This window comes from Nomascus leucogenys, chromosome 11, assembly GCF_006542625.1.
Source record: "Nomascus leucogenys isolate Asia chromosome 11, Asia_NLE_v1, whole genome shotgun sequence".
In the NCBI taxonomy this organism is placed as follows: Eukaryota; Metazoa; Chordata; class Mammalia; order Primates; family Hylobatidae; genus Nomascus; species Nomascus leucogenys.
In genome coordinates this window covers 23,933,929-24,222,286 of record NC_044391.1, presented here as the reverse complement: position 1 = coordinate 24,222,286, position 288,358 = coordinate 23,933,929, and the positions used below count along the sequence as shown (strand labels likewise).

Below are 288,358 nucleotides of genomic sequence, written 5' to 3'. Positions count from 1 at the left end.
GTTCTCTAAAGAAAAAAGACAGATGTTCTAATTTGAATAATTTTGAGTGTCTAAGTGTTGATCTCTAAATTAACTGTCGATGAATAAATATGAGGATTTATTAAAAGTTAAACAACATACCACTTTCTTCCTCTGCTCGATTTACTGAGGTGTGCCCCAGATATATTAAAAACTCATGTTTACAATGAGTGTCAGTGTTTAGGATCCAGAGATCAGGAATAAAAGGTGTGTGGACAACACAGGAGGGAAATATAAGAGGCAATGACCATGAAATGGGAAAACAGGTCAATCCTTGAGACCTTTAGAAAAAAATAAATGGGGAGATTGAGTGGCCAGTGTTTTCTACAGTGTCACCCTAGTAGGAAACTCCAGTAAACAACTCCGTTGTCTCTACTTCTGGAATTTCCCCAGCCTCCTGCTTATTCCGTAGTAGCCATCTCCTCCCCTCATGTCCCGTAATCTTGTCCCCATCCCCTATCAAGTTCAATTTCCCTGTATCAGATCATTATCAGAGGCTCAGATCTCAAGGAGTCTCTGCTTTAACTACTCAGAAGGTGGTATGTTAATGGAAAGGAGTCTAATATTTCTCTAATAGAATAAAATGTTTCTTTGAAATACAACTATAAATGTATGTCTCCCAGACAAACACTATAGTATAGTTATATTAATACAATACTATACCTCAGGTATATTCAGATTTGATGGAATCACCAAGAGACACAAATATCCTATATAATATTTTCTCCCAAAGGAAAATGTCTTCCAACTTCTGAGCAACTGATTTATGATCAAACTTTTGGAACAAATACCAAAGGGCAGCAATTTCAGATAGATGTATTTGTATCTGCTTTGCCTTCTTCATTACTAAAACTTTCTGAACACTAGGAACAAGGTTAAATCATTTACTAGATTAATAAGGAAGATAGACAATCTACTTCGTTCTGTAAGCCAGGCTCTAGATAAGAGGAAATTAATCACCATCAATCTGTCTTTTATATAGAAATTTGGCTGTGCTCTACGCTTGGCCATTTCAAAAGAAACTAAACGGATCTACTTTCTTCCCTTTGGGATCTTAAAATCAAACATAGGCCATTTTAATGAAGCCACAGAGATCCAGGAAACACATAAACGAAATAAGAAGTATTTATCAGTCAAGAAATAAATTGACTAAATGAAAGATAATCTTCTTAAAAGGATAATCCTCAAAGCACTCTGAATGACTACAATGTATCCCTTTGCAACAGAGTGATGGGCTGCACTGGTGTTGGTCTCCCTGAAGCACCTTGCTTTCCCATCTCTCAAACTATGGAGGCATTTTCCCTGCAGCAAGAGCATCATTATCTCCAGGGATGCACTCTCAGACTTAACACTGCACCTGTAAGGAGATATTTTTTTTGAGACAGAGTCTTGCTCCGTCGCCAGGCTGGAGTGCAGTGGCCTGTAAGGAGACTTGAAAAACTAATCAGACTCTCTTGAGTTCCTCTAGTCATTCCAGACCTGAAGCTTTATCTTCCATTTTGAAAATAATGAATTCCTTTGTTGTGGTATGTTGATTTGGTTAAAGAACATTAAGAAAATCTGGCCCCATATAAATTGGAAAATGGAGGAGTGTTTTAACAACCTTTTTAAGATAATGTGATACTATGCTAGAACCTGATAAATGGCAGTTTCTTATAGGTTATTTGCAATATGAAATCTGAATCAATAAACTTTATATACTCTCACATTAAATTGATTTGCGTATTTTGAATTTTGAATAAAACTTTTATTTATGAAGATTTGGAAACATCGCACATTGGTCATTTAGAAAATATACTGGATCACTGAGTTATACAGAGCTTCTAAGTGTTGATATATTTTATTATACAATATAAAAAATTACACTTGTTAATGTATCTAGCAATCTTTTTAGAAAAGTCTTTATGTATTAGGAAGCTGAGAGGCTCATGCTCATGGATACAGATTTTCTTACATTCTAATTTTTACTTGTGCTTTCTAGCTGCATGCAGTGGCTCATGCCTATAATCCTAGCACTTTGGGAGGCTGAAGCAGGAGGATCAGTTGAGCCTAGGAGGTCAAGGCTGTGTTAGCCATGATCATACCACTGCACTCCAGCCTGGATGACAGAGTGAGACCCTACTTCAAGGAATAAAAAAAAAGATTTCTAATCGCAGTATTTTCAGAAGTGTGCTATGGTTAATTTGCAATGACTTATGCAACCTGATTATTTTTTCCCTGCTCTGTGTTTAATGACATCAAATGTATGCTAGCTTGAAATAGTCGTGCCCGGAATATTTACACCACAATTGGCTACAAATCTACAAATTACGCTTTTTTTCCCCCATAGAGCTAGTTGTTAAACATTTTTCAGCATAGAACGGTTTGTTTCCTTGAAATGACAGGCTTACATGTTATTGAAAAGGTATTTTCTACCAAATACCCTATATTTGAATAAATACGTTTGTCTGAAAGCTTTAAAGTCTTTAAAAAATGAAAATATTTTATGAAAAAGCAGTTAATTAATATTACAATTCAAACTATTAGACAAGTGCTTCTCCTCAGGAAAATCAATATACATTTTAGTATACAGCATGCTTTATGTATATTTCCCTTTCCTTGAAATAGAATAATAAGAAAGACATTTCAAATGTCAAAATGTAATAAAATTCATAGTTTTCTACTCTTTCATCAAAACATTCCTAAAGAGCTCGAAGTTTTACCCACCATTTCTTTTCAAAACTAGCATAAACGTCAATATGATGGAAAATGCAAATGACATTTTAGCATATATATGCAAATATTATTTTGAATCCTCTGAAAGTATCTGAGGATCTCCAAGTCTCTATAGTCTATGCTTTGAAAATCACTGTTTTAGACAACAAATACCTAAAAAAAATACTACCACAATACTCTCACTTAAAGAGTCTAAAAAAAATGCCTAAATAAGGAAAATGTTATCAGCAGGAGAATTTGAGATGCAATTCAAGAAAGAATAATGAAAAAGTAAAGAAAGCATGAAATAAATGAAAATTCATACGAAATAATTAGTATGAAATAACAATAATGGATATATTGAGGGGTTACATAAGCAAGAGGGAACTAAAATAGTAAGCAATAAAGGCTTTTAATTTAGGAGATAAGACAATTAAAAACAAGATATTTGAAATTCTTGATTTGTTTCAGAAGAGAGACAATATATTAACTTTTAACTATGGTAAATCTAATATGAATGCTAAAATTTTCCATGGAACCACTAAAATATTTTTTAAAATGTTATGTCCTACATTATCTTATGTGTAGACAGAAGAAAAATTAAAAGAAAAGCGTAAAGAGGGAAAAAGTACTGAAAAAGATCAAAACAATGTTCCTAAATATATATGTAATTAAAAGTAACAAAAGATCGATTAACTTACTTCGTTCAAAGGGAAAGATTGAGGATTTCCACCTTTGTGTGTGATACAGTAGTTTGTAAAAGACCAGCCTTCCATTGAGAATAATTGCTGGTTGTACAAAAATGAATCAACAACCACCTGAACACATCAAAGAGCAGCATATGCAAGCAGAGCTTGAGAAGCCTAGATTCCTGAGAGAATGAAAATTCAGTGAGGTGGCCATGACATTCTCTGCTCCTTTTCTCCTTGAAGCATTTGCTAATAACATTGTTAGCAACCTAGAGATGTAGCAGAAAGCAGCAGTCTTGATACTTTACATTCTCACAACACTGGGGAAACAAATATCAGAGTTAAAGGCTATCAAGAGAGCAAGATCTGTGACAGAGTGAGACTTCATCTCAAAAAAAAAAAAAAAAAGAGAGAGAGACAGAGCAAGAGCTGGAGGGACCAAGATCCACAGAGAATAAGCCCAATAGTCTGAATCGCTTTTTCTCTTGACACATTTTCTAAGTCCTATGTTGGGTGAGATAAGAGACTTAAAAGCTGAGAAACAGTTCTCTTGTGAAATTCTATACTTTGACATTGATTTTCTTGACCATATGAATAACAATTGTTTTAATGTCCACATATGATGCTTCCAAAATCTAGTTCATCTGTGGACCTTTTTCTATTATCTGCTTTCTGCTTTATTTGTTTTTGATCATTTTTGTATTTTTATTTGAATACTGAAAACAATGTGTGTGATGTAGTAGATTATCTGTTTGTTGCCATCTTTGCCCAGAGGGGATTTAATTTTCTTCTGCCAGTCAGTTAGAATAGGACAGTACCTTACTTGTGTGACAGGAACATTTGTATATCGACTTTTTTTTTTTTTTTTTTTTTTGAGACGGAGTCTCACTCTATCGCCAGGCTGAAGTGCAGTGGCGCAATCTCAGCTCCCTGCAACCTCCACCTCCTGAACCAAGCGATTGTCCTGCCTCAGCCTCTGAGTAGCTGGAACTACAGGTGTGTGCCACCATGCCCAGCTAATTTATATATTTTTAGTAGAGATGGGGTTCTGCAAGGTTGGCCAGGATGGTCTCCATCTCTTGACCTCGTGATCTGCCCGCCTCGGCCTCCCAAAGTGCTGGGATTACAGGTGTGAACCACCTCACCCAGGCAATAAAATTTTTAATCAAAAGAAATATATCATAATTCTAAACTTATTTATACTCAATGGCATAGTTTTAAAATATATCAAGCAGAAAATAAGCAGAACAACAAATAAAATAAACAATTCCACCATTTAACACATCTTTTTCAGTAATCTATAAATCCAAAATACAATCCCCAGTAAAGGCATATATTGAACAATAGGATGAATAAATTTGAACTAATGAAATGTGAACACTACACTAATAATTAAATTATATACATTTTTAAGTTAAGCAAGAATGTTTACTAAAATTGGCCAGGTATTAGGCCATTAGTCAAGCCCATATATTTTAATCTAACAGATTATTTTCTCTGACCAAAATGTGATTTAAATAGAAATCAATCACAAAATATATCTTTAAAAACAAAATATATTTGGCTATTTAAACACTCTCATAAATAATTCATAGACAAATATCCAAAACTAAATAATAAGGAAACTAGAGCATCTCAAAACATGTAGGATGTATCCAAAAAAATATAAGCAGGAAATTTTATACACTTAAATATCATGTTTAGAAAAAAAAAGACTAAAAGTGAATGAGCTAAGCTTTCAATTTAAGTTAGGAAAAGTCTAGCAGAATAAACCTAGGGAATGTAGAAGGAATAAATACAAATGATCTAAGCAACCATTATACACCTATTAATATGGTCAAAGCTGAGAACGCTGACACTAAGTGCTGGAAAAGATAAGAAGCAACAGGAACTCTCATTCATTGCAGTATATTGGAAGTGCTAGAAAGTTCAAGATTATAAGAAGGGGGCAGGCATGGAAAAGAAAGAACAGAAGCAGGACTAAATTATTTACAGTTTATATGAGTTGTCTACATATAAAATCCAAAAGAATGCATAAACAAATATCAGGATGAATAAACCAAGTCAGCAGGATCACTGGATATAAGATCAATATGTGAAAATCAACTGCATTCCTATACACCAAGGAGTTAGAAGATGTAATTACAACAAAAGATATCATGTTCAATAGCAACAAAGGCTACAAGGTGTCTCAAGTACCTAGTAGTAACCTAACAATGATATTATAAAACACTTCTGGAAGACATTCCAAAAGATCTACGTAAAATAACAGCCAGCATAAAGAAGGAGCTGACAAAAGATAAGGCTGGAAATGTAGTTAGGGTCAGATTATGATAGGTATTTGAGGTCCTATTAAGTGGTTAGAAATGCTTCTGAGAGCAATGAGTAGCTATTGACAGGGTTTAAGTAGAGTATCAACATGAACTACATTAAACCGTGATCATTCTGCCAATGGTATGGTAAATAAAGAGGGGCAACATTTGAGATAAGGTAACAAACTAGGAAGTTATTTGAGTTTTCCTGGTGTGATTGAAGGTGACCTGAACTACAGTGGATGCCCAAAATGTTATTTGTGGTCTGATCCCTGTCTACCTCTCCAGCCCCATCCTTTATCAATCCCACCTTGTACTCTATGTCCTGGATATTCTTGTAATTCAGTGAAATCTACATGGCTTCTCATACCTCCAGACCTGTTGTGTAACTGTCTGCTGGGACATCTCCAGGCTCGTCTTCCCTGATTTTGCTCTGGATAGTATATATATGGAAATAGTTCTTATGAATCCTCTGAAAGTACCTCAGGACCCCCAAGGTTCTATAGTCTATCTATACTTTGAGAACCACTGCTTTAGACAGCGAAAACCTAAAAAAAAATTACTGCCATTATACTCCCACTTAAAGAGTCTAAAACATATTGCTTGAAGAAGGAAGATGTTATCAGCAGAAGAATTTGAGATGTAATTCAAAAAGAATAATGAAAAAGTAAAGTAAACATGAATTAAGTGAAAATTCATATGAAATAATTAGTATAATTTGTATAATTTTTTTTTTTTTTTTTTTTTTTTTTTGAGACGGAGTCTTGCTCTGTCACCCAGGCTGGAGTGCAGTGGCGCAATCTCGGCTCACTGCAAGCTCTGCCTCCTGGGTTCACGCCATTCTCCTGCCTCAGCCTCTCCGAGTAGCTGGGACTACAGGCGCCCGCCACCACGCCCGGCTAATTTTTTGTATTTTTAGTAGAGACGGGGTTTCACCGTGGTCTCGATCTCCTGACCTCGTGATCCGCCCGCCTCGGCCTCCCAAAGTGCTGGGATTACAAGCGTGAGCCACCGCGCCCGGCCTGTATAATATTTTTAAATCCCAAGCATGGGATTTAAAAATATTGGTTGAGACAAGAAATAGAAGGGAGAGGGGAGGGGAGGGAAGAGAATTTTACTCATTGTTTAATATTTCAAAGCCTTTTCAGATCCCAAAGATAAGACCAATGATCACTTGTTTAGTGCCACTGTGAAGCTTAAGACTGTCTGGAAAATGTAGGTCATTAAGATTTCTACTTGCATAACCTTGACCTTGAGTGGAGGAAGTGTTGACTGTTGCCCTGAACAAGGGTATAAAGCAGGAGCTGGTCAACTGTAGCTTGTATGCCGGGCATGGTGGCGCATGCCTCCAATCCCAGCACTTTGGGAGGCTGAGGCAGGCGGATCACCTGAAGTTGGGAATTCAAGACCAGCTTGACCAACATGGAGAAACCCTGTCTCTAATAAAAATACAAAATTAGCCGGGCGTGGTGATGCATGCCTGTGATCCCAGCTACTCGGGAGGCTGAGATGGGAGAATCACTTGAACCCAGGAGGCAGAGGTTGCTGTGAGCAGAGATCTTGCATTGCACTCCAGCCTGGGCAACAAGGGCGAAACTCCATCTCAAAAACAAAACAAAATAAAAAAAAAGAAACTGTGGCCTGTAGACCATATCTGGCCTTTTATTCTGTTTTGTAAAGATATATTGGAACACAATGGTGTTTATTCATTACATAGTATCTATGACTGCTTTCATTCTACAACATGAGAGGCAATAGTTGTGATGTAGATGACATGGCCCATAATGTCCAAAATACTGACTACCTGGCCTTTCATCAAAAAACTTTGACAACTTCTGGTATAAGGAGCCAGAGCTCACATGATCAGCTGAGAGTACAATTAAGGCTGTCTCCTGGGGACAGAATAACACAATGGAACCTCCGTTTATTCCTTGGTGTAGTAGATTGTGTTAGGCAAGATAACAAGGCACCTTGGGGCAATAGAATCATTGTACACACACACACACACACACACACACACACACACACACAAAACAAAGTAAAAGTGACAAACTAAAAGAGAGAAGGAGAGAGAGAGAAAGAGAGCCACTGGCAAGAGTTAATGGTTGAATAGTGTCAGACATAATCATCATACCAAGCCTAGGCTTTTCCCCTGTTATTTTAAAAATAAATCTCATGCTTATGAAAGATACAAGGCTGATAGTCTCGGAGGCTGCTCTGTTTTTATTTTAGGAAAATAGCTTATCTGAGGCTATGAAGCTCTTATTATCAACATGTTTCCTTTTACAACCACTATGAAATATTACCTCATATCTGTTAGAATAGCTATTATCAAAAAGATAAAAGATAAAAAGTGTTGGTGAGGGTATGGAGAAAAGGGAACCCTTGGACACTGTTGGTTGGGAATGTTAATATAGTCATTGTAGAAAACAATATGGAGGTTCCTCGAAAAATTAAAATGAGAACTACCATATGATCTGGCAATCCCACTTCTGGAGATATATCCAAAGGAAATGGGATCAGTATGTTGAGGAGATATTTGCACTCACAGGTTTATTGCAGTATTATTCATAATAGGCAAGATACGAAATCAAAGAATTTTTACCTTTTGGGGCAATGACACATTTGTATCAACTACAGTTATTTCTTCAGGAGGGCTTTTTTTGTTGTTTTTTGTTTTGTTTAGAGACCAGATCTCACTCTGTCACCCAGGCTGAAATGCAGTGGCACAATCAAAGTTTACTGCAGCCTCAAACTCCGGGGAGCAAGTAATCTGCCTCCAGACTCAGCCTCCTGATTATCTAGGACTACAGGTGTGCACCACCATACCTGACTAATTTTTATTTTTTAATTTTTATAGAGAGGTATGGTCGCACTATGTTGCCCAGGCTGGTCTAGGAAAGCTTCATTATATAGATTATTTTTAGGGATTTTGATTTAATCTAAATAAAAGGGCACACCGATAATTTACATAATTTATTATGGCTATGTTATCATTTTCGAGAATTCATATAAAAGCCTAAGACCATTTTAATATTGGAAAAATCATACTTAGTACCCATTTATCAAAGAATGAAAAGTGATGACTCTGAAAATATCACACTGATTAGTTTTACTTGGATGCTTCAAAGAATAATTAAACAAACCATCAATTAATCATTTTGCAATTACATAAAAAATAACTCCCTGAGACAAATGTTAACACAGTTTTGTGACAAGCTATTTTTTATCTGTTTTTATAGGGCGGCAAAATTATGTCTTTCAGTATTTCAAGCAAATATTGGTACATTTGTTCTTTATCAAGCAGTGTTTACTTCATTACACATCTATCTTTTATATGTCTTAAGGTCTTCTTAAAAAGGTGTGTTAACGTAAGTCCTAGTAACATATGTCAAGAACATGTGTCTTTTTTAATAGTACAAATCCAGATAAAACCCTAGCCCTTTAATTGTATTTTCTTTTTAAATTACTTAATCTCTCTAAATTTTAGTTTTTGACCTAAAAAATGAAGATAATGACAGTACTTATCTCACAGGTTTACTGTGAGGATTAAATGAGTTAATAAATGTAAAGCTATATCACATTTTCTGGCATATGGTAAGTGCTCAAAAATATTAGTTATTATTTTAATGCTACCGACATTGGAGAAGCTAACTATGGGCTTTACCACACGTAACAGCTTTTTGGTGAAATCAGTTGTTATACTAATAAGCTTTCCTCTAATTGATTGAGTTTTGGTTTTTGTGTTTGTATTTGAGGGTTTTGTCTCTTTTGTTTTCTTGTTTTTAGTAAATTGGTTTTTCTTCAATGTATGTTCTTAAAGTAGTCTAGCTTTACCCAGTTTCCTTGGCAAATTGAAATTTGGACCACAATTACTTGGCAATATCATTTAATAGACATGGAAACCTATAGCACACAAGCCACCACTTCACTCTCCCACTCCAGGAAAAACATCATTAATCAAAGACAGCACTTCTTTTCCAACTGAGTTCTAACGCAGGCTCAGAATCCTTCTCAATATATCACTCCTGGAAGGCAAGATCAGCAGATCAAAGATCATATATGAGCTGAAATCTGGTTGGCATCCCCGATTTAGGAGTTCGTGCCTGTTAAATTCCCATTCTCTAATCTTTTCTCTTTCAGTACCTTCCATTCCTTTTAGTTCTTCTATTCAACACATACCTTTTTATCTGCCTGAGTTTATCAATGACTGTTATCTACCAGCAATTGCCACCCACCCATCATATCTAAGATCCACTGCTAACACAGACACTAAGATGTTCCTTAATAAATTTCTATACTACAAGGAGCTGTTTTTATGGAGTTGATAGTCTAGTAGATTATATGCACATTAACATAGAGTCACACTTAAACTTTTTAAATTATAGTTAAATTAAATGCTTTGAAAGGAAAGTATATAATGGGGGTCCTCATTAAATCTAGTGAACCAGAAAAGGCTTCCTTAAAGTAGTGGTGTTTTTGCTGAAATGTAAAAGATGAATAGGACTCAAATAGATACAGGAGTTGGTGAGAGGTAAGAGTACTCCAGACAGAGAGGTCAGTCTGACTGAAGGCTGAGAGATAAAGGGAGTTCAGTATGAGCAGGCCAGTGGTAGGAACTTAGATTGAGGGTAGTAAGACATGTGGCCAAATCAGCTAAGGGCATTGTGAGCACATTAAATATTTGTGACTTTATCATAAGAACAAGTTGAAACCATTAAAAGGATTAAGCAAGAGAGTGAAATAATCAGATTTGGGTTTTTAAAGATTATTCTGGGCACCATATGATAGACCAATTAAAGAGGAATAAGAATGTATATAAGAAATCTAAATGGGAAGTTATTAGAGTAGTGAAGTAAGAAATGATAGTAACATAATGGAGACAAGTAGAGAAATATAAGCTATTTAAGAGATAAAATCAACAAAACATTACAATGTATTGCATATGATAGGTAGGGAAAAGGGAGGTCATGGATGATTTCTGGGTTTTGGTTTCTAAAATCAGGGGCATGTGATGCCACTCACTGAGTTAAGAAATGTATAAGGATCGTGCTTGAGTGGAAGAACATGTGCTCAGTGTTAGGCAATCTTAGGTGGCTACATATTTGAAATATCCACACAGTGACAAGTATGCAGTTGAATACATAGCTCTGAAACTCAACTAAAATTATTTAGAAGGCCCCACTCCCCAAAAACACAAAAGCATTTCCTCTTTCTCCATAATAGATTATCTAGGGCAATTTTGGAAAGAGGTGATAGGAAAATTGGAGAATAAATTACAGGCAATATGCAGATGCCCATGACCACTTAGCCAGAATGTCAGCTGGAGTGACTACTAGAGCTCAAAGGGGAGCTCTGACACAGACACATAAATTTGGTATTCATTGATGTATAGTGATCATTTAAGTTATGTGTGTGGATAATAGTATACAAAGAGATAGATAGTTAAAATAGTGATGAGAAATGGCCCTAGAACTCAAGTTTGAGATCTCTGACATTTAGAGTTCAGGTAGATAAAAAGAACCCTACAGAAGAGGCAAAGCGCTTAAGGAATGAAAGATAAATAGGAAAGAAACCAGAAAAAAACAATATAGTGTCATGGAAACCAAGAAGAGAACGTATTTAAGAAAAGAGGGCAAAGTTAAGAGCATCAAGTGTTGCTGATGTTAGTCAAGGTGAGGTTTACATTTCAACATAGAGGTCACTGGGAGATCCTACATGGGAGCTAATGGTGGGGTTTGAAACTACATGAGAACTAACTGAAGACTGATATGAGAGGGGATGGCAACTGGAAGCACAAAGGAGAGGAGAATCACTGGGAGGAGGAAGATACCAGGGAAGCTTGGTTTGTTGTTCTAGATGGGAAAGATTTGAGCATATTCATACTCATTAAATAGACCCTGTGTAAAAGGAACATTGGAAAAGAAGCAGAAATAAGAGGTACTGGATAGCTAAAGGTTCCTGGGAAGGAAAAGGTGATGTGGAAGTCAGAGCACAAGTGATGGCGTTAGTCACAGGTACCTCCTTTCACGTGGGCAGGTGGAAGTACATGTGGGAGTCACATTGTGAGAGAGTTACTCAAAAGTCAGATAGTGTACACACGTGGGATTTTCCTCACATGAACAGCTTGAGGCTTATGTGAAATAAGTCTAAATTTCTGCTCTAGAGATGATTAATATCCAACACACCTCCCCTGACCTCTCTCTCTCTCTCTCTCTCTCTCTCTCTCTATATATATATATATATATATATATATTTTTTTTTTTTTTTTTTTTTTTTTTTTTTTTGAGACGGAGTCTCGCTCTGTCGCCCAGGCTGGAGTGCAGTGGCGCAATCTCGGCTCACTGCAAGCTCCGCCTCCTGGGTTCACGCCATTCTCCTGCCTCAGCCTCTCCAAGTAGCTGGGACTACAGGCGCCTGCCACCACGCCCGGCTAATTTTTTTTGTATTTTTTAGTAGAGACGGGGTTTCACCGTGGTCTTGATCTCCTGACCTCGTGATCCGCCTGCCTCGGCCTCCCAAAGTGCTGGGATTACAAGCGTGAGCCACCGCGCCCGGCCGTCTATATATTTTTAAATAATCAGCAGACTCTTTCTAATGTGCTCTTAGGAAATTAGAAGAAAGCAGGAGTCAGAAGGTTCTAAAATGTTCTGGTCACTTTAAAACATCCACAAAGTGCTCTTTTAAAATCATAAAGAAACTCAGTCCTCTTCAGATTGGCAGAAACAGGAAAAGCGTTGGCATAACTCTGCCTTCCCTTGTCAGCGGGCATGAAAAGTTTCGCTCCTTCAAGCAATATGGCTTGGCCTCAAAGGTTTTCTTGTTACAGTAGGTAGCTAGTCAGATATGAACAGGGCAGGAGAGGTCCCTGGACCTCACTACCACCAGGAATGTCAGGCAACCATCGGGTGATGGTCAGGCAGTTATTAAACTATCTCTCTAAAATAATAATGGTCACAATAAAATAATAATAATTAGTCACAGCTGGCTTCAGGGGAAGGCAGTCCCCCAGTAGACAGAAGCACCTGAAACTGGTGATCAGCATCTTCCTAACTCGATCTCAGGAGTTGGGTGAGTAGCATGTGTACTAAGAGACAAAATGGCAGAATCAGGCTGGTGGATCACTTGAGGCCAGGAGTTTGAGATCAGCCTGGCCAACGTAGCTACAAATACTAACATGTTTCTGCTAAAAATACAAAAATTTAGCCAGGAGCTTTGGTGCATGCCTGTAAGCCCAGCTACTTGGGAGGCTGCGATGCGAGAATCACTTGGCAGCGATTGCAATGAGCTGAGATCATGCCACTGCACTTTGGCCTGGGCCTCAGAGGGAGACTCCATCTCAAAAAGAGTAATATAGGGAAACTGAGTCATAACACCACTCCTTAGCTGTTGTGCCAATGCAGGACTGGCCTTGATGAGAAGCTTCTGCACTGACTGAGATTTCACCATCTCCTTCATGTCCTGTTTCGTATCTCATCTCAAAATAATGACCACAGTGAGTTTCAACTAGAACTAACTTTGGCGATCTCACTACCAACTCATTTTCTGTAATAAAAATAGCCATAAATTGTGTAAAAGAACAATAGGTACTAAATGTGGGCAAATAGTTCAATATATTGTCTGGGTCAAACAGATTGATGCATGAATTTGGGTCACGAGTTTCTGCTTTGTTGCCTCTGGTCATCATGTTTTTGAAGAGCCACTTCTGACACTGGGTGGCTGAGGCTTGGAGGCATTTAGGACAAAGCCATACTGGTGCAATTATATTTCTGAGAACTGCAACTGAGCACAGAGATAACCAGAAGTGTTGCAATTCATCCTGCACATGGTAGGACCAGCAAGGGCCTCACCAAACTGTGGAAAAGTGTCCATTGGGCTTTATAGGTTCAAGCTTCAACAGGGGCTCTGCATGGTTACAATATGAAGCCTGAGAGTAAATTGGTCAGTCTTTCTGTCTTTGATTTACTTGGTCCTGGGAAAAAGGTCTGATTACTCCTTCACTTCCTGCTTTTAGTGCGCTGAATAATCCCATCATGCATTTGGGAAATTGAGGAAGATTGTTATCTTCAAGAGAGTAATACTAGGCTACTACTCTAAGATGGGATTTTTAAATTTTTTTTAGAAACTAAGTATGACTGTATTTGTACCCAAATTAGTGAAAATAAATCAATAGTAAAAACCAAATTACTGTCACCAGATTACTGTCAAACTCAAAAATTCAGGGTCTTTTGTTAGCCATATGTTGTGCAAGTCAGGACCTTTCAGAACACCACTATGATATTAGAACCCATGTGAAGCTCCACTTTTATCATGTGTTAATGTTTAGAATGAATTCCTTAATATTTTGCCACTCAGGTAAGAGACAGACTTTAATAAGTAAAGGAGAATTTACAAAACTAAGGTCACATACATACTTCAATCACCCATCGCCATCTTACAGAGGGGCAAATGGGAGCCTGAGCAATCTGCTGGAACTCCAGATGAATCCAAGTTAGAACAGAGAAGAAATGTCTCCTAGCCATCTCTCTCATTTCTTGCAGGGCAAACATGAGAACAACCTTCCCAGCCAGTCGAGATTAGAGTGCCAAGTATTTACAGCAGCCAGCTGGGAATAGTATTTGCCCAGCATTTTTATAGGACTGCACAAATCTCCACTGCAGGGCAAAGAAATCCAATGTCCTAGCTAGCTCATTTTCAGGAAACTCAGACTGAGAGCCTGAGGTCATTTTTGGACATGGTGCTCCTTGCATCACACCAGAGAAGTGTCACCTTCCTTCACTATAATCGGCCCCCTGAAAAGCAAATACATATATCTTATAGAAATATGCAGACATTGGGCACTGTATGCATCCAAATTTCATAACAAGAGATGAGAAGTGCCAAGGTAATTAAAACACATATGCAGTCTCAAAACTCCACTTACCATTTACAAATGTCTTTTTACTACACCTGCTAAAAGATGTATAGTTCATTTTTATGATCTAAGTTTTAGGTATTTTACCTCCATGAGTCTGCCTTGGAAGTGGCAATGTGTCATGGGATAGTTCAAGTGCAGAGAGATCCTGGATAGTGCCTGGGTAACTAGCGAACTTACCACGCAGAGGGAGCACCCAGCATGCCTCTCCAAGAAAACACTCAAGACCTTAGAAGAGAAGTGGGGATATTCCTTTAGCAAAAGTGTATGGAACTAGCTTTCTTTTTTTTAACATAGAAATTATCATGGGTTAAACTTAGAAAATCCAAAGATGATTTCTGAATTCATGTCTCTGTCCTGTGATGATACTGGAGTAGGCTCTATACAAGGTTCTTATGTGACTTAAGCACGCTCCTGTCCTTAGCCTGCTTTGTGGAACTATTGAGGTCTGGACCAATTCATCAGAAGGTATATTCTTCAGCCCCACAAGCATCTGTCTCTCTGCAGCTTCCTGCCCCAGCCTTGAGACCTCAAGAGGGTGTGATATTCCTTTAGCCATCTGCCAGGACCAATAACTTTTCACATAAAATTGGAAGAACCCAATGTTGATTCTCTTTATATTCTAGTGCATCATAGTGGCGGTGATAAGCTAAGTAAATGTGTAGAATTCTATGCTGGCTGATTTTACTTAGACTCATGTTACCAGTCAGGGATGCAGGAGAAAACAAATGGCATAGTGGAATTATACTAATTTGGGATCACCTGATGAGTTTAATAAAAGGATTTTTTCGTAAATATAGCCAGTATACAGGGAAATGAGAAGGTATAGTCCAAGACCTTGGGGCTAGAAAGGGGGAGGAATGTGTACCACCCTAAATCTGAAAAGAGATGGAGAGAGAACACGGCTCAGATTTGGACGGATCTAAGAAATGACAGCCACCTGTCAGAAGCTGAGGCTTTAGATGGAAGGCTTCACCCAGCCCTCACAAACCTCACAGGAAAGAGCAAAGGGGACAAATATCCTGACCTCCCTTTATGCCCTCTTCTCCCTCCTTCTGACCTCCTGCTGGTGTTTCTGAATGGCCCAATCCAGTGGTTAATCTGAGTCTAGAAGACAATGGCATATTGGAGAGGCAAGAAAAGATATTCAGCACACTCACTTACTAAGAGAAAGGGATGGAAGGCACCTTACTCCTGAGGGTCAGAGAAAAGCAAGAAAGCAAGACCAAAATTATAATGCTTGAAGTGCCTCGGAGCATTGACAGTCAAATCAAAACTGTCAAGCTAGATGAAACCACATGTGACCTGCCTGTGCTTTCTCCATAGAAAAGCCTCCAGAAAACTGAGGTTTTCCTTTTGCTTTTGCCAAATGACTCTTTTAATTGATATTAGACACTGATATTATCTGAACCTCATTAATCAGCACACAATGGTGACATGTTGGATGGTAATTGGCAGTAAGAGGAATACTAAAAGGAAGCTATGGTACTTGACAATAAGAGGAATACTTAATTTCCTCACATGGATAATCAAAAAAAAAAAAGAAGAAGAAGAAAGAAAAGAAAGAAAGAAAGAAAGAAAGAAAGAAAGAAAGAAAGAAAGAAAGAAAGAAAGAAAGAAAGAAAGAAAAAATCAAGTTGACAGCCAGTGTGTGACTTCATGACTATGGGTAGTCACATATGCTCTAATTTACTTGTTTCTTTCACTCATCATTCCATTGCTTATGGTTACTAATAAGTTTCACAAGTTTATTCTTTTATAAATATCTAATTTTGAGGATGCTCGTTATTTTCAAAACGTTTTATCTTTCCTTTATTCTTTATCTCTTGTATTTCTGGGGTAAATAACAACAATAAAAAAGTTCCCTCAATTTCTCTCTTCAGATAAAATAGTGCAGGCCAGGGCTGCCTGACCTTAGAAATTCTGAGAGTGTTCCTTTTCCATCTCATGATACTCTCTTACCTAACCTCTCAGAGTTCTTAAAGAATACAATAACATATGAATCATTTTAAAAAATATTCTGTTTTACCCTCGTGCTTCTTTTTGAAGGTTTCTGTATCTTCTCACTATTTCTTCAGGGAATTGACTAATTCCTATTTGATTTGTATCTGTAGGTGAAGAACTAATTTCTTGTGTTATCTTGTCTATTTTCATTGCTATAAAAGACCCACACATATAAGTGTGTGCTAACACACATACAGACATAGCTGCATATATACATTCCCAGAGAAAAATGTGCAGCCTTTTCTATTCTTTCTGAATGTTCAGGTTTGAAATTTATTGGAAACAAAGCCAATGAATTCACACCTAGAAACCGTGTTGAGAAATATGGCCAATGCCACTTTTAAGAAAAAAAAATGTAGCTTGGTAGTAAGTTCTCCTTAGGAAAGTAGTGCTTTCCTTGCATTATTTCACTAATGTTATTCACGAAGAGTCTAAGAGTGCCTTTCTAAGTATTGCTTTTCCTCCCCACTATAAAAAGTATAGCTATTTTACAGAATTTGAAAATTAATTATCTACAATCCCATTTAAAAATATAAGTAGCTTTTAAATATAACATTTCACTGAGTGTGTTATCTGTCTAGTAACAGAAGGGGATAATATACACTGCATTTACATTAATGGGATTGTTAACTATACTATTATCATGTCATTAACCCAGACAAATTAACATTTATTAAGGGATGATACTTACACTTTATGCCTAATATGAGCACCTATGCCTAATTTTGACCTAGAGTGGCAGAATTTATCTGCCAAATTCGGAAATCTCCCTATATAGTAACATATGGAGAGGCTCTTTCCCTGGAATTCTTACAGTCTGCATCACTGAACCCACACTCTGAAAAAAGAATTATATTTACTTTTCTCTACATTTTCTCTCATCTGCCATGAGAATATCATGTATTTGCAAAGTATGTTTTGTATTTAAATACAACGATGTTTTGTATTTAAAATGATGTTTTGATATAAACTTTCTATTCTTTCTTACCAGGGAACGGTAAAACCCCTTATATTTTAAAAGTATAGTAACTTTTCTGAACAATGAAGAATTCTTGTTCATGTAGACACTACTGATATCCACCCCCCATTTTCTCTGCTAAGTTTATCTTAGAATATTGTCTTTTTATATCTCATACCAATACCACCTGAATTAAGTTTTTAATCATTGCTTAGGTACTTCCGCAAAGCCCTCTTTCAGTACAGAAACTTCACAACTTAACTATTAATGAGGTATTACTTTCTTCCATTACATCCAAAACTTATGCTTCTTATCACCTACTACCCTGGGAATGACTAGTGTCTTTGTGACACACTAGTGCTGTCTTTCTCTTTTTCCCTTTGAACACTTTGCATCCTAATCTATTTGAATTTTCAAATATGGCCAGGCATGGTGGCACACACCTGTAATCCCAGCACTTTGGGAGGCCAAGGCAGGCAGATCTTTTGAGGCCAGGAGTTTGAGACCAGCCTGGCCAACATGGTGAAACCCATCTCTACTAAAAATACAAAAAATTTGCTGGGCGTGGTGGCATACATATGTAGTCCCAGCTACTGGAGAGACTGAGCACAAGAATCGCTTGAATCTGGGAGGCAAAGGTTGCAGTGAGCCGAGATTGCACCATTGCACTCCCTCCTGGGAGACAGAGTGAGACTCTGTCTAAAGAAATAAAAATAAATAAATAAAATCAAATATTCTGTCATAGTATCTAATTAGAAAGGGATCTTCACCTCACCTTTATCCTTGTGTAATTGGTCAGAATTGTGGATATGTCCAGCACTTGACACACAAACTCTTGCTATAGTGTTTCTGAGAGGTGTTAAGAGTTTAAAATTTATACATCTAATATTAAATAAGTGAAATTTTAAAAATATGTGAAATAACTGTATTTTCTCTTCTGTATCCAAGGCACACATTTCCAATTGACCACAGCATTTTTTCTGTTGGACTCAAATGTCAACTGATCAGAGCTAATGTGAGATGAAACCTACCTGCCTCCCACCTGTAATGGATACATTATCTGCCATGAGAATATCATGTATTGGCAAAGTATAAAACAGAAAGATAATCCATGTTGCTGAAAATAGTGTCATAAAGAAAATAATTAATCTGAAATAAAAATATTGGGAAGGATAAAGGCAGGAAAAAGATTCACCTCTATCATCCCAATATATCTGATGCTGAAGGACACCACTTCCTTCAGGCTAAAAGTGTTATTGTAATTCAACTTGATGGGTCACTAATTTTCGTCTAAAAATTGTTTTACTATAAAGTACCTAAAGAAATCTTATAACTCACAACTCTTTATGTCCAGCACATAGCATTTTACCTTACGGAGTTTATTTGTCAACCATTATCATCACCTATGAAGTGATTGTCTTTCCATGTCCCTGATTATCTCCTGTTGTAAACTGTAATCCTTTCCTATCTCAAGCCTCTTCTGATTAAACCATGGCTTCTCCTGGAATTTAGAAACGCATTAAAGATATAGGAGTTAGAGGTTGGCCCAGAGACCTGCTATGTCACAGTTTTTTCTTCAGGAGGTTTTAGAGGACAAGGTAGAGGAAGCATATTTTTCATTTTAAAATATTTTATTGATAGCATCATTAAATTAAGAAATTATAAATTTTATCTTATTTATTTGATTTTTGGCACCATTTAAGCTACTTAAATGAAGTAGCTTGTGGTTGGCAGAGCAGTAATTATCAGAAACAGCTAGAAGAGAAAGATAAAATACAAAAACTATCCATGTGAAGCTATGAGTAACCTGCTAGAACTGAAGGAATATAGATCTAGGATAGAAAAAAAAATTAAGCATAAACTGATATCTTCAGATCTACTTTTCTACATGATCTTAAAAAGCAAGACCCACATGATCAAACAGTTAGCTTCACTCCAGAAAACAATTTTAAGAATATTTATAGGAATATAAAAATTATCTAGCATTCATGATCGTAATTCAAATTATCTGCATTCAACCAAATGAAAATGATAAACCCATGGATTCAAGTAGTTCAACAAACCCAAAGCCCAAGAAACACAGAGAAAATTAACCCTAATATATCATAAACAAATTTCTCAATACTGGTGGTAAAGAAAAAAAGCTGTAACAATGAGGGTAAATGGATACCACATTTACCCTGATGTGATTATTACACACTGTATGCCTATATCAAAATATCACATGTGCCCCATAAATAGATATACCTACTATGTACCCATAGAAATTAAAAATAAAATTTGAAAATGGAAAAAAAGACATGTTAGTAGGGAGGAGTAGAGGTAGGGAGAGTAGTAGATTTCTCAGTGGTAGAAATGCAAACAAGAAGTCAGTGGAAGAATGTCCATAACAATTGAAAGGAAAATAAAACACTGCCAATCTAGAATTTTATACCTGCTTAGCACATTTTTCAAATATATAAGGCAAAATTAAATACCTTTTCAGACAATGAAGGTTAAAAGAATGTACTCTTAGTAGAACTACACTGCAAGAAATATTAAAGGTAATCCTTTAGGGAGAAAATAAAAGATACCAGATGAGAAAAAGGGAAAAAGAGCACCGCACCAGAGATGTCATACTCATAAGTAAATACATAATGTTATTTCTAATTTTTGTTTATTTATTTATTTAGAGGGAGTCTCACTCTGTTGCCCAGGCTAGAGTGCAATGGTGTGATCTTGGCTCACTGCAACCTCTGCCTTCCGGGCTCAAACAATCCTCACTCCTTAGCCTCTCAAGTAGCTGAGACTACAGGAGTATGCCACCACGCCCTGCTAATTTTTTGTATTTTATAGTTGCAATGGGTATATTTTGTGGCATGTAAATTATATCTCATCAAAATTGTTTTTTTAAAAGAAAACAACAAGGGGTCAGGACTGAGAATTTGGATGAAACAAACTTGGTACTGTATTTATAATTGTTGATGCCGGGTGATTGGTAACGTGTGTCTATTGTACTATTCCTTTTACTTTTCTGTGTGTTTTAAAGTTCTCAGAATAAAAGGTAAAAACAAAAAGACAATACAAGATCCATATTTTGATCTAATGTGTAACTTATTTCACACAGGCTGCCTGGTGCACTATTAGCAAATGCTATTCATTCCCCCAAGCACCTACATTCATTTCTAACCAATAACTATGTTGACTTAAACTTCCTAATATTTTTTATCTCAGTCATTTATCATTCTTAATAAGTCTAGAGAACCACTTTCAATTCAAATTCTCTCTTCAATTATGAATGAACCAAATGCATGATTTTCACGTATCTCCACATTTCAGCAATCTCATTCAATACACTATGAGATTACTGAGAGTGCTCTGTGCCAGCGAGGGACTGGAAGGCAGGAAACTGCTTCTAATAATGCCTTGGTGTTCTCTTACTCTTATTTTAGCCATTGATTAACAGCTCCCTATGAAATAGTCATATGCCTTAAATTATTTTATAAGTTTTCCCAGAAGGAAAGTTTGAACATTTGAAGTTAATGCCATTTTCCCAGCTGCTACGTTGGGAGTTTCTGTGAAAAAAGTGGTTGGTTTCTTTCTCAATTCTGCCAACACCATGAGCATCTTGGACAAGCAACAATTTAACTTCTCTTTATCTGAGTTATCTCTAATATTAGGACCACAGTTCTTCCACTTTACTTTCCTTGCCTTAGGGATGGAATCCCAATCAATTTTTCTGGAGATCTGACATGCATATTCAGGCTAATTGTCACCTCCCTTTTGAAGCCCTGTTTCTTCCCCTGCTATTGGAATTCATTTTTTTTCTGAGTTTTAATATTACTTTGATTATTATGCACCCTCAACATTTATCACAGTGTTAACTTGTATTACTGGAAGATGATTTCATGCCTGTCTCTCCACAAAGGGTGTGAACTCTTTGAAATATGTGACTTTGGACAAACTATATTCAATTAATCTTTGTATCCCAGAGGCTAGTGCAGTTATCTCTCAACATGTTTGTTGATTTGAATTGAATTAGAGGTTGTCTTGTCCTATGTCTACATTTTATAGGTAAAGAAACTCAAGCCCAGATTGATCAATGTCTCCTCATCCTTTTAACTTCATGGCACACACAGAAAATACTAACATTTGTAGAGTACACTAAAGCAATTGGATGAGACTGTTCTGAGGGACATGCTACTTCCCTGGAAGCTCCAGCAGACCAAAGAATGTCCTCTCCTGGTCCTTCCCTGACCATCTCAAAGGCTAAGTGGATCATTATCCCAACCAGGCTATCAACAGGCATTCCATGAGAGACAGGTATACCTTGACATAAAAGCATACCATGAGAGACGAAAGTTCTGGCAGTGTGTCTGTCTCAGGGTCATCCAGCTTTCTGGCTTCAAATACTTTCCTTGTAGAATTGTGATTAAATTTATATAGCAAAAAAATCTTATTACTGATAAAACACTCTGTCCTTCAGTTACACAGATGGTAGCCAAATCCTCCTGGTTTATTTTTATACAAAAGTCTATAAACAAAATTATCTTAAACCTATGCTCTCACATGCAAGTGGGATATTTTGAATGAATATTGGTTTTGTTTTCTGCATTCTCAGATGTGACGGTTCTAACTATCCTAGTTTCCAGGGCCCCATAATGACTTCCATGAACTCTGAAGTTTTGCCTTCATGGGCCCTTTCTTTGCTTTAAAAAACAAATAAAAGTTATATTTTATGGCTTTGTTGCCATAAAGATGAATAGAATCCAAAGCTAGATTCATGATCATATATTATTATTATATGAGTTTTCTCATTTAAAAAATTAATAATAAAATATTCTCTTGGGCCCTGGGCACTGTGCCTACTGAAAAAATTGATTCTGCCTCATCCATTATTGATTTGTGGCTTTGAAGTTGACCCACACAGGACCCCTTAGTTAATCGTCCCATGGACTAAATTTCTGGATGCCTTCAGTGGCAGAACAATTGGTCTTATTAATGGTTGCATAGTAAGGTAGCAAGAGTCTAATGTATAAGCAAAGACTGAAAACAGTATATTCTAATCCCTACTCTAGAGCACATTAATAAGTGACTTGGGCAAGTCCATCAAACTTAGCTTAATTATCGTTCTTCACTAAAAAATAACTCATGGGGGGCTAAATTAGAACATTTGAATCATTATATAAGACTTAATATGGTGAATGAAAAGTTGCCTACCTGACCATTGTTGGGTAATTTATTCCTGCCACAAAAACTGAATACAAAATCTGAACTCACAGAATGCATAGAATCTGATCAATCTCTCATGCTTCCTAGGTCCCGATTACTTTCAACTGAAAAAGGCTCTTTGTTTTCCAGAGAGCAAGTGGTCCTGAATTAGTGTAAGACACAATAGATAAAGAAGAACAGAGTAAGTGGCTGAAGAGATTACATAATTCAAAAAGCATCATGAATGATCAATTGTTCTTAGTTCCTACTCTTTGTGTAACATGAAGGCGGAAGGCCCTTCCATGCATTTTCCTTTCCTATGGATTTTACTGAGAACTCTTTCTCACTAGTGTGGCCAAGTAAAAGCTGATGTTAGGTGAGGAGTTTTTTTTTTTTACCTTCACTTAAATTCCAGTCTGAAATGAATCATTTCCAGGTGAGCTCAGATCTGATCAAGAAAATAAATCTGGGCCCATGATAGCTCTCTTTTCTGCAGTCTTTGATATGTGTAATAAAATAAGTCCCAAACCACTGCTGCTAGTTTCATAAAGCACCAACTTCCACGAGCAATCTGGTAACTGCCAACCCTCATTCCGGGAAGACTTAAGCATTTTATACCAACTCTTATCCCATTCATTTCATTTATCCCAGACAACAAAACTGCTTTCCTCAGAGAACTTGGAACCACATCACTGTTGAGACCTCAGATTAGGGGCTGACTATCAGGAAGGGATCTTTCTCCCTTAAGGCTCCTCGGGAACTTTGTCTTTACTTTTTTTTACAATGGCTACATGAGGTTGTTCAGGTAGCATATCTGCATTCAGACCATCATTAGAACTGCAGTCTCCTCTCACTGACCTAGCACCTGAGAGTGGGAGCGGGAGTAGAATTGGTAAGAGAGAAGCATCTATTGTATTTGTGGATTTTAATTTGTTCACTCAAAACATATTTACCAAATGCCAAGTACCAGATTCTAATAGGCAAAGATGGAAGACAGCATCTGTTCTAAGAGACTTCACACAATCTGAGGGAAGAGATGGTAAGAAACAACCCTTACATTGGAGATAAGCACTATGATTGATATAATTAGAAAAATATCTCATATATATTCCCTACAATAGAGAAGTATTTAAGATGGTGACAGATTATGGTTAACACCAGATACATTCAGATTATTTCTTTATTTGAGTTTACTGTTTTCTCTACCTCATGGTTTCTACAGGGGTAGGTACTATTCTCTGTTTCCTGCTATTTTTTTTTTTTGAGACAGAGTCTCACTCTGTTGCCCAGGCTGGAGTGCAGTGGTGTGATCTCGGCTCACTGCAAGCTCCGCCTCCCGGATTCATGCCATTCTCCTGCCTCAGGCTCCCGAGTAGCTAGGACTACAGGCGCCCACCACCATGCCTGGCTAATTTTTTGTATTTTTAGTAGAGACGGGGTTTCACCATGTTAACCAGGATGGTCTCGATCTCTTACCTCGTGATCCGCTGGCCTCGGCCTCCCAAAGTACTGGGATTACAGGCATGAGCCACCATGCCTGGCCTATTTTATTCTTAATATTACCTGGGCTTCTGAATTCTTTTCAAGTTAAAATTCATCTTTCTCCAACACTATTTTCTTTTCTTTTTCTTTTTTTTTTTTAGAGGGAGTCTTGCTCGGTCACCCAGACTGGAGTGCAGTGGCGCCATCTCCACTCACTGCAACCGCCTCCCAGGTTCACGCCATTCTCCTGCCTCAGCCTCCCGAGTAGCTGGGACTATAAGCACCTGCCACCACACCCGGCTAATTTTTTGTATTTTCAGTAGAGACGGGATTTCACCATGTTAGCCAGGATGGTCTCGATCTCCTGACCTCGCTATCTGCCCGCCTAGGCTTCCCAAAGTGCTGGGATTACAGGCGTGAGCCACCGCGCCCGGCCCTCCAACACTATTTTCTTTTATTTCTGCCATATTTTCCTCCAAAGAGACAAAACATTCACTTTTAAAATTAAACAGAAAAAAATGAACTTTCAAAATGCAGATACAGGATACTGTATTAGTTTACTACGGCTGCTATAACAAATTACCACAAATTTGCTGGCTTGAAACAACACAGATATGTATTCTCTACAGTTCTGAAGCCTAGAAATCTAAAATCAGATTCACTGGGTTAAAGTAAAGGTGTCAATACGGCTGTGCTCCTCTATAGACTCTAGGGGAGAATTTCTTTTTTTGTCTTTCACAGCTGCTAGATGCCATCTCGATCCTTGCTTATGGCCTCTTCCTCTATAGTTAAAGTTCATCACTCCAACCTCTACTTCCAATGTCCCATTACCTTCTCTCTGATTCTGATTCATCCTTCACCCTTCTTTTTATGATATATGCTTCACTCTGGATAGTCTGATGATCCTTACTTACATCAGCAAATTTCCACTTACAAAATAAGATAATATTTACAGGTTTCAGAGATTAGGACATGGGTATATTTGGGGGCCATTATTCAGCCTATCACAGGTATTTTGAGCCCCCATGAATTCACAAATACACTCCAGGCTTGTATTTCTGGGTGGCACATTCTATGCCACCACCATATATTTCTTCACTCCTCAGTCCACTCTTGGACCTTGATTATATATGCAAAAATCAATCACCCACTTAAAAGTGGTTATTCTTGTTACTGTTTCCCAATGTGAACATATGGCAACATGCAGTTGGGTAATTCTGGCTTATTGACATTTAACTTATCTAAAAATTTTACTTGGGAAAGTGCTCAGGCTTACACAAAACTGAAGATGTTTCTCCCTCATTTCATGGTCTTAAAAAGAAACATACAGTTCCCAGTGTTTTGTTTCTAGTGAGATTGGCTTTTGTTCTAATTTTACATTTAGCTGGTCCTCAGTGAGGAATTTTTTTTCTGAATCAAAATTCTCTCAGAGTCAGTAAAAGAAGAGGGTTTGGTTTCGTCTTGTTCAAATGAATACAAAACACCTCTCAGGTTTTCACTGAGCAGTTGCCCATGAGGATATGACTTTCACCTGCATTTGATAGCGCCAACAGTGCTAGACTATTTCAGCTTTCTCCCTCCAGCTTCAAAGTAGCCTTGCAATGGAGAGATCAAGTTATGCAAAACAGTTCAGCTCTCGGACATTTGCTTTATTCTCATTTTGATATCATTTCTTATTTACTGATAAGAACAATCAAAAGTGCTGAGTACTTTTGGAAACCAAACTGTTTATTTCATACCACAGATTATAGAGAAATCCTAGTGATTTTTATAATCAGTATATTTGTAAAGACTGAGATAATCAAATGCAGACAAAAGCATCTAATAATTACAGTTAAAAATGACAAATACGTTGTGATTCCTTTGGAAAAATCTGTTCCTTGTACTGCATATACTTAGCGTTTCTGTTAGGAGGTCCATCAATATCCAAAGTTTATCAAATATTGATAGTTTTTGGAAACTTTTGGGCTTTAATCAAAGTTGTTGCTATGAAAATCTTAATTTTGGTCATTTTCCTTCTTATATTTCAAATCTAATTTTTAGGAAGGCAAGACTGGAAGGCTGAAAAAGCAAAAAATAGGAGACTAGATGCTGTCCTCAGCTTACCGGACAGCATTTGGCAAATTGTTCAGTACAAACACTACAAATCCTTTTTGCTCCGAACATCACAATGCCTCGTGAGATACTAGTCCCAGCAGGCTTTGAATACTTGGTGATAAAGGCCCTACATAAATACCAAGTGCCTGTATTTGTACTTAATTATCATACTTTCTTTATTTAATATTTATTCTATTTTACATTCATATAAATATATATGAGTGATTTGTATAGGCCTTGTATAATATTTTAAAAAGAAATACAGCCAGCAAAGGTTGTATGGGTCACATTTGGCTTCGTATTTGACTCATCAAATCCTCAATTGAATTGATACCAGGCTTTATTTTATGTAATCAATTGTAGATGAAAAACAATAAAATCACCTTGATTTCAGATATGAGGCCACAATTACCATTTCCATCCTCAGTATAATTTCACTATAGCTATCTGTATCCTAGAAAACTGTCAACACATTAAAATGCTGTAAAAGAGATTATGAGTCCTCTGTTTTCATACAAGTTTTATCAGTTCTATGGCCACCCCTACATCCCACAAATCCTGTTGATAGGGTGATTTCTCCATCATTAATTTCACTGGTCAGGTGAAAATAATTATCATATATATCTTTCATTTTTCTAGTTTCTTGGTTAATTCTAGTTTTAACATAGATTTTATAATTGATTAAGATGTTTATTCAAACATACAGCTAAGGCTTCTTTCTTGTTTGGAGAGAAAAATTTCATCCCATTCAATTCCCTCCTTAAGCAAATATCTTTATATTATTAATGTGAATATTAAAATATGCTAAGATATAAGACTAATTTAATCATGAGAGAAACTTATGTTCACAGAATCAAATATACATAATGCAGAAATTTACTTGATTTCTGAGATTTGGTTTTTCATATATAGCATGGGAATGATATCTAACTTATAGAATTGCTTTGAAGATGAGATAAAATGTATTTAATGTCTTATAGTGCCTGGCACAGAGCCAATCCCTAAAAAATGATAATCTGATTATTAATAGTAGTAGCTGTATTATCAAAATCATTGTTATGTCACAGTCCTTCTTACATAAATGAGTAAAATGAATCCTATAGAGATTGAAATGTGTTCTCTTCAAGTCTTTAGAGAATAATTCTGATTTGCAATAAAATGTCTTGAAGTCAGGAATCTACATAACTACATGTACCATTGCTCCTTGCTCCTGTAAAAATTCAGACAGTTTCCTCCAGATGCTGGGTACAATGGACTCAGAGCCCTAAATACACTAGTGTCTAAATAATTAAAGTGAACACTATGTTATAATACCTCTTGGTCCTCTACTAAGGGAACTGCAAGCTGGTGTGTCATTTTGTCTTTTGTGCCTGTTTTGTCTCTTTTGTTTTTTATAGAGTGCCTGGAGAAGGGTACTTTCAATTTCAATCACTTATAATTCTGCGGTAATTACTGACACATTTATAGAAACATGTTCCAGGAATTAAAATACAAGTGTGACTGAAGAAAGCAAATAAGGGCATGTTAGAACTCTTTTGGTTATAAGTGACAGAAACTCAAATCAAACAAGCTCGTTTTGTTTTTTGGTTTTTTTGTTTGTTTGTTTTTAGATAACTTATTGGCTTTCTTAACTGGAAAATTTAACAACTGAGTTTTGCAGTTGAGGTTGTTATGGAAGAGAGAAAATTCTTATGAGGATTAAAAATGTGTATGAGAACCTGCATTAATATCGAAAAATAATTATAAGCTAGTAAAAGTTTCTGCTAAAGCAAGTAGGGTGCTCAAATTTGTAGGATATTTTCCACTAGGGAAACAGTGCATTTATTCAACAAATTTTTATTATGCACATGGAGGGACATTATCTGGTTGCCTATCCAGACAGACCTTCTGCCTTCTCCACCCTGCTATGTACTTCAAGACTGACACATGAACTGGGCTCCCTTGTCCTGTCTTCCAGCTTCTGATTTCTTCAGACAAGTTTAGGCACTGTCTGAAAGCTTAAGGGCAGGATGAAAGAGCTCAGGGTACTTATTCTTTCTGTTCATGTTTGCTGTGCCTTGGGTTGGCTAAAGCTATTTTCCTCTACCAAAACTACAGCTTCTTTCAGATGGGTTTCTCTTGTAGCCAAAAGTTTTCCAGTAAATACTCTCCTTGTCCTTTCAAGCCTATAGATGATGGCAACTTTCTGGTTTTGCCAGCTCTTGGGTGTTTTGCCAGCTCTTGGGTGTTTTGCCATTTATTGAGTATCCTGAAACCTGGCCATAACTTTGTAATAACTGATTTAGTAAAATGTTTTCAAAAACCCTTTATGACTTTGCTATCTTTTTCTTGCTGATTTCCTGTCTGATACAGTAATTTATATTAGGTCTAGTCCCTGAAAAAGACCTTCAAAATGTAACTCTGTAATTGGGTTGCTCTCATATTGGATGAGTATGCTAACCTTTTTACAGGGGTGGGAAAATGTAGCACTGTTATCCTATGGCTTCCAGTGGCATCCTAATTACTCCAATGAACACCAAGGAGGCATGGGATGAAAACCTGATGAAGTGCAAAGCAGTGAGAGATCAAGTGGTTATTGCATTTAAACACTACAGTGATGATGGCGCTTACAAAGATTTTGGCACCGGATGGTTTGCTTCTGCTGGCCTCCGTGATCTTATACAAAGATCTCTGGTATATTGCAAGAATTCTTCTCATTTGAGTACCCATACAATTTCAATGTGACTTTGTAGCACTTCCACCACAGAGGTGATCTATTAATCCTCTGTTTAACTCTGGGCTTGTCTTGTGGCTTTCTCTGCCCAATGGAATGCCTTAGATGTAATGTTATGGCACTTCTAAGCCTGGTCTTCAGAGACTCTGCACACATCTATTGTGTTCTCATAACCCAGCCAGTCTTCAAGCAATTTGGCCTGGACCAGCCTAAATTTTGAAAAGAAAACCTCTTTCTCTCATCTTAGCTAACAGCCAATCAGTTGCCAAACATGTGAATAAATTCACTCCACTTGTCAACTGGCTGCAAAAAGCATCCACCATAAAGACTGATCAATAAATTTAACTCCATTAAAATTAAAAATGTCTAGCTCTAAATATTATAAAGGGAAAATAAGTCATTTTAGAAAAAATATAAGAATATATAAAAAGCAATGGCCTTTATTTGGAAGCACATTAAAACTCTTACATATTAAAAAAATGTTGGCCAGGAGTGGTGGCTCACACCTGTAATCCAGCACTTTGGGAGGCCAAGGCGGGCAGATCACGAGATTAGGAGTTCAAGACAAGCCTGGCCAACATGGTGAAACCACATCTCTACTAAAAATACAAAAAATTACTTGGGCATGGTGGAGCGTGCCTGTAATCCCAGCTACTTGGGAGGCTGAGGCAGGAGAATTGCTTGAAATGGGACCTGGGAGGCGGAGGTTGCAGTGAGCCGAGATCATGCCACTGCACTCCAGCCTGGGCTATAGAGCGAGACTCTGTCTCAAAAAAAAAAAAAAAATTTAAAATTTAGGTGACTCAATAGAAAAATAGGCTGATTACTTCAACAGGCACATTATAAAAAAAATGTACCTGAATCATACACTATAAAAATGTGCTTAATCTCTTTAGAATTGAAAAATATGCAAAATAATAATATAATAGGATATCATGACTCACTCAAAATATTGCCAAATATATAAAAGTTAGAAAATACCAAGTGTGTTAAATTGAGTGATTGGTTTCAATTCTTCATCTCCCTCTAAAAGGATTATGCAGCTATACCCCTGCTGTCATGGACTCAAGGCAGGCAGAGTGAAATCCTTCACCCCTTTATGAAAGTAGATTATGCTTCAAAGCACAGACTGATCACTGCTGAAAGTACAGACTGATCACTGCTGGAACCACAGTGGTTTTGCGATTACATGTTTATAATTTTAGATCAAAGTTAGTAGTATCACAGATCCTGCCTACCCCCCTCAACCTTCAGTAAGGCTTTAATCTCTATGAGATCCTAATAGAATAGCAATCAATTTCACAAACAAGAAATAAAGAATTAAATAACTGCCTTTTCTCTTTGAAGAGAGTATTAAGTACTCAAAGCAAGAAGAAATTTTTCAATAATCAATTTTATAGGAAAATTGAGTAAACTGTTTGAGTTAGCAAGTGTCTCATGAAATTTTTTTTATTATTATACTTTAAGTTCTAGGGTATATGTGCACAACGTGCAGGTTTGTTACATATATATATATACACGTGCCATGTTGGTGTGCTGCACCCGTTAACTCGACATTTACTTTAGGTATATCTCCTAATGCTATCCCTCCCCCTTCCCCCCACCCCATGACAGGCACTGGTGTGTAATGTTCCCCACCCTGTGTCCAAGTGTTCTTATTGTTCAGTTCCCACCTGTGAGTGAGAACATGCAGTGTTTGGTTTTCTGTCCTTGAGATAGTTTGCTGAGAATGATGGTTTCCAGCTACATCCATGTCCCTACAAAAGACATGAATTCATCCTTTTTTATGGCTGCATAGTATTCCATGGTGTATATATGCCATATTTTCTTAATCCAGTCTATCATTGTTGGACATTTGGATTGGTTCCACGTCTTTGCTATTCTGAATAGCGCCGCAATGAACATACGTGTGCATGTGTCTTTATAGCAGCATGATTTATAATCCTTTGGGTATATACCCAGCAAGGGGATTGCTGGGTCAAATGGTATTTCTAGTTCTAGATCCTTGAGGAATTGCCACAATGTCTTCCACAATGGTTGAACTAGTTTACACTCCCACTAATAGTGTAAAGTGTTCCTATTTCTCCACATTCTCTCCAGCACCTGTTGTTTCCTGACTTTTTAATGATCGCCATTCTAACTGGTGTGAGATGGTATCTCACTGTGGTTTTGATTTGCATTTCTCTGATGGCTAGTGATAATAAACATTTTTTCATGTGTCTGTTGGCTGCATAAATGTCTTCTTTTAAAAAGTGTCTGTTCATATCCTTTGCCCACTTTTTGATGGGGTTGTTTGATTTTTTTCTCATAAATTTGTTTAAGTTCTTTATAGATTCTGGATATTAGCCCTTTGTTAGATGGGTAGATTGTAAAAATTTTCTCCCATTCTGTAGGTTGCCTGTTCATTCTGATGGTAGTTTCTTTCACTATGCAGAAGATCTTTAGTTTAATTAGGTCTCATTTGTCAATTTTGGCTTTTGTTGCCATTGCTTTTGGTGTTTTAGTCATGACATGCTTGCCCATGCCTATGTCCTGAATGGTATTGCCTAGATTTTCTTCTAGGGTTTTTATGGTTTTAGGTCTAACATTTAAGTCTTTAATCCATCTTGAATTAATTTTTGTACAAGGTGTAAGGAAGTTTCAGCTTTGTACACATGGCTAGCCAGTTTTCCCAGCACCATTTATTTTTTTTATTTTTTTTATTTTTTTTTGAGACAGAGTCTTGCTCTGTCCCCCAGGTTGGAGTGCAGTGGCACGATCTCAGCTCACTGCAAGCTCCGCCTCCCGGGTTCACGCCATTCTCCTGCCTCAGCCTCCCGAGTAGCTGGGACTACAGGTGCCCGCCAACACGTCAGGCTAATTTTTTGTATTTTTAGTAGAGACGGGGTTTCACCATGGTCTCGATCTCCTGACCTCGTGATCCGCCCGCCTTGGCCTCCCAAAGTGCTGGGATTACAGGCTTGAGCCACCGTGCCCGGCCCCAGCACCATTTATTAAATAGGGAATCCTTTCCCCATTTCTTGTTTTTGTCAGGTTTGTCAAAGATCAGCTGGTTGTAGATGTGTGGTATTATTTCTGATGGCTCTGTTCTGTTCCATTGGTCTATATCTCTGTTTTGGTACCAGGACCATGCTGTTTTGATTACAGAAAAAAGAGAAGAATCAAATAGATGCAATAAAAAATGATAAAGGGGATATCACCACCAATCCCACAGAAATACAAACTACCATCAGAGAATACTATAAACACCTCTATGCAAATAAACTAGAAAATCTAGAAGAAATAGATAAATTCCTGGACACATACACTCTCCCAAGACTAAACCAGGAAGAAGTTGAATCACTGAATAGACCAATAACAGGCTCTGAAAATGATGCAATAATTAATAGCCTACCAATCAAAAAAAGTCCAGGACCAGACGGATTCACAGCCAAATTCTACAAGAGGTACAAAGAGGAGCTGGTACCATTCCTTCTGAAACTATTCCAACCAATAGAAAAAGAAGGAATCCTCCCTAATTCATTTTATGAGGCCAGCATCATCCTGATACCAAAGCCGGACAGAGACACAACAAAAAAGAATTTTAGACCAATATCCCTGATGAACATCGATGCAAAAGTCCTCAATAAAATACTGGCAAATGAAAACCAGCAGCACATCAAAAAGCTTAACCACCAAGATCAAGGTGGCTTCATCCCTGGGATGCAAGGCTGGTTCAACATAGGCAAATCAATAAACGTAATGCATCACATAAACAGAACCAAAGACAAAAACCACATGATCATCTCAATAGATGCAGAAAAGGCCTTTGACAAAATTCAACAGCCCTTCATGCTAAAAACTCTTAATAAACTAGATATTGATGGAATGTATCTCAAAATAATAAGAGCTATTTATGACAAACCCACAGCCAATATCATACTGAATGGGTAAAAACTGGAAGCACTCCCTTTGAAAACTGGCACAAGACAGGGATGCCCTCTCTCACCACTCCTATTCAACATAGTGTTAGAAGTTCTGGCCAGGGCAATCAGGCAGGAGAAATAAATAAAGGGTATTCAATTAGTAAAAGAGGAAGTCAAATTGTCCCTGTTTGCAGATGACATGATTGCATATTTAGAAAACCCCATCATCTCAGCCCAAAATCTCCTTAAGCTGATAAGTAACATCAGCAAAGTCTCAGAATACAAAATCAATGTACAAAAATCACAAGCATTTCTATACTCCAATAACGGACAAACAGAGTCAAATCATGAGTGAACTCCCGTTCACAATTGCTTCAAAGAGAATGAAATACCTAGGAATCCAACTTAAAAGGGATGTGAAGGACCTCTTCAAGGAGAACTACAAACCATTGCTCAACAAAATAAAAGAGGGCACAAACAAATGGAAGAACATTCCATGCTCATGGATAGGAAGAATCAATATCATGAAAATGGCCATAATGCCCAAGGTAATTTATAGATTCAATGCCATCCCCATCAAGCTACCAATGACTTTCTTCACAGAATTGGAAAAAAACTACTTTAAAGTTCATATGGAACCAAAAAAGAGCCCACATCACCAAGACAATCCTCAGCAAAAAGAACAAAGCTTGAGGCATCACACTGTCTGATGAAATATTTTTATACTTTTCTGATAATGAGAGAACAGTGATGTGAAGTGGGGGAATATCCCCAAATCAAGCATAATGTCAACTTTGTTAGAATCCTCACCTTAACATTTAATAACATTTCTATAGGCAAATCACTTCGTCTGCCTCATATCAATTTATCTTTTTAAACTGAGATTTTAAGGGACCTAGAGTTTCCTTCTACATTTCACATTTCAAATCTCTGAGACAATTTTTAATTTTTTTTTAAATTTCTGCCTCCTCAGTGATGAGGTCTTCCAGACCTCAGTAACTTAGTCAAGTCAATCAGAACTTTAAACACAATGTTCCAAGTAGGAAATGATATATAAACACCAGCTGAGTATTTCAGTGACCTTTGAAATAGTGGCACCATGCTGGTTACAAAGTAATATCATATCACAGCACTGTCAAAACCATAAACAAGACATTTAAACTAAATACCAACAAACACAAAAAGAGAAGAAGAGGAAGCATACCAATGAATAGTATCCTGAATTGCATTCCACTCAGAATCTAAATAGAAACTTTTGGTAATTCCAACCTTCTCACAGGCAATTTTAATCTCATGCACAGAGGAAGTATAAAAAATGTTTTGGCAGGATCAGAGAAAAGTCAAGCATTTCCTTCAGCATCCAAGTAGCTCCCAACATCATTGGAAAACTTATCTGGACTAACAGAGACAAGGCTGCAAAAACACAGGAAAGGCTAAGAGAACTATGGGCAGGCAGGAGTGCTGACCTTCATTTGCAACGGGATGTGCCAACCTCCCTTTATCAATGGGGTGGTTTGTTAGGGCAAGTGCATTGACCATCTGGGAAGGTGTTTTCTTCCCAAAAGTTAAAATGCATGGAGCTGAGCTACCAAATGGATTATAATGGCAAAGCAGGCTTGAGTTGAACATCAGGTGCCAAGATACAGGCAAAAATGGCGGCCAGAGAATCAGGAAAACAGGAATGAGAAATACTGGGCTAAAATGGAGGAAAGAGCAGGAAATGTGAACAGATTCTGGTGCTAGAAGGCCATTGTTTTTGCTGGAACTTTAAGACACTGCCAGCATGTGTGTGCAGAACTCAGGGGTGGAGGAAAGCAAAAAGCAATAACGATCACACCTCTTCACTTTTCAGTTCTGAAGTAGTTGATAAATAAAATAAACAGTAATTACTGAGGGTAAACAATCACTTCATTAACCAGTGGCTAGGTTGGAGGACCTAGCTTTAGGTGCCATAGCAAAATAGAATTGCCAGTATTGGACCTCTGGATCAGACAGACTCAGGCACCCAGTTGTAGGTTGTGCCACACCAAGGAAGGCCTCTGTGCATCATGGAAGTCTACGCAGGCAGGACTTACAGTGCAAAGAAGTAGAGGAGAGCTTGTCTTGTAAGCCAACTTGATCTCAGAGCCAAGTGGTGCTAAGCCAAGCCTGTCCAGTTATCCTACCCAAGTTAACCATTCAGATAAATTATTCTGCTTCCTCAGCACAGAACCAGTAAAGCAGAGAAGAAAGATTCAGGTTATATAGATTGAATTCCACTCAAAGAAAGGAAACATAAGGAAGAGGAAAGGCACCTGATCCACTACTAGGAAATGGCCTATCTTGGATAGGCAGGCTGAGGTCAGGGTGGAAGGTGTCAGATAGGTACAGAAGTATCAGCCATGGAAGGTAGAAGTTACAGTGCTATACTTTAGGAGCTGAAATTAAGCAGTGGCCATTCCAATCCAACTTCTACGTAACTGACTCTTTTTAAGAGCTTTGAATACTGAATGAAGGTGAAAGGGAAAAGGAATGCGTTAGCCAGCACTTTCATCATTATATTCCTATTATCTGTTCGTGTTCCAACATTTCCCTATAGCTGCTTGGCACTTTATGTTTTCCAAGATACTTCCACATATTATCATTTTATTTATTGTTATAATCATTATCTTTAAAAAGACAAAACTGTCATTATCATTTCTATTTTATAGAAAATTATAGAGAGCCAAAATATCATTTTCTTAGAAGCTGTTTAGTAGAAGAACTAAAACAAAAGCATAGGTTTCCTAAAACTTTTACTGCTAAAATATGAAAGTTAATTTATTTGGTGGTAGAAGCAGAAACTAGCAAAGAAAGCTAAGATATGTTTCTTAACATATTGGCCTTATTTTCAGAATACAAAATTCAAATATCTGGCAAAGTTATCATTAACCATCTTATGTTGAAATCTTTGGCCTATTTAGTCTATAAGCTAAAATTTTATGTATTACCATGTAGAGGAAAATCTGTTTTGTTTTCTTTAAACACATCTATTAAAGGTAGGCCTAAAGATATTTTGTTTGTTGTTGGGTTTTTTTTGTTTGTTTAGTTTTTGGTTTTTGCTAAACTCACAGTAATACAGGAAAACTACTCTAACTATTCTAACCATTGTGAACGAGCTCCTCACTCATTTACTTATGCTGAGTGAACAATAAGTGCTGACCTTTATGCTTTCTACTGTAAAGAAGTAAAAGATTTGGGCCTTGTTTATGTGAGTATATTCAAGCCAGGGAAATGGACACATAATGCATATAGTAAACTACTGCTCTGAAATGATGGTACATATAGCCTGCAATGGGAGCACAAAGGATAAAATAAAGTGAATTTGGTTTAAAGTTTAAACTTTTAGAACTTTTATTGGAGATTTTATAAAATATCATTTTACTTTATAACCTTATGGAGCTGGGTTAACTCAGCTCAGCTTGTAAATAAAAATGATTTATCTTTGCTATTCATAATATTCTATTAAAAAGAAAGTGTAAGTGATTGGTATTAATTATCATTACAGGAATGATCACTTTAGCATTTCTCTGGTTATCACAGTATCTTGAGGTGGGGATTAGGAAAGAACAACTGTTGGATCCCAGAGCAGTAGAATAATATAAGGACTGAATGCTGTGTTTCTAAAGATAACATGTTCCATTATCCTAGCTGAGAAGAGAATGACAAGTCTCCATAGAATCTCTGAACTGACCTGGCAATAAGCTAATAATTTAATGAGTCCACAGAAAGAATCTACTTTTATGATTTTCTTGGTGCCTACTGGGGTACTTTCAATGAAATACAATATGTCCCCAATCACATAGGATTCCATGAAAATGACCGATGCTATGACTGAAATATTGAGCTATAGTTTTAAAAAGTGAAAATGTTTCTGGAAGTATTTACAAGAAGCTTCATCTATAAAAAGTTATTTAGAAAAGCTTATTCTGGATGGGAAAATGGGCCTGTGTTAGTTTTTCTGATGCAGCATTCTAAATCTTCCCTGTCAATTGAACAATTCACTCCATTAAAGTGGAGAAGATCCCATGGGGTCTTGTTTGTTCCTATCATGGGAACATAAACCATAGTTAAGACACAAATGCCCAATTTTGAAGCACTCAGTTCTAAAAATATTCACCTTTTTAAATAGGGGACCCACCTGAGAGGGCACAACTGGTGCAAGGGTCCACAGTTCTCAAAGGGCTTTCTTACTATGATTGATTTTCCTTGTCCCAAATGGGTTTTTACTCCATCTTTTTCTTCTTGAAATGAGAAGACTACCTAATTATGTGTTTCTCAGAGACAATTGATATAGAAACAGCAATTAATTCATCTATTTGATTTCCTGAGTTGGGTAAAATTCTTGAGACAGCCTCTGGCCTTAGAGCTAACAAATATACTACAATATAGAGCATGAGATTGCAGCAAGCCCCAGTGAGGTCATGGGTGGCCTCACAAAGCCTGTTTGGGAAACATCTGTGCTACAAAGTCATAAGACAGCATTTCTAGAAATGACAGGCCATTTGTCATTTAGTGAAGAATAAACAGCCTCAGTCTATAGACATAAAACTGGTGGCTGAAATGCAGAAGTCCCAGAAAGGGAATACGAAGAGGTAAGAAGGAATTGAGCTCAAGGTTTGACTTTGGGCATTCACTAACAGTCAATCTGATAAGGGCAAGCTGCATAGTACCCAAATAAGGGAATTTAAAATAAGTAGATACTTAATCAATGTGAGTTGATGATGATAATAAGCTTTGAGGACAGAACCAGCCACAAGGCTGAGCTACAAGGCTCAAATTAAAGCATTATATACTATAGAGAGTAATGAGGTTAATTCTGAGGGTCCCAGAAATGGAATCTCTAAGTCGAGAAGAGAGTCAAGAGCAAGATCAGCAAGTGTTATAGACAAGATTTACCTGTCTCCCCCAAAATGTATACTTTGAAGTTCTAACCCCCAGTGTGGCTGTATTTGGAGTAAGGAGGTAATTAAGGTCATAAAGTTTGGTCCCTGATCTAATAGGATTTGTGTCCTTATAAGAAGAGACGCCAAAGAGCTCACTCTCTCTCTCCAAGTGCACACACCACACCAAGAAAAGGCCATTGATAACACAGTGAGAAAGTGGCCATCTGCAACCCAAGAGAGGAACCCTCACCAGACACCAAACCTGCTGGCATTTGATCTTGACTTCCAGCCTCCAGAACTATGAGAAAATGAGTGTATGTTATTTAAGCCACCCAGTCAGTAGTATTTTGTTATGGCAGCCCTAGCAGACTAATACAGCAAGCATTGGCAAACAGAGAACTTGGAAAGGGAGTTATATGATTTTAGGTTTTCATAAGACCCATGAATTGAGAAATTTGACGTTACAGCATTAGATTTTATATTTCACAATACAGTGTAAGCTGCAGGAGATCGGGTACTTAGTCATTCACTACTATATCCTCAATTCATAGAACTTAGCAGTTGCTCAATAAATATTGGTTGAATGAATTATACCTTAGAAAGACTGGCCAGAGACCTGCAGGGAGGGCAACTGGAAACAAAAGCAGAGAGGAAAGCAGCTCCCACCACAGCATTTTGCACACAAAAGACACTGGACTGACATTATATCCCAAAACAGAGACAATTGCAGAAGCAATCACAATAGGCTTTCCAACATTTCAGAGTAAAGTCATTTCTCTAGACTACTATACAAATTCTCAATGAGCCACCTTGGTTGTCTTTCAAAAGGCAAGAGGTAGAAAATGCTGTTAATAAAAAGGCAACGAATTCAGGTTGAACGTAATGGAATTCCTTACTTTTCCAAGAAAATAGCCATTGAGTGTCATGACCCAACATTGAAAATAAACTTGGAAACAAGATGCAAGGGCCAAAAGTGTGTGTGCGTGTGTGTGTATATATATATATATATATATATATTTATGAAACATCTCATAATTTTCAGATTACTCACCAATAAAGAAAATTCAATCAATACAAAGATCATTAATATTGCCAATATTATATGCTGTAAGTACATGTATAGGAATTTTATACGTCATGATATACGAGAGTTTAGGAGAAAGCCCCATGGTAAAAAAATAATTTAAGCCACTGTTTCTTTCATGTACACTTATATTCCATCAGCCAAAGCAAATCCTAAATAACAAGCCCAAAGTCAAGAGGAACGATGTTCATTGTATACACCAGGGGACCACAACAAGGATATGCATACATAATTTTGTTATAGAGAAATAAAGTATTGGAACTAATAATTTAATCTAACACATTGGTATTTTCCTACTTTTAAAACTTGAAATTCTTTAGGGTTTGTAGTGTTATGTCACTGTGTTATTATTTTGCATATCTTGATATTAAAGAGGTGAAACACATTTTCATGCATTTTTTTTTGCCAGATGAATTTTATTTAAAAAGTATGTGGGAGTGTTATGTATATATTCCAAATTTAAGTCAATTGTCTATTATCTTTTGCACATATCTTCTCTCGTGTCTTTTGAAGTCTCTTGTCTTCACTTTCTTCTAATACTCGGAGGACCTGAATATTTCACTTTAATGTAGTCAAATTATCTATCACTTTAATGGTAAATGCTTTTTAGCATTTTTTAAAGAAGTTTTTCCTACTTCAAAAATCACAAAATCATTTTTCTATATTAATTTCTTTAAACGAGTAGTTTTCCCTTAAACAATTAGGTCTTTAATACACCTGGGATTTAGGGAAGGGGCAGAGTATGAGGTAGTGGTGGTCTGATTTCATTTTTTTAAACATGAATTACAATTGTCTCCTCACCTTTTGTTGAAAACCCTGTATTTCTCCACTTATCTGTTACGCCATCTCTCTCATATGTCAAACATCCATTTAGACTTTATTTTTTGAGGGGCGCTATTCATCCTGCCCATTGTTCTATATTTCTCTTACTGAAGCATGGTGTTTTATTTACTAAAAAATAATAATAATCTTGATATCTAGTAGGAAAAGTCCACCCACCTCAAGAGTAGGGAAAGTTAAAATGCCACAAAATGTACTCTTCTTGCTTCAGTAAGATTCGTTTGTTTTTCTTTTCTTCCTAGATAAATGCACCCCAGATCATTGCAAGCGTTTAGTTAATTTTCAGACTTCCGGAAAACTTGATTATAAGACTATTTGCCAGCATTCTATTGTTTTAATAAATGAAATGATTTGTAGAGGTGCTTATTGTGCCATTCCTGCTGATATCGCCCTGATAAATAATTTTTTAATATTGAATTTTTTGTCTTTTTTTTTTTTTTTTTGAGACAGAGTCTCCCTGTCTCCCTCTGTCACCCAGGCTGGAGTGCAGTGGTGCAATCTCGGCTCCCTGCAAGCTCTGCCTCCCAGGTTCATGCCATTCCCCTGCCTCAGCCTCCCGAGTAGCTGGGACTACAGGCGCCCGCTGCCACCTCACCCAGCAAATTTTTTTTTGCATTTTTAGTAGAGACCAGGGTTTCACTGTGTTAGCCAGGATGGTCTCAATCTCCTGACCTCGTGATCCACCCACCTGGCCTCCCAAAGTGCTGGAATTACAGGCGTGAGCCACTGCGCCTGGCCTTATTTTTTGTGTTACTAGCATTGTATACAATGCTTAGTAGAAGTAGTAAAACTAAACTTAAACTTTCTTTTCTTATTGGTAACCTCAAAGCAAAGGTTTCTATGTTGTCGTTGTTAAGTATAGTGCTGCTATAGATACTTTATGTAACCTCTACCAGATTAAGAAACCATGTTTCTTTGTCAGTTTTCTAAGATTTCTGTCTAATTTGAATGTTACATTTTTCTGCACATATTGAATAATATAATTATTCTCCTCTAAACCCTTAATGTCATAAATTACATTAATTGCTTTTCTAATAGTAAACTGAACTTGGTTTTCTTAGATAAGTTAAACATGGTCATAATTTCTTATCCTTTTATGTTTTGTTGGAGCATATTTGTTAATATTTTGTTTACGATTTTTCACCACAATTCATGACTGAAATTGGCCTGTAATTTTCCTTCTTCATACTATACTTTTCAGATATTGGTGATGTCAATATCATACCAGACTCATAACATAACTTGAGAAGTTATTTCACATTAACTGTAAGATGTTGTGTAAGACTAGAATACATTCTACCCGGAGAGTTTGATAATACTCACTTGTGAACCATGGATTCCCCTAATACCTAGTGGTATTTTTTAATTTAAATATTTTTCCTCAATGCATTTAAAATGTGTTCATATTTTATTCAATATTTTAAGTATTTTTCAAGGAGAGATTTAATATAAATAACTTGGTCCAACATTTTGCCAGAAGTAGAACTCAATATTTCTCTTCTATTGCCAGAAATACCAACGTGTTCTTGCCTTATCCTACCTTATAATTGTTAAAATTATAGAGTTGTATATCTTTCTCTAACTTGTTTTTATTTTCCCAATGCCTCCTTGGTTTCAGTAACACTATTTTCTCTCTCCACTATGTAAACCTATTGTTCTTCTATCCTGTACAGTTGACTTTTCTTCTGATAAATTTTATTCAGCAGCATGACTCTTTAAGATTATTGCATAAAGGTCAGAAGATAGTTTCAAATTTCCTTGTACACTCAAATTACTTTAATATGTACAAATACTTTCTAATTCTTACATCTCATTTTATTAATTCACATCATCTTTACTGTGAGACTTATTTAATTTGATATATAGAGCTTCCTAGTTTCTTCTTCTTATTCAGACTTATCAAGTCACATGAGACCATAATGCTTACCATAACACACAACATCAACACAAAATGAACGGGACAAGTTTTAAAATCATACAAAGTTAAAGAAACACAAATGGGCTTCCGGTTCCAAAATGGCCAAATAGGAACAGCTCCGGTCTGCAGCTCCCAGCATGATTGACACAGAAGACGGGTGATTTCTTTATTTCCAGCTGAGGTACCTGGTTCACCTCATTGGGACTGGTCAGAAAGTGGGTGCAGACCACAGCCCACAGAGGGCAAGCTGAAGCAGGGTGGGGTGTCACCTCACTGGGGAAGTACAAGGGGTTGGGAGATTTCCCTTTCCTAGCCAAGGGAAGCCATGACAGATTGTACTGGGAAAATCAGGACACTGCCATCTAAACACTATGCTTTTCCAATGGTCTTAGCAAACAGCACACCAGGAGATTGTATCCCACACCTGGCTGAGTGGGTCTCACGCCCACGGAGCCTTGCTCACTGCTATCCGAGATCGAACTGCCAGACGGCACGCCTGGCTGGGGGAGGGTTGTCTGCCATTGCTGGGCTTGAGTAGGTAAACAAATTGACCTGGAAGCTTGAACTAGGTGGAGCCTACTGCAACTCAACAAGGCCTGCCTACCACTGTAGACTCCACCTCTGGGGGCAGGACATGGCTCAACAAAAGGCAGCAGAAACTTCTGCAGACTTAAACTTCCCTGTCTGACAGCTCTGAAGAGAGCAGTGGTTCTCCCAGCATGGTATTTGAGCTCTGAGAACAGACGGACTGCCTCCTCAAGTGAGTCCCTGACTCCCATGTAGCCTAACTTGGAGATACCTCCCAGTAGGGACTGAGGGACACCTCATATAGGCAGGTGCCCCTCTGAGACAAAGCTTCCAGAGGAAGGATGAGGCAGCAATATTTGCTGTTCTGCAATATTTGCTGTTCTGCAGCCTCTGCTGGTGATACCCAGGAAAACAGGGTCTGGAATGGACCTCCAGCAAACTCCAAGAGACCTGCAGCTGAGGGACCTGTTAGAAGAAAAACTAACAAACAGAAAGGAATAGCATCAACATCAATAAAAAGGACATCCATACCAAAACCCCATCTGTAGGTCACCATCATCAAAGACCAAAGGTAAATAAAACCACAAAGATGGGGAGAAACCCGAGCAGAAAAGCTGAAAATTCTAAAAACCAGAGCGCCCCTTCTCCTCCAAAGGATCGTAGCTCCTTGCCAGCAATGGAACAAAGCAGGACAGAGAATGATTTTGATGAGTTGACAGAAGTAAGCTTCAGAAAGTCGGTAATTACAAACATCTCGGAGCTAAAGGAGGATGTTTGAATGAACTCATCGTAAGGAAGCTGAAAACCTTAAAAACAAGATTAGACAAGTGCCTAACTAGAATAAACAGTGTAGAGAAGAACTTAAATGACCTGATGGAGCTGAAAACCGTGGCACAAGAACTATGTGATGAATGCACAAGCTTCTGTAGCTGATTCAATCAACTTGAAGAAAGGGTATCAGTGATTGAAGATCAAATTAATGAAATGAAGCAAGAAGAGAAGTTTAGAGAAAAAAGAGTAAAAAGAAATGAACAAAGCCTCCAAGAAATATGGGACTATGTGAAAAGACCAAATCTAGGTTTCATTGGTGGACCTGAAAGTGACGCGGAGAATGCAACCAAGTTGGAAAACACTCTTCAGGATATTATCCAAGAGAACCTCCCTAACATAGCAAGGCAGGTCAACATTCAAATTCAGTAAATACAGAGAACAACATAAAGATACGCCCTGAGAAGAGCAACTCCAAGACGCATAATTGTCAGATTCACCAAGGTTGAAATGAAGGAAAAAATGCTAAGGGCAGCCAGGGAGAAAGGTTGGGTTACCCACAAAGGAAAGCCCATCAGACTAACAGCAGATCTCTCAGCAGAAACCCTACAAGCCAGAAGAGAGTGGGGGCCAATATTCAGCATTCTTAAGGAAAGGAATTTTCAACCCAGAATTTCATATCCAGCCAAATTAAGCTTCATAAGTTAAGGAGAAATAAATTCCTTTACAGACAAAGAAACACTGAGAGATTTTGTCACCACCAGGCCTGCCTTACAAGAGCTCCTAAAGGAAGCACTAAACATGGAAAGGAACAATTGGTACCAGCCACTGCAAAAACAGGCCAAATTGTAAAGACCATCGATGCTAGGAAGAAACTGCATCAACTAATGAGCAAAATAACCAGCTAACATCATAATGACAGGATCAAATTCACATATAACAATATTAACCTTAAATGTAAATGGGCTAAATGCCCCAATTAATAGACACAGACTGGCAAATTGGATAAAGAGTCAAGACCCATCAGTGTGCTGTACCCATCTCACGTGGAGAGACACACATAGGCTCAAAATAAAGGGATGGAGGAAGATCTACCAAGCTAAAGGAAAGCAAAAAAAAAAGCAGGGGTTGCAATCCTAGTCTCTGATAAAACAGACTTTAAAACAACAATGCTCAAAAGAGACAAAAAAGGCCATTACATAATAGTAAAGGCATCAATTCAACAAGAAGAGCTAACTATCCTAAATATATATGCAGCCAATGCAGGAGCACCCAGATTCATAAAGCAAGTCCTGAGAGACCTAAAAAGAGACTTAGACCCCCACACAATAATAATGGGAGACTTTAACACTCCACTGTCAATATTAGACAGATCAACAAGACAGAAGAATATCCAGGACTTGAACTCAGCTCTGCACCAAGCAGACCTAATAGACATCTACAGAACTCTCCACCACAAATCAACAGAATATACATTCTTCTAAGCACCACATCACACTTATTCCAAAATTGACCACACAGCTGGAAGTAAAGCACTCCTCAGCAAATGTAAAAGAACAGAAATCACAACAAACTGTCTTTCAGACCATAGTGCAATCAAATTACAACTCAGGATTAAGAAACTCACTCAAAATCACACAACTGCATGGAAACTGAACAACCTGCTCCTGAATGACAACTGAGTACATAACGAAATGAAGGCGGAAATAAAGATGTTCTTTGAAACCAATGAGAATGAAGACACAACATACCAGAATCTCTGGGACACATTTAACGCAGTGTGTGGAGGGAAATTTATAGCACTAAATGCCCACAAGAGAAAGCAGTAAGAACTAAAATCAACACCCTAACATCACAATTAAAAGAACTAGAGAAGCAGGAGCAAACACATTCAAAAGGTAGCAGACGGCAAGAAATAACTAAGATCAGAGCAGAATCGAAGGAGATAGAGACACAAAAAACCCTTCAAAAAATCAATGAACCCAGGAGCTGGTTTTTTTTTAAACGATCAACAAAATTGATAGAGTGCTAGCAAGACTAATAAAGAAGAAAAGAGAGAAGAATCAAATAGACACAATAAAAAATGATAAAGGGGATGTTACTACTGATCCCACAGAAATACAAACTACCATCAGAGAATAGTATAAACATCTCTATACAAACAAACTAGAAAGTCTAGAAGAAATGGTTAAATTCCTGGACACATACACCCTTCCAAGACTAAACCAGGAACAAGTTGAATCGCTGAATAGAGCAATAACAGGCTCTGAAATTGAGGCAATAATTAATAGCCTACCAACCAAAAAAAGTCAAGAACCAGATGGATTCACAGCCGAATTCTATAACAGGTACAAAGAGAAGCTGGTACCATTCCTTCCGAAACTATTCCAATCAATAGAAAAAGAGGGAATCCTCCCTAACTCATTTTATGAGGCCAGCATCATCCTGATAGCAAAGCCTGGCAGAGACACAACAAAAAAAGAGAATTTTAGACCAATATCCCTGATGAACATTGATGCAAAAATCCTCAATAAAATACTGGCAAACCGAATCCAGCAGCACATGAAAAAGCTTATCCACCAATATCAAGTTGACTTCAACCCTGGGATGCAAGGCTGGTTCAACATAGGCAAATCAATAAACCTAATCCAGCATGTAAACAGAACCAAAGTCAAAAACCACATGATTATCTCAATAGATTCAGAAAATGCCTTCAACAAAATTCAACAGCCCTTCATGCTAAAAACTCTCAATAAACAAGGTATTGATGGAATGTATCTCAAAATAATAGGAGCTATTGATGACAAACCTACAGCCAGTATCCTACTGAATGGGCAAAACCTGGAAGCACTCCCTTTGAAAACTGGCACAAGACAGGGATGCCCTCTCTCACCACTCCTATTCAACATAGTGTTGGAAGTTCTGGCCAGGGCAATCAGGCAGGAGAAGGAAATAAAGGGTATTCAGTTAAGAAAAGAGGAAGTCAAATTGTCCCTGTTTGAAGATGACATGATTGTATATTTAGAAAACCCCATCATCTCAGCCCAAAATCTCCTTAAGCTGATAAGTAACTTCAGCAAAGTCTCAGGATACAAAATCAATGTGCAAAAATCACAAGCATTCTTATACACCAATAACAGACAAGCAAAGTCTCAGGATACAAAATCAATGTGCAAAAATCACAAGCATTCTTATACACCAATAACAGACAAACAGCCAAATCATGAGTGAACTCCCATTCACAATTGCTTCAAAGAGAAAAAAATACCTAGGAATCCAACTTACAAGGGATGTGAAGGACCTCTTCAAGGAGAACTACAAACCACTGCTCAATGAAATTAAAGAGGACACAAACAAATGGAAGAACATTCCATGCTCATGGATAGGAAGAATCAATATCATGAAAATGGCCATACTGCCCAAGGTAATTTATAGATTCAATGCAATCTCCATCAAGCTACCAATGACTTTCTTCACAGAATTGGAAAAAACTACTTTAAAGTTCATATGGAACCAAAAAATAGCCCACATTGCCAAGACAATCCTCAGCAAAAAGAACAAAGCTGGAGGCATCACGCTACGTGACTTCAAACTATACTACAAGGCTACAGTAACCAAAACAGCATGGTACTGGTACCAAAACAGAGATATAGACCAATGGAACAGAACAGAGGCCTCAGACATAACACCACACATGTACAACCATCTGATCTTTGACAAATCTGACAAAAACAAGAAATGGGGAAAGGATTCCCTATTTAATAAATGGTGCTGGGAAAACTGGCTAGCCATATGTAGAGGGCTGAAACTGGATCCCTTCCTTACACCTTCTACAAAAATTAATTCAAGATGGATTAAAGACTTAAATATTAGATGTAAAACCATAAAAACCCTAGAAGAAAACCTAGGCAATACCATTCAGGACATAGGCATGGGCAAGCATGTCATGACTAAAACACCAAAAGCAATGGCAACAAAAGCCAAAATAGAAACATGTGATCTAATTAAACTAAAGAACTTCTGCACAGCAAAAGAAACTACCATCAGAGTGAACAGGCAACCTACAGAATGGGAGAAAATTTTTGCAATCTACCCACCTGGCAAAGGTCTAATATCCAGAATCTACAAAGAACTTAAACAAATTTACAAGAAAAAAATCAAACGACCCCATCAAGAAGTGAGCAAAGGATATGAACAGACACTTTTCAAAAGAAGACATTTAGGCAGCCAACAGACACATGAAAAAGTGCTCATCATCACTGGTCATCAGAGAAATGCAAATCAAAACCACAATGAGTTACCATCTCACACCAGTTAGAATGGTGATCATTAAAAAATCAGGTAACAACAGGTGCTGAAGAGGATGTGGAGAAATAGGAACACTTTTACACTATTAGTGGGAGTGTAAACTAGTTCAACCATTGTGGAAGACATTGTGGCAATTCCTCAAGGATCTAGAACTAGAAATACCATTTGACCCAGCAATCCCCTTGCTGGGTATATACCCAAAGGATTATAAATCATGCTACTATAAGGTCACATGCACACATATGTTTATTGTGGCACTATTCAGAATAGCAAAGACTTGGAACCAACCCAAATGTCCATCAATGATAGACTGGACTAAGAAAATGTGGCACATATACACCATGGAATACTATGCAGCCATAAAAAAGGATGAGTTCATGTCCTTTGTAGCGACATGGATGTAGCTGGAAACCATCATTCTCAGCAAACTATCGCAAGGACAGAAAACCAAACACCGCATGTTCTCACTCATAGGTGGGAACTGAACGATGAGAACACTTGGACACAGGGCGGGGAACATCACACACTGGGGTCTATTGTAGGGTGGGGGGATTTGGGAGGGATAGCATTAGGAGAAATACCTAGTGTAAATGACAAGTTAATGGGTACAGCAAACCAACATGGCGCATGTATACATATGAAACAAACTTGCACGTTGTGCACATGTACCCTAGAACATAAAGTATAATAAAAAAAGAAAACAAAAGAAACACAAATAAATTAAACTATGACAAGTGACAAGACATTTATATTCTTAGAATACTAATGAGAGGATGAAGAATATGCCACAAAAGAGACAAGGAAAACAACTGAGATTGTCTTTTAAAAAGCTGGGCTATAGATGTTACCACCTGCCAGTTATTCCCCTCGGCTCTTCACCAAATATTCAGCAATATTATACTAATCTCCAGAGTCAGGGAAGGAAGCTCAGGGAAATTCTCCCTCAGGTGTGCAGGGTTTCCTGTATATTCAAGGCAGCAACCTTAGCAGGTGGGAGATGAAGAAAAGAAAGCTAAAAAAAAAATGTTATCAATAACTTTAGGCTTTCAAACATGAAAGACTGTGAACACATTAGTAGAATTGAAAGAAACACAACCGGGGCATTCTAGACCTTCATAGAGTGAAGAGCATTTGCTCTCTGAATGCCTTGAGGAGACCTCAGTGCTCAAAAAAGATATACTATGGCCCAGTAAGCAAGGGGTAGGACTGGAAAGCAAAAACAAAACAAAAAGCTCCACAGCTGCTCCAAATTCTAGCAGCTAAGATAGAAAGTAGAAAAATATTTCTCACATTTACAAAAATTGGTAGCGTGACTGTAAACTAGGTAAATTTCCAGAATGCTGTTAGTGCACATATCCTAGATCTCACTAAAAGGAATGTCCTGTTCCCAACCTAAAAGTGCTTAAAGTCAATGGTAAAATAAATTAAAGCCACGACAAACTTCAGATCCAATACATCTGCACATCAGAATGACTTCAACACCTCTCCAGCAGTCTGAAAAATGTGGTGTGCCCTTTCTGAAGGTAAACATTATTTACTTCTATCTCTACTGATATTCATACAAACTTATCAGTATACAATAAAACATTGTAGGACACATGTAAAAGTAATAAAATGAGACCCTTGCTCAGAAGAAACAGTTAATAAATGCAGACCCAGAGATTTTCAAGACAATGAAATTATTGATGTAGGCTTTAAAATGATTGTGACTAAAATACTAGAGGTTCCAGAAGAAAAGGTTAATGAAATGTGTAAAGAGGTGGGGAAATTTATCAGAGAGATAAAGGCTATAGCAAAAAAATAGGACAGACCCAGTGGCTTATGCCTATAATCCCAGCACTTTGGGAGACTGAGTGGGTGCATTGCTTAAGCCCAGGAGTTTGAGACCAGCCTGAGACACATAGTAAAACCCCATCTCTACAAAAGAAAAAAAAAATACAAAAATTAGCCAAGTGTGGTGGTGCACGCCTGTGTTCCCAGCTACTCAGGAGGCTGAGGTGGGAGGGTTGTTTGAGCCCAGGAGGCAGAGGTTGCAGTGAGCCATGATGGAACCATTGTACTCCAGCCTGGGTGACAGAGTGAGACCCTGTCTCAAACAAAAAGGAAATACAATGAAAAGTGCCAAGTCCAAAATAAAAAATTAATGGCTTAACAGTAGAGAAAACTATCAGAAAACTTGAACAGCAGTTAAATAGGAAGAATCCCAACTAAAACTCAGAATGAAAAAAGTGAACATAACAAAACAGTTATGTGTATTGTAGTCCCCTCAAAAAGAGAGAGGATGAGGCAGAATGATGAGACAATGAATGGCATGTTAAAAAACTAGGATCCACTGGTCCAAAATGCTCAGCAACGAACACAGGATAAATACCAAGAAAACTATGCCAATCTGCAGAATAATCAAGTTCCTGGAAATGAAAATAAATAGCAATTTGTAAAAATAGCCAGAGAACAAAAGACTCATTACATACAGGAAAAAAATAATATAAATGGTGGCTACCATTTTATCAGAATAATAAAAGCCAGATGCATATGGAATAACTTTAAAGTGCTAAACATAAATAAATAAATACTGTCAAATCTATGATGCTATCTCCAGTGAAAATATCTTTAAACTATGGAAGCAGTAGAGATATTATCAGATAGCCAAAAGTTAAGAGTTTGTCTCCAACAAATCTACACTTTAATAAATTAATACATAGCACATAAATAAATAGAAAAATAAGTTATTTAAGTTGAAAGAAAGGTGGACCAGAGGAAACCAAATTCTTTACAAATGCATGAAGCTATCAGAAAAAGTAAATAACTGAGTAAACATAAAAGACTTTAAATTACCTTGATTATATTTTTTATATTTTGTTACATTTATAAATTTTAAGGGACTTTTTTTATTTAAAAAATAGTAAAAAAATAGAGCATATCTGGGAGTAAATTATGATAACCCAAGAAACAAAGAATAGGGAAAATAAATGGAATTATACTGTTATAACTTTTATAAGGTTCTTATGCAGACTGTGACATCATATGTTATTTTTATTTAAAGGTAGACTGTAGTGACTTCATAATTTTTATTGTAATTTCTAAAGCAACCAATTAAAAAAGAGATATAACTAAAATGTCAATACAAGAGATAAAATAAAATACTCCCCACCCCCTGCAAAAAAATGTGATTTACCAAACAGAAGACATGAAAGGAAGACAGGAAAAAAAAAGTACAAAAAGGACAAACAATTAATACCAAAATGGAACACCAAAACAAACATATCAATAATTACATACTATGTAAATTGGATAACCATTCCAATTAAAAGAACTTACTATACTGAATAACAAAACAAGACCCAAATATATGCTGTTTACAAAAAGCATCCTTGATATAAAGACACAGATGGATTCAAATTAAAAGTGTAGAAAATATACTTGTGAAAACAGTAAGCATAAGAAAACTTGCATAGCTATACTAATGTCAGACAAAGATTTCAAGACAAGAGTACTACTAGAAAGAAAAGAGCGTGTGTTGTGGCAAAACAAACAAGTCATCAAGAAAACACAAAATCCCAAGCATGTATGCACTTAATTATTACAGAGTTTCAAAAGACATCAATCGAATTTGACAAAACTAATGGAAAAAATAGATAAATCCATAATTGTAGTTGGAGATTTTAGCAAACCTTTCTAAGTAACTATTAGAATAAGTAGACAAAAAGTCAGTGAAAATATAGATTTTAAATGCACTATCAGTCTGACCCAATTGACACACGTAGGATATTACTTCTAACTGCAGAATATATATTTTTTTGAAGTCACCTGAAATATTCATTAAGATAGACCACATTGTGGGTCTTAAACAAATTGCAATACATATCAAATAATTATAATCATACAGAATTATTCTCAGGCTGCAATGATATCATATTAGAAATTAATAAGTATATCTAGCAATATACTTAGCACATATAGAAATTATAGAAGTTTTAATATATATTTGAATAAATATAAAATAAATACATAAAATGAATATGGTAACTATATATGTACAAGTATAGAGAAATTATAAATATGTAGAAAATCTAGAAATTAAAGTATGCCCAAATAGCTCATAGTTCAAAGAAAATATACAGGAAAATTAGAGAATACATTGCGGTAAATAACAAAAACACAGTGCATAAAAATAAAGGATGCAGTTATGCCAAAAGAAAAATTTTTAGTTTGAAATGGAAGTTTTTAAAAAGAATAAATTCTAACATAATAATCTAAGAGCCCACTTGAACATGCTAGAAAAAGAATAGCAAATTATATGCAAATAAGAAGAAAAAATTTAAAAAAACAGTAGAAACCAGTGAAATAGAAGTTGAACAAAAAATTGAGAAAATGAAGAGGTGAATAATTGATTTTTTTGAGAAGATTAATCTAACTAAAATGATCAAAAAATATAGAGGAAACACAAATTAATATCATGAATAAAGCATTTAAATGATAAGGTACATTATAACAAATAAATTTTATTATAAATGTTATTTTTGAACAATATAGATCTCCTAAAATGTAGATCATTATATAAGACACAGCAAATGGATCAATTTCAAAAATAATATGTTAAATAAAAGAAGACAGACATGGAAAAATACTTATTCAATAATTCCATTTATAGGAAGTCCAAGAACAGATAAAATAAAGTTACAGATATTAAAAAGTCATGGAAGCTGTGATGGGGAGGAAAATAAATTTTTGAAAATGTGTATGAGGGAAATTTCTGGTGTGTTGGAAATGGTCTATATTTTGCTTTCTTTGGTGTTTAGACAGGGGCTATACAATTGTTAACTGAACGATTAAGATGTATATTTTATTTTATGTTACTAACTTCTCAATTATTAAAAAAAACTTGAAAAGTTTCATTCTATGCTTGGAAGAGAGGTTGAACCCTATCATTATCTTATTTTTGACATCTTCAATGGCCTGATAGCCCTCCTTTTACTTAGCTTTCCCTCAATCCACTGGCCCCATACATCTCTTGGGAGTGTTTTTCCCTCCTTGTAAGCCTTTCTCAAGACTATTGTACTTTCTAGAATAATACCCTCCTTAACCTATCCAAATTCTACTGATCCTTCAAAGCCCAGTTGTAGTCTCCCCTGTCTTGCCCATCTACTCTTGCCATTATTAGTAGTAGTAACATTAATATTATTATGAATAATAACTACCATTTGTTGACGATAGCACATTCTGTACCCTGTATTGCTTCATGTGTTTAATCACTTCTTATAACCACTCCATGAAATAGACAATATCTCTATCCCTATTACAATAAACAAAGACTCTAAAGCAATTTGCAAAACATTGCAAAACTAAAAATAAACAGTTAACATTGTCTGACTATGAAAACTGTGCTCTTAAGCCCATATTATTAAATTTAATCTTATTCTTTCTTTTGGCCAGTAAAACTAAATACTTTAATATATTCGTTTTTGTTGTTACTGTCTCTTAAAGATGAAAACCAGGGCTGTCATTTCTCCTACTCCTCCTAAAATTCTTAACATATTTGTAGTCACATAGACAGGAAAATTGTTGTTGACTGACTGAATATAAAGTTACTGTCTCCATGTCTCTGGGTCTAGATCTTTGCCTAAGTAAATAAAGGAAACAGCCACATAATTATGGCTAAAATAATGGGAGTTTTGTTGATTTATGACTAAATTGTTGTGAATACTATCACTTGTCTGACATGCCCTGCATAGATTATACTGTAATAATGTTTACAGCAAATCTCTTAAACATTGACATAAATACACACATATGTTTATTGCAGCACTATTTACAATAGGAAAGACTTGGAACCAGCCCAAATGCCCATCAATGATAGACTGGATAAAGATAATGTGGCACATATACACCCTGGAATACTATGCAGCCATAAAAACGGATGAGTTCATGTCCTTTTCAGGGACATGGATGAAGCTGGAAACCATCATTCTCAGCAAACTAACACAGGAACAGAAAACTGAACACCGCATGTTCTCACCCATATGTGGGAGTTGAACAATAAGAACACAGGGACACAGGGAGGGAAACATCATACACCGGGGCCTGTCAGGGGGTGGGGGGCTAGAGGAGGGATAGCATTAGGAGAAATACCTAATGTACATGATGGGTTCATGGGTGCAGTAAACCACCATGGCACGTGTATACCTATGTAACAAACCTGCATGTTCTGCACATGTATCCCAGAACTTAAAGTGTAATAAATAAATAAAATAAAATAAAAATAAAACATTGGCATGAATATAGAGACATAGTTATTATGTGTACAAATATTTAGTATTCAACAGATATATAATGAAAGCAAGGTTAAGTCATTTGTATAAAAGCTTTTAACACAAAATTAAAGCTAGAGATGTTTTATTTTACCCCCTTGTTTTTCTAAAAGAGCAAGTGACAAATGTTGCATGTTGTAATTTGAGTTGTCATTGTTAAATTTTGGAAATTTGCTGTCATCCTTTGTTTCTTTTATGAAGATATAAATATTATCCTTTTGAATATATCAAGGTATTCTTATTTTATATCAATGAATACTCATTGTGAAAGTGTTCTCCACCCTTACCACTTCTCTTGCTCTTCTGAATATCACAGGTAATGACATTTATTTGTCTCCCTTGTCTTCTGACTTTCAACTAGACATGACTATTAGTAGCCATGGTAAAATTTGGAGGGTGAGAGCAGGGTAAAAAATTCAATGTATTTCTATCCTTCTCTTTCTACTTCTGGTGACATCTCTTGCAGGGATCAAGTATCCTGCTGGTCCAAACTTCCATCATGCAGCTTCCCAACCGCCCCCACAATTGTAACTCCCATAGGAGGACCTACCTTCTGGTCTCTGATAACACCATCCCTTTATCTCATCTCTCTAGCCCTCATATACGGTGCTGTCCTGCTGCTGCTAAGCTGTAGGTTGCTTCACCTTCTGCTTTTTTTATGCCTTAGCTGTTCTCTCTTTTAAAATAAAATAGATAGCCATTTCCAGTAATTGCCCTCTGTAGTAAATCTCCCCTCTTTGAAAGACCTGAAAGGGTGTCTGTTTTCTTATTTGGACCTTGACTGATATACCCATTAACTATCCTCTTTTAAATTAGTCAGCTAGTACAATCCAATGTTCCTATGTTACAGTAATGTACTTTCAAAAGCTTCAAATCCAGTAGCAAAACCTTCCCAGAAAACAAGTAAGCAATTTATGAAAATCCTTTTATTATCCTTTATTATTATCTCATTGAAGTTGTGATGACAACAATTAGTAGCACAATGGAAGTTTCATTGTCCCTATTCTTGTTGATAATATAAAGCTGCAAGTCACACTGATGATCATGAACACTAATTTCTATTTTGGTCAGTGCTCCCTCCTTATTTAAATTTGTAAGTCATGTTTTGATTTCTGATTGGATTTGTCAGGAAATTAAATTGGAATGCATAGCATAAATTATCAATTAATTAGTAGCCAGTGGAAAACTTTCACTAAATAAAATGAAATAGACATATGTTCCCACCTAAAGATGACAAGCATCTCAAGTAGCATTTCAAAAGAGGAGTAGTCATACTTTTGAAAGATAAGAAGACTAAGGCAACATATTTTATTCCTATGAATTTATTAATTAGCAAATTCTGCAAATTTATCTCATTTTTTACATCATGAATATATAATATTAAAATTTAATGCCTTTCTAAAATACTGTGTAATTGCTCTGTCTTGAGATAAATCAGAACATACTCTGTTAAACCCATTGAAACTCAGGATTCAATAGATTTACTCTAGAGCCTCACACCAAGATGAGCCCCTAAGCCCCTGACACAGCCATCTGAAACTGCATTAAGTGATGTTGTTGACTGTGCCCTAGATCTACATCTGGGAAACTCAAAATTAGAGCTTCCTATATCAGGAATAGCAAACTAAAATGTGTTCTTTGTTTCTACTGTCCTGATATGCGTAAAGACAGGAATAACTTCATGCTCTACCAAGGCAGGCACATTCTTTGATAATCTGCCAATGTTTTGCAGTGTTGTTAATCCAATAACAAATTAAATGTCTACAATGTGGGTCAGTGGAAAAAAGGCCTGAATCCACTGCTGCTATCACTTACTGCCATCAATGTCCTCTACTAACACCACCACCAACAAAGAGTAGATAGTCTACTGTATATGTAAGTGATGATTTGCAAACAGGATTTAATGTCACTTAATGATGTGCAATCTTGGGAGGCATGCTTCATCCTTTGGATTTTAGCTTACTCATCTATAAAGCAAAGAGTCTATATGACTGATATCCAAGTCTCTTTTACCTCTAATATTCCTTGACTTGGAATCTCAATCTCCCTTTGTTTGGCAATATTGTCTCCTTCTTAACTTGGCTAGATGTGCAAGGGAACACAGAAAACAAGACTCCCAAGAACTGTGATATGGATAAATAAAATTATAGAAAAGCTAGCACTCATATTATTTTTTTAAAACCTATAGAAAAAAATGCTAAACTATGTAGAAAAGCTACTGACCATCAACAAGTAAGACTCAGTGATGTGAAAGTCAAAGTTGGATAGCTCAACTAGAGCAGAAATAAAAAGAAAGTACCAAAGAGAGAAAATTTCAGTAGAAGAAATCATAATTTTCTTGTGCATTCCCTAAAGTTCAAGGGACAGTAAAGCCACTCACTTCATATTCACTCTTCTGAGACAATTAGAAATACATGTACATAAAACAATGATCTTTTAAACCAAAACTTAGAGTAGCACAAACAATGTGGAAATGCTCCCTTTCCAACTTGATAGTTATATACCCTGAGTTAGGAAGCGTTTTCTTTTCAGCCTAGAAGAAAGGAATTACTTAAGCATCTGACAGAGAGAATCTCTAAAAAAAATTCTAACTTCTTTTTCTTTCATTTTTCATTTTACCTCATTCTCAGGTAACTAGAAGTTAAACAAAAGGAAAATCCATTCTGTGATGTAGTTTCATTTAAAAACAGAAAACAGTTGATCAATCAAGTAGGTATCTTTGTGCATTTTTACTCTATCAACAATTTATTCTTGAGTATTTGAGATGTAACGCGTGAAAGAATATCACATAATAGAGACATATTTCTGTGTTTGGAGAAGAATTTGCTTTGCAGTAGTGAAGGAAAATTGAGTTGCTCAATATGGTTGTCAATGCATACAATCACAAGGAGTGTAATGAAAAAAATCAAATAGCTCCCCAATTTTCCAATATAAACTCAAAATTTAATCTGTAAAATCTTTTGTGTGTTTTCAGAACTGATTGCCCACAGGGTTTGGAGGTTTTATAACTCATCATAGGATAAGACAGGTAATCCAGGTTTTTTTCTTTTTGTACACAAATAGAGAGCTCAGTACTTTGATAATAAAATAGAGCTTCAAGGTTTCATTAGTAAATTGTGTGCCCTCACCGCATATGATCACAAAGACCATAGGAGCATTGTATAGAATCTTTTATGTTCTTCCCACCACAGACTCCCCTATCTCCTGACCAACCTACCAACTCCGAATAAAGAAGGGAAAAAAACTCATCCTTTTAGAATCTGCTTCAGAAAGTTTAGAGCACTAGATAGTCTTTTGGGGTCAGGAATTATTAATCCTAGACATGATCATCAAAATAATAAAAATAGCAACAAAAGCATTAATAATAATAATAATAGTTGTCATAATATTGAATACTTATGTAAATATTTACACACATTGCCTAATTTGATTTTCACAACCCTGCTAAAGTATGTATTATTATGTTACGCATTTTATAAATGAAGAAAGCAAGACTTGGGGAAGTTGTATCAAACAGCTAATTAATGAAAGATTTGAGATGTGTCTGCTCTATGACGGACCGCTTTCAGGAGGCAGCGGATTTTCCTTTTCTTCTTCCCATTTCTCACAACTGGAATCCCTCAGTACCTATTCCTGGAGATCAAAAGCAGTAAAGCAGAAACTATTGCAAGCCATTTTTTAAATATAAAAACTATTATTTTTAAAAAATAAGCTTTATCAATTTATCACAGAGTGACCTCTCTTGAACTAGAAAGGAAAAAGTTCACTAAGAAATATCCAGGTATAGTTGCTAGTTTATTCCTTTCAGGTCTTATCCACTAGTATTGCTAGATATTTCATCAATTATATTATCCTGAAAATTATTTCATATGCTTAATTTAATGTCGTCTCTTAGAGGAGAAGTTTCTAAGCCTATGCAGCAAATTCTTGATTGATGTTAGAATGGTTCACAAAGGTTTTTGTGAGTGTTTGTGATGTTAAAACAATGCAGTATTTTCATTTTTTAATATGAGTAGTATTTAAACTTTGTTTTAAGAGGTTGCAAGTTGTGTTGAGCACATATAAGTAGAGATAAGCTGAATTTATTAATAACTGAGTCAACATTTGTTTTAAAATTCAACTGCAAGTTACCAGCCTCCATAGTGATTGTTTTTTTAAACAGCTTCATTGAGCTACAATTCACATATCACACAGTATACCCGTTTGAAGTGTGTAATTCAATGTTTTTAGTATATTCACTGGGCTGTGAAATGAGCATCTCAATTTATTTCAAAATGTTTTGTCTCTTCTAAAAGAAATGTCATGCCCCACAGTAAATACCCATTCCACTCTACCCCTCTCCCCAACCACCGTCAGCCCTGAGAAACCACAAATCTGCTTCTTGTCTCTGAGTTTTCCTATACTAGGCATTTTATATAAATGTGACTATTCAATCTATCCCTTTTTGTAACTAGCTTTTTTTCACTGAGAATATCGTTTTAAAGATCCAACCATCTTGTAACTTGTATCAATATTTCATTTCTTTTTATTGCAGAATAATATTCTATTTAATGCGTATACAATACTATATTTATCCATTCATCAGTTGATGAATATTTGGGTTGTTTTCACTATTTGGCTATTATAAATAATGCTACTGTGAACATTGTGCATTGGGCTCAAGTGGACACAAAAATTTTATTTATCTGAGGTAAATACCTAGGAGCAGAATTGCTGGGGTTTCTGGTTAACTTTATTTTTAACTTTTTGAGGAAGTGTCAAATTGATCTCCTCAGCAACTGCCCCATTTTATATTCCACCAGCAATGCATAAGGGTTGCAAATTATTTACATCCCCTCCAACTGTTATTATCTGTCTTTTTTATTGTAGATACCCTAGTGGGTGTAAAGTAGTATCACATTCTGTTTTTGATTTGCATTCCCCTAATGACTACTGATGCTGATAATTTATTTTAATATGCTTAGCCATTTATATATCTTCTTTGGAGAAACGTCTATTCAAATCCTTTTCCTTTTTTTCTTTTTTTTTTTTTGACATGGAGTTTCACTTTTGTTGCCCAGGCTGGAGTGCAATGGCACAATCTCGGCTCACTGCAACCTCCATCTCCTGGGTTCAAGCGATTCTCCTGCTTCAGTCTCCTGAGTAGCTGGGATTACAGGCGCCCACCACCATGCCCAGATAATTCTTTCATTTTTAGTAGAGACGGGGTTTCACTATGTTGGCCAGGCTGGTCTCGAACTCCTGACCTCAGGCAATCCACCCGCCTGGGCCTCCCAAAGTGCTGGGATTATAGGCATGAGCCAACATGCCTGGCCCCCTTTTCTGATTTTTAAAATTGTTACTGTTTTTTATTAAGGTAAAACTCATATAACATGGAATTAATCATTTTAAAGTGTACAACACAGTAAAATCATTTTAAAGCATTTAGTACTTTCACAATGTAACACCACTATTTCCTCTATCTAATTTCAAAATTACCTGTTAGTGCTCAATATAAATCACATTATTTGTGAGAAATCTAGACAAACTGTTAAAGTATGGCACAAAGGCCCTGAGCATGCAAAACACTCTTAACAGTCAGAGCATTCCATGAGCTCAATTCCCAGTAGCTGGCCAAAAGCTTGTGGTGAAAACAGGCCCTTCTTGGGAATACACAAGGTTTGAGCAATTCAAGACTGCTGGGTTAGTCCTTTCCCCTACAACCTGTATCGAGAATATATAAATAGCTTTTAAAACTCAATAATAAGGCAAGCAAAGCAATAGAAATCATAGAAATACTTTTTTAAAAAACTTCACTAAAGAAGATATGTAAATGGCCAAAAAGCACTTAGAAAAGATTCTCAACATCTTTCCTCATCAGGAAAATGAAAATTAAACAATGAGATACCACTAGACATAAGTATAATAGGATAGAATTAAGAAGATTGACAATACCATATGTTGGCTTCAATGTAGAGCAACTTGAAGTCTCATATATTGTTGGTGAGGTTGTGAAATGGCATAGCCACTTTGGAAAATGAACGTACACTTACCATAAAATTCAGCAATGCCCAAGAAAATGAAAATATATGCCAACACAGACTTATATTCAAATGCTCATAACAGTTCTATTAATAATAGCCCAAATTGGAAACAATCCAAATTCCTTCAACAGGTGAATGGATTTACAAACTGTGCTGTATTCTTGCAATGTAATACTACTTGGAAATGTAAAAGCATGAACTTCAAATACACACACTACTGATACATACAATCACCTAAATATGTCTCAAAAATGTGATGCTGAGCAAAAGAAGCCAGACATGACTGATGATTTATGGAATTCTGCAAAAAGAAAACTAGTTTGTAAAGTTGGAAATCAGACAAGTGACTGCCAAGGGCTACAGATGGGGGTGGAAGGGAGGGTTGACTACAAAAATCACAGAAGAATTTGGGGGAGTGAAGAAAATGTTTAATCTTGATTAGGATTGTGGTTGCTTATGTTTGTCAGAACTCATCAAACAGAACTATTAAAACAGGTGTATTTGTTATGTGAAAATTATCCCTCACAGAGGAAGATTTATAAAAAGTGAAGCTGGGGGCACCGCATTAATACTCAACTGCATTTTATCACTTATCTTCCAGTTATGTGAGTAAATAAAACTCCTTTCCATTAAACCAATTTTGATTGATTTTTTGTTACTTGCTTACAAAAGCATCCATACTGATGTATCTCATAAATCATAAACAATCTATAATACAACAGACAAACCAGTTGATTATTTTATATATAAAATTCATGTATTGCAAATAATTAGGTTTTCACTCACATCCCTGTGAAGAGACCACCAAACAGGCTTTGTGTCAGGAATAAGTCTGTTTATTTCACCTGGGTGCAGGTGGACTGAGTCCGAAAAGAGTCAGCAAAGGGAGATGGGGTGGGGCCATTTTATAGGATTTGGGTAGGTAAAGGAAAATTACAGTCAAAGGGGGGTTGTTCTCTGGCGGGCAGAGTGGGGGTCACAAGGTGATCAGTAGGGGAGCTTTTGAGCCAGGATGAGCCAGGAGAAGGAATTTCACAAGACAATGTCATCAGTTAAGGCAGGAACAGGCCATTTTCACTTCTTTTGTGGTGGAATGTCATCAGTTAAGGCAGGAACCAGCCATCTGGATGTGTATGTGCAGGTCACAGGGGACATGATGGCTTAGCTTGGGCTCAGAGGCCTGACATTCCTGTCTTCTTATATTAATAAGAAAAATAAAATGAAGTAGTAGTAAAGGGTTGGGACAGTGAAAATTTTGGGGGGTGGTATGGAGAGATAATGGGTGATGTTTCTCAGGGCTGCTTCTAGTGGGATTAGGGGATTAGAGTGGGAGAGATTAAGCTGAAGGAAGATTTTGTGGTAAGAGGTGATATTGTGGGACTGTTAGAAGAAACATTTGTCATTTAGAATTATTGGTGATGGCCTGGATACGGTTTTGTATGAATTGAAAAAATAAACGGAATAAGAGAAGGAGAAAAACAGGTATTAAAGGTCTAAGAATTGGGAGGACCTAGGACATCTAATTAGAGTGCCTAAGGAAATTCAGCATAGTACTGTCAGCAAAGATTATTTAATTTACTTCAAGAGTTAAGAATGGCAGTTTGGGGATAGCACCAGGAGATATCAGCTGTGATGGCTTGGAGAAACAGTGTAAACCGGCAGTGTAAACAAGAGCAGGGCATGTATGAGTAGTTGAGAATGGTGAATAAGAGTATGACCAGACAGAAGATAGTAAGGATGACAAGTTTTTTGGGGGCACAGTCTAAGTTGGTTTGGTGTCTGGAATGAGACTGGGGCCTAATAAAAAGGAGCATCTATACAGGAGCTCGAATGGGCTGTACCCTGTAGCATTCTGAGGACAGGTCTGACTTCTGATAAGGGAAAGTGGTAAAAGCATTGTCCAGTCCTTTTTAAGTTGGTGGCTGAGCTTGGTGAGGTGTGTTTTTAAAAGACCTTTAGCCTGTTCTACTTTTCCTGAAGATGGAGGACCGTAACGGATATAAAGGTTTCACTGAATACTAAGAGCCTGAAAAACTGCTTGGCTGATTTGACTAATAAAGGCTGGTCTGTTATCAGACTGTATAGAGGTGGGAAGGCTAAACTGAGGAATTGTGTCTGACAGAAAGGAAGAAATGACTGCGGTGGCCTTCTCAGACCCTGTAGGAAAGGCCTCTACCTGTCTAGTGAAAGTGTCTACTTAGACTAAGAGGTATTTTAGTTTTTGTGACTTGGGGCATGTTAAGTAAAGCTAATTTTCCAGTCCTGGGTGGGGGCAAATCCTTGAGCTTGAAGTGTAGGGAAGGGAGGGGGCCTGAATAACCCCTGAGGAGTAGTAGAATGGCAGATGGAACACTGAGAACTTATTTCCTTGAGGATAGATTTCCACGATGGAAAGGAAATGAGAGGTTCTAAGAGGCGGGCTAGTGGCTGGTACTATAGCATAGCCTGCCTTTGCTGGTGTGTGGCGATTAGGCCTGGTGGAACCGCCATCAATAAATCAAGCGTGATCAGGGCGAGGAACAGGAAAGAAGGAAATGTGGGGAAATGGGGTGAATGTCAGGTGGATCAGAGAGATGCAGTCATGAGGGTCAGGTGTGGTAACCGGAATAATGTGGGAGGCCAGGTTGAAGTCCGGGCCAGGAACAATGGTAATTGTGGGACTTAACAAAGAGTGAGTACAGCTGAAGGAGCCGGGGAGCAGAAAGTATATGCATCAGGTATAGGAAGAAAATAGATTTTGGAAGTTGTGAGAAATGTAGAGAGTGAGTTGAGCATAGTTTGTGATTTTGAGGGCCTCTAAAAGTATTAGGGCAGCAGCAGCCACTGCAGAGAGACATGATGGCTAGGCTAAAACAGTAAGGTCAAGTTGTTTGGATAGAAAGGCTACAGGGTGTGGTCCTGGCTCTTGTATAAGAATTCTGACCGCACTAACCATGCCTAGGAAGGAAAGGAGTTGTTGTTTTGTAAGGGATTGAGGTTTGGGAGATTAATCGGACACGATCAGCAGGGAGAGCACGTGTGTTTTTATGAGAATTATGCTGAGATAGGTAATAGATGAGGATGAAATTTGGGCTTGACTGAAGTAACAGGGGCTGTCTGTGAAGCCTTGTGGCAGTACAGCCCAGGTAATTTGCTGAGCCTAATGGGTGTCAGGGTCAGTCTAAGTGAAAGCAAAGAGAGGCTGGGATGAAGGGTGCAAATGAATAGTAAAGAAAGCATGTTTGAGATCCAGAACAGAATAATGGGTTGTAGAGGGAGGTATTGAGGATAGGAGAGTATATGGGTTTGGCACCACAGGGTGGATAGGCAAAACAATTTGGTTGATAAGGCACAGATCCTGAACTAACCTGTAAGCCTTGTTTGGTTTTAGGACAGGTAAAATGGGGCAATTGTAAGGAGAGTTTATAGGCTTTAAAAGGCCATGCTGTAGCAGGCAAGTGATAACAGGCTTTAATCCTTTCAAAGCATGCTGTGGGATGGGATATTGGCATTGAGTGGTGTAAGGGTGATTATGTTTTAATGAGATGGTAAGGGGTGCATGATCGGTCACCAAGGAGGGAGTAGAGGTTTCTTATACTTGTGGGTTAAGTTGGGGAGTTACAAGGGGAGGATGTGAAGGAGGCTTTGAACTGGGGGAAAAGGTGGCAATGAGGTGCAGCTGTAGCCTAGGAATAGTCAGGGAAGCAGATAATTTAGTTAAAGTGTCTTGGCCTAATAAGGGAACTGGGCAGGTGGGGATAACTAAAAAGGAGTGCTTAAAAGAGTATTGTCTAACTTGGCACCAGAGTTGGGGAGTTTTAAGAGGTTTAGAAGCGTGGCCGTCAATACGCACAACAGTTACGGAAGCAAGGGAAACAGGCCCTTGAAAAGAAGGTAATGTGGAGTGAGTAGCCTCCGTATTGATTAAGAAGGGGATGGACTTACCCTCCGCTGTAAGAGTTACCTAGAGCATCTGTGATGGTCCTGTAGGCTTGAGGCGATCGGGCAGTGTCAGTCTTCAGCTGTTAAGCAGAGAAGATCTGAGAAGGAGTCAGTCAGAGAGTCTTGGGCCAGAGTTCCAGGGGCTCTGGAAGTGGCTGCCAGGTGAGTTGAACAGTCCAGTTTTCAGTGGGGTCCCGCACAGATGGGACATGGCTTAGGAGGAATCCTGGGCTGTGGGCATTCCTTGGCCCAGTAGCCAGATTTCTGGCACTTGTAGCAAGCTCCTGGGGGTGAAGGTTCTGGAGGAATGCCTGGCTGCTGCGGTTCAGGCGTTTGGAAGTTCTTGTGTGCTGGAGATGTGGCTGGGGTTTGTCTCAGAGCGGAGGCAAGGAATTGCAACTTTTTTCTATTATTGTAACCTTGAAGGTGAGGTTAATTAAATCCTGTTGTGGGGTTTGAGGGCCGGAATTTAATTTTTGGAGTTTTATTTAATGTCGGGAGCGGATTGGGTAATAAAATGTATTTCAAGAATAAGACAGCCTTTTGACCTTTCAGGGTCTAGGGCTGTAAAGCGTCTCAGAGTTGCTGCCAAACGAGTCATGAACTGGGCTGGATTTTTATATTTGATGAAAAAGAGCCTAAATGCTATCTGATTTGGGATAAAGAAAAAGGAGCATTAACCTTGACTATGCCTTTAGCTCCAGCCACCTTTTTTAAGAGTAAATTGCTGGGCAGGTGGGGGAGGGCTAATCACGGAATGAAACTATAAGCTGGACCAGGTGTGAGGAGGGGAGGTGATAAAAAGATTATAGGGTGGAGAAGCGGAGGCTGAAGAAGAATTGGGACCTAGCTCAGCCTGGCGAGGAGCAGCCTGGGCAGGAGGGGAGAGGTCAGGTGGGTCTGTAGAGGAAGATTAGAAAGACTCAGTGATGCTTGGGGTTGGGACTGAGGAGACAGGCGGAAGGGAAAGAAGGAAGATTTGGGACGAGTTGCGCTGGGCACAGAGACTAGAGAGGGACTGATGTGTAAAAGAATGCCTGGACGTCAGGCACCTCAGCCCATTTGCCTATTTTTTGACAAAAATTATTTAGGTCTTGTAGGATGGAGAAATTGAAAGTGCCATTTTCTGGCCATTTAGAACCACTGTCGAGTTTGTATTGGGGTCAAGCAGCACTGCAGAAGAAAATAAGACGCTTAGATTTTAGGTCAGGTGAGAGGTGAAGAGGTTTTAAGTTCTTAAGAACACAGGCTAAGGGAGAAGAAGGAGGAATGGAGGGTGGAAGGTTGCCCATAATGAAGGAGGCAAGCCCAGAGAAAAGAGTAGAGACATGGAGGGAAGGGGTTCGGGGGTTCTTATCCTTCAGAAAAGCGGGAAAGGGATCAGGGCACAGAGATATGAGGTCGGGGCATGGAAATAAGGGATTGGGGCTCAGAGATATAAGAGGTTGGGGCACAGAAATAAGGGATCAGGGCGCAGAGATATAAGGGGTTGGGGTACTTGCTCCTCCCCTAGAAAAGCGGGACTTGCCGCTAAGGGCAAAGGAGAAGGCGTTGGGGGTTTCTTGCCCCCAGAAAGGTGGAGAAGGGGTAGAGACACGGAGAGAAGGGGTTGGGGAATTTGCCCCTCCCACAGTAAAGCCGGACTTGCCACTAAGGGTGAAGGACCAAGGCAGGCGTCCCTGCATGGTCTGACACCTCTGAAATGTGGGTGAATAATCAGAGAGGCGTCCCTGCAATGATTAAACACCAAGGGAAGGCTGCCTTCCCAGTCCATGACCGGCGCCAGAGTTTTGGGTCCATGGATAAAATGTGTCTCCTTTATCACTACCAGAAAATGAAAGGAATTGAAATTAAAAGAAGGGAGAGATTGAAGTGTGGCACCAAGATTGAAAGGAGAAAGAGGTTGAGGGATAGTGAGGGAGGTTGGAGAAGAGAGTAAAAAGAGGCCGCTTACCGGATTTGAAATTGGTGAGATGTTTCTTGGGCTGGTTGGTCTGAGGACCTGAGGTCGTAGGTGGATCTTTCTCATGGAGCAAAGAGCAGGAGGATAGGGGATTGATCTCCCAAGGGAGGTTCCCCGATCTGAGTCATGGCACCAAATTTCTTTTTTTTTTTAATTATTATTATACTTTAGGTTTTAGGGTACATGTGCACAATGTGCAGGTTTGTTACATATGTATCCATGTGCTGTGTTGGTTTGCTGCACTCATTAACTCGTCATTTAGCATTAGGTATATCTCCTAATGCTGTCCCTCCCCCCTCCTCTCAACCCACAACAGTCCCTGGAGTGTGATGTTCCCCTTCCTGTGTCCATGAGTTCTCATTGTTCAATTCCCACCTATGAGTGAGAACATGCGGTGTTTGGTTTTTCGTCCTTGTGATAGTTTACTGAGAATGATGTTTTCCAGTTTCATCCATGTCCCTACAAAGGACATGAACTCATCATTTTTTATGGCTGCATAGTATTCCATGTTGTATATGTGCCACATTTTCTTAATCCAGTCTATCGTTGTTGGACATTTGGGTTGGTTCCAAGTCTTTGCTATTGTGAATAGTGCTGCAACAAACATACGTGTGCATGTGTCTTTATAGCAGCATGATTTATAGTCCTTTGGGTATATACCCAGTAATGGGATGGCTGGGTCAAATGGTATTTCTAGTTCTAGATCCCTGAGGAATCGCCACACTGACTTCCACAATGGTTGAACTAGTTTACAGTCCCACCAACTGTGTAAAAGTGTTCCTATTTCTCCACATCCTCTCCAGCACCTGTTGTTTCCTGACTTTTCAATGATGGCCATTCTAACTGGTGTGAGATGGTATCTCATTGTGGTTTTGATTTGCATTTCTCTGATGGCCAGTGATGATGAGCATTTTTTCGTGTGTTTTTTGGCTGCATAAATGTCTTCTTTTGAGAAGTGTCTGTTCATGTCCTTCGCCCACTTTTTGATGGGGTTGTTTGTTTTTTTCTTGTAAATTTGCTTGAGTTCATTGTAGATTCTGGATATTAGCCCTTTGTCAGATGAGTAGGTTGCAAAAATTTTCTCCCATTCTGTAGGTTGCCTGTTCACTCTGATGGTAGTTTCTTTTGCTGTGCAGAAGCTCCTTAGTTTAATTAGATCCCATTTGTCAATTTTGGCTTTCACTTGCGTCCGTGTGAAGAGACCACCAAACAGGCTTTGTGTCAGCAATAAGTCTGTTTATTTCACCTGGGTGCAGGTGGGCTGAGTCTGAAAAGAGAGTCAGAGAAGGGAGATAGTGGTGGGGCCATTTTATAGGATTTGGGTAGGTAAAGGAAACTTACAGTCAAACGGGGGTTGTTCTCTGGCGGGCAAAGTGGGGGTCACAAGGTGCTCAGTAGGGGAGCTTTTGAGCCAGGATGAGCCAGGAGAAGGAATTTCACAAGACAATGTCATCAGTTAAGGCAGGAACAGGCCATTTTCACTTCTTTTGTGGTGGAATGTCATCAGTTCAGGCAAGAAATGTCCATCTGGATGTGTATGTGCAGGTCACAGGGAATATGATGGCTTAGCTTGGGCTCAGAGGCCTGACATAGGTTATAAAACTAGTTTTCATATATTTTCATAGTTTCTACTATAGTTTCCTTTTAATCTACATTTGAACATATATTTAGTTCCCTACCAAAAATCATACATGTCAGTATTATGTTTTTCCCCCAAAATGAAATTTAAGCTAAACTAAAATCCATAGTTGTTACATGATATATACAAAATTTGCTTTTAAGTAAATATTATTAAATGTTTTATTCAAATATACATACATATACAAATATATCATGAATTTTATAACATTTAAATCTGAAATTATATAACATATTAGATTAAAATACAAATATTTAAAATACATTTTTTTAAAATTTCCAATATATAAGATATTTGGGGTAAGTAAATGGCATATAGATGGACAGATAGATATTTATAATAAGTTTATTCTAAATTTGAGAAGTGCTGATTTATCATATTAGAAATTAGAAAAGTCACATTCGTGGGTTACTAAATATCATTATAGTTTTTTCCCTTCCTTGGTTGTTAGTAGGTGACAAAATGTAATTACTAAAGCTCTCTAACTTTTCAGGCTTTTATGTATTCTTTTCTATCAATGGACAGCTTAAAGAAATATATAAAATGGACCATAAGACACAGATTGCATGAGTATCCCAGAAATGATTAACACATAAAGAGTTTCCATTTATTTCTAAATTGTGCACATTGTGCACTTTATTCTTGCCTTTCTTTCTCTGCATGTTTTCCTAAAAAAACCATACTCTGGGGGATAGTAATAAGGCTTCTGTTTTGTTATTTCTTTTGGATTGGATACCCGCTTACATTTCAGCAATGTGTTAAATCACTTTTCAAACTGATCTTAGAACCACTTTCTGAGGTGACCCTGTTTTTATCTGGCCAACTTTGGGATCATTTTATGTCCTGAAACCAAAGTTGATTATTTTTTCTTTTCTATTAATGAATAGACTAAGCAGATACTCATGCCTGTCTAAACTAAGTTGCTGTATAGTCTTCTTGCATGATGTAGCAATGATGATGTTGAGTTCTAATTCAGTTGATAAGGATATTCGCACATTAATTTCCTTTTGTAGTACCTTTATGATAGTGCTGTCTACATAAATTCAATCTATGCAAAATAAATAAATGAATTGATTTTGCTCTGTGGCCTTATTCTTTCTTCAATAGAATAAGGAAGAAAATTTTGAAATATTGAGTAAAAACTTCTTCTGAAAGATGAATTCTGATGAGAATCTTGCTAAATAAATATTTAATTAGTATTACAGAGAGACAATAGAAGACAGTGGTCAAAACCATGGGTTCTGAATCAAACACTCTTCAGTTCAAAAAAAGTTTCCAGTTAGTAGTAGTGTCACCATGGAGATATTTAATCCCTTTAAGCTTTAGTTTCCTAATCTATGAAATAAACAAATTAGGATGGACAAAATTAAATTACAAATAAGAAAGTAAAAATATACTTAGCAAGGTGAATGACACAAATGGTCAATAACTTTTATTTTTAAAAATTGTTACTGTTATTTTTATCATTATCTTTGCCTAATTACATTTTTTTCTTTATTTGCTAAACTACTGAAGTACAAAGATAAATGAAGGCATCAGAAATGGTCTTGTTCATTTCATAGTCTATCATTACGAACAAGACATGCTAACAGATGGTTTAATACAGCGAGATGATCTCTATCATGATATGAAAAATGTGTATTTCAAGGGAAGAAGACATTAAAGATTAGTTCTACCTCAGAGTGGGAGAAGGTAAAGGCTGACAGCTGCTGGAAAGATGACAAGAAAATCTTCATTAATGTTATGACATTTAGGCTTCCTCATAGACTACCTGTCTAGGTCTATTCAGTTGAGTCCCCCATTTTCCACAAGGACTATTTCAGACTTTATCCACCCCTCTTCACATTTATAATGCCCACTCTCCTCCCCATATTCTTAACAGATGACAGTGCTTTTCAAACAAGTTTTGGGAGAAAAAGAAGCCATCAGACTGGAACTCTATTAATTTCATTTTTTCCTAATATGTAACCTATTTGTACAAGATAGGTATACCCATCAATGTCCCTTTGTTCCTGTTATACTAAAGGAACTTAAATCTCTATGTGTACTTTGGATCTTATCTCCTTCACCTTCTCAGAAAACTTTGTTATTTCTTCCTCCTTCTCTCTTGTATATTTAACAACTTCTGAACTGATTCCTTCTAGTTGGCTTTTAAATATGTTGTCTCCCACAGAAAATGAAATAAAATAAAACAAACACTTTCATATGGTTTGGCTCTGTGTCCCCACCCAAATCTCATCTTGAATTGTAGTTCTCATAATCCCCGTGTGTCATGAGAGGAACCTGGTGGGAGATAATTGAATCATGAAGGCAGTTTCTACCAGACTGTTCTTGTGATAGTGAGTGAGTACTCACAAGATGTGATGGTTTTATAAGGGCTTTCCCCCTTCGCTTGGCACTCATTCTCTCTCCTGCTGCCCTGCAGAGGTGCCTTTCACCATGATCATAAGTTTCCTGAGGCCTCCCCAGCCATGCTGAACTGTGTGTCAATTAAACCTCTTTCCTTTATGAATTACCCAGTTTCAGGCAGTTCTTTATAGCAGTATGAGAACAGACTAATACACACCTCCAACTACTTCCTGGTCTTCTCTTTATAAGCAAACTTCTTTAGAGTTGTCTGTACTTAAGTATTTTGTTTTCATTTCCTCACCTTCACTCTTTATCTCATTCCAGTCTGGTTTCTGTCCACATCCCTTCATGGAAACAACTTTTACTAAGGTAACCAGTAAACACCATTTTACTAACCCCCCCTGCCAAAATATTTCTTACTTGACATCTCATGAGCACCTGTTACATTGCCTATGTTCTTTTTCTTGAAATACTATTCTCTTGACTCCCACGATACAACACAGTTTTTACTTAAACACTAATTGCTTGTTTCTCTTATGGGCTTATTTGCCTCCACCTGGCTACTAAATATTAAGAATCTTAAAGTTCTGTTCTCTTCTCATGCCACATCCTTCATCAGTGATATCATCTATGCCAAGGACTTTAATTATCACCAGCATGCTATAAAACAAAAATAAAATTCTAAGCTCCCCAACCAATTGAATGGGCCCCTTCTCTCAGCCAAGGGCATTCCTAAGTTAACCTGAAAAACTAGTTCAGACCATGATGGAAAGAGAAGGTCAGACATGCCTCATTATACTCTATTCCTGTTGGAATTCAGGCACACCTGGCCATCATTTAACATTAAAACAGACTTTAAGGCTGACAAAGCAGACTCTTTACAGCAATAAGATACCAACATGACAGATAGCAGGCCCTAAAAGGAAATGGCCTTCAAAGCTGTATCTCCTGATTCAGGAGAGAATTAACTAAGAGTCTGGCACCTTTTAAAGTCTGATAAGAACATTTACAATGTATTCTCTCTGAAGCCTGCAACCTGGAGGACTCATCTGCATAATAAAAACCTTGGTCCCCACAACCCCTTATTTTAACTCAAACATTGCCTCCTATTGATTTCAGGTCTTCCTATAAACTCTTTCAACCAATTGCCAATAAGGAAATCTTTGAATCCACATATTACCTGGAAGTCTTCCACTTCAAGTTGTCCTGCCTTTATGGACTGAATCAGTGTCCATCTTACATGTATTGACTGATGTCTTCTGTCTCCCTAAAACATATAAAACCAAGCCGTAGCCCAGCCACCTTGGGGACACATTCTCAGGACCTCCTGAGTCTGTGTAACAGGCAGGTCCCTAACCTTGGTGAAATAAAGTTCTAAATTAATTGAGACTTCTCTCAGATATTTTTTGGTTTACAATACCAATGACTCATATCCAACTGCCAATTGATGGCTCCTGTTAAGTGTCTCAAGGCACTTCAGTCTCTACATATCTAAACCCAATTAATATTCTCCAACTCTTACAACTACCCAATAATTCACTTAGCACAGTAGTCTTCTGATGTGAAAAACTATGCATGGTGAAAAACCAGACACATGTTTTAACTAATCTATCTCTTTTATCCCCCCATCTGTCACATAGTCATATCAATTTTATCCCTGAATATCTCAGTTCTGTTTTTTTCTATTTCCATTTCCACAGCCATAGTCCAAGCTGCCATTGTCCCTCATTCCAATAACTGCATTTTCCTCTGTATTAGTTTTCTACTACCAAGCAACAAATTGCCACAAACTTAGTGGCTTAAAACAACACCAGTGTATTATCTCACAGTTCTGAAAGTTAAAAGTCTTGCATGGAGCATGGCATAGCTAGATTCTCTACTTGGGGCATCACAAAGCTAAAACCAAGTTTTCACATAAACTGAGTTCTTATCACTAGGCTCTGAAGAAAAATTCATTTGTAAGGTCATCCCTGCTGTTGGAAGAATTAAGTTTCTTGCATCTGTAGGACTGAGATCCCCATTTCCTTGCTGTCTGCCAGCCAGGAATTGCTCTCAGCTCCCAGAGGCTGCCCGCGTTCCTTTCCATGTATCTCCCCTCACTCCAGCCATCATTGGTGCAACAAATCCTTCTTGTGCTTCAGATTTCTGACCTCCTCTTCTGTGATATGCTAAAGTGCGAGTTCAACAATGAGAACATATGGGCATAGGGAGGGGAACATCACACACCAGGGCCTGTTGGTGGGTTGAGGGCAAGGGGAGGATAGCATTAGGAGAAATACCTAATGTAGATGACAGGTTGATGGGTGCAGCAAACCACCATGGCACATATATACCTATGTAACAAACCTGCAAGTTCTGCACATGTATCCCAGAACTTAAAGTATAATTTAAAAAAAAGAAAAGAAAATTCTCTACTCTTAAGTGGCTCATGTGATTAGGTCAAGTCGGATCCACATAAATTATCTGCCTATGTTTACATTAACAGATTTGCCACCTTAATCTCATCTGCAAATTATTTTCACAGGAGACCTAGATTAATATTTGATTGAACAACTGTGAAAAGGTGTCTGTACACCTGAGAAAAGGAGTGTTGAGGGCCATCTTAAAATTCTGCCTACCACAGTCTCTATGCTTATTCTTATCCCCTTCTACAGTTAATTCATGCTTCAGCCCAAGCAATCATCCCACACCCCATCCTGATACTGAACATACTCTCTGACTTTTTTGTTAGTGTATATATTGGACACAATGGAAAGTAAACATCTGAGTATTTGTATAATTTTGATCAAAGAAGCATAATACAATTTACACATAGTTGGAAGATAATCATTTAGCATAAGTGTTATCAGTAAGGAATAATGACATATCACCCAAATAAAATAGCCCCAAATACTCACATATTAGGCTACTTGTATAATGACATAATAGTTCAATTATCGGAATTATTTGAGCATCTAATTTGAGCATCTAAATTGACAATTCTGGAGGTCACCTTGGGGGACAGTTTGTGTAGACAACCCAGTGAAAATTGAATCAAACCCTGGTGGAATAATAATAATAGTAAGTCAAACAGAGAGAGGGTTGGAGTTTTGTATAAATATGCAAATTCAAATATGCATATTTAGAACTCTGTTATACTAAAGACCTATTTCTTCTCCCACTGACACAGTTGTCCATGTCAGTGTAAGTAAATTATGTTTTCATATTTTTATTGGTTAAACCACTAACAAACTGGTATGCTACAAAGATAGCTTTTTAGAGGAGGAAGTTTCCTTCCTTGGGAGAAAAATGAATTGAAATGGGACGGTTGTGTTGCAGATAGCTAAAAGCTCTACAGAACCGTTCTATTTAATTATTATGATGACCAATGAGGATATAACTATTTAGCATATGAGCTAGAGAAGATATTGTCAAGAGAACTCATAAAGGTATAGATGTGCAGAGGATGGGAGGAATAGCAAAAAGCTTGGGATACAATGGAAGAAAGCATGAAAATTGGGAGGCTAGAAAGCCAGATGTAAAGTATATGGTGAAGAATCTTATTTTCCTGAAATACTGCAAAGGGTTTGGTACAGGCTGAAACTCATGGCAGGAAGGCAATGACTTTAAGAATTTCCTGTCTTCCAGCATCCTATGGCATCCCTTGGGAGAGGATACAGCCAGACACGCCATGTGGCTGTGCTTCAGCAGAGAAACCACACCACCCCCTCCCTGCTTACTTTCAAAATGACCTTCATTTTTTATGGAGTAACCTTGAGCTAGTCTTCATAGGGTTACGGGCTTAAATAAACTGCTTTAGTGTCAAAAAGTCTGAGCTTAAGTGGCAGCTGCTCAAAGGGGTACTAGTAAAGCCAGGTGCCATTCAACTGAAGATATTGTCTGTCTCTCCCACTTAATGTAGGAGACCTTAGTTGGGCAACCCAGAAAAATTATCTGACATTATTTATCAGAGAAATTCTAACTGAATTTCTCTGGGCCATGCTAACAAGATTGCACTTTGTTCTCCATGGAGGGGGAACCATCGGAGGTTTCCAAACTTGTGACAGACATGATCAGTGTTTAAAAGGATGACTAGCAACAATATGGGGGATAGAGTTGGTAAAAGAATATTCAGAAAAAGGTGGAAAGACCATTAATAAAGCTATAAAATAGACGATGCTATGCAAAGTAGGCAAGTGTTCTGGAAGAAGAGGAATAGATTTTAGCAACATTCTGGATATCTGACAAAACTTTAACTCAGTCACCTTGATTTTTATTAAGCTATCACTCAGTCGTTCAATAGGTATCTCATTATACACTCTTTTTGGAATTACATTTAAAGCTTTTTCCTAGGATATTGTCATCATCAAAGACCCCAGTAATCTGAAATTCTTCCACTCTTAATTTCTTAAATATCAGCCTAGCCATGAAATAAGAATACAATAGAGGTTTGGTTTCATATAAAATCAATACCTAACCAAAATATATACAAGGTAAAGCATTCTGAAAACTATAAAGTATTGAAAAATGTAACAAATTTCTGATGCCTTATGTTCCCTAGGGGAGATTCAACTCTACTCTCATCTGGTCACTGGACCTTGCAAATCCTAGGGAATAAGATTAGTCTACTCAGGGTCTTTCGACTTTCCTGAGTATCAGGATGGTCTTTGAGATAGCTCAGTATTTTTATTTGAATGGTACTCTAATCAGAAGTCTTATCCTTTGTTCACTTCCACTTTCTCAGTAACAAAGATCTTACCACTCTTTCAGATCTATTGGCAGCCTCTCGTGCACCTGGTAGAATTACAGAAACATCTGATTCAGTTCAAATAATTTTTACTAAGATTCTATTATCTATGCAGCATGAGAGTAGACACCATAAGAGAAGTCAACGCTGAGTAAGCAATTGTTACAATCCTCAAGTAATCCATAATCCAGTAGGTAGGATAAACATATAATCAATTAAAATATATTACTGAAAGTTAAATATATGTTATCAAAAGTACATAAAATATGCCATAGCATAGGTGCCCCATAGGGCAGAGCTGGTATCAAATTGTTACTCTGTTTTTTCCTATAGTAATTTTCCAAGAAGCCTTGCTAAAAATTGATATCTGGATTTATGTTCAAAGGGAACTTATATTGAAATGAAAGAAATGGAAGTAAACAGCTTAAGATTAGTTATTCCTAACATTATCAAAAGCCAAAATTTCCAAGTATTTCTATTTAAGAGTAGTTAGACTTTAATTGTACATTGATTGGAAAACTCAGAATGACAAAATCTTTTCTGAACTTAAAAACATTAAAAATTAATTATTTTAATTTTGCTGATCACAGGAGCATTAACCTATATTTGAAAAAGTGAAGTGCATACATATGAATCACTTTTAGTCTCCAGAAAATATTTGATATATATAAGAATTTACAGTGTCTTTATAACTGTAACAACTCCATGGGTTCTCAAAGGTTTGAAGTACATAATTTGAGAGTCACTGGGCGAAGTGGCACACAGCTCAGAAAAAGAATAAGCACAGTTTGGATCTCTGGGGCACTGAGAAAGAATTAGAAAGTGTGTAGGGAGCTAGACTGGAACTGAGGAAAATGATAAGTGTTTTACAATCAGTAGGTCTGAGTAGGCGTCCAATACAATGTTAAAATTAGTAGAGATGCTAGTGATTTTCTATTTATATTAGTGATTCTTCTCTTTGCATGAGAAATCAAAACCAGAGAAGTTAAAATAAGGGTTACCAAGCAATATAACTGAAAGTATGCCCCAGGTGTCTTAAATCAGTACATTGCTTTATCCAATCCATTAAATTAAAGGAAATCTCATTAAAAAGATTTTTTACAGTGCATTTTTTTCTAATACATATATGAAAATTTTAATTGGTGATTTATTGAAAAAGCTAAAGGCAAGTTTTGATGTTGATTGTACAGAAAAGACAAATCATAAAGAATATAAAGCCTATATTGATTGTAATTTATATGCAGATAAGTTTGATTTGAAACTTTAAAATACAAACTGAAATATTTTCCTTTCCAAGACTGGGAGCCCAGATAAAAAACAAGCAAATTAAAACTTGTTTTCTTCAGTAAGTATTTGTGTTTGTAGCCCATTGATCATTCTAGGTCAGAATAATTATACAGAACTATTGGACAATACAGGTCAGGCACTTCATCCTTATTCCCACAATAATTACTTGGCTTCATTTCCTAAAGTCTTCGATGAGGAGTTAGTTTCCTTTCTTTTGCTCTGGCTATCAATGAGATTGTCATTTGCTTCTGTTAAACTCTGATTAAAAGTAATAATCACTTAAGTACGACTATTTAGTCTAGATTTGATCAAAGCACCTGTCACTACCAGGAATATAATGTAAAACATGTACTATATGTATATTATATTTATCTTTGATTGTATGTGTGGTTAAAACAAGGAAAGTCCTACTTTGCATCTCTTTAAGATTACTCATATTCTTTTACAAAAAGGACTGATGCTGCATTTTGTTACCAAGAGGCTTGTGGTTCAAAAACTCATGAGGGATAAGGCTTTTGCACCATGCAAAAATGGACATTAGAAATGAGGGCCCTGAATACACAAGTCATGTGTCACAAAAACATTGAGATAAGATCCTCCCTACCTAGTCCATCAGACATTGTAACTGTTTAGTTGAGATTACAAAAATAAATATTTAAGGTATATTAAAGGTAGAAAATAGAAATTGAAACAGGGAAACAGAAAAAAACTAACAAAAGTTAAAAATATACTGTGAAGTTAAACCACCAATACATACAACTGAAATAAGAATTATTAAATTGGAAGCTAAATATTAAATTAGTCACAAAAATAGAAAAGAAGAATTAAGAAATATAGAATATATTTTAAAAACCATTATAAGTTAATAGGCATTCTGGAGAGACAAAGATGCGAAGAAAAAATACTTGAAAAGAATAACTTAGAATTTCCAGAATTTATAAAAACCATGAGTACTCAGAATCAGCTTCAGAAATCATGAACAGTTTCTGAACAGAATAAATTGCAATTAATCTATAATATAGTAAATTATAATGTAGTAAATATTACAATATAGTAAAAAAAAGAGCACATTATACAGAATGCTAAAGAAGAGATCTTAAAAGCAATCAGAGCCATACTACCTAAAGAAAATAACAGTCAACCTAAAATCCTATATTGACCTAACTTTACCATTCAATGTGACAACAAAATAATAACATTTTAAGAAAAAAAGTAAGAGATTGTAATAATAATAAATCCTCACTGAAAGAACTACTAGAAGATACAACTCAGAAAAAAAAGATGTAAATTCCAAGGAGGTAAGAACAAAAATGATTATATAAAATAATAAGAAAAATATTTAATAATTTGGGGGTACATAAAGCAAGTTTAAAAAAGTCGAGACCTAACTTCCAGTACCTATAAAGGGTAATTTTGGTTGCACACTGATTTCCCACAGTTAACAATAATAAAAATTGTATAATTGAAAAAATATTTAAAGACATTGGAAAATATTCAAAAGTAGACAGAAGCTGGGGGAGCATTTAATCTAAAAAACCTGTAACTGGAAGACATAGAAATTTTGAGCTTGGAAATAGCTGATCTAAAGACATTGCCCAGTGCCAGTGGCTAGAACTATGGAAAATGGCAGTGGGAAAAAAATCCACAGCCCTACCATGCAAAAGTTCCAAAAATTAGAGTTCAGATATGAGAAAAAAGCTGGGAATATAAAGGAGAAGTTGTGGCAGTGCAAGAAACAAAAGAAAAAAAAAAGAGTGACCAAAATTCAGAGTATGAACAGCTCAACTCACTGCTGACAACTACATGATAAATGTCTGAGGGAGATCCCAGTGAACGTAAAGGAAAGGCTAACAGAGACCATGAGGAAATCTACTCTTGAAAGATAGAGTAATATGGAACCAGATCTGTGAGATGGATGCTCTTCTTGGCTGAGTGCCAGATCCAAGAACCTCAACAAACTCCAAGCAAGATAAAAATAAAAAATAACTCATCTAGACACATCATACTAACATTGCTGAAAGTCAAAGATAGAAAATCTGAAAAGCAGCTAGAGAAAAATGGCATGTAATATACAGAATAACAATGATTAAATAACAGAAGACTTCTTATTTGTCTCTGCAAACCAGAAGACAAGAAATGATGTATTTATAAGGCTAAAAGAAAAAAGTTGTCAACTAAGAATTCTACATCCAGTGAAGAAAACTCCAAAGATAAAAGTGAAATGAATAAATTTTTATATAAACGAAAACTGAGAAATTATGTTGTTCAAAGATCTGCACTACAAGAAATGTTAAACACTCTAGAGGGAAATTTCAATCTACAGAAAGAAATATAAAACAGTAAAAAATGGCAAAAGTGTAAATATATGTAAGTAAAGATATAGACGACTGGACTGACATTAATTACATTAACCTAATTGCCAATTATATCAGCACTACACTCAACAAGTGAAGAAGCATATGTTTTTCAAGTGATCATAAAAGGTACATGAAGATAGAACATAGGATGGAAAATAAAATAAATCTTAAAAATTTGAAAAGAATGAAATTTTACATAATATGTTATGGAATTTAAAAGGGAATTTAATTACAAATAGCAAAAATAATACTTCTAGAAAAGACCCATATATCTGGGAATTAAACAACTTACATTTAAATAACTCATGGGCCAAATAGAAAAAATCACCAAAGAAATATAGAAAATATTTTGAACTAATGATAATAAGCAAAAGACATCAACATTTTCTGTATACAATTAAAGCAAAACTTAGAAGGAAATTTTAGTTTTTAAGTGCTAATATAGAAAAAGAATCTCTAAAATCAACGATCTAATTGTCTCCATTAGAAACTAGAAAAAGAACAGCTAATTACACTCAAAGCAAACAGAAAGAAGGAAATACTACATATAAAGGCAGAAATCAATGAAAATGGAATCCGAAAACTAACAAATGTAAATCTATGAAACTAAAGTCTGTTTTTTAAAAGACCAATAAAACAAAAAATCTTTAGTAAGACTGGTCAAAAAAAAAAAAAACAACAAAACACGAATTATCAGTACGAGGTATGCAAAATAAAAATCATTACAGATCTTATAGAAATTGTAAACAGCTTAATGCCATAATTTATAAAACTTAGATTAAATTAACAAATCCATTGAAAGACCCAAATTACCAAAGCTCCCTAAAAAATACTGCATAACCTGAATAAATCTCTACCTATAAGAGAATGGATCCATACTTGAAAATCTTTTTACAAAAATCCTTCAGACCCAAATAGCTTCATTCGTTAATTATAGAATATACTTAAGAAAGAAAAACCAATTTTGCATACAATCTACCAGAAACAAGTATCAACTTATTTTATGAGGTTGGCCTTGTTGTGATACCAAAAAATAGGCAAAGACATCACAGTAAAAGAGAACTAAAGAACAGTATTACTCAAAAATACACATGTGAAAAATAAATATGAGATATAAAGGTTCTTGAGAAAATATACCATCAGACACACAGCCAGTGTATTAGTCAAGGGTCTCTAGAGGGACAGAACTAATAAGATAGATGATTATATGAAGTGGAGTTTATTAAGGAGTATTGACTCACACAATCACAAGGTGAAGTCTCACAGCAGACAGTCTGCAAGCTGAGGAACAAGAAAACCAGTCTGAGACCCGAAACCTCAAAAGTAGGGAAGCCAACAGTGCAGCCTTCAGTCAGTGGCCAAAGACCCAAGAACCTCTGGCAAACCACTGGTGGAAGTCTAAGAGTCCAAAAGCTGAAGAACCTGGAGTCTGATGTTTGAGGGCAGGAAGCATCCAGCATGGGAGAAAGATGAAAGCCAGAAGACTCAGCAGGTCTGTTCTTTCCAACTTCTGCTGCTTTATTCTAGCTGTGCTGGCAGCACATTAGATGGTGCCCACCCAGATTGAGGGTGGGTCTGCCTCTCCTAGTCCACTAACTCAAATGTTAATCTCCTTTGGCAACATTCAGGAACGATACTTTGCCTCCTTCAATCCAGTCAAGTTGACATTCAATATTAACCATCACAGTTAGCTTGGATTAAAAGGATCAGAGAGAATACAACATGACAAAGAAGGTTGCTAGATGTACATTATACTTTTGAAAGGAAGCATGTTGATAAAATTACTCAAGTGTATGCACATATTATCTTTCATGAAAAAAAGGAAACATGACTAAAAGAGAATGAAACCAAGAGCAGAAAGATCATAGCCAAGACCTATCAGGGCTCAAATGAGAGCTCAGGGACAGAGAAAAGAGCCATAAAAGATTATCCTCAAGCTTTGAAACCTAATCAAGCAATTCAGGTTAGATTCAGCCTGGCTAAATTTCCGAATTGCTTTGGACCAGTTATTCCTTTTTACCATCCATTTTTACCTTTTTTGAATTGGAATGCCTATAACTATTAGCCAATGCTTGTTCTGCCCTTGTGTGTAGGAAGTACCGAGGTCATATAAATTGTCTCTTTAGTTTCACAGATTCATAGGTAAACAGTAATTGTGCCCTAGGAGTTGCACTTAATGAATTATACCGAGGAACCTTCTCTGTATGTGATTTTGATGATTTAAATGTTGAGAGTCCAAACTCTGAGCTAATGAGATTTAAATAAGAACCTGGATTTAAGCCAATACTGTAATGCGGTACATAAAACCCTGGAAATGCTTGGGAGGGAGAGAATGGGATGTCCATTTGGCAGGTACTTGAATCTTTGAGGGCCAAATAGCAGACCATGGTAGGAAGAATTCTAAGATAGCCCCCAAGAATTACCATCCCCCTCATGCACACCCTGCATCATTCCTGGGACCTTTAATATGATATATTTTATTTCAGTGGTTAGGATATGTTGTAGGCAGAGTTGACCTTAAGAAGATTATCCAGGTGGGTCTTACCAAATTGCATGAGCCTTTAAAAGTAGAGAATTTTCCCCAGCTGGTCATAGATGCAATCAGATTTCTAGGGTATAAGAAGAATTTGACATGTTATTGCTAGCTTGAAGATTGAGGGGACCATGTATAAAGAAATGAGTGTAGCTTCTAATTGCTGAAACCATCCCCACACTGATAGTCAGCAAGGAAACAAGGATCTCAATCCTACGAATGTAAGGAACAAAATTTTTCTAACAACCTGAAAGAAATCTGAGACAGATTTTTCTTCAGAGCCTTTCAACAAGAACTTAGTTAATTTCTTACAAAAAGACAAAGAAAATTCAATGAAGGAAGTATTTTCAAGAAATTATAAGTTTCTATTTATTAAACATAAACCTCAACTTTTAACTCACACTACACTCAAGAGGTTAATTTAAAATTGTTAATTAACTTAAATGTAGAGGCTAATATTAAAATACTTTTAGAAGAAAACAGAGAAAAAATGTCCATGGCCTTGGGATGGATAAAGAATTCATAGGCAGACTGTGAAAAGCACAAACTACAAAGAAAAATGACAAACTGGACTTAACCAAAATTAACTTCTGCTCCTGAAAGACACCATTAAGAAAATGAAAAAGCAAGCCACAGACTAGAAGAAAACATTCTCAATACATATATTGAACAAGAACTTGAATCCAGAAGATACAAAGAATTATTTAAACTCAATACTAAAAAAGCAAACTGGATGCCCAGTTTACCTTGGTGTGATTCTTACACATTGTATACCTGTTATCTAAATATCCCATATACCCCATAAATATATATACCTGCTAAGGACCCACAAAAGTTAAAAATGAAAATAAAATAAAATAAAATAAAACAAAATAAAATTGGACAAAAGATTAAAACTGACACTTTACAAAGGAAAACATATAACTATCTAAGAAGTACATAAAATACGTTCAATATCATTATTCATCAGGAGTTTGCAAATTAATACTAAAATAAGATACTTCTACTCACTAGCAGAATGGCTGAAAGGCGACACAGGAAATATTTTGGGGTAAAGGAAATGTTCTATATTATAATTTTGGTGATTGTTACACAGTATTTTTATATTGGTCAAAACTCATCAACTCTACTTTTAAAATGGATGCATTTACTATAGATATAATTCAATAATATAAATAAAAATAAAATATAACAAAATAATTAGCATATAACATATATAATAATTTAATATAGTAAAAGAATTAATAAAATTTAATGAAAAGGGGCATATGGAATTATATTTAGTGCAGAGTCAAATATTTAAACACATTTGAGGTTATTAACATGCCTTACCTGGAGTGATAGAAGATAGAAATGGAAGTGATGAGGAAGTAGGAGAAGAGGGAAAATTGTCTATGATACAATTATATGTAAAATTATTAATATGTGTATATGAGTGGGTGAATGCCCAAGAATTGCACTGAAAGAGGCACTGAAATGTTAGTGGCAGTTATTTAGGAATGGTGAAATTACAGGAGATCTTAATTTTAATATATGTTTATGTATCATTTAACTATTTTAATGGAGAGGTATATTATTTATTTAATATTGAATAAAATAAAGCTGTTTTCATGTAAGAAAAATACATTTTAAATACACTCATTTAAAAAAAATACAATAAAGCACACACAAATAAAATAACTTTGATATCAGAAATAACAAGGTAATATTGGAGGATTAGGGTGGTTAAGGTTGGGGGAGAAATATTCTTCAAATCAAAGAAACAAGGTTGTGCAACCAAAGATTAAAAATTAGCAAATAATAGCAACGAACATTTTTAAAAAGTAAAACCCAATAGCAAATAAGCATAGGGAAACACACTGGTAATAATATAAATGTAAATTAAGCCACAATAAAATACCATCTCATTCTCCTAGACTGGCAAATAAAATAAAGTCGTATAATACTAAGTTTTGATGACATTGTGGAATCATACAAACTGTCTTATAAATGAATAGAGGAAGTGTAAATTGAAGAATGACTTGGGGATATCTGATAAATTTGAAGACACTTTTTTTTATCTACTGTTAGGGACTCTTTCACACATTGCACAAGAAGACATGTACACAAATGTTCATTGCAGCACTGTTTGTAATAGAAACAGATTGTAAACAACCTAAATGCTCTTCAGCTGAAGGATGGATAAATAATCTCCACTACTCTCACCTATATAATAGTTGTATCAACATAGATATATCTCACAAAATTTAAATGAAAATCAACTTGAAGGAAACAATGAGTATGAGACCATTTATTATAAAACAGACAGGATAAAAACTTTCATGGCAAGCTAAACACCAAATTCTGGAGAATGATTGAAAAAGGATAAACAGAAATGTGATCAGGATGATACATGTAGGGATTTCCAGCAACGATTTCTTCTGAAAAATAACAAGGATCAAAACAATATGACAAAATGTTATGATTGACAAACCTGAGGGAAGAATGTATGTGGTGATAAATTAGATAGATGATTAGATAGATAGATAGATAGATAGATAGATAGATAGATAGATAATAGATAGATGAATGCAGCACAAATTTTTCATAATGGAAAAAAAGGTGAAATGTTATGCAAATATATCTTCCCAACTTCTACTAATAATAATTCTTCAATAGAAATGTATCTAAAATTATCTGGTACATATTGAGTAATAAAGCCTCACCTTATTTTACTGATTTAGGATAATCTATTACTAAGCTGTCAAAGTTCTATTTGGGGTAATTTGTTTGATCAAATTTTCATGAGGACCAGAACTTTTAGACTGGATCTATACCCAAGAATTGATCAAACGGTGGAACCAGTCATGTTAACTCTCTTAAAGATCAATACAGATCACTACAATATTGATTGGTCTACAAGGCCAGATATGGATTGTGACACTCCAGGAAAGGATTGGCTGTACCTAATTCTATAGCCAGTATAGAAGTGGCCCAGGGAAAGTGAAACAGCAACAGCCATCCAATGTATCGGATGAATTAAATTAATTTAGAATCCTACCCTTCAACTTTGCTTTGGTTATCAGTTCTCAACTTTACTTCCTGGAAAGGGGCTCAGAAATGACTACATTATTTCTGAAGATTTCCTGTACCCATTTTCCAAAGAGCTGTTTTCAATATTTTGACAATACAATAGTGGGGCTAGGGCTCCCCCTATGCCAAATTAAAAGTCAGAATGTAAAATCCAGAGAAGGAAAACTGGTAAACTCAGATTGCTGCATGAGAAGAGACAAGATTGTAATATGTTGAAATTTGTTGAAATCTTATGAATTATAATTTTATTATCTAATATACATCTTCCTGGATGCCTTTAAATACCATGTGGCATATGAAATGTTGATGTATTTTCATATGATTATGATTCATTACTAAAGTTGGAACCCATCAAATGTATAACTGTGATATACTAATGGGAAGACTGCATTTGTGGGCATTTAAAATGCAGTAGGCAAATGTATTATTCAGGTGTCTTTTATTATCTCTAAGCCAGTTTCCACATTGACACATGGAATTGTGGGATGTAGTCATTGGTAGTCAGCTAAGAAGAGTGACATAATATAATCTGGGTACTCAATGTAGCCGAATTCTGAATATTCAGCAAAGCAAATGACTCTAATAATCTGCTTACAAGTAATGCCATTGGACTCATGTAGAGTTATACATAATATCTGCTGCTAGATACAAAGTGTTGGAGGAAGCCCTCAGAATTACTAAGGCAAAATTCTATTTGAAAACTTTTTGTTTCTCCTAAGTAAGGGAAAGATGCCAATTATTTCTATAGAACTCTCAGCATCTAAGCCACGACACAGCAGCGTGGGAGAGGTGATCTGATGACGCTTGCAAAGGAAAAGATGTAGATCACATTATTCATGGATACCACCTGCTGGTAGCCATGCGGCGTTGCTACACAGAGAAGGGCACAGAGGGGAAATACACAAAGAAACAGAAAAGCCAGAGTACATGGAATAGAGAAATACAATATTTAGAAATGAGTGAATGAAAACGAGTAGACTTGAGAGCAAGCTGATGACAACATCTCATTCTTTCAAGAACTTTGATAACACATTTCTTATTTTGATTTTGAAATGTCTGGTAGTAGTGACATGAAGCAATTAGCTCCACTTTATAAGTTTGAAGCAAATAATAATTGCACATAAATCCAAGCTTTATAAGCAGAAGAGGTACAATTTTGCCCCAACCCGAGCGGAAATTTGGCTTTGTCTGGAGACATTTTTAGTTGTCACAACTGGGGAGGTGCTACTGACATCTAGTGGGTAGAGACCAGGGGTGCTGCTAAACATCCTACAGTGTACAGTACAGCCTTCATAATGAAGTACAGTACAGCCCAAAATGAAAATCGTGTCAAACCTGAGAAATCCTGACCTAAAGGAAACAATTCAAAGCTAAAAATACACAATACTAAAGTTAAGCCAAAACATTTATACCTTCTGGCACTTATTTATTTGATAAAGGGTTATGTAATGCTTACTGTATGTTCATTGCTCTTCTAAGAGCTTTAAAAACATTAACACATTTGATTTTCATAACAGCTCTAAGAGGTCTATATTATTAATAGGCCCATTTTTAAAATGGAGAACAAAAAGGTTAAATAGCTTAGGCAAGATGTCAAAACTAGCAAATGGAGAAGCTGTGATTTGAACCCAGGGAAACTAGCTCCATGGTTTATTCCGTAAACTATGAAACTATACAATTTGCCTTTTAGTATACATATTATTTTAATCCAGGGAAATATCCAAAGTAGGATTGATATTTCAATAATTTCCTTGCCCATATTGGTGTCTTCTGCCAGAAATCCAGGAAGTCAACATATTGCCAGTCACTGCTTGCCTTGGTCTCCCTGTTTCAAGTGGCTAGATTAGCGTAGTGGGGAAAAATAAACCTGTTTTGGAATTCAAATGATTTGAGTACAAACTCTACCCTTCCCCTTTAACTCTGTGGTTTTCACCAACTTTTTGAGCTTAAAGTTTCCTTCTTGTAAAAGAGTTATTAGTACTTGTAGACTTGTTACAAGGAATGAAAATAAGGCACGAGGCATGCCTAGCACATAGAAGGCATTAAAAGCCATAATAGCCAATAAAAATGGCCACCATTATTATTATATTTAATAGACTGGAATTTCTTACCAATATCCAACTGGGTCCACATCCCCTTTTCCTTGTATTTCTCTACCTCACTGCCCACTGAAGTCTGAAGAGCTAGCTCTAGGAAGATCCTTCCCCTTCCAGTCTGCCCCAGTAAATGAAATTCATTCTTCCATTTGTCTATGAAATGAGTAAAGTCACCAGAATAGTGTATATAGAAATAACATCTTTTTGTGGTTGTGGCTTGGGTCTCCTGAAAAAATGTTTTCCTTTTCACCTTGTTGCTATGTTGATGCCTTTATCTTATCAGTTCAGATGTAAATTCCTGTCTTCCTGTCTCCTATATTAAGCTTTTATCTAAAGCAAGGCAATTTCCTGGTCTCCGATAGAATAACATTGTAAATGATTTGATTTGTGTTTACAACATCAAATTTAGCTCATTAGATTGTCAGTAATAGAAGACCAACTCATGTTAGCTTGGAAAGAAAAGTGTATTATGTATTAATTCACACCAAAGGGAAGTTTGGAAATACAGTCAGGCTCTGGGGTTTGAAGCATGGCTAGATAGAGGACTTTGCCTCTCTGGCCACCTCTTAGAAACCTCTGTCCCCTGCAGCTTTCTTTTTGACTACTTCAGAATAGACAAGATGATCAGTGGTTACCCCAGCAAATCCAAACACCTATGTCACCCTTACTCAGCTCTTCTTTTTTTATATATCACTCAGCTCTTCTTTTTTTATATATATCATGGCACCTACAATGGCTAGATTAATAAAGGAAAACCTACAATACCTCTGTATTAATAAAGGAAAACCTACAATACCTCCAAGATTATGAAGAGGGTCTTTTGTAATGTGGCCCAGGATGGACTAGGAGTCATTCTTTTAACATAAGAGGACACAAGAGAATAACTTCTTATAGGAACATAAATTTGTAAATGCTGTATTACCAGCTCTTTTATTGATCAACATAGTGAATTTATAAATATTCTAGAATAAATTTAAAAATTAATAAAAATCATCTTTTGTAATAATAAAACAACACTGGTTTTTCAGATTCTCTACTTCAAGATAATGCCATCCTGGGAGCTTCTACTCCTCCCTATTTTACTTTCAAGTTCCTACTCCTGTATTCACTGTATTCAATAACAGAATTAGAAGTGACTAATAATGACTAACAACCCAGGAGAGAAGATTGACTTTTGTAGGGACTGGCAGAAAGAAAGGGTGGGATAAAGATAGTATAGAACTAAGAATTGAAGCCCCAGGACAAAAACATGAGAAAAAGTGGAATGAGTGAGAGAAACCAGTCATTCATCCATTACCCTGTGGACTATGTGCATGTTGGAATATAACATTTGAAACTGAATTCAAAGACTACTTGGACATTCTAAGGATCCCTTGAGTGTGCTTAGCCAAGAGTAAGTAAGATGGTTTTATGATGGATTTGACCATGCTTCCTTCTATAATTAGGGAACATAGAGCTAGGGAGACACATTTATTTGAAAAAGTTTATTGAAAACTTTCTATATGTTAGAATCTGTGTCATCATCTCTAAGAATATACAATTAGTAGAATATATTCCCTGAGAGAAGATAGTGATAGGTTCTGTAACAGTAAAATGAACAAAATTGTATGGGAATAAAGAAAGAGAAGATGAGATAGCAGAGAGAAATGTATTAGTTAAAGATCCTGGACAAGAAGAGAAAGGCAATTGGGAAGGAAAATACACGGGCCCTGTCTTTTAGGAGCTGGGAAACTGGGAAGGAATTAAAGTAAGAACTTAAGCAATTGGAAATAAGAATTTATTACAAACAGATGTTCAATATTTAAGAACAAAGCAGAGGCCTGGGTATTAGAACTATGGAACCAAAGTCAAATCAAATTGACTTAATCTTTAGTGTTCCAGGCAAAGATCTGTATTTCCCGAGATCTCTTTCCTGATAAGATTAGGCAGGTCTCAGAACCAAGAGGTGGGGAATGGATTCATAGGAGATGATGGTAACAGATGCAGGAGGAATACAGTTGTAGAGTTACTAAGCAGTCTTTTATGACTGAAGAGTAAATAAATATACACTCATTTGGGTTCTTCTCCTCTGATCCTCTCTATCTAGGATATCAGCAATTTTTAAATATTGGCGCTAGGGAGCATAGGGTTGAAATGAATCAAATTCTTAAATAAATTCCTTTTTTCCTTAGAACATCACTTCTAAAGTGTTTCAATGGAATTAATACAAATGGCAGAGGATATATAGGTGCTCTTTGTTGCTTCTGATGGTCCAGCCCAAAGCAGCTCTTCTTAGCCATGAGAATTTTGTATCCCAGTTATTTATTTATTCATATTTGTCTTGTATCATTATTAAAATGTTAGTTTATTAAGCAGCTTTGGGTGCCAAGGAAACTGGCTCAATTTGAAAAGCTCCTTTTTAGAGCAAGAGAAAATCATGATTTGATCTCCAAGGAATTGGTGAAATGGCTAAAGTTGGATTAAATTACTCCATTATTCTCCCTCTCACCCCTCCTCCTCCACATCCTATGAGCATTCTGACTATTTTTTGGAAATTCATGTCATGTATACATGTCCAATGTAGTGGACATTGATTCCACTGCTTTAAACTGGTTCCTTCTCAACGGGCCTTTGAAACTATCCTGAAAAATTAGAAAACATTTTCTCTTAGAGTCATTCTGCAAATTTAAAGTATAATTTCCAGTTTTTAAAAAAACAGCTTTCTTATATTTTTTGAAAGACATGCAGTTCTTTTCAGACAAATTTGAGGAAGCTTTTGAGGGAAAAATGTCAAATTTGTTCTTGCCAATTATTAATTCACAGAATTGACTTCCATCTTGTGTGCCAGACTATGTAAGGAGGACTATGATACATACTGGCTAATCAAGGCACCCTGCCTTCAAACTCTGAATACACCATAATGCTCGGCTTTTACTGTCATGTTTATAATCAAGATTCCTTAAAGCCAAAAGATGAGAACCATTTTGACAGATGTTGGACTTTGTTGTAAAAAATGTTGAATGGAACATTCTCTCAAGGTGGTCCTACCTTTTGCAAAATCTATCCTTCACTTTCTTGACTCTTCCAAATTGGAGACTAAGGTATAACAATAGATCCTAAATAATTCCCATAAATGGAAATTTTGAACAATTATGAAAATATACATGTGGCCATACTCTTAGCAGCTTACTGATTTCACTTACGAAATTTGTTTCTCTGAGCAAAGATTTATGGAGTTGGTATAATGGACTCCTTTAATAATGCAATCATTTTATTACAAGCCCTGGTCATGAGAAACACTAGGACATGGGATTCATAATATGACAAACTTCTCAAGGATAGTCGAGGCATTTCTCTTCTTATATTTGCTTTAGAAATATAGACCCTTCTGTCACAGAGCCATGAAAAGCAAGGATGAAAATTTTAATTTTCATCAATGTACAGTATGCTCCAGTTCCAGATAGAGAATGTCTTCAATTAAGATATTCGCATTGCCACTTGTTTTGCAATTCTTATTTTCTTAAAGAATTCTGTTAAGCTCAACACAAAATGGAGATGCAGGAGCAGTTGTAGCAGTAGAGGCTGAGGCCAGTTTTAACTCTGAAGTTTTACTTTAGCTATAAGTGTTCTGCCACCTACTCTCTCATTCCAGTGTCAGAAGCATGCGGTGATCCTGTGGCCTAGTACCAGATACTCAAGCCTGCTATCATGAAAGTGTTATTTCATAACTACCTTTGGCATTTTGTATGTTTAATTATACAACATTTTAAGAGGTATTGTATGAACTGTTAAGGAACTCTGGATTTATGTCATGTAGGTTTAAGTCTAGCTCTGTCACTTACTACCTATATGTGTTGTTCCAGCAAATTACTAAATAACTTCCCTTCCATTTTTTGGCCTGTAGAGTAAGTATAATAACTTTTTCTACTAATAGAAAATTGTGAGTATAAAATTAGATAATGCTTGTGGAGCATCGGTAATACTAACTGCCATTTCATAAGAAAATGTTAGTTTTACATAAATACCTTGCATTTCATTGTAATTTATTATTACTTTTATTTCATTTGAGTCTGGGGGAAATATTTTATTTTCCCCACTAGGTTTGTTTATTCTCTTTAGCTAATATTGACAGTCCATTTTACTTTTTATTAAAATAAGTTAATATGTTTGGCAGAATGACAAAATCGAGAATCATGACTGCTAAGATTCTTATGAAAGCATTAAACACATTTAATAGGCAAAGGTCTCTTTATCTCTTTATCCCACACAGATACATCTTTGTTTTTTGTTTTCATTTGCATTTGATTTTGTTATGCTTTAATTAAATAGTACAACTGTAAATTAGGATTAATCCAATAACTACAATTTAAATAGCTATAATTGTCCATTCTTTAGTGATCCTAAGATCTCAGTGGACCTTAAAGAGCAGAGTCATTGTGTATTATTGTACCAGTTGTGCTGTACATTATGTCAGAAGAGTTATTCATATTGTAATCTAAGTGAATGGCACCCCTGGAATAGTGCAGTGCACAACCTGTGAAGCTGTACATGACAAGTTCGACATAGCCATAAACATTTATACATCTTCTTGTCCTTCCAACATGGGGATGAAAGTAGTTATGATAGAGAAATCTCACTAACTGAATGTTCTTTTGTATACACCAGAGATATTTTCTTTTCCTGTTTTAAGTTATAAGTAAAACAAAATATTTTATTTTAAAAAATTTTTACAAATACCTAATAGTTGTACATATTTATGGAGTACATGGTGATATCTTGACACAGGCGTATTATGTGTAATGATAAAATCTGGGAAATTGGGATATCATCACCTCATTTATCATACTTGGTGTTGGAAACATTCCAAATCTACTCTTCTAAGTACTTTGAAATATACAATAAATTATTGTTGGCTATAGTTGCCCTGTTGTGCTATGGAGCTTATAATAAGTAGGATGTTTTTAACAGACATTAATTTCTGTGAGAGTGGCTTGAGGAGACTCCTAGAAATTACAGTAAAGAGTTCCAACCCTCAGAAGCCACTTAAAGGCTTCATCATGTGAATCTTTGAAATAGCCATTTCTCTGTTTGATTTAGGGAAAAAATACATTGAAGAGTTGCAATTGCTGATGCTTTATTTTCCTTGTACCATGAAAAGACTTATGAATACATGCTTTAGAATTAGATTTTTCCAGAGCTTTTTTATTATGAAAAATAGACACTTTTCAAATAGAAGAAAATGTCAATAAACACATTGATTCAGGTTATTGAGCTTTCAGAAACATGAAGTAGACTGTTCAAAGAAATAAGTTTATATTTGTGAATAACTTCCATTTTTATAGCCATCATACATCCACATATTGTCAATTTGGCTTTGTTAATTCTAAAAAATAAAGTTGATCCTTTTTTTCTTAATTTTCAAAGGCAGAAATCAGGAAGTTCTTTGAAACTAATGAGAACAAAGATAGACTGTACCAGAAACTCTGGCACACAGCTAAGGCAGTATTAAGAGGGAAATTTATAGCACTAAATGCCCACATTAAAAAGATAGAAAAATCTCAAGTTAACAACCTAACATCACATCTAGTTCTCTAAAAATAAAACTGGGGAACCAAAAGCAAACAGCAAGGCCAGCAGAAGACAAGAAACAACCAAAATCAGAGCTGAACCAAAGGAGATGACACAAAAAAAACTATTCCAAAGATCAACGAATCCAAGAACTGGTTTTTTTTTTTTTTTTGAAAAAATAAATAAATAAAATAGATAGACCACTAGCTAGACTAATAAAGAAAAAAGGGGGATATTACCACTGACCTCACACTGGTCATTCAACTTCAGAAGTATTGTAGAAGATCAAGGGGATTGTTGAAGTAAAAAATAGTATTTTCTCAGTTACCTACAGCCCTATTACATGGTACAGTAGACTAGAAGTTAGAAGTCAGAAGACCCAGCTCTGGTCTTGGCATTGCCCGTAGATAGCTGTATTTGTTTAAATGAGCCACTTTCTCTTTAAAATAGTTTCTTCCTCTAATAAAATACTCTTTTCTGAACAAAAATATAAGTTTTGCTCACCTCACTCATTTGTTCTATACATAAATGAGATAATGTTTTGGGAGCACCCTATACATTGTTACATACAATGCCATTACAATGTAAGTTATTATGGAATATGGTTAAGTGCAGCCTCTCATGTCTTTTTCATATAGCTACTTCCTAGCTATATGACCTTGGCCAAATTTTTTAACTTCTCTAACATTTAATTTCCTCCCTGTAAAAGGTTTAAAAAGAGTTTAATGATAGAACTGACTTCCTAGAATTTTTGCTCACTTTATATGAGATAACACTTGCATTGTTTGAGTTTCGTCAAAGGCAGATCTTGAGAGCATTCAAGTGCAAGTAACTTAATGGGAGGTAGGGAAGGGAGACACAGAAGGGAAAGAAGCAATAAAAGGTGCATTAACAGGCAAATTACCACTCTGGGTTACTGGAGCATACTTCTGAGGAACTCTAAGAAGTGCCATAGAAATTATATCTCAGGGGGGTGTGTGTGTGTGTGTGTGTGTGTGTGTGTGTGTGAAAGAGTGTGCCTGTGTGACAGAGAGAGAGTGTGTGTGTGTGTATATTTGCTTCATTTGGACAATTTCTATTAACCATCTTCAAGTTCATTAATACTCTCATTTCTCATGTTCAGTCAAACCATCACTGAGTTCTTATTTCTGATATTCAATTTTTCACTTCTAGAATTTCCACCTGATTCTTACTTATAGTTTAAATTTCTCTGCTGAAATCCACCATCTGTTCTCTACTTGTTCTGGTTACCGTTGCGGCACAATAAATTACTCACATTCTTACCAGTTGAAAATAGCCATTCTATTGCTCATGATTTTGTGGTAATTCAGGAAAGACTCACATTTTGTTGTCTTTCATGTCGTTGTAGTAAGATGTCAGCTGGGGCTACAGTCAGTCATCTGAAGGCTTAACTCATCTGAATATTAAGTTGTCTCAACCCATAGTAGACCATTGACACTGGCTGTCACCTGGAAACTCAGCTAGGGCTATTGGTCCAAGTATCTACATATGTCCTCTCCAGGATGACAATTTGAAAGGAGTCAAACTTCTTATCTGACATCTGGCTTCTCTCAGAGGAAAATCCCAATAAGACAAGAAAAAAGCTGCATGATATCTTTAAATAAAGGCCCAGAAGACATATAGGATCACAGATAAAAGTCATATTAGATTGCAGATAAAAGCCTATCTATATTTAAGGGGAGGTAAAATAAATATCACCCCTCAACAAAGAGTGTCAAGGAATTGGAGGACTATGTTTCCAAATAACCATACCACTTTTAACTTATGTAATATATTTATCATAGTTCTTTTAAAGATCTTTTCAGCTAATTCCAACATCTATGTTATCTGTAAATCTGCTTCCACTAACTCTTTCTTCTCTGAATGTGGGTGACTTATCCTGCGTCTTTATATGCTCTGCAATTACCCTACAAAATGACAAATACTGTGTCTAAAAGAACAGCAGAGATTAAATTAATGTAGATAAAATTACCCTAGGAAATAACATGCTTCTTCCTCAGACTACTAGATTGGGCTGCTGAGTTGAGTATTACCTAGAGTTGTATACTCTATCTTGGCTTTATTTAATTTTTAGTTGGATCCAATTCCCCACTGGATTTACTATTTTGATGGTGAGATTAGGTCTTTCCTGAATACAGAAAGATGTCTAAGATCTCTTTCTACCATCCAATTGGCAGCATTATGGATCAGTTTTCTTTGGAGCATTTTCTTTGTCTTCTAACTCTCTACACTTCTTCCTAGGCCCTAGTTTTCCAAGGTATAAACTTGTTTTCCAAGTATAAACTTGGTGAAGGTTGTATCGACCTCAAGGTGATCTCTCTGAGCTCTCCTGCTCCACCCTCAGCCTATAGCAGCTGGCTGCCTTGCACTTAATAAGGGCTCTGTACACCTTGGGGGTATGCCCCTTAACTTTATTTCCCTCTACCTATCCTTTACAAAGTGCTGCTGTGCATTCAGTGAAAATCCCATGAAATAGAATTTTTCGGCTGTGCATACTTGCTCTATGACTAGGATTATCAGGAATCTAATCATTCATTGTCCTCTAGGTATAGCCATTCAAAATTCATTAGAAAGTTGCAACTTTCTCCTTGCCCCCATCTATTGAAAAGTTTTTCCCTTCTTCCATCATGCCCCATGATGACAGAAGGCATGGGTATCTTCTCTTCTAAAAAGGGCTAATTCCTTTTTGGAATTTAGCTTGCTTGGATTCCTTTACATTGTCAGGTCTTTCAAGAGTTTCTGAGAGACTATAACTTTATAGTAGCTTATATGACCGATTTTTGTTGTTAGGATTGGAGATGATGGTTTTTTTCATTGCTCTATATCAGGAACTGATTCTGAATGAAAAACAGCTCCCTGCTAGTATAGCATGACCTTACTCCACAATGCTAAGATTCTACAATGAAGTGGTTCTATTGAGGTTCTCTAGAGACTCTATACATTATATAACTTGACAACATATTCCTGGCACAAGGCCATGAATGTCTACTTTTTGTCATCCCAAATGAAGGTGAACTGCTTCTTATCTCCTTTTCTGGTGAAAATTGAAAGAAACACTCATGTCATATCAATAGCCTCATGCCATGTGCCAGAAACTATATTATCTGTTCTAGTAAAGATATCACATATGGCACAGAAGTTGTAACTGGAGCTACCAATTTTTAAAATTTTCAGAAGTGCACCATTACCCACCATGGTACATCTTGTTTTTGCAGGGGCAATATCAACGTTCTTTAGTTTTCGAATGTAGCCATTCAATCTCTACCATTCTACCTATGATGCTTCTGATGTACTATCTTGCATGGTGCGATGAAGCTTAAGGGGCTTTCTGATGACCTTTCCCACTATAATGGCTATTATTCCAAAGGTCAAGGAATCTACGTGAGTTCCATTACTGGCTAACTATATCCATCCTTTTAAGCACATAGGTATTAAAGAAATAAGCTCATTAATCCATAGACCCACTGAATCCACTGTCAGCTGGGCTTGACCATATGACTCTATTTTGTACCTGGCTTCAGTACACCTTCATGCTAACAAGAGGGTTATCATACCATTGATGTGTCAGAGATAATCTCCAGACAATGTGAATTAGTTATCTACTTCAGTAAAACAAATTATTCCAATATATTAGCCATTTTAAACAGCAAACATTTGTTATCTCACATAACTTCTGAGAGTCAGAAATCCAGAAGCAGCTTAACTATTTGCTTCTGAATTAGGGCCTCTTTGAGGTTTCAGCCAAAGTGTTGGTTGAGATAGAATCATTTGAAGTGATGATTGCGGCAGGTAATCTGTTTCCGTGGTGGCTGACTCACATGGCTGCTGTAGGAGGCCACAGTTCCTTGCCCCATAGACTTCTCTACAGGGCTACTTGAGCATTTACACAACATGGCAGCTAGCTTCCTGTAGAACAAGTGACCCAAGAGAGACAGGAAGGAGTAACCCACGATGTCTGTTAATCCCAGACATAAATTATCATTTCCACCACATTCTATTGATTAGAAACTAGTTACTAACTATCAGTGAATTAAAGCAGGGAATTTTTCTGAAACAGAGGATAACTAATAGTGGTGAACACAGTTAATGATGATTACAGCTCTTAAGAATTAAAGCCTAGCCCTGAAGGAAGCAGGGCCTAGGAGTTTTGCCACAACAATAGATTGGTGAATTAATGACAGAAAATGAGAATCCTCTGGGGCTGATCTTGAGGGAAAAGGGGTGATAAAGTGTAAACTCGGAGGTCACAGGGCCTGAGGGGAAAACATTAGACCTAGGGGTTTCCCTATCCCTTTGTCACCTTTACCAGTGAGTCGAGAAGGCCTGATCCAACACCTATAGATTGATCACTATGCTAGAACTCATTTCATATTTCCCATATGATTAGCCACATTATCTATTCATATTACCAATTTGTAAGGCCCTTCATCCACAGCTGCCTGCACTTTTCCTATAGAAGAAGCAATGCCTAAAACCCTGCCGAGTCTCTTCTGAGATCTCCATGAATATATCAATTTTCTATCACCAAGGGTGAATCCTTGATACCTGTAAAGGAAGTGATAGGGAGGAAAGGAAGAGCTCCCAGCCATTGTTCTTGGAAAGGATCAGGCAGTGATTAAAAAATCGTCCCTCTTATTCACTACCCTTCTGTTTATTGGTTACCCTTTGGTTAACCAAAACTGGTTAATGAAATTATCAATTTCCCCTGTCATGCTAGATATTTGAAAATGTATTAGATTGAAGAAATAAGTGTGTTAAGCTTCTAATAACTCCATTCATTTTTATCAGTACCAGTAGAATATCTTTCAAATGAAATGTGAAGGGAAGATCCACACCTTCTGTGATCATTAAAGATTGCATTACACTTCCCATGAGATTGACATTGCTAACCCTAGTGCCTTGTTCATTCAAATAAAAGTAATTATATTCCATCTTAGTTACCTTTTTGAATTTATAGCCTCAGAGAGAAAACTATTTTTTTCGACATATAGGGCTATAATTTTATGCATTTTTAGAGAGTTTCTAAGTTTGTCAATCACTTCAAATTTTACATGGAAGTTTTGATTTTTAACCAAGAACCAAAAAAAAAGGAAAACATTTTTTTCAAGGAACCATCATTAACAGTGTTGCCAAATTACATCAACATACCTGGCATTGAGTTTCTGTGGGAATAGATGGATATTACCAGTCTCCACATTCCCATGGAGATAATCAAAATTCAGTGAAATATTGCAAGCTTCTTGGAATATTATTTAAAGACCTGCAATGTCCAGGGAAGATATTCCTCTAATAAAAATACAATAAACTTTTTAAGACAGAGTAATGGGACCAGGCAGAAAACAGGTGCTTTTTAACTGATTCTACTTCTGGACTTGCCCCAGAGTTTTCGGATTTTATCTAAACAAAAATTTTCTACTAAGAGAAAGTTTCTTTCTGAGAAAGTAAAATTCATATCAATCCCAACTCTCCCTGTTATTCTTCACACTATTATTAAATTTTTCAATATTATTTATCACATTTAGCGGTGGTATTCTATGTCTTAGTTCATGGTGTATGGCACAAAAGGAAGAGATATTGAAAGTATGGATATTAGATATTAACCACAGAAAACTTTCCCTCATATGTCATTAAATTCACCTTTTATTTACATTTCGTTAATAAGGCATCTCTTTTCTTTGTGTTTCCTGCAAACCTTCTGGAGAGTATAACTGTTTAGAGGGGTAATTTGGTGACACGTGTCTAAAATTAGCTCTAGAGCCCCTGCTGAAAGTATTGTGAATATTCTTTGCATGGGTCAACATACTTTTTATAAAGTTAGTAGTGAGAGTGAAAGTATAAGAAGAGAAGATACTGAAAATATATGGTAAATAACATAGCCTCGGCTCCAACCAATCAGAATGGATACTATGACAAATAAGAACACTGTCCACAATTAGTGCATCTTTATCTGTGCCTAATGCAGGACTGTGCAACCTGAAGATGGAGATCACCAGGATAGATTTTAGAATGTAGGAATAATGATGAAGGCATGTGTGTATTTCTTTAAACATAACAGAAAAGTTAGCATAATGTAAAATTTTGAAGTATGGTAACTGATTTTACCATCCTCATTCTCCTGCCCCCCAAACACAAAAGAAATGAAAATGAAAACAGAGAAACAGTCTTAAGCTATTAAGATATATGACTTATTTGAATGTAGAAAAATGTTATATAAATGCTAACATGGAAAATAGAAGCCTTTTTTATTTTTCTTTAAATTTATATTAAAATATTTTATTTTATATGCAATGCATACACGAATGAATTCATGCCCCACACTAGTAATCATTTCTCCATCAGATAACAGAATTTGCATAAAGATGAGTTTCATGTGAAAACTATTTTTGGCATATTGTTAGCAATAGATAATTTGGTGAAGTCTCCAACTGTGCAAAGGAGCCACCCATGATGAAAGGGGCTCATTAATGTCCCCTGACAGTGCATGGGATGCTGAGCAATTCTAAGAAACTGTCCAAATTTCAAAATAAAAAAAAATTAGGGTGACCATGGAGGAAGAAGATATATTTTGAAGTTATTTCAGAAGGGTAAATGCCTAAGCTTTCTTTTGTGTCCTCAAAATAAAAAGAATTCTATAGAATTTTTAAAGCTTTCATTGCACGAAAACAAGATTGCAAAGAAAAAATGGACAAGACATGAAAATAATCACTCAGTGAACCACTGACCGTTTAAATTCTTGTTTGAGAAAGTAGAAAACTTTTGACTCTCTGTCACTCCTGGTCACTCTTTAGATGCCTACAAGAGAACATGTTTTATCTAAAACAAACTTTCTCTTTCTGAGATCCTAAACAACACTTTTGTAACCAATAGGCCTTTAGGAGACTGAGGAGTATGTATTCTGAATAATGGCATATTTTCTTTTCCCCTTACTGTTAACTTTGATAACACTCTTTGGTGTATCAAACTCTTTCCAAATAGGAAATTAATATTTACAACTCTCTTGCTACATAGATGTGCTTCTATCCATAAAGATGGCAATTTCCTTGAGTTGAATCATTGAACCTTTTGTAAAGCATAACATTTATGAAATTATATTGTTATACATGACTACTTTTTTCAAGTATTTTTCATCAAAATTCAGTTTAAAAATACATTTTTTCCACTATGGCCCAGTAAATATATTCATATGCTTACATATATATGTAATTGAAATGAAGACCTTTACTATGCAATGAAGGCTGATATCCTCTATTCTGACACAGTTGCGTCACTCTTAACCTGCTATATTTTGTGTTTTAATCATAATTGCTTGTTTAGGCCTATTAAATCAATATCACAACCCATTTATAAGTTGTATTTTTCAATTTGGAAAACACTGCTGTAAAGATCTCAAAATATTATTCTCTGATCCAAATGGGAAGAAATTCAAGAAATGGGGCTTTCTCCTAGAGATAATAAATTCTCTGCAAACAAACAAACAAACAAACCCTCCTTCCTCTGGAAGACTAAGACAAGTGAGGTAGGAAACTGTTTCAGGCATAAGGATCTGTCTTACTACATGCCTTTAAACAATCGCTAAATCTTGATGGTAAAAGCCCAAAATCTCACAACATTGTGGGAAATCTACAGTACTATGTTTGGATTCACCCTGCAGTTCCCCCTTATTGCTTCCAGAGATGGAGTTATACATTAAATGTGGAAGCACCAAAGGAGCGAGTTGTCTCTTTGTTTGGAATAAGGTCATGAGAGAGAACAAGAGGGCATCTTAAGGACTGTGAGAAGTCAGTGTGAACCTGATATTGCAACATTATTGTCAGCATAGTGATAGTATATCAATGTCAAATAGGGGGGGCATTATGATAGATGGCTAATGAAGGCAAATACCACACAAAATGGTCCCGTAGTTCTATAAGCCTACCAGGATATATTTAGTATCTTTATTACAAAAAAAGTGTTGAGGCAATTTCCTAGGGCCTAAAAGTAGTTAGCATTTATTTCATTTAAATTTGCATCTGCTTTTAACAAATGTTCTGCAGTTTTCTTAAACCACAAGTTCCCAGGCACACTTCTTCTGTTTTAATCATATACATATATGATTATATATATATATATATATATATTCTTTTTAATTACACATTAAATTGTATGGCCCCTGAAGCTCGTTAAAAGAAAAAACCTACACAGCAGACAATGTTATTGTTCTCTTACTAAACAAAAGGCAACAAGACAGCATGACTAGAAGATTTTTCCTCATTTAAAATATTTTTTCTGGGAAAATATTTGTAGGGTCAGTGTAAGAACCTAGTGGCATGCCTTACTCGATAGAGACCATTATCTGGCATTTTCATTATCTCTGACTATGGATTATATTCTAGTAAAAAGGTGGGGAAGAAATCGCTTTTTAGAACCACATTATCTTATTCAGGCTTTTGAAATGTCTATGCATATTGAAGAGAGTGCTTAGGATCCCCAAAGATTTAATGCACCCATATTAAATAAAGAAGAGAGTCTCTTTTTCCCAGTCGATCTAATGTGGGAAGAAGAAAGACCAAGAGACAAGAAAAAAAAATTCAATAAACAGGCTACACTAAATTTAATACAAACATGTCTAGTTATTCCAAACAAATACATGTGATACACCTTAAAATTCTAATCAGCTAAAAACATTTACACAAACACCGGTCATCTTATTGCATGAAGTCTTATGTTCTCTTTGGCACAAAATAGGAAAGTATAAAAAAAGACATACATATAGATAGGGTATAAATATACCCTCATTTCTCAACAAGCTGCAAAAAAAAAGCTCATTTTGCTGTTTTTAAAAGAATTGTAAAAGACTACCTCAGCTAGAAGTATGATTTATTTATGACTAAAATTTTGTGTTCAATAGAGTATAATTTGGTCAAATCTGCCCACAACACATTTTCAATAATTACTTATTCAACAAGTAACATGATATTTATCTTATATCCTCTCACAATTCAAATGTTTATTACATATTTAAATAAAAGCTACTTGATAGTCTAATAATATTGGGTTTGTTTAGGTATGTAAGTATTTCTTCTAGCAACAAATACTTAAGTAAAATTAATCTGAATAGGAAAAACATGTATTTGATGTGAATGGAACTCTAAATATATATTCTATTGTAATGTGTGTATGTGTGTGCTTATGGTGGCACTATTATTTTTCTTTTTAGCATCAAATAAGCAATATTTAGCTAAATATAGCATCAGCAATTATAATATTGCTGAAGTTAAATCTTCACAATAGTAATATTGAGAGTCTTAAAATTAGCTAGCTATTGAAAAAAACTTAATTACTTTAGTCTTAAAAGAGACTCTACATAATTTCTCACAAACAGACATCAAGTCATGTGTGACTTGGTTCCAAATACTATAGGTCTATATTATTAATCTTTGAGTGCTAGACCAAAAATGAGGATTGAACTGAAAACCTTTATCTTTAATCATTAGCAAGTATTTGCATTACAAGCTTGTTAGAAAACCTGAGTTTGCTCTTTGTTGTTACAACAGGTTTTTTTTTTTTTTTAATTTAACTACGGAATTTCTGCTCACTTTCATAGACTACATAAACCATACTGTTTTAGTGTCATGAGAAGGCATCCACTGAGTGGACAGGAAGCATTAATAAAAATATGTCATTTGCTGGGAGAAAATTTTTGCAAACTATGCATCTGACAAAGGTCTAATATCCAACATTTATAAGGAACTTAAACAAATATTCAAGTAAACAACAACCCTATTAAAAAGCAGGAAAAAGGACATGAGTAGACACTTCTCAAAAGAGACATACATGTGGCCAACAATTGTTTGAGAAAAAGCTCAACATCACTGATAATTAGAGAAATGCAAATCAAAACCACAATGAGATACCATCTCACACCAGTCAGAATAGCTATTAATTAAAAAGTCATAAAGTAACAGTTGTTGTTGAGGTTCAGAGAAAAAGGAATGCTTATACACTGTTGGTGGGAGTGTAAATTAGTTCAACCACTGTGGAAGACAGAAATACCATTTGACCCAGCAATCCTATTACTGAGTATATACTCAAAGGAATATAAATCATTCTATCATAAAGTCACATGCACACATATGTTCACTGAAGCGCTTTTTACAATACCAAACACATGGAATCAACCTAAATGTCCATCAATGATAGACTGGATAAAGAAAATATGGTACATATATACCATGGAATACTATGCATCCATAAAAAATAAAGAGATTATGTCCTTTACAGGAACATGGATGGAGCTGGAGAACATTATCTTTAGCAAACTAATACAGGAACAGAAAACCAAATACCACGTGTTCTCACTTACGAGTAGGAGCTAAATGATGACAACACATGGACACATAGAGGGGAACAACACACACTGGGGCCCATCAGAGGGTCATATCTCATTGGAATCATTAACATAATATGTCACAGTTGTGGTGAGAATAATCCCTCTGTGGTGATACCAAAAAATCTATATTAGTTCTGTACAAAATAGCATGGGCTAAACACACACACGCACACACAAAGGCACTCTGTCACTGAGTGAAACTTTTTAGGCAGGGCCAAACAGAATAAGAAGAAATGTTAAAGAGTAAATTTTTTAATTTTAATTCCACCATAAGGAAAAAAGAGTGATCCATTTGTGAGCCAATAATTAAGAAAAGTAAGTTGCCTTTTTCAGTGGAAATAAACATTTTATTGATAATTAAAGGGGTTTAATTGCATTAATTGGTCTATAGTTTTTGTTTTTTTGTTTTTTTGTTTGAGATGGAGTTTCGCTCTGTCACCCAGGCTGGAGTGCAGTGGCATGATGTCGGCTCACTGCAAGCTCCGCCTCCCGGGTTCACGCCATTCTCCTGCCTCAGCCTCCTGAGTAGCTGTGACTACAGGCACCCGCCACCGCGCCTGGCTAATTTTTTGTATTTTTAGTAGAGACGGGGTTTCACCGTGGTCTTGATCTCCCGACCTCGTGATCCACCCGCCTTGGCCTCCCAAAGTGCTGGGACTACAGGCATGAGCCACCGCGCCCAGCCTAATTGGTCTATAGTTCTATCCATTTCAGTGTGTAACACTGTTTGGTGAGTGCAATTGGATAAAAAGAAGGAGGAGTATTTAAGGTAGGGAATAAAAGAGATAGCAAATCATTGACTTGGTGTGGCCTTAGATAGCATTAATTAATGTTTTATCTCGACCGTTCGTGGAAGCTCCTAGTGGGTTTATAAAAGATTTGAGGGTGGCACAGCTTTTAAATACATCCACAAATTCTTTGATACCCTTTCTTTCAAGTGGCAATGTTTTATTTCCTGCCTCTTGAGTGTGGGCTGGATTTAACAACTCACTTCTAATGAATAGTGTGTGGCAGAAGTGACAGTTATGGCAAACAAGATTAGGACATTAAGATATTTCACCTTTCTCCTTGGTCTCTCCTCTTGGATTGCACTCTCCCAAGGAAGCAGCTGCAATGTCATAAGGACACTCAAGGAGCTCCAGAGAGAGGTTCATTGGAAGGACTGAGGCTTCCAGACAACAGCTTTGTGAGTGAGCCATCACAGAAGCAAATTCTCCAATCCAATCAAACCTTCCAACAATTGGAGCACCAGCTGACACCTTATGGACAACCTCATGAGAAACTCAGAACCAGAACCACCCAGAATAGCCATTTCTAGATAATAAACAATTTTTTTTAAGTTGCTAAGTTTTAGAGTAATGTGTTACCCTGTAATAGATAGCAAGAACAGAGGAGCTGAACTGCTTGTATCATTAATACCAGATGTACAAAATAGAGTGCTGAAAGTGCCCAAGAAAACCACTCCAGTGGTGTAGGGAGGACTTACTGATGTCTGCAGACATCTTCCCTCAGAAGGAACAGCCTCACCCTTAGCTGATCATAGACCTGACATTTCACTCCATTTAATCAAGAGAAGAAAGAACAAAATTAGTACAATTTTGGTCTATGGAGAAAGAAACTAAAACTCCTTCCTTCAACTCCTCTTCCTCTTACTATACCTCAATGAGGAACAAGAATCTGGTGAAAAACATTCTAACACCAAGGAAGAGCATATACTACATTAAATTTCTTGGGGAGGAGCTATGGGTTAACAAGTCTGGTCACATTTAGCAACTCTCATGAAGCCTAGATGGTGAAGACTCTAAGGTTCCCACTATAAAGTAAGTCTATACAATCTTCTTTCTTTCTACTTTTTTCCTCTTCTATCCACAAGTCTGCTAGAAAAGCCTAGAATTTGTTTTTTTCTCAAAAAACCCTGGCTGCTTCCTTCTCTCTTCTCTTCTTCCTGGGAGCTAGGACTAGACTTTTGGAGCATACAACTTAATACAGTTCCATTTTGGGCAACAGAGGCAAATTCTCTCTCTCTCTCAGATAGATAGACAGATCTGTATGTATATCTGTATCTCCATCTGTCTCTGATAGATAGATGTAGGTAGATACAGATAAATACATCTGTATCTTTGTCTCTCTCTCTCTCTCTCTCTCTCCTTCTTTTACTACTTTTTCTCAAACATCAGCACAGGTGTCGCCATCCCGCCATCCATGGTTTAGATTCTAGATTCACATAGGGGTCTTGAAGGGAAGTAGTCTACCATATATACAGAAAAAGAGCCTTTCCTTGAAGACCAACCTACCTGCTAGAGCTTTATACTGGGTTCTAAAGCAAAAATACAATCCCAAAATGAAATGTCCTTTGCCTTCTTTGTGCTTCTTCGTGTGTGTGTGTGCATGTGTGTATGTATGTATATGTGTATGTGTGTGTGTATGTCTTTGGAGCTTTCAGGAAAAGAGGGCAACTGGGCTAAAACAGTGTTCAGATGTTTGTTCTAAGTGTCCACTGTTTATTTGTTGTTGTTCTTTTTAATATTCAATTATTATGGGAATTGTCTGCTTGCGTTAATTGGTTAACAAAGTTATTAAATAGATACAATGGCATCAGCCTAGGCTATCTGATTGTCAAATTGTCAGTCAAGCCATGCTCTATAAAATGTGAGGAAATGCAAAATTATTCCAAGCAATAATTGGGTACTGTAATAGCAGGCAAAATTCCACAGTATCAGGCTTAAAATAAGGCACATTGGAAGTATCAATTTAACATCCTTTGCCCTGGTTTTGCAGTTTCTGTACCAAACTCCCATTATTTGAGAAGGCAGTTTTGCCTGAGTATGAACTGTGGAATTGGATCATAGCTGATATACTGTGAAATAATTTAACCACCATGAGAAGGAAGAACAAAAAATTTTCAAGAGTTATCATTGTCATGACAGATTAACAAAGTCTTCCGTTTGGTGTGAAAAGAACCTTACAAAGCAAAACTTTAGTTAGTCTAAATAAGTGAATATTATATATTAAAAACATGCATTGAGTTCTGGTATACACCAAATTTGTCATATGATTATCTTAATTTTTCTTAAAAATGCCTGTGAGGGCAGTGCTTTTATCATCTCTATTTTACAGATAGGGAAACTGAGGCTTAAGGAATTTAAATGTGTTGTTCATGAACATACAAAGAGTCAGGAGGCAAATACAGGTAGGCTGTCCTCACAATGTCCATTTGTAACCACCTCACTGTAGTATCCCTAACAGGAAAGGACCCTGAAAATACTGAAGTATTATTAAATACTAACATATTCTGATACAGGATTATGAGCTCTCACTGATATAAATATGTGAACCCTTATTGGAAAGGGAAAAAATGAAAAATGTTTACCTATTATGTCTTTTCCTGGCTATCACTATCAGCCTTGTAATATTATAGTTTCTATCTTTCTTCATACCCCCCTTTCTTTCTCTTCCTTTATTCTCTCTCTCTCTCTCTCTCATTTGAATATCACAGGAATTTCCAATTATATCTCTCTGACTCATATCTGGGTATCTAGAAGATATTCTTTGTATAGCTCAAAATTGCCACCTTCTTCCATACTCTAAACACAGCCTAATCAGTCCCGGGTCAATGTACCAAACAGTGCCCAGCATCCTAAAGAAAAATCTATATGCTTCTCCCTCACTGTTGCCTAGTGAAGCCATTGTAAAATGTTCTTCTGTTACCTGCATCATTGAACGGATGGCTTTCCTATCCACTTCAACTCTCCTGATGCTGTATCCACAGAGAGCACTGCTCTGAGCCCGCAGCTTTGTACAGGAATATTAGCGACATCTGCTGTTTGACTGTATTGTCTCCCCCTCACTTTAGAACTCTGGCATTGAGCCTAAGGGAGCTGAGCTGGACAATCTGAGTATCAGTTTACCATGACTAAACGAAAGTGTGCTCTCCTCATGACATAAATAAAATGTCATGAAGACATTTCTCCCCCCGGGCCTTTTGCTAACCTGGGTTAGTTGAGCAGGACTAGCTGTCAGCCCCAAGACCTGCCCTTGTTTTCTCTCCGTCGGTCTCCAGTGGCTCCTCATAAAAATGGTCCCTGGCAGCTCCACTAGTCAACCCTCAAAACATGACCAGATGAATCTGAATCTACAAGATACAGGGTGTGGGCATCATTTTAGCATTCTGCATACATTGTCAGAAACCCATCATCACTTAGCATTAGGATATCCAACATATTAAAACCTACTCAAACAAGTACCAATTTTATTATTATTATTATTATTATTATTATACTTTAAGTTTTAGGGTACATGTGCACAATGTGCAGGTTTCTTACATATGTATACATGTGCCATGTTAGTGTGCTGCACCCATTAACTCGTCATTTAGCATTAGGTATATCTCCTAATGATATCCCTCCCCACTTCCTCCAACCCACAACAGTCCCCAGAGTGTGATGTTTCCCTTCCTGTGTCCATGTTTTCTCATTGTTCAATTCCCACCTATGAATGAGAACATGCGGTATTTGGTTTTTTGTCCTTGTGATAGTTTGCTGAGAATGATGGTTTCCAGCTTCATCCATGTCCCTACAAAGGACATGAACTCATCATTTTTTATGGCTGCATAGTATTCCATGGTGTATATGTGCCACATTTTCTTAATCCAGTCTATCATTGTCGGACATTTGGGTTGGTTCTAAGTCTTTGCTATTGTGAATAGTGATGCAATAAACATAAGTGTGCACGTGTCTTTATAGCAGCATGATTTATAATCCTTTGGGTATATACCCAGTAATGGGATGGCTAGGTCAAATGGTATTTCTAGTTCTAGATCCCTGAGGAATCGCCACACCGACTTCCACAATGGTTGAACTAGTTTACAGTCCCACCAACATTGTAAAGTATTCCTATTTCTCCACATCCTCTCCAGCACCTGTTGTTTCCTGACTTTTTAATGATCACCATTCTAACTGGTGTGAGATGGTATCTCATTGTGGTTTTGATTTGCATTTTTCTGAAGGCCAGTGATGATGAGCATTTTTTCATTTGTTTTATGGCTGCATAAATGTCTTCTTTTGAGAAGTGTCTGTTCATGTCCTTTGACCACTTTTTGATGGGGTTGTTTGTTTTTTTCTTGTAAATTTGTTTGAGTTCATTGTAGATTCTGGATATTAGCCCTTTGTCAGATGAGTAGGTTGCAAACATTTTCTCCCTTTCTGTAGGTTGTCTGTTCACTCTGATGGTGATTTCTTTTGCTGTGCAGAAGCTCTTTAGTTTAATTAGATCCCATTTGTCAATTTTGGCTTTCGTTGCCATTGCTTTTGGTGTTTTAGACATGAAGTCCTTGCCCATGCCTATGTCCTGAATGGTATTGCCTAGGTTTTCTTGTAGGGTTTTAATGGTTTTAGGTCTAACATGTAAGTCTTTAATCCATCTGGAATTAATTTTTGTATAAGGTGTAAGGAAGGGATCCAGTTGCAGCTTTCTACATATGGCTAGCCAATTTTCCCAGCACCATTTATTAAATGGGGAATCCTTTCCCCATTGCTTGTTTTTGTCAGGTTTGTCAAAGATCAGATAGTTGTAGATATGCGGCATTATTTCTGAGGGCTGTGTTCTATTCCATTGGTCTATATCTCTGTTTTGGTACCAGTACCATGCTGTTTTGGTTACTGTAGCCTTGTAGTATAGTTTGAAGTCAGGTAGCGTGATGCCTCCAGCTTTATTCTTTTGGCTTAGGATTGACTTGGTGATGCAGGCTCTTTTTTGGTTCCATATGAACTTTAAAGTAGTTTTTCCAATTCTGTGAAGAAAGTCATTGGTAGCTTGATGGGGATGGCATTGAATCTATAAATTACCTTGGACAGTATGGCCATTTTCATGATATTGATTCTTCCTACCCATGAGCATGGAATGTTCTTCCATTTGTTTGTATCCTCTTTTATTTCATTGAGCAGTGGTTTGTAGTTCTCCTTGAAGAGGTCCTTCACATTCCTTGTAAGTTGGATTAGACTAAACCAGGAAGAAGTTGAATCTCTGAATAGACCAATAACAGGCTCTGAAATTGAGGCAATAATTAATAGCTTACCAACCAAAAAAAAGTCCAGGACCAGATGGATTCACAGCAGAATTCTACCAGAGGTACAAGGAGGAGCTGGTACCATTCCTTCTGAAACTATTCCAATCAATAGAAAAAGAGGGAATCCTCCCTAACTCATTTTGTGAGGCCAGCATCATCCTGATACCAAAGCCTGGCAGAGACACAACAAAAAAAGAGAATTTTAGACCAATATCCTTGATGAACATTGTTGCAAATTCCTCAATAAAATACTGGCAAACCGAATCCAGCAGCACATCAAAAAGCTTATCCACCATGATCAGGTGGGCTTCATCCCTGGGATGCAAGGCTGGTTCAACATACGAAAATCAATAAACATAATCCAGCATATAAACAGAACCAAAGACAAAAACCACATGATTATCTCAATAGATGCAGAAAAGGCCTTTGACGAAATTCAACAACCCTTCATGCTAAAAACTCTCAGTAAGTTAGGTATTGATGAGATGTATCTCAAAATAGTAAGAGCTATCTATGACAAACCCACAGCCAATATCATACTGAATGGGCAAAAACTGGAAGCATTCCCTTTGAAAACTGGCACAAGACAGGGATGCCCTCTCTCACCACTCCTATTCAACATAGTGTTCGAAGTTCTGGCCAGGGCAATCAGGCAGGAGAAGGAAATAAAGGGCATTCAATTAGGAAAAGAGAAAGTCAAATTGTCCCTGTTTGCAGATGACATGATTGTATATCTAGAAAACCCCATCGTCTCAGCCCAAAATCTCCTTAAGCTGATAAGTAACTTCAGCAAAGTCTCAGGATACAAAATCAATGTGCAAAAATCACAACCATTCTTATACAGCAATAACAGACAAACAGAGAGCCAAATCATGAGTGAACTCCCATTCACAATTGCTTTTTTTTTTGAGATGGAGTCTTGCTCTTGTTGCCCAGGCTGGAGTGCAATGGCACGATCTCGGCTCACTGCCATCTCTGCCTCCCAAGTTCAAGCAATTCTCCTGCCTCACCCTCCCAAGTAGCTGGGATTACAGGAGCCTGCCGCCATGCCCAGCTAATTTTTGTATTTTTAGTAGAGACAGAGTTTCGCCATGTTGGCCAGGCTGGTCTCAAACTCCTGACCTCAGGTGATCCACCCGCCTCAGCCTCCCAAAGGGCTGGGATTACAGGCATGAGCCACTGCGCCCGGCCTAAGTATGAATTTTTGAAATGCATGCTCTAGCTGGAGCTTAAATAGTTTGTGAAAACATTGGTAAATACTTTTTTTATGATTAAACTAGAAACTTAACAATTCTATGTAACTTACAATCCTTAGATTTTGGAAAACTTCCAACTTCAATGCACTATCAATATGTTATAAAAAATATATTTCAATATATCTGTGTGTCAATTGAGGTATAAAAGCATGTCTAATAATAGAGGCAGCATTGATAAGGTCCTGATAAGTTCTTGGTTCAGAAAAAAAAGCCGCTAGAATAAACTTTTGTTACGAAAATTAAGATAACAATTAGGCTTAATTTCATTCAGGGCAAGTTCATGTGACAATAGTATAAAATAACCTTTTGTGAATCAATCCAGGCTGTCTTTTCTGACATCCACTGTATGTAAAGCTCATCATGGGAAGAATGGACAAAAAGCCTAAGAAACCTAACACCTTTAGGGAAAAAACTTGAGAGCCTAACTTCTGCTTTCCAAAGCTCTAAATTAAGGAAACATTGTAGAACAGACTGATTTGCTGTCTCTAAAGTCTACTGGCAGAAGTGGATTCTAAGATTGGAACCATGATATCTTGATACCAGTGTCATGTCTTGATCTACTGACTTAGATATGCCCATAGGTACAAGCATGCACGTTGCAATGAGATGTAACGATAGGAGTTTCCTTCATACATCATTTGTGAAGACCCCACTCTGTTTCCAGAAAATCTCCCAGAGAGTCATTACACCGACATTGTACCTGCTCTGAAGACAATTATAGTGATAGTTTGGATAGGGTAATATTGGACATCTAAATTTCCATGTGGTATCCTGGTTAATTTTCTCAGCAACCCAATGAAGTAGACATGCTCTTTATAATTTTCCAGATCAGGAAAACTAGGCTGAAAGAAATTAATCTACTTATCTGTAGTCACAGGAGTAAATGATAAAGCTGAGATTTGGACCTAGATCTGCCTGATACTAAATTTCATACTTCTCCAGAGTTTGAGATGTTGGAAATGAGATCACAAATTCTAAAACACAGTCAGGTGAATACAGACCTCTGTAGAGTGAAGATTGAGAACTTTGGAACTGAAGAGATAATAAATTGATAATAGCGGGAGATTAGGAAATAGATAATGAAAATCCAGAGGATAAAGGCAGCAGTTGTCATGAAAGTCAGCAGAGGTGGGTCAAGTACTAGTTATTAAAAGCACAGGGATCAGGGATGGGTCTGTGTGAAAGAAGGTGGAGTATGTAATCAGTAAAAATTAATTAGGTTGGGAGGAGGGTGAAAAGTGAAGAATTACCTATTGGGTACAATGTCCACTATTCAGGCAATGGGTACAATAAAGCCCAGACTTCATCACTACACAATGTATCATGTAATAAAAATGCACTTGTACCCCCTAAATCTATTTTAAAAATTAAAAATTTTAAGAAGAAAAAATCAATACAGGCAGTCAGGCTTAACAGATGGTTTCATAAGTTAATAGTGAGATTTGAAAGAGGAATTAATTTTCTTGACGTCTGACATCAAAAGAGTTAGAGATTTCTCACCACATGACATTTAATAAATGCCCTATTTTCTGAATTAAATGGCCTTATAGATTATACTACACTGAGTTTCTGCCATTGGGAAACCAGAATCTATATTATTTTATAAATTTAAATCTAAAAGGATGAGTTGGAAAAGAGAATGTTACAAATTTCCATCACTGGGCTTAGATATTAACCTAGTAAGTTTTAAAATATTTTATATTAAAACAACATTGTGACATTGTACTGACTGTAATAGGATAGCTTACTGTCTTTCCCCAAATCCATTCTCTTCATTCACCATCATAACAAAACTCAATTTTATTTGGGTGAGGGATGCTAGCTAAAAGACTACATTTCGCAGATTTTCTTGTGTAAAGGCATAGCTTCAGTCAATGAGATGTGAGCAGAAGACTTGTGTAAGATTTCTAAGAAAGCATAGGTTGCCTCTGAAAACTCTAAAGATGGTAGAGCAGCAAGATAAAGGGAGATAGCATCTCTGATAACCCTGGAGCCATCAACACCAAAGACTGCCTACCTCTGGACTTCCCTAGGAGTGAGTGAAGACTTTCCTTGTGTGTTAATACATTACTTGGGTTTCCCCATTTTATTTGGTCAAATCTGATCCTACCTCTAGGAGTGAGTGAAGACTTTCCTTGTGTGTTAACCTTTTACTTTGGGTTTTCCCATTTTATTTAGTCAAATCTGATCCTAACCAATATAGGACTACTTGGATTGAATGATCATTGCTTTAGGATGTTGTTAAATGCTAGATAATCTTAAATTAAAATAGATGTAAATTTATCTATTTATCAAATAATTCAAATAATTTAAAATTTATACATGAAGTTTTGCTAAGTTAGGTCCATAAGTATCAAATATGATAATTATTTGAACACTGATTTAGGAGGAATTAGTCAGAGTTAGACAGTAACAGGTAAAAATTGTCTTGAATTTTTCCCACATTTCTAGTATTTCACAGAGAGTAGGCAACTAAGACAACAAAGTTGTTGAACCATTTCCATACATAATTAATGTCCTATAATAAAAAGGGAAATGTTAAAATGCAACAGAAATGCAGGAATTGATTTTAATCTCCCATTTCACTGAAATATATATACTTTTCTACAGTTTTATTGTTAAAGAAAATGTGCTATTTAAAAGTAACATGATTCTTATGTATAAATCTTATGATACGCTGTTACACATAAAATTAGTAGTAAAAGAAATAACAGATTGTGGAAGGGTCATGCTAGAAGGTCTTCCCAAAAGTTCGCTATAATTTGGCTTCCCTACATACCTGGGTAACTATAGGCCAATAAAAGACATTGGGAAATTAATCACAGGATTGGGGGTTTCCAGAAGTAAGGAAAGAAAGGAAGGGCCATGAAACAGTACCAAGTAGGGCACCATGCATCCTTTAAAAATCTTCTGGTTAATTGGAAAATTTTTAGAAAAATAATAATTAATGAGACAGAAAATGTCAATAATCAAGCCAAATTTCTGTCAGGGAATGAAAAGAAAAACTTCAAATAGCAATTTTCTTGCTTCATAAAGGAAAATACGTTTAAGGTATCACACCAGTCAGAAAGTTTTACATATATGCTCATTTTATCTTGTTTTATGCTTTATTATTGAATAATTTACCTAACTCCACAGCCTCAGTCATCACTTATTTGCAGATGAATCCCAAATGTCCATCTCTTGGCCTCACTTTTGCCCTGAATTCTAGACCTGAATGCTGTTATCCTCACATGAATGTCAAATCAGCATGAATAACCCAAAGACATCAAACATGAAAAATAAATACCTGTATCTTCCCCTTACCTGTTCCTAATTCACATGCGCTCTACCTTGGTAATGTCATTAACCTTTAATATCCATTCTCTCTCTCTCTTTCTCTCTCTCTCTCTCTCCTTTCTCTCTCTCTCTCTCTCTGTGTGTGTGTGTGTGTGTGTCCGTGTGTTTGTGTGTGTATGTGTCTTTCTCTCTTTCTTTCTCCAGGTCATCACCAAATGGATTTACTTCTGCAAGTTTCCTGTTATGTATACCCTCTTTTTCATTGTCTTTGCTAATGATTTAAATCAGCCATCTTGACTCCCGTCTCTCACCCTGACCATTGGATATCCTTATAAAGGTCTTCACATAAGGATATCCAATCTTATACTGAGTCCCAATATTCAGGGACTCAGTATAACACTCTGCCTTGTACAAAGTAAGTGCTTGCTTTTTGAAAACTGATGTAAAATGTACAGTCATGTTATCCAAATAAAGGTTGTTTCTTGTTTTATACATTTTTTCCTTTTCCTTAAAAAATTATCCATTGCTTTAGTTTTATTCTCAAAAGATAATGACTTAAAATGAGTAGGAAATCAAACTTGGAAGATATTTGCACTAGTGTTTACACAACACATTTTAAGTGCACCATAATGCTTAATAATCACCCTAATTATTTATTAAAATTTAATTTTTTTCCAGTTAATTAAACTTGCATTTGGTAAAGCTGTCCAATTTTTGGCAGATGAGCAGCTTTCTTATGATTATGTATGTTGCTCAAGGCTGACTGGATACAATTTTACAGCACTAACGGTTTTGAAATTTCTCTTCTTACTTAAATACATGGCAACATTACTCTTTAATATAGAAAGGCTCAATCTATTGTGAGATAATCTATTGTCTCTAAGGAGGAAATCTTAAATAATTGAGAGAGTTGTTATTTTTTCTTATATATCTACATGCTTATAGGTTACAAGTACCCATTTAAAAAACTTAAATATTAAACGAGTCTATATAATGGCTTTTGGTCTTCCTAAATAATTTATCCTACTATGAGTAAATGATCTAGATTTTATGCCAACAAAAAAATAGAGAGCTCTTAGTACTTCAAACCTTCTCATCTCAGAAATGTACCAATTCTAACACAGACTGTTACTTTTCTAGGAGACATTTGCCTTCTTTTCTGGTTTCGTATGCAGGTGCTCTTTTTGTCGCACACAAGCAGAGGTGTAAAATGTGTAGCACACGTTTTACAGATGTGAAGAGTCTCGGGAACTGCTGATATGATTCTGGAGGTTCAATCACAAAAAATATCACACTCCAGGCACATGTATACATATGTAGCAAACCTGCATGTTGTGCACATGTACCCTAGAACTTAAAGTATTATAAAATATATATATATATATATCACACTCCAATAGGAGTCAACCTTCTCCACACACCATTCTGTAAGGAGCTTCCTCTGGACATCCAAACTGGAATGGCCTTGAAACTTAACTACAGTTCTTTTTTTATTTTTAACAGAACCCATAATCATCTCTCTTTTAAACTTTTTAAAATTATTTAATTATAGAAGTTTTAAATATACCAAAGAAATACAGAAATAACAGACTTCCACATGCCCCATCACCAATATTTAACAGGTGCTAATGTTTTGCCACAATTTACTTCAGAATTTTTTAAGAAATAAATCTGTATTATTTTAAGTCTCACTCCCCATCTTTTCTTCCTCTTTCTTATCTAAGTAATAATATACAAATAGTATTAAATCTTATTTTTTGATGCATCCAAATGTAATACAAATTTATAGAAATCATTTTTTTTTCAAACTAGAAAGCTGACCATTACAAGAAAATGGATTAATTCAAAATTTGTGAAACCATAGTCTCAATTCCAGAGCATGAGTTGGCAAACTTTTTCTGTAAAAGATGAGATAGCGAATATTTGAAGTCTCTGTTGCAACTACTCAGTGCTGCTTTCACACTACTAAAGCAATGAGAAATTGCTTTCCTGCTGCTGCTGGAAATGTGATTTCAGTCACTGGAACTCTATCTTTTTTCATGAGGACATGGGCCTCACCCAAAAAGTGGAGGAGCAGTGAGCTGGAAGGAGTCCAGGTCTTCAGGGACTCAGTAGAGATAGACCCTATTAGCCATATTATCTCTCAAATATCTACCTCCATCAACTTTTTGAAAAGACAAATAAACTTCCATATTATTAAACTATGAGGGGCTTTTTAGTTCCTCTGTTACTGTCAGTCATACCTAATTCATACTGACATAACTCTTAAGCCTCACTCAGTAGGCAACAGGCAAACACTCAGGTCCACCCAACATCAATATTCTGGTCTAACAGAATCTCCTCCCTCCTCATCCACATTCTGCATTGCTCACTTGTGTTCATCATGGGACCTTCTGGGGAATTAACTATTATTTACTTTCATTAGGAAGGTTATACAAAATGTAAAGAAGTATCAATCTTCTGTCTACAACTGTTCAAAGTATAAACCTAAAATACCATACAGAGACTTTATCCCGTGCATTCTCCTAATTCTAGTTGAAAAGTTCAATGTGCTTTGTTCTAAATGCTGATGCCTATTACCCTGGAGAATGGATTCTCTTTAGCTATACTGCCAAATGTTGTCTCTACACAGGTGCCACCACAATAGCAGTTTCAGTTGTTATTTGTGTTGCTATAGTTGCAGCTAGAAGTAAATAGATTTCAGACTGGGAAATATCTGAAAAGAGTTACCCCAATGCATGGAAACCAAGTATTCTATATTTTTTTGAACTTCTTACCTTATATGCCCTTAGATATAACATCTTGGGTTTGAAGTAATTCATTTCACACTGTTTTTATGTATAGCACTTTTATTAATTAGAGTCTAGATGATTAATAGAAAAGGTAAGTTGTAAAAGAAATTATAATCTCAATTTAAATATTATTTAAAATAAGAGAAAGAGAAGCAGATACAATTAATATTTCTAACATGACAAAATTACCAGGAACAGCTAGAATGTTAATGTTGCTTATCTCTAAGTTATGAGTGATTTATTTCTTTCTTTTTATTTTCTAAATATTCTACAACAAACATTTATTACTTTTGAAAACAGAAAAAAATGTATAACTCAAGTCCTGAAACACTTGATTGAATAAAGAAAACACATCTCAGAATAAAAAATATTAGGAAAATCGACATGGTGTTGAAATTAAGAGCAAATAATAGACCAAAAGTTCTTATTTATCTGTGCTCAAGCCAACAAAGGCATAGCTATCCCAAAGAGCAAATGACCCAATGATCCATTTTGCTTTGGTTGGTTTTGAAACACCTGTGTAATTAACCTTCCAGTCATTTCCCCTCTGAACCTTTAAACCTCATTTGCCTCCTCTGTAAAATTGTACCCATCCTTTAGAGCTGCTGAGAAGACTGAAAATTGATGTGAAAGCACCTCAATTTCAATTTCTAGCAGATGAATAATCAGTTCATATTATTGTAATAGCAGATGTTCAATCAATTCATGAAATGCTATGTGAGTGCACATTTGTGGGCATCAATATTGTGTAGAAAACAAAGATGAATGAGAAAGCCACCCTGCATGTAAGGACCTCACAATTGAGTCTGAGTGATAAGACATATTCAAACAGTTATAATGCAATGTTCCTCGTAAGAGAGAAACCAAGAATGTTCAGAGGCAAGATAGAAAGGTTTTACAAGGCAGAACAGTCTAGTGTAAAGATGTAAAGAAACATTCTGTTACAGGAAGTGAAAATTCTGAATTCCAGAGTTGGCTGTCCCACCAACTATGTGACCTAGGACAGGTTTACAAACCTTCTCTGAGTTTCAGATTTATCATTTTTCCAATTAAGAGGATTTTCCCAGATATCTAAGATAACTTCTGCTTTTATAACAAACATTGACATAATACGTGGTACACGCACTGTTGTAACTTCTTCATAGGTACAGCTATAGATAAAGATTGAATGTATATGTGTGTGTATGGACATGTGTTTACATGTGTATAGCATCTATTATAAGAATCTGTGTATATTTATTCCTCATATCAACTCTATGATACAAATACAATTATTATCATTTCTAATTTTTAGCCAAGAAATTGAAGCACATAGAGATAAACTTCTCCAAAATCTCACAACTAGAATTCAGACCCAAGCAGTCAGTACTATTTGATTGGACCCTTGAAAGATTTTTTGGATTTTACAGAACAAATAGAGGAAGGAGTGCTTTCCAGAATGGAAGCTCACCATGAACAAAGGCACAGAAGTAGGTGAGCAAGAGAGCTCTAAAGAGACAGCACATGATCCTGGAAAGAGTAAACTGTAAATACAGGAGTTGGAATCCTTATTTATTTTGTGACTGTAATAAAATTACTTAAGTACTCTAAGCTGTAATTGTCTATAAAGTAAGGATAACAACATGATCCTTGCTAGGTTGAAAACCAAATAAGACACTGCATGACAATGCTAAACACAGCATCTAGCACATGGTAGGTACCTCATAAATTAAAGTTATTTCTACTTATGGGGGAAAAGCCTAGTTTGGCCAAAACATAAGTTAGGATAAGGAGAAAACTGGGCAGAAACTAGCTACAGAGATTGTTAGAATACATCTTGGGAAGGTCTTGAATGTCTGGCCAGCAAGTTTGGATTTTCTACGGAGTCACTGAAAGTTTTCAAGGAGGGGATTTTACATGGCTTTTTTGAATTTCTTGAGCACTCACTTGGTGAGCAGGAGGAAGATGGAACTGTGGGAGGATCACAGGCAATACAAAAATGCAGGGAAAGTCACCCACATGCATTTACAAAGACACTGTCTCTGACCTCCCAGTTTATGGGATTGCTGAAATTTCTGGATAGAAAAAAATACATTATTAAATTCTAGAAGTATCAGTTTCTAAAAGGCTGAAATTACATAAAGAAATCTTAAAATAGGATAGTGATTGAACTGCCTTTATTCATTTTACCATCAAAGGTCAATATGAAATCTATGACTTCTCATTCTGAGCAAATTGGAATGTGTCCAGAAAAAAAAGAAAGCATAAACTAAATCAAAGGAAAAACATCCAAATCCACGCTTGTTGGACACTTACAAGTTAAGAATGATAGGCCAGGAGCAGTGGCTCATGCCTGTAATTCTAGCAATCGGGGAGGCCAAGGCAGGTGGATCCCTTGAGCTTACTTGTTCAAGATCAGTCTAGGCAAAATGGGGAAACCCCGTCTCTACTAAAAAAATACAAAAATTATCCAGGCGTAGTGGCATGCTCCTGTAATCCCAGCTACTCCAGAGGCTGAGGTGGAAGGATCTCTTGAGCCCAGGAGGCTGAGCTTGCAGTGAGCTGAAATGGCACCACTGCACTCCAGCCTGGGTGACACAGTGAGACCCTGTCTCCAAAAACAAAGTGAATACGGAGTCAGGCAATTTCACCAATAAATAATCATCATTTATTGACAGGACTTTTTTAAACTTTGCTAAGAACTTCACATACTTTATTTCATTTAATCCCCATAGCATACTCATAGTTAAGATGTGTGTGTGTGTGTGTGTGTGCGCGTGTGTGTGTGCGTGTGTGTGTGTGCGTGTGTGTGTGTGCGTGTGTGTGTTTAGACTGGGTCTCATTCTGTCACCCAGGCTTGAGTGCAGTTTAATCCCCATAGCATACTCATAGTTAAGTTGTGTGTGTGTGTGTGTGTGTGTGTTTAGACTGGGTCTCATTCTGTCACCCAGGCTTGAGTGCAGTGGTATGAACATGGCTCATTGCAGCCTTGACTTCCTGGGCTCAGGTAATACTCACAACTGATAACTATCCCCCCCTTGGAGACAGAGTCCCACTCTGTTGCCCAGGCTGGAGTGCCATGACACAATCTCGGCTCACTACAACTTCTGCCTTCGTGGGCCCTAAGCGATCCTCCTGCCTCAGCCTCTTGAGTAGCTGGGATTACAGGCATGCGCCACCACGCCCAGTTACTTTTTGTATTTTCAGTAGAGAAAGAGTTTCGCCATGTTGGCCAGGCTGGTCTCGAACTCCTAACCTCAGGTCATCCACTTGCCTTGGCCACGCAAAGTGCTGGGATTACAGGCATGAGCCACCACACCTGGTGCCACCTCAGAATTTTTAGCAGTATTTTTTTAGATGAGAAAACTGAGGCTCAGAGACAAACAATTTACCAAAGTATAGAAAAATGGGAGATGACTTACAGCAGGATTGAAAACCCATCTGCTCTATTATTTAGTGTAAATTGATAATACCACTATCACTACCACTAATGCCACAACTACCACCTCTACCCACATTTCAAGAATCACTGCCACCATCACAACCATTAGCACTACCACCATTACTTTATTATTAGTACAACCACAGTCTCCAACACTATTACCCCTACCATGACTATCAGCATGACCACCACCAGCACCATCAAATCACCACAAACATCAATACTACCACCTGCAGCTTCATCACTATCACTATCACCACCACTGCTACCATTATGTCTGCTACCACCACTGTCATCATCCCACCAACAGCAATACCAGAACAACCACACGACCACCACCGTCACTGTCTTACTAGGAACAATCACCATCAAATCATCACTAATTCCACTACCGGTACTGCCATTGCTGCCAGCACCACAACCATCTCCACTGCCACCATTGCACCACCACCATCACCATAACTAACACCACAGCCACCATCACCACCATACCACTTCTTCCATTACTACCACCACCACCATCAACATTACCACCTGTGCACCAGTACCACCAATCTCACCATTAATGCCAACCATCTCCACCACCAATACTCCCTTCTGTCTCTCAGGGATATTAGTTCTTTTAAAATAAATCTCCTTCCAGGAAAAATAAAGCACACCCATAAAATCCCCCACAAATTAATTTATTTCCCAACTTCATCCACCACAAGGGGCATGTCCACCTCTCTCCTAGGGCACCTGTCCTCCATATTCCCAGTACAGATAGTTCAGAAGATATTTCTGAGAGAAAGAAAACCAGAATTAGTCCTACTTTCCATGGTCATGCAGTAACGTATTTTATAGACTAAAGTATATTTCCAAATTTTAAAAGAATAAAGTTTATAAGATGATATGCGCATTTGCGGGGAATGATTCTAAAGCCTTGTTACTTAAAAGACGACCCATGAACATTTCACCAGCATGACAGCTCATTAGAAATGTGGAATCTCAGGCCCCACTCTTGACATGAAAATCAGAATCTGCATTTTAGCAAGATCCCTAGGTCATCTGCAGCACATTAAAACATCACCCTAAATCCCTTAACCAAATCTATCATTCTACATATCACAGTGGGTGATTTTGGTTTGGCCATTTTTATGAAGATTTCAACTCAGACTCATGATAAAAATAAAAATATTTCCTTTTAAATAATATTTTACTATAGAGCTGCTTTCAAAAAGCTGAGAATCTAGGTGGCTCATCACTGAGTAATAAAAAAGAAAACAGGTATTTTTTAGAAGGGTGAAGGCAGGCTGCATCAAGTACGAGGAGAGATTTTGAGTATATGGGAAAAGAATATCAGAAAGGGTTAAATGACAAGGTAAAATATGAAGAGATATTTGAAAGAAACAATAAGAGAGAGAAAACATTCTTTAAATAGAGCAGGAATACAGAGGACATGGGAAAATGCTGCCCCCCTTTGAAGTAGAGAAGAGAAAGCTGGTAAAAGCTGAAGCTAAAGTGATAGAAGCAGTTAGTGAGCTTCTGAAGATGTGATTTTCACTTCCTTCCCCACAACATATATAGTAATCTGTAATCAATTTAGTACTTTGTAATCAACTTTTAAGAATGACAACCTCAGTGACCAGGGGAGTTTAAGAATCACCCCCGGGATAAAATACCACATCTCTTCCACTTCCTTTCTCCTCTCCAACCCTTCCCTCATTCCTGGTCATTTCTTTCTCTTTATGGCGAAAGATTCCTTTTCTCTTTTCAGTTTCTATCTTTGAAACATTTGTGCACCCTCATCGTCTTCCCTTCTGAGTAATATATGCAATTAAACTCAATTTCTGAAGTATTTATAAATGCCTATCATGGGCCTATTCTTCAGTCATTTAGAATCACAGGATTTTTTTAAAATTAGAGAAGCCTACAAAAACTAGAGCAGCTCATCTGATTTCATAGCCCTTAAGGGCTTAAACTTAATCGCTCTGTTCTCTCTTTCTTTCTTCTCCTGCCAGCCAGGACTGGTGTTGATGGGACAGCAGATCCCAAATTCTACGACATTTTCGTATGTTTTCGGCCTCCAACTTAGCAATTGGGTTGTTACACTTCCTGTTTTTCTTTTGCCTTAAAAATATTTTTTCTCAGTGTTTTGTACTGATTTCATTTTCTTTTCTATGCTTTAAATGCCCCAGCCATACAAATTGTCACCCAAATAACATTTCTGTTTGAACTATGGAGTAGAAAGAATCTGTGATAAACGTTTAAATGCAATATCCAAAGAAAAGTTGGGTGGACAACATATTCCACTGTTACACGATTTCATTCACATATATTTACTATGTAATTTTAAATGTCACCTCTTACAGTAAAAAAGGAAAAGTCCATTTCTGGAGCATGTGTAGCTCTGTGTTCCTAACACTCACTCACACCAGAATCTGTTGGTGCTGGGGTATTACATTTCAGAGAGACGATAACTAGTAAAAGCAAATATCTTCCTGGCAGAATTAATCCCCTCCGTTTTGAGCTCCCAGGGCACTGGGAAATACTTCTGCTGCAGATGTTTGAATTTTATTTATTAATTGTTTAAATGCCTTCTCCATTAGCCTATACTCAGGTGAAAAGACAAAACTCTCTGTTATTCAGATGGCTAGGTGTTCAGTTTGTGACTGAATTGGAAATTATTTGTTTGAAAGATTTGTGTTTGGTTGTCATTTAAAAATATGTGAATACGTATAGAATTGCCTAGTAAAATAATCTTATGCCTGGCTATTTTTTACCTATAAGTAGACTTACATCTGTTAGTAACTGAACAAGGATTAGCTGAATATGTATTAATATATATGTTAGACTGCCTGTGTTAGAATCTTGAATCCTTTGTCAAATCATTTATTGTGCTGTCTTTGCATCTGTACAATGCAAATAATAATTGTGCCTACCTCATAGAGTTAAAATAAGAAAATGCATTAAGATGCTTAATAAAATGCTCAGCACATAGTAGATGTTCAGTAAGGCAAAATTAATAGAACTGTTGATTTGTAATCAGAAAACAGAAAAGTAAGACTTGTAGACATTAAAGATAAGTTTTGCTTTAGTTCTGGGGGAAGTTCCATATTTCTTTGCATTTTAGCATGTTGCAAACATATCCTGAGACAATCTAAGCTAAAAAGTTAGTGCCATGTGAGGGTTCTTTCCTAATTTAACTTTATATAGACCAACACAGAAGTACAGAAAAATTATCATTACTTATCTCATGCCTCTCATCTCCTAGATTCCTGAGCACTGACTAAATAGGAATAAATTACAAAGAGCCTTTTACAAAGACACATATGTGCATACACACACACACAACATCACAATCCCAAAAGAGTAGATTCCTGACCCAAATGTTATTTATTTTTATTTAAAGGGAGGTGAAGCAGCACTTCATGAGAATTTTACTACAGAACTCATGATGACTGGCTTCTCATTTACATCTCAGCTCAAAGAGAGCTTTTCCTGGCCATCCTAGAATAGCATTACCCCATGCCTGCCTCTCAGTCCTCTGTCAATGATCTTTTAACATTTTCAGTATCTGAAATTAACAATTTACTTCTTATTTTGTTTATTACCTATCTCCCTCTTCCCACTAGAATATAAGCTTTGAGGCCTCAATTTTTCATTATTTGTTGAATGAATTAATGAATGAATGTCTGCGTACGTTTGCTTCTGCAGTATTTTTTCTGGCTCCTGGGTTTCCCTTTAGAATATTATTTAAAATATAGGAAATGGATATTTCTGAACTTCATCAGAGATGGAGCAATTAGTTTCTGCTGCTGCTTTATGGTGTAAGTCCCTGCCATCTCCTCCTACTCTGAGTTATTTACACGTTAAGTTAACAGTTAACCAAAGTGAAGTTTATGTAAGTACAATCTGGAAAGACACTTCCTAGTTCAAGTGGAATTTGTTTTTTCCATGCCAAAAGACACGTTCTCTAGAGAAATAGAACCGTGTCACGCCCTTGGAAAGATGAGGAGAGAAGAGAGACTTACAAGTACCCCAGCTCCTATTTCTGAAAGACAGGTGGAAAATCGAAGCAGTACACTTCCTTCAAGAGAGCATGATTTATCAGGTCGAAGTTCAAATTGTTTTCAAAGGAAAACATTTATTTTTCACTAAGGCAAATTATTATTTGACCTGTCATGGTGAGGCCTGTAAATCTAGGTAGAGTAATCATATAAAGAATAATTACCAGCTGTTGTCTATTTGGAAGGAGGCTACAAGAGGAAGAAACAAATGTTCTTGAATAGACTGTGGGCTTCTTGAGGGTAGGAGCTGCATATTGTGCTTTTTGGGTCCCCCATAAGTGGATAGCCAAGTGTGTTGTGACATTATGTGGTGTTAAATATGTACTAAATTACCAACACATAAGCATAATGGATTGAGCTGGATTTCAATGTAAGGAAAACTTTGCTGATAAGGAGCTATTCAAGTTAACCATTGGCTTCCTGAGAGAGTCCAGAAATTTTTTCTCTTAATTCCTGTTAAAAAGAGAATAAACTCTATTTAACCTTATAACAATTTTTTTCCAAGAAGAATTAAATGACTTTTTTCAGTCTCTACAAAGTGTGACCTCCCTCACATTAACCATATTTAACAGGAATAGATATTAATAGAGCTAGTCTTTAATAATGGGCAATCTTCCCTCCATTCACTGAAATTCAAAAGTTTAGTGATTTTTAAGGAAAAGTCACTGAATTCTCGAACCATAAATGTCCAGAAAGTGATATGTATGGTTCAAACTCTGGCAAACCTTGCTTGGAAAGATGGAGTTGAGAGGTCAGATAACCCTTTGCTAGTGGCAGAACTTCACACCCTCAGCAATGAGGATGGAGGGTTTCATAACTGAAGTGGAGTTTGCATTGAAAAGTCTGTAGACAAGATCCACAGAATACTTCTCCCTAAATTAGTAACTGTCCAAAGGGGAAATTTTCTAAGGAGGAAGAGGGACAGAGAGAAAGGGGCAAAGTATCATAAAGACAGGGGATTTTAAAATAAATAATCAATAAAAGTACCAGGAATGTGTGACTACCACATTTTAAGATGTTTATTTTCTGAATGCCCCTTTGATGAACTAATTTCATTTGAAAGCTTATTTGCAAATATAAGGTATTCCACTTGAAGAATAGCTTATTCTAACCAAGTGTCTTAAGATATTTTTGTGATTCACAGAAATACATTTTACTTTGCAATTTCATACACACACACAGAGAGAGAGAGAGAGAGAGAGAGAAATAAGACAAGTTTCAAGAAACCACTCTTGTGCTTTCAAATGGTGATGAACTCTGATATTTTCTATCCTATTCCACTTCACTTTTTAAATGTTACTTATGCCCACTAACTTGATTTCAAGATCCAGTAATGGGTCTCATAACATTTTCAAAACAATGCCAATTCCCCTTATCAGACCATCCCCATGTTAACATCCACCCTCCAAAAACTTACCACACTGTGTCCATGTAGAAAATACTGTGATAATATTAAGAAATCAGTAGAGTTAAATTTCTGTAAAATCCAAGAGTTTCCAACAGGTACATAACCCCTTTGGTGTTCAATAAATATCTGTTACTGACGAAGTCAATTTAATCTTCTTAGGGTACCAGAGAGCTTCATCTCTGATCTTGCTTCTGTTGTGTCACCTTCCCTGAAATATTCTGCCTACAGAGAACTCTCATTGTTTCCCCCAATATTGTATCTAACACAGTTCACACTTTAATCAGCTAAGGTTGCTTATGCTTAGACCACAAACAGTTTAAAGTTTTATAATACACCCATGCCATTTTTCTCAATAACTTTTAGACTTTGCTTTGTTTACATTATGGTTAAGGGCTGCATCCCACATATGTTCATTAGATTTATAGAATCAAGCCCATCCTGCTCTCGGAATACTGGTTGTCAGTATCAGGTAGGCTGCCCTAGGATTTAACCTCCAGCAGAAAAATCTCCTTGTACTTGTTCTATCACACAATGCCGAGGGCGGCAACACTTTCTACTCAGCAATCATCTCCCTGAATCATTGTTATTTCAGTGACTTGGGCTACAACCTGAGAAATTCTCAATGTTTAGCCCCAGCAGTTGACCATAGGAGACTCTCAAACAACTTTAATATTTCTCTGCTGTTTGCACCAAAAAAAGGTAATTAATAATGCAAAAGAGAATTCTTAAAGGAGGTCATGGTCAAGTGTTGGCAGGTCAGGAGCAGTTGGAAAGCAGGGAGCTATTGAACCCAAGACAGATTGAACCCAACCCAGCACGGAGTGAAGATTCGTATCTAAATTCTGAATTCGGAAGGGTTTCTTATACAGGCTTTGTTTAAGTTACTGTGTATGTATTTGTGTGTGTGTGTGTGTGTGTGTGTGTGTGTGTGTGTGTACCTTTCGAGGCTTCCTTGTCTCCCAGTTGCCCAGCCTCCTTTCCTAGTCACATTTCTTACTGCTAACAACATCATTCTCACTTATCCTGGGAATGAAGGGACTATACAATCTTCCTCTGCAGTGAGGCAGTGCCTTAGGGTTTGAATGCACAGTGAGTCACACACAGCCCTCTGGGTCACCAGACTGGAGGTGGCAGGGAAGGGGGGAGTATATAGAGGAGGGAGCCTGGAAAAACAAAATCCCTGGAATGTTGGGTGGGAGAGCTGATCTGATCCTTGAGTCTGTCCTCCACTGGATCTCCTGAAAGCCTCAACCACACAAATTAGGGGTCCCTGTTGTCTCTCTGGGGTGGGGCATGAGGATTCAAAATAAAACAGGAGCATGCAAAATAAAACGGGCGTATCTTTTGCCTACAGTCACTGATGTTTCCATGGAAGAGCTCCAAGGATGGTTGGGTGAGGGCTGCAGTTCCATTAGAGGACACTTCCTTCTCTGTCATCCGGTGTTGTCCCGTGTGCTTATGAGAATCTAAAATCACCAGGGAAAGTGTGCTGTTGCCGTCTGGCTTTCTTCCCCTCCTATTAAATGATTGCTATTATTTATTTTGCCAAGGAGACAGTGTTTAGTAACCTCGACGGTACACAGCCACCTTGTAATCCCGGGACTCACCGGATGCCGTTTTCTTAGTCCAACACCGCCTAAACAGAGTTAGGGGAAAAAGTGTTGGCTCCTGCCTTGCTCCACCGAGTTGTGGGCTAAAAGAGGTTGAGGGTGACTCGTCCTTGGAATCAACTTGCCTGCCTCCCAGGGCGCGCCTGCCAGCCTCCGCTGCGCCCCGCCTGGAATTGGATTGTCCCGGACTCCTGCTGATATCGAGGGCTTTAGGGGGAAAGAAGAGGAGTTGCAGTGTCGGGCACCAAGTCAGGCACCCCATATCCCCGCCTTCCCTCGCCGTCCTCTCTGTTTTCATTCACCCTAAAACACTGTGCCCACCAGCAGTCCCTTACACGGAGGGCACTCTTTCTCCAAATCCAAGTTATGCCCCCAGCCTACAGCCGCCCAACTCCGGACGCTCTCCCAGGGCTTGCCTGACCCCCAAAGTGTCTCTTCTCATCTCCTTCCTCTCAGCTCTTTTTTCCTTTTAGCACCCCAGCTCTTAGCCAGCCGCCTTTCCACGCCCTCACCCCACTTTCACTACCTAGCCCACTACCTACCCTCCCTCCACAGGCTCCCTGGTGCTGAAGAAGCCAGGGTCACAACGTCTCTGAGGTAAGGTTCTTGTGGAAACTCACCTCCCTCCGGAATTTGCATCTCCCGGGGAGGGGATAGGGCTTCCAGAAAGCTGTCTCCCAGCCCAGACTGTCGCCCCCCTCTCCCTCCCTACTCAAGGTCTAACTCGGGTCCCTCGCCTGCTTCCTATGTTTACGCGGCGCTTTAGTCTCCCGGACTCGCGGGGTGAGCCCCAGCCCCGACTGGAGCGAGACAGCAGCCGCGAGCTCAGCCCCACTCGCGGGCCGGGGCGACTGGGGCTGGCGCGAGGCGCACGGAGCTCACCAGCTCGCCCCTCCCTCTCCTGGGACAGGAGGGGGCTGACTGGGGCGGCGGGGTCTGGGAAGGGGGGCCGGCTCTCATCAATTCTGCAGCCACCTCATCTGCCGCCTGTCGGGAGGAGGCGGGCGGGGGTGGGGCGGGAGCGCAGGCTAGGATTGAGACTCTTAAGTCAGGAGAAGTTTGCGCACAGCTTCACAGCTGGGCGAGCGCAGGAAGGCGCCGGGAAGGTGAGCCTCCCGGACTCTGGGGGGGTAGAAAGCAAGCCAGGGGAAAGAACAGTTGTCTTTTAGCTGATAATACAACCTAGACTTGGGTCTGAACCACCTAAGACAGATTTAAAGTGTCAGAAAACCAGGAGAGGGGCGGAGAGGGAGGACTGAGACTAACGCAGTTTGCTCTCACATCAAACTAGGAAAGCCAGACCCCCCCAGCCTCTGGGTGGGCTGCGCCGCGCGGCTGGCGGACCTTCCCGGGTTGGAGAGGTGCGCACGTCCGCACCTCACCCTGCGGCTGACGTTTCCTGCCCAGGAGATGGGCGCTGAAGCTTGAGCGCCAGAGTCCCTGGAGCTACACCTGCGAACACCCTTTGCTTCTGTTGAGCTGTGCCCAGCCGCCCAGTGACAGAATTCCAGGTAAGGAGGGTTTGGAAATGAGCGGGACTTAACGATTTGGGGTGTCCAAGGGATGTTTAACAGTGCAGGTGCTATAGGCACCTTGCTTTTTGATTATAGAAATGTGGTTTAATTGTGGTGCCTGTGGTTCTCATGTAGGGTCAGCTAGGTCTTAGATGCTTTACTTTACCCTTGATAAAGAAAAAAGAAAAATAGGTGTCCTGGGAAGAGCCAACAACTTATGGTTTCGTATTGAAGAATCATCTGATTTCTTGTGACTTTTACTATGTTGTTCATATCAATTTTCCCTCAAAAGTTTTATTTTCCAACTTCTTGGGTAGGAAAATTACGGGGGTTAAAGTTGTGAATTTTCCCAAAGGGTGTTTATTAACTGACAAACAGGTAATATCGGCATCTATAAGATGTGTCATGGTTGTTCTGGATATTGGAAATGAGCACAGTAGTGAATGGAGTTGCTTGTTAAGTCATGTTTTACAGAGAATTGTTTTCCAACAATCATTTATGCATAGCAGCCATTCTTCACACCTATTAGGAAAAATATGTTGTGTGCATAGTTTCCAAAAGAGTACTCTTTTTCATGATGCTCTTCCCAAGCCTGGGTGAAAGACATCAAGAAAAGCTGTAACAAATTAATTCCTTTTCTCAAAACATTCATTTTCCTTGAGGTCCAAGTCAAAAATCAACAATACAATTGAGATTAGTAAACTATCATACAGACTTTATTTAGCAAATCTACCTAAGAAAAGTTTTATATGAAATCTTTAACCTAATACTATGTGATATATGCAAGAAGAGAACGCAGGGTTTCACTTGCCGATCTTCAGGAGACCCTATTTCCTGGCTGTGGTTAACCGGAATCAAGTTATCTATGTAAGGCTAATTGTTGAAATTATTCGGTGATTGAAAGTGAAATGTTCAAAATAAGTCAAAGTTTTACAATGTAGTTCTTAAAGCTAATCTTTAAATTACAGAGTGTCCGAGTTTGAGTCTGTCTTAAATGATCATAGAAAGCAAATATTTTATGTATTTGGGCCAGTTGACTTACCATTAAGGACAAAGTGGGAATGCTTTTAGTATTATGGAATTTATAAAGTGTAATTTCTAATAGGATATTGCTAGCCTATGAGTTCAGTAGTAAAATAACTCAGCTTTAAAAAGTTGAGATTGCTGGTTATACAGCAGTATTATGAGAGAAACTAAGATGATTAGATTTGTAAAACCTTTACAGTTTAAGTTGATATTCTCAGTGGATACTCATTTCTACTCAATATTTTAACATAACTCAAAACATCCATCAGCCAGGATTTGTTCTGGTTCAATGCCTCTAACCTGTTGTTTATTTTATGAACTATAGCCCAAGAATAATATCTGGTCATATTATAAAATGTTCTAAGTTCATTCATTGGCTACATCAACACAATAAGTAAACAAGAAATTTTCATTATAACCAGTTTATAAGAACACATAGATAATCTTGGAGTTGTTTTGTTTCATGATTCTCAAAGTTAAAAAGAAATAGCTGATATAAATACGTCTTCTGTTTCTCATTTTGAAACTGGAGGTAATGATTGATGGTGGATGGAGAGCATTTGCTCTAATCAGTTGAAGAAAGGGAGCTAACTATTAGTTTAGTTGTGCCATGGCAATTCTGTTCTTGATGAACCTCTCAGACTCTGTCAATGTTAACATGAATGAAAATATTATCTACTGTTGGTTTTTATTAGAGTCCTAGTGAAATGGAAATAGGAGACCGGTAATGGTTTCAATGATAATCTAAACCAGTATTCTCAACTCGGGCTGCAAATTAGTGTTAATAGGAGAACTTTCAAAAAATACGGATGCTCAACCTTACCCCAATTCAATCAAATCAGAATATCTGTGGAAAGGGTCTGCAATTTGTTGTATTTATTTAGGTGATTGTAATATGCAACCAGGATTGAGAGCCACTGACCAAGAGGGTTTCCACCAGACTTGGTAGAACTCATTGATGTGGGAGGCTTTTGAATAAAAATAAATGCTGTTTGTTATATTGCTGGTCAAATAGATTTTTCTTTAAAAAAAAAGAAATATATATGTATAAACATACGTATATATGTATAACTTGATCTTACAATTAGAAGAAAAATATTTTAATATTTGATATTAGATATTTAGACCATAACAGCTTCTTGGAAAAACATTTTTTATCCAGAAAACAAGCTATTGAGTTTGAAATTGATCTGCCCATCCAGAAAATGCTTTAGTAAATGAACTCTAGCTTTAAGAGATGTTGAAAATAATACTTGATGAAACATACAATTTCATCTCCTTTTGCTTAAGACCTGTATAATGTGTAAGGTACAAATACGTACCCTTTTGAAAGAGGAGAAAGAGGAAAATAGCATCATTCCCCTTGGCACACTAACTACCATATACCCGGTGCCAATGATAATCTAGTACTTTTACAAAAATTATGTTTTAAGCTAAGAGTAGCCTTGTGAGTTACAAGCTATTATTATTATGTATGATGAAATTGAGGACCCATTAGATTAATGAACTTGCTCAAAGCCACGAACCAAGTAAATTAAAAATATATTTGAACCCAGGTCTTTTTAAGTTCAATGATGGGTTATATTATATATTTATATACATATTTGTATTTTTTACAACTTAACAGCAGCATTTATTTAGAGATAATATAAGTTAAGAGTACAAATTCTGGCACAGCTCTGCTTGAGTTTGACTTCTGGCTCCATAACTTTCTATCTGTGTGATTTGGACACATAATGTAACCTCTCCGTGCCTTAATTTTCTTTGTAGAATAAGAATTAAATGAGTTAATATTTGTAAAGCATTTGGGTAGGTGTCTGGTACATGGTAAGTTCTATGTGTTATATTTTTTAAAATGTCATTCATGCAAAACAATTTTGATTGTTATATGCCAAGCATTGCACTAAGCTTGAAGACACATAGGCAAATAAGTCATATCCCTATCCTCAAGGATGTCGTGTCTAGTAGAGAATGACAAGTACATAAGTAATCATCCCAATCAGGTATGGATCTTTTACTTAATTAAAAGCATAATTTCTGTGACAACTATGTGCTTTTCCATGTGAATGTGATCTTCCAGAGCTTCATATAATAAGTGTTATAAAACCAAGTGATAAGATTTTGTGTTTTCATGATGATACTAACTTGTTTTCAATTCTAGTATCAAAACACAGAAAATCATATTAAAATATGTTTCTGGCTTCCCCTATACATTTAGAAAACCAGCAATATAGAGAGGTTTGAGATCTTTAAAATTTTATGTTAAAAGTGAATCATGAAGATAGAACATTGGCAAAGAATCAGTAGAAAAAATGTTATCAGTATATGTTCCTCAATACTTCTGACAGTAATTTTCTTGAATTGGCTTTTCAAAAACAGTGTTGTCTGATTAGAATGTAGTTTTGTTTTTGTTTTTAAGAAAAAAAAAATGTTTCAGGGAAGAAAAAGTGGATCACAGAATACAGAAAAATGTCCCTAATACAAGTTGGCAAGGCAACATATACCTCATTGAAGCTGGCAGCACTTCCTAGCCTATGCCTGCAGCTCTGCACAGCTGCCTGGTACCTCCAGGGTACCAGTGGATACCTGAGGTATAAGATTCTGTCTTTGTTAAAAATTAAAGTCCCTGTTTATTTTTTAAAAATAGCATATAAACTGCATTTCTTTGTACCAGAATAACACAGATAATCTAAACTCAAGGACTTATTTCTCAAAGAAATAAAGTACCTGGTTCAGTGAAATATTTAACTATTCCATTTCACTGAAATTTATGTTTAACTGTTTCAGTAAAATTTATGTCTTTCCTCTCTCTTATCAAGTCTCAGGCTACTTCCAGTTTTTCCTGTGGATGCTACACTTTTCTTCCTCTAAGTATCACTGCCACACCTCTAGTTTAAGTTTTTATCATTAATAAAACATTTATTCTCCTAATATTCAGTCACATTAAGTTTCTTTGTGCTGAGTTCAGTGTTACAGAACATGGTTAGACTTGTTTTCTAATCTCTAATTTCTCCCCCTCTGTTCATAATTATTCAGTAATGGTCCAAGGACTGCAAGACTTAGAACCCCTCTTCAGCCTGGTATTTAAGATGTTTCATGGTATAATCCTAGTTTAGCTTTCCTATCCAAGTCAGGTAGAAAACCTCAACAGCTCCTTAATTTTAGTTCTGAAGCTGTAGTTACACCAGAAAAATTGACTCCTGATTTGGAGTCCATTCTTCACTTTCAACCCTGTGCCCTTGCATGTCAACCTCAGTCTATATTCTTCTGCCTCAAAATTGAAGTGTGTGTGTGTGTGTGTGTGTGTGTGTTCCTTTACATCAATGGTTCCATTGTAGAGCTGCTTTTCTTTGGTTTTCATGTCTCGCTGCAACCCTAGTCTCACTCCCTGCACTTTGTTTGTCCGGTGGTTCAGAATTCAACATTTCAAATCTTACCTTCCTCCATCCTTAAAATGTATTAATCCTTCTCCCATAACATGTCTAACAAATTTCCATCCTAATAGCTTTGCTCATATTTTAAAACTCAATAAATATGTACTAAGTGCCTATTATGTCCTAGTCAGGGGATACTGTGACAGATCACAGATCCTGGTTTCATGGGGAATGGAAAAGACAGACAAACCAACAAACATTATACAGCCCTGTGGTATGTATTCCAGTAGAGAAATGCCATGACGGTGTCTAGCCGGACAACTAACCTGGGCATCAGGGAAATTTTCTAGGGAGGTTAACCTAAAGGGCATATGAGTCAGCATTGAAATGACAGAACAGAATGAGCTAGATAAAGAGGGGAAGAAATGAAGTGTTACAGGCAGGACACCAGATTGTGGCTTGAAACAACATGGTGACTTGGGGAAACTACAGGTATTTTTGTTGCCCCAGCAGGGTCTAAAGGACACAGATTATACACAAAGAAGCTTGCATGCCTACCATACTAAGGGGTTTGCATTTTATCAGGAAGATAGTGGTGGTCCTTGAAGGAGTTAATATAGGTTACTGAAATAATCAGATTTGCCATTTTGGTAGATCTCTCTGGTGGAAAATAAGAGGCATATTAGATTGAAAAAAGGATGGATACAGATTAACTGGACGCCCACAGCCTTGCTGCAGTGACAGAGGGAAGAATCAATTAGGGCCTCCTTGTTGGAGACAGAAAAGGAAAAAAAAAAAAAAGGAAATTATTTTAAAGAGAGATTTTGTAGGATTTGGTGAACAACAGAAGTTAGAGGTGAGATGAAACAGAAAAATTGTATGATGAATTCCAGGCCTCTTTCATGGATAGTAAGAGAGATGTGATGTCATTCACCAAGTTGGGACAAGGAATATTTTGGAGAGGGAAGATAAATAGTTGAATTTGGAGGAAAAAAAATAATGTCTTTGGCTCATCCATGTGATGATGTTAAGTAGAAGTGGATATAGAAATTAGTGCCTCAAGAGAGAATTTGGTACTAGAAATATAAATTTAAGAGACATAGTGAATCTATTTCAGCTGACAGCATAGGAATAAAGCATATTATCTCTGGAGAAGTAAAAACAGGGAATAAAGAAAGAAAACATAGAGGAAAAAATTAAAGGTAGAAAATTAAAAGAAAAGTAAAACATCTTAGAATCCTGGAAAACACCATTATTTAAAGGCAAATGGAAAACAATCCTGCAAAAAAAAGACAGAGATGAAAGACTACAGGAGAGAGAGAGAGAGAGAATGTAATTTTATAGAAGCCAGGGAGGAGAAAGCGAGCACTCATGCGGGATGTTACCAGTAGATAAAGTGGGATAAGGATTGAGAGCTCGCAATTGGATTTAATTGAGAGCAATTTTAGTCATGAGTTGGGTGTGGGTTGAGAAATAAATGTGAAGTGAGGAAATGGAGACACTGATTGTACACAATAATTTCAATCATTTTGAGAGACGCCTGCCTTACTTTATTTTCCCTTTTTGAAAGGTGCAGTCTCCTAAAGCTTACCTTACATGCTGCTTCCTTCTTTTTAGCCTTTCCTGGACAGCGTTTAATCCCCCCAACAAAGATGTCATATCACATCATGATTGATATCTCTTGTTTTAGAGTTTCCAGAGGTCCCATGCATGTGAGCTGTGTGTGTTTGCGTGTGTATGAATATATAGGTATATATTAAATACCCATGTAGTATGTAAAGTATTTTTCTCTGTTGCCATGCATTCATTGAAATAATTTTCTTAATCTCTTTATTATGATAGTGTATTGGGGAAAAATGAGTTTATAAGCCCCTGCCCTCAATAATAATGATCTGGAAATTATAGGATTTCTGCATATACCAAATATTTCCCAGACTGTTTGTGTACTTAAAAGTTGCATAGAGCAGCCATAAAAAAAGGGACATGTATGAAGCTGGAAACCATCATTCTCAGCAAACTATCACAAGGACAGTGGCATGTTCTCACTCATAGGTGAGAATTGAACAATGAGAACACCTGGACACAGGGCGGGGAACATCACACACTGGGGCCTGTTGGGGGGTGGGGGGCTGAGGGAGGGATAGCATCAGAAGAAATACCTAATGTAAATGACGAGTTGATGGGTGCAGCAAACCATCATGGCACATGTATACCTATATAACAAACCTGCACGTTGTGCACATGTACCCTAGAACTTAAAGTATAATTTAAAAAAAAAAAACCTTTTTATAAAAAAAAGTTGCCTAGATAAATTTTTCAGGCCAAATATAGCAATTTTTGAATCACAAATTATACCATTTTATACTTGTTTTATGGTGGTTTAATCTCCCTTTTGTATTATTTTCTTATTTCTCTACCAGATTACAAAGGACAGAGTTATCATTATTTCTTTGTCCCAGCACATCCAGTAGACCCTCTCTTCTCTTAGAGAAATGAGTTAAAACTTCCCTGAATGTGTCCATAAATGAAGTGTTTTTTTTTTCCTCCTGCACACTGAGGCTTAAAGTTTTCTTGTTTTAAGTTATCAACTAGCTGTTTCCCCAGAGCTTTCAGCTATTCATCTGTAGTACTTCCTCCAAACCAATAATTCATTCATATTCTTAACATTCATTCTTGTATTTCGGGTTTGAGTTAGTTTTCTTTAGTGAGCATTTAAAACATAGCACACATATTCAGAACATAGTATTCAGTTTAATCATGCAGAACTGTTTCCCAACAGCCCTCTGCCCTCTTAATCACAAAGTCATACCTCTATTTCTCCTCTGCTTCTTGCACTAGGCTGGAGCTACTTAGGTGGTATTTATACCTCTTATAGGCAAGAAAAACAAAACTAAACTAAACATTTTTCCTTCTCATTTTCCTAATGTGGATCCAAGCCCTGAAAGCAATTAATCCTAAATTGTTTGAATAGCTGATTTTCCGCAAGTTAATATTAATACCTCCTAGGTTTCCCAGGTATAACTAAAAATAGAAAATAAAAAAAACAGCTACTATTCATTGAGCCCTTACTGTGTGCAGGATACAATGATACTCAGTGACTTCTTAAGACAATCATATGGTATATTATCAAGCCCATTCCATAGGTGAGGAAACAGGGCAGAACACTTACAAGGACCCAGCAAGGTTCATACATCTCTGAGTGGCAGAGCTGGAACTCAAACCTAAGTTCGCCTAAAACCAAAAGACTATGGTCTCTCTGCTACTGTACTCAAATGGAATTTTGAGGGCGACTTAGACATCTCTTTATTTTAATATAATTGGAATATTAATTGTCTTAGATGATCAGAGCCTGTAAGTAACAGAATTAGGAGCCTCTCTCAATGGATATTTCAGCCAGTCTCTATAGGCTTTAAACTCAGCTCTCCAACTCAATCAGGCCACCGGAACTGTGACTATACCTATAACCAAATTCCAGCCTTTTGGTGTAACCTGGAATAGTTCAGGATCACACTTCATATTAAGTTTACATTCCAGATAGCTAAGTATACAAACATAACATTACTGCACAGAAAAAAAAAAGTGAAATGTGATATAGTTCTTCTAGGATTTCATAGGTTTTTATTGTCTGTCCCAAATCTGTCTATTAAGTAGGCAGACATCAAGTAAATTTAATTGCAAATGGATTTTAGTTTGGTGTCAGCTCTTAATAAATATGAAAATTATATTTATTGTATTATAGGAAAAAAATCTCTTTAATAATAATAATTTTTAAAGAAAAGCTTTGCTTTTTGAGATTTCCTCTCTAGTGAGGTGTTCATAAAGTCAATGCAGGCAACAAGGGAAAAAGAAAGGAAAATTGTACTGCTGCCAAATTTAAATTTTAGATTGACTTGACTCATCCATTAATTAACCCAACTTCCAGCATAATTATTTGTTTCTAACCTTAAGTCTGACAGATAGAATTCTTTCAAGTATGAGGATGTATCATAGAAAACATTGGTGTTTATGGACATTGGAATGGAATCTCTTTAGCCAAAGATTCACAGAAGTTCATGGCACAGGGTATATAATAATGCAAATTGCTTTAGCACCTTCTTCACTGGGCCTACTACAAGACTGAAAGGTCAGGATATTAGACCACTTTTTCATTTCTAACATCACGTAGACTGCAAAGGTGGCACTAAGGCAAAATCCCAGCAAAGTGGTGAATGATCCTTGCTCGAGGGCCAATTTAGAAAAAAATAAGAATTTACTGGGTGGCTTCTTTTCCCATTCAAAATGAAAACAATTGTATTGCATCCCATGAGGAAAATATATATTCGTCAAATTAGATGTGTTATTTTAGTGACTACAAGGTCAATGAGAAACTTAGCCTTTCTTCTCAGCTACTAAAATATTAATATCTGGGCATATTTGAAGAGTAGCAATGTGGAGTCCACAAATATCAAAACTGGAAGTTATGGTCTGCATTTTAATTTGTTAAGGAGACATTTCTAGCATTTGAAGTAATGCTATGTATCTTCTTGATAACTAATATTTTACCCTTATTATTATTCAGGAGCCCAATACATTCATTAAAGAGGAGACCATAGCAGAGATGACATATTTTCCAACCAGGAGGTAATAGTTCTGCCATGAAAACTCCAGCCTTCTGACTCCACATCTAGTGCTCTCCCTAAAGGAACTGTAAATTTGCAGGGAGCCATAAGGAAATGCAGAAAAATATATGCATTAATGTACTTATAGATGACCTCAAAGACAGTTAAACACATGAAAAAGAGTGGCTCTGCATTACATTGTATAAGAGGCAGAACTTGTCTCTCATGTCCCCTCCCCTTCTCCTAGTTTGTCCTGCACCTACCATTCATATAGTATTTTCATTTATTCTAGAAGCTGGCTTTCCTAAGGAAAAGCCTCATTGTTTGAGTCTTTCCACAATATCTCTCTAAACCCCCTTTGCCCCTACTTCAAAATTAATTACTTTTATTTTGCCCTATTCCTACAACGCCTGCTTTCTGCAAAGTATGACATAGTGAAGTAAACATGGACTACCTTCAGGAAAAAAAAAAAAAAATTGGCTGGGTGTGGTGTCCCACTCCTGTAATCCCAGTATTTTGGGAGGCAGGTGGATCGCCTGAGGTCAGGAATTCGAGACCAGCCTGGCCAACATAGCAAAACCCCATCTCTACTAAAAATACAAAAAATTAGCTGGGGGTAGTTGTGTGCACCTGTAATCCCAGCTACTTGGGAGGCTGAGGCAGGAGAATGGCTTGAACCCAGGAGGCGGAGGTTGCAGTTAGCTGAGATAATGCCATTGCACTCCAGCCTGGGCAACAAAAGCAAAACTCCATCTCAAAAAAAAAAAAAAAAAAAAAGTGTATTATCAATGTTAATGATGTGTTCTTTGATCAAATGTGTTTGAGTCTTTATTCCCAAACTTGAAGAAGCTTTATACTAAACTTAAGCATGTTAAAAGCTTAATATCCACTGCCTCTAAGGTAGCCAGACCACTGTCATCTATCACTTGGACCACTCCAACAACCTTCCATCTGACCTGCTCACCAGCACTCTGTCTCTCCCTGCACATTCACCACTTAGTTCCCAAAGTACTCTCTTTCTGGTAGATTCTCGGAAATTAAGTGATAGTGTTGGCACTGATTGGAATATAATCTAAACAGAGACGAGTGTGAAACTTTGATCAACCCCTGATTCCCACAAATGTGTAATTTCTACTTTCTAAAAAAAAAAAGTAAGTTGTGAAAACTTTCAAGAAAATTCGGATATGAAATAGACATTGAAATATTTCAATAATAACAATAATGGTAATAATAGCTAACACATAGTACTTACTATGAGCCAGTAATTTTCTATGCCTTTTGTCGATTTTAATGTATTTAAATTTCACAGCCACCCTCTAAGGTAGGTACTATTGCACGCTTTTACTCACAAGGAAACTGAAGAACAGAGAGGTAAGTGTCCTACTGAAGAACACACAGCTAATATGATGGATTCGGAAATGAACCAAGGAGGTCTAGCTCCAGTATGTAAGTAAATCAGAAAAGGGAAGTGAGCTCGTTATAAATGTATGACAGCCAAAGCTCTGTCGTTATGATATAAAATGTCTTTCAGTTTTGCATTTTGTGTGCCTTTGAGCAGCAGATCCATGGATAGAAAGTCAAGAGAATTAAATACTGATTTTTCTTATTTATTCTAAATATTAACCTCTACAACTGTCATGGGATGTACTGAGGCTTATAGTATTCCACTCTGCATTGTGGTTTACACAAAAGGGAAATTGTGCTTTGCCAGGTTGACATCTCATTCATAAAAATTAGAATCAAATGCAAAAACCTAATCTGCTTTACTATTTTAAAGGTGCAATTTCTACTAACAAAACGCAGAATACAACTCTTAGCAAAACATGGCTTTAAATAGAATTTCAAAACTATACATTGATTACTTACATGAAAATTAGTCAGAAACCCATGGTATGTGTGGTTTTAATGATGTGGAGAGAAAAAGAGTGGTCTAAAAATGGCAAGTAAAAAATACATTGAATTTTAATTAGGCTAAAAATAGTCAAGTTTCCTATTCACTCACTTGGAAGTGATAAACTTTCCAAGATCTATTTTGGAGCATGGCGACTCTTTTCCATGTGTTCTAAATGGTCTCATTTCCCTATATGATGACTACCTTGGCACTCTGTGTACTTGTGCAACGGGAGGGATTTGTTCTAATACTCAAAGGAAACTTTGTGTGTACTTCCATGTTCAGGTTACACAGCCTTTTGCAAGTGACTTTTATTTAGTACTTCTGATATTTTTAAATTTCTTTACCATATTTGAGGTTATTTTCTTTTCTAATATAATTTTAGCTCTTTTATTTACTGTTTTTAAATTTTTCATACGTTCTATATTTGAACATGCTTTAGTCCAAAGCTTTTTCCCTTTCATTGCTCCAGCTCATTTTAAAAATAATAAAAGAAAGAATATTGATCTCAAACCTTAACTGCTTACATTAGATTATCCAATTTCCCCATGAATTAGAAAATTGTTAGGATATTCTTTATTGAAGAGCCAAGATTATAGTAATACAGTCTGATTTTATCTGTTTGTTTTACTCCATCACTGTCCAGAATCTTCCAGCTGGCCAGATTTTGCCCCACATTAAATAAAAGAAAGGGTTGGGTTCCAGATATAATCACAATGATGACTAGTGGGCAATAGGTGTGGGAGATAAATGCACCATGGGTGACTCCTTGAATTGTCCAGGACACCTGAAAATATAAGCCTATGCAGGAAAGAAAGCAAGTATGTCTCGTCTTACCATCACTCATATCCAAGCTGGAGGTGTTTTTTTAATTATGTCTTCATTGTTTTTTGTTGTTGTTGTTGTTGTTCCTTTTTATAATACTTGTTAAGTAGAGCTCCTGAATAGATATTGCTCAGTCTTTTTTTCTTTTTTCTTTTTTTTGAGACGGAGTCTCGCTCTGTGGCCCAGGCTGGAGTGCAGTGGCGCAATCTCGGCTCACTACAAGCTCCGCCTCCCGGGTTCACGCCATTCTCCTGCCTCAGCCTCTCCGAGTAGCTGGGACTACAGGCGCCCACCACCACGCCCGGCTAATTTTTTGTATTTTTAGTAGAGACGGGGTTTCACCATGGTCTCGATCTCCTGACCTCGTGATCCGCCCACCTCGGCCTCCCAAAGTGCTGGGATTACAAGCGTGAGCCACCGCGCCCGGCCTATTGCTCAGTCTTTAAGTGAAAATCGTGCATATGTTTTGCTTTTAACACTATTATCAGGTTTGTTGATACATGCCAAGCTATATACAAATATGCATTACCTCATTTAGGCTCCACAGCAACGCTGAAAACTAGGTACTTTATCTCCAATTTACAGATATGAAGACTGAAAATCAAAGAAGCTAAATAAATTAATAATCATAAGAAATAAGAATAAAAATAATACTGTTATTACTAATAATAGTATTAATAAGTTAAATTTAAAACTAACATTTATTGAGGGCTTAATTTATAAAGATTCTTGGATGAATCATTCCATTTAATTCTCATAATAATATTATTATGAGACTTACATGATTTATTGTTATACCCATTTTAACTCCAGGAAATGATGAGGCTTAGAGACATAGAGATCATATAACCAGAAGCAGAGGCAGGATTGAAACCTAAAATACCTAACTACAGAGCTCACGGTCTGAATCGCCTTCCTGTACTCCTACTAAAGGCAGAGGACACATTCTTACCCAGGGCCTGTTTGCTGAACAGCCTGTGATTTTTCAGGGTCTCACACAGCTTTTAATCTAAAACAGTGGTTCTCAAATGTGGTCTAATGATCCATGCTGATCCATGACAGGGTTTCAGGGTTTCACTGTCTGGCAGCAAAATTAAAAGATCGAAGATAATTTTAAGAGTTTTTCTTACCATTAAGTATGTTCAATTTAAAGAATCACACTTTGTTCTGGGATTATATCCTTTCTCTTCTGGATCAAAAATATCCCTTCTTTTTATCTAATGATGGTGATAGTTGATGATAGTATTTTTTTAAACTTTTTTAATTAAAAATTATAAATTTCTTAACCCTATGTCCCCTGCCTCACACTGGAGAAGGAATTGTATTTATTCATTTGGAAAATTTTAAAATCTGGGCCCTTTTGAAAAAGCAAAAATGCTATTAGGGAATAAAGGGTGGTACCCAAAGCAACTTCTGTAAGAGTGTCCAAGATTAAGCCTTATGCTAGGCAGTACCGTTTTATGGTTTTTGAAGAATTTTCAAGGATGCAGGCTATACTTGAAAGAAAATGATGTTATTAGTGTATGAATATATTTTTATAGAATAGCACTGTTCAGATACAAAACACTTAAACTTTGACTGAGTCATGTACATGCAACCTGCTAAGTGCTTACACATTCAGCATCTCATTTGATCTGCACCCAACACTCCGTGACACAGTGCTACTGTAACAGAAAGGAAATACAACAGGATATACTTCTTATTAGTATTATTCAGCCTCTCTTAGCCTCAGTTTCCTTTTAGGAAGGAATTGTTTCTATCTTAAAGGATTATTTCGTGGATTGTAAATAATGTAGGAAAAAATTTGGTCATGGCACAAGGCATATAGCAGTCAATAACTGCTATCTATTTCTGTAATTATTATGATCCTCATTTTACAAATGAGAAAACTACAACTCAGATTAAAGCATGAGTTAAAGTAGTTCATCTTGTTAAGTGATGACGTTGGAGCTTGAGACAAATTCTATCTGCATCCCCCAAGCTTCTTTTTGTTATCTCTCACCCACAATTCTATATGAATCTCAAACCTTATTTCACTATCCCAAACCACAATTTTAGTAATGGTTAGAAGCTGAGAAATGCCACTGATTTAAATGTGCTTCCACCATTCTGTAGATATGTGTCTTTGATGTCTTTGTCCACATGGTCACAGCAAATAAACTTTTCAGTAGAAAAATCAAATAAAATTTTAAATGATTCATTGTACATATCAAGCCAATAAAAGTTGTATTAGAACAAATAGTATAAATTAAAATTGTAAAGATTTTCAGATGGTCTGAAAAGTAGGATCCTACAGTGCATAAAGGAGGCCATGGCTGAAGGTCACCAGTTTATGGGGAAGGTAAAATTTGAAGGTGGACCAGTAATTTTCATATCTATAAAAGATACCTCATTGTATAATAGGTGCATACCAGCAGATATATTTTTCAAAATTGTAGATACCAATAGTCAGTGTGCTTATTTATGTTTATTTTGTTTTTGGTTTAAATTACCTGGAGAGTGACATCATCTCTCTAGGGTAGAGCATTGCTTTAATTGTCAATGGAATATTAGAAAAAGTGGATGTGTCACTGATTCCTTAGTAAAAAGCTTTATTTTCATCATAATTCTAAAGAATAAAGAGTTTCTGTCTTTTTAAAGAGAAAGCAGAAGTATGACATAGTTCAGTCCTCAGAGGGAGAAAATGAGGAAGGAAAAACAGTTTATTTTCCTTTCTTTCAGAGGGCTTTGTTTTTCTCTTACTGTAACATACTCATTAGGGTCCCACGTCTTGTTTTGAGCTCATCAGAGAGTTGGATTTTAAATAGCTGTTTCTAATATATTCAGAGACAAGTAAATACTGAATATACACTGTGTTGTGAGAATGAGCATCACAAAGGATTTAAAGGTTATTAAGTTTCATATCTTCCTGTGATTTAGGGTGGAAATTTGCAGCAGAGAGATTATTACATGTTATGTCAGCCACGAGACAGGAAGGACAACAAAGTCCCGATCTCCAAAGGGAAGTTGAGTTATAAGAGACAGGAATACCAGTGAGAAGTGTGAGAGAGTGGGTGGGAGATAATGTTCAGAATCTCTTTTGCTGCCCCCAATTTATGAAAATGGCTTGAAAATATTTATAGTCAAAGACCGAAATATTTCTTCAAAGAAGATTAGCTTTGCTCCATTAAAAGTAATGAGTAGAAATATTAAAAAAAAAAGTTTTAAGTACCTGAGTATCTTGCCAGCAACTTACCACCACTGCTAAAAGTGAGGAGAGACACAGCTTTCATCATTGGGACTGCAGGTTTATTTCAGGTAATGGAAATATTTTGGATGAAATAATAGATTGACTAATGACACAAATAAATCATTCTGCTAAGCCACAAAAGGGCAAAGGTCTTGGTACATAACCAGGAGGGTGTGAAAGGCACTTTTTAATAGGCAAGCTGCAGAAAACCAGATTGGCCTGGTTCTGCTGAACAGCAATCATGGAAACTGATTTGTTGTGTCTTAGGGACTGAGGGGAGGGGGTGGAAAAGTTTTGGCTCCTCAGTATCTAATTAAGCAGGACTGTGCTTTGGACAGCCTGGTTTGTGTGTGTGAATCTGGGTAAGAAAGAAGTGTGGTAGAAGCTTGCCTAATGTGTCAACTAATTTTTAAAGTTACAATTTGCTGCCAGTCTTACCATATTTTCTCAAATAATTTTTCAAACTTCCCTTTTATCCTCATGACATGGAAGTTGATGACAGGGACAAGGATTTTTGTTGTTGTTGTTATTTGACAGATTTTTAAACCTCTCATATCATCCCAACACACTGCTCTCCTTGCTGCACTCAAGGGTGATTTTCTCACTTTAATCAGCAATTGAATCACCCGAAGGGCTTGTCAAAACAGATTGCTGGCCCCACTCCCAGAGTTTCTGATTCAGTCTAAGGTGAGGCCCAAGGATTTGCATTTCTAGTAAGTTGTCAGGTCATTTTGTTGCTGTTGGTCAAGCTATCAAGCTCACATTTCTTCCCAGGGATCTCATTTGACATACTCTCTTCCCCATCCTTCCCACAGTTCAAGAGGTTTTGAGTGAAGCATTTCAGATTCTTTGCTTCATCACTACCCATATTTCTAATATTTTCTTTTCTTCCAGTAATTTCTTTTTTTTTTTTTTTTAATTATACTTTAGGGTTTTAGGGTACATGTGCTCAATGTGCAGGTTTGTTACATATGTATCCATGTGCCATGTTGATTTCCTGCACCCATTAACTCGTCATTTAGCATTAGGTGTATCTCCTAATGCTGTCCCTCCCCCCTCCCCCCACCCCGCAACAGTCCCCGGAGTGTGATGTTCCCCTTCCTGTGTCCATGAGTTCTCATTGTTCAATTCCCACCTATGAGAGAGAACATGCGGTGTTTGGTTTTTTGTCCTTGCGATAGTTTACTGAGAATGATGTTTTCCAGTTTCATCCATGTCCCTACAAAGGACACGAACTCATCATTTTTTATGGCTGCATAGTATTCCATGGTGTATATGTGCCACATTTTCTTAATCCAGTCTATCGTTGTTGGACATTTGGGTTGGTTCCAACTCTTTGCTATTGTGAATAGTGCCACAATAAACATACGTGTGCATGTGTCTTTATAGCAGCATGATTTATAGTCCTTTGGGTATATACCCAGTAATGGGATGGCTGGGTCAAATGGTATTTCTAGTTCGAGATCCCTGAGGAATCGCCACACTGACTTCCACAATGGTTGAACTAGTTTACAGTCCCACCAACAGTGTAAAAGTGTTCCTATTTCTCCACATCCTCTCCAGCACCTGTTGTTTCCTGATTTTTTAATGATGGCCTTTCTAACTGGTGTGAGATGGTATCTCACTGTGGTTTTGATTTGCATTTCTCCAATGGCCAGTGATGATGAGCATTTCTTCATGTGTTTTCTGGCTGCATAAATGTCTTCTTTTGAGAAGTGTCTGTTCATGTCCTCTGCCCACTTTTTGATGGGGTTGTTTGTTTTTTTCTTGTAAATTTGTTTGAGTTCATTGTAGATTCTGGATATTAGCCCTTTGTCAGATGAGTAGGTTGCAAACATTTTCTCCCATTCTGTAGGTTGCCTGTTCATTCTGATGATAGTTTCTTTTGCTGTGCAGAAGCTCTTTAGTTTAATGAGATCCCATTTGTCGATTTTGGCTTTTGTTGCCATTGCTTTTGGTGTTTTAGACATGAAGTCCTTGCCCATGCCTATGTCCTGAATGGTATTGCCTAGGTTTTCTTGTAGGATTTTAATGGTTTTAGGTCTAAGATATAAGTCTTTAATCCATCTTGAATTAATTTTTGTATATGGTGTAAGGAAGGGATCCAGTTTCAGCTTTCTACATATGGCTAGCCAGTTTTCCCAGCACCATTTATTAAATAGGGAATCCTTTCCCCATTTCTTGTTTTTGTCAGGTTTGTCAAAGATCAGATAGTTGTAGATATGCGGCATCATTTCTGAGGGCTCTGTTCTGTTCCATTGATCTATGCCTCTGTTGTGGTACCAGTACCAGGCTGTTTTGGTTACTGTAGCCTTGTAGTATAGTTTAAAGTCAGGTAGCGTGATGCCTCCAGCTTTGTTCTTTTGGCTTAGGATTGACTTGGCGATGCGGGCTCTTTTTTGGTTCCATATGAACTTGAAAGTAGTTTTTTCCAATTCTGTGAAGAAAGTCATTGGTAGCTTGATGGGGATGGCATTGAATCTATAAATTACCTTGGGCATTATGGCCATTTTCACGATATTGATTCTTCCAACCCATGAGCATGGGATGTTCTTCCATTTGTTTGTATCCTCTTTTATTTCATTGAGCAGTGGTTTGTAGTTCTCCTTGAAGAGGTCCTTCACATCCCTTGTAAGTTGGATTCCTAGGTATTTTATTCTCTTTGAAGCAATTGTGAATGGGAGTTCACTCATGATTTGGCTCTCTGTTTGTCTGTTATTGGTGTACAAGAATGCTTGTGATTTTTGTACATTAATTTTGTATCCTGAGACTTCGCTGAAGTTGCTAATCAGCTTAAGGAGATTTTGGGCTGAGACAATGGGGTTTTCTAGATATACAATCATGTCATCTGCAAACAGGGACAATTTGACTTCCTCTTTTCCTAATTGAATACCTTTTATTTCCTTCTCCTGCCTGATTGCTCTGGCCAGAACTTCCAGCACTATGTTGAATAGGAGCGGTGAGAGAGGGCATCCCTGTCTTGTGCCAGTTTTCAGAGGGAATGCTTCCAGTTTTTGCCCATTCAGTATGATATTGGCTGTGGGTTTGTCATAGATAGCTCTTATTATTTTGAGATACGTCCCATCAATACCTAATTTATTGAGAGTTTTTAGCATGAAGGGTTGTTGAATTTTGTCAAAGGCCTTTTCTGCATCTATTGAGATAATCATGTGGTTTTTGTCTTTGGTTCTGTTTATATGCTGGATTACATTTATTGATTTGCGTATGTTGAACCAGCCTTGCATCCCAGGGATGAAGCCCACTTGATCATGGTGGATAAGCTTTTTGATGTGCTGCTGGATTCGGTTTGCCAGTATTTTATTGAGGATTTTTGCATCAATATTCATCAAGTATATTGGTCTGAAATTCTCTTTTTTGGTTGTGTCTCTGCCAGGTTTTGGTATCAGGACGATGCTGGCTTCATAAAATGTGTTAGGGAGGATTCCCTCTTTTTCTATCGATTGGAATAGTTTCAGAAGGAATGGTACCAGTTCCTCCTTGTACCTCTGGTAGAATTCAGCTGTGAATCCATCAGGTCCTGGACTCTTTTTGGTTGGTAAGCTATTGATTATTGCCACAATTTCAGAACCTGTTATTGGTCTATTCAGAGATTCAACTTCTTCCTGGTTTAGTCTTGGGAGAGTGTATTTGTCGAGGAATTTATCCATTTCTTCTAGATTTTCTAGTTTATTTGCATAGAGGTGTTTGTAGTATTCTCTGATGGTAGATTGTATTTCTGTGGGATCGGTGGTGATATCCCCTTTTTCGTTTTTTATTGCATCTATTTGATTCTTCTCTCTTTTCTTCTTTATTAGTCTTGCTAGCGGTCCATCAATTTTGTTGATCTTTTCAAAAAACCAGCTCCTGGATTCATTAATTTTTTGAAGGGTTTTTTGTGTCTCTATTTCCTTCAGTTCTGCTCTGATTTTAGTTATTTCTAGCCTTCTGCTAGCTTTTGAATGTGTTTGCTCTTGCTTTTCTAGATCTTTTAATTGTGATGTTAGGGAGTCAATTTTGGATCTTTCCTGCTTTCTCTTGTGGGCATTTAGTGGTATAAATTTCCCTCTACACACTGCTTTGAATGTGTCCCAGAGATTCTGGTATGTTGTGTCTTTGTTCTCGTTGGTTTCAAAGAACATCTTTATTTCTGCCTTCATTTCATTATGTACCCAATAGTCATTCAGGAGCAGGTTGTTCAGTTTCCATGTAGTAGAGCGGTTTTGAGTGAGTTTCTTACTCCTGAGTTCTAGTTTGATTGCACTGTGGTCTGAGAGACAGTTTGTTATAATTTCTGTTCTTTTACATTTGCTGAGGAGAGCTTTACTTCCAACTATGTGGTCAATTTTGGAATAGGTGTGGTGTGGTGCTGAAAAAAATGTATATTCTGTTGACTTGGGGTGGAGAGTTCTGTAGATGTCTATTAGGTCCACTTTATTTAGAGCTGAGTTCAATTCCTGGATATCCTTGTTAACTTTCTGTCTCGTTGATCTGTCTAATGCTGACAGTGGGGTGTTAAAATCTCCCATTATTATTGTGTGGGAGTTTAAGTCCCTTTGTAGGTCACTCAGGACTTGCTTTATGAATCTGGGTGCTCCTGTGTTGGGTGCATATATATTTAGGATAGTTAGCTCTTCTTGATGAATTGATCCCTTTACCATTATGTAATGGCCTTCTTTGTCTCTTTTGATCTTTGTTGGTTTAAAGTCTATTTTATCAGAGACTAGGATTGCAACCCCTGCCTTTTTTTGTTTTCCAGTTGCTTGATAGATCTTCCTCCATCCCTTTATTTTGAGTCTATGTGTGTCTCTGCACGTGAGATGGGTTTCCTGAATACAGCACACTGATGGGTCCTGACTCCTTATCCAGTTTGCCAGTCTGTGTCTTTTGATTGGAGCATTTAGCCCATTTACATTTAACGTTAATATTGTTATGTGTGAATCTGATCCTGTCATTATGATGTTAGTTGGTTATTTTGCTCGTTAGTTGCTATAGTTTCTTCCTAGTCTCGATGGTCTTTACAATTTGGCATGTTTTTGCAGTGGCTGGTACCGATTGTTCCTTTCCATGTTTAGTGCTTCCTTCAGGAGCTCTTTTAGGGCAGGCCTGGTGGTGACAAAATCACTCAGCGTTTGCTTGTCTGTAAAGTGTTTTATTTCTCCTTCACTTATGAAGCTTAGTTTGGCGGGATAGGAGATTCTGGGTTGAAAATTCTTTTCTTTAAGAATGTTGAATATCGGCCCCCACTCTTTTCTGGCTTGTAGAGTTTCTGCTGAGAGATCAGCTGTTAGTCTGATGGGCTTCCCTTTGTGGGTAACCCGACCTTTCTCTCTGGCTGCCCTTAACATTTTTTCTTTCATTTCAACTTTGGTGAATCTGACAATAATGTGTCTTGGAGTTGCCCTTCTCAGGAGTATCTTTGTGGCGTTCTCTGTATTTCCTGAATCTGAATGCTGGCCTGCCTTGCTAGATTGGGGAAGTTCTCCTGGATAATATCTTGCAGAGTGTTTTCCAACTTGGTTCCATTCTCCCCATCATTTTCAGGTACACCAATCAGACGTAGGTTTGGTCTTTTCACATAGTCCCAAATTTCTTGGAGGCTTTGTTCATTTCTTTTTATCCTTTTTTCTCTAAACTTCCCTTCTCTCTTCATTTCATTCATTTCATCTTCCATCAGCGATACCCTTTCTTCCAGTTGATCGCATCTGCTACTGAGGCTTCTGCAATCTTCGCGTAGTTCTCGAAACTTCGCTTTCAGCTCCATCAGCTCCTTGAAGCCCTTCTCTCCATTGGTTATTCTAGTTATCCATTCTTCTAATTTTTTTTCAAAGTTTTTAACTTCTTTGCTGTTGTTTTGAATTTCCTCTCGTAGCTCAGAGTAGTTTGATCGTCTGAAGCCTTCTTCTCTCAACTCGTCAAAGTCATCCTCCATCCAGCTTTGTTCCGTTGCTGGTGAGGAACTGCGTTCCTTTGGAGGAGGAGAGGTGCTCTGTTTTTTAGAGTTTCCAGTTTTTTTGGTCTGTTTTTTCCCCATCTTTGTGGTTTTATCTACTTTTTGTCTTTGATGATGGTGATGTACAAATGGGTTTTTGGTGTGGATGTCCTTTCTGTTTGTTAGTTTTCCTTCTACCAGACAGGACCCTCAGCTGCGGGTCTGTTGGAGTTTACTAGAGGTGCACTCCAGACCCTGTTTGGCTGGGTGTCAGCAGCGGTGGCTGCAGAACAGCGGATTTTCGTGAGACCACAAATTCAGCTGTCTGATAGTTCCTCTGAAAGTTTTGTCTCAGAGAAGTACCGGGTTGAATGAGGTGTCAGTCTGTCCCTACTGGGGGGGTGTCTCCCAGTTAGGCTGCTCAGGGGTGAGGGACCCACTTTAGGAGGCAGTCTGACCGTTCTCAGATCTCCAGCTGCATGCTGGGAGAACCACTACTCTCTTCAAAGCTGTCGGTCAGACAGGGACATTTAAGTCTGTGGAAGTTCTTGCAGAGTTTTTGTTTGTCTGTGCCCTGCCCCCAGAGGTGGAGCCTACAGTGGCAGGCAGGCCTCCTTGAGCTGTGGTGGGCTCCACCCAGTTCGAGCTTCCTGGCTGCTTTGTTTACCTAAGCAAGCCTGGGCAATGGCGGGCGCCCCTCCCCCAGCCTCGCTGCCGCCTCGCAGCTTGATCTCAGACTGCTGTGCTAGCAATTAGCGAGACTCCATGGGCATAGGACCCTCCGAGCCAGGTGCGGGACACAATCTCCTAGTGTGCCGTTTTCCAGGCCCGTTGGAAAAGCGCAGTATTAGGATGGGACTGACCCAATATTCCAGGTGCCGTCTGCTTCCCCTTTCTTTGACTAGGAAAGGGAACTCCCTGACCCCTTGCGCTTCCCGAGTGAGGCAATGCCTCGCCCTGCTTCGGCTCGCGCACAGTGCGCTTCACCGACTGTCCTGCACCCACTGTTAGGCACTCCCTAGTGAGATGAAACCGGTACCTCAAGCAGAAATGCAGAAATCACCCGTCTTCTGTGTCGCTGGGGCTGGGAGCTGGAGACCGGAGCTGTTCCTATTCGGCCATCTTGGCTCCACCCCCTCTCTTCCAGTAATTTCTTTCCAATATTCCAAATTTATATGAGAAAGAACTGTGTAAATAAGAAAAAAAGGTTTTTTTCATTCCAGTTAAATGATAATAAATATAATAAAAAGTCTTTATTTAAAAGACTATCAAGAACAGCAAGACATGTGAAACCTACCTTTTTCTTCTCAATATCTCTACTGATTCTTGGAGAGATACAGAGAAACAATGAAGCTCTATTTACTTCAAATGACATTCTTCTAACTCACTAAAGGTGAAAGTTCCAGGAAATATTTTTTCTTTCTAAAACAAATAGCAGAGTAAATAATGTCATTTTAAATAGTATAAATAAATAAACATTATCAAACCATGGTATACAAAGAAATAAAGATTCTACCAATATAACTACTTTGAAAGCTACTACTACTGGAAGAATAATTTTATAAAGCACAAGAATTGTTTTCTTTCTAAAAATTGGATACAAGGCAGTAGGTAGAAGCGTATTTATATTTTTGTTTTATATTGTTTTCTGTATTCGTGATTAATTTCGTCAGTAAGAATTTTTAAGAAACAGTAAAAAAAAAGATGTTAAAAAAGACTATGAGATTTAAGTTCGTTTATTCAGCTCACCTATATTGAGTGCCTAGTCTGAGCTAAGTATTATTTTAGGCAATTATAATGAAGACAAGGCGACATTTCCCTGAAAGCCTCTAAATCACAAACTAGGTAATAAGCAAATAAACAAATATAACTAAAAGATTAAAAAGAGTTAGGGTCTTGCTTTTTCAAGGGTCAAAACATACCATGAAGCTGAAATAGGTAAAGTACTAAGTACTGACACAGAAAAGGATAATAGATTAAGGAAACAAAATAGAGTCTAGGAACATATTGGAATTTAGTATATGGTAACATTGGCATTTTAAATCAGTGGCAAAATGACAGAAAATTCAAAACAGTTATCTACCTTCTATCATACTCAGAAACAAATATTGATATACTAGGAGAAATACAAGATGATATATTTGTTATAATCTAGGTGTTATAAACGTAACACAAAACCCAAAAGCCAAAAGATAAAGAGAGAATGAAAGACTTGACTATATCTAAATATAAAATTTCTATATGATGATAATTTCTGAAAATAATAATATGTCAACTAAAAGCATGGAAAAAGTATTCACAATCAACTAACAGCATGGAAAAAGTATTCACGATGTATAGAACAAATAATATTCATTGAACACATATTCTGTACCAAGCACCGTTCTAAAAATTTACAATCACCATGTTATTTTTAAGACTTAAAAACGATCATTTTTTTCTTGTATATGTTAATTAGCTTGATTTAGCCATTCCACAATGTATACATATATCAAAACATAAAGTTGCATACCATAAATATATAATATTAATTTGTCAATTTTTAAATTTTTTAAAGAAATAAAAACTATCAGATGTGTATTCTTATTATACTCGTTTTGTACATAAGCAGTCTGAGATTGGAGACATTTGGTAAAATGCCAGTCATCTAGCAAGAAAAAGGCAAAACTGGGATTCAAATTCAGATGTCTCTGACTCCAAAGTTATTAAACACTGAGGTAAAAAGAGTTTCTATAAATTCAAAATAAAAAGGACAAAATGTAGGAAGTCATGGAAGATGAACCAAATGGCCAAGGTAAAACATTTAGCCTCACTAATAATCAAAGACAAGCAGAAAATTTAGAATTACTTGTGAAAATTACAAATCCCATATGCTTTGGCCCAGCATTTCTACATATTTTCTACTCTACAAAAATGCGAGTCTTTCTGTACATATCTTTAGGTGCATCTAGAATGTTCTTTGCAATATCATTTGTAGTATTTCAAAGACAGATATTGCCTAAATGCCAATCAATAGGGAAATACTCAAATGTATTATGCCATACACCTATTTCAAAAGAATGAGGCAGATCTATATGTACCGACATGAAAATATGGTCATCATATATTAAGTAAAAAGAAAGTTTCAGGAAAATATATATAGATAGATAAAAAATATTCTGTTGTGTAAAATTATACATTCTACACATGCCTATGTGCACAGAAAAATGTCTAGAATGGTAAACCTGAAATTGTTAACTGTTTCTACTTCCAAGAAATTATGTTGGAGAAGTAGAATGGGTATGAGGGAAAACTTTTACACATAAAATAAATTACAAAACAAAAGTTATCTCTAGTTTAGATTTCATAATTTAAAATATGTATTTTGTTAAAGGCAAACAGAAAAAATATAATGGAAAATATTTTAAAGCAAATTTTAATGAAAAAGTGAAAGACATTTAAAGACATTTGAACTCAAACAGTGTAGACCAGTTGTTCTTGAAGAGGATCTCAGAATGCCAGGAAAATACTTCTCACTTACATCTGACTGAAGAGTATCAGTGCCCTTTAGTGTCAGGCTTTGCTTTCATGCCAATATCAGGCCACTGATAATAAGGTCCATCCAAATTCCATTTCTGTTTTCATCCTCCATCCCTACTCTACAGTTTTAAAGCAAACAGTTGCCCTGGAGAAAAAAATTCAAGTATCCCCAAGTACCTTGATGACTTAAGGATAACCTTAATGGATTCAGAAATAATTCCATGGCCATGTTCATTTAGGAACTCTTTGCAGGATGCAGTGTTTGGTTAAGGGAAGCCCTACAGTGTGAAACGTCTGTCCCAAGCAGTTGCTATTTGAGTCACCTCTGTATTGCAGAAGAGTTTTACTCTTTTCATTATTGTTCTAAAAGATCTCAGTGGACATGAATGTTTTCATTAAAATAAAAATAGAGCAGAAAAACTTGTTCATTCATAAATGCGATAAATATCTGTCCACTGATCAGCCCAAGTCTAGTTTCCTTCTTATCAGGTTCTTGTTTATTAAGACCTGTTTTTAAAAATATGATTTCAGATTATATGTTAGCTTTATGTTTCTGGTTTAATAAGCATATGATAAACTCAGTGCTGTGCTTAATCTATGCCACTTTGATATGATTACTGGACTGTACCAATAAACTATTTACCAAGTTTGGAATTCAATGTTTCCCATTTGGTAAATGTTTGAAAGGGTAAATCCTTTCAAAACCACTGGAAGGTAGACATCATTCAAAATGCTTAGGTTTTTTTTTTTGTTATTGTTGCTTGCTTCTCCATAAGTGACTTTTTGCAGTTTAAACCACTATCAAATTTATTCGGGCTGCTAACCCTAGTCCTTTCCTGTCTATTCCAGATGACCCCAGGAGTATGCAGGCTTGTTATTTCTTCCCCATAGCTAGTTTGAGAGTAATGAGTCAGCCTTTTTCTAGCACATCCATAGTCCCTCAGGACCCTGCATTAACTGTATCCACACTGTTTTCAAGCACAGAAATGATGGGGCATTGCTGGAGCATGATCAGATAAAAGTCCCCTTCCAACTATCAAACCCTGACCTCCTTTTATTCATCCGAGGAGTTCTCCAGTGCTCTGCAGAGTACTGACACATGAGTAGTATGTCTGTTTGACATCCCGTCTCATCTGGCTGGGACTTGCTTACACAGAAGTTCCCAGCAGCCCTCAAGCCCAAGGGAGATTGAACCTGGCAATTCCCTGTAACCAGCACCACCTGTCCCCTCAGTGGGGTCAGTACCCAGACTCTGGAGTCAGAGATTCTAAGATCAAGTCTTGGTCTTGCTAGTTACTGCCAATATGGCCTACAAAAAACAATTTAATTTTCTCATGCTTCAATTTTCTCACATAATCAATAGGGATGATCCTAGCTCTCAGACTTACTGTGTCAATAAAGACTGAATGAGTAAGGTTCTCAGCACATGACTAGTGCAGAATAAGTGCTCAAATAGTGATATTGTGTACTTTCTAAAATGACATGTACATATAATATATATATATGGCCTGGCAATTTGAACATCTATCATCTTTGCCTTCAGAATTCTGCATTTATCCTAACCTGGGAAATGGGACTTCCCTTTGGAACATAGTGCTTAGATTAAACTGGAAATAAGCCTGCTAGTGGGTCTTAAACTTTCTGCTCTTCCCAATGTGCTATTGCTGGACTCTGTATTGCTATAGTCCTTTCTCATCCCTGCCTCCCGTAGGTTTAGCTACCTTGTTCTCACAACCAGAAAGGGCAGATGATCAGTATAAATCCCTTGTTGGAAATGAATTATGACAGGGTTAACTTTAATCATTGAGGTCACTTATGCTATCTAGCTTCTATCTTTTTTGATCTCTTTCCTTTCTTTAAGGAAAATTTGCATATGTAAGATGGTTCTTATTCTGTAAGGAATAGAAACAGATATATTCTAGCAAGTGTTGAAAACCTTACTTGCCAAACTCTAGGAAAGAGAATTTCATGAAAAATAAATATATTGTCTAACACATGACTTGTAATAGAAATGATGTTTCCAACAAAGCATATTTTATACACTAATTTTCATGATGGCTTATTAAAAATGTATAACTTCTCATATAAAAAATAAACAGATAAAAGCAGTCTTGTGGTAATTTGACAAATCCATGTTAAAATGTCACACTAAAGCAAAAAGTGGAGTACATATAGCAATGGAAGCTTTAATCTCTGACCCTGACAAGTTTTACAGTTAAAGTTTAAATACAGATTTCTTAAACAAACTAACAAAAGCAGAAATGACAAATAGGTTTCATTCATCTGCTCTGGATCTCTGCTTTGAGAAGGATGCTGAGGTCACATCTAGGTGCAGTGGGATTTAGCGACGTGTTAAAAGACAATATCTATCATGGCAATAGAGTAGGATGGGATAGGATTTGTACCATGTAGTTACCATCCCTACTTGCTTTTAGATCACACAGGCATCTTTTTGTATAGTCAAATACGATATAATTTTGTGGAGAAGGAGGAGACACTAACATTTGGTGGAAGAGTACAGAAGATTAATCTGACACAAGTGCTTTTCAAAGCACTTCGCATGTACTCACTCATGGAATCATCATAACATTATAAATATATGCTGTTATTAGCCCCATTTTCCAAATGGGGACATTGAGGCACAGAAAACATCAGTAACTTGCCCAAGCGATACAGCTAATGAGCAGAGCTTATTGACAGAGCTGTCAGGAAGTCTGACCCCACTCTGTGTCTTTACCATTTGTATTAATCTGCCTCCAAAATTTGTTGTGCAAAAAAAAAAGGGGTAAGTTTTCATTAACATCTTTCTATGGCATGCATTTTGTAAACCTAGCACCACAGAACGTTCATGTAACAAGTGATCTTGCTCATTATCTGGACCAAACTTCCGTTTGTTAAAGGATCCTGTCCTTAATCCCCAGTACCTCCTCAGGATCTCCCGGCTCTTCCCTTGTTGAGCAGCTCTGGAAACTCTTTGACATATTGAACCAAAATCTCCCTCCCTCTGATTTGCACCTTTGATGGAGCAACACAAACCAATCTACACTGTCTTCCACAGGATGACAATCAATATCTTGTCAGTGAAATATCTCCACCATGGGTAAAATTTGATGAGAAAGGAGATAGCAGATTTTTAAAATAACCCATAATTGAATAAAAGATCATTTTATTTGAAAACTTTTTCCCTCTAAAATAACATGATATATTTTGAAAGAAGAAGGTGTGAGTTCAGGTGTCCATTATGTAGCCAGACAGATGGATACGTTGTTGTTTTACCATTGTCATAGAAACAAGTGCTCTGTTTATCTCATCCAGTGAGGAAGAATTTCTTGGGTCTTTCCCAGAAGTTGTGATATGTGCTACACTGAATATGGTCCACCATGTCCATCTGGACGAAATAAATCCCCTTTTTACTGGGGAGGAGTGCTACATGGGGAAGTGGGGAACTCTACTTGAGCATTTCTTCCTACGAGCTCTGTCAATTTCTTGTTATTTGAGATTCACAAATTCTCTTTAACAATCTATTAATGTGCTATACTCATGTTTGGAGATAATGCTAATTATCAAAGAAATTAGGCTTCTAGTTCTAACCTCTAGAGAACATGGGAAAAGGCCAAAAAGGAATAATTACAGAGATGTGGTTTAATATAAAGGTTTCATATCAAACTGAATTCAGCCATACTCCAGGCCATGAAAGTGGCTTTGTAAAGACGGTGCTGAATAAAATATAGCCAATCAATGGGTTCACAAAGACCAGTCTTTAACCTTAGTTTTAGTTGAAATCATATTCGTAGGCCCATTCATTTGCGTACCAATAAAGCTGAATCTTAGCTTTAAATGACTTAATGTAAGACCTGAAACAGTGTGGCCTTGGAAAGGGCATCACATAAACTATCAGGGTGTCCCGAGTTCCATCTCCAGCTCTGCCAACAGGTTTTGTGACTTTGGTAAGCTCATAATATTTACTAAGCAACTGTTTGGCTTTGAGAACTTGAGCTGGGCATTTTACCTTATTTAATTTTCATAGCCACTTTGTAAGTTAGGTAATACATTTACCTTTCTTTACAGATGAGAAAATTTAGTCTGAAGGGCTAATGAACAATGCCCAAGATCACTCAGCTGATAAATGGCAAGGCTAGAATGTGATGACTCAAGCTTTTCTCTGCATTAAACTATTCTTATCACTTCACTTCCTGAGTTTTAGTGTGTATCTTTGCAGCCATGAGGTCGACATGCTCTGCACATTCTTTGCCACTTTGACATTCTTTGATTTCAAGGTAAATATTTCAATATAATTTCCTGTTCTTTTTATTATGATTATCCATTTCACTGACTGCTGACAGACCTTTTTCTTAATTTGTGTCATCTATATTGAAAATTTATCTCAATCATATTTACCAAAATATGAAATCTCTACTTAAATGGGCTTAACACACTATATCAGCAGGATATAATTTCACATTTGTGGTATCTGTAAAATAAAGCAAAATACTGCAGAATTTGACTCCTGCAGTCCAAAACTACAGATACCTTTGCTGACAGTAGAGGTCACTGGCACCTTCCATCCTCTCCATCCAGGAGATGCTCCCCACAAAGGGTGGTTCTTAAATTTGTTTCCCAAAGGGTCAGGGGATGGTAGACCAGAAGCTCCTACAAGATTTTACCAAACTCCTCTTTACTTTTGCTGTCACTTTTGACCTGGTGCCTACAAATAAAGTTACTATCGTATTTGTGGAAATGGATCCCTAAACAACTGGCACTAAAAAAAACCCGTAAAGAAGTTGTTGTTATGATTGTTTGAACGTTTAAGAATTGATTATGAGCATGTGAATCATGTAATCAAAAAGTCCTCGGTAAAAATAGGGACATTGCTTATCAAATGAGTTGGAAAAGTTTTGCCTGCATAGATCCAGGGCTTCATCCCTGACAAAGGCTCTTAGAACCCTCCCTGATGAAATACACGTTTCAAGTTCTTGAGCGCATTTCTTAGGAGTTGACATGTTCTCCATTAGGTGGCGCAGTGTTAACACTCTGTTAATGGCTTTTTGCCTTTTTTAAAAAGAATTTTCTTCAACTTGTTTGAAAATCTCAGGATGGACTTGCTTTTATACATAGTGTTTTCAAATACACTCAGCATATTTACTCCATTTGTAGAAATATATTTTGAAATTAAGTAATTTGCAAGCTTTTATATCTTGTTTTGTGTTGGTTTGATAATTTTAGACTCATAATGCCTTCTTCCTTCAAATATTTAAATTATACATGTCTAATTATTTTTTCTTCCTCAGAGACAAATAGAAGCAGATATAAATTAAAAATTTACCTTTAAATATTACAGATGTTTTTAGTAAACTTCTTGCAGAATCAAGATTATTGGTATTGGATTGCTAGAAGCTGGTATCACAGGTGCACTCTTTGCTGCTGAACCATAGTAGTAGCTAAGTAAACAACAAGAAGGTCACATGTACAAATTATGCAGATAATTCAGACAAAAACATCAATGCGTTTTAGTTATTTGAATATATCAAGTAGGTGTTTTGCCATCGCATTCAGATATTGTTCTTGTCTGATACCCCTTTAGCAATTGTCACAAAACTCTGTCTCGTGTGTATGTGTGTGTGTGTGTGTGTGTGTGTGTGTGTGTGTTTAGCCCAAATGGAAATGCTTGGTTATAATTATTGTGAATTCTAAAAATACTGAAGTGGCCAACATTGACCAAATTGACAAGACCTTTTTTTTTGAGATGGAGTTTTACTCTTGTTGCCCAGGCTGGAGTGCAATGGCATGATCTTGGCTCACTGCAATCTCCGCCTCCCGGATTCAAGCAATTCTCCTGCCTCAGCTTCCTGAGTAACTGGGATTATAGGCATGCGCCACCACGCCCGGCTAATTTTTTGTATTTTTAGCAGAGACGGGGTTTCACCATGTTGGCAAGGCTGCTCTTGAACTCCTGACCTCAGGTAATTCACCTGCCTCGGCCTCCCAACTTACTGAGATTACAGGCGTAAGCCACCACGCCTGGCCTAAATTGACAATTCTCTCACTAATTTTTCTTTAAAGGGAAAACAAAACCATATACATAGAATATGTAGTAAATGCTGTCTAACCAAGTCATTGATTTTAAAAATAAAGCTGATTGAATATTCTATTCTAAATAAAAAAAGATTCCACCTCATATTTTGACATATTGTTGTATTTAGCTAAAGTGCAACAAATGATGAACTCTATCGTTTATGTTCCGAAGCACATTATTGCACTTAATTATATTGCCAGTCTGATCTCTTCAGAAGATGAGGTTTTTAGTGATTGAAACTGAATTGCCAATTTGTGCTGTTTAAAGCACTGCTCTATCAGCAGCATGTGGTCATTTTGGATAGGTTAGCTCCTGGATAGCATCTCTCGAATGTACCTATCATGGTAATATTTAAACACTGTTCATGGTGTTTACATCTCAGTTAGGTTACAAAGATACATAGCTGCATTGGCTTTGCATTTTCTATTAACTTTATTTAATAAGGTCTTTGTCAAGCCCTAAACCCTAATAGAGGAAGTTTATCTAGTCAGATTGTCTGAACGAATTTTAAAATCAAACTCTCAATTTTTTACTTTGATGTTTTCATTTTTGATACCTTAACCACAAATCCTAACCTAAAATTATTCTCCTAGAAAACTCTCTATGGAAAATAATGATTAACTTCATCTCTTGGTCTCCAGGGTAATTGTCTTTATATTATTTAACAACAACTTCCTAAGCTGAGTATTTTAAATGGTTTACAAATTCAGAATGCTCAGGAAACTGGAAAATTCAGTAGGTGAGAGGACCTCATTCTCCCTTTTCTATCAGATACCCGTTTTTTCTCTCTACCTTCCCTGGTTGAGAAAAGGGAATAGACTTGAGAACTAAGATAATCACTTGAAAAATATGTCATTGCCCTTAGTTATAAAAAAAATAGGTCTAAGAATACTTTCTCATCATTCAGATTTTAAGATTCCATCTGAATAAAGAGTTCAGCAACTAAAATAATAAATGGTGTTTATCCAACCCCTCCACTGAAAACATGAGAACATGAAGGCACAAAAAGCTAAATGATCAACTAGACATCCTTCGTTGGATAATTGGCAGAAATTTAACAATTAGAAATTCTATATCGTTTTTGTCATATGCTTTAACTATATTTCTGTTTCCCTTCCCAAAAATAAGGAAATAACTTAAATCCAACATAATACCTCTTTACTTGAAAATTTTTATAATCACAGCATTACAATTCTCAGAGAAAAAAAGAAAAGAAATGGTATAAAAATGTAAACCTTAATAAAAGTCCCAGGGAACAAAACTTTAAATTCATACGTACACACACACACACACACACACACACACACACACATTTCTTCTGGATTGAATTATTACAATTATCAACTCACAATTGGCCAAGACAACATAACTACGTTATGAATTCTAATAATTCCTAAGTATTTAAATTAAAGCTTTTTTACAAATGCTTGTCTTAATGAGATGAATGAAGTATTTTGTTTTGGGGTTTTTTTTCTGTTTTTCTTTATTTTAACTAGTTCATGTATTCGTGCTCAAAGATTCTATTTTGCGAGAAGTACACAACTATCACCCTCACTTCTATTCATAGTTTTGTTTTTTCTGACCTCATTGCTGAAAAAACATGTTTATATTTAAAAGTAGGTGAAATTGGAGTTTTATTATAGTTATTTCCCTCGGTTCTATAATTTCCTGCCTAGTTATATGTCAAAAATCACATGATGATTGATCATTAAGGATTATGTGTAATCATTTTTCAGCTTAACAATTTATTTAGATCCTCCTATGATGTTGTTGAAAGCAAAGAACTGGAAACCACCAGACTTGCACAAAGCTTTGTTAACTGGTCATTAGAGTCATTCACTTTGCCAACAAACCTAGTGTTTGGAGCCAAGAGGTTCTTTATATCCCCAAAAGATGCTCTATCCAAGATGAGTGAGAGGTGGGCTTTTCTGTTTGTTCTTTTGTAAAGTGGGAGAAGGGTGTTTATGAACAGGAGTTAGAGAAAAGAGAGCTCTGCATACCTCAGACAAGTTGTAAGACAGATCAGTCTTAGAAAAGAAAATATACAGAGATTAAGAACCCAATAATTGACACTCAAAACTACTCACATGCCCACCCCTTAGAAAGTATTTCCATAGGGTTATGTGTATACCGACCTGAAAACCACTGTCTTAGGGAAGTCTCAGGGAAGCAATGTTCTGAAGCATGAGGAATGTGGCCTTGAAATAAACATCTGTTCTCATGCTTAAGCAATCAGGACAGTCCCATAAGCTCCTTTTTTAGGGGCAAATTACCCCCTGTACAATGTTCTGAGGCCTTTGATGAGATGGCACAGCTGAAAGTCCATGATACAGAGGTCAAGTGGATTCAGAAACAGCCCATTAAGTTACTGAGAAAGTAAGTTACTGGGACCAATTACTTGCTTTGAATACTCAGGTGTGACTTTCCAAATGTGAGGAAACATAATTGCGTGAGATTATCTATTGCTGTGATTGAGCTGGGAGCACCTGCATTCTAATTCAAACTCCACATGGTTGACCTGTGTGGACTTCTAGTAGATCACCCATATCTCTGCTTTCCTATCCATGAAACAGAGGAGCAAATTAAGTATGGCCTGCTTCAAATTCTCTGTTGAATGAGTATTAGTACAAATGTGGTTTTCATGGACAAAGCCACCTACAAAAATTATTCAAATTAAATAGTATGCTGCTAATTTTTAAGGCATTGGAAATTTTAAGTAATAAAAAAGTAAATTTGTTAGCATGATAATAACTGACATTTCAAATGCAATTTACTTAGTACTTTTCATTATTTGTTTATATATCCCCCAAAGTTTTCTGCATTCAGAAATTAGAAATCAATAAACTGCAGTGCTATCTGTAGCATTATGTATAACATAAACTATAAAGGTGACTATGATCTATAAATTAACATAATGTTTTTGTGACCCTAACTACCAGCTGAAATATGCAATCTCTGGCTTTGATCCAGATCTACAAGAGTAGAGTTCCACAAGTCAGATAACCTGTCCTAAGAGGTCCGTACCATGAGATCAAGGGTTTTTTTCCTTGCTTTTTGAAATTTGCTAGAGTCAGATGAGAAAATTTCTATCTCCATTCTGCACTTTCATCTCAGGTGCCTTCTGAGAGCTTGTCCGTTCATATACTCACATAATTCCTTTACCCTACTGTGGGAGGATAAAGATGAGAATGAAGGCATACATAGCAGTTTATCTTGAGGAAGAGAACCCAAGTCTGCATCCAGTTTCTCCTCCAATCTAATAACATCCTTTGAATTAGAAGTCATGCAGGGTGTGGTAGCTCACGCCTGTAATCCCATCACTTGAGCCCAGGAGTTCAAGACCAGCCTGGGCAACATGGCAAAACCACATCTCTACCCCCCCCAAAAAAAAAAACAAAAATTATCCAAGTGTGGTCATGCGTGCCTTTTGTCTCAAGCTACTCAGGAGGCTGAGGTGGGAGGATCACTTGAGCCAGAAAGGTCGAGGCTGCAGTGAGCTGTGATCCCACCACTGCACTCCACCCTGTCTAAAAAAAAAAAAAAAAAAAAAAAAAAAAAAGAAAGAAAAAGAAAACAAAAAGTCACTCACTCATGGGCCCAGCTTCAGGACAAATGTTGGGAAGCCACCATTTCAGGCTCTGAGGCCAGACAGTCTGGGTTTGACTTCCAGCTACTGCCACTTAAAAACTGTGTGGCTTTAAATATATTTTTTAACCTTTATGTAAATCAGTTTCTCAATGAGGATCATAATAATAGCATCTTTGACACAGTTCTCTTTAAGATAAAGGGTAATCAGTCACATAAAAATAGTATAACCATATAAATTGTCATTCAAACTGGTACGCTTTTGTGAGTGAACAGGGATGTTATTAAAATTACATCAGGACAACAGGTGTGAGCCAGTACTTTCTTGGGAAATACAGGATGTAGGGGTTTACTCTATAATAAAACACCTGGCATGATACCTGGACTTTGCATGATACCTGGACCTTGTTAGAGTTAATGGGCTATTAACATCCTATTAATAAAATATTAATATTGCCTATGGGATTATGGTAAAAAAATTTCTTAGAATATGGCATTCTCTTTCATATTAGCATTTTCTGAATTTGTTAATTTGCAGCAGTATTTTTTTGTTATTTTCTTTCAGTAAGGGGAGAGAGTGCTCAAATATATATGTGTAGGAGAGCTTCTTACCACTATTTCACTTGTTTAGCCCCTACTTTAATCCCTAATTAGGCTTAGTTGTTAGAGAAAAGCTCACTTTGTCCAAGAGAAACCTAAGCATGGAGTGGAGTGAGGAGATTCCTTGCTTTTGCTCCAATCTCCACCCTTGTCAGATGATGAAAAAGGGGTGATATGAGGTCGATCCCATGGTAGTAGCAGGACTAAAGTTTAACTTCAGGAAGTTGACAACTATTTTTGTTTAGATTAAAAAAAATTTAATACTGTGTCAAAAATCCAGCAAAAATAATTGGTAATTCAGAAGTCCCATGAAGTAATCTCTATACTTCTTGCCAGCATAGGGTCTTTTTAAAACATGTTCTCAGGGTCCTGGCTAGCCTAGCATCAGCTGCCCCAAAGATGGGGCTTCCATCATTTTTTGGCAAAACATCATCAAAGTCCAGCAGGCAAGGTCGTTTGACCTGGATCTTTTAATTCAACATAATCCTAATATGAGGACATACCACGTTAAATTTCTGTTAAATACAACTTCTTAACCAAAATTCACTTTGTTTGAGCCTGTCTATCTAGAGGCAGAAATTACATTGGATAGTTTAAATTCTTTTAATATTTATTGCCCTTCTAAGTCTAAATTTAACAAAACCAGCACTCTACAGCCAGAGGACAGGATTTTTAATCTATGTAACATGAGAAGCAACAGCCTATGTGAAAGTCATATTTGATTCAGGAGCCAACTAAGTTCCTTTATTCCTGATAATAATATCAGCCGGAATAGCATTTGTGTAAGGCCTCTGTGTTTACAAAGTAGGCCGAGATACGTATCACATGAGTACCTTATCCTTCCCATCCCACCAACTTAACATGCAGTAGCCCCAACCTTATCCATGAAGCAGCCTAAAGAAAAAGTCCAAGCAGTAGTACCATAGAGGATGTTTTCTGCCCTTCTCCGCAGTCTGGGGAAAGTGTGGGACAGCTCCAGAAAAGATGAGTTCATATTCAGCCTGGGAAAGCTGCACAGCGGCCTTTCCTGCTGCTCAGCATGAAATGAGCCATGAGCAGCATGAAATCACTGACCACAGGTGTAGAGATTCGCAGTGACATAAATATCTTTGCTGTTGAGCAGTTGGAGGAAAGCTGTGGGAAGATTTGCCATAAGCTCCTCCTGCCAAATCTGCCTTTGTAAAGAAATGGTCATTTAGGTCACACTGTTGCTGAGAAGCTTGGTAAGTCCCATTCCAACTTCCAATTAAAAGACCTACGAAGAATTAGAAAAACATGTAGATGAGTCTATATCTCATACCATTTGAAGGAGAAAAGCAAAATAGCATACAGTGAAAAACTAAAATCTTTTATGTGTGAAAAAAAGTTCATAAACAAAATTTACAAAGAAAAATAAGGGCAAAATCACAATCTATATAACAGATAAGTTATTAAAAATACCTCTAAAATGTTTTAAAATTGTTTTAAAAATGACTAATATGAAAATATGCAAAGAAAATAGAAAGCAAATACCAAAGGGAGAAAAAAATATGAAAAATGTTCAAATTTACTAATGATGAGAGATATAAATTAATGTAATTAGTACCATATTTGCCTACAAACTGGAAGACTTTTTAAAAAAATTGTGAACACCCAGCCTTAGCTAGCATATGGAGACTCTATCCCACCTGATTTTAATTTTTTAACCCTTCTTCCATTTTATTAATATTTGGTATCAGAAGAAATTTTGTTTTTCTTTTATTCATTGATTTTGGCATTATTTGTTTTAGTTTCTTACATGTAAGCAGGATATAGTTTTTTTTTAACAAAATTAAAAGTTACTATCTTTTAATGGAAGAGTGTATTCCAACTACGTTTATTGTCATAGTTGTCATGATTGGTCTTAAGTTATGCTGTAAATTTTTCAGTTTCTATTCTGCTGTTTTATTTTGTTTGTATGTTAAGCAGTTTATGTCTTGTTTACTTTTAATTTCTACTGAAATATAAAAGGCAGAAGTACTGTAGCAATTATTATCACATATAAATATACCCTAGTACTAATTGTAATAATTACTGAGGCCAATAACAGAAGAAAAAATACAATTAAACAATAATTTAAAATATTAAATATGATAGCTTTAACAATTTGATAGACTAATGTGTAGTCATTATAATTTTGGTTTAAAAAAAACTGGGTCTGGAAAAAAAATCTCATTGGAAAAAATCTTAGCCAAAAAAACAAATTACAGTATGATCCCAAATGCACAATAACTGTACATTCTCAGGTGTGTGTGTATGTATATATATAATCATGGGCTATACAATGACATTTAAGTCAAATATGGACTGCATATACTGCAGTGGTCCCATAAGATTATAATGGAGCTGAAGAATTCTTATCATCTAGTGATGCCATTGCCATGCTCACATCGTAGCCTTACTTTCCATGCTGGTGGTGATGTTGGTGTAAATGAACCTACTGCACTGCCAGTTGTATAAAAATGTAACATATACAGACCAGGCACGGTGACTCATGCCTGTAATCCCAGCACTTTGGGAGGCTGAGGTGGGCAGATGACCTGAGATCAGGAGTTCGAGACCAGCCTGACAAGCACGGTGAAACCCGGTCTCTACTAAAAGTACAAAAATTAGCCAGTTACCATGGTGGGCACCTGTAATCCTAGCTGCTCAGGAGACTGAGGCATGAGAATCACTTGAACCTAGGAGGTGGAGGTTGCACTGAACAGAGATTGTGCGACTGCACACCAGCCTGGCGTGTATAACTATAGCCCTATATACAACTATAACTATAGCCCCAGAGCAAGATCCTATCTCAAAACAAAAAACAAGCAAAAACCAAACAAAAAGTGTAGCATATATAAGTATGTGCATTACATAATACGTAATAACAAATGAATATGTTACTGGTTTATGTATTATTATACCATACCTTTTATTATTATTTTAGAATGTACTCCTTCTACTTACTTAAAAAAAAAATCAGTGAACTGCAAAGCCACTCAGGCAGGTCCTTCAGGAGGTATTCCAGAGACAACATTGTTATCATTGGAGATGACAACTCCATGTGTTTTATTGCCCCTGATGACTTTCCAGTGGGATAAGATATGAAGGTAGAAAACAGTGTATTGATGATCCTGACCCTGTGGGCTTAGGCTAATGTGTGTGTTTGTGTCTTAGTTTTTAACAAAAACGTTTAAAAAGAAAAAAATTAATTTAAAAAAACTATAAAATAAAGAAATAAAGTATTTTTGTACATATGTACAATTTGTGTTTCAAGCTGTTTTGTTACAAAAGAGCCAAAAAGTTCAAAAGATTTAAAAGTTCATAAATTTTAAAAGTTACAGTAAGCGAAATAAATTATTGGAGAAAGGAAAATTCTTTTCATAAATTTTGTGTAGGCTAAGTGTACAGTGTTTATAAAGTCTACATAGTGTGCAGTAATGTCCTAGGCCTTCACATTCACTCACCACTCACTCATTGACTCACCCAGAGCAACTTCCAGTCCTGTAAGCTCCATTTATAAGTGCCCTACACAGGTACACCATTTTAAATATCTTTAATACTATATTTATACTGTATCTTTTCTATGCTGTGATATGTTTAGATACACAAACACTTGCCATCATGTTACAGTTGTCTACAGTACCCATTATAGTAACATGCTGTACAGGTTTGTAGCCTAGGAGCAATAGGCTATCCCGTCCAACCAAGGTGTGTAGTAAGCTATATCACCTAGGTTTGTGTAAGTACACTGTGTGATATTTGCACAGTGACAAAATCGCCTAAGGATGCATTTCTCAGAACTTATCTTTGTTGTTAAGCAACATATCACTGTATATATTTGTATTCATAGAAAAACAGACTGAGAGGTAAATATATCAAAATGCAGCAAAGACTGTCATTTATTAGTTTTTGGTGGCTTTTTCTCTATGTATTTTTTTCTAATTTTCCAAATTTTATGTAATAAGCCATACTGTGTTTATATCCAAAAAATACCAGCTACGAATATGAATTTTAACATAATGCTTATCAATTAGTTTCTCAGAAAGTGAAAACATCACAGATTTGTCTAATGCCCTATAGCAGACTGTAGGGATTATTTAGAAGTCTGGAGATCCAGTTTACCGTGGATAGCCACATACCAAACTCTTTAAGAAGGCTGAATAGTTCCAGCCACATAGCTCTTGAAATTTGCACATGGACAAATGGATAGGATGGAACTTGAATTGCACTCAGCAAAACTTTCTTTGTATGTTAGCACATAAGTCACACCCTTGTGGTGTCCTCTAGCCCATAGAATCATATACCAAGAGAACATAAAACACCTCAGCAGCTGATTTTTTAATAATAAAAGTATTCAGTTTATTTTTCTGAAGTCAACAGGAATTTAATGCAAATATAGAAGTGAATGTATCTTCCCCCAGTTTCTAGCACTTAACTTCAGTTATGTTGCTCTTTTATCATAAAAATAAAGGCCAGGCGCGGTGGCTCACTCCTGTAATCCCAGCACTTTGGGAGGCCGAGGCAGGCAGATCACCAGGTCAAGAGATAGAGACAACATATTGAAACCGCATCTCTACTGAAAATACAAAAAAATAGCCAGGAGTGACGGTGGGCGCCTGTAATCCCAGCTACTCGGGAGGTTGAGGCGGGAGAATCGCTTGAACCCGGGAGGCAGAGGTTGCAGTGAGCCAAAATCGCGCCACTGCACTCCAGCCTGGCGACAGAGTGAGACTCCATCTCAAGCAATAAGTTTGGTGTTTCATTTACAAACTCATAATTTGACTTTGATGCTTTGGGATTTATAATCCAATTTGTATGTCTTGTTCAGCCCATGGCAATCATATTTTACAAATTATAAACCAAAACATATCAGAATTTTTTCAGTCTTTTTAAGGCTATAGTGAGTTCTCATGCCAAATCACTCATTTGTCGTTTTTCTTAATGAAATTGGATATTTTGCTATTAATATTGAACTATGAATCCTGATTGATTATGAGTGGGCAAAGAGAGATGCTGAATTAAGTTGATTTATAGAGAAATGTTAATGTTTATATACTCCCATTCTCTGTTCATACGACTTAAATATAATAAAGATGTATAACTTTTTCCTTAGAGCTGTCATAAAGTTTGAGCATATTTTAAAATTAGGACAGTTAGAGATAAAACAAATACAAATTACTTAAAAGGAATAAGAAAAGATAGAGTTTATTAGCCATTTAAAATATACTGATTACCATTGGGCACTAAATTTGTCTCCAATTTTGCTGTAAGTAAATGCAAATAAAGAAACACAGGGAGTTACATAAAGATCAAAATAGTTGGAAATTGTATAAATAAATGTAAACATTTTATTGGATCTCAATTCAAACAAAATTTTATTACATGGTACTATGTATTTAAAATGTTGAGCATCAGCACAAAATAGTTTCAACTACAATTTTACCAAAAACAGAATGACTGTATTCAAATATATTCAATGTATTTACCTGCCATACATACGAAAGAGTAGTATCCTACCCATTGACTGCTATCTTCCTACTTAATATACCCATGCAACTGTTTCACAGGCACTGAAAACTCACCAGGTCCAATATTGAATTACCTGCTTTTCAAGTCCTGCTGAATTAATCAGAGTTTTTGATTGCACATAAAAATTAATTTACAGTTATCAGGACAAGTATTTTGTTGGAAGAATCCTAAGGCGGTGAATGGAAACAAAGCAGCTACTCTCTTTCTTCTCCCCACAATTCCCCCAAGGGAATGGGACTAGGCATTGAAAGCCTAGTGGGAAACCAAGAAGTACTTTCTTATTCTCATCTCTGCTGCTGTATGCTCCTCTGCTTCATTTCACTGCAGACCTGGAATATCTTCAACAGTGGACAGGGGCCCCACAAATCCCTACTTTGACGTGGGTTCTCCAGTTCAGGTCATACAAAGGCGTGAACTGCTTCTTTCTTCTTACTCTCTAGAATTGCATCAGAGGGAAGTTTCTTTACTTCTTGGAGCACACCATGCTCTTTCCATCACAGCCTTTGCCGTAGAATGCTCTGCCTTTCCCCATTCAGCAACCATCTTTTACATATGGAAAAACCAAGCCTTTCAGAGGCGTTATGTAACTTGCACAAGAACACACAATAAATATCAGAGCTGGAATATAACCCTAGGTCATAGATGCCTGATTCCAGGGACCTATACCATCTACAAACGGCTCTTTGGGTGTAATTGACCAAAGAATACATTGTCAGAGGCTCACAAGGAGAGTCACTGATTTCAGAGGAACACTTCTTTTTAGAGCCATGCATTCATCAACCAACAATGATTTAGGTTTCTCAGTATTACTAGAACACTGGGCTGAGCAACTGGTAACTAAACAGATATAATACTAGATCCTAAAAGCCCCTGATTGAAATAGCAGAAATGAGATAATCATCATACACCTACTCTAAATGGCAACCAAGATTTTGAATACATAAAACATGATATATTTGCCAAACAAGTGATATAGTCAAATGTAGATCATCATAGGCTACAAAATTCACAAGAAGCTTCAGAGGAGAGATGGGCCTTTGATTTAAGTGATTGGGATTTCATAAATCCTTACCCCAGGGATTTTAATGGGCTTTATATATAGAAAGAAGGAGAGTGAGAATAAAACTTCCTGCGGAGCTATTGTAACATATCAACATATTATAATGTCATATACTGAATAAAGCATATAAGATCTCTGAGTTTAGATTCTTCTAAGAGATGGGAAATACAAAATCTGGAAGAAGAATAGAGTGGAAAGTCTTCATCTGAGACTCTTAAACTCTAGAGGAGTCTGTTTCAGAATATAATACCATCCCCATATATCAGTGTCACCTAGAGTTTGTTAAAATACAGATTCTAGATCCTCCTCAGTTGTATTCAACTAATATCTCAGGGGATTGGTCTCAGGAATCCACTGTTGAAATAATCATCTGAGCAGATTATTTTATTTTGACAACCTCTATTCCAGAGGGTGCATGTACAAGCTCTAGGAGGTACAGCACACATGAAAAGGTTCATGAAGTCTTGAGCATGTACACCTATCTGTCTAGAGAAAGGTCAATGACTTTCATCAGATGCACAAAAGGGGTCTGCAATCCAAAAACAAACAAACAAAAAAAAACGGGCTAAGTATCACCAGAATATAGGAAAGAAGGCCAAGGTATCTTAAAGATTGAGAAACAGAATGGTTTCAATATTAAGGGAATGAAAACTACCTAGCCCAGGATAGAAGCCCTAACCTGAGGGAAGATCTGAGCATGCAGTGATGTTAAAAAGATGATAATTCCAAAAACTAAAAATAAGTATTTGCCATCTCCACTGAAGGTGGAAGAAGAATAACTATCATAAAACTATAGCAGAAGAAATTGAGACAGGAAATAAACACTTCTTCACACTAAAAATACTAGGAATACCCCAGAGGGTAACAATAAACTAGATAATCATCTATCCAAGAAGTCAGACACATGGAAAGATATGTTATCCAGGCCTATCTGGTTTTTCAGCAGAACACATACTATGCATTCTTGGCTATTTTTGTTATTGTAATAACCACAAAGGTCCCAATAAAGAAAGAGACTTTATGATATTTAAGATATTTTGAGTGTGTAGCTTTATTAACAATTTAAGCTAGTCCCTTATTATATGTTCTATGTTCATTAATTTTCCATTATTTTAGCAAGATGATCACTACTACAATTTAGTGATTTCTTTTAAAAGGCACATGTTGAACACATTATTTGGCTAATTTTCTACTAGAAAAATATGATAAATGTTTTATTTAATAATACCCATTTTAAATAAACTAAGTTTGCATTTATGAATGGGATAACATAAAATGCATTGTCTTGGGACCCCACTAAAATGACCCCATATAAACTAGTCAATTTCATTAATTTGGTCAGGAAAGTACAAACCTATCAAATGTGTTGTTTAACTTTTTATAAGAGATTAAAATGTTGACTTTTCATCCAGATGGTTTATATATATGTATGTGTGTGTGTGTGTGTGTGTGTGTGTTCACATATACAATCAAAACAAAGATAGGAAGTTTGTAAAATGTGTTTCATGGAAAGCACTGTAACAAGCTAGTTAAGTAATTGACATAAAAATTATTTTTGTTAATTTTTGAAATAAAATTGCAAAAAATGATTAAATAGGAAGCTAATTACTAAGGGCTAAATTTAAACTAATAATAACCATAAAAACTGTATATTGAAGAGTTGAAAATGTATACTATGGAACTAAACTAATAAAAGCATTATCTAATACAACATAGTGAAAGAAAAATAACACCAGGAGACATCAGTTCAGTTCCCATTTCAGCCACCAATATTTGTCTTAATCTGTTCTGATATACTGCAGTTCCATGGGGTAACCTAGCAAATGATACCTTCATTACCCAAAATATGAAACTATATTCTTCTCATCTGAAGTACTAAATTCACATTAGAAGATGGTGGCAATGAGGGAATTTCACTGTGACCTAAAACTTGGAACACTGTATAAGAGAAAAAGACTTTATTACTTCACTAAACAATTTAATAAATGTTATATGAATGCTTATTTAAAATGAGGAAAATTGTCTCCCAACTTTTTCTTTGCATTGATTTTTTTTTTTTACTTTTTGTTTTCATAGAATTTCAAGCCTACAAAAAAGTCACAAGAATAGTAACAAAAAATCCTGTATGTTCTTTATCCAGATTTACCAATCCATGTTCTTTATAATTTTTGATATTTATGTTTTTTCTAAATCACTTAATGGTAAGTTGGAAACATTGTGCTACTTTATCCTAAAATATTTTGTGTGTATTTTCTAAGAACAAGCATATTCCTTTATGTAACTACAGCTGAGTTCTCAAAATCAGGAAATTTAACAGTAATATAATACCATTATTTAATCCACAATTCATACTTAAGCTCCACCACTAATTTCTTATGTCAAGAATGACTCAAAAGAAAAAAAGTCAAGAATAGTAAAAATAAACTTCATGAGAAAATACAAAAAAATTCAGAAGTTACTGAACATATGAAAGAAACAAAAAGGTTTCCACTTGGGGGAAAAGAAAAAGATGATGCAGTCCACTATTCTTTATAATTCTTAGAGATTTTACTCTTTATATAAAATCAAAATAATTCAGAGTTTTCTGCAAAGTCTCTGGTTTTTCTTTCCAAAATTAGTCAATAGGACACATTAACATTTCTTAAACAGAAGTGAATGGCACTGTGAGACAGATTTCTCTAAGCGGATCATTAGAGCACAAACACAATTAATGGCTAGGCCTAGTGACAAAGTATGCCATTCACTTCCATGAAATAGTGTGTCTGTCTGTCTAGGGGCAAGAGGCTTTTAGCATAGAAAACAGCTATCAGGATTTATTTCCCACTTTAAAAATGCTCTTACACTTGTCGCACACACAACTTCACCAGTTAAGTTACTCCTTTTCCTCAAAGACAGTAGCAAAATATTAACCTGAATGCATTATCTACACTAGTATAGACATACATACAGATAATAACATTAAATAAATATGTAAAGTTATTCTAGGTGATACAGGTTAAGAAGGCTGAGATTTGAGTGGATGCAAAAAACTATTTCAAATATATTTTTAAATTGAAAATTCTGTTTTTAACCAGAGAACTTTACATATTATAGCATTAGCTGAGAGAGTTCGGTTTTGTTTGGTAATTCCAAAGGTCCCACAATATGGCTTAGTCCGCATCTAACTTCATAATGTGGTCACAGAAGTCATCACCATCTCTTAGGCCAAGGACAAGTCCATAAAGAGCATACACAGCCCTTGGTAAATAAGTTGAGGTTATTTATTTCCGGTTTTAAATATGAAATTATTTCAATTTTGACATTCTGTTGTAATTTTCTATATATCTCAAGTGAAAACTACTGGGCCAAGGAGAGATGCCCTATGGTCTCTATGAAAACATTATTTACTCACGCATTCAAAAACTGTGAGTTTATTCATAGAAGTAGTAGTGTCATAACAATCATTATCTGTGTGTCCACTTTCAGTTCATAAGACTTTAGCATACATAATATTATGTCATCCTCATACTTACTGGTGAAAGGTGTGCTTAAGTGCTAAAGAATAAAAAGTTAAGCAAGACAGGCCGATGTACTTAAGAAATTTAAGCTTACATGGAGAAATATCCAGCTGGGTGTAATTATTTTAGTGGGAAGAATAATATTTGCCCTTCAGCTTGTTTAGGATATATTATCCCAAAAATTTCAGTTGTGTAATTACCTATGTCTCATATAAACTATGTCTTATTATTATAGGAAATGTTGATTGTAGTTGGAGAACTAGAGCATAAGTATAAAATGAAAAATCGTAGGTCAGCAAGATTCAATAATAGTTTTACTTTCATTTCTCTGAGTATTCAGGTGAAGAATTATGGAAAGATTATTAATAGCCATGAAACAATTTGTAAATAACGTTGAGAGGCAATAGAGTTTACAGAGCTGGGAAGATTAGCATGACAGCTTAATTACTGACTAATTTAATGATCTTGGGCATGTTTTTAATTCTCTAAACCTTAGTCTTCTCACCCGTAAGATGAAGGTAAGAATCAGTCTCTCTACTGGATTCTATATAGATTGAACACTCTATATAAAACACCTAGTATAACTCAATAAATTTTCTCTTTTGTATTTGAATAATTCCATATGGGATTATCTATATATTTCTAAACACTGTAGGCTCTCTGGACTTGGATTAGAATAAATATTTCTTGTAACAGCTGTGTGTTTCTTCAGTAAAGCCTTGTGCTGCAATGGTTTGACTGGAAAATGAAGGAGGAAGAGAAAAATGTAATGAAACTCCAGTTTCAGAAAAATATTTATTGTCTTTAGTTCTATAATCACTGTTATGTATGAGTTTAATACTCCCTCATTATCACTATTAGAAATAAAAATGCTTCCTAAGAATGGCCTCTTTTGATATTGTAATTAGTAAAAGTGGAATTTTGTTGGAAAGGGTGCTGACATAGTTGAGATAATGTCTACTTACATTTATATCTTTATTCAAAAGAGTGACAATTATTTTTGAAGGAGTCAGGCTTACCATCTTGAGCAATTCTGTGCACTTGTGACCAGAGAGACTACATCTTAAGAGGGAGCATTGTGTACAGGGAAATGAATGAGCTCTGGAGCAGGCTCTCCTACTTTGCAAATCTCAGCTCATCCATTTACTTTCTGTATGATTTTGGACTTGCTCCTTAATCATACTCAGCTTTACTCTCTACTCTTTAAACTGGAGATAATAATACATACTTGTTAGGGCTATTATAAATATTAGACCGTTATGCAATCATTGTCAAACACTTGATACATGGATACTAAATCATGTTTCTTAACTTTAACTATTTGGATACAGAACTTTATAACACTGACAAAACCTTTATAGTCATATTTCTACTTTAGATTATTCTTTTTATAGTGGTATTTTCAAAATTATGCTTCCATTAGATAAAGGCATTGATCCTTTATTAACCGATGGTGGTCTGTTTTCTACTTTAAAATGTGGGATAGGCTTCTACTAAACCCATGAGCAGTGACCTCCAGATTTATTTCCCAAAGAAATAACATTTATAGCAGAAGAAAACTGAGTACTTTTTTAATTTACTGGGAAAGGAGAAAAAAGCCTCTAAAACATTGATACTTTATAGGTTTTAGATCTACTTACCTACTAACTTTCATGAGCTAAGAACCCCATCTGTATACTTCCTTTGAATCAGAGTAAATACAGCCTTTCGGAGTGCTTCCCCACCTAAACCTTCCTGTACCTGTCTAAGCATCTAACAATGCCACATTTTTTAAAAAAAATCTTTCCTTCAACCTCCTCTCCCATTGGAACCTTATCTCAATGCTTCATTAACACAGAAACCAATAGCAGTTTAGTGCTTCATCCATCCTATTGGTCTTTGCACTTCAACAGAGGTCAAAGGCTGATAATTACATTGAAAGTATGAAGCGTAATTTGTAAAAAGTGTCAGGCTTCTGGAGGAAAGAGTTCTAGAACTTTTTGCAAAAATAAAATCATACTGGATGATTGGTGCCAAGCCATTTTTGGGGCATTTTAGCCAATACAGAAAAAATGAAAGTGTCTATCAGACATGCTTTTGGCTTATTCAAAATAAAAACCACATTAATTGAGTCCCATGAAAAAGGGAGTACAGTTAGTCCTCTCCTAATATTGTCGATAGGTTCTTGGTAACTGTGACTTTAAGCAAAATGGTGTATAACGAAACCATTATTACATATTTCAAATGTAATAATAAAATGAAGTTGAACAAAACTGTTATTAGAGTATTTTTCAATTTAGATTACCAATTTCATTGAATAACAAGGATAAAAATGAGAACCCCAATTGACGTCACTTTTATCCTCTAAAATGTTAGTCTCCAGGTTATCTTTAGAGAATTACCATCTTTAATCCCTCAAATGTGTTTCTAGGTATTTTCCCACTTCATACTTGTCACAATCCTGGAAGGCAAGTACTATTATCACCCTCATTTTGTGAAAGCTCATGAAAGAAAAGTAGTTAGGGTTGAGTAAGTTTTTTTTTTTTTTTTTTTTTTTTTTTTTTTTTTTTTTTTTTGCTTTGGACATGAGGAATCAAGGCTATTGTATGATGTAGATTTGTATTGAATTCCTGCAGAAGTCCTCTTCAGTCTTTTGGCAAAGGATCATCCCTGCTATTTGTATTGTAAAGAATTGCATCCATAGGCCACAATCTGTCCACTCTTCCAAAACTTAACCAGATGGGCTGTTAGTAAGTCTGTTCTAATTTAGGGAACCATTCCAGTGTCTGAAATAAAGTGCTTTAATAATTTTGTTTCATGTATATCAGCCATTGACTGAGCTTTTGGCACACCATGAAGAGCAATTATGTAGCTTTCTCATTACTCTTATTATCCATCTGTAAAGAACCCCGTCAATAAACTACATTCCCTGCTGGTTGGAGTCTTTTTTAACCTAACCTCCTGAACTTTACTCTACTCTGCCTAAGGCAAAAAGAGGAGCAGCAAACATCAGCACAAATATCAGGAGGACTTACAAAGTAGTGATAGAAGACAGTAGAAAAGACTGAATAACTGGCAAGAGCTCCCTTCCTGTCTTCAGCACTGTTACACTCTTGGAGCTAAACCTTTCAACGCCAGATATACTCTCCTTGAGGCTTGTGAAGATAGATTTTTATTATAGAAGTTGCACTTGCCTTTAGACAGACTTCATCATCTTTAGCAGTCTCTCTCCCAAAATTGAAAAAGAGGGAACTTTTGAAGCAGTGAAAACTGATTTATTTTACCACTACTTTATTTTATTCATATCATATATTTATGACAATTATTTCTTCATGGCTATCAATAGATAGTACTTTAGGGTATTTGATAGTGTTCATACTAGCAAAACACATATTCATCTTGCATTATAGTTGTTTTTTAAAATATCAGAAAGAATTACATTTTTAACTTTGAGTATATGTTAATCACATTCATGATCATTGTTAATTTATTTATCCAGTATATGTACTAAGTATTCTTCAGATCAATGAATTTAAAAAAACCTTTATGATAATTCATTGATTATGACTTCATCATATTAAAATTTTAGTTGCTGCACATTGAATTTTGATTAAGATTTAGTTAACCCAATCTTTGGGTTCTTTCAAGTATTCTAAACTAGAGGACTTTTCTTTTTGTTTGTTTTTAATCTTCCATTACAAGTAGCGTTCGCAGTTGGCATTGTTGACATGGAAACTAGTATAAGGCTGAACACAATTAAAGAAATCAGGGGTTAGAGAATGTAAATATAATTGTAAGATCACATATATCCATATTCCCATGGAATTGTGAAATTGCTTTGAGGAGTATACAAAAATAAATTCAAGCAAAAGAAATATATTCCATGTTAGCTCTCTAGATTGACAATTTGCTGATTTCTCCATCTTCCAGTATGGCATGTGATTTTCTGCTCTGTTTTGTAATATGTAAAGTTAATGTGTGATGGAAGGATACATTTCTGAAGTCACAGGGCATGGAGGATGGACATATGAGAAACCAAAGGTAGTAATTTAGTATCTCAAATCCCTGCCAATATGCAAAGACTTTAGTAACAACTCAGCCCAGGTTCCTACTCAATAATTTCCATTCCCCCATTGCCTAAAGCAAATTCTTCTTCACCAAGTGAAGGCACATTTAGCATCCATATAGTGTTATGTTGAGAAATTCCGTAATTAAATTCCATTAATTCTAATGAATTCAAAATACAGACATTAAAAAAAGAATTTAACATCCTGTTTATGGTCAAATAATGTTTTGTAATTTAAATATAATGTAAACTATAATAATAATTTAACTTGTACATTCCATTATAATCTCTGTGGAGAGCCTTTTCCCCAGGCACCTCCAAATAACTTACAGCAAAGATTCTCAAATTTTTGTTTACACGGGAATCATCTGGAAGGCTTATCAAAATGCTGATTGCTAGGCCTCACTACCAAAGTTTCTGGTTCAGTAGGTCTGGAGTAAGGCCAGAGAATTTGCATTTCTGACAAACTCTCCAGTGATGGCTGTGCTGCTGGTCCAGGGGCTACACTTGGAGAACTAGTAGCTTAAAGGACCCTCCATCCTGCTAGGATTGGATTTTCCAACAACCAGTCATTTTGAAAGCTTAAAAATGAGCAAAGAATTTATATAAGGATGTAATAAGGCTGGAGTATTGACAGGAAATGCTTTGAATGGCATTTAATATTACTGTTTGTTTCCAGAGACTTGAAAGTTCTTTTCATGGATAGTGCTGCTCTCCTCAGTCAAAGGAGTTAACCACCAGCATCTGTGTGACTAATTGCCATCTGTGCTCTCTGAAACCTTGCTAATAGAAGAGCATGTCAAAGATCTCTAATGAATTTTAAAAGTACCACTTGTGGATGATTTGAGATTATTTTTATGTAAAGGAAATTATAGACCTCCTGTCTAATATATTAATCAAAAAAATTGAGTGTTATGATTGAGTGATGTGGCATTAAAGTTAGATTAAAAGGTGGAAATAGTCACATAATCAATGTAGCTTGTAGCATGTAAAACAAAACAAAACAAACAAACAAAAACTGGCCTGCCTGCTCAGTACCCAAATAATCTATTAATGGTAGTTGGGACAGGACTAGGCAGTCTGAATATTTTGATTAATAAATCAAATAAATTGTGATTTATAAATCAAAAAAATCACAACTTCTGACACTGACTTCCTGCGATGATCACTTAACTTCTCAAACACTATTTTCTCATTTCCACAATAAGGGACAATTATGTTGACCTGCCCCATAAGTAAGTGAAAACAGTAATAATTGAAAGGAGCTCTTTTTAGAACTTGATTTTTAAAAATAACAGTCAAAATACCTTTTAGTATATCTTTGTTCAATTTGGTTAACCAATTTACCTGAGAGATCATGCTATGAAACTGGAGTACAATAAAGAGCAATGAAAACAAAAGCTGTGTTTTACATATAGAAATGTAGAAATAGTGATATTTGTAAGGCTTTTGCTATTACAGGGAGGATGTAAATTGGATTGTTACTCTAAACACAGACTTAAATTTTGCCTTCACATATATTAACATTCATTTGATTTTCCAATGACTATTGTAAGTATTTTAGAGTGGTAACCACTGACTTCATCCAAACCTTCATCATCTTTTCCTTTATTTATTTCTTCATTGAGCAAATACTAGTATCTGGTGTTCTTTTAAACTGTGCCTTGACCCAATATTTTAATCAAAGTTGTATGTCTCAGATACAAGATGAACAAATATGAAATTAGAAGACATAAAGACAAATGAAACGTTACCTGACGTCTATAGGATACATGATTTAAAAATACATGAAATATAATAAAAATAAATATGTAGTTCTTGTGGTTCTTCAAATTGTTGCTTTGCTTTGCAATTACATGAAATATATATGTACTCTATTCTTACATTGCTGTAAAGAAATAACTGAGACTGAGTAATTCATAAAGAAAAGAGGTTTAATTAACTCATGGTTCTGCAGACTGTACAAGAAGCATGGTGGCTCCTGCTTCTGGGGAAGCCTCAGGAAGTTTCCAAGCATGGTAGAAGGCAAGGGGGGTGCAAGTCTCTCACACGGTGGGAGCAGGAACAAGAGGGAGAGAATGGGGAGGTGGACACACTTTTAAACAACCAGATCTCACAAGAACTCATCACTATCACTAGAACAGCACCAAGAGGACAGTGCTAAGCCAGAGAAATCTACACCCATGATCCAATCGCCTCCCACTAGGCCCCACCTTCAGTATTGGGGATTACAGTTCAACATAAGATTTGGGTGGAGACAAATATACAAACTATATCAACATCTTTATTACATATTTATCATATGTCCAGATGTCATTCATTCATCCATGCATGAATGCATGCAATATGCATTCTTATAAACTCATTTTCATATAATCATATGCCTACAGCTGTAGAGCACACCTTTACTACAAAAGAAATTGAAGACCAAGATTTCTTACAGAAATAAAGCCAAATTACTTTCTCAAAATTTACGATAAAATTGGTTAAATACTATCAGTATCAGGCTAAATTAGCAACTTGAATGGGGGTACATCAGAAGCCTTAATCAGGCCAAGTATCTTGTGGGCAAATAGAATATTAGTATTATGGAACTTCAACTTTAGGAAATTATAGTATGACCTTTCTTTTGTGTTTAACTTATTCTTTAAAGGCTATATGATGAATAACATATATTGCCAATTATCTATCAAAGTCCTTTAAGATTCTATTACATTCTTGAATAAAATCTATTTTGATAAATTAGATAGAAAATGATGCTTTAGGGCTTATTTATATTATACCATAACATTTTTAGAAACCATCATTCTCAGCAAACTATCGCAAGGACAAAAAACCAAACACCACATGTTCTCACTCATAGGTGGGAATTGAACAATGAGAACACTTGGACACAGGAAGGGGAACATCACACACCAGGGCCTGTGGTGGAGTTGGGGGAGGAGGGAGGGATAGCATTAGGAGATATACCTAATGTAAATGACAAGTTAATGGGTGCAGCACACCATCATGGCACATGTATACATACGTAACAAACCTGCACATTGTGCACATGTACCCTAGAACTTAAAGTATGATAAAAAAATTTTAAATTTCTCAGAAATCTTCCAAATACTTATTGAGCATGTACTTTGAACAGACATTGTTCTAGGTGCTGGTAACGCATAAATGAGTGTAGTAAGCAATGGGCCTGAAAGTGTTCAGGCAGCATCAATCTTTGTTAGAAGTGTATGAAATTTATTTAAACATGGACTTAACTTTTGGACTAATCAAAGGTACCAGAACATTTACTGAGCAGTTTAGACTCTGAGGAAAAAATACAAATATTTCAGAGCTGTAGATAATGATATCTTATATTCTGAAACCTCAAATAAACCATTAGATTACAATGCTTCTTGAATATACTTACCAATTAAATTTTTTGAGGCAAAAAATAACGAAAGTGTTCATCCCTGTTATTAAAACTGAACAGGTCTGTGTCTTCCAAAGATGCTATGGCTTTAATCATTTTAATTCTGAAGATAACGTTTGCTTTCCCACTAAATCAAACCTACGTAATGGAGCACAGAATTCTGCCCTGATGAAATGGGCCTCCATTGAGTAAAGTGCTTCTGTTGTTTATGTTCATCTTTTATAATAGATTTGGACTACTATTTTGTCTTAGAAACATATGCAGGGCTATCCCTAGACAGCATTTTGAAGTGAGCAAAATTTATGTTGATTGTGCTCTTTCTAGAACCGGTCAGTTATTTGCTAAAATGGCTGCTAACTTGTAATTTGTCATCTTTACTCAGAGGTCCGAAAGCAAACTGAAATTTAAAAATTATTACTCAAAAATCACAAAACCAGTACAAAATAATTTAAGCAATTAAATTTCAAGCATTATTTTTATAAGTTTGTAGCATTTATAGTATGGAAGTGATTAAAGCTTAAAACTGTACTAAGCTTTTTGGGACAACTTGCATTATAGAAATAGAGACAATATTTTGATATACCATTTAAATATACATTTATGCTTTTCAGTGAATAACATATAATATGTATTAACATATTAAAAGTTATATGTCATATATACATTTGTATAAATATATTTTATGTTTATTTTAGTATAATGATATGTACATATTTCATAAACATAAATATACTATATATATATGCAATTCCCTGAAATTCTTCCATTTGCCAAGACACCCATTAGAAAAATGAGAGAAAAAAGAAGATTGGTTATTGGATGAATCTGAAGTTCTAGTAAAAACTTTAAAGCTACTTTTCATATATATACATACCTTATAAAGAAAAATACATTTCATAATACAAATCCCAATTTGAGAGAAAGAGATCAGGTATGAAGAAAAAAATAGACTTTTCCCCAAAAACTATTTTGCTTTATAGTTTTATGTTCTTTGGAACTATTTGGTTCACTTTATATTATGATATAACTAACTTAATGCCATGTATTCATGGAATGGAGTGATCCAAAGCTAGAATTTTATTTTTAATTGGTCACAATCTTATGCTGTCAAACGTAGACTCTTTCTCCTTTAAAAGAAAATGAAGTCATAAGTAACTATGTTGTTGAATAAACTTCTAAAATTTTTGTAGTTAAAAGTATGAATTAGTATATTGGACTATCTGTCTATTGAATGAACACAGGATGTCATTTATTTCTTCTTGCAACAATTTGCTGTTTAAATGTTATGACCTGCCTTAATGGAATAAAATTTCATAAATTATCACTTTACATTATTTCATATTCTCTAGCATATCTCAAAAGTCTTATTAACATTCTTTATGACCACACTTCAATAAGTAACCCACATACAATTCTATATGAATCATAATATACATTATAAATTGCAATCTATATTTTTTCCTCTACCACATCTCTGAATCAATATTGGTAATTCTCTGCCTTTTTCCCCCTTCTTTGCTCTACTGTTGTAGAGAGAATATTGGCCATTTATCTCCAAAGGACAAGTAACAGTGTGATGTATTGGTAAGATAAAAGAATAGATGCCAAAGGAAATAGTATCTCATCCATGCTCTGTTACTGTTTAGCAGTGTCATCTTGGAGAAAATCACTTTATCACTTAGGGCCCAAGTTTCCTCACTTAAACAAACATACAAACAAAAACGATCCAGTTCACAAAGATGGACTCTAAAGCCCCTTTCTATATCTTACTGCCCATGAATCACTTTGAAATAGTGGTTTCTAATCTTTATGTTGACTTCCCATCAGAACAGTTTATTGAGAAGTCTTGCAATATCCATTGATTCCAATCACATCTCATCTGTCCATGTCTATTTACTATTTTGTATCTCATGACTTTATAAAAATTAAATGCCTACAAGTGATAGTGAAAGCAAAAAGGTTAATAGCAAAGGTTAATAGTGCTCATGTGTTCCACTAGAATTAAACACTGATTCCCATGCTTCCTCCTCACAAAAGAGATTTTTTTCCAAAGTCTGTCACTTTTAACTTAATATAAAACAAATCTCTAAACTGCATAAAGAACATTAACTGAAGAAAAATATTTGAAGCCACTGTTGAAATATTTTATATTCAAGGAAATCACAATTTAAGAATTAATCCTGACTGACTATTGTCAATCTGGTTTCTGACTGTTAAACTTTTAAATTGACAAATTGACTGACTTAAATCTCCAGACTAACTCTCCATCCTTGATCTCAGTAAATAGATGAACTGCAGTACTGTTAGCCAGAAAGAATACATAGTCCTCTGACAAAGTAAGTTTGAATTGAGTTCAAGGCCCCTTTGCTGTGTTCAACATACACATCATGACCTGCTCTGCTTCATATTCTGCTCTCTTCCTTAACCTCAACAATTCTCTGCCATTGATGGGATAAGTATTCCATGCTGTTAGTTTGAACATAGTACTGAGAAATCCAGCCAGGTCACTTCTGAGAAAGCCTGCAAGCCCCTAGTAGCCTAGCAACTTCTGTTACACCAACGCCGGACTCTGTTAAAAAAAAATCTTTTTAATAATTGGAAAAAAGTATAGCAGGTAGCTAGTATTAAAAGGCAATGTTTCCTAACATTTTTTTGCATTTGTCAAGTGGAAAGATAGGAATGTATAGAACCAAGGGAAGATAGGAATGTTTAAGTGACTTCTAAAATATTATTATGAAAAAGAAACTATTATCATTTTTTGTTTCCCTGCGTCTAGGAAAAGAAAAAATTTTAAGCCTCAAAATTTGGAATTAACGTTTTTGACCATAAGACTTTCCCAGTAAGAATAATTATAATTATGAAGTATTTTGTATGAATTAGATATTTTCTTTTTTTTTTTTTTGAAGACAGAGTCTCGCTGTCGCCCAGGCTGGAGTGCAGTGGCGCGATCTCGGCTCACTGCAAGCTCCGCCCCCCGGGGTTCACGCCATTCTCCTGCCTCAGCCTCCCGAGTAGCTGGGACTACAGGCGCCAGCCATCTCACCCGGCTAATTTTTTGTATTTTTTTAGTAGAGACGGGGTTTCACTGTGTTAGCCAGGATGGTCTTGATCTCCTGACCTCGTGATCTGCCCGCCTGGGCCTCTCAAAGTGCTGGGATTACAGGCGTGAGCCACCGCGCCCGGCCTGAATTAGATATTTTCTAAGCATGTTGCAGGCATGGATTCTTTTAGTACTCCCAACAACCCAGTAAGGTAAATATTTATATGAGCCCTTTATTTTTAAAAATGAAGATACTGATGCTTAGAGGTTATGTGACTTGCCCTAAAAACTTTAGTTTTGTAGTAGAAACCAGTAGGAACACAACATTCACTTTATAGCGTGCTTTATCATAAGTATCTTTGGGATTAATTTTCTGGGAAAGGTTGTGGAGTCTCATTATCTACTTGAGACAAAGGATTATAGATACAGATATTTATAAAAATTACACACATATACACATATATACATTATTTTCATTTTTATCTGTGAGAACAATTACATATGCGAGCCTTCTGTGGCAAGAGAACATAATTGATAAGTATGGGACAACTTGGAGTTACATTCACTTACTTAGTACTAAAAAGCATTTTTCTCCTCAAGCAGAAATTAAGCTAATAATAAAATATATGAGATATAAGAATACTGTTACAATTTGAATATATATAACTTTGAAAAGAAAATCAGAAATGTATGTTTTAAAAAAACCAAATAGTAAATAAATTGACCAAAAATTAAGGGTATTTGGGAGTGGTGAGACTCTAGCCAACTTTTTATTTCTTTATATATTTTTCATTTTACTTATTGAGTAACATTACTACTAGTATGATGAAACATATTTAAGGATGAAAGTAGGAAATGTAATTATATAGTGTTATAGTCAGAGTCTTAGAGCTATAAATACATTATCTGTAATTATTTCTAGAAAGTATGAGCATCCATTAGAGAAATTATTAGGCAATAATATGCACATCTGTTAGATTTTGGATCTTAGAAAATCAATGACTTCAAAAGGCAACTTACCTCATTATCAAAATATTAGATTTTGGAATTAGATATCAAATGAATAATATAAAAATATTAGAAACTTCTTTATGTTGACCTGAATTTTATTTCAATAGCATAGTTTATACTTATAAAAAATAGAAAAAAATCCTAGACTTAAAAAAGCAATCTAAGGTGATGTTTGGCTTATTTACTAGTCCTTTTGAAGTGCTACTTTATTCATAGCATAATAAGAACTTATTTGAAGCTTACAGAGATTAATAGAATATGAGTTATTTTCTCAAAGAACTCTCAGACTAGGTAAAGACATTAGACATATACCTAAATAAAAGTCAGAAGAAATCATTGATTCATTCTTCAAGCCGTACTGAATATCTAGTAGATGACAGGAATACACTAGCAAATAAGACACAGTCTCTGCCCTCGATAACCTCACAGTCCAGGAGAGGAACTAAATAACAAACGTAGTGATTACAAGAACAATGTATATATGGATTCATTCTTTTATCACTAGTCTATTTCAAGGCTTTTATTAAGCACCTTCTGTGTTTCTACCAAAAAACGGGAGGAGACCATGAGGGATACAGAAGCATGTCAAAATTAAGTCCTTATGGAAAGGAATATACTATCCAGAATGAAGTAGGCAACTGTTTGTATTTGAAACTATTGGAGAGAAAATTCATAGCAATTTTTCTAGATTCTAAGTGGTAAGGAGGGAAACAAATTAGCAACCTGATTAATCCAGGAACACATTCATGGATGAAGTGTTCTTGAGCATTCATTTTAACAAATCAATTTTAATTTACCATATTCTATTCTATTTCAAAGTGATCAGTATTGCTTCAAATGCTAATTTAAAACATTAACTTTAATAATGTAGTAGTAGAATCATCTCAATTTTCCTAACCTATTTTCAACAAACTGAAAAAAAGCAGAAAGTAATAAGCTAATTAAAAATAAATTGATTGTGCTTCATTCCTTGATTTTTGCTTCCAAAAGGTTTGCCAGTGGCATAACAGAACATGACTTTAAGAAATCATTAACTTAAATACTGGTCTTTTTTCTTAATCATATATATCTTCGTACTAACATGAGAGGAACTGTACAAAACAAGACAGCATGATGGAATTGAAGGAAGCCTGGAGCACAGATGGCATGCTGGGCTTTTCCTGACTGTGCCTTGAACTGGCTTTGTGACCTTGCAAAGACTACTAAGCTCTTTTTGACTCACTTAGATTCAAAATGGGAAGATTTGAAGGAAATTGTAGAAATAAATTATTGTAGAAATAATTTTACCCTGCAAGTCTGAAATATTTCATTTTTATAAGGTAAATCCTTGACACCTAAAAATTTGCATGAAAAGGACATGGTAGGTAGATGAATAGGTAGACAGGTAGGTACGTGAACACACCCATGTGCAAGTACACTCAGCCTCCAGTTCTGAAAGCCCTTGAAGGACCTAGAGGGCCAAAAATGAAGGAGATGGAGACATACTTCCTGTCCAGAGTATCTAAAGCAAACAATCACATAATATTCAATTCAATGAATGATGATAAATCTTGAATATAAAAGAGAAATAGTTTCAAATGTCTTACAAATTGATAAATCAGTATCAGCATTGAGATATTTAAAGCCATTTTCTTTATATCTTTGCTAGATTTATTATCTAAAAAGTTGGATACTCAATTTTTAAGTTGATAAACTTAAAAATGGCTTTTTCTATGATGTGAGTGATATGCCTCATGCTGTGTTTAAAAAAATAATAAATCCCCTCTCAGACACTCATGCAAACATACACAAATTGTTTCATTTACATACTTATAATTATGGAAGTTATCTTTGAACTATTGTTCAAAAAAATAAAACAAAATATTGGGGAAAGGGAAACGGAATTCACTGAAGTTAAGAGCATTCAGAAATTTGTTGGTAGTTTTCTGATTTCTCCAAAATGATACTATAAAGCCAGAGCTTGACCACATAACAAAAGTTAGCAATCAAAATGTTGTACCCCTTGGGATTTTGATAAAGAGAAAGAATTATTTAATTCTTAATGCAGATTTGAATTATTTAATAAAGTAATATATATGTACTGGAATAGAATAGTATTAATAGATATGTAATATGTATGGCAATATCTATGCATCTTCATATCATTGATTCTGCACAGTTCTGAATGGGAAAGAGTCCCCAGCAATGAATTATATGGATACAAAAAGAATGGTTTGGAATTATGTGGCTACGAAAGAATGCTTTAGCAAAATAAAATCTAGAATCCAGGATGAAAATTAAAGGGATCTTATAGCTCTGTAATTTTTACTTGTCAGCAGCAGATTCTCCCCCTAGCTTCCTGATTAGAGGATGTACTTTCTTGGTACCTTTGTTTTTTGTGCTTAGGGAAAAATATATATTTGAGATATATGACTGTACACACTTCAATATATGGCTTATTCCTTTGTATCTATAAAAATGAAGTTGTTCCTACTTGCCAGTAGGGTCTGGACAGTATACTATTTCTCATGCATAGAAGAGGTGGCCAACTGCTGCTATACCAGACATATCTTCCTACCAAGTGCCTTTGTATCCAGTGACCTCTGTGGTCTGGGCCACTGAACAGAGGTACAGTCCACCCAGGCTGGCCCCAACTTTAGCCTTACTGGCAACAAATCAATCAATTGGAACTCTGAAGTACTAGAACTTATAGTCCCTAGAGCTATTTACTAAATAAGATCTTAATGTGACAAATCGTCGGATTTGTTTTGAATAACATTAGATGTACCAGGTGAAGGGTTTGGACCTTTCACTGGCTGTGAAACATAGGGAAGGAAATATGCCACCTACACAGGGAGCCAACTGAGAAACACTAAATGTCTTATAGGCATGGTTTCCTAATAACACCCCTAATTTGCAGGAAGTCATGGTGACCTTTCTCGAATTGCATGTATTTGTTGCTAATGGTTTCCAACACTATTTAAAGTGGCCCTATAAAAAGTATAAATCTAAAAATCTCAACAAAATTTGGCCTTTGTTTCTTTAAATTCAATAGAACTCAAAGTAAAATAGTTCATCAAAAAATTGGCCCCACTTTCAGGTAGGAAGTACACCATGTACCATTTAAAATAAATAAAAATCAGACAATTTCTATAGAAGAAACCTGCATTTCTTGTCAGAATATTTGTAGCTATAGTTAGCTCTCTCCAAGGTAAATAAGCTAATTTTTGCAGAGTTGATGTTTTTCTTTTTTGTAGCTATACATGGAATTATTACAAATTAAGTAGGGTGGGAGGAATGCTATATCTTTGCTAGAAATAAAATAAATTTTCTAAATTCAGCAACATTTACTTATACAAACAAAAATAGCACAATAAGGAACAATGAGGACTGTAAAAAATAGTCAATAATGCTTCTTCTGATGCAACAAATGGAAAATATTCCATTTACTCTCTTAATGATTAAATCGTGGTATAAGTGAAACGTAGGGAAAACAGCTGGGTAAAATGCCACACATGTTGTTTACACATTACCTGTCAAGAAAGTAAAAATTAACTAATTGAACTAAGTTCTCATACACTGATAATCTCATTCCCCACCATCAGGTTGAATGACATTTACTTCCTCTTTGTGAACTCATTTGGCAATTTCGATTCAGGGTCTATCTTCATCTCACTTTCCTTCATTAATATCTACCAGCTATTTTCCATCATTTTTTGCATATTCCATTATTTCTGCTTGAGAAAATGAAAGTAATATTTGCAACTCTGATATTTTTCAACAAATGAGAAATAGTTGCTTCTTCTTCAAAAATAACAGCAATTTATTCTATATTTATGAACACATTTTGAAAAATGTTTATATTTGAAGATAGACTGTATCAGTTTATTTTCATACTGCTATAAAAAATTTCCCAAGACTGGGTAATTTATAAAGGAAAGGGGTTTAATTGACTCACCATTCCACGTGGCTAGAGAGGCCTCAGGAAACCTACAATCATAGTCAAAGGTGAAGGGGAAGCAAGGAACTTCTTCACATGGCAGCAGGAGAGAGAAGAGTAAGTGAGTACAGGGGAATGGCTCTTTAACCATCAGCTCTTGTGAGACTTATTCACTGTCATGCGAATAGCATGGAGAATATCGCCCCCATGATTTAATCACCTCCCACCAGGTCTCTCCCTTAACCTGGGGATAATAATTCAAAATGAGATTTGGGTGGGGACACAGAGCCTAACCATATCACAGACTATATTGAAACAGAATTGAATTTGGAAATGTCTTTCAAAGGTATTTTAATAATAATATGAATAATGATAATGCTCAACATATTTATTTAATACTATGTGCTGAGGACTGCTAAACATCTTATATGTATTAATCTATCTAATTCCCCAACTTCCCTATAATATAAAGACAGACTGTCATTTACCTCATTGTACAAATGAGTAAACTGAGGCTGAGTGGTTAAGTAACTTTCCTAGGGTCACCCTACTAATAAATGAGAGAGCCAGTATGTAAATTTAGAAAGTTGAATCCTAGAATCACTACTCTATGAAATTATTTTAATTAAAACTATCATATTGATGCCACATATGAGTTTTCATTTAAGTTATGTTAAGCTAACCAGATAATTACAGCAATATAAGGAATTCTAGATATATGACAAACAAATTTATAGAATTTAAATTCACACAACAGAAAAAACAGGAGAAAACATTAGTATGTACGAGTGAGGACTGAACATCTTTAAGGTCTGTAAGTTTAAAAAAGCCTTCATATAAGAACTCTTAAAAAATAGAAGATTACATACAGCAATGTTAATAAGCATAATTCACTACTCAGTTAGCATGGCTTAAGCTTTTTATTACATAATTAACGTGATCATTATGTAAGAGTTAAATAATACAAAAGATTTAGATAAAAAGTTTTTTCTCTCAATCCTACAACTCATCTCCTCGGAGGAACCCACTTTAAACTGTTTCTTTTTTTTATCATTCCAGATATATTTTGGTAAATGTAAATGTATGTCTATTAGAAACACGAATGACATAAAACTATAAATATTAATGTACAGTTTATTTTTAACTTAACAATGCTCCTTGGAGGTCTTTCCATATCATCCCATAGAGATTGATCTCATTCTTTTTAATAGTTATATAATATTCTATTTCATTTATGAAAAATCAGTATTCTAGATTGTTTCTAGTTTTTTGCTGTTTCTAGAACTGCTCCAATAAACATCTTTGTATACTCTCCACCTAATTGGTTGGGCTTAATTATTTTGTAGATATTGCCCTTCAAAAAGATTGTATTTCTGTGCTCCCATCAATAATGCAGAAGTGCATTTTTCTTCATATAAATACCAGTGCTGGACAATAGAAGACAGTTTAGTCTTTGCTAAGCTAACAGATGGGAAAACTCATGACATTAATTTGCACATATTTAAATATGAATAGAATTAGTTATAATAAAGTCAAGTATTTATGAGTAGAGTTTTTTCATATTTGAATAGGTCATTTGTGTTTTTTGTTGTTCATTTTTATTGAGTTTTCATCTCATTGATTTGTTATTTGCTTTTATAGGAATTTAACTACTTTCTGTCACATATGTTGTGAATATTTTTCCCAGTTCTTGGTTTTTTTATGTTTTGGAGTGTGTGTGTGTGTGTGTGTGTGTGTGTGTGTGGTCTTGTAAATAAATTTTAAATTCCTATCTTGCCAGAATTATCAGTTTTGGCTTTTATGCCTCCTAAATTTGATGTCACCCTTGGAAGTTCTTTTTCTATTCTGTGATTACAAAAATACACATATTTTTATCTACTGTTCTCAATGTTTCATGTTTTTACATTTACTTATTTTATCCATCTGAAATTTATTTAGATGTAGGGACTGAAGAAGAAACCCATTTTTCCCAAAGGCTTTGCAGTTGTTCCAGCACCACTTATTAAATAACCCTTCTTGTCCCTACCAATATAAAATGTCACCTTTCCCTATAATAAATTCCTAAGGGGAGTTGGACTTATTTCTGGATTTTCTATTTAGTTATATTGAACTAATCTCTTTCAAAGTTCTCCTTGTGTCAATATTTTACTCAATGAGATTTCCTTGTCTTGGATTGCAAATGTATCCTCATTACAACCATGAGATAGAAAGAAATCCTAAGAGGTCAATGAGCCACACTGTCTTCAGAGTAACTATACACAAAGAAGTTCAGTGTGTTTTGTTTCATTTTTAATATTTCAGATCCTTAAAGTTTTGATAGCTTCAATGTAAGAATAATTAAAGTTTTTTTTTCTTTCCATATAGTTCGCCTGCTTTTAGTTTTCAGTTATGTAATCTTCAAGAATTCTAAAAAGATAGCAGCACTGTTATGGATTGTAATGCTATATTTAAAAGGCCTTTTGCAAAAATAGGTGTAGTAATAATTTATGGAAACAAATCATTGCTAGTTTATAATATATGATTATTTAATCTTTCCAACTGTGTGAAGGAGCATTATTAATACCATCTAAATTTATAGGGTGGAAATCTGTCTCAGAAATGCAAGTCATTAGCTCAAGGCCATATGGCTAGCAAATTAAAAAAAAAGTTCTCAAATCAAACTCTGATTTTTTTATAGTAATCCAAAGTTCTTTCCACTACTTCAGATTTCCTGAGGTTAGAAGCGTTTTCAAAGTTTGGGCTTTGTGCCTGGCAGTGTGATAGGTATTGGGTAGTAAAAACATCTTCCGTTCTCACTCCCTATATTAAGATGGAATTACTTGTGAAGTCCATAATAGACTAGGCAGAAGCAAAACTGTGAAATTAGTGGTTAATCATGACATCCTCCTTGCAACCTTATGATACCTGCTTCTCAATGCCCAGCCATTTTATACTCTCCTGGTTCTAATGTGCAAAAAGCCACCGCAATGTGCTACCCAAGTCTGTCTTCCTTTGACTTACTCTTATGCTCTAAACCGTAATTTCTTTTCACTTTCAACACTGTAAATTTACAGCTCTGGATCTTAAAGTGGTCTCCTAAAAACCCGCGATAATTTAAGAGTGATGCAACATCATCTCTCTTCTGGGCCATTTATATTTTATGGAGGACTTCTGACACTTTATTATTACTTTTTAATTATTAAAGAAATACATAGATCATTTTGGAAATTAAGTAGCATTATGGGAAAACTACATCCATCATCTTATAATTAGAGATAATCTTTATGTATATACATGTAACATACTTCTCGACTCTCTTTGACGTGCATGTATTTATTCTTTGAAGGGATCTACTGGCTATAGTGGTTCCTAGCCTCCTTTTTGTTTGTTTTTTATTTTAGGATATGTTTACAACATCTTTTCATGATACCGAATCCTCTTCCAACATAATTTTAAATTGCTGCATAGCAATCCACAATGTGTCCATCTCCCTGTTATGAGGCATTAGGCTGTTTTCATTGTTTGGTGTAATGATACTAGCCCCAAGGTTAGTATCCTTCCAGCAAAATCTTTATCGACATATGATTATTTTCTTAGAATGAATTCTGAGCAGTGAATTCATGAATCAATGTGAACACAAAATTTTGAAGCTTTATGAAATAACTTAGCCAAAAGAAACAACTTCCTAGTGGAGCATTCTAGGTCCTTCTAGTGGGTGCACCATAGTTTCTTAGATCACATCACAACAATCATCTAACTGTGCCATCTACTTATGCCAAATATTTGCTTGTAAGTTTGGGATTATCATGGTTTTGAAGAGCCAAATTAAAACCATTTTATATGTGTAGCAGAGGGCGATGTTAAACCTTTTACATTTTTTGAGGAAAATTTTAAGGTGAGACTTGTAAAAGAAAGGATAGGACTCTGGGATATGGTCACACTGGTTTTGAATAATAATGGAAATTATGCACACACATTATTTTATGTATCATTAAAAAGAAAATAAAATTCAGTTATACTATGACTCAATGCTTTCTTATATTTTTAATTTTTATTTTATGATTGTTGAAAGAATTCTTTTAGATCCATTTATCCATAGATTTTTACAATATATCAGTCTTGTGGAAACATTGAAATAAAAATAAAGAGGTAAAAGCAAAATTGTTTAATGCACCCTAAAACTTCGCATTCAGATTTTGACATTTCTTAAATCACTTTTTGACTCAAAATTGTCCATGTCCATATTTTTCTACTCAGCTTTGAATTCTGATGCTCATTCTACAAATTTGAATGTGCATTGGTAAGAAAGGACAGACAGCTTTGTCATGACTGCCTTCTGGCTGACAGCAATTATAAAATCCAAATCTACTTTTGAGATACTCAGTTGTGAAAAATGTGCAAATGGTGTATGTGTATATATTTCATTAGAATCAATCAAACAAGAGTGTAGCAAAGAAAACATATATAAGCAGATATATTTGAGAAACATAAACACCAAAATAATAACAGCTAAAGTAATACTATTCATAATAATCACAATGATGTATTTTATTTGTGCCATTAATCATTACTAATCAGATGAGATTTTCCAAACATGCATGCATTTTTGGTCAAAATAAAAGGTCCCCGCTTTGACACACCTCCTTTGCCACAAACACACTGAGTCAGGGAGATAGCAACTGATGATGCCTAGGAGTTCATCTCCCATAGGGTAATAACTTCATGCTGTTTGCTTCAGAACTCCTACAAATTTTCTGCTTATAAGTATTTTTTCCACACACAGGAATTCATATGTTAGAAATTTTTTTAGTCTTCCTTGTAGCCATCCTCGAGAAAGGCTTGAAAGAAAGTGATTTACAATTATAAGAATCATGAATTGATCAGTGTAATTCGATTTGCCAAAATGTATTTATCTAGAGGGTATGAAGAAAAAGGATTTTCTACTGATGTCAGAAACACTTGAAGATGTATCTGAATCCAGAAGAAAAACATGTTCATGTTTTTAGAAAGGACATAGATGTTGCTGGAACCCACATGGCCTTGGAATATAATTGAGTGGTACAGTTTTAAGTTGCATGAGCATGAGATTACCTTTTCCATTAGATTTCTAAAAGTATTTCTAAATAACCTAAATTCACTACTTATTTGCTCTTCTACCATTCTTAATGGCCCATAATGCAGAGGCAAGCTATTGTCTCTGAATAATAGAACTTTTAGGATTATCTATTTGTCAATTGGTTGCATTCTTACGGAAATAGAAAATAAAGTTGATTGGGAAACTGACATAGTACCTTTAAAATATGCACATGAAATCAAGTACCCCAAATCAGAACATTCTTAATGTTTTCAATAAGTAATTATTTTGAATGCATTAGTACATTCACAGACGTGATGCTGAATATAAGAAATTAAATTACATTAGATTTGGTAACAGCAATAGAGTGGTGTCAACTTTAGTGAGCTGTCATAATTCAGATTAGATTCTTATATTAATAATATTGTATTATTATATTGAAAGTTTTACTTGTTTCTGATAATTTTATATGATATTAATAACAACAAATTATTTATCTTGAAGTATTGAAGCAGTAACTGCAATTCCTTTGCACAGATCCTTCATATTTAGAGCTCAATATGAGCCCTTTACAAAAGTATTACAGTTACAAATGTTTGAAAGACTATAAATATGTGGCCAACCTCATATTTAAAGGTGTCAATTATTACGTATTATATAATATTTTTTTCTTTTCTGCTATAGCATATAGTAACCAAAATTGAACATGCAAAAACAAATTATTTTCTATTTCTTTGATGGTAAGCTTACCTCTTAATTGAGCATAGGAGTTATGTTCAGCCTATGTCAGCACATAGACTACAAATTCACCATCTTAGCTCACCTTGTCCTTTGCTTTGTGCAGAGTATAGTAAGTGCTCTGAGGGTGAATGAAATTGTGATAAGCAAAGTTCTAACGATTGATTCAAACATAGAATGTCACCCTCTATGTCCAGCCTGTGATTTGAGGGAAAATGCTGCTCTACAGGTGTTTGTCTATCAGATCTCCAAAGCACATTGACCAAAAGATTTGAAGCATTCTTCATGGTTGTTCAATGTGGCAACCATGATGTGAAAGAGTTTTGGAATATTGTAGAATGAGAAGGGAGGAGAGGGGACTTTAATTTCCTTCCTCCACTTCTGTGTGGTTGGAAACCATTCCATAATTACTTTTTGTTTTGAGTGTTTATGGATATCTTCTTTGTCTTTTCCTGCTCTAAGCCCTTATGTCAACAAAGAAAAGGGAAGAGAGGAATAAGCCATTCTAGTTCCTGTTTACCTTGATAACACCAAGTGTAAGTCTATTTCTTACTAAAGTTGCAAAAGAAAATTGTAGCCACAAACTTCCAGAAAAGAGATGGCCCTCAGAATGTCAAAAAAGAGGGAACCCTCTATAAATTCCTCTAGGCCTATATTTGGTTTTAAATTAAGACTTTTACAAATAAGGAAAAGCTAATTTGCTGTGTTTATTTCCTTTGTTGGTAAATACAGAGTATGTTAAAGAATATCTGACCAGACCTAATGACTTCAAAATTAGACCTGAAGGGGCCTCAAGCACATCACAGAGGCTGCACAATGGGGCAAAGAAAATGGCCTTCAACTAGGAAGATTTGGGCTCTAGTTTTTACTTTAGCACTTATTAATTGGATAAAAATGTAAATTCCTTGGCCTCCTTGTCTTATATCTAGCCTGTATAGATGGTAAACCACGAGCAAGTTCCTTGTATTTTTTTGAGAAGGAGTCTCACGCTGTTGCCCAGGCTGGAGTTTAGTGGCACAATCTCGGCTCACTAAAACCTCTGCCTCCTGGGTTCAAGGTATTCTCCTGCCTCAACCTTCTGAGTTACTGGATTACAAGTGTGTGCCACCACGCCGGGTGAATTTTTTGTATTTTTAGTAGAAATGGGGTTTCACTATGTTGGCCAGGCTGCTCTTGAACTCCTGACCTCAAGTGATCCATCTGCCTCGGCCTCCCAAAGTGCTGGATTATAGGCATGAGCCATTTGCTGCCTCTATTAAGGGTTGTTGTGAAGTATAATTAAGATCATGTGTGTGGAAGTCAACTGCAAATTACAACATGGTATAAGATTCAAAGATTCGGAACAATGGACTCACAAGTATACTAATCTTCATACAAATTCTGCTCAGACCTTTCTGGTCTCTATTGGTTTGGCCCATCTACTCTTGCTATGTAAGGAGACTGAGACTGATACAAACAAACAGGCTAATAACTCTGCAGAAACATTAGGCCTTTAAAGTTAAAATTTCATCGTAACATATAATAACCAAGAAGATTTTCATCCCTCCTCTTACATAAAGTGTTAACAGTTTATTCTCATTATGTGGAAGGTGGACATAACTCCTCTAAAATAGGCCCCCTTTGTCTCCCACAACTGGAACTTACTAAACTTACTAATTCTTTTATTAGGTGAGTATCACAGCATAAATAAATAATCCAGTCAGCAAACTGGAGCAGATTAGATCTATAGGAAGTCAATCTCATTTTCTCTGTTTTCAAGGCAAATGAAATCTCTCATACTTTATTGTCAATGACTAAGACAGTAAGCTAGCCTTGTGGGTAGAGGTCAAGGGCAATTTGATAAGGATCTTAGTCTCAAAACATATTAAAGATCAGGGTATCATATAAAAGATTAGGATGAAGTTTCTGGAACTATTTAAAAACTAGAGGATGTCAAGTTTCAAGGGACCTTAGATATCAGCTAATACAACTTTTTCTTTTTTTTTTTTTTTTTTTATTATACTTTAGGGTTTTAGGGTACATGTGCACAATGTGCAGGTTTGTTACATATGTATCCATGTGCCATGTTGATTTCCTGCACCCATTAACTCGTCATTTAGCATTAGGTGTATCTCCTAATGCTGTCCCTCCCCCCTCCCCCCACCCCACAACAGTCCCCGGAGTGTGATGTTCCCCTTCCTGTGTCCATGAGTTCTCATTGTTCAATTCCCACCTATGAGAGAGAACATGCGGTGTTTGGTTTTTTGTCCTTGCGATAGTTTACTGAGAATGATGTTTTCCAGTTTCATCCATGTCCCTACAAAGGACACGAACTCATCATTTTTTATGGCTGCATAGTATTCCATGGTGTATATGTGCCACATTTTCTTAATCCAGTCTATCGTTAATACAACTTTTTCATTTTATGGATGGGAAACTAGAGTGATATACTGATTGGCCTAAGATGATATGGATACAGTGAGCAGTAAAAGCAGGACAAGAGTATGGGTCAATATGACTTGAACATTATTTGCAATTCCAGTAATTGTATACAGTCTTTAAGTTTCCTTCTAATTTTAGTTATAAATGTTTCTTCATAGGTACTTAGGGCATTCCCTAAAACCCTTTCCCCATCTCCTAAGGATGCAGAGCTTGTTCTATATATGGATGATATACTCAAAGGAAGCTTTCAATAGAGAGGGTAAAGAAGAGAGACAGGATTTCATCATTTCTTTAATCTGAAAGCTCTTTGCTCGTTTGCATTCAGGATATCTAGGGCAACATACCTTAATGTGATGCTCCCAGGATATAGTACATCAATTACTCCTTCATCTCTTCTTAATATCTCTGTGCCTCATTTTTTATCTGTAACATGGGGTGACAACAGTACCTACCCTATCCATTATGGTGAGAATTAAGTGAGACGACATATGTAAAGCATTTTGAACATTGTTGATACATAGTTAGTGCTAATAATATTAGCTCTTATTATTGCTATTGTTATTTTTATTTACTAAACCCTATCCTCAGTGTTGGTGAGATGCAGTTTTTAAGTTACGAAGGCTAGTAACAGAGCACAGGAAAAAATCTGGCCAAATAGCCTCAATATAATAGTCGAGATTACTCAAAAAGACCAGTTTCAGAGCTGAATAATTTTAAGATTCTATTGAAAATTATTCCTTATAATCATAATGAGAAAAGGTGGTGTAGAGGATAGTACGTGTATGAACAGAACAATTTTTTTTAATTTTAGAGGTTAAAATTTGATCATGAAAGAAAAAATGTTTATCAGGAATGTGCAAAAACAACCCCATAAATGTTTGACTCTCTCCTAAGAATCTTATTGTACAAGAAGATAAAGGTTATTATCTTCATTCTATAAGCTTTTAAAGGACTTTCTACCTATCTAATTCTTGACCCTCTCTCTGACTTATTAGGCCTTCTAGAGGCTACTTTCTTAAATTACAGTTTATGCTGAATGAGAAAAGGAGCAGGCCCAGGTCACAATAAAATAAATATCTATATTTTTTTGGAAATGAAATAAATATTTATTTGTAAATGAAGTATCTATATATTTATTTGTAAATGAAATAAATATCTATATGTTTATTTGTAATAAAAACAAATATCTATATATTTATTTGTAATAAAAACAAATATCTACATATTAAATATTTATTGCATGTCAACTGTTTTATGGACCTAACCTCCTTGAAGATCACATTAACACAGCAAGAGGGGCATTACAATCTCCATTTTTCAAACGAGAAAATGGAGTCTCAAAAAAATTGATTTTTCCAAGGTCACACAGCTTGTAAAGACCATAGCAGGAATTCAGCTGTAGCCTACTCATTCCACAATGCCATCTGCAAAGTTTAAGTGGTTTTACTGAAAAACCAACCTTCTAGAAAACATTACCTTTTATAATACATACAGAAACATTAAGAATGAAACATGGGACTACTACTCAAATAAATGGAAATATAAAAAGAGAAGAAATAGCTTTTTAAACCAGCTATTCTGTGAGAAAGCAGTGGTTCTATATGGTAGTATTTAATAAGGTGTCCTAGTAAATAAACCTATATATACTTCTTTTAATAGTAGTTATTAGAAAGATCTTTTTCATTTAAAACATTTATTACATAAATTATCTTCCTTTAAAATAATTTTTTTCACATTCTATGTGGAACATTTGGGGCTACCAATTGTCATTTGGGATTACTCATAGGTACCCCAATTTCCTTTGAAGCCAGTATTACGTGAAGACCATGCTAGAAGTGCACTGAGAGGCAAAACAATCAGGATTCACATGGAAGTGACGTTTCCAGGCTTTCTAGAATGCAGAACAGTGTGGAGGCAGCAGCTCTGTGTCTGTATTTTGGCAATGGACATGTATTAGGAGAATGTTAATAGTTATTCCTAGCCTTCATGGGGTCTCTGGTTTACCTTAAATATTTTGTTTTGTTATATAACAGGCTTTACTGTCTTACTAATTAGATGCCAGCTCCTAAATACGATAATCATTTGTTGGAAGGAAAACAGTTATCATAAGTTATGTCAGTATTGCTGCTTATCAAGGAAAAAATTTTATGAGTGCTATTTAGAACCATAAAATTTTCCTTGGAATTATATGATACCCCTGCATGTGTAAGGGGCAGATGCAGCCAAATTGCATGGAGCTCTTCAAGAACTGCTGAAGAGCATCTTCCACTCTGCAAGAGAAATTGCCTTTTAATTAGCCTTTTCAGATTGTACAAGCCGTAATAATTCATTTCATCAAAAAATATAATTATCTTAAATATTTTAGAATACTCAGCTGGATTTAATTAAGCAAGAGGATGTCCCTGTGTTTATACTCTTCAAATGGTTGCTGATTCCATGTAAACTTCACCAAAATCTCATGTGTATTTTTTAAGGCCCTGAATTACTTGTATTACAAATTGTGATGCCATAAAAGAAAAGAAAGCCTTTTCTAAAAGAAGAAACCAGTCTGAGGCACTGGGAGAATGAAAACATGAGCTGTACAGTCAGAAAGACTTGGGTTTGAATTTAGATTCTACCTCTTGCTAAATGAAAGACTATGGGCAAGTCTCTTAATCTCTCTGGGATGCACTTGAGTTGCTTCCTCAATAAAATGAAGATGTGACGTACCATACAGGGCTGCTATGTAAAGTAAATAGCATTACGCCTGGTCACATCAGGTCTCCAAATGTTTTGAGGTCCTTTCTGTAATAGTCACAAAGCATACTCTGCCAGACATGTAGTAAGAGGATTGAACATTATTCTGCCTACCTTTCAGCCACCACTGAAGAGGCCGTAGTTAATGGGAACTACATTTTAGCTGGGGCTTAGTTGGCTCCTAAGGAAGAGCATTAAGCTTGGCTGGTTCTAAGTGAAAGAAGTATTCCAAAAGAAGGAAATTAAAACTGGGCAGATTTATGGCTGGATTTAACTGTGGGATCTGATAGTGACCTCCACCTCTCTACATTTACTTGTATGCCAATAGTGCATGCCTACCCGGGAAAGAAGATTCTTTCTTTTGTTGGGTCCAATCTGCTGTTAGGCCCATCCAATGCATTTTTATTTCAGATATAAGACTTTTTTATTCCTAGAATTTCTATTTGCTTCTTTATTAAATTTTTAAAATGTCTCCTGAAATTCTCTACTACTTCATCCACAATGGCCATCATTCATTACAGTTTCATCCACTGTATTCATCATTTTCTATAACTATTTAGTGTATGTTTAATAACTGTTTAAAAGTATTGGTCTGCAAAGTCCAACAACTGCATTGTCTAAGAATCTGCTATTTTTTTGTCCTATTCAGAAGGAATTACATTTTCCCACTTTTCACATATCTAGTAATTTTTTTATTGAGGATGATTCTCACCTCTGAGCATATACCAATATGTTCAATAAATTGTTGATAAAGTGATTATTATAAAACTCCATGTAAGCCTAGATTTAGATCTCTCAACAATGGGAGATTTGTCTTAAACTCTCCCACACAACAATTTACTAAATTATATATTACTTAGTTGTTTTTAAGGAATTTAGATTAAATCTTGAGTAGTTATAAAATACATATAAGACATAAAAATAATTGTATAATGAACACCCATGTACTAGTTTAAGAAGATCTTTAGCAGTACCTGTAAATCCTTCTCCAATCTCATCCACCATTCACTCCTTCTCACTCAGAGGTAACAACTTGTTATTCTAGAATTTTTAGTTACTGTGTTTATGATTTATTTTCTTAATTACATATGTTTGTGTCCCTATGCTATATAGATATAGCATATATATATGCATATGTGAATATATATATATATATATATATAGAGAGAGAGAGAGAGAGAGAGAGAGAGAGGTGTTTTTTCACTAAGCATGTTTTTACACTTCTCTTTCTGCTCTCAATTCAAGGTCACCTTCTCTATGAAGTCTTCCCTAATCCTCCAGGCCCCATTCCCTAACTAGCTTTGCTTCCAGGCTTGCTCTTCCCCAACCCATTCTTCAAACAGAATCTCATCACTCTCCTAAATAATTTTTGTTTGTTTGTTTGTTTTTGTAGAGACAAGGTCTCACTCTGTTGTCCAGGCTGGATGGAGTGGCAGTGGTGCTATCATGGCTCACTGCAGCTTTGAACTCCTGGGCTCAAGCAATCCTCTCGCCTTGGCCTCTCCAGTAGCTGGACTACAGACATGTGCCATTACACCTAGCTAATTTTTAAAAACTTTTATTTTGTAGAGACAGTGTCTCTTTATGTTGCCCAGGCTGGTCTCCAACTCCTGGCCTCAAGCAATTCTCCCACTTTAGCCTCCCAAAGCACTGGGATTATAAGCTTGAGCCACCTTACCCCACCCTCTTTAGAGACCCCTCATCTCTTTTTGTCCAGGCTTAGAAGTGAAGAATTTGGGGGATATACATGTGCAAGCTTCAGTGCTATTTGCAGTTTTAAATGTTCTCAAGTAACTAAAACTCCTTTGGGAAAGCTTTGCTACTCACTGATGGGTGCCTCCCTGGCCCACCAGATCAGATAGGAGTCTTCATGGGGCTGTCACAGAGAGTCTTGGAGACTTTCTGACCTCCAGTGAAAGATGAACTCAGCTTCAATATTAATGAGGGACCTTTCCTCCCTGGACATTGGATGGGTCTTAAGTAGCTCCTGATGTTACTCTGAACCAGAAAAACATGGAGTAGAGAAATGCCAGCCTACTCTGATTTTTAATAACAGCTTTTAGGAGAAGTCATAGTTTTATATAATCAGTGTAAATAATTATCGAGTACCCACCACTCTACTCTGAGTTCTGCTTTGATCAATGAAATAATAAATAAATATCCTTGCTCGTGACAAAGAAATTTATACAAAGAAAAAAATCTCAAAAGTCTTTAGTAAGAGTTGTTTATTCTTTATAAAGATATGGGTCACTCCAAATCATCTCTGAAAAATCCCTTCTAAATTAAAATATATTAAAAGCATTATAAATGTAATGCCCAACTAACTTGATTGGAGGGAAGTTTTAGGTCAAACAAATGATGTAAGTAAATGGTATTTTATGTATTAGTCCTATAAATATCCACTTTTTGGGATTCAACTTAAACATTTCTAATTTTACCATAGGAATTTTTCAGTTCTGTATTTAGACTTTCATAATATAGTATTGTCATATATATAATTTATTTGGTTCTAAGTTTGTAGTCAGGGACACAGTCTACAAATGCAACATTATTCCTGGAATAAATAAGATTAACTTGAGTGAATGATTTTATTGAGTAAATAAACTGGAAACTTCTATATTTGGCAGAAAGTTAATCTCCACATACGTGAGTATTCCAAATGTTGCTTTGGCCAAAGACTTAGAAAGAAAATAAAGCTAGTTTCTGCTTTGAAAGCAGTTGGCCTCTAGAGTATTAGATTGATTCTAAATTGGAATTTTTTTGCTGAGTTGTCTTAAAACTTTTTTCACTTTGTTTTGTTTTTGTCCTGTGTACTAAAGGGTCCAAAAAGATTTCAGGCTTCTGTTTATTTATATCATTTGACTTAGGAAGCCTATTAGTTCTTAAATGTCCTGTTAGGATCTTTTCCTTTCCAGATAATATATTTCTAATACTTGAATTTTAGAGTTGCCTGCAACTCTAGGAGAAGGTGGCTCCTTAAATTAGATTTTCAGTAGTGAAAGGTAAGGCTTCATCATTTCCTGTCTAAAACCCTGTATCGTTGGGGGCAATTTAAAGAAATTTGAAGAAAAGAATTTTGCCTGGGAATCATATGCGATCCCTCTCTACCATGCTTTTATCTTAGCTAATATGGCACCACAGTGTCTTGCTCTACTCAAATTCAAGAGGAGGGAACATACACCCCACCTCTCAATGGAAGAGTGTCCATTTCATCTTATAAGCAAATCACATGAGATGAGATAGAATAGCTAGGTAATTTAGTTTTAGTGAGGGAGTAGGAAAGAGAAACCCAAATTCTCAATTTTTAACACAGCACTACAGAAATTATTCCTCTGAAATCAGGGAGACATTACTGCAGGGGTACATTACTGCATGTACCTAGGGTCACTAGGTACATGGACAGTAAGATCTTACAGGCCAGGTATAAATTCCAAATCTCCCACTTTCTCATCTGCAAACCTGCTTTTCTCTGAGGGTTGTTGAGAGTTAATTTAGGTAATGATAGTAAAGGCCTTAGGCACCACTCTAGGCATACAGCTATTACAACAAACAGATCACTACATGGATTTGCCAGAAATCTTAGCTCTCTACCTGTAATGCCTTGACTAATCTTCATTTCAAACAGGGTTAGTTAAAAATAATTCAATGACCCTACCCACTAAACCATTCAACTACTTTTTAAATTCATAACTCTGCTTATTTGCTACATGAGAGTTCAACAATGTTAATAGAAGCAGAATTAGAATTAAGGCTTAAATTCAATAAAACTGCATATAAAAGTAATTCTATTTAATGGTTTGATTGAATTTTGTTAAAAATTAAAAAAAAATTTGTTTAAAATAAAAAGGTCCACCCTCCTTTGTGAGTCCACATGCTCTCTGATAGCCACAGTTTTGAGAGTATAGTATGCCCAACTGGAAAATATACTACTTTTTGCTTTGATTCATTTTCCCCTTTTCTTGACTAAGCACATTGAGGGGTTTTCTTTTGTTTTTGTTTTTGTTTGGTAAAATATCCAATATATACATTAAAATTATGTCAACATCTGTGAAATAAGTGTACACTTATTTTTTCTTTGACTATATGCCAAATGGCAATTATGTGTGAATTGTATTTACTGCATATGTTTTCATAAGATTCTCTGAGCGTATCTTATGCAATATCATAAAATGGTTCTGGAACTTGTAAGTTAATCAGAGATTCTAGGTTTCAGGAAACTGGGTATATTAATTCTTAAAATGAAAGTCAAAGAAAGGTTTTCTTCTTCATCTTGGTCCATGTGAACAATTTTTTCTTTTTTTTTTTTCTTTTTTTGAGATAGAGTCTCACTCTGTCACCCAGGCTGGAGTGTAGTGGCACCGTCTTGGCTCACCACAAGCTCTGACTCCTGGGTTCATGCATTCTCCTGCCTCAGCCTCCCAAGTAGCTGGGACTACAGGCGCCCGCCACCATGCCTGGCTAATTTTTTTTTTTTTTTTTTTTTTTTGTATTTTTAGTAGAGACAGGGTTTCACAGTGTTAGCCAGGATGGTCTCGATCTCCTGACCTCATGATCCGCCCACCTCAGCCTCCCAAAGTGCTGGGATTACAAGCATGAGACACTGCGCCAGACCTTCTGTTTTTTTTTTTTTAATGCAGACTTCATCAACTTGATTTTAGTTCTGCACAAACAGTGGTGCAGGGAAAGGTTTCTTTGGTTTCTTCTGCTTTTCTTAGTCACTTTCTTTCCTTGGCACCTGATTCAACATCTAGCCTGTCTTGAAAACCCTACACTGAGGGCCCCTCATGGTGGCACCACTGTTCTTTTCAGTCCTGGCTCCTTACCCTCCTCGCTACTCATTGCCCTGACAGCTGACTCTCCCTTTGAAGTACTGCTCCTAAACTAATATTTTCTCCATCAGGTATTAACTGACATATAACACTTGACTTGTCACCCCACCCCACTTCTTTTTAACCACTTTCTCACCTTATTAGTCTATTTACTCGGTGTGTGTGTGTGTGTGTGTGTGTGTGTGTGTGTGTGTGTTCAACAAGGAAGTATTCTGGGCCTCCTTGTTACATTAAGGCTGCTTACTCTTCACTGACCCTAAATTAATTCTAATTTGGCCCTTTGGGACTTTATTCTTTCCTGATGTATTAGTCCATTCTCACACTGCTAATGAAGACATAGCTGAGACTGGGTAATTTATAAGGAAAAAGATGCTTAATGGACTCACAGTTCCACATGACTGGGGAGGCCTCACAATCATGGCGAAGCAAGAGCAAAGGCATGTCTTACATGGTGGCAGACGAGAGCATGTGCAAGGTAACTGCCCTTTATAAAACCATCAGATCTCATGAGACTTATTCACTATTATGAGAACAGCATGAGAAAAACCCACCCGCATGATTCAGTTACCTTTCACCGGCTCCTTCTCATAACAGGTGAGGATTGTGAGAACTACAATTCAAGATGAGATTTGGGTGGGGACACAGTCAAACCATATCACCTGATTATTAAGCCAACTTCCCGGAGGAAAAGTTCATGCATAGGAAATAAGCTAGGAAGCTGAGAATCTGCTGGTCTTATGCCCCACAACCACCAAGTGAAGCCAAAAAAAAAAATCACAATCAACAACTGTTTGACCAAATAATTCAACAAACAATTGAGCCATCTGGATATTTGGTAGCGTGTTATAACAGCAACAGAATCCTGTTTGTTTTATACAGGGCCATTTAGCAATTTTTGTCTGTAGTGAGGAGATTGTTGCTTTTTGCTTGTTTGAAGGACATTAAGGAAATACACTAAGTAGCATTAAACACTACCTCTGTGACTGCTCTTAAAGTCACTGTGAGTTGGTTATGAGGCCTTAAGTGTGCAAATGAGAAACACACCTGCAGGAGAATATGGATGAGAAACCACGAAATTGGTCTTTAATAAAAACAATTTCATGTCCTAAACTTATGAACCTCCCCAAAAAACCTAATCCTCCTTCAGTGTGCCCTATCTCAGCCAATCCCATCTGCGTCAGTCATATTATAAAAGCCAGAAACCTAGTGAAGCGGCATCATTCTCTGGGGTAAATAACTGGGGTTCATGATCTCATACCAAGAAAACTAAGGACACAGACACACAGACAGAGTGAGTTTAGGAGTGGTAGTTTAATAGGCAAAAGAAAGAGAAAGAACAGCTTTCTGTCTTTTGAGAGAGAGGGACACCTGAGTGGGACATTTGGCCTGAGGTGGAGTGCACCGGATTTTAGAGACAAGCTTGAGAAGGCAATGTCTGATTTACATAGGGCTGAAAGATCGGTTGGACTAGGTGTGATGTTTACATAATGTGTGGGGCCCCTAATCTTATTATGCAAAGAGAGTCTTTGCCTAGCTGGCACCTTGTTACCTGCTCCTTCCTGTACACGGGGCTGGCAAAGAGAAGGGAAGGTGGAGCCGCCATTTTGAACATACCTAGTCTCAGGTGGCCTTTTAACCTGTACAAACTTCTAGCTAGAATGGGATGGTAAAAAGAAGTGCGTGCGCGTGATTTTGCCTCCTATTTTGCACAAGAGAGGTTCCCTTTTTATCCTATTTTGTAGACATGGCTTATCTACTTCTCTCTTGATTTAGTCTTTATAACGTATTATAGTGGAGATAAGCAGTTTAGCAAAGTTCCCTGAAGGAAGGAGACAGGGTTGAGAAGAAGGGAGAGAAAGACATAGTGAAATGTTCACAGAAGACCATCCAGCACATAACTGATTCCCACTGCTGTGTATACACTTCGTAAATTTGGACAGTTCTTTCTCCTCCCTGAGTCTTGGTTTCATTTTCAAATGAGGCTTTCATATTAGATAATCTCTAATGTCTGATTGTCTGACTCAAACATCGTTCATGACTAAACTTTCCTGAATCTATCACACTAATTCATATCCTTCCACATGTCCCAAATTAAAGTACAACTATTTTCACAACCAATGTATCAAATTCTTCCTGCTTTGACAAAAACAGATGCAACTGGATGTGCCAACTGATTCTTTGAAAAGGAAACTCAAGCTATTTTGGGGAGGTAGTTCTGCAAAGAACATTGTGGTGACTGAGTTTTTATAGGCTTTTTTTTTTTCACTTAGCTATATCTAGTCTTACCTAGACATCATTGAAAATATGCTTGAGTTGCAGGCCTTTTTCAGGTGTCCTTGAAATTACTCAGAACTGGTACCTTCCTTGACACTTCTTTTTATTAAATAGTATGAGTGGTGGGACTATATCAGGAGTGGCAGATATAAATTTCCATAGGGGCCCCACTGCTTATACTATAAAAGCTCTTTTTGCAGCAGCATCTTCAGAGAGGAGATGAGATACCACATGGAAATATTGCTGCACCCCTAAGATTCTTGCATAAGTCTTGTATGGATGCGTCTGCTTTAGAAGGAACTTGGAGATGTCAGTCACAATTATTACCAGAGTGAATAGATAACACTAACTCAGTCTTCCCAAGACAATACCAGAAAAGATTAACTGGACAGATTTTACCTCATTCTTATGGCATGAAGTTATTTTATTTCAGGAAACTTAAATTCTTTGTTGTACTAAATTTAAAAAAATACAGTTTTGCCTAGGGGGAAAAAGGAAAGAAAAGGAATAGTAGTTGAGGATATTGAACATTTTGAACACGTATCTCTCTTAGGTCTTAAAAACTTACGGATCATGGTAGACATATTTACGAGTACTATTTGAGTGTCTGCCCAAGATGGCAGATCACAGGTTTTACATATGGTGGGAGAAAGAAAAAGACGCTGTTGAGCGGAGGAAATAATACATGGTTAAAGAATTTCTACTGGAATTCGTTGAGCACCAAATATTGCTGAAGTTAGATATTGAAACTCTCTCATCGTCCATTATTTTGCAGTCAGGGGTTTCCTTATTTTCAGCACAGAAATAACTATTTTTAGCTATGCTTAAACAATATTAAAATGATAGTGTTTTTATGGAAGGCAAGTGTGAAATGTAAGATAGAATTTGTTGTTTTTTTTCCCCTGTTGGGGGGAATTTCCAAAGAAGCCAAACAACAATAAGAATTAAAATGGGAAATACGGGCAATTTTCTATAATATCACTGAATGCTTTCTGTCTTTGTTTGTATATTGTTGGAAGCTGTATTTATGGGTCTATTATGACTATTCATTGGCCACTGAGATTAATTTCCCTTTATAGTTTCGTAATTACATTTGTGAAATACATTTTTTAACACCTAATCACCACCAGGGTACTCTTAAGAGATGTAATTAGAAAGCCCATCAGACATTCTGTCTTCAGTGTGTTGCTAATTAGTGTTAATTCATTTTTTTTATTGCAACTTGCTGTTGGTATCATGAATGAAGCCTTCATTATAGAGAATAGTTCTCAGTGAAATGGCATTCCCATTGGTTTAAGAGCCTTCTTTTAATTTGAGGGTGGTTCCTTATTGGGGATTATTGTCAAACTTTTTAAAAAGTATATTTCCAGTTATCTGAAGACAGATTGAAAGCAGACCCAAGCAATTAAGGTGAGACAAGTATAACTTCCCTCCTCCCCCTACTATTTTCTTATTCTGTACTCCAAAGCTACACCATAGGGAACATTCCTCTCGGCAACAGTGCACAAAACACAGAACAAGAACAACATAGTTCATTTCCTCTTTTCTTTTTTTTCAAAAGCAATTCCTGTATATTGCAAAAATTAGAAAATGCAGACAAGCAAAATCAAATCAAATCAAATAAATCACTTTCAATCCCACCATCTGGAGAGGTTCCGGTACCATCTTTGTCACCTTGCTGTGGAAACTTGTGCAGTTTTCCTCTGTGTCGTGTGGATGTATGTGTGTGTGTGTGTGTGTGTGTGTGTGTGTGTGTGTTTCTAATTATTTGCTTTCTCCTTCCTCGGAAAAAGCATATGTATTCACGATATGTTAACTTTGGCCTTAATGTTGTAGCTTGCTTAGGGCAATAGGGTGTGAGTAGTTAGGTCTTACCTCATCTGAACAAAGCGTTGCTCCCCTGGCAGGACCATCCTCTGCCCTGAGAACAGCATATTCCAGACGAGGGTTGCTCCATCAGCCCTGGTCACAGAGAGAAAATCATGTGGAGCAGATCCACAGAGGGCGCTTCAGCTGCCCCACAGTTACCATGTAACTTGAGGAAAAGAAAAAATCAGTTCTTTTAAAAAACTGAGGTTTGGAGGTTATTTTTTACATAGCAAATCTAGTATTTTACCTAGCCTCTCTAAGACTCAGTTTTCATGGCTGCAAAATTACAGTAACAATAATAGTATCTACATGCGAAGGCTGTTGAAAAGCTTAAAGGAGGTAATACGTGTATACTCATAGTGCCTGCTGCATAATATTATATTCTTCAAGCCTTTTTTCTATTCACATATAAAATATGTTTACAAAAATAAGATTACGTCATACATTCAGTTTGTAGTCCCTTTTTAAAGTAATAACATACCAAAAACATCTATCTAGATAATTAAATATTCTAGTACACAATTTTTAATGGCTGCAGAATATTCCATTAGTATAGGTGTGCCAAAGATTAACAAATTCATTATTTTGGACATTTAGATTACTTTCAAATTCCACCACATTAGAGAAAGTTATGATGAACATTTCTACAATCAAATCTGGACCAATTTATAATATCAAGAGGAAAAAAACCTTAGTCAAAGGGTCTGAATGATTTAAGAATTTTGGCATATAGAGTTGTTTACAGCTTACAGACTTATAGTGTTAATACAGCGAAACTTAGCCAGAAGATAGTTATATAATCTTTAAGGTAGATCAATTAAAGAAAAAAATCATTGACAACTTATTTTCAAACTTCATTATTTTCAGTGTGCATGTTTATTTAAATACGTATGTTTCTAGAATCAGTGTGAAATATGGAAAGAAAATAGATTTTGAAGTAAGAACTATTTTCAAGTTCTGTCTCTGCCGCTTATTGACTGTGAGATCCTAATCAAGTTACTTAACTTCTGTGAACCTTTATTTCCTTATATATAAAGTGGAGATTTAAATGCCTATTTGCATTTCATAGGAGGATAATGTAATGTGTATAAATTGCCTGGCTCCTATATGCATTCAGTTCATTTTAGTTCCTTCCTTCCTTTCCCACTAGTTATCCCCTATTCCCAACCCCTCCTCAAAAAAGGAGTCCATTTTAATGTTTTAATTTGGCCAAAGACTACCATATATTCTTGTGTATCAGCCAACAAGGATAACAGATAGAGTTTCTTGACAAACATTAGGTTTTATCTATATCTTTCCAAAGAATATCAGAATTTTCTCTGAGAACAGAGACCAAGATTGGAGCTCTGTTTCCTGTCACCCACCTGGCAGCAATTAGTTCAGGACCCAGAACCTGCACATTAGCAACAGCAGAGAAGCAGTGAACTTAAGTTAGAGTCAACTGGCAGTTGGAGAAGCTATTGCTAGTCAGGGTTCCTTTAGAGAAAGCGATAGATCCTGCTCAGATTAATTTAGCCAACTCAGTTATTCCAGTTCAGCTCATTGACTTTGCATAAATTCTGGTTTAGTTCTACACTGTGTCCTTTAGCTCCTATCACTGAATGCGTACCGCCACCAGAGAGAGGTGAGGAGATAAAAGATGTCTTAGAAATATGAGTCAGCTATCAGAAAAATATGAATCGGATTACCTATGGATCTAAGTCATGTAGACACGTCTAGACACATTCTGAAATAACTGAACTACTCAGTTATTATCCCATCTGCATCCCCAAACCAAATCACATTAGTTAAGATTAATTCTTTGGTATTCCTGATTAAGTTTGTGGGGTTGATTAAACCTTGTTTTATGTGCTGTAATTTTTTATATACTTAATTTTTAAAAAGTGAACTGGTGATATGATCATTGTACCTCATAAATTCGTAAAATTATAATGTGTCATTTTTTTAAACGTGAACTGGCAAGGTGAGTCATATGCAAGTTTCTCACAAGGACTAAGCTTTCTTGAATAAAGCAGGATGTTCAGTTCACCTGAAAAATTAAATTGCACATTGAAATTGACTTTAATATCATCATTTTAGATAAAGTTCGTCAGATCAGACCATTGACCGTTAGTTCTTAGGGTCATGGTGGGAAACAACTGCTATGATGAAAACTATTTGTATATCGTTGCTGACATTTAGAGATCCAACTCGGTTGGCCATCCCTTATATCATTAATCTCACTTAATTGCTCTGTTTTTCAAGGGAATCTAGCTAATTTTACAGAACCTTTTGAACTACTTACACAGCTATGAAGAAAGGATAATTTCCAAGGGCACTCAAATTTCAGGAAAATGGATTCTTAAATAATTTAATAGGAAAAAAAGGGAAGTTTGTAATGATTAAATTACATTTGATGGTGCTTTTCTTTATTAGTAAATATATGCACTGAAATTGGAAATGCAGGAGCAAGCTTGTCTTTTATAAGGTTCTAGATGAAATATCTTTGTGTGAAATCCTGTAAGTGGTGAGAGGATTGGGAGATATGTGTATTAAGGGGGTGCATGAGGATAGCTCCCGTTCAAGCTTTCTCTGCAATACAGAAAGACTCTGTAAGAGCAAGTACTGCATTTGGATTCAGTAAATATTTGATGAGTGAATTTATAAACACAATAAGTGCTCTGCTTCATTCTACCCCACCTCTATTTCTGCAAACACAAACATACAAAGATACATGTATGTACAATGCATAGCAAGGTTATGGGGGAGAGGCAGAAAATGAACAACCCCAGACTGGTTTATTGCTAGTAAGTATTGGTACAACAGGGCCTGTGGCTAACAGCCAGCAATTGTTCTAATTGGTGGATGTTGCAGTGGCAACAATTGTTAAATACATTGAATAACACCCCAGATGTCCTTTTATTTAACCTCATTTTATTCAAGTCTAAGCACATTCTTTCTTAAAATAGTCTTGATATCAGAACCAAACAGAATTTTAAAGGTGACTAAGATAAATTAAACTGGGCAAGAGGATGAACTATCGTTATGGTTATTTCTACCCAAACTAGACCAAGCTTTAGAACTTCACTGCAGAATATTGAAGCCAACCAGGAAAAATCTTTAATGCAAGACATATTAGTAATTTAGAACATGAACTAGGTTGGACCCTATGATAGAGTTTTAATTAGAGCTCTTCCACTAACTTTCAAACAGATTTAAAATAAATCATTCAGTAGGTTTTCTTTTGGTCATCTATAGAGTGAGAAGTTGGGGATATTTTAATTCTAAGATCCCTTCCAGTTTCATCATTTAATAAAATCAGGTGTACTTTATTCTGAAAGAGGATTTTTTGAACAGTGTGTGTATAAGGACAAAATGATATTTTGTATAAGGACTATATCTTAATCCCACCATTTTAAATTCCTGTTGGTATTTATAGAATGGTTTCATATGTATGTGGCATCGACTTCTACATAAATATTTTAAAATTTGGCTTAAAAGAGTTTATAATTTATGCCAACCAATTTAGTTCCACTCAGTAAGTCTCCTGTGTAAGATACAATAGAAGGGTAATTCATCAGTATTTGTGAAAGTGGACTTTCAAAACCAAGCACCAACATATTTAACCAATCATGTATTTACCAGAGTTTCACTTAGCCAAACAAGCGTGGCAAAGTCCTGCAATTTCTTTTCCAATATAATAAAGAAATGCTGATAAGTCTGCAACATTTATATTTTACTGCAGCTTTTTCTGCTAATCAAGAGACCAACATACTTTTCATTCAGGAAATCAATGGAAGTCAATTATTACCCAGACTTGGCCATCCATTCCTTGAATGTTCATTGCACATTAGTATTGGTAAATGTAATTAGAAATAACAGCTAATTTAAATGAATTTATTTAGAGGATCCATAGTTGCAGTATTTTGCAGAACTTTTAATATCCTAACATACTTGCGTATTTCCAGAGAAGAGCACGTGGTATTTCACATTTCACAAACTTTGTTCCAGTGGACTACTCATTCCTCTTTTTGTCATTAATGAGTGTTCACAGAGATCATATTTTGTAAAACCAATGTGGAAATTCTGTTTTAGTTTTCTATTACAATGTCAAATAGAGTCAATATTTATCTATACATTGCTATCTTGTCTCTGTCTGCCAAATACATGTTTTGTATTTTAGTGATGGTTACATTAGAGCCTATCTTGGAGTGAAAAAGACCTTTAATTATAGTCCAGTTGTCTAATTTTATAAGTAATGAAATGCATGCCCAGAAAGAGATAGTAACATGCTTAAGAGTCATGTGGTGAGTTTGAAGTTGTTCTGGGATTACAATGTGGATCTCTTATTCCTTTGCCCACTATTTTTTTTCCATTATGCCATACTGACTTTTCTTCTAATATTTGCCATAGTTGATCTTAACAGAAGTTGAAAAGTTACAAAGAAACCTTGAATATGCTAATTACAATCAGTTTCTCAAAATAGAAGACCCTTCTGATAATTCAATTTCCAATTGTCCAAAACTGAGTTTACTTTATTCTTCATATATGACAGTCTTTATGTAGTGACTAAGAACACAGATTTTGGAATTAGCCCGCTTAGGGTTTCTTCAGTATGCTTAGTGATTCCAGTATCTTCATGCTGATCCTTTAGATTGGATTATTTTTCTCCCAATCTCTCACATATTGAAGTTCAGCTTTACCTTAAGAAAGCATTGAAACACATCTAATAAGTGCATGATGTATTTTTAATTAAATTGATTTGAATCAAACAGTTTCTATCTCCCCCTTATCATGGCTGTTATTAGAGTTCCAATACTATAAAGTATACATGAGGTTACAATGCCCTTTTCTTAAATTAGTTTTAATTAGACAAGTCATATCCAATTATCCATTAATAATAGCGATTTGAGTAATGGCACAATTCTGAACTGCACATAATTCTGAACCATTTCTTTAAGACCTCCTTGTTTATTAACGTTGCCTGAAAACTACTTAGATGTCATGTATCTGTTCATTCAATGAATACTTATTGAGCACTTACTATATGCAAGGCTTTGTGTTGAGTCTTGTATTTAACCACTCTGTTACACAGGATGTGGTACTCAAATTCGAAGTAAAGTCTACTTATTTTTGAAAACTTCCACCAAACTAGTATACATCATTGCTTCATTTTACATCTTATATCATTGTTTTGTTTCCCATTAGCAAGTATAATTAAAGTCACTTAAGGAGATGGGTCTTAGAGTAGAAATGCTGACAAAAATGTGACCAGTAACTTTTCAAAATTTGTCAAGTAGTTTATGCCATTTCCACCAGGGTTAGGCTAGCATCTTGGAGTAGAAATGTGCTTTCTAGCCATTTCCCCTTAATAGCTGGAAATATATATCCATGCTGGATTATTCCTACCAGGGATTTCTGGACTGTGGACTTTTGGTCTTTGAACTTCTAGAGAGTTATAATAAAAACATCATCTATGTGCTTAAAAATAACAGTGAAAATAACATATGAGTTGATAAACAGATATAATAGAGATCAAGAGTGATTTGAGACTGGGTTCTCCATGGAAACTGAAAAGATATGAAGGACATGGCTGTTAGATCTTCTTTTCATTTATACCCTCAAAAAACATGTATTGAACAAGTATGATATGGAAAGCCCTGGGCTGGTTGTAGTCAGGGATATTGTTAAAACAGAAATAGCTTGGTGGTTGGAGAGACCACTCTGAGGGCACAGGACTAGTAGTCAGAACACCTGATTTGTCTACTCAGTGACTTCATGACTGGAAATTAACCTAATCTCCTAATCTCCTTGAGCTTTGAGTTGCTCATCCACAAACTAAGTGTAAAAGGAGAATCTATAACATTTTGTCTTGAGAACTAAATCAAAGAACATGTATGTAATAATCTAGCATGGTACTGAAAACACAGTAACTATTAAATGCTAATTAGATGATGTATACACATAATGCAAGCTACAAAATGCTGAAGTTTATAAGAGCTCACTGTGCTCAATAAGAGCTAAGTTAGCATGATGTTGTAAAAATACATAGCTGAGTCAGGTCATTGACATGAGTAAAAGAAAAAGTCTTCTTTCTTTCAATATGACACCATTTTTATTCTGTTTCCCCTATCATCTGAATTATTTCTTTTACATTGTGTGTCATGCTGTTTACCCAGAACAGCTCTCCAATGCAGAAAGTGCCAAGTCTTTCTACCAGCTAGACTTGGAGCCTGGATTTAGATAGACATTTTAAAGTCATCAGGAGGAGTAGGAAGTCACTCTGTTTTGCTTAATGTGGCAACATAAATTGGGTTTGTGGCCATATTATGCCTTGGCAAGTTAGTTCCTGTAATAATGAAGAATGATTTTCAAATAGGCTATATAATCAAGGAGTTGTCCAAACAGAAGGTTTTGCTGTGGCAACAAACCAGCCTATCCTGTGGTTTCACAAAATTCATTTGCTTATTCACTGAGACTGCATCTACAGAAACATATTAAATAGAATTGTCTAGAAAGAAATGCCAAATTTTATATTTGAAAAAGATTCTAGGCTTTGGGTGACAACAGCTCATAGCTGTTTTGAGACAAGCCATGTTCCTTTTCACTACTCTTTGCCCACATTCCTCATCCTACCCCTTGTTCTCATAGCCAAGATATTGGTGGAAAGGTTCTTGATAAATACTGCTCCAAAAGAGTAATTGCCTGTGAGATGCCCATTATAGTACTGGGCTTTGTACCAAGGCTAGAGAATGTTGAAGACCTCAGAAATTCCACTTTTGTTTCATGAAGGGGAAAGAGAGAAAATTATAAGTGAAAGGGCAGCTTGTTCTCATGACTTGCAGGCTTAATCAACTAGAGTGGTTTAGAAATTGCCATTGAACTAAAAGAGCATTTTCCAAAGTATATTCTATAGATGGGTTATTAATTGTTATCACACCATGAAAGTGTTTCATGGTCAATCAGGTTTGGGAAATGAAGAGTTAACATCAAGGGGGTCTTTTTCGTACAGAAAAATTAGAGTCTTTAAAGTGCTAATGTCTGTAGTAAATCTCTGAGAGGAGAATGGGAAATACTTAATTTCCTAAACTTATTTGGCCATGGAAACTTTATTTTATGCTGCTTCTCATGGGATTGTTGCTCTTCTATGGAGCATGCTTTTGGAAATGCCGATCTATGAGAACAGACACATTATTTTCAGACATTGACATTTTGTACTCTTTCCACAAAATATAAAGATAATTTAACTTTACTTTTTGAGTAAATTTGTTCCCCTTACATGAAGACATTCTGTTCAGTCATTATCATTGATTTACTGATTTTGATTTTATTTATTCACAGAAGAAATGATTCCCACTGATCCACCCACTTTTGCCACCCCAGGATGCAATTTTCTGGAGAGAAGATTAGTGGCAAGTGCCCATTTGTGGATATAAACCAGTGTAGATTCGGTTGTCCCACCAGAAACTGATCCTCTTACAATGGTTTCTTCATTTGCATGTTCTAAATCAGCCACAACAATCAGATTTTTAGGCTCCACATTGATCTGGTTTAGGCTCCGCATTGACTCTGGCAGGATGGGGCTCCTGTCCGGGTTTTTGTTTGAAAAAAGTGGTTAAAAGATATGTTGGAAATCATTACCCTAAGGAGCCTGATTACTGAGACAGGTCTTGTATACTTCTCCTATTCAAGGAGGGCATGACTAAGTAGTCATTCTATAGATAAGAAGCTGGGATAAAAGTGAAGCTCTTTGTTCAAAAATAATAATAATAAAGGGAGAAGCAGAAATTAGAATTTCTTGGCTCCACGATTAGGGCACTTTAAGTAAAGAACAATGCTTCCTGTCTTACTAAATTATAGATTGACATTCCTTAGGTTCTGTCCCTAAATTATCCCTTAAACCAAGCAACCAACATTTACTGAGCATTTACTATGTTCCAGGTTCTTCTCTAGGTTCTTGGGTTGAAAGAGTGAAAAAAAAATCCTTGCTATGGAGATGGTAATTCCTCAAGAAGCAAGTAAACAAATAATCTTATGTCAAAGTTAAACTTGGTTTTGATTTTCTTTGAGTGATCTTCCTGGTGTACCAGATGATTTTCTGGTTGCAGTTCTTCTGTATCACCTATTTCCATTCCAATTTGAAAGTTCTCAAGGTGCATTTCATACCAACTAACTGCTGTTTGGTGATATTGTCCTTTCTACCTGGGTCCAGGTTTCACTCTCTAAGGCTCAGGTCAAAGCTATTCTCCTGAAGGTCACTGAACTGTGAACATAACAATATCACCCTGAATCTTGCCTGTTTTAAATCCTACACTAATCAGTCTCTAGATTCCACCCTCCAATCTATCCATCCTTTCATTCTGTCTTTTAATCATCTCTTCAACTAAGCCATCAGCCCCTGTCAGTTTATCCTGGATTTTCCACAGTTATCACTCTCATTAACTCTCTCTCCCATTCTTTTCTTCCTTCTAATAATCTCAGGAAAGGGAAATTATCTCATTCTTCAGCCTGATTCTACTCTTGTTTTCCTGCTTTTCTCTCTGAAACTGATAAAGCACCTCCTTTCTTCACAGCTCTACCTGTATATGTTTCTTTCTCCCCTCCTCAGGAGTCACCATGAAGTGCTTTTTTTTTCAAAAAGCCATATCTACAAGGCATTGTTTAACCCAGGACAACTGCAGTGCAAATTTTCTGACTAGAGGCATGCTTGGTGAGCAGAGATCTACTACAGTTTGGGCATGAGGCATTTGTTAGTTCCAAATAATGTAAGTCTTTAAAATTAAGACCTCTTCAATTAATAGGCAAAACAAAAGAAATTGTTTCTTATCTAAATCCCCTCTTTTGTTTCCGAATATTCACTCTCAGATCTGTTTTCATACTATTTTTGTTCTTATAAGCTGTTTGTGATACATGTGTAAATGTCATGTATGGGGCTTTAAGACCATGGGGGTCCCCTTTCCTACAGCAAGATGACTGTGCAGCTCATTCACCTTAAAGTGACAAGTCTCTCATTGCCTCCAATGCTCCTCATTTTAATAGCACTGTTGAGTCAAACAGCAACTTCTACGTTACAAAATATCAAATACATAACATGGATGGTACCATGTACTATCAATTAACCATCTAATCACCACATATTCACCTTCATAAAGAAGCTGGCTTCTCACCATATTAGCTCTCACATTTGGAATTAATGAGTAGGATCATGTCAAGAGGAGATTTGGCTTTTAATTCTGGCACCACCCGTGGTGTTCTGCATATCCTTCTTTCAGAGGCTAAATTACAGGACAATCATGAGCAGTCAACTTTAGGAATTTAATGTATGTCTATGACTTCTTTGTACTTTGTAAAGTGCAAGGTATAGACAAAGAAAACTGTGTCTGTTTCACAAGTATGTATACATCTCAAAAACTCTTTCACACCAGGAAATAAGTCTCACCCAATATATGGAGGTAGTAATATTCCCAATCAACAAGAAAGACACAAATGAAAAGTTTGCTTCCTCCACCTACATTCCTCTCCTGAATTTCTTATCTGCCCTTTTAGCAAGCCACAAATCTAAGAGACAATTTTAATTTTTCTCTATTTCTCTTCATGATCACACTGGTGCTTGTTACTTTAAGGGGGTCCTGTAATGTATTCCTAGCCAATGGTTCTTTGCACTTACTTAAAGTTTGTAGGGAATTGCTAAAGAAGAGTAAAATTACACTCATTTTAATAAAGAACACGAGTTGGAGGGATTACAACTTGAAGCAGGGAAACTGGTCTAGAGGCTGTTGCCAGGGAACTGAAAAGAAAGATGGTGACCTGCACTAAGGTAGTAGATAGGATGGACATGTTTGAAAAGATCCCGAAACGCAAATGGAATCAGAGAGTCCTAGAGACTAGAAGCTTGGAATGAAGAAGTGAGTGGAATCAGGAATGATCCCTACTTTCTCATTCATACAATTCATGGATAATTGTGGAAGACACTGATATGAGAAATGCAAGAAAATGGACAGAGAAAATAATAAATTTAGATTTGCCAATGTGGTGGTGTGGTGAGGATACAGTTGTAAAAAATGATAATTCCACGTTTTATTTAACTCATTAGATCACAAGCCACCATCATTATCAATAATAATAAACATGTGTATGCAATTTTGTGATGTGACAGAGATATATAGCTATCTAAAAAATAATTCATATCTGAAAAGGTTTAGCATTAGGTAAGGTTGTTAGGATGTGTATATATGTAGATGAAAATACATAGAAATACACAGAATGCCAAACGGGTAGTTTGGGTAACAAATTTCCTAAGCATTCAAAACCTACTTTTTCAGCCGTATTTCCACTTCCTAAGAGGCTTTATGCTCCAGCTAAATTAAACTATTATATTCATTATTCTTTAGTTATCCTAAGTTTTCCTAGATCCATATGTTGTTTTTATGTGCTTTCTCTGACTAGATCTTTGCTTTTCAAAACCCTATTCAGGTTTTCAAATTTTATCTCAAAATATAATTCCCTCCCTGATCCCCCAATCAAAAATTATATAACCCTCTTATAAGGCCCTACATTTTTGCAATTTCATTGAACCTTTTATTCAGTCTGCATTTGAGTTATTTTGCAACATCTTATATCATTTATACCCTTCCCCACTCAGATGCTCAGCTTCTTATACTGGAATCATATCTCATCCAGCTCATATTTACATTTCGTGTAGTGCCTCAGCACTTAATACGTGTGTGCATGTACGCTTCTAATTTACTGAGTGGACTTGAAATAAATCAGAAACAATGAATAATGATCAACATATAAAATGACATTTCAAAATTATAATTTACATTCTCTATTTCCTGTTATGCCAATAGGTAAACTGAATAGAATTTACTCATTGGGGACAAGTATAATAGGCATACATTGTAGACAGTAACTTATATCTGGAAAAATCTGTAAATACTTTTTTTTTTTTTACTATTCTTTGTTTTTTTAAATATGTGAGTGCATATTTTATTTTATTTTTTTCTTTTTAAAAAATAAAATTTTTACACCTATTGACCTGCCCTCTAAGTTTCCGCCCTTCACACCCCACTCACCAACAGGCCTTTGTGTGTGTTGTTCCCCTCTCTATGTTCATGTGTTCTCATTGTTCAACTCCCACATGAGTGAGAACATGTGGTGTTTGGTTTTCTGTTCCTGTGTTAGTTTGCTGAGGATGATGGCTTTCAGCTTTCAGCTTCATCCTTTGCAAGGATATGAGCTCATTCCTTTTTATGGCTGCATAGTATTCCATGGTGTATATGTACCACATTTTCTTTATATGGTCTATCATTGATGGGCATTTGGGTTGGTTCCATGGCATTGTTACTGTAAATAGTGCTGCAATAAACATACATGTGCATGTGTCTTTATAGTTGAATGATTTGCATTCCTTTGGGTTTATACCCAGTAATGGGATTGCTGGGTCAAATGATATTTCTGGTTCTAGATCCTTGAGGAATTGCCATACTATCTTCTACAATGATTGAGCTCATTTACATTCCCGCCAACAGTGTAAAAGCATTCCTCTTTCTCCACAGCCTCACCAGCATCTATGGTTTCTTGACTTTTTAATAATCACCATTCTGACTGGTGTGACATGGTATCTCACTGTGGTTTTGATTTACATTTCTGTAATGATCAGTGATGTTGAGCTTTATTTCATATGTTTGTTGGCTGTGTAAATGTCTTCTTTTGAGAAGTGTCCATATCTTTTGCCCACTTTTTGATGGGGTTGTTTGCTTTCTTCTTGTAAGTTTGTTTAAATTCCTTGTAAATTTTAGATATTAAACCTTTGTCAGTTAGGTAGATTGCAAAAATTTTCTCCCATTCTGTAGATTGCTGGTTCACTCTGATGATAGTTTCTTTTGCTGTGCAGAAGTTCTTTAGTTTAATTAATCCCATTTGTCAATTTTGGCTTTTGTTGCAATTGCTTTTGGCATTTTTGTCATGAAGTCTTTGCCCATGTCTATGTCCTGAATGGTATTGCCTAGGTTTTCTTCTATAGTTTTTATGGTTCGTGATTTTATTTAAGAATTTAATCCATCTTGAGTTAATTTTTGTATAAGGTGTAAGGAAGAGGTCCATTTTCAGTTTTCTGCATATGCCTAGCTAGTTTTCCCAGCACCATTTATTGAATAGGAAATTCTTTCCCCATTGCTTGTATTTGTCAGGTTTGTTGAAGATCAGATAGTTGTAGATGTGTGGTGTTATTTCTGAGGTCTCTGTTCTGTTCCATTGGTCTATATGTCTGTTTTGGTACCAGTGCCATGCTGTTTTGGTTACTGTAGCCTTGTAGTATAGTTTGAAGTCAGATAGTGTGATGCTTCCAGCTTTGTTCTTTTTGCTTAGGACTGTCTTGGCTATACAGGTTCTTTTTTGATCCCATATGAAATTTAAAGTAGTTTTTTCTAATTCTCTGAAAAATGTCAATGGTAGTTTGATGGGAATAGCAGTGAATCTATAAATTACTTTGAGCAGTATGGCCATTTTCACGATATCGATTCTTCCTATCCATAAGGATGGATTGTTCTTCCATTTGTTTGTGTAATCTCTTATTTCCTTGAGCAGTGATTTGTAATTCTCCTTGAAGAGGTCCTTCACATCCCTCTTTAGCTGTATTCCTGGGTATTTTATTCTCTTTGTAATGATTGTGAATTGGAGTTCATTCGTGATTTGGCTCTCTGCTTGTCTATTGTTGGATTAAAGGAATGCTTGCAATTTTCGCACATTGATTTTGTATCCTGCGACTTTGCTGAAGTTACTTCTCAGCTTAAGGAATTTTGGGGCTGAGATGATGGGGTATTCTAAATATAAAACCATGTTGTCCGCAAACACAGACAATTTGATTTCCTCTATTCCTATTTGAATACCCTTCATTTATTTCTCTTGCCTGATTATTGCCCTGGCCAGAACTTCCAATACCATGTTGAATAGGAGCAGTGAGAGAGGGTATTCTTGTCTATGCTGGTTTTCAAAGGGAATGCTTTCAATTTTCCCCATTCAATGTGATATTGGCTGTGGATTTGTCATAAATAGCTCTTATTTTGAGATATGTTCCATCAATACCTAGTCTATTGAAGTTTTTAACATGAAAGGATGCTGACTTTTATCAAAGGCCTTTTCTGCATCTATTGAGATAATCATGTGGTTTTTGTCTTTGGTTCTGTTTATGTGATGGATTACATTTATTGATTTGCGTGTGTTGAACCAGACTTACGTCTCAGGATGAAGCCGACTTGATCATGGTGGATACGTTTTTTGATGTCCTGCTGGATTCAGTTTGCCAGTATTTTATTAAGGATTTTTGCATCAATGCTCATCAGGGATATTGGCCTGAAGTTTTCTTCTTTTGTTGTGTCTCTGCCCGGATTTGGTATCAAGATGATGCTGGCTTCATAAAATGAGTTAGGGAGGAGTCCCTGCTTTTCAATTCTTTGGAATAGTTTCAGAAGAAATGGTACCAGCTCCTCTTTGTACCTCTGGTAGAATTCAGCTGTGGATCCATTTGGTCCTGGACATTTTTTGGTTGGTAGGCCATTAATTACTGCCTCTATTTCGGAACTTGCTATTGTTCTTTTCAGGGCTTCAACTTCTTCCTGGTTTAGTCTTGGGAGGGTAACAGGAATTTATCCATTTCTTCTAGATTTTCTAGTTTGTTTGTGTAGAGGTGTTTACAGTATTCTCTGATGTTAATTTGTATTTCTGTGAGGTCAGTGATGATACCTCCTTTTTCATATTTTATTGTGTCCATTTGATGCTTCTCTCTTTTCTTCTTTATTGGTCTAGCTAGTAGCTTATCTATTTTTTTAATTTTTTCAAAAAACCAGCTCCTGGTTTTATTGATTTTTTTGGAGGGTGTTTTGGGTTTCTATGTCCTTCAATTCTGCTCTGCTCTTAGTTATTTCTTGTTTTCTGCTAGCTTTTGGATTAGTTTTCTTTTGCCTCTCCAGCTCTTTTAATTGTGATGTTAGGGTGTCGATTTGAGATCTTTGTAGCTTTGTGATGTGTGCATTTAGTGCTATAAATTTCCCTCTTAACACTGCTTTAGCTGTGTCCCAGAGATTCTGGTACATTTTCTCTTTGTTCTCATTGGTTTCCAAGAACTTCTTAATTTCTGCCTGAATTTCATTATTTACTCAGGAGTCACTTGGGAGCAGGTTGTTCAGTTTCCATGTAATTGTGTGGTTTTGAATGTGTTTTTTAATCCTGAGTTCTAATTTGATTGCATTGTGGTCTGAGAGACTGTTTGTTATGATTTTAGTTCTTTTGCTTTTGATGAGGAGTGTTTTACTTCCAATTATGTGGTCGATGTTAGAATAAGTTCCATGTGGCACTGAGAAGAATGTATATTCTGTTGATTTGGGTTGGAGAGTTCTGTAGATGTCTATTAGGTCCACTTGATACAGAGCTGAGTTCAAGCCCTGAATATCCTTGCTAATTTTCTGTCTCATTGATCTCTCTAATATTGATAGTAGAGTGTTAAAGTCTCCCAATATTATTGTGTGGGTGTCTGAGTATCTTTGTAGGTCTCTAAGAACTTATTTTATGAATCTGGGTGCTACTGTGTAGGGTGCATATATATTTAGAGCAGTTAGCTCTTGTTGAATTGTTCCCTTTACCATTATGCAAGGCCTTCTTTGTCTTTTTTTTTTTTTTATCTTGTTGGTTTAAAGTCTGTTTTGTCAGAGACTAGGATTGCAACCCATGCTTTTTTTTGCTTTCCATTTGCTTGGTAAATTTTCCTCTATCCCTTTATTTTGAACCTATGTGTGTCTTTGCACATGAAATGGATCTCCTGAATATAGCACATCAATGGGTCTTGACTTTTTATCCAATTTGCCAGTCTGTGTCTTTTAATTGGGGCATTTAGCCCATTTACATTTAAGGTTAGCATTCTTATGTGTGAATTTGATCCATCATCATGATGCTATCTGGTTATTTTGCACAACAGTTGATGCAGTTTCTTCATAGTGCCATTGGTTTTATATTTTGGTGTGTTTTTGCAGTGGCTGGTACTGGTTTTTCCTTTCCATATTTAGTGCTTCTTTCAGGAGTTCTTGCAAGGCAGGCCAAATGGTAACAAAATCTCTCAGCATTTGCTTGCCCAGAAATGATTTTATTTCTTCTTCGCTTGTGAAGCTTAGTTTGGCCGAATATTAAATTCTGGGTTGAAAATTCTTTTCTTTAAGAATGTTGAATATTGGCCCCCAATCTCTTCTGGCTTGTAGAGTTTCTGTTGAGAGGTCTGCTGTTAGTCTGATGGGCTTTGCTTTGTGGGTTACTTTGCCTTTCTCTCTGGCTGCCTTAATATTTTTTCATTCATTTCAACCTTGGAGAATCTGATGATTATGTGTCTTGGGGTTGATCTTCTCATGAAATATCTCGGTGGTGTTCTCTGTAGTTCCTGAATTTGCATGTTAGCCAGTCTTGCTATGTTGGGGAAGTTCTCCTGGATAAAGGATAGGTAAATTCTATAGGTAATACAGTGGATATAGTGCAAGAGGAACTAACCAGTTAAGATACAATCATAACCACTCACCCCTATTTGGAATGTAGGTTTCACACAAATCCCACTGATGAAAAGAAATATATGTATATTTCAAATATTTAACCCTTTGTTAAGTTTTCTTCTGTAAAATTATCTGCAGAGCCATGAAAAACCGTTTGATATTTGTGACTAAGCAGCCTGTTTGGATGAGTATGCTCTTGAGTATGAATGGTGAGCTGTTAAATGACATACTCAATCATTGCTATGGAAGAAATTTGTTCTTACTAGCAACTTGAAGCTTAAAGAAACATTTACAGGAAAGAAAATTACTCAAAGCTTTAAATAAGGCTACTTTTAGAGTTGGCCTTAGACTACCTAGAGGGCATGACAATTAATCTTTCACAAATTATAGATTTTCTTTGTTCAGGTCCAGTGAGGTGACTTCTTGGTGGATGTCTTCATTGCAATTTTCAGCAGCCCTATTGATGACACATGTTAATTGAAGCTGACATGGGTTGCTCTTGCTCTCTTGGAATGTCTTTATTTCTGTCCTAATATGCAAAGGTAGTGCCAGAATTTCTTAATAGGAGGGCCTCAGGTATAACAATCTAGTTGACAGGAAAAGCAATGGAATCTTCACTGCATTTGCATCACAAGCATACTGTTTTTTCTTACATGTGTTTTTTAGGGTGTCTTGGGATGTTGATCCTCTTTAAGTCAAATAGAAAAAATGAAAATGAAATGCCATAGCCAATATTAGAGATATGTTAATTTTAGTCTTTGTTGCTTTTATATTTTTCTAGGACAAAGAGATCTTCAAAAACCAAAAATGAGGTTCACATTTACAAGCCGGTGCTTGGCACTGTTTCTTCTTCTAAATGTAAGTAAAACGAAATTATTCAAAGCCATGCTAATGAGGAATGCTGAATAAGGAGGAATGTTTTGAGTGTGATTTAATTAGTATTTGCAAGGGTAGGCATTGGTCTCCAGAAGCCGAAACTAAGTTCCTCAAAGCCATTATTTTGCTTAATATTTTGTTAATAAATCTCTCCTCTGAACTGTCTCTAATTTAAATTAGTGTTTATGATCTACCCAGAAATTTGAGTTTTGTTTACAAAACTTTAACATTAATTTGAGACATCTCCATATTATCTTGTAAATTAACATAGTGGTAAATAATATTCTCAGGTAAAATGTTTTCATGTTGAAAAAACTATGTTTTGAATCTTAGTTCAAAACTATGGTTTGAATGATAGTTTCTGGTCTGTTCAATCCTTTTAAAACATCTGGGCTGTTCAATCCTTTTAAAACTTCTGAACTCTTTCAGTCTGGCTATTGATTTCAAATGTATTTTTCATCAAAAACTGACTATGGAATCAAGTCTTTATATACCACTATTATTCTATAACTCTTTCTCCAATCTTTTAAATTATGTTCAGTTTATGTAATTCTATATTGTTTTATTCCTAAAAGATTTAGCAAGTAATCGGAAATATAATCATCTTAGAAAACACTATCAATGCCTATTATTTGTGTCAACATTGTTAACCTACCATCACATCAGCTTCAATAGCACGTGAAAGGGAGATGAGTAAATTTTACATAAATCAGTGTGGAGCTGCCTTGCTTCTTATCCTTTCTATCACATCAGAGTAACGTTTGCTAATAAATTACAGCTGGCAGCAAAGATCACTCAATATCTCATACTGCCATACTGACCCACACAAAGCTTGCATAGGGTTCCAGGATTTCCATTGTTTATTAATGTGTAGTTATAGGCCTACAAGTCTGTCTAAACTGTTTGTCTTTATATTATTCAAGGAAAAAATATTGCTAGTATTTCATAAATGTTAATTTAATTTGTAAGGCAATTTTTATTTTGTAATATTGTACATCAAATAAATGGTTTATGGGAATGACTATTAATGCAACCCTTTTGCACCTATTTGGATAATGAGTATGACTTATTTTATTGTCAGGTTGTCTTATCATTTTATCCTATTAAGTATTTCTTTAGATAAATTATAGTAAAGTTTTCTAAAAGTAATTAGTATTTGGAAATGCAGGTTTCTTTATATCACTGGAAATATAATAAAAACACTAAACAAGACTACTATGGAAACTAATAGAATATTTTAATTTGTCTTTAAATACCCAGGCCTTATGTGGTCTTCTATGGATATAAAAATATTGCTATATATTATTGATATTGTTATTTTTCATAGCTCAAATGAAATCCTAAGTGATCTGGTATAGGTGAATATTTTTGAATAATCATTTTTCGTAAATCAAATAATTATATTGAACATGACAGAAGAAAAACTAAAGAAAGAACTAAATACTAACAAAATTGTTTGAAGATTATCTACCTTTTTTATTACAAAGGCTTTAGAAAATTTGTAGTGTGTTCAAAAAGCAAAGTAGGTCATTTTTATTCAAAACTTTTACTAATATATTCTATAATTTAAATATTGAAAAAAATGCACATCTTTGCATGAGCCATGGACAGAAATATTTTATGGCTTGTGGGCACCTCTTGACCAGCAAGCATAACTGAACAGGGCACTTAAATGGGTTTGTGCTCTCTTTGCTGTAACAGAGAGAAATTTTCTTCTCTCTCTGTATTTGGATTATATATTTGATTTGGAGGATTTGTCCATAAAACAAAATTTGATATGTCCATTTTCTTCAAAACATTTATTATGTTCACATTGACACTTCTCAGAGAAAAAAAAATTTAATGACAATGTTCCTAATTAATCCAAAACATTACTTTTTAGACAATAGATTGTAGTGAAAATACACTAACTATTGAATTCTATCAACTCGATTTCCATATAGGTTTTAAAGTATCAGTTTGGGTCACCACCTTCAATTAGCCTCTTTCTGTTAACCATAACCACCTACTCAATTTCTCTCCCTCCTGTGAGGTATACAGTAAGCTTAGATCAGTGGTTGGTGTATAGTGAGCTCTCAGAAAAAGATGCCAGTGACAATGCTGATGACAACAATGCCAATGGCAATAATAAAGACATAAAAAATTAGGTTCTTCAGAGCAGGTGTTATTGTTACTTGTTTACTTAGCTATGTTCACCTATTTGCTTTGAATTTATGATAGATGCAGTTTTGTTGTTTATATAATGTAAGTAGAATTACACAGTACACCAGCCAGGCATCTGATCCTACCTGGGAAAACCAGGGCTAACACTTTTTATAACAGTGTGCTTTGTCCTTTCTTATTTTGAAATGTATAAGTAACTGAAAAGCAAAAATAATTATATACATTAAGGATGGTGACATGAAAATCCCATTGGTTACATCAGTTTGTGGATTCTAGGTTTACATACTTTTTAGAGCAGTTTTGCCTGTGGCAATCAATAGGAAGCTTTCCCTTCAGCACAGCAGCTTGGGTCCATACACTCAGTGGGCTTGAACTATTGCAGAGATGGACCATTTCTCAAAGTTCCATGAAGAACAACTCTGTAACTGTCTCTGTACTTCTAGAAACTGCCTGTAACCCAAAAGCAACCTGACTGTCCTACATCACAGTAGGAATTGCATAAGCATATGACCATTGCAAATCAGATTGCTTTCCTGTGGACTCCATGATTAGTGTGGATAAAATCAAGAATGTAAGCTCCATGAGAGCAGGCGGCTTGCCAGTTTGGTTCACTGCTGAATTTCCAGAACCTAGAAGAGTGCCTGACATGTGAGAGGCACTCAAAGTGTTTGTCGACTGAAAAAAACAATGATGTTTGGGCTACTGACTACTACTGTTGGTGGCAGCTTGGTGGTCGTATGTGTGGCGCCATTTACTTGAACCTTTAGGAGTGACATCACATATACGGCAGCTAAACTGCTACATGGGACAACAATTAAGAGTTTTGTTTGTTTGTATGTTGAAAAATCATGTAAGATGGTTTATATGCAAAGCTTTGAAAACTGATGTTTATTCAGAAAAACAATATGCCCTTAATATCTCATTTCTATCTGGATGTGATCATATAATCATATATTTATTTAACCCCCGGAAATAAGTAGTATAGACATAACACTTATAATAAGTAGGATATTTTAAGTCTCTTACATTGCTTGGTAGTTTCATCCAATCACTACTGGTTTTATTTTGTCTCTGTATTGATGAAAATGATACCACCTTGCCAGTAATTCTTATTTGTGTAAAATTATCAGCAAAAGTTTAACATTTAATGAACTCTATGAAATTTGTATATGTGTTATTTTTAAGCTGTAGTAATTCTATGATTGTAATGATATATATTATATATAAAATCATACATATATATTTATATGTTTATCTATCTGTCTGTCTGTCTGTCTGTCTATCTATCTATCTATCTATCTATCTACCTATACAGTCAGCCCTCTGTATCCATGGGTTGTACATCCATAGATTGAACCAATCTCAGATAGATAATATTCAGGAAAAAATTGTATTGAAAATGTACAGACTATTTTTCTTTTTATTATTTCTTAAATAATACAGTATAACAACTATTTACATCATATTTACATTGTACTAGGTATAAATAATCTAGGGATGATTTAAATAATACAGGAGGATATACATATGTTATATGCAAATACTACACCATTTTATATGAAGGACCTAAGCATCCTCAGATTTTGGTATCCACAGGAGGTCCTGCAACCAATCCCCTGAGTATACCAAGGGATGACTGTATGTATAAACACAATGCCCCAATGGGTATGTTCTTTTAGGAAGAAGGCCACTGAAACATTCATCTACTGCTGGGAAAATTCCATCTTCAGTGCTCAAATATGAACCAGACCAGGAACTGATGCAGATTATTACTGCTCATCTGACAACAGAGGTTCTAATTTTTCATTCCTTCAGTGTTGAAACAATCTCTATTGAACCAGCTTCAAACAAGTTCACTGGAGTTTGTTTCAATATTGCAAGAATGATAAGATGGAAGCTACTTTCATCAGCATGAATTATAACTACTTATATACAGATTGTCATATTTCCACTGTTACTGATGTTAAAACTGCATTAAAGCAAATAAAAATGTAATTGAAAATACAAACATAGGGTTTTCTACTTGTTATCCTCGGACATACTATTTGTCTATGGTTTCCATGAATTTCTAACTAAAGCAAGAAAATCTCTTAGCTGGTTGTCAGCCATATAAAAAGAGAATTCAGAAGATTACTTTTGGGAAGAAAGCCAGATTTAAACAAAATAGTTCCTAGTGTTTAGCATATCTAATACAAATGACAGATAAGATTTATATATGACATCATATTCCATCTTCTAATTCGAATTGAAGATGGTAAGAAAATGGTCCAGAAATTAATAATACATCAAATGATCATTCTCATATTAACTGAAGATTTTAGAATCTAAAATAAATGTATAAGCTGAACCAATAATTAATATCTCTATTGTGAAGGCATCATGATCCATTTTTGCTTTGATGGTTACCTGATATGTAATTGAATTTTTAAAACACACATTCATACAAATGTTGAGTAATAAACTAAATGTTTAGTAATAAACTAAAAAAAGAAACCTCAACATGGAATCCCTTCAAGTTACTCTTTTTTAAAAGTTTTGCAAATCATGTTCCAATTCCATTAGGAATATCTAAGAATTTTATGACTGACGATTCTTTATTGTTCATAATTTCAGGTATCAGAAATATATTTTATAGTGTTGGTCCATCTTGCCAGACTGTAAGCTCTATGTGAGCACAATCTACACTTATTTTATTCAGCACTGTATCCTCAGCATCTGGCACAATGTAGGGCTCACCAAGTTTAATCAATATTTGCTGACTGATCTGAAGACCAGTGGGGAAAGTGTCATATATCAAAAGAATTGTGTTCAGCTACATTGGTAAAGGATTTGCACAGTTATAATCATTTTTATGGGTTCATTACTTTCTCTTCTGACATAAATTCAAGAGACATTAAAATTAGAAATAAACAAAATGTTTAAAGAGTAGCGTCAACTTTATTCACAATTGGTGTCCATTTGAAGTTATCACAGTAATGTTATAATAATGATAAGTATTCACCCTCTTCTCTTTGCAAGCTATTTCCACTAGGATGGCTTGCTACCATCTCCAAATCTAACCCAAAATAGGACTGACTTACCAAGGGGAAGAAGTTCCCCCTAATAAGGTTTTCCTTTCCCAGCATCTCCCCTTTCTTGGGAACTATTTTTTTTCCCCAAATATCTAGACTAAATATCTGGGCTATTTGACTATTACTGTTTCCCATTCCCTGTATTCAAATATGCCTTCATGTTTTTATTATTGAGAGGGTGCTAAGAGTGGTACTTTCTTGTTCCAACATGGACTGATCTAGTCCAGCCAGGCCTTCAACTTCCTGGCTGCCCTCACCCCACCCCGCAACTTTAACCTGTGGACATCTGATGCCTGCTGCATGAATTTTACTAAAAATTCTCCTTTCACAACCTTCACTGATCAAAAATCTATAAAACATCTTTATCATATATATTATGTTATATACCATGTTTTAACAATATTAGCTAAAATGTTTTGAACCTTTCATGTCCCTGACACTTGGTGTTTATTTTCTTGTTCATCGTCACAACATCACAGATGATAAATATTATTCTTACTGCTCTTCTTATTTTACGTTTCCTAGGTTGAGGAAACAGATCTAGTGAGAGGTTGCTAACCTGCTCGAAGTGACAAAACAAGTTTTAATTCTTTTTTTTTTATCTGAAGATTCAGATAATGCAGTCTTGAAAGCAAAGTCCTGACCTTCTTACCCTCAAATATGCTCCCCTTCAGGCAAGATGGTTTTCTCACAGTGGCTCATGCATGTCATTTCCAACCTCCAGACTTTTGTGGGAAAGGTCCCTCCATCCCAAAAGGCTTCTCAGCCCCCCTTGTGCCTATGCAGAAACTACGCACACTCAAGGTTCAATTCAAATTCTACCTTGTATCTGTAGCCATCCTGAATGTTTTTGTTCCCTACTCTCTCCAAACTCTGAATTTTGATTGGATTGTGTGCTGGACAGCTTAACAGTTAGTGATGTGCTGTCATGTAGGACATACACAATAACACGCATGGAAAACAGTGAGGATTCACCATGCAGAGCCAGGAATGTACATGTCAACTTAGTAGGGATGAGTTTTGTTTAGAAACTAGCACATATAGAAGAGTACATAACACCACTTTTGCCATCAATACAAGTGGAGAAACTTCAATCTTAGAATTGAAGTTTCAACGGGTATGATAGAAATTAAGCAGCATTCCTAAATTCAGAAAAAGGAAAGTCAGTGCAGGCTGATATTTTTAGGTCTTCTCAAAAAAAGAAAAAAAAATCTCTATGCAGAACATGGATATTAAAAAGTCGCAGATTCTAACACCACTAAAAACATTGGTCATAGCCACAAAAGAAATTGAAATCTTTATAAACACAAGTTAGGAAGAACAGTGTGACAGAGTGATCTTTTCAAACACCCACATTACCTTTGAAAAAGAGAGGTTTGTGATGGTGATGATTAACTGAAACTGAAAAAAACTATTGTCAATCTGTACCAAAATGCAAATGTGCTGAGATAAATATCTAAGAAATACATTGATTTTTCATTAGTGAACATGAATTGCCCTGTACAGGTCATCTGCTGTTGAAACCAATTTAAGGAGATTCTGGTCAATTATGAGGAGCAGAAAATATATTTTGTTTGTTCCATGGAATAGATGGGATAAATTTCTGGCAGTGTACACGGCACCAATAAAATTTAGCTGAAAGAATCAAATAAAAAAGCATATTTATTGAACTATGTCTATTTTTTAATAACATGATTCATGATTCTTAAGAGTAAGGCAAAGTTGATTTAATATTTGTATTTTTTGGAAATTAGATTATTTGTTTTGTTTACTTCTAAACTTTAGAATCATAATACAGTTAAAACAATCCTAGCTGATAAAGAGGTATATGAGTGTATGTAGGTGTTATCCATTTTCAATAGTAAATGGAAACTAATGCAAATATAAAATGTGCAGGTAGAATTTGTAGATGAAATGTAAAAACATTTTTAGTTATATATATGAAAAAAACTGTACATTGAGACCATGAATAAGTATTGCTTAGAGAGCAAAAATAAATGTTTTCAAACTTTTTCATTGTCTCATTTATTTGTGCTCACCCATTCCTCCTGTCTATAAGTAACTGATTCTTCTTTTTAATACAGCACCCAACCCCAATTCTTCCTGCCTTTTCAAATCAAACCTATCCAACAATAGAGCCCGAGCCATTTCTTTACATCGTAGGACGAAAGAAGATGATGGATGCACAGTACAAATGCTATGACCGAATGCAGCAGTTACCCCCATACCAAGGAGAAGGTAAAGAGAAGGATATATATGAACATATGTTTGAAACACCACTAGAGACATTTTCTTTTGTGGTTAAATATGTGTTGAATAATTTTAATTTAATATGCCAGCAGTTTTCACAGCAGTTTTCACACTATGGTATGTTTGTGTATTTCATGCAGTGCATATGCCTAATTTCTTTGCTCAAGTTCATCTGACTGCAGTTTGGCTAACATTTGCCCTCATGATAAAATTACCGCAATAATTCAGTATTCACACCTGGCGAGCCGGAACAATAAAGGACCGAGTGAGGGAGGGGATGTAGAGAATGACAGGAAAGGGAATTGGAAAATAGTGGGCAGAGAATTTGCCTGAGGTGGACCCTATCAACCCCTATCTTGCTTGGATTAATTAGGTAATATCTTCCCTTTAACTGTCAATTGGTTGGCAACCCATACTATTCTTCCACACTTTCTGGCCCCACTTTCCAGGAGAATTACAAAAAGATACCTCCTAGCCAGACGCTGTTTATCTACCAGCTTCTCTAGAATGGCTGTACATGACTGCCCAGATATTTTCAGGTCTAAACATATTCTATTAGCTGTAGAGGACCCATAGAAAAACAAAAGGGGAGATGTGATGGGCAAGCTCATTGCAACATCCCTTTAAATTCTCCTACTTGTCCCCTGAGGCATTTGAAAAGATTCAATAAGATCTTTTACAATCATATATATATATATATATATACTTGAGACAGGGTCTCACTCTCTCGCCCAGGACGATCCTCCCACTTTAGCCTCCTGAGCAGTTGGGACTACAGGTGCATGCTGCCACGCCCAGCAAATTTTTGTATTTTTTTTTGTAGAGATGGGGTTTTGCCATGTTGTCCATGCTGGTCTCCAACTCCTGGGCTCAAGAGAGCCTCCCAAAGTGCTAGGATTACAGGCGTGAGACACTGCATCTGGCCTACTACCATGTACATTTTAAGACAACCCAACTTGGTAGGGGAAAAAATGATTAAATATACTCTGTTACTGCACATTCTTTGCTTTCAAATAGTTCAAGTTTTAGTTTGTAGTTCTTATTTTTACCGTTTTCCTTTAAACAAAAACATTAAGTCAACTGAAAGGCAGATACATGTTATTCTTCTGTCTGCAGTAATTTCAGTGTTTATCAAGAACTAAACAGGCATTAGATATAACTCTGACTGAAGGAGAAACAATTTCATTGAATCCAATGAGACAATAAAAACACAGAGCTGATATTTTCGGGGTTTTCTGAGAGCTCTTTCCATTTTTTAAATAACTTTTGAGAGCTTTCTTGAAAGCCTGAATCTGATTCTTTTGAATACATACCTTTATAGAGGTAAATCTTCATGGTTTTGGGTAGTTTTGGTTTTTTTTGTTTTGTTTTTTTTTTTTTTTTTTGAGAGAGAGAGGGTCTTGCAGTCTTTGGGGCATTTGCTTTTTTGATATGCTCAACTTTGTAACCTTTTACAAAGTAGAAATAGAACCCTGCTTGTCATCCAATGAGATAATTTGGTCACAGATATGCTAAGGCTATTCAAAACTTTATTTCCAAAATAAATGACTTTGGCTCGTTTGAAATGTAGGTGGTTATGACTGGTGTAGTGAGCTCAGCTACATGTAATATCATCTTGGGATCAATCTTCTCATTTAGTTAAATCCACATGGCTTCAATATTAATTTCCTTCTAAATGGCCAGGTCCGTATTGCAATCGCACCTGGGATGGATGGCTGTGCTGGGATGACACACCGGCTGGAGTATTGTCCTATCAGTTCTGCCCAGATTATTTTCCGGATTTTGATCCATCAGGTAGAGTGTTTATTTTCATTTTATGTTCTTGCTATGAAGCTTTCATGGTTTTGAGAAGAAAATCAGATACAAAATGTACCCACCTAATCATACTCCACATTTTAGCAGCTTCTGAAGCGTTTCCTTAATTGAAATCCTTCTTAGTTGTACAAATATTACAAGCTGTCCTTTTTTTTAAGTCATATTGCTGTTCAGTTATATGTGTTGGTATTAAATTCTGGTTTATAAAAATAGTTTTTCTAAAACTCTGTGAATAATTTTATTTAAATGTGAGTTTTAAACATTTTTCAATTGTCTCACCGGAAAAGGGGTAGAAATCTTAATTATGAAGGAGACCCAGATGCTGAAACTAAATGGATTAGCTATGGGCACAACATATAGGTCCCTGTTAATGGGTGAAATTTGTTCCCAAGAGTAAAGTGAGCCTGAGCCTACAGGGGTTAAGTGGCTTGAGAATCCCAATTAAAGAAGAAAAACGAGTCTACCCCTGAAACAATGTTTGAAAAATGTTTTTTGTGCTTTCTTCAAGAGTAAAAGATCTAATTTGTCCCTGAAAACAAAATTTCACCTCAGTAAGGCAGAGATAATGGAAGTGGAATTGCAGAGGACCTCTTTTAAAACCAGTGCAGGCCAGCCACTTCTGGGAATTCCCATTGTGATGGAAAAGTTTGGATGTGAAGAAAGAAAGGGCTTTGTGTTGTGCCCTAAATCAGCTACATTCCTGGAATCTCTAACTAAATGCTATTTGATGATAATCTTTCAGGCCCTTATTGACTCTTCCCAATGAATGATGCTCCATTAATCTTGATTTGACAACTACATTAGAAGTAACTTGATTGGCACGAAGTGCTGTTGTGCAATTGAGGCTACTAGGCCAGTTCCAAAGTAACAATGGGGCTCTTGCCAAAGTGGATATAAATATTGACTACAAGGCAAGGTTTTGATCAACAAATCAGAGATTTCCAGGCATCGATCCATCTTCATCTTTTCAGTCTGGTTCTTATATAGAAACCTCTCAGCTCCAGGACAAATTCACTTTAAAAGTGTATCTGAAATATATACATATACTCCAAACTTAAATTATAAATATATATTACATAATATATAGACACACATACACACACACACCAAACTTAAATTCTTTAGGATTTTCTTATTTACCTCAAGCTTACATCTTAATGATGTACAAAGCACATTAATGAAATGTCAGAGGTTTGTTTCACTTTGGAAAAAGTCTTTGGTAAAAGACAGATAGGGAAAGAGTGAAGAACTGTATTGAAATTCAAAAGAGGCTGACATTCTGAAGGAATATTCTGGAATGTAAAAAGCAAAATTTAACAAGGAAGCATTTACAGCCCTGCACTTGAAGACAAACAAACAACTTTAATGGCACAGAGCCAAGATGGTCCAAATATGGTTTGGGACAGTGATTCTCAACCCAGATGCCCTTTCACAAAATAAAAATAAAAATAAACCGTAAGCTTATAAAAAATGCAGATGCCTGACCCCTGTCCAGATCAATAGAATTTGAATCTCGAGGGATAGGACCTCCCCCATATGAATCTGTGAATCTGGAGTGAGAGAAGCACATCTTACTTTTCGTGGGTCAGTCCACACAAATAGTATTTTAGAGAGAAACATCAATTATCGAAGCACATGTAGAGAGTCTCCAGGCTGTGAGTGGACAATCTGTGGGGAGTGAGTAATGGGGGTGTTTGGTTTCTAAAGGGAAGACCCAGAGTAAACATAATCCTTTCTTCAGATATTGAAAGACTCATCAAGTGAAGGAGGACAAATTCTTGATAGTTGTAACAGTTAAAACCAAGAAATGACTCGATCCAGACTTTAGTTAAAACAAAACAAAAAATACCATTTCCTATAGCCTTGTTCATGAGTGGAATGACCTTCTTGAAGAGTAGTATCTCTCTGCATACAATATATTTTCCCATACCAAATTATATTCATTTTATTTTAAAAAACTACTTTCTGCAAACTAATAAATATAAAATGTGGCCACTTTTAAAATTTGCAAGTAAGCTTGGAAGGGTTGTCACTGACAAATAACATTAGCAAAATAATTGACAAATTTTCAACATCAATTTTTTGTGCTGATTAGTGCTAATCCTTTTTCACATGTTACTAATGTCCAATAGAGATGCTCTAAATAGGGTTTGTCCAGTGGCTATCTCAGGAAATTTACAGTTTTAAGTTTTCTTATTTAACTTTGTAACAGATTTACATGAAGCAGTAATGATTCTAATAGGTTGCTTGAAAACATCTTTTGCTTGAAAAAATGTTTTTTCATCCATTTTAAATAAAAATTAAACATACAAGTAACTCTATAACTTGCAGTTTAAATCTTGCATTTAGTTCAATAATACCTGTTTCAGTCATACAATAAAAAATGATGAATTATACCTAAAAATTGCCAAGGTAAAAGGATTTTTGTACTAGCTCTTAGCAGATTGAGTAACCAAAACTACTAATAGAAAATTATTTTAAATATTATCAGATCTCAGTGATTTTTCAGCCAAATAAGTTTCTCTTTTTTTCAGTATGTTATTTCCTTAGCCTTTAAAACAATAGCAGTGTTCTTCAAATATTACCATGTGATTCTGACTTCCACATCCTGTGCTAAAAAAGAAAATAGCCACCTATAAAAGCATTATCTATAGGTACCACAATGCTTTGCCTTTGTTAACATAGAAAAATGCTTCAAAAATATTTTCCCTGAGAAATTATCAAAGATTAAAATTTTGTGAAGATTCCAAATACACTTGCAAAATCTCCCTGCATATTATACCAATCTAGGCTTGCTATTTGATCTCTCAGACAATAAACACATTGAATGGGTGCTTTGAAGAACTGCAGAATATCTGAATAACTCAGATTAAATTTGGCAAGTACATTCATTTTAATGTTTACTTGTTCATTATTTCTATGTTATTTAATTCAACCTGATTTTTTCTTTCAGTTGCTTGGCCAATTCAGAGGTTAGAATTTAAATATTATCTTGTAGCCAACAACATTATCTAAAGTTCTTTAGGTCACTGGAATGGAATATAGATAACCTTGATGATTTATGAGATTTCACATTCTAGAGTCCCAGTACCAAATTAAAATATTGTTGACCAGTATTATAATACAAAAGCGAGTTTTTTTTTAGACAATCCAGCTAAATTCTAATTTTATTTAAGTGCCATTTTAGTTGTTTGCTAACAATATACTAGTTTTACAGTGTGTTTATCCTGCTGATAATAATGTCTTGATAAATATTATCTCACCATTCTGATCACTTTTTACTCCCAATATATATTATTGTGATTTCCCAGCCTCATGCACTTTACCCAGAATCTCAGATATATACTCAGTTAATAATTAAGCAAAATACAGAACAAAGAAGTTTTCTTACTCATTTTTAAGATGGAGCACTTGATGTAGGGTCTGGTATATTGTAAGTTATCAAATGTTGTTTTAAAAAATTATTGAAGTTGCTATAGTGGCCTAATATTTTAGTGTGAATTTCAGCAAAGATATTATGAGTCATCCCCATGAGAACTCATTATTTCTATCAAGTTTGGAACTTTACTTTGTACTGATACATATACACTGCCTAAAAAATTAAAATTAAAAAAGCATCAAGGCTTTATCATACTGTAACCAGCACTGAATATATCACACAAAAATAATTGAAAAAATAATAAGCCTGATGGAACCAGCAGGCACCACAAAGCAAGCACTTGGAAAAGTTCTTTCTCAGGGTTCAAAGAAAATCTTCTTGTCCTTTTCCTCCAAAATATTTTAGTGTAAGCAGAACTGTTAACCTCAGTGAGCAACCCCAGAATCGCTGACCTGCTGGTTGGAGGGATAGTAAGATGTCAGGTTTTCCTCCTCTTTGCTAAGCAACAATTTCAAAAAAAAAAAAAAAAAAAAAAGAGGGCCAAACCAGTGTTATCTTTTATTTATGTGCCAAATCCAACTTCCAGGTACCATTTACATCATCTTATTTTCTCACCTACATCTGCATCTTAACAATAAGGGCTTGCCTGTTTTGTTTCCTCTGACCAGTTGGCACATTGCCACAGAAATAAGAGGCTTAATTAGTGCTTAATAGCTCTGCAATAGATTTGGAATCAAGTAAACTCGGATTTGATTCCTGACCTTTCTACCTGCTAGTTATGAAAGGGAAATTTACTTATATAAAAAATGGGAAGAACAATATTCACTTCAAAGACTCATTATTAATGTTAAAGAAGATAATTCTGCAAAGTGTTGAGCACAGTGCCTGGCCCCCCCATAGTGAAGGTGGAGATCTTTAATATGCCAATCCAGCTGAGTTAGGGATTTCATTAACTAGCATCTATGAGAAACTTTAAAAAGTAAACAGTAAAGGCTGAAGCCTGGATCCCTATATATTTTCTGTGGGACGAAGAGAGATGATTCAAATGAAATCTCTTGAGAGGCAGAAAAAAGACCTCTTGATATATCCCTTAGTTTTGGACTTCTTTGTTCTATTGGATTTAACCATATGAGATTGGGAAGATTTGACCATTTGATCCAAAAATTACTGTTTCATACAGTTAGTCTAATGAAAAAACATTGCAAGTAAATAAAGAAAAGTATGTTCTTGTTCTTCTCCAATAGTTTCCATCTATAATCAAAAGTTTAATGTCTGTTAAAAAATTACGAGGTAGAGTATAGGTAGCACTTTGGAGTCTGACCCATATCCATGTCTTTGGGTCTAAATCCTGGTTCAATCTCAAGCTCCATGACTCCTCTCACTGTCTGCTTTGAATCTGTAAAATGAAGATGGCAATGCCTACTTCACATGGTTTTGCTAAAGATAAAATGAGACAATGCATATTAATACACTTTGTATAATACATGATTCGTGATAGTCTCTATTGACATACTCACATTCAAGTTCTATAAAATGATTAATATGTTGGAATGGCTTTTAAGCTTTAATTTATTATTTTTCCTTCTTGGGATTTTGAGATATTAATGTAATAACTGTTATGTTTCATTAACAGAAAGGGTTACAAAATACTGTGATGAAAAAGGTGTTTGGTTTAAACATCCTGAAAACAATCGAACCTGGTCCAACTATACTATGTGCAATGCTTTCACTCCTGAGAAACTGAAGGTAGGTTCTTTTTCACATTTCAGTATTGAGTGAGAATGTCATTATTTGTACAAGGAAATGGACGCATAACTGTAAAATATCTGCTACCAAGAAGCCAACAGGTTTTGTGGAAAGAAATCGTATGATAACTGGTAAGTTCTAGGAATCTCTAGAGTAGCATTAAAGAAAATGACATTTCACTTCTTGGTTGGCACTCAGAGTCAAGAGTCAATTGAAGTTCCGTGAGCATACAGAATCAGTCCCTTTATGGCAGGGGGATAAGTGTCCATAGAGCAGATGAAAGGATTCCCAATGATGCCAGAAATTAGGCAAAATTTCAAGGGACTCTCTAACATCTCTCTTTTCCTGGAAGAGTTTCAAAAAACTACAGATTTTTCCACAAGTCACAAGATAGCATGCTTCCCCTGTGTTATCCATGACCTTAGTTTTACAATAAAGCATAGAAAGAACTCCTAAAGTGGGGCATCTCATCAGTCCACTAATACAGGTATGGCTGCTTAGATTATTTTCAGTGGAAGTTCATTCTTATTTGTTAGTACTTGCATTTTACAGTCTGTTAAATATTTTGAATATTATCTCTGCTTAGAAACATTTATCTAAGCAAATGGTGGGTGGGGAACAGATGATCTTTCTTCCTCAGATGCATCAAAAATCTGAAAAATTCACTAAGTCTACAACCAGCCTCCTCACCCTACAGAACAGGGAGTTACAGTTGGTCAATGTTTAGCTGTGCAGGGCGTCTCTAAGCAACCCTGCTGACTCTAACATAAACCTATTATTTCTGTCAAAGATAGGCCTGTATACTAAATAATTATTCAGTTGAAAACTAAAGGCACATTAGTGTTTTTGTTCGTTGTTGAAGTGCTTTCAGGGTGTAGAAAAGTTTTCTTTTATTAAAAACAAAACAACACCACAAACAAACAAGATGAACATATAGCTTAGAGACCAGTTGAATAGGAGGGACACCTCATCACAAGCACAGGCTAAGGGCACCACAGCCAGTTATCTCTTTACAAATGGTGTAGTCACCCTGAGAATCAGATGCATGTCTACACCCTAATGGAGAGCTGTTAATAAAGTCTGGTTAATAAGCTATATCACGGAGAAGTGAATTTTCCAAATGAGTGCTGATTATGATGTTACAGAGAAAAATTACACTCATGTTAACCGGATTGTTGTAAGTAGTGCAAGTCCAAATCATTCTTAGTGTTGTTTTTGGACTACTCACATACACTGGCCACATCTGAGAATGAAATAACTTAAAGAAGAAATGCTACTCTCTAGGCACTTAGTATAATGACTAAAATGCTTTCCACAAGTCTTCCATATAAATATAGTCACATTAAAATTTTAAGGAACCAACCTAGAATTCATTAAAAAAAAACCTCAACCTTGAGAATGACACAAGGATGGCAACTAAATTATGAGTTGTTGATTTAATCTTACACATTTGGACAACTCTATTTCAGAAGAACAAATGTTTTTAAAAGGAGTACTCTGGAAGCAACTGAAAAGAATATGAATTAAGTTATATAAATTTTTCTTAGAAATAAAGTATGCAAAGATTTTTTAAAAGACCGACAGAAGAGGGGGTACAGATACATATCCAAATTAATTAAGGGGCAAGAGTGTTCTACATAGTAAACTATTTAGAAGGAATAACTTTTAGAAAATGCCCCTCCTGATATTGTCTACAAGTGAAGTTAGAAAAATAGCCAGAAAATGAATTCCTGGGAGAAAAGATGAGTGTGTGTGCATGTGTGTGTGTGTGTGTGTGTGTGTGTGTGTGTGTAAGATTCCTAAATCCCTCCCAAGAAAGCTACCTGAGGATTTTATCAGCTCTAATTATAAACCAACTATTCTAACTTTATTAACATTTCCTGTAAGAGTAAAATGTGCTATTAAGAGAGTGGTATCAACAATGAAAATGCCCCCAAAATATGGAATGCCTGGTCCAATGATGCAACAGGCACAACTTCGGAGAAGCTAATTAGTCCATTTTGAAATTCTAAGGCCTAGAAAAGGAACGTTCATTTCAGGATAGCAATAATGCACATAACCAAGAAAGGGCTCTGAACAGTTTGGATGCATTTTAGCTGATTAGTGCTTCAATCCCAGACTCTTCCTGAGGAAATTGACAAGAATCAAAATGTTCAAGGATATATAAATGCTACATTTATTCCAGGAATTCAAAGAACTTCATAGAAGGTATTCATCCTATCTACACTACATTTGCATTCATACCAAGACCCAACAGTCAAGAGATTAAAGTACAACTACAAAATAATACACAAATTATGCTTCACCAAGAAAAACAAGTGAAAACAAAATCCCCAGTTGCAATAGATTCAAGTCTGTTTCAATTACAGCTGATGAAATTGGCTAAATAGTACAAAATGCAAAAGCTAGTATCAAAATAGAGTGAGAGAGAAAGAGAGAGAGAGAGAAAGACCAGAAACATAGAAACAGATAAAGAGAAACAGTGGGACAAAGAAGACAGAGAGAGAGATGGGTGACTGGATCGATCTCTGTTTTCTCTGTGATAAAATTATAAGGAAAGGAAAGATTGTGATGACTGGGAAAAAAAGATGCTATGACATTGTGCATTTTATGAGAAGGACATTCTTCCGAGTCAACATAACATTATGGGAGAATAAATACAATTAACCATGATTGTGAAAAAAAAGAATTATCAAATGGCTGCTAAGGGGAAAGGTTTCAGCTTCAACTAATTAAATACTAATGATATCATTTTAAACAAAGGCACAGAAACCCGCCACCATGCTCTCCGCACCCTCTGTATATGCTGAGAGTCAGGACAGCTTGGAAAGTCGATTACTATTTTGCCAGTTTTGTGGTATAGAATTACATATCCACTGTCTAAAAGATTCCAGAAGTTAAAAACTACCAGGACTGCTTACTGGGTTTAGGGATGATAATTTTTAATGCATTTAAAGCTACTTCTGAAATATATTTTTGAATGAGGAACTTCATCTCAAGGAACTTTATTCTTTGAAAATGACAATTTATTTTCATAAAATGACATGAGTAAAGCTAAAAATTAATTTCATTATCTGAAATATTGGTTATAATTGTAGTAGGTTTTTAAAAGGAGGAAAACATTTGTTGATTTACATATATTTAGAAATAGAAATGATTTTCTCTCTGATTAATCATTTATTCATTTTTTGTTTTTTTTTTTTTTACTTTTTATTGTTCCAGAATGCATATGTTCTGTACTATTTGGCTATCGTGGGTCATTCTTTGTCAATTTTCACCTTAGTGATTTCCCTGGGGATTTTCGTGTTTTTCAAGTAAGTACACTCACAGCATCTGCTCTTTATTTCCTCCTTTAAATTACTGAAATGAATGGTGAATTCTGCAAGAGTGGAGGTGGGGACGGGTCTTCAGCAAATTACAAGTGACATGCAACATGAGGAGTCATGAAGTAGCAAGAAAAATGAAATGAATTTAAATATGCTTTTAATCCTATCTTTGGGGAGAACAGGATAAATTTATGTCAAAAGTACTATATCTTGAGACTTCCCAACATAAGACAGTCCTGTGAATCCATAAGTACACTGTTCTAATATGGTAAAGGTTCCATTTACCATGTTACATTAAGGGTGGAGGAGAGGATTCTCCACCTTCTTTTACTCCCACTCTAATTTTTGGAGACCATAGCCACAAATCCATGTATACCCTGCCTAATTATTTCTTGCTAGCATATGTAAGACTAAGGAATAAACAAGCACATCAGAGCATGTTTCTACAAAGCCTAATTTAAATAATGCTTGTCTTCAGGTTTTATGGTGCACAATTATGCTAGAAAGCAAAATATGAGAAAACACACAAGGAAAACTTGAATACTTTATCTTGTCATCTTACATGAATATAAAATAGGATCTTTACAGGAATGGTACGTTTAAGTTAGAAACTATTATATATGCTTTCATCACAACAAATCTTAGTGAAAATAAAGCACTCACAACATTGTCCTAAGCTGGCTTTCTCAAGTATATTCACAAATGTAGATTCAGAGTAAGCCATATGTGTATTTTTTTTTAGACACACCACGGTTCAGTAAAAATGCTAGAAACTGAAGTAAATTAGGTAAAAATGAAATAATACATGTAAGGTGCCTGGATTCATGTTTGACACATAATAAGTGAAATATGTGTTTGATATCGTTATTATTGTTATTGGTAATAATAATAGTCATGGTGGTATCATAGAAATGATAAAGAAAAGCCCTTTTGTAGACTAAGATGACCAACAATCATCCACATTTAAAAAATGTGGTATGTGATTAAATGTACAGTGATTCACATATAGAATGAGGGGGGAGAAGAATATATATGTATTTATCACTACTAAACTATATACTTAAAATGGTAAAGATGGTAAATTATACATCTATACTTTACCTCAAAAAATAAATTTAAAACATAGAATAATAGAATCTTAATTTGATTTTTGTGAAAATATTGTCAGGATACTACTAAGGAAAATTAAACCAAGGGGAGAATAATCACCTGTAAATACATCCTTAGTACAAGTACTATTTTTTTCCTTCATCATTTTTCAATCTTTTTCTATATCTTAGTCAAGATTCTTATATTGACAAAGCAATAGAGGTGAATAGCAATTTTTAACTGGATAGCAAATGATAACATAAGCAAACAGACAATAAGCTCCTTCCATAAATGGTTTAACAGGAGAAAGACTGATAAACAAAGCAAAAAGACGTGAAGTATTAATTATTCAAATTAGAATAGGAGAGTATTTTCAATGATAATGATCAGAATACAGTAATCACATAACATGATTAATCTTGGAATGTCTTCATTTTCAATTGCACTTCATTATGGCAAATAAAAACACAATCATGGTTCTCAAACAAATTTTATTTTAAAATATGCCACTAAAGCATATTTTTTAAGTTTTTTTAATATAATCATAAAAAAATTGAAAGAAAAATTCCTCAAATTTGTAATCATGCAACTAATTGTAGTCAGGACTTTAAAGATAATAATGTCAAAGGCATAGACTTAATTCTTTATTTCTCCAGTCACTTAAATAAGTGAGGAGATCTGAGAGCCAAATCAGCAAAGAAATTAAGAATTTTTTTTCGACGATCATTTCTATATTAAGCTACTGAAGATGGGTGTGTTAAAGTGCAGCACGAGGGCAAAGTAGAATATTTCTCAACTCCAGTTGGTCCCAAAGCAAAATGATTCTGATCAAACCCTTGAGAGAGTGTGGGGGCAGATTGTCTAGAAAGTACCCAACTTTGCCCTACTGTCTCTCAGTTCTAAGAACCAACTAAACAGCAACTTAAATCTGGGGAAGAAAAACAAGTCTTATTGATTTATCATCTGAGCCTAATAATGAGAAGAAATGAACTGAAATAGCTGGTTCTTCAGAGCAGACACAATAAGAGACAAATGAGATATGAAAAGCACATATGCTGAGATGCCAAATAGTCAAACCAACAAAAACTGTATAAAATTTTTATACTTGTTTTCAGTCATATCTTAAACCTTACCCAAACTAAAAATATAAAGGGCATCTGTTTTCTTAAACTTTAAGCATGATCCTGACCCTTTAATGTTTTTTATATTTGAATTTCAGAAACATTAAAAGTGATTGTGGAAGTAGAAAATAATACTGATCTATCATTGGAATTTATTTGTGAATTAGCAAATTTTTTCCAGAATTTTTTTTCAAATACTCTACATCACCTTTAAGATATTTACTGCACATTACAATAGGTTTCATAATCTATGCTCTTAAATGGGATCATCTGTGTGCAACCTGAGCAAAAAATATCATCACTCCCTTGCTTAATTCTATATTCCCAGGGTTGAGTAATTTTGCAAACTCCAAACAATTTTATAGAATTTTCAGGAAACTAGAGTGAAAAGTTACCCAGCTCCACTTCTGAGAGCTGACGCCCCATTCACAATCATTCCATTGAAATCTCACTGTAAAGCCCTCAGAACTCCTCAAATGTGCCTCATAAAAAGGAGGAACCCTGCAACTGTCCTCCTCAAATGAGCAGGCCTAGGAGGCCTGCAGAGAAATTTAAAGTCACTGATCATACAAGAGGCTTTGGAACTGCCAATACTTCACTAAAAACTTGGGATATTACTCAGAATTAGTTTATTAAAGCATGCCTTTAATCTTAATGTAATTTTATTCTGAGCATGCAAGGGAAGGTAAAAGGTGGAATTAAGTAAACTTAGAGCAAATAGAAATCATGATCCTTGTGCTGTTGGAAAATTTATGTACAAATGTATATAAAGTCTTCATGTTAATAGAAGAAAATTTATCTTCTATGACTTCTTCCTAGAGAAAGAGAAAATGTAGAAAAAACAAGATTTCTCAGGTTTAATTCATGGAAAAGTTAGCGTTAACAATCTTAACTGTTCAAAAGTTTAAATAATAGTCAAGATGATATGCAGGTCATTTCTGGTACACCAGTTAAAGAGAGAAGACAGCATTATTAGGATGGTATTTAGTTTAAAACCTTCGCAGAAAAAATTGGAATGATATTATGGAAAGGGATTAAATATAAACATCAAATTAGTTCAGCAAGATCTCTTACTGCTAGATTCCAATAGTAAGTGTCAACAAGAAAGCTAAAATGAAGATACCCTTAGGGAAGACTGGTTTGGGAAAGACACATAAATGGACATTTATTTGAGTTTGGTTCTTGACCATTTTCAGCAATTTTCCAATAAATTTACTTATCCATAAATTTCAATTACAATTTATCAATTTACTTTTCTGTGGAATAATCCTAAATATGTAAGCATCTCATTGTATCACTTCATGAAAAGCATAACAGACCATTCATTAGCATTTATTTTGACTGATTGTTATCCATGTCTTTCTGATTGGTATTTTAAATATTATTCTTGCCTGAAAGTTGATAGAAATATAGGTTGGAAAACAGACGTTCTCTTCATTTTATTGTCTACATTACGTTACATTGGCCACATTGACAAAAAGCATGTATAGGTAATCATGGAGGTCAACAAAAGTGGCTTTCCAGTGGGACATACTGAGGGAAGACTGATTGCTCTACTACTTGCTCTTCTCTTTGTTCTATGTCACCTCTACGTATTGGGTGGGTATATGAATCTGTACCTTATGTAGTATCCACCATTATACATCTCTAGCTGCCTTCCTGTTGCTCCAAGCAAACCATGAAATCAATGGTATCAAAGATGACCTCCTTTCCTCCAAATCACCACTTGCAGGACAGACACCAAAGATAACTATTGATCATACCATGGCATATTCTTCACCCATAGAATAGTAGTAATAGGAAAAGCAAGAATTTTGATTGAAAGATAATTTATTAACGATAAGGATTTTGTGCTAAATCAAAAGGCATAAAGTCTTTTGTCAAATAGGGAAGATATGTAATATATTGTATTTGAATTTTCCCAGGAGTTTTAATGCAATCCATTTCACTTCATTTTCTCTCTTCTTTTCAGCTCTCATGTTTTTCATGAATAACATATGATCCCTAGGTAAATGAAAACTAAAAGTTACACTAGAAGATGTGACTTGGGCTTGTACCAATTACAGAAATGATTCCTAATTCATATTTTCCCATGCGCCAGTAACTTCATAACAACTTTTACTTGTTTTCTTTTGCTACTTTCTTTGTTTGCTTTGAATGTGACTATAATTACACTGTCTTATATAGGAGATATATAAGAGAAAATACTGCTGTTCCTCACCCTGTGATAGCAAACTGATTTACACAATCGGCAAAACTCAAGACCAATATCAAATGCCATCTCATACAACTACAAGCTCCCAAAAAGTACACACTCACTCACACGTAGGTTACTAGTAACTTGAAACAAATGTGAAAGATTTACACCAGATGAACTATAACCATGAAAATGACTTTTTGCTTTAGCCTTAAAATGTGACATCTTGAGATTCATACTCAAGTAAATCATTATCTCTTCCTCACATTTGAATGACACCTTGATTGGTAGATTATGTTGTAGAAGTAAATTATGTTGTCTCAGCCTCCTACTACTGGAGAATTTATGGTACCTATGGTTTCCCATCACTCAAATAATAAGCAACGTTCTGTCCATCTAAATGTCTGGGGTTTTTTTTAATCAAGGGAATAGAATATAGCTAGTGTCAAGTTGGTGCTGTTTCTACCTAAGACATCTCAGGTCTGACAAAAAACATGTTGTCAGCTTCTCTCATGTTCATTTAAGCGATGTATTTGTACTGAGGATTTTTAATGTTAAGTTCAATTAATTCTCTCTAGCATCCCACACCTCTCCTTCAGAATAATAAATGGCATAGTATATAAGGGCCCTTAAGGCAAGAGCACCTGTTTGTCCTCTGTTATATTCCTGATATCTACCAGGTCTGGATCATAATGAGTGCACAATCATGTATTTTGGATTATTGAATGAATTTTGAAAAATTTGCAATATCTTTGACTCATTTCAAAAAGATGACTGTAAATGTCATCAAGTTCGTATAATAAAAATTTTAAAACTCAATGAGCAAAAATTATATTACAATTTTCAAAAACCAGAAACTCATATATTAGTCATACTTCTCCTTTGGAGGCTAGCAGTTTATCCACTTTTTAACTATCATTTTCTCCGTGTTTCCAATGAAAAAAAATATATATTTTTAAATAGAAAGATACAGCACTTTTTATATGTACTGTATCTATCTATCTATATATATATACTATTTGTATGTATATATGCTGTATGATATATTCATTTTTAACTAGTGTTGAACAACAGGATAATGCTCCATATTAGCTAGTTAATATGAAACTGAAGAATTTGGCAAATGTTCAGTATGATATGAAGTATAAAGTAGGAAATCATCTAGCATTTAATGTAATTCTTTGGTGTACTGGAAAATTGCTTAGTGGTCACAGCTCAAAACAGAACATTTTTCTTAAATACATTTTTAAATTAAAAAAATGGGCATTAAGCCCAATGATGTGTCAGACAGTGTTCTAGATGTATAAAATAAATTCCTTTAGCACTTTCATTTTAGTGGGAGGAAAGGAGAGAATAACAGGCAATAAATAAATATGTACTGTGTCAGGAGGTGATAGGTGTTAAGAACAATGAGAACTCATGGACACAGGAAGGGGAACATCACACTCGGGCGGGGACTGTTGTGGGGTGGGGGGAGGGGGGGAGGGACAGCATTAGGAGATATACCTAATGCTAAATGACGAGTTAATGGGTGCAGCAAAATGACATGGCACATGGAAACATATGTAACAAACCTGCACATTGTGCACATGTACCCTAAAACCTAAAGTATAATAATAAAAAATAAAAAATAAATAAAAAAAAGAAAAGTAAAGCAGGCACACAAGAGAGTAAACTGGAGGTGGAGGAAGTATATTTTATTCAGGGTGGCTTGGGTTTACACAGGAGAATGAAGTTAATGAAGTCATTTAGACTAATGTGCAACAGCAGATTATTGAACTCTCCCCAGTCAAAAGAAAACCAGGAGTAAGAATATCATCGCTGTATGATACGTTTATTCATACTCCTTAGTTCTAGATAATGTCAATTATCATTGGTCTAAGCCAGGCTGAATTAAACAATGAATCCCATAATTAACCACCAGTGAGAATTATAAATTGCTCTTGTGACTATGAAAGATGGCAGGTCACAGATTCAAGTGTCCTGATTGCAGCAGTCACCAGATGGAAGTTTATGCAGTATAAATGAGCGTGAGGTTTCACATAATTAATTTTTTTGTTTACATTTAAATTTGCAACCTACCTTTAGTGCTATTATAAAACCAGTTGGGTTTGATTTATTTAACAGACTTCTGTACTGCTGAACAGAGTAGTCCATAGAAGCGTGTGTGTAAGAGAAAGCTCTTCTCTAAATCCTGTATTTATCAGAGCCTGCCTCATGGATGTAAATTCTACATCCTATACCTGTTTAACAAGTTAAATTTTTGAAAGTATTATTTATTAATGAGTTACAGATTATGCTTCCCGAAAAGTTGAAAACTGTAGCTATGATAGTTAAAATATGCTGTAACAGCTGCCTTTATTACTTAAATTGCTTTTTACTACAGAAAATTGACAACTATTTTTCCTTTCAATTGGAAATATAGGAAGGCATTGTAAGTAAACCCAGTCTATTTTTGTATTTCATCTTTCCCCAGAATTTCCTTTTCAAAATTCTTCATTTTCTAACTTTATTCCATGAAGATATTTTTAGGAATAGTTAGTGTTATGAGTCATTGGCATGTTTTACGCTTTCACATGGTGAATGACATTATACTAATATTTTTTGCCTTATCAAATATGATAAATATAAGATTTTCATTTGTCTAGAATAATCACTGCAAGTTTGTTATAGCCATGATGTAGGCTTTCTCCATTGCATCAAAAAATGAAACAGGATATTCAAATTAATGTTTATTTATGTGAACATTCACACCAACACATATGTACAAGTTTATGAACTGGAGGAGAAAAGAATAAAAGCCCCAACAAATTGCTTAATACCCAAAAGGTGGGGAATGACTCTGCCAAGAAGCAGCAGCACTTGGATAGCTCTCATTGGATCCAAATCACAATATGCCTCATAATGAGATTTCATTTGAGCCTATTAAGAATTCTCTGCCTGTGTCTGAGCTCCACCATCAGGAGGGTTGGAAAAGAGGAACTACAGTGATGATTCTAGTTGGAATATAAGATCTAAGAAGATGGTAACAGAAATGATGGAAGAGGAGGATGCTAGGAGACGTGAAGTGTGTGTATGCAATGGCTCAAGGACATAGATTCAGTACCTTGTCACAGGCAGCCTTGGTTCTGACTTCATGCTCTGTGACCTCACTGGCCACATATTTTCTCCCTGGTTGCAACAATGAACATTAGGCTTTTCATTTGAAGCACACTGCAAACCCCAATAGTTGCTAATCCAAGAGTCCTTCTGTTAACTAATTTTACAACATTTGTTATAATTAAAAGAGATTTTAATTTCACCCACTCTTTCAGTTATTGTATGAAGTCATCCTGAGGACTGAAAACTATGAGCTGCTATGATTGGAAACATGTTTTTTAAAATCAGGCAGAAAAGTAGGAATAAATCTGAAAGAGGAGACCACCCTTACTTTTTTCTATATGTTCTTTCATTTTTTTTAAAGAAAATATGAAAAATATTACCAAAATGTTTTTTTCCAGGTACTCCAACATTTTGGCACTGGTTAATGCTTTATGTTACTTTTTCTTCCAGGAGCCTTGGCTGCCAAAGGGTAACCCTGCACAAGAACATGTTTCTTACTTACATTCTGAATTCTATGATTATCATCATCCACCTGGTTGAAGTAGTACCCAATGGAGAGCTCGTGCGAAGGGACCCGGTAAGTACTGCATAGTTTTGTTTATACTTTCATTTTAAAGGATATAGTACCTGTAAATAGTAAACACGGTGTTCATGTTGGACTTAAGCAGCTGTTCACATGTGTGATCATATTTACTTCTACAGTCGAGTTTTGCATTTTGTGAAGCATATCATTTCTATGTAGTTTCTGGAAGAAATTACAGCAGATGAGAACCATACAATAAACCATAAATTTATTTATTTATTTATTTTTTAGACAGAGTCTCACTCTGTTGCCCTGGAGTGAAGTGGTGGGATCTCGGCTCACTGCAACCTCCGCCTCCCAGGTTCAAGCAATTCTCCCGTCTCAGCCTCCTGAGTAGCTGGGATTACAGGCATGTGACACCATGCCCTGCTAATTTTTTTGTATTTGTAGTAGAAACGGGGTTTCACCATATTGGCCAGGCTGGTCTTGAACTCCTGACCTCATGATCTGCCTGCCTCGGCCTCCCAACGTGCTGGGATTACAGGTGTGAGCCACTGCACCTGGCCCAAACCATGCATTTCTAAGACTAACCAATAATTTATTAACATCCATGACAAATGTATTGAGCACGTCTTGTGAACATAGATGATACTAGGTACACTAAGGCAGTGCTTCCTAGTGATCCTAGTGATCCTAGTGTGCCACAAATGGTTACAGGTGTGCCTAGGTATTGATCCCCTCTTCATTCTGATGCCAAGCTGGGCTTGGCCCAGTCATCTCCACTATGAGTAGCTATTCCCTAATGCTAATGAACCATATAAATATGGTCATGTTTTGTGTCATTATGCTTTGAAAAAGGTTTATAATGACACAGGAAATGCAAAAGTTAGGGCAACAGGACATACATCTCTGAAACTCATGCCCACATGCACAATTGCAACAAGCAAATATGGTGACTGTCCTCCTTCTATTTGAGTACTATAGAGAACAGGAGAGCTGAAATCATTTAGCTCCATTACTGAGAACCATTCTGGATTTCTTCTACCAGAATTGTCCTGAGAGTTATTCAGAATAGCCCATATTTGTCATCAGTCTTCTCTCTTTATACCCAAGATAGTGTTTTTCACAGTGACTTCCAATCCTGGCTGCACTTCAGAATCAACGGGGGAGATTTCATAAATATGAAATAGCTACTGTCCACATGACACTAGAGAGTCAGTAGGTATGAGGTGGAGCCGAGGAATATACCCTGGATATTTCTTCTGTGCTGCCAAGTTTGGAAATCATCAGCCAACTACTGGATAAAGCAAATAAACTGGCAGGGGAGGACAGAGGAGGAACACCTTGAGGCTCTGCTTTTTCATTGATATCAGTCCCTGGTATTACAAACTAACAAAAACCAGAACTAAAAGGGATTTTGGAGGTTATTTATCCCTGACTCCTCATTTTACAGATCAGAAACTTGAGGATAAAAAGGCAAAGCGATTTGCCTCAAATCATATAACTGATTGGAGCGGGGAGCAGGCACTCAAATTCAGGTCTCCTTACTCTCAGTTTTTGTTCTTTCCTTTGCATTGTCACATGTGTCTCTATAAATCAGTGAGGGCTTAGTAACACCAAACTGGTTGATTAGGTTTCCAAATCTACCAGATTAATTTTTAAAAAATCAAATCACTTTGGTGCTATGATACCAAGTAACCATTTACTTTACAGAAATTTTTATTTATCAATTCAGTGTTTAAATAATTTATAATTGCAGCCTCTATTATTTAATAGTTATTTTGCCCTCAGTAAATATTTTCATCCCAAAAAATCCCCAAGTACTTCTCTGCTTTCTCCTTTGCAAACCTGCTTTCCTTAATTTTAACAACAAATCTTTTCCTTATTTGTTAATGGACTGCACTTTAATTGAATGATTCAAAATAGTTGAATGATATAACTGTTTATTAGATTGAGTATGAAATTACCAATATTTGATAATTTTTGTTCTGCAAAATTGATGAATCCATATGTTTCATCCTAATGCAAATGTGGAGACAATATGCTGGAATCTAGTAACAGTGGGGACTATTACCACCCCAGGCCTGAATGGACAAGTGGAGGGAAAGGTGTATGAACCCGAAGACAGAGAGGTGGTGTGGTAGAGGCCCTATGGAAACTGAGGACTTATGTCTTAGGACACAGCCAGCCTGTGGCAACCCCACAAAAGGAAGTGGAGAAATAAATATCCCTTGTTCACTCACTCTCATCTTCCAGTCTCTACTGATGGTCCTCATAGCCGAGCTCAACCAGAAACCAGGCTGCAAGGCAACCCTGCTGGAGATGTACAGATTTATTTCTGTGGGCCCAGGTTAGAGGGAGCAGGATGGAAAGTGTGTCTGGAAGCACAAATAAAAGCTATCTAGCTCACAGTGAAGGGCCAAGGGATATTTTCATTTTTGTTTCTCTGCTTAACTGTGTTATGCAAACATCTGTAGATAGCCTCATCTTTCAAAACTGGCATTTGACAATTCTGCCAACCCAATAACTAAAATGCGTGAAATCTGCCCAGAGCATGCATCCTGTGTGACAGTGGCATGGCATGGGAAAGCAGCTTAATTTGGCTTCTAATGGCTCCACAGTGTTAATAATTTTTGCAGTATGAATATATGCAGAGAGACATTGTAATCTGTCTTTTAAAACCATGGCATCTGTTATCAGAGACAAAGTCCGGTCTTACCTGCAGAATAATGTGACCAAATGTGTTTATCTTGATGAATTTTCCTTTTTAATGTCAATTGATTTAAAGAAAATTTATCTCTAATTTAATCTTTGCAATATCCCAGCAACGGATGGAATTATCCCCATTTTTAAAGCTGGGGAAACTGAGGCTCAGTGAGAGTAAGTGTCCTCCGTAGCATGAGTACTTAGAGATGGGATTCAAATCCAGACCTATCTCACACAGGAGCCAGCCTCTCTCTTCTTTACCACTTGGTGCTCTTGATTGTCTTTATTTATTGCCCTAGAAAGATGTGTTCTTAAAGAAATGGGCTCAGCCATTCCAAAGTGATGGCTGCCCATAACCACACGTGCCCGCTACCGTTAATTAGGGAAGCTGACCCCCACTGAGATGAAAACAGAAGTGGAAGCAATTAACTAAGAATCTCTGCAGAAAACAGTCACATTTTGGCTCTCCATTTCCCAGTAAGAGTAGAAACCGTAGGAAAGTTACTCTCTGTAGGGAGCAGGCCAAGAAATGAGGCTTCAGTTTTTGAATAATCGACTACATTGATCTGGGAGCATGCTCAGTCACATTACGAAGTATCATAAATTCTTGAATAGACTCTTTCTCCTCTTTTTTTGGGAGTCTCACACCCATATCTCCCTGTCTCCCACCTATAAATGTAAAAGGGACTTCTTATCCACTGTGAGATCTTGTTCAACCTATCTTCCTGAAATAGTCAAAATTCAGGTTTTTTTCTGAGTTTGCTACTAAATTATAGAAACCAGGTAGCTTTATGCGTCAAATGAGAATAACAAAAACTGCTTTACTCACTTCCCAGCGGTTGTCCTGGAGCCCAAAGAAGCATAAAGCTTTTCAAAACCCCCAAGGGCCTAATATTGCAAGTGATTGCTCACAAGGTTGCTGTCAACTCTCACCTTATGACTAACTCCCTAGGTCTCTGTACTTGACTTTTCCAACAAATCTGTTACTCTATTAATTGCTCTTGGCAGTCTCATTCATTGTCATTGCTAGATGTCTCTACTTTCATAGGATTTTTAGGGGTAGACATGTCCAGGGACTCTGCCAGCCACAGCACATAGGCTGTGCTAACCCAGCCACCACTAAGTCAAACCACGTATGCCCTGCAGCTCCTGTATTGCCTAGTAACCTTTAATAAACTCCATTAGCAGGTATCTAGGGACCTGGCTCTGCCACTAGGCACCTGATTTCCTAGGAGAATATGAGTGTGAGATTTAGGGAGCCAGAGAAATTAACAGGAAACTTTCTTCTGGGTATGGAGGAGTGAGATTGATTCACCCAAACAAAATAGGCATTCTTAAAGTAAGTTTGAAAGAAAGGAAAGAAGCTTATCTTTATGGCATGACTAGCACCTGGTTCTTCCAATGTATTTTTAACCGAACAGACTTGCTGGTTTTAGCTATGCGAGAGCAAACTTCCTAAGGAAAAACAATAAAACATTTTAAAGATAGAATTTTATCCAATCAATCAAGTACTTATTGACCACCAAAACTTTTAGCCCTCAGGCTGAAATTCATTTATACTATTTTGGAAACATATCTGTGACATCCCCTTCACGATCCCTCGCAATGAGTCAAGTCTCACATGGAAATAGCTTTGTGAGTCTTGCAACCACACATATAGGGGTTGGTCACATTTTTACCTATTTCAAACTGTATTTTTTCCACAGAAAACAAAGAGGCAAAAAAATGGGATATTTTTCTCTATATGCCTAAAAGAGCCCATTTCCCTCTGAAGTTAGAAAAAATGAAAACAAGCCACCAATAACAAGCCAGTTACCATGATCAATGGGGCAATATCATATGTGAGAACACACTGTGCCTCTTGCATATTTTCAAATGTCTGTTTCTTCCATAAGAGAAAATTTGGAAACACATGTTCCTCCTCAAATACATATAAACAGCATAGACTAAAACAAAATAACTACAATGACAAAACTTAATTCATGTCTGTAAATTGTGAAGCATACACTTCACTCAGAGGAAATAAACTAGGCTATTTGTTTTTAAGCACTTTTTCTATTTTAACACAGTCGTCGTTTTCCAATGAGAGTTTTGTTAGATCTCTTATCTAATCCTCCATATACAAGCAACATAGGGTTGCTCTCTCTAGGCGTGGGAAAATCAGTTTAAGAAAGGGAAGGAAATAATTCTCAGGAAGACATGTTTTATACATTATTCATCCTTGAAACTGCTTATGTGCCACCACCGACAGGAATACACATGGTGAAATTTGTATTGTATTTCACCTTGAAAATGCATATTCTGTCATAAATGCATTCATAGAAGTCCAATTTCTTGAGCATCTTTTCACATCCAAAAGATTATTAAGGTAGATTACAGTTGAAACTGTAAATTCAGGTATCATGAAAGCAGTTTTCCCCATTGTAATAAATTTCATTATGAAGGGGATAAACAAGAACTAGAAAAGATTTTACTGCTATTTTCAAGACCCATCTTTTCTAGGAATAGAATTCTTCACTTCTAAAAATACAGGCAAAATAGTATCCAAAGGTTGAGAATCATGTCATCAACATTACTAAGTCACATGCAGAATCATATATTTAAAATTACTTGAAATAAATTATGTTAAATACTGAATTTTTCTTGAAAAACTGACACTCCAGAATACATTAGATTAAGGTCCTCCCTAGCCAAGAAAAGTAGAGACAAGGGGAAAAAAAAAAAGAAGAAGAAGAGACAAAGAAAATCAGCCAAAAAAAATTTGGGGAAAGAGAAGTTATTGGACATTGTCAATCTACAAATATTTATTGAAATTGCAACTAACATGAGAACGACAACCACAGTTATAAACAAAGAAAAGCGTATCTATCAGCATGTCATCTGTCAGTAATTCGGGCATATGTTTTCTTCAAAAAAAAAAAAACACAATACGTAATTTTTAAAGACAGTTTGTTCTTAAGCAAACTAAAGACAGACAGATGGGTGGGTTTTGTGTGTGTGTTGTTGTTGTTGTTTGTTTGTTTTCATTTTGGAACAATTCAGGGTCACTGAATCAGCAATGATTTTCCTCACCAATGCCCATGGGAATATATTAAAAAGTTATTTTTTGAAGAGGAAGGCTGCCTTATCCCAAATGTTGTCACGCTATTTCTATGCGTCTTTTTTTGTTGTTGTTGTTATTATTTTGTTGAGGGTAAGGAAAACATACACACACACACACACACACACACAATACCCTGTCCTCACTGTCAGTGGAGAATCCCTGTGGATTTGTGGTCATTTTCCCATTAAAGTAGTTTCTTCCCTGGGTAGTTTTTGGAAAGTTATATTATCTCCTGAACGACCAAGGGTGAGAATCTTATTCCTTCCACGTTCTTTTTTTTTAAAAAGTTAAACTCAAAATAACTCATGGCATAAAGAAGGGCTGAATACATCCTCAGTTTATTGAGTGATGTGAAAATTGCCCATTGTTATTTGTGTCATTTGAGCTTCACATTTCCATAATATCTGAAATGTTATTTTATTTTTTTGTTCTATCTGCTCATTCGATGATCTTCATGTAGAAAGTCAGGAGGCAGAATTAAAAGCATTGTTCTTGCTGCATCTAAAGGAAGCTAGCAGGATACTTGTCATTTCTTAGAAATAAATTTCTCTCTAATTTTTGTATCTGGGTCTGAAAGGCACAATGCAGAGAGATTAGTTTTTACTGGAAACCTGAGCACTTTGCACCTCAGAAACTGAAACAATCGAGTCCTATTTTCTATAGCCTCTTATATAAGTAAAGTCAAATGAGTTCCAAGTTCTGGAAAGCAACATGAATGTCTTCTAACCTTTATTTTTTCAGAACGATTGAGCCACCAGGCTATGTCAGAGCTTCTTCTTAGGTAGGCACAGGAAGATTAGCTTAGAATGCATGCTCAGAGCCAAGACACTAGAGAAGACAAAACCCAGGGTGGAATCTGGACTCCTGCCCAGCCCAAGGGATGCTGGTGCAAGGGAGAGTATATAAATGTGAGAGAGGTAACCGAGATAGCAGAGTTTTTGAGATGAGAGGTCAATGGTAAATAAAACCAGATTGAAATGATCTATTTCAGTAACTTATGGAAAAAACTAGATTGGGAACGAAAGCGTATGATGCATTTGAAGGACAATGCAGAGAGAGTAATGCCAAGATGTGGTAATGGAATGAAGTATCCTACCCTGGTCATTTATGCTACTTCACTTTACTTACATGTCAAAACCAATAAATGATCTTTTAACCAAGGTCACATGGTGCAGAAAAGTATGGAGGATTTCTTTATTCCTTTTTAAAGTTATTATTTATAATTGGATGCTTTCTCATACAGATTTGAAGGACAATCTCTTCCTAAAGTGGATATAAACATATACCCAATCTCCAGTTTCTTTTATTTGGCCAGTCTTGGTGGTACCTCTACACATGAAATCAGTGACTCACAAATGGTATCTTGTGACATATTTTACATAGCAAGTCTTCATCTCAAAATTTGCAGTTAGCTTCCCCTGCTTTGAGAAGGCTGCCATGAATTTAGTGCAGAATTTGTTATATATTTGTTTTTATTGTCAAAGAACTTCCAATTGAGATGGTAGAGGTTTTGCACACTCCATTAGGGTATGTTGGATCATTGCTGGAAAGTTGTGAAGTGACACTTGATTTGATATTTGTTGTGCTTAGCTGGATTACTCCAAATTACATCATTGTTCTTGCTGAACTTCAGGATCTAAATCCTCGCTCTTCTACTTAACAGATTAATCTTTAATATTGAGTAAGTTACTTAACCTCACCGTGCCTTGCTTTCCTAATGTGTAAAATGGAGATCATAGTAGTACCTTTCTCATAAAGCTGTCTGTGAAAAGCCAATATGCCTAAAGTCCACAAAACATCATCTGGCACACAACTCTCAAAAATCAGCTATCATTATTTGTATTATCGTTGTTAGCTTTATCATTAGGGCTTTATCACCTGTCAATTACTAACTGTGGCACCTTGTTCATTTTTGTGTGATACAGCGCAGGAGGTGTGAAACTCAGAGCATTTGTAAAACACTGCTTAAATCTAAAAGGGACTAAGTATAAAAGTAGAATACACATATGTAGAGGCTTGTAAATAACAAATAACCTGAAGGGCTGTGGTCTGAAAATATACAGCTAAATCAATGGTGACTTGAGAATCCCTAATGAAGAGTGATACAAGACTCTCACTATACTGTATAGAGAAAAAACCCTGCGAGTACTAAGTGGTTAACTTTTATTCCCCGATCACATTTCTTTGTTGTTGTTGTTGTTTTGTTTTTTAATCAGAATTGTGTATAGCCTACCCTTCTGTTTGCCCTGGCATTGTCTTCTTAATACTTCCAAAGTGCTTCCTTTGCCAATTTCAGGATCATCTCCTGCTGTATTTATCTCAGATGAGACTTTTTTCTCCAGTGTTTGTTTTTAATTCTTTTCCTAAACACACCAAATCACAACGACACAGTTCCACAAACTCAAACTCATTTTCTCCGAGGCTTTATCAGGAATCATCTCAAGATTGCTTAACAGACTCACTTTTAATTGAAAATGTTACATCCTTAAATTCCTCTGGAGAAAGATTGCAGCGTTTTCCTACAAAGCTGCTTACTGCTAGACTTTCTGATGAAGTTTCTACTTCATTCAGCTGGCTTTAAAGACTGTGCAGGTTGACAGTTTTCCAGGTTTTCTTTTTGTCCCTTAGTTTATCAATTGAACTGGCATTTTGACAAAAAGGTCTGTAATTCCTCCTTATGAGCTTTTAAAATATATGTGAATCAAAGTCAGGATGTTTCTCATTGGGTTGTGAGTTTACTGCAACAGGAGTTTACAACAGGAGTTGCAGTAAATTCACTGCAACAAGTACTGAGGAGACTCTCTCTGAACCCTAAATTCTTCCAAGATGTGGTCTGCATCAGCATCACCTGGGCGTCGGTTAGAGATGCAGAATCTCATGTAGGCTTTTACATGGGCATCTTGTGTGGAGTTGAGGTTTGGGGTACGGGTCCTGTCACTCAGGCAGTGAGCATAGTACCCAATAACTGGTTTTTCAACACATACACTCCTCTCTCCCTCTTGCCTCTAGTAGTCCCCAGTCCCTGTTGTTTCCATGTTTATGTCCTTGTGTGATCAATGTTTAACTCTCACTTGTAAAAGAGAACATGTGATACATGTTTTCCTGTTCTTGCATTAATTAATTTAAGATAATGGCCTCCAGATGCATTTATATTGCTGCAAAGGATATGATCTCATTCTTTCTTATGTCTGCATGGTATTCCATGGTGTATATGTATCTTCTGTATCTATAATAAAGGGATAAATTTAAAAAACTAAAAAATAAAATTAAAAGATTATTATGCTTAAATAAATAAATGAGAAATGCAGACTCTCAAGCCCCACACCACACCTTCTGAATCAGAATCTCAAATTCTTTCTCATGGACAAATGCTGACTGGTGAAAAACGAAACTTATGTAATGACCCCATGAAGTGGGACCCTTTCCGTCATTTGTTTGTTTGTTTGTTTGTTTTCTCTGTAATTGCTCTTTTTCTGAGGAAATACAGTTTGGGATGGAGGGGTGGAGAGAAGGGACTCTGAGTATATTTGATTCAGACAAAACTTATTTTCTTTTAATTGAAATGATAAGGGGAGCAGAAAAGGACATGCTTTTAAATGAGTCCCATGTAAAGATGGTCATTGCAGAAAAAATATTCAATTGCATACATAAATAGGACTTCAATGATGAGCATCCTTCTTAGTGTCACATGTAATTGAATTTGGCTGATAAATAAGCCTTGCATCTCTTCTTTATGAGAAAAACTGCTAATGGATTTTACAAGTAATAAGTTCAAGGGTTTTGAAAAGTTCTGGATGATTTGCATGCAGTGTAAATAATTTAAAAATGTGAACTATTGTTACGAAGTGAAAGCAAGTATACTATCAAAATTTAACTACAATATTTACAGGCAACTATATTTTTAAATATTTTATTTGAGGATTATCTCAAGACCAGAAAGGCATTAACATAAACTACAAATCATGAAGGCAGGAAGTGTCTCAAAAAAAAAAAAGTATTACAACTAAATAGATAAATTCGGGGAAAAAGATTACTCCTGAAATGTAGATGGACTGTTATTGAGCTACATATCCTGCAATATCTGAATCATATAAGACCACTTTTTGAAGAAAATTGTTTTATTTAAAGTTTCCCATATGATTATCCTACTACCAGAATTTTCATGTGATGTTACAGAGTATATATTACAGTGGTTCATTATCTAAAATTGATCAAAAATAAGGGTGATAGCTGAGTAGCTCCTGTCTGGCAAAAACCTCTCACAGAGAACAACTACAAACCCTGAACAAAATATAAAAAGAAATTATCTGAAGACCCTGGAGAGAGACCAAGACAGGGAGATGCTAGAAAGAAGATGAGACTTTAAAATGGAGATAGTTGTGAGTAAAGTTCCCTTGATTTTATCCCTTTCCAGGACAGGTAAAACTCTGATAGAAAACCCTCAATTTTACTGACTTTAATAATACAAGACAGAATTTAGGGCAACTACAGCTCCCCAAAAGTGAAGGAAATAAATCTCAAAAAGAAAAGAGTCAGAGAAGAGGGGCCTCAGATTCTGTGTGTCTACTTATGTTAGTCTTTCACTGACCACATAACCATGTGAATGTGAAGGAGTCCATGAGCACATCATACTTGTTCAATATGTATTTTTTAGTGTATGAATGAAAAGATGATCCATCAGCTATACCCTTCATAGAACATTCCAACAAGCTAGAATACCCCATATCAAATTTATTTACTTTAAGAGGTCTGACAGAGAAAACAGAATATCTCAAGGTAGGATTATGGCACCTTTACTAATCTTGAAAGGAGGTTTTTCCATTGTCCCTTGTTTGACATTTGGAAATTGTTTAACAGTTGAGTAATGAACCACAGTAAACTTTGTTCCAGACGAAAAGTGTTCATTTTTATGTTGTAAGGTGAAAGGATAGATGGAAAAGGATAGCTTAAAGAATGCTACAAAATGGTGCAAATGGCCATGGAATATTCACATGCCCCTTGGGCAGCCTTTGCTTATACCCAAAGGCACATACACATGCCCAGTCTGAAGACCATAGTGCAAAGGGGAACACCTGTTCGACCAAGACTGCAGGGGATAAATGACAGGGTATAGCAGAACTTAGGGACTGCCATCCTCTAAAGAACCCACACTGGAAACCTAGAAAAACTTGACAAAAATTTAAGATGTCCCCACAGGAATTCACCCAGCATTGTAAGTTTTCTATTGATGTCAGCAGCCTGACCCCTGCAGATATGTACTGATCTTTGCAGACATTTGTAAGAATTGTAATGCTGTTAGGTAAAAAGCTCCCTGGAATTTATTTGTCAGATCATAGATAAGCAGCTCTTGTTTGGATACTTGATAAAATAATATTGAATTAGGAGTTAAAATATTTTCAATCGAACAACACTATAAACACTACCCAAAGCCATATTCATTTTGATTTAATAAGCAACTGCTGCTCACTTTCTATATAAATATTATTGGGTTTAAGTCCTGAGGGTGGAGATGGAAGAGGCAGCAGAGACATAAAGATGATGAATCAGGTAGAAACATATTTAACAGCAATTACACATTCACTCAATATGTAATCTAGATATACATTAAATAAAACTTAATAAAAAAATTTAACCTGGCCAATTTAACCAATGTAGACCACAAATCTTTATCATTCAGTCTCTCTTAAAATGTCTTTTCCTTCAGGTAAAATATTTAGAAATTGACTTATTGATTCTTCTTCACCTGCTGAAGTAAACATCACTTCACACTCTTCCCTCTGTGCTAAAGCAAACTGATAAGAAAACATTTTTAGAAGCTTCAGGGAAATGTAAATAATTATCTTTAATCATTAGAGATCATGCTGAACATATAGCAAAGTTTATTTCTGTTTTGAAACAAAACTTGGCAGAAATAAAATTGGCAGCTTTGATTCAGTGCAAAGTATTGTGGAGCTGGTACTATTTAGACCATTTCAAAATAATTTTTAAATATTTTATTTATTAATATGTTTGTATAGTGGGGGATGTGGTTTTAGTTGTTTGCTGTAAGTTTCCAAACATATTTATTTGGCCCTCTAATAACTAAAGAAACAGAGAAGATACTCTTCAGGCTCTTCATTTTGCCTCAGTTTTGTCCATGTGAATTTGAAAAGTAAATTAACAGTCAGCCACCTCTTTTACTGTAAAGTGGCCTGTATTGTAGCCCGCCAAAAATAGAAAAGTTGGAAGAAGAGTAGAATGTGTTTGACTTTGGCAGAATCTGCTAATCTGTTCCTTGTAAATTTTCACACAAACTGGGTAGATTATTTAATATTAATAACACAAGCCCCACTAGTCTGATCCATTTTTTCTCCTCTGACTTAACTGAGAAGAGAATTTTTAACTGTCTTAAAGTAGGCTACAAAAATTACCTTTTTTAGAAATCAGTGTACATAGTGTCACTTATTTGTTTATGTATCTGTCTCCCCACCGGAAGGTAACTTCTTTGATTGCAAGCATTGAACTTTATTTTTGCAGCCCTAGCCCAGGATTGGACATAAAAATGCAAGCACAGTTACTGCATCAAACTTAGCCACTGTTTTGAAAAACCAAAAGAGCTTATCTAAAGTATGCATTTTAATCAAATCCTGGCAGAATATAGGGAACATATGGCTGTTATTTTTAATTCTCCTTTGCCAAATTTGTTTTACAGCAAAACAAAACTAAAACATCTCACAAAATTTTCCTTAATGTGTTATTATACCTAACCATATGAAATCAACACAGAAGTTGAATCTAATACCCCAGTTTTACCAATGAGAGGGAGAAATTGCAGTAGCTTTTTTTTGTGAAAGCTAAGAATTTTTGTGCGCACTAAATGTATCATGAGAATTAAGTAAACCCTGAAAATGAAATATGCACAGGCTTGGCCCTTGCCAAAATTTTCAGAGCGCTTACTTTTGGCAACACTTCCCTGGGTCTTCTGTTTGTGAACCTGCGAAGACTGTAAGTTTCTTAGGAGTAGGGACTCCGTTTGACAACTTTGGATCTTCTACCCTACTGCCTGCAATACAGTATAAGCTCAATAAATATTTGATAAACCACATTCCAAATCTGCATTCTCTGTGATCCCCCAGCCCCTCAATTTTCCTACTCTATATTTTCGAAGAGTGGTAGGACAAAATGTGTGTGTAATCCCTCCCTGAGGTATCGGCATTTTAATAAGGAAAACAGCTTTAAGCTAAAGAAATGAAACCATATGGCATGTCAGGCATTCTGAAGATAATGGAAGGCATTCTGAAAGGCAAGATAGTATTCCTTAGCTCCCTACTGTACGTGGTAATAGGCCTGTAGTGCAAATGATGCCAAGAATAGTTCATGGTGGATTTTCAATTGCTTAAAAGTGGGACATAGGCCATGATCATTGCTTTTCGTTGTTTCCACAGATCAGCTTTGGTCTCCTTTCTATTTCTCATACTTAAGGTCTTTCTCTACCCCCACCACAACAGAAAAACACCTCAAAACATTGATTACCTATTATAAGGTTGGTCTTTTCTAAAAAAACAAAAATTCCAAAGCAGTTTACATTTGGAGTCACTCTTTGCCCCCTCATCGATGGTTCTTGAACATATTGCCACATAAGATTTCCTATGTTATGTAGATTAGAGGAATTTTCTTAAGTGTCCTTGAAAAATATAATAGGAAATAAATTAACTACTGAACATCTGTCTTCTATAAAATTCTGAGGTTGACTTGATTTATTAGACTAAGGAAAACCTGTGTTCTATAATTCTGATTCCATTTTTAATCAAATTATTATAAACGCCCTTTGGGGCATTTTGTGGAAAAGATAGATTAAATAGTGTACCCAATTAAAAAACTGAAGGATCCCTTCCACTTGAAAGTTACATACTGCTCAACAAACTGTATGTTTTATTAAAACATGAACTGGTAGTAAGGGCACTGAACAGTGATATGACTCATTGAAGCCAAAGTGGATAGTATGGCTTTTACTTACATATCATTCACAGTGGCAATTATCTCTTTTTATATTAATGAAGAAAATAAAATAGAGTATAACCCACAAATTTTATCTATTTTTGGCTTCAAGTATTTCTTGTTTTACTTGGGAGTGATGCATTTATATTATTTGAGTGCAGATTTTTGTCTTGCAATTTGGGAGATCATACTACTTTAAAGAAAATTACACTGGTGTGACTTATCTTTAGAAAGCTAGTGGAAAGTTGCTTAGCTTATTTGATCTGATCTGAGTGACTTCCTTAATACCCCATGCTGCTAATTAAGAAACCATCTCAGAATGGAGGTAAGGACTAACCCTAATCAAGAGGCCCCATCATTTTGTTTAATGCCTGGTTTACTCCACCCTTGATGGAAAGGTTATAATTAAGTCAGGGGCTATATGACAATATCTTATGCATGTTGATACTCCCAGAGCTAGCTTAGTTCCTGGCTCATAGCAGGTGTTCCATAAATGTTTGTTCAACGCAACTGAATTACCTTGAATATCTTGGGCACAGGATTCTTAACCAGGGGCCTAAATTAGAAATTCTGAAAAATAGTTTGAAAACAAAAAGAGAGATGAAGTATGCTTCTGTGTATTTCTTAAAAAATTATCAGGTGACACTGATAAACCACCTTAGTTATGAAACACTGATCTAAGTGCTAAACTATTTTTGTGAAAAATTCTAATAGTCAGCTTGATCACCTAGATATTTCTAATTATTTTCATGAGGTGTTTATTTTAAAAATGAATAGACTGGTGATTTTTAAAATTTGTATGAGCTTTTGAGGCCTTTAGCCTCCAAGCAATATCTTACATCAAACCCAAATATGGTCAATTCTCATTTTTATTCATGAATTCCATCTTTGCAAATTTGTCTTTTCCTATAAATTATTTGTAACTCCCAAATCAATACTCCTAGCAGATTCACTATCATTCACAGACATTCACACAATGTCCAGAAATTGGAGCCATCTGATGTGCAGCTCCCAGCTGAGGTTAAACAAGGCAATGCTCTCTGTGTCTTCCTGTTTCAGTTCTCATACTACGAACAAATGTCCTTTTTGTGGTCTATTTAGTGCCACAATTTTTACATTTTTATGAATTTGTAAATTGGTTGGTGATTTTGTTGTTTTAAATAACCCCTCAAGCATAGTACTGAAGTGCCGTATGATGTTCCTAAGTACAAGAAAGCTGTGATGTGGCTTACAGAGAATATGTGTGTGTTGGAGAAGTTTTCTTCAGGTAGAAGTAATGGTGCTATTGGCTGAGAGTTCGGTGTGAATGAAGCAGCAACAAATGTTAAATAAAGTGTCTTTAAACAAAACACATAAAACAAAGTTAGCTATCGATTGCTGGGTGAAAATGTTTGTGACCAGAGGCTTACAGGAACCTAACCATGTGTTTCCCCTAGGAGTAATGGCTCAGTATTTGCTATTTCAGTTTTTGAAGCAAGTTTATAGACCATAACCACTGAAAATAACAATAATTAACTGTATATAAAAAAAAAAAAAAAAAAAAAAAAAAAAAAAAAAAAAAAAAAAAAAAAAAAAAAAAAAAAAAAAAAAAAAAAAAAAAAAAAAAAAAAAAAAAAAAAAAACTTGAAGCCAAAATTGCTCTGGGTGACAAAGGCATATGACCATCATCTTTGTTCTCTTCCCATCTGCTTCTTCCCAAGTGACAGCCTCCAAAACATACGCTTAATTTCTGGATCCAAAAAGAATAGGGCTTTTAAATAAGAATAGTCTTCCAAATGAATCCAAAGTAACAACTGAATTTCACATTTTATTTATATACTTGGGTGTTATGTAAATATAGCAAGTACTTGCTTAGAAAATACAAAACTAACATTATATTAAATCAAATAATCCCAGTTAGGAAGGTAATCAGATGGGGAGGAGGGAAGCCAGTGCTTTTCTGAGCCAAATATAAATTACTTTTAGATTACCTGGTGTTTTTAATTGTCTGCAACACTGTACCACTTTGGTCAGAATCAGAGGTTGATTCTACCTCTGACAATGCCATATCTGCCTTCTCCTGGGCCCAGGGGGCTTTTCCCTATGTTCAATAAACCTTGAAAGAAAAGGAAACACAATAGAATATCTGTTGGCTCAGCACAACAGGTTCTGAGTAAACGAATCACTACTCTTATGCATTAAATAAAATGTATGGTTCAGAAAAGGTTGCTACAGTCAGTACTGAAAGTCACTTCATGGCTATCTTGCTTTTTAAGGAAAAGGCCTAAAATGCAGTCAAATTCAAAATAAAGTAAGAAGCAACATAATGTAAAACAGAGTATTTGGTAAAATAATAGTAATGCAAATAACCACTCCCTAATACCTAAGATTTTGAATGCTAAATTCTGTTGTCATTATTGTTGTTGTTATTGTTGTTAAAACATAAGCACAGCTAAGTACCCTCAGTCAGGCATCCTCAACTGGGGACATTCTGCTCCCCAGAGGAGACTGGGCAACATCTGGAGACATTTTTGATTGTCAAGAGTGTGTGGGAGATGCTACTAACATCTAGTGGATAGAAATTAGTTATACTGCTAAACTCCCAACAATATACAAGGCAGCCCCCACAACAACCAAAAAAATCTACTCCAAAATGCTAATGTACCAAGATGAAAAATCCTATTTCAGGAGTGACCAGTAAATAAAAGTATTCCATTATGCAGTACAAGCAATGGTTAGTTCTATACAGACAACAATATTAATCTGACTCTTCCAAGGGTGTGGCTCCTCATCTGCATTGAGTTCTCAGCAAGGATGTCATCATAATCTCTGTGCCCAGAGAGTGCTTGATCCCAATATACAAACCAAGGCTCCCATATGAAAACAAAAGCATAAACAGCAGCTAGGCTCAGCATATCTCCTGGGTTTATACATGAAATTTATCACCTGACTCTCTCCTCTTTACTGCTAAAGGAACATCATCAACAAATCAGTGAATTTCAGGAGCAGCATTAAAAATATCTGGGTTATTTGCTTCATTGGCCATAGAAAAGGGGCCATAATAGTCATGCATCAAATTCTTAGATGGTACCTAAGATTATGAGTCTGACAAATTGCAGGAAAACGAACCCATCTGTGTAAGTCCCCAGACTGTAACAAGGAAGAATGTTTTGTGGACTATTTACATGTAATAGCAGTGATCTGTGCATTCACTCTGATTTGTGGGTATAGCAGGTGGCACATGTTTACAAAACTGCCTTGCAAGCTGAATGCAGATACTTTGGCTTCTTTTCACATTTGCTGTGTGCTCACTGGCAGATCTTTACCTGTGTCTTTCTCTGAGTATCTTCCTTTCTTTCTGACAGGTGAGCTGCAAGATTTTGCATTTTTTCCACCAGTACATGATGGCCTGCAACTATTTCTGGATGCTCTGTGAAGGGATCTATCTTCATACACTCATTGTCGTGGCTGTGTTTACTGAGAAGCAACGCTTGCGGTGGTATTATCTCTTGGGCTGGGGTATGTATTTTCTGCAGCTAAGTTTTGAGTCACTTTCACCTCTGTCTGTATGCTTTCAGTCTTCTTATAGTCTTGGTCTCAGAGAATAGAGTCAAGTCCCAGGTCCTTCAACGAATGATGGAACACAGGTACTGGCGGGAGTTCAGTCTCCAAAACACCTGTAGAAGCCGTTTAACAATCTCAATCCAACTGTGCTGAACATGAGGGCCTGCACAGAGAAGGAAGATAAGGGTGACTTCCAAAGGGTAACTTCAGGGAACAAACCTAGCTAATGATGGACACAAAACGTGCCCTGATTGAGAGAAGATCTGATTAGGCCTCCTTCTGCTTTATTCATCACATGTTTGTAGAGCAAAGGAGAATTTCACATTTTGAATTATGTAACTCCCCTACCCTGGCTTCATTTTCCTTCCTCAAGAACATTTCTTCCTGTCAATCCATTAGCAGGATTCCTCCAGTGAAAGCTCAGGAAGTGGAGTCCAGCTGACAGGCAAATATAACCACCTGGGCTTCCAAGTAGAGCCTGTGTGACATGGCACATGGCATTGGCTCGGGAAAGCTTAGGGCTGGATTGTTTAAGCTGTGGCTGCTTCTGTACAAACTAAGGCAGGGTGCTGAAGTCCTTCGGGGATGCTCTAGAATTGCTCCCTTTCCCCCAGGGCTGCTAAAAGTCCAGCTCCCCCTGGTGAAAGGGAACTGAACAGAAGGTGAGGCAATGAAAGAAAATAAATGCTGCGATAAAAACACATGCTGCCTTATCAAAAAAAAAAAAGTTTCGGCCTTACCTTGAAACTTCCATACCAGAGGAGGAACTCGCGGGCCGTCCCTCACTGACTATAGAGCCAAAGGCTTCTCTCACCACATCCACCCCACATGATGGGTGACTGCAACTCTGAGAGCAGAGGCTGCGGATGGCCTTCAACTAAGCTTGCCCTTTGATGCAGCAGGCTAGGGAGCCCCTACAAATACTGGTAAGAGAGGAGAGGTGTAGTGAGGAGGGAGGATAATTCAAAGGATTTTTTTAAAACATCACCTTTTGTATTTAAGGCCCTGCCAAACAGGCATTGTCGCCAACTTTATAGAAATGTTCTTGGGAAGTCATATAAGCAGCCTAGAGTCTTTCCTGCAGTCTGTAAACTGCAGAAAGGGGCTGGTGTTATGCCATACTGGTTTCCATAACACCCTTACATAACAGGAGTACATGGTTTTAAACAAATGCATTGTCCAAGCCCAATGGGATAATCCGATAATAGTGGGTCAATGGGGCAGATAGGCGGGATGCCTCAAAATTGAACTGATGATGATACAATTATTTGGTTGCAAGCAACAGAGTAAGATGTTCTAACTTAAGCAAATACAGAGAAGTTGTCAGAACCTAGTGTATCTCATAGAATCCAAGGGCAGAAATACAGCCAGGCAACTAAAAAGGCTGTAGCCTGGGACCAGATAAGCCAGGAGCTCTCTCCCTCTGCCTTTTGTCTTTGTTTTTCCTCTGGGTATTTGTTTTTACCCTTCTCTTTCTTTACAGACCATAGACCACAGGGTCTCTGTTCCCTCCAGTTTTCATAGTAAATACATCCTGCCCCAAAGTTTCCTGAGTACACATGTTTCTGTTCCAGGCACTCACAGAAACTAAATGCCCATCTTTAAGTTCCAATTCTGAATAGCACGACAAGAAAATCTGATTGATCCAACTGAAGGCAGGTAGCCTACCCTGATTCAATAAATTGTGGCCAAGAAAATTGAGGGGGATGTTGTCACATAGTGTGAACATGTCTAGGGATTGTGGACCCTCCAGCAAAGGACTGAGAAAGGGGTCTTTGTGAACTGTACAGGCTGTCTAGGATATGCACCAGATCACCTCATCTGCATGGCTGCTCCCTTATAAGGAGAGCAGCAGCTGCACCCTGTTTCCTTAACCATCCAGTGAGGTTAGAAATCAGGCTATCACTATCCTGCTGGTTCCACATCAGGTAACAGGTTCTCCTGCTCTTTCCTGTCCTAAAACAGGTCAAAATTTACTCAAAATGGTCTTTTACTATTTTTTTTTCACTTTTAGCCCCAGCCTTCCACAGAGACTAATCTTTCCTTTCCCTGGCCTTCTTATCCATATGTACCCCCTCTCAACAATTTCTAGATTTCCAAATCTGGTCATGCCAAGAATAGACTGGATACAATTTAATCACTCCAGTGGCAATTCTGATCATCACAATCATAATAATTGGTGCTGATCAAATGCCTTACAGTCAAAGACCTGAAAATAACATTCCACCCCAAACACACACGCAAACACACACATACTTTCTGCCAGATTTATTTCCTTTGAAGTAAAATCTGTGGTATATTTCTTTTACCAGTTTTGATTGTTCAAAACATCTATCTGTCATACTCAGAAAATTTTTCATGGGAAAAAAAGGCTGTAAATATATTCTTGTCTGTGACATTCAGCAGAGACAAGGGCACCCTGGAAGGAAAAATTTATGCAGCTTTTGGAGTATACTGATGCATTGTGAATTAGTTATAAAACTTTTTGGCATCATCATAGACAGCTCAGTGAAGATATCTGCTTAAAACACATAAACAATTCAAAGGAAAAAAGGAACAAGCTGCTCAGCTGTATCAAAAACAAAGGGAATGATAATAAGTAAATTGTTTATGTGATACCTTAAGCTTCTGTAATCAACAACCATTTAAAACTTCATTCGAATGATTCAAGTAGAATCCCAAAGAGCATTACACTTAGTAAGGTAAGCACAGAATGGGGAGTTGCTAATCAATGGTTATACAGATTAAGTAATGCAAGATGAGTAAATTTTAGGTATCTGCTGTACAACATTGTGCCTATAGGTAACAATTTTGTACTATGCACTTAAAAATCTGTTTAGAGTGCAGACCTGATGTTAATTGTTCTTGCCACAATAATATAAAAATTTAAATTAAAAAAAGAATTAGAGGGATTTGCACTTCTGTAGATGGACTTTTGGAAAGATAGTCAACCAAATAGTTCTAAAATGTAATGTTTTTAGCATGCCAAAGATAAGACTATCTTTCTACATGTGCGCACACACACACCCCAAAATTCCACCAAACTCATTACCACTGAAAAATCACATTGCCAAATCTGAACTCTGAGAACAAAATTGACACATTTTAAAGTGGCCGCTCCTTTCTTAGAACTTTAAGCAAGCATTATCTTTGGATGGGAGGAAAATGGGTGAAACTAATACCAATTAATTTCTCAAGAAAAAATAGTTTCACAGAAACTTTATAAAGTTTAATGGAGCAAGAGAATAAGTCTCTTCTGGATAATATTTTATTGTCCTTTGAAAATTTTTTCACATGAAGACAGTATGATAGGTCCTAAATTTTACAATGCCAGAAAAAAAGCAAAACCTACATACTTTTAAAAGATTCTTGAAAGTTAGACTGCAGAAAATATGGCCTAAAAAAAGCCCAGTTGTATTATAGCACCTAATTTGTTTGCAGATGATGTAAAGCCCATTCATTTAATTCAGCTGTGAATAATGTTACCAGTTCTAGGATTTGAAACCAATCTCAAAGAATTATAAGAGACATTGTAAACATCAGCCACTGGGTGAACAAGTATCTGGTGGTGAAATTATCCCCAACAGAAAATCAAAGAATGGTTCTTTCAGTAGTTACTCCCTTCCAAGTCTGCATGGCACCACTTAGTAGTCGACGTCTCTCCAATTGAAGTAACTTCAAATACTGAAGTTTAGTTCTCAGGAAGATCACTTATTTTGCAGCCCTGTCCAGGCTATTTCTTTGCCTTGCCTTGCTGGTTTTCCCCTTGTTAGAAATCAAAGGAAGGAAATTTCCCCCATGGATTTCTATATTGAACAAATAGAATTTATTAAATCCCTCTAAAAAAATGAATCCTACACAGACAGGATTATTCTGAATCTCATCATCTTTGGTGGGAGGAATGGGTTGTTATGGATCTTGGGACCTTGGGGAGAAGAGAAAGAAAAAAGAAAAAAAAAAAAAAAACAGAAAAAGCAAACTACCTCAAAGGAGGCATCATAGCTAGAAGAAGGCAAAGAGCCCTGGGTGTTAAAAGGTATGGGGTCTATACTCGTCTCCAGATGAAGTAGAAAGCACTTTCCTTTCTACAAAATGATGAGGTGGGATTCAGTTTTCCATATACCTCTCTTTCTCTCTAATTCTAAAATATGCATCTCAAAATAAATCCAGAGACTTTGTTTCTCTTTCTGAGCCCAAGTGGGAAAATGATATGTTAGAACTGCTGCGAATAACACAATCATGTTTTGTGTAAGCAAACTCAAAATTATTTCAGGCCAAACATTAAATCTATGGTCCTATTGAATATATGCTTCCTGGGTTTAAAAGCTGAGGTTGTTCTTAGGTGAAAATTCAATATTTTGAGACCCCTTTTTGTATATAACTCACAGAAAATAAAAATGCATTGATTTAATTCTTTCCTAAGACACATTTCTTAATCTGATGACAATAACAAAACCTCTTTCTACAGATGTCCCAATCAAATCAAACAATATTCTATTGTTGTACATCTGAGTAAAAAGACTTATTTTTTCTTTTTTAATGAAAATTACAACTTTAGGTTATACTACAGAATAAAAATTGATTTAAAAAATTATAATCTAGAAGGACGTATTCCAATAACTGTGTCTATTTTTCTGTTTATAAATTAAAAAGTGTTTTTTTTTTTACTAGCACTTTGAGTTTAGTCAAGGAGGTACAGTAAGCTGCCTTCATAAAGTTTCTCTAGCCAGAACCTACAGAAGGTAGGGAATGTACTGGCTTCTCTGAAGTATTCATATTAAAAGGAAACAGAATCACTGCATGAGATATAAACAGACAGAAAAACAAAAAGCCTAGAAGAAAGAATTGTGAACATCAGCTAAGGCTTTAGGAGCAATCAGACTATTGCTTTCATACACCATCCCAGGTCACATCCCTCCGGGGTGACCCAGCTCCTCTCCATGAGAGAGCCCAGTTCACCTACAATGGAAGGCTTTCTGGTCTCAGTTAATAGTCATCATTATAAACATAACAATGGTAATAATAGTCATAGTGTACCTACTACATTCAGCAATTTGTAAAAGGCTTTTAATTATTTGGATGCTCTTAACCAAACTCTCCAGAAGCACATGATGTTCTAACTGGGAGCATTTTGACTGGCTTGACCAAAGATGATTTTTGTGAAAATATCAGGGGAACATCTTGACAGATGCACTCAATTTGCCAGTATTTTTGCAAGTACATTACCGTTTTCCATGCAGCTGTACTTAAAGGTTATGACCAAGAAACCAAGTGTGATTTGTACTTTTCACATTTGTAGGGTTCCCGCTGGTGCCAACCACTATCCATGCTATTACCAGGGCCGTGTACTTCAATGACAAGTAAGTATTATGGTGATGTTTAAGTTAACATATTCATAAATAAAATGTATTTGTGTATTAATTGTCCCCTTGCCCTTTTTCAGCTGCTGGCTGAGTGTGGAAACCCATTTGCTTTACATAATCCATGGACCTGTCATGGCGGCACTTGTGGTGAGAATTAGTTTTTTACTGCAATATTAGTATTATCTCTTAGTTGAGATTTCTGTGTATATAGTTCTATGTATCATATGTTTTATAACTTCAAAAGAAAGCTAATTTGATGGTATTCTATAGTAAAAAAAAGCAATTTGATTTTAGACTCTTCAAAAAAATGCCTTTTACTTACACATGTAGGGCTTATCATGAGCTCATTTTCATTACAGACTCACACTATAATAGCAGTGTAGCTCATATTTTAAGATTTTTATAACTAGATTCTCCTAGGTAAAGGTGAGAGGCCAAGGGGCTGCAAGAAGTTTGCTTGTGTTATGAACATCTAGGATCTTCGAAAACTTTGACATTCCAGAGCTCTAAAAGTCTTTGGTTCTGTGAACTTAAGGTCCAGAAATTCAAATATTCAACACAAGCTCAATTAATGAGTTAGTAATAAATAGTGGACTCCCAGCCAAATGTCAGATTCTTACTGAGGATGCTACGGTTCTTATTTACCTAGGATTCAGTAGCCTTGGCCTCATGTCTTAGCTCTATCATCTACCAGCTCTGAAAATTTAGATAAATCAATTAACCTAAAAATGTCCCCTGATTTTTTTAAGGAAAAGGTTAGATTAAATAATCTTTCAGGTACTTTTGGAAGATAATCTCTAACTCTAGGTCATTAAAACTTAGTACTGCTCCATATCTTTATCTGTTAAAAATAACAAAAATAATAATAGCTACTCATAAATTCATGATTATGAAATAGCTCCTAATAAAATAATAAATGAAGTAAAATGAAGTAAAAACTTTAGCAATTATTCCTATATTTAAAATTCTAAAACACATATTTCTTGCCTTAATTACCTAGAAATTTTTAAGGAAATGCAGATTCTAGGATCCAAATTATAAATGTGTATCTGAGATGAGTATATGCATACTTCACTGTGAATGACCATAAATTAACAGAAATTGATATATTTGGAATTCTTATTAATTTCATGACTAAAGGAAATGCACATTAGTGCATTTCAAAACTAAAAGAAAAGATTCAGCAATTAACAACGTGAATCATTTATACCTTAATAGTTGATTTTTCTCATTTTGAAAGAGCTGCCCGTGCAAATATGGACACTTGATTTATGACAGCAGCACTTTTGGGCAGAGGAAGGAGAGGGTCAATAAGATATACATACAGAAAAAATACAAACATGTATTTAGTAATTGCATATGTGTGGGGAAAAAGTAAATTCTGATTCCTTCCACAACCAGACACAAAAAAATGTGTTTTTAGTGAACTGTAGGTTTAAATGTGAAAGACAAAACAATAGAGGTCCCCTAAAAAAGACACACTATGTGAGTATCTTCATGAGCTTCAGATACAGAAAGATTTCTAAAGCAGGATACAAAAGGCACTTAAGGAAGAGATTGATAAATCAACTACATTAAAATGAAGACAACATTTAAAGACCGAAAAGACAAAACTTAGAGTCCAAGAACGTATCTGCAATGTTCCAAATAAAGACAAATAAATTTATGAAAAAGTGTTCAGCTCATGTATCATCAGGAAAATGCAGATTAAAACAAGAATGAGGTAATACTACACCCCTCCACCACCCCCGCCGTAGAAAGGCTCATATTAAAAAGAGTGTTCATACCAAGCGTTGGCAAGGGTGATGAGCAACTGGAACTGTTTTATATACTGCTGGAGGGAACATAAAATTAAACCACTTCTCTAGAGCCCTAGAAATGCTGAGCAAATTGTGCTACCTGTCAGGTAGACTCTCATGTTCTATATAGGTAACATTTGTTGCTCACACTGGATAAACAAGAATTGAGAACAGTGCGCATTCTTAAGTGATACTTTTCTGTATGATTTGCTCATAACACCATATATCTGCAGGTCAATTTCTTCTTTTTGCTCAACATTGTCCGGGTGCTTGTGACCAAAATGAGGGAAACCCATGAGGCGGAATCCCACATGTACCTGAAGGCTGTGAAGGCCACCATGATCCTTGTGCCCCTGCTGGGAATCCAGTTTGTCGTCTTTCCCTGGAGACCTTCCAACAAGATGCTTGGGAAGATATATGATTACGTGATGCACTCTCTGATTCATTTCCAGGTAAGGAAGCCAAAGGTGTATTTATTCAACTACTGTGCTTATTCAGCTAGCTGATTTTAACTCTAAAGCCCATGATCTTTTATTATTATTATTTTATTTATTTTTTATTTTATCTTATTTTATTTTTTTGAGACAGAGTCTCACTCTGTCTACCAGGCTGGAGCGCAGTGGCACGATCTCAGCTCACTGCAACCTCCGTCTCCCAGGCTCAAGCAATTCTCCCACCTCAGCCTCCTGAGTAGCTGGGATTACAGGTGTGTGCTACCACGCCCAGCTAATTTTTGTATTTTTAGTAGACGGGGTTTCACCATGTTGACCAGGCTGGTATCAAACTCCTGACCTCAGGTATTCTGCCTGCCTTGGCCTGGGATTACAGGCGTGAGCCACTGCGCATGCCTGACAAGCCCATGATCTTCAATGTCATAACATTTGAACCTCCAACTCAATAAGCCCAGCCAAAATTCTGAAGGACACCAGTTTTTTTGAGGCTCTTTGTTGCTGTTTCTTTCTGTGCCTGCTTTCCTGTCATTCCCAGGGCCCTCAGCTGGTCCCATCCAGGCATGTTATTCTTGGTCACAGATACAGAAATTGTCAGATCTTCCTTTATAAGTAAGTGCTGGCTCTGGGGTAATGAGAAATTTGCACAAGGTTGTCCATGCCTCCTGCTCTATCACTCTCCATTTGTCAGGCGAATGTTAGGAATCCATTCATGACAGTTCAGTGCTATAAAGGGAAGTTGTATCCAGGCCCCTCCTCATGTAAGAGAGAATGCAGTGGGCTCTCAGGGGCTGTCCTGGGCTGTCCAGTGTCTGCCACACTGGATAGGAGAATGGCTGCCCTAGTTCCATTCACCTTTCCCCAGATCTAAAGCCCCATTGAAAGCATAATGCTGTATTTGGATAGCAAGATAGGATGTGGGAGTTCTCGGCAGGAGTAATTCTATCACAGTCTCTTAGGCCAGAGTTTTGCTGTCTCTATTACAAATTTCAAAATAGTTTTATTTTCTATATTAGGCTTAATGTCAGGAGAAGGTCAAAATTAATAGGGCTAGAAAGAAAGTTTAGGGATCGTTTGAATAGTTCAAACTGTTCTTTTGGCCATAATCAAAACTTAGGCACAAGAAATCTTCAAGCAGTGGCCAAGACTCAGGCAGTTTCTTAGTCCATGTCCTTATCTGAGCGATGAACTTGGCGGTGGGTACCGTACTGCACTAGTTCACCATGACAACATAGGACACAGACCCACAGCCACCCACTATGACACTTGTCCTTGTAAAAGATCCCTCTACTGAATTCTGCAAGGTCTCTATTTTTAAATTTTCTAAGTGTAGTTTTTTTTTTCAAATTCACCATAATCAGCATATGCTGGTATAAATCTCTATGTTAAAGGGAGCAAAATATTAATTAGATTTACTAGAGCTGTCCTTTTAGCCAAACGATGGAATCCTAACAAGAAAAATATATTTCTAAGGGAATATTCTTGTAGTGCAGCACTATGAATGGTAGATAATTCTTTTTCTTGCTTTTTTTTTCTTCATCAGGCCTTCTCTGGGCAGTCTATTATATTGTTTACTAAACAACATAATGCACACAAAAATAACTTCAACTGCATTTTTCCTTCCCTTTTTAGGGCTTCTTTGTTGCGACCATCTACTGCTTCTGCAACAATGAGGTAAGCATGCATTTCATATAATACTATCACTTGTTTATGTAAAGGCAGCATTTTTTCCAAAGGGCATCCGTACACATTTCATTTCATCTCACTTCTACAGTTGACCTCATAGTGTTTTGTGATTAGCAACATTATGTTTTTTCCACTACTCCAAGCTGAATCTTATCTATGGATGTGGAGTACAATGGCAAATATGATTCAGACAGGCAGATAATTTCCTTGGGTTGCATCTTGAACAGATCAGCACCCTCAGGAGCAATAGTGAAAGCTATTCTGGATGCCATTACAAAGAGAAGCCATATTCCTATTCCCTTTGGAAGACCCAAGCCCTCACTAGGGCAGAGACAATCTCCATTCGGTTTGTACTAGTTCCTCACCTTCTTTTCCAGTTGCTTGTGCTAACGCCCTACTACTTATTCAGCATTTTGAAAATCACCCTGAAGTTAAGATTCAAAAAAGATTCTCAAATAATCTACAATGTGAATATTTAGATCAGTAAAATCTGGAGAGCCATATGGCTGATCAATTCTGTTCTCAGGGTGTTTTTAGCCAGAGTTACCCTTTCTTCCAACCAAATCTTGCCTGGGAGCCAAATCTATAAAACATAAAAGTGGAGCTTCTATAGCTCCAGACATCCTTCCAAAGAACTTCCAGGGTTTTAGGGAACATGAATCAAAATCTTCCTCATTTTTCAGGGAAGAAATCTAAACTCCAGAAAGATCATGTGATTTACCCAATGTCACAAATGCACTTATGGTTATAACCCAGACTGGAACACAGATTTCCTGTTTTTCAATTAAATTGATTAAGTCCCAATTGACTTATCTATATCTATAATTTCTTCCTGGAGCTATGTTAGTATGCTTTTTCTAGGACCACACAACTTTTAATGTCAAAGCATTTTTGAACATTTTAAATCAATTCCTATTAAGAATAATTCCATACAAGGCAAATCACATTTTGCCAAGACATCAATATATTACTTTCCTATTAGTAATTAGAAACATTTCTAACCATTGTCAGTTGATAATTTATTCTCTATCTTTTTTCTAAGTTAAATAATATTTAGTGAGCACCTACAATATTTTGCTATTCTGCGACCTGTTCATACCTGTTTCCAACCCCAACATGACAAAGTTTTTATTGTTCCCATTCTCCATTTTAATTATTACATTTTATTCCTTCCTTTCTTCATCCATTCATCTACCAACTCATTCCCTCATTCAACAAAAATACATTGTGCATTTACTATTGCTAAGGGCTAGACTAAGGGCCTAGAATAGAAATGAAAAGACATCCTTCCATTGCCTGCTGTTAGAGTGGCAATATTTTTAGAATTTTAATATTTTATAGAATGATAAAAACTAATAAATGAGTAGGGCCTAAGTCACCCCATGATTTTATCAATTTCTGTGAATGTATATCCATGCCTTTTGGGTTGTTTCAGGTGGCATGCAAAATACATTTTTTATCTAAAATAATATCAAAATAGAGCTAATATGAGAAATCAGGTTCAGTGGGGCATACCTGGAAAAACACAAGAGGATTGCATGCATTCGTAAAAATACCACAATATTTATTGTGTCTTATCTATGATACTGTCATCGGAAGTGTCAGACATAGAAAGCAAACCCAGGGGTACCCTAGCAATTGAATGTCTCGAGTTCATTTGAGTATATGTTATCTCTGATTTTGAAGTAAAGAAACCATTTCCATTTTCATTAAGATCCCATTACTGGGGGAAGGTACAAGTGTGACATTTCTAATAATATAGAATTGTGTACTGTGCCAAATGTAATATCACAGGCCCATGGATTTTAGGCATCTGGGTCTCAGCTGGGCATTCTGTGAATGCATCACCTTACAATATTGAACACAGGCAGGGCACTCACACATGCAGGAAGTTATTTCCAGCTGCATCTAAGATAGGGCTGTGATGGGATGATGCCTCGCTGAATACTGAGTTTTAGCAGAAATCTAGGGGGCTAACTCAAAGTAATAATGAGATCACATCACATTGTGTTATGTGCAATTTAATTTTGATTATGATTGGTATGTTATCAGTGAAATTATTGTTTCATTTTTGAATTTCGATTCATTATTGGTATGTTATCAGTGAAATGATCATTATGAAAATGAAATATATATAGAGTCAGTGGGTAGACTAGAAGCAGCAAAGGAACTTGAAGAATTAAAGTAATAGAAATCAGGAGATGATCATGAGAGCATGCTTATGTATCAAGCATTTCCTATAATGACTCTTCCAAGTGAGTGGACATTGATTATCCAAACATATCGGCAAATTATTAGGTACCTAAGAGACCTGAAAAAGATGATTGCAGCTATAAAAATGCACAATTTGTTTCCAAGAAGTAGCATAGAAATGAAAGTTCTAACAACACACTGGATTTTCTCCCTTTTCTTGTGTCTTGCTATTCTCCGTACATCGTGGATAAAATAGTTTATAGATGGAAGTAGCATGATCAGAAACATCTCCATTTAACTGTCACACATTGGAGTGTGCAAAAGCTAAAATTTTGTTTATTTCCTGTAGCTCATCTTGCTTTCAAGAGACTATTCCACCAGCCTCTAGTGGTTTACAGCAGCCTCTTTATAGAAAATATTCAGTCAATTCAAAAAGCCTTTGTCCAAAAGAGCAACTAGCTACCAAGTTATAATGCCAGCACCCACTGTTGAAGTTCACACTGGTTCCCCTTACTACTAAGCCCTCGAGAAGTCTTTTCACTCTGTGGCCTCCTTGATGAAGCCACAGCCCTATTCTGACTCACAAGTTCTTTCCGCCAAGCCACCCGAGGAGCCTGGAACTCCAGCTCCTTTCTTCACACCACGTAGAACCTGAATCTATCTTAAGCACATGCCATAGCCGTTGCTGCTCCGCTGTTGGACATGGTGCCAGGGGCAAATGTGGAGTTTCTTTTCAGGGCTGGCTATTTTCAGGACTGTGCTCTTGAATCAAAAAGAAAAACTTGATATAATGGAGTGTTCCTAAGAAAGCAAATTATCTCTTGCTTGATTTCTTCTGCCCATTTTCCCAGGTACTCCCACCATGAAGGGGAAATGCAAGGCCATTTGTGCGTCTTTCTCTCCTCTTCCTCTCAGGCCTCTTAGGGCTGTGCACTCACCACTTCCCCTTCCTTTCTGTGACGGTCTCTACCTATATCATATTCTACATGTTCTCTACCCTGTAGCTTTTAGTAAAATACTATCTGCAGACCAGTAAGATTTTCACAACATATGCAAAGAGAAGTTTTTTCTGTTTAGAAATTCTCCCACTCAATAAAGCCTGATTTTCAATACAATGTCTTTCTAGAGACATAACAAAGCCAGTTTTGAGACTCAGTCTCAAAGCTAAGCAATAATTTTCTTTGTTCTAGACCAGTATTCTCAAACTTAAGTGTACATCAGAATCACCTGGAAGATTTGTGAAACCAGGGATTCCTTGGCCCCAGCAGGAGTTTCCTATTCAGTAGGTCTGGGGTGGGGTTTGAGAATTTGCATTTCTAACCAAGTTCCCAGGTGATACTGATGCTGCTGACCCAGAGACTTCACTTTAAGAACCACTATTCTAGACACAATCATACTTGTTCTTCAAGCAGTGGATGACCTTGACTTAATGAATTGGGGAGATGTGGGAAATTTTATTTCAGAAAATTAAGAAATACAATGGTTAAATGTTTTCAAAAAGTTTAACTTTATTATAAATGATACTTATGTATTGTTATCCTTTAGAGCAAGGAATCTTCCCCAAACATAAGAGATAATAAATGGGAATCAGAAAGCTCTGATTCTATAATCAAGTACTCAATTAACTCAATTATAGAGCATATAAATTTTGTAAGATAAAATCAGAGACCAGTAGAGATATTGCAGCTATGGCCTCCAAAAGGCTGAAAAGAATGTTGGCAACAACTTTGTAAATAATATTCACAAGTATCCCTTAGCATCTAATTAATAGGGCTTAATAGGAATCTAGCTTTCAGAAGTCGTATAAAACCATCTAGGCCAGGGGTGGTGGCTCACGCCTATAATCCCAGCACTTTGGGAGGCCAAGGCGGCTGGATCACAAGGTCAGGAGATTGAGACCATCCTGGCTAACACAGTGAAGCCCCGTATCTACTAAAAATACAAAAAAAAATTAGCCAGGCATGGTGGCAGGCCCTTGTAGTTCCAGCTACTTGGGAGGCTGAGGCAGGAGAATGGGGTGAACCTGGGAGGTGGAGCTTGCAGTAAGCCGAGATTGCGCCACTGCACTCCAGACTGGGAGACAGAGCGAGACTCTGTCTCAAAAAAAAACAAAACTACAACAACAAAAAAAAACGTCTAAAGTGTGCAATTACTTTTTAACTTCCAGGGAATTTTAAAGTGTTTTTTTTTTTTTAATCATGATTTTTAAATCTTAAGCTCAGGTTGCAGCAGGTCTGTTAGATTGTGGTGACATTGTGAAGGAGTAGGTGTTACAATCTTTGCATTCATTGGATCAAAACTCCAGAGGCAAACCTCACCTTCTATTCCGCAGTGCATAACTATAGTAGGTACTTAGAATGAACTCAGGAAAAGAAAGGCGAAAGACAAAAACATTCAAATCCAACCATGAAGACTCTAACCTTATTTTGTTTTGTGCAAATGTAGAAACCGAGGCCTAAATATACCAAGTTTACAAAGCTTATTAATAGAGCCAGGTATAATAGTTAAGTCTTCAAACTGTGAGGCCAGGGCTCTATTTTTTTAAGTTGGCAATACATAAATGGATATAATCAGGAAAAAATGTAAAGTGAATAGTGTGTATTGCTTTTTTAGTGAGTGATGAATTTATATAATTCAAATCTTTTTGTTGTTGTTACATTTATCCCATTTACAACTGATAATGTTTCTTTTATTTTCAGGAGCAACAAAACTCTCCCTGTTTTGTTTTGTTTTGTTTTGTTTTACAGATTAAATGCCCTTATTCTTGTCATCAGAGCAGCATCAGATTCAACCTGTGATATTGTAGGAGATAATTGCCCTTATTAGTCTATAATTTTTTAAGTGTCTTTTATATGCTGCTAAGGGCCTGTTATTATATGAATAGTTTACTAGTCAAAGCAGATTGCCATCTCCACACAAAAGGATGGGTTATAATTTTGGACGCAATTAGAGAAGGCTGTGAACCTTTCTGTAATAATAACTTTAAAAAATTAAAATAGAAATCAAACTGTTTGGCCCCATGCTGGGCTGTGTACTTTATTAATATAAATGGATACTCTGATGGGAGTTATTTTAAAAGGACAGGTGAGAAATAAAAGAACTCTTTTTCATACTGCATACTTTTGCAGACTAACTCTAAACTCATAACTGCCTACTTGGATACTTGTAAATATCTGTGTAAGTTTCAGCTACAAGGATAATGTTGGTATTTAAGAGATGCTGAATCTGTGGAAATTATCAGCTTCCTTTTTTTTTTTTTTTTTTTTGAGACGGAGTCTCGCTCTGTCCCCCAGGCTGGAGTGCAGTGGCATGATCTCGGCTCACTGCAAGCTCCGCCTCCCAGGTTCACGCCATTCTCCTGCCTCAGCCTCCTGAGTAGCTCGGACTACAGGCGCCCGCCACCACGCCTGGCTAAATTTTAGTATTTTTAGTAGAGACAGGGTTTCACCGTGTTAGCCAGGATGGTCTCAATCTCCTGACCTCGTGATCCGCCTGCCTCGGCCTGCCAAAGTGCTGGGATTACAGGTGTGAGCCACCACGCCTGGCCTATCAGCTTCCTTTGACTGGAGACATTGCTTCTCCAAAAATGTGCTGAACCTGTATATTTCCCAGTTTCTCAATGGGGCATTTGATGGTTCCTAGATTATAACCCTGGCATTTAAAGCTACGGTAATAGTACAACCCAAATAAAGCCAGGCTCTGCTTGGTACTGTGGCTTTGCCACATTCTAGCTATATGACTCTGGACACATTGCATAACCTCAGTGCCCCATCTGTAAAGTGAAGACAGTAGTGCCCTTCCCATAGGGCTGTTGTGAGGATTAAATAAGTTAATACAAATCACATACTTATGGTACATAGTAAACACTCAATAAACAGCTGAAACTTGTTATTCTATCTTTTGTTCTTGTGTGGCTTTTTTCAATACAACTTTCAGCTGCATGGTCCACCTTATTCCTTAGCACTTGAAGTTTTTGTCTTTGTCTGTTTTAAATCACTTTAGATATAAGTACCCTGCATGCAAGCACTCATTAACTCCAAAACAAAATAAAATGAAACTCATGATGTGTTGCCTGCATAATCTGAAAAGTCTAATATTCCAAATTATCAGATTGCTAAATAATTCTGATTGCCATTTGTCACCTCAAACCTTACGGTTGCTGTGCTGTGTGAAGATAAACTACCCCCTTTAGTTGCTTTTTGAGGAATCATTTGACTTTGTCTTTCCCTGAGTAAAACCTTTAAAAATATATGAACAATACTAATTATTCTCAGAGGAGATTGTTACTCTACTAGATACAGAAAAAAAAAGTATATTTGCCACAGAACCATTCAGCCTTATATTATACATATAGTTTTATAACATTAATCAGTTTTGCTGTCATTTTTCTCATCTTTCAGATTTGTACAAATGTAAAGTAGATAAAATGATTCTCCATGATCAAGTAGTTACATGATTTATTTCACATTATACATTCCCCAGGTTCTCTCTCATGTGTTTAGCTGTCATATGTGAGTTTGGCAGCAGAATGAACTAAGGATGTATAATAAATTGATGCACATATTTTTATGTAAGCTTGTCGTATGTACTGAGCAATAGAAACTCAGAAATACAGAATAGAGATTATTGCAATAATCTCTTTTTTAGTTTTGTTCAGGTATAGAGAAAAGCAAGAAGTTTGGAGACAACAGGAAGGAGCAACTTAACTACTAAATTGAATTTGGTTCTATAAAAAGCAGAGCTAGACAAGCAAATTCACTGTCTGTGGTACTGTTTTCAGTTGTGGTTATTGTAGTTTTCATATTTAGAGCTTTCTGATGTTAGCATCTTTGCCTCTTGTTTTCAATATATAATTTATCGTATTTATAAAACAAGTCTGGCAAGTTTGTTTACATTTTAGAAGTCTTTCAAAAGAAAGAGAAATAAAATCTTATTCTTAAAAAGTTGTCATGGCATTAACCAGAGGTGTATCTGGCACACCCCATCTCAAGTCATGTCGGACAAGGAAAAATTCACTGTACGAGGCCATTATCATAAAATCCAGAACTGTGCTATGGTTTACATATATATTTTTCATGTGCACACTTAAATTAAAAACTTCTGCGTTATCAGGGATGGTAGCATGTAAAAAGTTTTGTCAACCTTTCTCCCTATTATGACATGTATACCACATTACCTGTGAAACCAAATCAACTTTTACTCATTGGATATGAAAGCTAAAGAAACCTTTTCTTAAAACTAGCAAACAACCTTGCCAGGGGTAATTTAAGCAAGTAACTCAGTTCTTCCATTTGCAAATTCTTCTTCCAAGTTGGTATATTCTGTGGCCACAGCATACACAGCCCAGCCCTTTAGATCAGAATTACAATTTAACTGTCTTTAAATCTGATAAGCTCTAAGAATGATGTTCATACACTTTGCATGGATCATTTCTGACTATCATATAAAAACAAGGCTCCTTTTTCTCTTCTAGGTCCAAACCACCGTGAAGCGCCAATGGGCCCAATTCAAAATTCAATGGAACCAGCGTTGGGGGAGGCGCCCCTCCAACCGCTCAGCTCGCGCTGCAGCCGCTGCTGCGGAGGCTGGCGACATCCCGATTTACATCTGCCATCAGGAGCCGAGGAATGAACCAGCCAACAACCAAGACGAGGAGAGTGCTGAGATCATCCCTTTGAATATCATAGAGCAAGAGTCATCTGCTTGAATGTGAAGCAAACACAGCATCGTGATCACTGAGCCATCATTTCCTGGGAGAAAGACCATACATTTCAAGTGTTCTCCATCCTCCCAGGAACCGAACATATCATTTGTGAAGAATTATTCAGTGAATTTGTCCATTGTAAATCTGAAGAAAGTTATTCTTGGTACTATTGCTTTGGGAGACGGTCTAGGAATGGAGTCTCCCACTGCAACTTGTGAACTCCATCATTCATCCAGGACTGAGATGCAATGTCACAGTAATGCAAGCAAAGTATCAAAGAAAAACAATGAAATTGACCTAGTTCAGATACAGGGTGCTCCTTGTCAATACTGAGCCATTTATACCTTTGAAAAATTAAAATCACTTTCAATATTTTTATTTTTAACTCTGGATTTTGAATTAGAATATTTCTGTATTTGGCTATGGATCTGATTTTTAATTTTTTTAATTTCAGCCAATTCTGATGTTACTGAGATGTTTTACTATCCTTACAACATAAACCACATGAACTACATGACCTCTGCAAGACAAAGTGGCTTTCTAATAGAGAGATTAGTAAATATGTGAAGAAAAAGACCTGCATTTGGCAGGAAGATGTATGCTTTGAATGCAAAAGAAATTTAGAGTCAATTTGCTTAAAATATTACATGCTCAGCTTGGTTTTGGATAAGCCTGTCCGTTGGGCAGGACCTAGCTGTTGTAAAGAATTGGTCTTAATGTTGAATGTATTTTGGTTGCTGACATTTATAAACTGAGAGGTCACAAAGAATCTATTACTAAAAATTTTTACAAAACTGCCAAAAATATAATTCTTAGTGGAAGACAATACTCCCTTTAAAGAGAGTTTGCCACTTCCCTAAACTCCAGGATTTATAAAGCAAATTACTCCAAGGTTTATAAAGCAGATTACCTCTTGTCCTTGGGTGCTATCTAGCAGTAAAAGATACATTTGTTGAATATTGGTAATTAAAAGACTCCACATAAGTCCATTAACTGCTTTCCACCCAGCTTCAAAGCTTAAAAAGATCTCAGTCTTTTCCAGGAAGATCCAGGAGGGCTAATTAGAAATCAGTTTGTGGTTGACCTCTTGTTTCTTGTTACTACCAAAACAGGAGGGGAAAAAATTAACTGCTCCAAGTTTAACCATAAATCAATTCATGTTTAACGTTTCTCATTAAAATCCAGTATTATATTCCCATATCTCTCTTTACTTCCCAGTATAAGATTTTTGAAAATCCTGAATAAACCAGTATCATTACTGGCACCTGAAATTAATTTGTGAATTTGCAACAGTAATCAGAGTTACCATTATTTAATTTGTATACTAAATGAGGAGGTACATGGAAACCCTCCAAATCTCCAGTCTCATCTATGTCATATTTTGCCACTGCCTTTCAGAAGTGATTTAGTTGTGGAAAGACAATAAACTGATTTGTTATGGTTACATATTTAGTGCACCCAGAGAAAATTATATTTCTACAGAGAAAATGAATTTGGGATACTAAAGTAGTTTAAGTCTCCTTTACTGAATGTAAGGGGGGGATTGAAAAGAAGGTATTTTTCCAATCACAGTGTTATGTAGTATTGTTCTATTTTTGTTTACAAACATGGAAAACAGAGTATTTCTGGCAGCTGTGGTACAAATGTGATAATATATTGCTAAAATATTTTAGATGTTGTTATGCTAATATAGTAGGGGCTGAAGAAAACAAAATAGCTTATTATAGAATTGCACATAGTTCTGCCCAAATTATGTGAAATGCTTATGCTTGTGTATATGTATAAATTAATACAGAGTATGTTAAAAGCAAAAAGATGTATATTTGCATATTTTTCTAAAGAAATATATTATTCATCTTTTCATTCATTCATCTTGTCTCCTGCTCATTCCATGCTGTTTTTCATTTCAGCCATGGGCTGCTACCATCCCATCTCGTTTGTACCGTAGGAGTGGGAAAGATAATCTAAAAGCATAGGTTAGAAACCATACACAAAAATATCAAGGTTATTATCTTTATTAGTACAAACATCTTTAGTCTCAATTTGATTGTAAATTCAGTGACACTGTTCTCATGCCCTTGATAACACAAAACCACACACCAGTGTCAATCAATATTGCATAAGTTTAGGAAGCACAGCAAAGAAATCAAGTGTAAGAAAGTATTATATCCTTTTATTGTTCTTGTTTTTTTATTCATTATTCTGGGACCAGACTTGATCTGTCCAATATCACATCAGATCCTTAGAATTGTTACAATCATTGGCTTTTAATATAGTTAGTTTGGGAGAGAGACTAAGGCTAGACGAAAGGCAACTAATTAACTATCATTAGAACGCATAAAGGGCACCATTGGAAAGATTTTCAGATCTGGAAAGTATGAAATGGAAAAAATGAGGATTAAATGAGAACTCTGATGGACTAAAAAGGGGAAGAGGAGCAATTTGTAGATTCTTCTCATTACGTGAGAACATCCAAAATTGTGACCTCAAGAGATCTGGGAAACTTCTTCTGAAAGGATACATAAGGAATACATCTTTCCCTTACATTCCAGGGGGAATACAAATATATACTATTATCATTGTGATTTTGAGGAACAAAAACAATGTCCCATCATACCATAAAACATGATTTCTCAAGAGATAAGTTTGTACTCAGACGGTCAGCTTCCCTTTTGCTTTGACTCCTATTTTTTGATCCAAAACAGGCCTTTAGGTGCAAATGAATATTACAGTTACTGCAGGGGAAAATGTTGGAAAAAACATGACAAAAATGCTATCATCCTTGAGCTACAATCATTCTCATTCATTACTTCATTCATTAGACATCGATTCAACAGATGTTTCATATGCCTTCCATCCTGCTATGTAACAAATATTTATTAATGGTAGTTATCAAGGCAAACCTTCTTTACAGTAGGGACTGCTTCTTTTCGGTGCAGGGGTAAAAATCAAAACCTGCTAAGTGAACCATTACCCTAAAACCATAACCACTGATATTTTTGGGGTGGAAGAGCAAAGTGACAGATGTGGCTGGAGGTGGTAGCTGAGTGTGATCTTCCCTCCTCATTAACACTGGACATAAGAGCTCTAGTTGTAAGAAACATTCTCAGAACAAGATCTCAGGACAAAGTCTCAAGCAGGACTCACTTTCTTGACAACAAGGTCTACAATGGTGGTTCTTTCATTGGTTAGATTACAGCTTAACTAGTTATCACAGGAGTTAACACTTTTGGGTTTAAAATGAAATTATTTATGAAGAGGGTATATCAGAATCCATATTTAGAAGAGCAATCAGGTAAAAGCAGAAGGAAATTCTATTTGCTATTTTGACAAAGTAAACAAAATGACATTCCTAACTTAAGCTTATGAAAGTTGATTTACTGAACTAATAACTCGTATCATGCAGGAGGTTACAGGAAACAATAACTGGAAACATGCAGAAAAGGATGATAATATGTGTATGTGAAGGTAAAGGAAGATAGAGAAGCAACATTTGCAAATTAAGAACTAACTGTATTTCTGATTTTTCTTTCTTCTGGACATGAAATTAACATTTTTTAATATCTCTGAATAATATGAAGCATTGAAGGAAAGAAAACACAGTCATTGAAACTGTAACCAAAAAAGAACAGGAAGATTTTCTAATATCATGTCTTCCTCCATTCAGATTGTCAGAGATTTTTCCATTATCTTAAGCATTGGCCAGCCAGTCTCTTAAGTCACTGATCAATGCCCATTTTCCATTTACAGAAATTCAATGCCTTCTATCTAGCTTTCCCAGAAATCCTTCCACTGAGACACAAGCTGTGCCATCACTCCACCTATTGACCAGCAATGCCATGTCATGTCACTACAGTTTCTTTTGCTTAAGAGACCTGTTATCTTATTTTAATTTGGAGAATTTTGCCTCCAATAAAATCTCAGAGTCTTGCAGGTGAAGTGTCTAATAGAAATTCAATACAACCAGTTGCGATGTCTTTAATGAAAAAAAATCAGAAAAGATTGAGAAATCTGTCTCCATCCAAATCTGCCAGACTGGCTGATTAAAGCTAGCACACTGGTCTCTCATACAGAGGCCGTACAACTAAACATAGAACCAGCTGTAAACTCCCGAAATCTCTGCACAGCAGAAGCGGTGGCTAGTCTCTGTGCAGCAAGCATTTCTCAGGATGTAGTCCCTTCTTCACTGCACTCATGCATTGCAGCTTCTGTATGCTCTCATCAGGAGAGGAATATTGTGAGCTTAAAGATGTTAAAGCATCCCTTTAATAGAGATAATTTAAGAAGAAAGAGAGAGAGATAAACACTAATCATTAAAACACCATACTCAATATAATAGACGAATAGACATTAGCTCACCTACTCTTTATAACATTATGAATCCTCTCTTTATGCCCATTTTAGTGATGAGAAAATTACATGGGAGAGAAATTGAATAAATTGTCTACCACAATCACACAGTTGGTAAGTAGCTGAGCTAGGATTTGAACCAAAGATACCCAATGCCTCTGCTTTTTAAATTGCCATCTTGGTGGTCCTACTATACCAGCCAGCCTCTCACAGGTAAGGCTGTTCCCGTTTTTTAGCTCTAAAAAATATTACATAGTAAATTCCCATAGATTAAGAGAAGAGAGATCATTCACAACGTGTATC

The 288,358-nt window shown here is 36.1% G+C and overlaps 1 protein-coding gene across 4 annotated transcripts; it reads left to right on the top strand.

Annotated features, from left to right (window-relative positions):
• The first annotated feature begins 126,483 nt into the window (after positions 1-126,483).
• Positions 126,484-285,572, top strand: CALCR (calcitonin receptor). Of its 4 annotated transcripts, XM_030823075.1 has the most exons (16): positions 126,484-126,522; positions 126,708-126,927; positions 214,336-214,406; positions 223,306-223,382; positions 230,719-230,872; positions 232,568-232,678; positions 237,712-237,824; positions 241,047-241,138; positions 247,944-247,991; positions 249,110-249,236; positions 266,313-266,466; positions 271,811-271,871; positions 271,955-272,021; positions 273,907-274,125; positions 275,755-275,796; positions 283,475-285,570. In XM_030823075.1, exons 3-16 carry the CDS (start codon positions 214,379-214,381, stop codon positions 283,706-283,708), a joined length of 1,527 nt encoding a protein of 508 aa, XP_030678935.1. In that variant the 5' UTR covers positions 126,484-126,522; positions 126,708-126,927; positions 214,336-214,378; the 3' UTR covers positions 283,709-285,570. The 4 variants fall into 4 exon arrangements, with proteins under 4 accessions (XP_030678935.1, XP_030678936.1, XP_030678937.1 ...); XM_030823076.1 differs by lacking the exons at positions 214,336-214,406; positions 247,944-247,991 and having other exon boundaries at positions 283,475-285,572; XM_030823077.1 differs by lacking the exons at positions 126,484-126,522; positions 126,708-126,927; positions 214,336-214,406; positions 247,944-247,991 and adding an exon at positions 141,654-141,941 and having other exon boundaries at positions 283,475-285,571.
• The last annotated feature ends 2,786 nt before the right edge of the window (positions 285,573-288,358 follow it).

What these genes read in the sequence shown, in the direction of transcription:
- CALCR (XM_030823075.1), top strand. Translation starts at nt 214,379, where the DNA reads ATGCAATTTTCTGGAGAGAAGATTAGTG. An exon ending in CACTGTTTCTTCTTCTAAAT is followed by an intron (nt 223,383 to 230,718) that starts GTAAGTAAAACG and finishes TTTTTAATACAG; the next exon opens with CACCCAACCCCAATTCTTCC. An exon ending in GGGATTTTCGTGTTTTTCAA is followed by an intron (nt 241,139 to 247,943) that starts GTAAGTACACTC and finishes TTTTTACTACAG; the next exon opens with AAAATTGACAACTATTTTTC.